General features: G+C 39.6%; 27 protein-coding genes and 1 long non-coding RNA gene across 53 annotated transcripts in view; 13 read left to right on the plus strand and 15 right to left on the minus strand.

Moving 5' to 3' along the window:
• The window catches only part of ipo8 (importin 8), a 9,497-nt gene extending 2,875 nt beyond the window's left edge, over positions 1-6,622 (plus strand). The window contains exons 10-25 of one of the 2 annotated variants that reach the window (XM_079454432.1): positions 1-84; positions 239-315; positions 589-705; positions 829-918; positions 1,605-1,770; positions 1,865-2,025; positions 2,125-2,250; positions 2,709-2,775; positions 3,029-3,154; positions 3,378-3,475; positions 3,572-3,667; positions 3,799-4,019; positions 4,262-4,467; positions 5,230-5,457; positions 5,577-5,706; positions 5,786-6,622. The exon at positions 1-84 is cut by the window's left edge and continues 16 nt beyond it. In XM_079454432.1, the coding sequence (XP_079310558.1) occupies positions 1-84; positions 239-315; positions 589-705; positions 829-918; positions 1,605-1,770; positions 1,865-2,025; positions 2,125-2,250; positions 2,709-2,775; positions 3,029-3,154; positions 3,378-3,475; positions 3,572-3,667; positions 3,799-4,019; positions 4,262-4,467; positions 5,230-5,457; positions 5,577-5,706; position 5,786 (1,994 nt within the window). In that variant the 3' untranslated portion in view covers positions 5,787-6,622. Of the gene's footprint in view, positions 85-238; positions 316-588; positions 706-828; positions 919-1,604; positions 1,771-1,864; positions 2,026-2,124; positions 2,251-2,708; positions 2,785-3,028; positions 3,155-3,377; positions 3,476-3,571; positions 3,668-3,798; positions 4,020-4,261; positions 4,468-5,229; positions 5,458-5,576; positions 5,707-5,785 lie in introns of both variants that reach the window. The other variant, XM_079454431.1, reaches the window with a different exon arrangement.
• A 1,119-nt stretch (positions 6,623-7,741) lies between these two features.
• On the plus strand, positions 7,742-32,504 carry tmtc1 (transmembrane O-mannosyltransferase targeting cadherins 1). The gene is made up of 20 exons (XM_079453949.1): positions 7,742-8,176; positions 11,566-11,743; positions 15,125-15,198; positions 15,526-15,702; positions 19,408-19,489; positions 20,345-20,448; positions 20,764-20,842; positions 20,922-21,032; positions 24,221-24,342; positions 26,081-26,248; positions 26,817-26,930; positions 27,176-27,319; positions 27,583-27,691; positions 27,829-27,931; positions 28,113-28,248; positions 28,352-28,496; positions 28,939-29,076; positions 29,440-29,562; positions 30,394-30,471; positions 30,904-32,504. Exons 1-20 carry the CDS (start codon positions 7,866-7,868, stop codon positions 31,024-31,026), a joined length of 2,619 nt encoding a protein of 872 aa, XP_079310075.1. The 5' UTR covers positions 7,742-7,865; the 3' UTR covers positions 31,027-32,504.
• A 1,054-nt stretch (positions 32,505-33,558) lies between these two features.
• On the plus strand, positions 33,559-36,677 carry ovch1 (ovochymase 1). Its single transcript, XM_079455055.1, has 13 exons — positions 33,559-33,702; positions 33,865-33,927; positions 34,091-34,277; positions 34,421-34,496; positions 34,581-34,770; positions 34,850-34,989; positions 35,078-35,231; positions 35,311-35,349; positions 35,417-35,636; positions 35,744-35,898; positions 35,983-36,084; positions 36,181-36,317; positions 36,389-36,677. Exons 1-13 carry the CDS (start codon positions 33,561-33,563, stop codon positions 36,548-36,550), a joined length of 1,767 nt encoding a protein of 588 aa, XP_079311181.1. The 5' UTR covers positions 33,559-33,560; the 3' UTR covers positions 36,551-36,677.
• A 1,278-nt stretch (positions 36,678-37,955) lies between these two features.
• Positions 37,956-46,887, plus strand: lmf2b (lipase maturation factor 2b). The gene is made up of 14 exons (XM_079455284.1): positions 37,956-38,175; positions 39,949-40,202; positions 40,642-40,670; positions 40,976-41,157; positions 41,272-41,453; positions 41,964-42,102; positions 42,209-42,343; positions 42,447-42,552; positions 42,639-42,735; positions 43,061-43,234; positions 43,362-43,530; positions 44,226-44,337; positions 44,698-44,806; positions 44,891-46,887. The coding sequence occupies exons 1-14, from the start codon at positions 38,082-38,084 to the stop codon at positions 45,206-45,208; spliced, it is 2,100 nt and encodes a 699-aa protein (XP_079311410.1). The 5' UTR covers positions 37,956-38,081; the 3' UTR covers positions 45,209-46,887.
• Positions 46,888-47,206: 319 nt separating this feature from the next.
• Positions 47,207-51,129, plus strand: kitlgb (kit ligand b; the record flags this gene model as incomplete). The annotated part of the gene is made up of 8 exons (XM_079455283.1): positions 47,207-47,230; positions 47,443-47,550; positions 47,676-47,732; positions 48,406-48,564; positions 48,649-48,820; positions 50,159-50,259; positions 50,498-50,685; positions 51,065-51,129. 8 exons carry the CDS (start codon positions 47,207-47,209, stop codon positions 51,111-51,113), a joined length of 858 nt encoding a protein of 285 aa, XP_079311409.1. The 3' UTR covers positions 51,114-51,129.
• A 1,005-nt stretch (positions 51,130-52,134) lies between these two features.
• LOC306893005 (CD82 antigen) lies at positions 52,135-57,304 on the minus strand. Its single transcript, XM_079454440.1, has 9 exons — positions 57,107-57,304; positions 56,872-56,974; positions 56,622-56,700; positions 56,411-56,526; positions 56,225-56,299; positions 56,046-56,147; positions 55,781-55,942; positions 55,597-55,680; positions 52,135-54,932 (listed from the first exon to the last, which is right to left on the minus strand). Exons 2-9 carry the CDS (start codon positions 56,935-56,937, stop codon positions 54,576-54,578), a joined length of 1,041 nt encoding a protein of 346 aa, XP_079310566.1. The 5' UTR covers positions 56,938-56,974; positions 57,107-57,304; the 3' UTR covers positions 52,135-54,575.
• A 719-nt stretch (positions 57,305-58,023) lies between these two features.
• On the plus strand, positions 58,024-78,025 carry lsm8 (LSM8 homolog, U6 small nuclear RNA associated). Its single transcript, XM_079454142.1, has 7 exons — positions 58,024-58,136; positions 58,460-58,500; positions 58,589-58,716; positions 58,825-59,759; positions 73,750-73,956; positions 76,657-76,710; positions 77,243-78,025. The coding sequence occupies exons 1-4, from the start codon at positions 58,106-58,108 to the stop codon at positions 58,913-58,915; spliced, it is 291 nt and encodes a 96-aa protein (XP_079310268.1). The 5' UTR covers positions 58,024-58,105; the 3' UTR covers positions 58,916-59,759; positions 73,750-73,956; positions 76,657-76,710; positions 77,243-78,025.
• tymp (thymidine phosphorylase) lies at positions 59,753-63,835 on the minus strand. Its single transcript, XM_079454141.1, has 10 exons — positions 63,710-63,835; positions 63,003-63,287; positions 62,699-62,895; positions 61,820-61,918; positions 61,419-61,548; positions 61,127-61,245; positions 60,859-61,021; positions 60,517-60,744; positions 60,181-60,321; positions 59,753-60,079 (listed from the first exon to the last, which is right to left on the minus strand). Exons 2-10 carry the CDS (start codon positions 63,136-63,138, stop codon positions 59,931-59,933), a joined length of 1,362 nt encoding a protein of 453 aa, XP_079310267.1. The 5' UTR covers positions 63,139-63,287; positions 63,710-63,835; the 3' UTR covers positions 59,753-59,930.
• On the minus strand, positions 64,617-86,718 carry shank3b (SH3 and multiple ankyrin repeat domains 3b). Of its 5 annotated transcripts, none has more exons than XM_079454137.1 (23): positions 86,606-86,718; positions 80,888-81,137; positions 79,298-79,501; positions 79,099-79,170; positions 78,475-78,583; positions 77,576-77,727; positions 77,283-77,450; positions 77,016-77,132; positions 76,600-76,677; positions 76,204-76,270; positions 74,397-74,643; positions 73,725-73,888; positions 73,471-73,584; positions 73,043-73,118; positions 72,324-72,406; positions 72,113-72,237; positions 71,839-71,974; positions 71,678-71,758; positions 70,895-71,031; positions 70,341-70,437; positions 68,227-70,087; positions 68,000-68,029; positions 64,617-67,308 (listed from the first exon to the last, which is right to left on the minus strand). In XM_079454137.1, exons 2-23 carry the CDS (start codon positions 81,083-81,085, stop codon positions 66,741-66,743), a joined length of 4,884 nt encoding a protein of 1,627 aa, XP_079310263.1. In that variant the 5' UTR covers positions 81,086-81,137; positions 86,606-86,718; the 3' UTR covers positions 64,617-66,740. The 5 variants fall into 5 exon arrangements, with proteins under 5 accessions (XP_079310263.1, XP_079310262.1, XP_079310265.1 ...); XM_079454136.1 differs by lacking the exon at positions 86,606-86,718 and adding an exon at positions 83,644-83,780; XM_079454139.1 differs by lacking the exon at positions 86,606-86,718 and adding an exon at positions 83,644-83,780 and having other exon boundaries at positions 67,984-68,029.
• Positions 86,719-87,446: 728 nt separating this feature from the next.
• Positions 87,447-90,947, minus strand: cdnf (cerebral dopamine neurotrophic factor). The gene is made up of 4 exons (XM_079454143.1): positions 90,811-90,947; positions 89,684-89,811; positions 89,347-89,488; positions 87,447-88,394 (listed from the first exon to the last, which is right to left on the minus strand). The coding sequence occupies exons 1-4, from the start codon at positions 90,896-90,898 to the stop codon at positions 88,204-88,206; spliced, it is 549 nt and encodes a 182-aa protein (XP_079310269.1). The 5' UTR covers positions 90,899-90,947; the 3' UTR covers positions 87,447-88,203.
• A 154-nt stretch (positions 90,948-91,101) lies between these two features.
• Positions 91,102-95,770, plus strand: hspa14 (heat shock protein 14). The gene is made up of 14 exons (XM_079454422.1): positions 91,102-91,226; positions 91,427-91,507; positions 91,754-91,836; positions 92,039-92,087; positions 92,174-92,279; positions 92,368-92,458; positions 92,537-92,641; positions 92,737-92,898; positions 92,987-93,142; positions 93,238-93,340; positions 93,495-93,710; positions 93,820-93,969; positions 94,225-94,292; positions 94,795-95,770. Exons 1-14 carry the CDS (start codon positions 91,170-91,172, stop codon positions 94,880-94,882), a joined length of 1,515 nt encoding a protein of 504 aa, XP_079310548.1. The 5' UTR covers positions 91,102-91,169; the 3' UTR covers positions 94,883-95,770.
• dclre1c (DNA cross-link repair 1C, PSO2 homolog) lies at positions 95,643-99,419 on the minus strand. 2 transcript variants are annotated; one of them, XM_079454420.1, is made up of 14 exons: positions 98,983-99,419; positions 98,843-98,894; positions 98,676-98,760; positions 98,538-98,597; positions 98,391-98,446; positions 98,203-98,304; positions 98,036-98,108; positions 97,811-97,951; positions 97,614-97,715; positions 97,382-97,518; positions 97,237-97,291; positions 97,056-97,144; positions 96,881-96,978; positions 95,643-96,806 (listed from the first exon to the last, which is right to left on the minus strand). In XM_079454420.1, the coding sequence occupies exons 1-14, from the start codon at positions 99,089-99,091 to the stop codon at positions 95,968-95,970; spliced, it is 1,998 nt and encodes a 665-aa protein (XP_079310546.1). In that variant the 5' UTR covers positions 99,092-99,419; the 3' UTR covers positions 95,643-95,967. The 2 variants fall into 2 exon arrangements, with proteins under 2 accessions (XP_079310546.1, XP_079310545.1); XM_079454419.1 differs by having other exon boundaries at positions 98,538-98,760; positions 98,983-99,186.
• Positions 99,154-100,389, plus strand: meig1 (meiosis/spermiogenesis associated 1; the record flags this gene model as incomplete). The annotated part of the gene is made up of 5 exons (XM_079454370.1): positions 99,154-99,226; positions 99,374-99,432; positions 99,518-99,559; positions 99,837-99,986; positions 100,261-100,389. 5 exons carry the CDS (start codon positions 99,154-99,156, stop codon positions 100,387-100,389), a joined length of 453 nt encoding a protein of 150 aa, XP_079310496.1.
• A 513-nt stretch (positions 100,390-100,902) lies between these two features.
• On the plus strand, positions 100,903-103,484 carry tmem243b (transmembrane protein 243, mitochondrial b). Its single transcript, XM_079454334.1, has 6 exons — positions 100,903-101,036; positions 101,519-101,620; positions 102,036-102,259; positions 102,397-102,447; positions 102,533-102,637; positions 102,789-103,484. The coding sequence occupies exons 3-6, from the start codon at positions 102,182-102,184 to the stop codon at positions 102,930-102,932; spliced, it is 378 nt and encodes a 125-aa protein (XP_079310460.1). The 5' UTR covers positions 100,903-101,036; positions 101,519-101,620; positions 102,036-102,181; the 3' UTR covers positions 102,933-103,484.
• Positions 103,485-104,815: 1,331 nt separating this feature from the next.
• Positions 104,816-154,487, minus strand: dmtf1 (cyclin D binding myb-like transcription factor 1). Of its 5 annotated transcripts, XM_079454331.1 has the most exons (21): positions 154,429-154,487; positions 151,585-151,747; positions 148,312-148,357; positions 148,111-148,178; positions 147,100-147,243; positions 108,953-109,065; positions 108,736-108,852; positions 108,427-108,518; positions 108,121-108,220; positions 107,956-108,032; positions 107,719-107,876; positions 107,593-107,625; positions 107,409-107,518; positions 107,075-107,303; positions 106,825-106,976; positions 106,590-106,736; positions 106,315-106,400; positions 106,072-106,230; positions 105,788-105,979; positions 105,571-105,715; positions 104,816-105,464 (listed from the first exon to the last, which is right to left on the minus strand). In XM_079454331.1, exons 6-21 carry the CDS (start codon positions 109,056-109,058, stop codon positions 105,427-105,429), a joined length of 1,941 nt encoding a protein of 646 aa, XP_079310457.1. In that variant the 5' UTR covers positions 109,059-109,065; positions 147,100-147,243; positions 148,111-148,178; positions 148,312-148,357; positions 151,585-151,747; positions 154,429-154,487; the 3' UTR covers positions 104,816-105,426. The 5 variants fall into 5 exon arrangements, with proteins under 5 accessions (XP_079310457.1, XP_079310458.1, XP_079310455.1 ...); XM_079454332.1 differs by having other exon boundaries at positions 147,100-148,178; XM_079454329.1 differs by lacking the exons at positions 147,100-147,243; positions 148,111-148,178.
• A 7,252-nt stretch (positions 154,488-161,739) lies between these two features.
• elapor2b (endosome-lysosome associated apoptosis and autophagy regulator family member 2b) lies at positions 161,740-170,809 on the plus strand. 3 transcript variants are annotated; one of them, XM_079455292.1, is made up of 22 exons: positions 161,740-161,999; positions 163,436-163,556; positions 163,941-164,130; positions 164,220-164,367; positions 164,456-164,545; positions 164,639-164,744; positions 164,892-165,041; positions 165,141-165,229; positions 165,317-165,497; positions 165,585-165,713; positions 165,855-165,945; positions 166,044-166,146; positions 166,419-166,556; positions 166,631-166,894; positions 166,968-167,141; positions 167,316-167,505; positions 167,695-167,791; positions 168,550-168,651; positions 168,727-168,853; positions 169,095-169,273; positions 169,674-169,842; positions 170,098-170,809. In XM_079455292.1, exons 1-22 carry the CDS (start codon positions 161,901-161,903, stop codon positions 170,167-170,169), a joined length of 3,009 nt encoding a protein of 1,002 aa, XP_079311418.1. In that variant the 5' UTR covers positions 161,740-161,900; the 3' UTR covers positions 170,170-170,809. The 3 variants fall into 3 exon arrangements, with proteins under 3 accessions (XP_079311418.1, XP_079311417.1, XP_079311416.1); XM_079455291.1 differs by lacking the exon at positions 161,740-161,999 and adding an exon at positions 162,968-163,243; XM_079455290.1 differs by lacking the exon at positions 161,740-161,999 and adding an exon at positions 162,968-163,243 and having other exon boundaries at positions 164,892-165,229.
• A 152-nt stretch (positions 170,810-170,961) lies between these two features.
• On the minus strand, positions 170,962-185,433 carry tspan9b (tetraspanin 9b). 2 transcript variants are annotated; one of them, XM_079454540.1, is made up of 8 exons: positions 185,146-185,433; positions 178,724-178,803; positions 174,441-174,632; positions 174,269-174,343; positions 173,457-173,558; positions 173,060-173,191; positions 172,797-172,880; positions 170,962-172,690 (listed from the first exon to the last, which is right to left on the minus strand). In XM_079454540.1, exons 2-8 carry the CDS (start codon positions 178,784-178,786, stop codon positions 172,619-172,621), a joined length of 720 nt encoding a protein of 239 aa, XP_079310666.1. In that variant the 5' UTR covers positions 178,787-178,803; positions 185,146-185,433; the 3' UTR covers positions 170,962-172,618. The 2 variants fall into 2 exon arrangements, with proteins under 2 accessions (XP_079310666.1, XP_079310667.1); XM_079454541.1 differs by lacking the exon at positions 185,146-185,433 and having other exon boundaries at positions 178,724-179,230.
• A 358-nt stretch (positions 185,434-185,791) lies between these two features.
• Positions 185,792-203,041, minus strand: mical3b (microtubule associated monooxygenase, calponin and LIM domain containing 3b). The gene is made up of 28 exons (XM_079455424.1): positions 202,870-203,041; positions 201,427-201,753; positions 201,136-201,343; positions 200,938-201,051; positions 200,765-200,866; positions 199,795-199,950; positions 199,415-199,515; positions 199,065-199,322; positions 198,551-198,666; positions 198,318-198,444; positions 198,152-198,236; positions 197,915-198,062; positions 197,537-197,733; positions 196,926-197,032; positions 196,767-196,838; positions 196,510-196,677; positions 194,497-194,683; positions 193,730-193,824; positions 192,697-192,971; positions 192,399-192,622; positions 190,181-191,428; positions 189,953-190,041; positions 188,978-189,085; positions 188,640-188,733; positions 188,253-188,303; positions 187,129-187,228; positions 186,938-187,011; positions 185,792-186,553 (listed from the first exon to the last, which is right to left on the minus strand). Exons 2-28 carry the CDS (start codon positions 201,685-201,687, stop codon positions 186,369-186,371), a joined length of 4,950 nt encoding a protein of 1,649 aa, XP_079311550.1. The 5' UTR covers positions 201,688-201,753; positions 202,870-203,041; the 3' UTR covers positions 185,792-186,368.
• Positions 203,042-203,609: 568 nt separating this feature from the next.
• On the minus strand, positions 203,610-209,080 carry svopl (SVOP-like). Of its 5 annotated transcripts, none has more exons than XM_079454526.1 (16): positions 208,387-209,080; positions 207,866-208,034; positions 207,696-207,787; positions 207,520-207,618; positions 207,239-207,310; positions 207,041-207,165; positions 206,788-206,851; positions 206,575-206,700; positions 206,232-206,360; positions 205,486-205,559; positions 205,190-205,386; positions 204,999-205,110; positions 204,684-204,765; positions 204,514-204,603; positions 204,283-204,396; positions 203,610-204,177 (listed from the first exon to the last, which is right to left on the minus strand). In XM_079454526.1, the coding sequence occupies exons 2-16, from the start codon at positions 208,011-208,013 to the stop codon at positions 204,166-204,168; spliced, it is 1,536 nt and encodes a 511-aa protein (XP_079310652.1). In that variant the 5' UTR covers positions 208,014-208,034; positions 208,387-209,080; the 3' UTR covers positions 203,610-204,165. The 5 variants fall into 5 exon arrangements, with proteins under 5 accessions (XP_079310652.1, XP_079310651.1, XP_079310655.1 ...); XM_079454525.1 differs by having other exon boundaries at positions 207,866-208,051; positions 208,387-209,064; XM_079454529.1 differs by having other exon boundaries at positions 207,873-208,034; positions 208,387-208,714.
• A 2,984-nt stretch (positions 209,081-212,064) lies between these two features.
• Positions 212,065-222,689, minus strand: LOC306893049 (UPF0606 protein KIAA1549; the record flags this gene model as incomplete). Its single annotated transcript, XM_079454531.1, has 21 exons — positions 212,065-212,295; positions 212,390-212,544; positions 212,617-212,744; positions 213,176-213,228; positions 213,590-213,943; positions 214,014-214,155; positions 214,308-214,537; positions 214,624-214,850; positions 214,940-214,954; positions 215,189-215,316; positions 215,392-215,597; positions 215,824-216,008; positions 216,298-216,475; positions 216,557-216,711; positions 216,785-216,844; positions 216,954-217,140; positions 217,331-217,461; positions 217,687-217,861; positions 217,958-218,046; positions 218,359-219,672; positions 222,566-222,689. The coding sequence occupies 21 exons, from the start codon at positions 222,687-222,689 to the stop codon at positions 212,065-212,067; spliced, it is 4,467 nt and encodes a 1,488-aa protein (XP_079310657.1).
• A 1,714-nt stretch (positions 222,690-224,403) lies between these two features.
• Positions 224,404-228,868, minus strand: parp12b (poly (ADP-ribose) polymerase family, member 12b). The gene is made up of 8 exons (XM_079454623.1): positions 228,456-228,868; positions 227,669-227,804; positions 226,582-226,837; positions 226,051-226,143; positions 225,836-225,962; positions 225,577-225,745; positions 225,343-225,463; positions 224,404-225,191 (listed from the first exon to the last, which is right to left on the minus strand). The coding sequence occupies exons 1-8, from the start codon at positions 228,785-228,787 to the stop codon at positions 225,091-225,093; spliced, it is 1,335 nt and encodes a 444-aa protein (XP_079310749.1). The 5' UTR covers positions 228,788-228,868; the 3' UTR covers positions 224,404-225,090.
• A 238-nt stretch (positions 228,869-229,106) lies between these two features.
• LOC306892947 (uncharacterized protein) lies at positions 229,107-242,315 on the minus strand (the record flags this gene model as incomplete). Its single annotated transcript, XM_079454371.1, has 20 exons — positions 229,107-229,145; positions 229,267-229,447; positions 229,511-229,637; positions 229,864-229,985; positions 230,057-230,206; positions 230,291-230,441; positions 230,533-230,701; positions 230,839-230,902; positions 231,428-231,474; positions 232,341-233,979; positions 238,831-238,897; positions 239,012-239,166; positions 239,315-239,486; positions 239,650-239,889; positions 239,973-240,444; positions 240,542-240,693; positions 240,805-241,022; positions 241,113-241,293; positions 241,410-241,507; positions 241,639-242,315. The coding sequence occupies 20 exons, from the start codon at positions 242,313-242,315 to the stop codon at positions 229,107-229,109; spliced, it is 5,121 nt and encodes a 1,706-aa protein (XP_079310497.1).
• Positions 242,316-242,568: 253 nt separating this feature from the next.
• Positions 242,569-248,858, plus strand: hsp90b1 (heat shock protein 90, beta (grp94), member 1). Its single transcript, XM_079454417.1, has 18 exons — positions 242,569-243,094; positions 243,912-244,014; positions 244,347-244,488; positions 244,618-244,734; positions 244,962-245,293; positions 245,380-245,491; positions 245,570-245,692; positions 245,780-245,896; positions 245,984-246,121; positions 246,213-246,290; positions 246,372-246,437; positions 246,525-246,794; positions 246,896-247,141; positions 247,245-247,381; positions 247,580-247,658; positions 247,765-247,920; positions 248,015-248,116; positions 248,215-248,858. The coding sequence occupies exons 1-18, from the start codon at positions 243,046-243,048 to the stop codon at positions 248,239-248,241; spliced, it is 2,394 nt and encodes a 797-aa protein (XP_079310543.1). The 5' UTR covers positions 242,569-243,045; the 3' UTR covers positions 248,242-248,858.
• Positions 248,531-252,122, minus strand: LOC306892990 (glycosyltransferase 8 domain-containing protein 2-like). The gene is made up of 10 exons (XM_079454418.1): positions 251,993-252,122; positions 251,069-251,104; positions 250,387-250,455; positions 250,118-250,304; positions 249,909-250,026; positions 249,714-249,801; positions 249,497-249,609; positions 249,249-249,415; positions 248,958-249,070; positions 248,531-248,826 (listed from the first exon to the last, which is right to left on the minus strand). The coding sequence occupies exons 2-10, from the start codon at positions 251,085-251,087 to the stop codon at positions 248,648-248,650; spliced, it is 1,053 nt and encodes a 350-aa protein (XP_079310544.1). The 5' UTR covers positions 251,088-251,104; positions 251,993-252,122; the 3' UTR covers positions 248,531-248,647.
• Positions 252,123-252,197: 75 nt separating this feature from the next.
• On the minus strand, positions 252,198-259,794 carry fbxo18 (F-box DNA helicase 1). Of its 2 annotated transcripts, XM_079454731.1 has the most exons (22): positions 259,649-259,794; positions 259,247-259,408; positions 258,953-259,161; positions 258,695-258,841; positions 258,325-258,455; positions 257,705-257,837; positions 257,438-257,628; positions 257,242-257,316; positions 257,073-257,158; positions 256,658-256,826; positions 256,248-256,461; positions 256,040-256,127; positions 255,825-255,911; positions 255,542-255,678; positions 255,354-255,450; positions 255,098-255,264; positions 254,860-254,935; positions 254,508-254,711; positions 254,284-254,409; positions 254,068-254,174; positions 253,827-253,961; positions 252,198-253,587 (listed from the first exon to the last, which is right to left on the minus strand). In XM_079454731.1, the coding sequence occupies exons 1-22, from the start codon at positions 259,665-259,667 to the stop codon at positions 253,420-253,422; spliced, it is 2,928 nt and encodes a 975-aa protein (XP_079310857.1). In that variant the 5' UTR covers positions 259,668-259,794; the 3' UTR covers positions 252,198-253,419. The 2 variants fall into 2 exon arrangements, with proteins under 2 accessions (XP_079310857.1, XP_079310856.1); XM_079454730.1 differs by having other exon boundaries at positions 258,695-259,161.
• Positions 259,795-259,992: 198 nt separating this feature from the next.
• On the plus strand, positions 259,993-276,313 carry LOC306892742. The gene is made up of 3 exons (XR_013786494.1): positions 259,993-260,032; positions 266,391-266,823; positions 275,439-276,313. It is a non-coding gene; the product is annotated as an uncharacterized lncRNA (long non-coding RNA).
• Positions 265,508-273,103, minus strand: adm2a (adrenomedullin 2a). The gene is made up of 3 exons (XM_079453990.1): positions 273,003-273,103; positions 272,389-272,638; positions 265,508-266,808 (listed from the first exon to the last, which is right to left on the minus strand). The coding sequence occupies exons 2-3, from the start codon at positions 272,481-272,483 to the stop codon at positions 266,406-266,408; spliced, it is 498 nt and encodes a 165-aa protein (XP_079310116.1). The 5' UTR covers positions 272,484-272,638; positions 273,003-273,103; the 3' UTR covers positions 265,508-266,405.
• Positions 276,314-278,199: 1,886 nt separating the features above from the next.
• sbf1 (SET binding factor 1) overlaps positions 278,200-281,965 on the plus strand; it is a 32,974-nt gene continuing 29,208 nt past the window's right edge. For 7 of the 8 annotated variants that reach the window (XM_079454942.1, XM_079454945.1, XM_079454948.1 and 4 more), the window contains exon 1: positions 278,255-278,445. In XM_079454942.1, the coding sequence (XP_079311068.1) occupies positions 278,391-278,445 (55 nt within the window). In that variant the 5' untranslated portion in view covers positions 278,255-278,390. Of the gene's footprint in view, positions 278,446-281,965 lie in introns of all 8 variants that reach the window. The other variant, XM_079454947.1, reaches the window with a different exon arrangement.

Here is a 281,965-nt window from a genome sequence, read left to right on the forward strand (position 1 = left end):
TGGTGTTTCCTCTCATGTGCTATAAAGATGAAGATGAAAGACTATGGCAGGAAGATCCTTACGAGTATATTCGCATGAAATTCAGTCAGTGCGCTTTAATGTTAATATTTCCCCTGTAGAGTTAATATACTTTATATATATTAAGTTATATCAAATAAAGCCTGCAGTTTTTTTATCTCTTTAGAATTAATTCATATAGTCATATAATCCGATTGGCTGCTTACCTGTGTCTCTGTAGATATATATGATGATCATGTTTTCCCTGCCACGGCCGCTCAGACTCTATTGTGCAAAGCAGCCAGGAAAAGGAAAGAGGTACGTGTATCTTCACACCAGAGCTATTGTTTATATTTATGTTCTTAGATTTCTTTAGTTTTTATTTGAAAGCAGCTTCCGAGAACTTCCTTCAGTTTTCCTTCAGACTCCCATTGTCCGATCTGTTTGGATCATGTGGTTTTCACAAGTGCTTTTTAGTTAGTTTTTTTGTGTTTTGGAGCAAATGGTTTGTAAAAGAACTGTGCTGTATTTTTGTACTTTTTTTACATTACTTTAGTTCTGAGTTTTTAAACCTTCCCTGGTGTTTTTTAGGTCTTGCCGCAGATGATGGAGTTTTGTCATCAGATTCTCATGGACCCCAACGCTGACCCCCGCAGGAAGGATGGGGCACTGCATGTCATAGGTGCCTTGGCTCAGCCCCTACTCAAGGTGAGATTTAATTATCAAAATCTAAGGTGTGATCACATTTGTGCATTGGGCAGACGCTTTTATCCGAATCAACATGCAGCTCATTCAAGGTGTATTGATTTTGTGTGTTTTGTGTCTTTGTAGAAGCGGTTGTACAGGGACCAGATGGAGCTCATGTTACAAAACTATGTTTTTCCTCTGCTGAACTCTAATCTGGGATATTTAAGAGCCAGGGTAAGTGTGTGAGTCTAGACTGTGTTAATGCACGTGATAATGATGCACAGGGGCTTTTTCCTAGTATTTGCAAGACAGAGCGTAAGAATGAAACCAAAATGAAGATTCTGTATTATTCACCCACCCTCGTTTTGTCGCACATCTGTGTGATTTTCTTCCTTCGGTAAACAAAGGATGTTTTGAAGAATGATATGATCAGAATAGTGGATCATTGTCTTGTGCACTATATTCTGTAGCCGTACAATAATGCAGGCGGTTGATTGCTTAAATGTTCTTAAAGGAGTAGTACACCTTTAAATTTTAATTCTGTCATCATTTACTCGCCTCTTGTTATTTCAAAGCTGTATGACTTTCTTTCTTCTGCAGAACTCGAAAGAAGACATTTTGAAACAGAACTGCACAGCCCCCTATGCATTTCTACTGTAGCCAATGCAAGTGTGTGGTGGGCTGTTAACAATTTTCTTCAAAATATCTTCTTTTGTGTTCTCTGGAAAAGAAGCGTTTGGCATCAATTACATCATACCTGACATCGTCATTATGTGACATTTAGTTTCAAAGTGGCATAGGGGTGCCTGAGTGCTGACACAATATTCATATTACGGATACGGGGGAATACAATTTATTTTACAATGCTGCATTGGTTTCCATGGAGACATAATTGTGGGCAATTGATGGTCCGTCTGCAGTCGTGCTGGGTGCTGCACTCGTTCAGCCCTCTCAAGTTCCACAATGTGCTGGTCCTGAGGAACGCCGTGGAGTTGGTCAAGCAGAACCTGGTGGACGATAAAGAGATGCCTGTCAAAGTGGAGGCAGCTATTGCATTACAGACACTTGTGAGCAATCAGGAACAAGGTCAGAACATAAGCAGACAGGTCAAATCTATTTTCACCTGACTCGTATAATGTAATGAGTTACATAGGTTGAATTAAACTGTATGTGGTTGAAGCTAAGGTCTATATCCGACCCTTTGTGAGACCCGTCATGCAAGAATTACTCCACGTCATCAAAGAAACAGAAAACGACGACCTCACCAGCGTCATCCAGAAGATGATCTGTGAATACAACCAGGAGGTGGCCATGATAGCGGTGGACATGACGCAGAACCTGGTACTGTGAATAATGTTATTAAGCTATTGTTTATCACATGTTAAGTCATAGAACTTGGTTCTGAAGATGATTTTGTTCAATTTGCATTGTGTGATGCAGGCAGAGATCTTCAGCAAGGTTCTCCAGAGCGAAGAATACGAGGAAAGTGAAGATAAGACTGTGATGGCTCTCGGTATTCTTAGCACCATAGACACTATTCTTACAGTCATGGAGGATCATAAAGAGGTTTGGACACTGCTCAAGACCTACTCAAGCCAAGTCTAAAGTTTTGCAGGGAAAAGTAATCAAAACTAAAATTTAAAGTGAAACCATGCTTGCATCTTAAAGGAGTTCAGTTGTTCACTTAGAAATAAGCCCCCATTGACTTTCCATAGTCATATTTTCTACTATGGAAAATAAATAGGGGTTTATTTTAATGTGAACTACTCCTTTGAGGAGTCTTAAATATGTAACTATAATGATTTTGTCGGTATGGATATGCATGCAGAATACGTCCAACACCTTGCTTGTTTTGTGCTTGGCTTTGTTTTGTTTTTGCTGTGTTTTGTTTTGCTGTTATATTTTTTTGTTGTGAAACCTGACTCGGTGTGAATCGCTGTTTACAAATATTCTGTTTTGTTTAATAACATCTTGCTTGGTGTGTTTGAAAACATCAGTGAACATTCTGTTTTGGTTTGTGTTAGATCACACAGCAGCTGGAGGGGATTTGTCTGCAGGTCATCGGGCTTGTTCTGCAGAAACCCATCATAGGTATGGCAGGTGTGTGTTAGGACACAATATAAAAAAAATTGTTTTTTCAAACTCATCAATCTCAAGCTTTTTGCAATGACAAAACTATCTAAGGGTTTTTTTCATGTTTGTAATGGGATGTCAATACTTATTTACAATATACAACCACATGGGGGCGCTTTAGTTCAAAATGTATATTAACATCGCAAACAAATGATTAATTGGTAAAACATAATTCTGCGTGTGCTCACATATATCTCTTCCTCTCTCTCAGAGTTTTATGAGGAGATCTTGTCGTTGCTCTTCGGACTCACTTGTCAGTCCATCTCGCCTCAAATGTGGCAGCTGTTGGGGGTGCTTTACGACGTCTTCCAGCACGACTGCTTTGACTACTTCTCAGGTCTCGAACGCACATCAAACATCATTCCTGTCATTGAAACAGAGCCAAAAGCCAAGCCTGGATTTTGTATTAGGCTCGGCCTTTACCTCTAAATCATCCTATGAACTATGTTGACAAAGTCATTAGATTGATGGATGTACAAACCTGCTTTCATCATTTAAAAATGAGTCCGGCTGCATTGACTGCTCTGTTAATGATGTGATGTATTACCCTGTTTATGTAGATATGATGCCTCTCTTGCACAATTACGTTACCGTAGACACAAATATGCTGCTGTCGAATCCCAAGTACCTTGAGGTCATTTACACTATGTGCAAAAAGGTTTGTTTCCTTACATGTGTTCTTGGAAAAAAGCTTTTGATTCCTAGACTTAAATGCTTGAAATTTGTAAACAAATATAAATTGTGCCACACCCAGGTCCTAACAAGTGATGCTGGAGAAGACACAGAATGCCATGCTGCCAAACTTCTAGAGGTCATTATTTTACAATGCCGTGGACGTGGTATTGACCAGGTCAGATTTGTGTGTGTTTTTGTTATATTGTGTGGAATGAGTGCATCAAGGTTTTATTTTGTGCAGTTTTAAATAAGATATATCAGGTTAACCCAGTAATGTAACATCATGTTTATGCTTGTGTATTTTAGTGTATTCCTCTGTTCGTGGAGGCAGTGTTGGAGCGGCTAACGCGTGGTGTGAAGTCCAGCGAGTTGCGCACCATGTGTCTTCAGGTGGTAATCGCCGCTCTCTACTATAACCCCACCCTGCTGATACACACATTGGAGAACATCCGCTTCCCCCACAGCCCTGAGCCAATCACAGCACAGTTTATCAACCAATGGATGAACGACACCGAGTTTTTCTTAGGGTGAGTGTGTTTGAAATTTCCGAAGATGACATTTCAGGGTTTTTCTCCATATAGTGAACTTCAATGCACTCTAAACGGTCAAAGTTACAGTTTCGGTGCCCTTTGAAAATCCTGCAATGTTTCATCAAAAACCTTAATGTCTTTTCGGTAAACATCTTGGATGACATGGCCACTATTAATTTGTCAGTGAATGTTTTCATAATTTCAATGATTTTCAAAGATTTTTGTTATCTTTCCCGCAGACTACACGACCGTAAGATGTGCATCATTGGCCTCAGCGTTCTGATGGAGCTGCCCAGCCGTCCCCCTGCACTAGAGGAGGTTGCAGGGCAGATCATCCCCTCCGTCCTCCTCCTCTTCCTGGGCTTAAAACATATCTACGCCTCCCGAGTCCTCAACAAGCCAGAGCCGCTCTCCAGAGCTCAAGGCTCAGAGGAAGATGAAAACGGTGAGAAATTGGGGAAGTGGGCATATCAAATCAAATCAACTTTTATTGCGCTTCAGCCATGTTCAGTATATGTGTGAATGAAATTACATCTCCCTTGCAGGTTCAGTTGCTAATTTTACATAACCATTTTTAGACATAAAACTGTAACCTCAGTATACCGCAGATATTACATAACGGCGAATGTAGTAACATCAAGAGATGCACTGTGAGAGTACAGACAGCAGACACAGTGCATTGTGGGACAGTTCTATGTAAATGTTTATCCACATAAATAGTGCATAGGTACACTAATCTTGCACAGGACGTACTATTTCTGGCCCATATATCTTCAGGTTGGTCCTTCGTGTTTTACGGATGAATGAGAACTGATTATATCGCAATTCCAGGGCCCTGGAGACACGGCAGATTGAGGAAGAACTGGCACGTGTTTGTTTAGCATCATTCCGAACCCGAAATAGGACTTCAGAACCCAAACACACAAATTCAAATCTACACTTATTCACAACACACCTTTAAGATCAATATCTGACTGTTGGGTTTTTTCACTGGTGTGTGAAGTAGTACGAGGTGCACAGAAAGTAAGTATCTATATTTAGAATTGACCTTTGCTTTAGCGAGTCCAGGTGCTGACGGAGAGAAGATGGCTTCAGAATCTGCTGATCTTGTAGCAGCGGGCAGATCATTCTACAGATTATATAAGATTCAAATTCGATTCCTCTCGCTCACTGTTTACAGATACATGAATCTGAATCTGTTTTGCAGAGGAGATTCCCAGCGACGAGGATGAGGTTGGAGAGAAATCAATGCCCCTCCAATCATCCTGCATGCCCACTGGGAATGACAATGAGGATGATGAAGATGAAGACGACGATGATGAAGAGTACTGGGATGATGACCCTCTTGAAGGGACACCATTAGAGGAATACAGTACGCCACTGGACTATGACAACGGAGAGGATGAATACCAGTTTTTTACAGCGTCTCTACTCCGTATGCACGCATTCTTTGATTTCTATGTGATATAGATTCACTGATGTTATGCTTGTTAAACTAGGTAAAAACAATACTTAATGTTTGCTAATAAGTAGGAGTTAAATCTTCTGCGGCAGGTGTTCAAAGTTCAGATGCAAGTTGGTATCAGTCACTCACATCCTCGCTAAGTGAAGACCAGAAGAATCAACTGCAGGAGATCTACAACATCTGTCAGCAGAGGAGAAGTGCAGGAGTCAAAGGGCTGTGGTGAGTATGTGTGTGCTAGTCAATTTTCTTACTCTGATGATTTCTGAAGTAATTCAACATTACCCTCATTCCCTCTCAGAAGAGACCTAGTTATTCCGAGACAGGGAGAGCCGACGCTTTGAGTTTGGATCTTTTAAGGACTTAGCCAAGAACTGTTCAGACATGGAAACAGTCCACCCTGAACTCTAGATACGAGAGACAACGCGGAGCCAAGGGTCGGCGAAACCACAGCAAGCTCTTCAGAACCGAGACTATCCAAGGAATACCAAGGCATCTTGTCCCTTGTGTTGTCCTTTCGAGGTCGATGAGGTTACTCTAGGTCACCCACTTCCCTGGAGCTGTGTGTGTTTGTCCGCACATTTGTACAGATTGTGTGTGTGTGTGTTAAGTACATGGACGTTATTCTGTTTTTCTCTTTCAATCTCTACTGCAGTTGCAATGAATGAGTGACAAACTCGACTGAGGCAGTGAGGTAAGACGGGTCAGGATTCAGACAGACAGATGAAGGCTCAGCTTCAGACAGAGAGTAAGAGACACACAGATTGGGGGAGTGGTTTACAGTGATGGTCAGAGAATTTTAGGGATCTTACTCCACAAACAGATGAAATGTGCACTGGCCAGATGTAAGAAGGATGGTGTTTATATTTGTCAAATGTTTGTATGTTTCAAGAGGGATGTTTTTGTAACAGTACATTTTCAGAATTAACTTAAGTGATAAAAAAAAATGTAACACTAATTGTACTTGTGTTATTTGTGTGGATTTGCACAGTGGTTTATTTTTTTATTTTTTTGCATTGTGACAGCAATTTCGTGACCATTTAAGCACCATTTTCTTTTCTTTTACATTTCTTTGTTTTTCCGTCAGCCTAAACCGAATTGAGTACAATTAACACTATGCTGTTTTTTATAATGTACTTTACAATTGAAAAATATATTTTTATATAAATTATTATATTTATAGTGTTGTGTGATTATATTATAATAATAATAGTAGCTATAATAATAATAAATGATCATAATAATAATGTGTAATAATATGATATAAATATTATTATTGCTATATTTTATACATTTTATTCTTTTTTGGTCTGGCTTATTTGATTGTCAGGAAAAAAAAAAGCGTCTGCTAAATGTATAATGTAAAATAATGTCACAATGCAAAACTCGTCACCATTAGCATTAATTGAAATTCACATCTTGTTGCAAGAGTGATTTGACCACAGGGAGCGCCACCAGATCCATTTAAAAAGGCCCCCACCCCTATTTTAACATTTCATGCATAAAATCATGTTTAGCCAGATGTTGCCCCACCAGTGCATCTTTAAATGTAAATTTATCATAATGATTCATTGTCCCTTTCATCGTGTTCCATTAGTACGTCTGATCCCAGATTAATTTGCTTCTTAACGGTCCAGCATGGAACCTCAAGCTTATGTCACGGTCAAGCATTGAAATCATTGTGTGAAATATCCCATATTTCTTTATTGATTTCCTGTGTTGAAGCTGCAGGATCTCTGTGCGTTAATATGGATTATCCAATATTAACAAAGGATTTGAAAGGTGATAAAAGTTATGGAATAGAGTAAATATTATTTTAATATCCATGGTATTTTTATGGAAACCATGGATATGATATGGATGGATATTTGCCATAATATGCATGCATCTCTCACCCTGTGTTTTTTTATTTGTCTTCTATTTTCTCTTTTCTAATTTACATCCCTCTCTTTCTCTGCCTATTTATGTCTCTCTCACTCTTGCCCTCAATTTCTACAATAATGCCAAATAATCTTACTTCAGACAAGTAATGACAAAAACATTTACCTTTATGCATTTGGCAGACGCTTTTATCCAAACCGACTTGCCTTGCATTTTACTACAATTATTTCTAAGTAAAACAACAAAAGTACAATACAAGAAAAAATAAGGTTAAATATTCTCTCTGTCTCCATCTCTCTTTCGCTTTCTCCCGTCTCGCTCCCCTGCGCATGCGCCGGTAGGCGGTTACACAGATTCCAGCAGCTCAAACGCATTCAGACTCGCTAACATTACGCATTCAGAGCTGATATCCTACCCGAGCGTAAGGGCAGCACACGGGCTATGGCACGGGACGCATCTCCTTTTCACCCCCGTAAACAGCATGCAAGACGCGGACCGACATGACAGCAAACAACCGAGGGACCAAAGCCGCCTCTCATCCTCTCCACCGGCGGCCGTCCGCGCTACCGATGTCGGTAACGACAGTCCAGCTGCTCCGGTACGCCGCGCTGGTGGCAGTGTGCGCGCTCTGTTACAGTAACTCTCTCTGGGGAGAGTTTGTGCATGATGATATATGGGCCATCACCAACAATCCGGATGTCAGACCAGGGTCCAGCCTGCGGAGCATCTTCACCAATGACTTTTGGGGTAAACGAATGGCTGACAACACCAGCCACAAATCCTACCGACCCCTCTGCATCCTCACTTTCAAGTAAGGCATCATGTCAGATGGAACTTTGATCTCAGCTGTTTGCGCATTTCAGAGAAGCATGCTGGATAGTTTTTCAACGCACTTTGCAATTTCGTAAACTTTTGCCTTGAGCTTTTCACAATGTGCGTCATTGCAAAGCATCTTTAAAGAGAATTAGTAGCAAACAAATGATAAAAAACGGGAATAATTGTGCTGACATGCGCAGTGGAATTTGCAGTTGCTGCGTGGGTTCTGTAATTATTGATCTGTCAATCATGTGTTAAGGGAGATGAACCCAAGGGCGTGGTGAATGCGGTTATTATTTGGTAATAGTTTTAATCGGGGCGTGCGCGCGAGACTTGTAGATGCGCCAGCAACGCAAAGGTCATGGTTTTAGTCCCAGGTAGCGCATATACTAAAACAAACCTCGAGTTGGATAAAGCGTCAGCAAAATGCATGAAATATAAACGTCCCATAAAAAGATGCTCGTTTGTGTGCCAAACTCCAAGACTGAGCGCAAAGAATCGTAACGCAAGGGTGAATGCGTCTTGCAGGAAAAGTTGTTTTAACTTGACACACCCCCTTCAGACCGCAACGCTGGGGATGCGCGACGAAACGTGCAGACGCAAGACGTCGGTCTGGTCCAACCAAGTACTTACGAAACCGAAAGTGCTCAGTAAACTTGAGATATCGAACAGCGTCATTAACATCCTGATGGCGCAGCTGTTGACACAAAATGTCACCGCACATGTTGGCCAGTTTATGACGAGAGCTGTTTTTAGATCCCTCCTCACTTGCAAAAAGTACTTGATTGCGGTGAAACAAGGCAGACCAGTGTCGGAGGTAGAGAGAGAGAGATAGTTTTTCCTCCGGATTTAGAGCGCGGGGTGTTCCTCTCGCCAAATGACGTCATAATCCATATGGCGTGGGATCTGACAGCTTTTCTACAAGATCACGAGTGATTATCCTCATTGAGATAACGCAAAGAGGAATGAAGACCGCAGGAGGACATTGTTTCTTGTAAAAGAGGCTTATTTTTAGCAAGGCAATTAACAGCATACTTTTTGGTCCCATTTGATCTTTCTTTTTAGATCTCAGTCCTAGCTGCTTCTCTGAAAACATAGTGTTTTAAATAAAAATGAATGCAATCATTTATTGAAATGCAATGTTTCTATTAATACAATTTTGTTACAAGGATGCATTTCAATGTGTGAAATTCCCTTTAGGATTCAACACTATGACAGTAGGTCGTGTTATATGGTTGCTAAGGTGTTCTTTAACCCATTTCTATACAGTTGCTAGGGGGATCCAGGATCAACGAATATCAGAAACACCTTTAAGACCTTTAAGGATGCTGCTTGTACAGTACTCCACTTGTGTGTGGGGGGGATGAGAGGGATGAAAATACCCATGAGCCCATAGAAATGTGTGTGCAGGAGAGCTGTGAGAGAGCCTGCAGACAGGGCTGCCCTTGTATCTCAGCATGATCCTCATGTCTTTTATCTGCTCTTTGATGCAGGCTCTTGAAAAACTTCAGCTGTCTTTTGGAGACGTGCACAGTGAGTTGGAGCTTAATGGAGTGGCTTTCCACAAACGCAAGACTGTGTTAAATGACTGGTTTGCCTAAGAATTCTGTCGATGTTTACTCGCCTTTATCTTCGTCCAGTCTTCTCAGGAACACCAAAAGGGAAAATATCAAAGAATAGTTGCACCGCTCTTGACATTCAGGTGGATTCAAAAACAGTGTTGGTCTCAAGGCTTGGTAGTCAAGGCTATATGTTGCTAGTCATACCTGGGGGAACGGTATCTGACAATTGAGAATGTTACAGTCAGATACTGTTCCCCTCTGCTCCATTAGATACTGTAGAAAGTTTATACTTGTCTCACATTAACTCTGCTGAGTGCTGCCTTTAACACCAAAACAAATACGCTCTCAGAATTCAAGCCTGATTTCACTACATTTTCTATCAAAGCAGGAGAACGTATCCTGACGACTAAGAATGTTGCTGTCAGATAAGGCTCCCCTGTAACACTTTTTGCTGTACCCTGGTCATCATTAATTGTTTTAGTATGGTAAGAACTGTAAAACAAAATCTACTTTCCAAGACAGAAATTAGATTTCACAAAAAATATAATGGCGTAGATAATAGATTTGAAACGGCATGAGGATAAGCAAATGTTGAAATAAATTACTTTGAACTATTCCATTAAAAGTTTTCCAGATTAAGCATTCAAAGCAGATGGAGAAGATGCTGTAATCTTGGGTAGATCTGCAATTAGCTGTTGTTAGATGTGGCCAAGAGTTTTCTACGGCTCTGTGATTTCTGAATGCCTTAATGACGTGTTTGATGGCTAATACAGACTGAGCACCCAGCATGGATGGAGAGATGTTTTTCAGCTCTGATGAGGCTTAAAGACATTTCTTTCTCTCTTTTAGCGACTGTAATGCACTCAATGATTCTCCATGTCATATTAATCAGTGCTGGTTAAACAAACATAGATTTTTTTATTAGCCACTAATGTACAAAGTGTTTCACGTCGTTGCTGTTTTTACTCCGTCATGCCATTTTCAATTTTCTCATCGTGAATGTCTTCTTCCCCGGCTGCTGAACATCAAGCTCAGCGCAAAATGTTATGTGACAGGTGTGGTCACTGACTCATGTTAAATAATGTGAAAAGCAGTCTCACGGACAGCTCGATATGCTTGCGTAACAAGGTATATGTTGTCCCAGTTGGTCTTCGAGTAAAGCTGCCACTGAACCTGTCAAAGTTATTTAGGGTTTGACTATTTGTATTCTTGTAATAAGTCGTCTTAATCCTGACATTTGATATTACATTTTTGGTGAGCTAATGTATGATCATAGCTTATGAAAGAACCCTAAGTGAATCGTGAGATGCGTTCATGGTCGTTCATCTACATCCATCTTCGTTCTCCATGACGGTTTCTCATTCAAGTCAAGGTGACCATGGAAATTCATTAATGTTGCATCGCTTTAGGCTAATTGTTGCCGGCTCACATGTCGTTCTTCTTGAAGCACTTTCTGTGCTGCTAAATTGCAAGGTCAATCAATTTCTTCTGTAATTTAAGGTTCTGTAAGGTTTTTCACGTGCAGATCTTGTTTTGCCATTCTGATCTAGACTTGATATCATAAATAAATAAGAATTTAGAAAATATTTTCTGTTTCCCGTGTCTAAGCATTTGTCACACTAAAAGCAAAAAAACGAATTGATGGAACACAATCACAGCCAATTGGGACGTTTATTATTAAATATATGGTTGTGTTTAAACGTTTTTTGGACTAATGGGATTTCATCCTGACGTCGTTTCAAATGCAACAACGAAATTCAGACCATCATTCATATTCACTGATTCAAGTTGTAAACTATCTTTCGATATCTTTTCACCACAGGTTAAACATTCTGCTGGCTGGCATGACCCCGTTCTACTTCCACCTGGTGAATGTGTGTCTGCACTGCACGGTGACAGCTCTGCTCATGCACACCTGTGAACAATGTGTGTTTGACGACAGGAACCTGTCCTTCCTCACCGCCATCCTCTTCTCAGTGCACCCCATTCACACAGAAGCAGTGAGTTTCCAGCCGAATCTAGACTGTGTTTGAATCACCTTTGGTCACCTTTTTAATTTCGATTATCGTCTGTAGTTTGGGTTTTCTTATTTTTTTAGAAACAAATCTTTCAGTTTGGTTGTGTTCCTGTAGCTCATTTAGTATAGAATTGTGCTTGCAACAAACTTGTCTTGTGTTCAACCCACTGTAACATACATTCTAAAAAATCTTGAATGTAAATCGCTTTGAATAAAAACGCCTGCCAAGTGCTTTTATTTTTCTGGACGGCTGTGGTTGGCTAATGCGGTTCCACTTCTCAATAATATCTTATTCATCAACATTAGTTATTTTCTTAGCCATATTAGTTGTACATCATAGTGCTATTAAATGTTAAAGTGATCATCATCATTTTCAAAATGGAAGTATTTTTTGTTTGTTAGTTCATGTTAACTAATGTTAATAAATGGAAAGTTGTTGAATAGTTACTGCTAATGTTTTGTGAGTCAGTAGTTCATAACTTAAGGGCTTTCATGAGGTTTTACGGAGATGGTGCGGATTGCGTGTTTGCTTGTGTGTTTTAGGGAGCAGAGTTTGTTTACAGTAGAGCGTTTGCCGAGGAGTTTGGAGCGAATCCATCCAGCGAGCCAAACTGTGATCCTCAGCGCTGTGTAAACAATACTATACATCAACAGCTGCAAGGCAGCCCTCCAGCCTTAATGAGACACACACACACACACACACACACACACACACACACACACACACACACACACAGGTGGCATCCTCTGAGATCTGATTGATTCGGCAGAAATATAATTAGTGTTTGGATAAGTATAGGAAAGACACACTGTGTGTTTGTCTATGTGGTATAGCTTCATTTTTTATTTAATCATTTATAAGAACATAATGAAATGGAAATGTTGCGAATCAGATTTGAACTTGGTCGCTTCAGCTTAATGTTGAAGAATCCATAGAAACTTGAATGCATGTGAATTAAAGTGATAGTTCACCCAAAAATAAAATTCTGTCATCATTTACTCACCCTCTTTTCATTACAAAACCCGTATGACACGGAAAAAGATATTTTGAAGAATGTTGTTAACCGGCACATACAATAGACCTGAATGGGTGCTGACGCTGTCCTCTATCTTCTTTTGTTGTTTTCTGTGGAAGAAAAAAGTCATACGGGTTTGAGGGTGAGTAAATGTGTTGGATGAACTATCCCTTTAATATTAAATCAAGCACACGATTTTACATACAAGTAGCTTAATAGAATAGAAATTAATTTTACATATGAATTTCTGTTTATCATAAAAAATCATTAATTAAAAGCAACATTTTCACAATGACCCACAATGACATTTCCGTCTGTTATGCTGTGTCAATATTGTAGTAACTGATATCCCATAACACGGCATCAGATGTTCTGCGAGGTTGCCGGGCCGACCATCCACACACAAGCCTCTCTCTTAACTGGGCTTGTGTCCTCGTGGCTGGGACTGCTGACAGGCAGTTGGCTAGTTGTTAGCTGCGAGGAGCATCGCTTTACAAGCATCAGCAGGAACCTGATGGAAGATGAAAGAGATCATTCTTTTCCTCCCTGGAGACTGTATCGAAGTCTGCCCGCAGCATGTTTACCATCTGCTTGACATCCTCTATCTCAGCCACCAATCTGCACCCGGCAATTTCGTGATGTCATGCCGTGTTTTAAGTGAAACACCTGCCTGTCCTGTCATTAGGTGGATTTATGACTCTTGACAGGAATGTGTGTTTGCTTAAAGCTTAATAGGAAATCTTTCTATTTGTTAGAAGAATCGTTCACCCAAAATATCACCCTTGTGTCGTTCAAAACCTGTATGTGACTCTTTCTTCTGTGGAACACAAAAGGAGATTTTTGACAAATGTCTCCGGGTGTTCGTGTCCATAGCATGGAAGTCAATGGGGAACCAGTGTTGTTTGGTTACCAGTGTTGTTCGAAATATCTTTCGTTTGTAGGTTTTAAGAGTGTTTATCTTTAAAGCATGTAGAGTTATTAAATTCACCTACTCATACTCGTACACACACACATTTACTAAAAGTTTCCAGATCTTATCGTTTCTAACACGTTTCTGGACTACCTTTCAATGGCATAAGCACTGTGTGTCAGGAGGATAAAAAAGGATTTGTTTATACTCACTTACACTTTTATGGGTTTACATTGACAAAGGTTAAAAGGCGCATGAGACTATACTGTGTTTGCCTTGTATAGGTTTGTATATACAGAAATGTTTGTATGTGTACTCCTCTGCCTCTGTTGGCAGGGCTGGTCAGGACTTAACTGCAGCTGTTCTCATGAAATTCTTTCAGAATTAGGTAATTGGCTGAAATGAGGTTTTCGCTGTAGGTCTTTTTACAAACTGCAGTCCGTTTTAGATCTCCAGCTTGATATACAATTACCTTTCAGTATGTGTGTGTGTGTCTGCGTGCTTAGCTTAGCTTAGCTGAGTTGTGCTTGAATCCACATCCTTGAAGGGCCCCAAAGATTCATGGGTCGTCGTTCGGCACCAAAGACAATAGATCAAGAAACAGGATTATAATGTTAGGTAGGCTCGCTGTCAATTTATGCATGCTTGCGTTCTCTCTCCAGTGTTATAGATTTCATACGTGGAAATTGATGCAAAATACATGTTTGAACATTGTTATTAAAAAACTTTTCCTGGTTGATCTAAGCTGATTTAAGAAAGTGGTTTTTACTTACATAGACTTGCTGACTACTAGCCTATACACGGCCGCCGCGCAGCCGGCCACTCAGACTGTGAGTTGAGTTAAGGGCCGATGGGCTTTTACTATATTCACATTAAAGCTGACATCTCGGGAGTGCAATAACACACGTTACCAGCGGTGCATGTATGGTCTTTTGCTCCGGGGTGTGTCCTGTACATGTGTGTGTATTTGATTCTGTGGAATTCTGTCTTGGGGGGATGGGCTTCAGAAATCCTCCAGATGTGGAGTGTGTCAACTGTGGGATCATTTTAACATTTGAGCCTCTACGAGAGGGAGAAAAAATAGAGGAGAGGAGAAAAGGGGAGAGGAATGGAGGAAAAAGATGAGGGGAGGGGAAGGAGAGGAAAGGAGAGGGAGGTTTAAGAATGATGTACATTTTAGGGGGATGGGAACATAAATGGAGACTGGAGCAGGGATGTAAATCTCTTCTTTCCATCTCAGTTTCTGCCCATTTCATTTGTTTCCTTTTTTGTTTGTTTCTAATGATCATTGATCACACAGCAGATACCAACGGTTCCCTATGATAAACCTGTTAAAATGGTGTCCAAATAAAGAGATTTTTACAGTTGGTTATTGTAATCAAACTGATTTGTTGCATTTATTGCACGAGTTGTAAATGTAAAACTGCGTGTGTTGCAGGTGTCTGGGATCGTGGGGAGAGCTGATGTGTTAGCCAGCATGTTATTCCTTCTTGCCTTTCTCTCCTATATTAGGTAACCGTAATATCTTTCTATTAGCGTTGTAAACATGCATAGATCTCGCAATGAATTGCTGAATTAAACAATTAATTAAAATGACTTTGATTAGGCTACTATAATTGTGCACATTATATTTATAATTAACATTCACATTACACATTTATTTATTATCCATAATTCAGTCTTAAGCCTGGGAAAGTAAAATCAGATGTTTGCCAATATTTCAATGTGATGTACATTTTCTTAATGCTCAGGTTTAAATTTGCTGTTTCATTTGAAAATAGCAATGACACCATTTATTGTTTCTATTTTAGTTTAGTGACTTCTCAATGTTTTTTTCAGGAGTGTGTCAGTAGGCAGAAGGGCTGACGTTTTCCCCCCCACAGTTTCTTTCCCGTTTCTGTCTCTCAGTCTGTTGCTGGGCACCTGCGCCATGCTGGTGAAAGAGACGGGCATCACGGTTTTTGGTGTCTGCGTCCTCTATGATTTCCTGGTGATCTGCCGTAAGCCTCTCATCATGTAAGTTACCGCATGTGTGTGTGTGTGTGTTTGTTTGGGGTGTTTTGACGAGTGTGTTCATGTGTGTAATTGCAGTTATGACCCATCAAAAATGATTGACAGCTTGCATTGGTTTTATCGCTTTGATTTTACAAAGCAGTGAAATGTTCTTTGCAGCATAACATTAAGGCCTTTAATCTTTTTAGCTTACAATTTTTTAGCAGTGCATATACTGTATTTGTCGTTATGACATCATAATACCAGCACTTTACTATTTCCGTACCCATATTTCCACGAAAGACATAAATCCACCTTTAATGATAATCTATAAGCATTTTGTGTTTAGATTTGAAACAACAAACATGTTCATCTCTCATTGGCGTGGTACAAATTGCATGTCGGGGGTGTGTCTCTGTTTAAAACTAAATCTTCAATTGAAAGTTTATGGAGAATTCCACTGTAGACCGAGCCATCAGACACAGCCATATGATTTTCACATTTTGCTTGAGACTTAGACGAGCCAGAAATAACCAATAGCATCATATCATGTAATCGGATCACATAGCGTGCATACTTTCTAAATTCATTAAGAGAGGATTTACCGATCAGACACCTCCAGGGACATCGACCGGTTATGTACTGTCTGAAAATTTGGTTACCTCATCAAAATATGCAAATGCATGCTGACATACCGTCTGACCTTATTCAGTTCCCATTTCGAGATGTGTTGCACAATTTGCACATCGACACAAAGTTGTGTATTGTTGCGTGAAGGTAATCATCAGAATACCATGCCTGGGTTTGTATCATTACAACACATTTATTTGCTTTGATTTTAAGTAAGAGCTCTGTACACACACACAACATTACGGGTGCCACTTAAATGCAAAGCGATAGAGAAAGACCTTCTTAATGGTTCGTTTATATTGAACCCAAATCCAAATGCGCCCTACAAAAGTAAAGTAGTGTAGGCTTTAGTAGTGTTGAAACTTTTGATTTAAAGGATGACTTGTTGTCCGACTGGTGCCAAACTTATTGTGTGCACAGTTATTTGAAGCAGAGATCAGCGCACAGTTCTTTGACAGACACACACAAAGCAATAGTCCAATTACAGCCGGCTGTTTTGTTCGGGGCTGGCAGTAATTGGCATTCACAGAGAGTCGATCGGGCGAAACAAACAGAAATCACACTACCGTACTCTCTGTCTTGCTCTCTGGCTGTCTCTCTCAATGTGAACCTTATTTGCTTCAATTAGAGTCTCGGCTACTTAAACTCTTCTCTGTGTCCGCTGGGTCTTCACTTTGTGAGGGTGTGAAAAGAGCTTCATCAGTGAGTAGGAACTGCAGATGGACGCACTGACTAGCCCTTGGGTTCTCATTACTGAAAGATACAGATCTTGATGTAGTGGTGAAGGACAGAACAAAATGTTATCAATCGGTGGTTTTTCATCCAACCAAGGTTTATGCTTGCTGATGAGTGCAGGTATATGAGAAAACCACCTCATCCTATTGTGAACCAATTATATTACGCCATCTAGAGCAATTTTACTCCATATTGAAGCGGTATTAAAATTGTAATTATAAAGGGGGAATTGTTATTTCCTACTGTATTGATATTCTAATGCATGATGTCACAATGTGTGGTCGGGGCTTTGTCTCACATTGCGCGGGTGGCTCTCAAGGTGTGCCAGAAAACGTTATCCGTTTAATGTTATTTAGCTAAATCAACCATCAATGTTCAACATTATTTCAGCTCCAACTATCCATTATTAAGTGCATTTTGAATATGTTTAATAAAAATAGGCTTATTTTTTAGACAATGCTTCGACTTTATATCCAAAGCCACTAACAATACCGAGGAAAAGAACAAAGCCACTTTTGCAATGATGCAAGTCTCAAGCTTATCTTCTTCGGCGATAACTATGTGCAATTCAATGTGTTCGGCATAGATCAACAGAACAAGATGTGCATCTATTTCATCACAGTGAACAGGACCTCAGGCTCCTTACAGATTGACAAGAAATAAAACAGTGTCTCAAGAAATAAAGTGATCGGCCATGGGAGGAAGTGATCTTAGCATGTAACCGCAGTAAAATTGCAGTAATGCTCAGAAGCAAGTGGCTTATTGAAATGTGCATTGTTATATAAACGGTAACATTTGTTAGTAATAATAAATCAGATGGTATTACCAATATTACTGATAATATGTTGTTCCGCTAAGTAATATAGATCATTATCCTGACTGTATATGGTTGGCAAAATACACCGCTAACAGGTGCGAATACAACTACGTGGCGTATCGAGTCAGAATTTAGAGTTGGAATTGGTTTGATTTTTTAAGAACTTTATTGTATAGTTGGTATCGTTTTATTTCGTTAATTTCACTTATGCTTTTGTGTAATGTGTCAGCTAAGGTGTCCTTGTAACAGGAAGTTATTTTGGCCTCGGTGACATCACAAAGGAATGACAGTTACATGAGCATAGTGACATTGACTGTAGATTTCTGGCAGTGAATGATTACTCTTCACAACCTTGAAGAAGCACAAAGTTTATCTCAGTCCTCAAGGGAATGAAGGGCTATACAGCTTTATTTGATTTTCAAGAGTGCCTGTAAACCTTTGCTGCTCCCTTTGATCCTGAGGACGACACGAGACACAAACCCTCTCACACACACAGTGTGAAACATGATTGAAGAATAATGAGTGATGGACGCTGTAATGCCTGCAGACACCCTGTCCTCTCGTGTGCCCGAGTGTGGGTGCGTGTGTGTTTGTAGTGAGGAGGTGGAGAGCCACTTGCTTTTCTCTCTTATAACTCGTCATTAGCGTGATGTTCTTAAGTGCCCTATCAGATACTTAAAAATGCATGACTGAATGTTTAACCTGCATTTGTGCAACTATCGTTGCGGTTCCATAACAGTGAATTCAAAGTGGCTGTAATGTATTCTTATGACAAAACAGTCGTTTAAAGTCATTATTATTAATACAGTAGACGTCACAGGGGTGTGCTTTGTCTGAGATAAAAAATAAAATGGCAACTTATTGTAATGCTCACTATGTGATGCATTTTCTTGATATTAAGGGTCATTTAAGAGATAAAAAAGTAACTATGTTTTAATGAACTATGTTTGTTTTAAAGGTAAATTAAAAGTTTAACAAGTACTTACTATGCAATGGAAGACTGTGCTGTCTCATTCTCTTTGTCTTACAGTGAGGAAGGGACAAAAAAAGGCAGTAAAAACCGAAAAGAGGGTATAGCAATAAAGGAAAGAGACAGAGGGGCGGGAGTCTGGCATTTTTTGTATTACACTATTCCCTTCAAGCACGTTTACTGGTCCCTGGAGGACAATACACTGTAAAAGGGACTGATGCACGCACACACGGTCAATCAGCACAAGTGCGATGCATCGCCTGTGCTCCGCCCCATTCTATTTCACTTTCACTCCTATTTCTACTCTCCCCTTCCATTCATCTCACTTCATTTCTAGTCACAGCTGTCACGCTGATTTAAAATTCACTGTATGCTGTTCAAATAGAAATGCTGCCATTTAAGTTTAAAGTATTGTTACGGTTAATACATTAAATTAAGCTTTAATTTAGAAGATGAATATGGCAGTAAATTAATTAGATAAGGGTTTGATGAAGTCTGTAATGAATGAAATTGAGTTTGTTGATTGAGTTATGGAGTCGATGAAGGGTTGTCACATCTGGTTATGCTTCGTGTTTAGGCACTTGTCACACTCCAGGTTGAAGGACCTCGTGAGAAATTCCTCTCCGTTCATCAAGCGTGCCTGTGTCGTTTCATTACACGTAAGTTGCCACGTTTTCACCACGGTATTTAGATATTCTTAAAGCAGAATCTGCATTTAGCAGGTGGTATGATGTAGTAAAATCTGGATTATATAGCATGTCACTTAAAGCATGTAAAGCACGTGCACACATTGCCAAGAAAACACAGACATCAGCAGAATCCTTCATCCGCTCTCCATGGAGGATGCCTGTGCTGTGCCGCGTGCATTTCCACCCCTTTAATATATTATATAAGTACTTTCTACTTTAAATATAAGCAATTGGTTCCAATATATTGAAATGTAATTTGACATATTGCATAATAATTTTCAGATTATTAGATATATAATAATATCAGACATTGTGTTTCGTACAATTAAAATAGAAAATAAGTCAACACAGGGGAAAAAATACGATTCACGGTTATTTTAAGGGGCGGTTCCCCAGACAGTGTTTAGATTAAGCAAGGAATAGACGTAAATTAAATTAGGATATTAAAACAAACATTGGGTGTGTATCTTGAAACAAAACAATGGCACTGATATCTATTTTAAGATATGACAATGGAAGTTGTTTTCAATAAAGACAACTCAAACCTGCTTTTTGTTTGAGACTAGAACAAAGCTTTGTCTGTGAAACCGGGCCAAGTGTCAAGGCTAAGCAATTACTTTCTAAAGCAACACAAAACACATCTTGCAAAGAATAGTCCCACTGGGCATAAGGGCTTTCTGTCCCATGGGCACAGAGGGTTTGAGAAATAATGAAATAGCTCCTACCCCTCTGACCTTTTGGTTAGCAGCCTAGATCCATTACCATTAGACTACAATGACCCCATTTGCAATAAATTCACAAGATATTTGACTGTTTTTCATTTAGGTCATCGTCATAATGTCTATTCGCTTATGGTTGATGGGCGGCTCCATGCCACTGTTTTCAGAACAAGACAATCCTGCATCTTTCTCTCTGTACCTGTTGACAAGGTCAGTATGATGACTCTTTTTTTTTGTCATGCAGAGAAATATTAAAACTATAAATATTTGTATTAATCTTTAATATTCTAGTCCACTGTATGACTTCTGGCTGCAAAAGAGAGCCCATTAGAACATCCCATTCAGCATTTCGAGCTAGATCTGCAAGTTTATACGCTTGAATTGTGATTTATATGCTTGGCTGGGTGCTGTTTGTTAAGGCAAGAGTTCCTATTGCTTAAACATACTGTAAGGGGTTTGTTTAAATCCCTAATCCCACAAATCTCTATAGTGTTCCTATTAATATTACATGATATGTATTTTTAGGTTTCTCACATACTGTTATCTGCTCGCCTTCAACGCCTGGCTCTTACTGGCCCCCATAGTGCTTTGCTACGACTGGCAGGTAAATTGCATCACGTAAAATGCCATATTCACGCTGAGATGCTTTTAAGTGAGTGTTTGATGCATGTTGTGTTTAACAGGTGGGAAGTATTCCTTTGGTTGAATCTCTGTGGGATGGACGGAATATTGCATCTCTTCTTCTAGCTCTGGTCATGCTGGCACTGAGCGTGACCTGTGTTACACATCTGCAGGTGAGCGCACACACATTTACACATGTCAAGACAGCCGCCGGGACGACAGGTTCACGCACCTATTCTGTCATAACAGTCACGTACAAACAAACCTTCCACCGTTTGATGGGGATGAAAGCTTTCACACTGTCTCGCACCCCACTGCTCTATCCGTTTCCCTCATGTGTGCTTGAACCCAATTCTTCGCTAAACATCTCCAAAGCAACCCTTGAAATAAGAAGCAAGGATGTGAATGAGTCTGCAGATGCTCACGTGAGGCAGCTGTTTGCCGTGAGCCGATGCACACATTTACGCACAGGTTACCCATGGAGTGAGATTATTTCTTCAGTTCATCAGGCTGTTGTTTCTGCTCGGTTTGTCTTAGTTCTAAAATGTTTTGAAGCACCTCAGCTTTATATACTATTCAGACTACAATTCATGTAAGAAAGATGCTCTAATTTGAAAAAATTAAAACAAGATGCAGAATAAGAATATAGGTGGAATGATATTAAAGTAAATGTATAGTTTTTTACATCAGATGATGTTAAGAAATGTGATTAATAAAAATAAACCAATGCTTTGAAGGGGGGCCAATTCAATTCAATAACAATTTTATGAGTTTAAAAGTCAAATCTTAGTCCCCATAAAATAAATTGTTGGCCAAAAGAGATCGACGATATTTATGACCTCATCAAGCACTTCAGCTTCTCATCAAATTCCAGGCTGTGAGGTCAATTAAATGGTATTGGCTGTTTTTAATAGCGGGAGGATCCACTTCCTCGAGTTTGTCCTGCCTTTACTTCCTATTCCAGTAGAAGTTACATTAATGCATTAGAAAAGCTGCACATTACAACTTTATATTCTGAATGTTACTTGACTTTCGCTCGCTGTGGAATTCCTCATAGAAAAACATAAAGCGTATAAAATAACTTTCACCATCAAAGTTGCAGAAAACAATCCAAAACGTCCCACACACTGCCTTAGCTTTATATTTACTTTTTCGTGAATTGTAAACTTTCCAGTAAAGCTTATAAAACATTTAAGTCACTTTAGTCAAGATGTCAGTCATTGTTTGACGGTTCCCATAATGCTCTTTAAGTATTGTGCTGATGTGGGGGGGACATCCTTCATGGATCTTTTATAAACCTTCATATGTCTCCACTCAAGTCTGAAGAAAGAAAAAAGTGTGTTTGAGAATGGCTGTTCCAACTCACCCCAGAGAAAACATGAAGGACGAAAAGTGAGAGAAAGAGAGAATATCCCTGTCTCTGATCAGCAGATCTCATATTCCCTTGACTGAATAATTCATAGTGTGTGTCTGACAGATTCTGACAGACCAGTGTCAGTAAACCGCCTGCATCGCGGCATGTGAGTGTGCAAATACTCTCAAGCTGAACTCATATTTAATAAATACTGCACAAGTAAACTGACTTTCCACAAGTCCTTAGTCGTGTGTTTACATCTGGTCCAATGGTCACAGAGAAAATCTGAGACTTAAAATCTATATTAAAATGTAAACAATCAAGTTTGAGGATTTAAGAATATGTTAAACTTCATGGCATTAAATGAATGATAAAAAATGCACTTTAACTTGTAAGCAAATCAGAGCAAGTTTTCTTTTTTCAAGGACTGTATTTACAGCATATCTTGTGTTGCTGCACACACAAAGGAAGAGGTAAGGAGTTTTTTTTACAGAGAAATAGTAAAAGGCGAGGTGAGACTGAAATGAAGGAGGTGAATGCTACTGAATGGATTTTGGTCTATTGACAATTTGGGACAGGTAGCGAATGACCTCTATGTGCGCTGCCATGACAACAGATGGAGACTGGCAAAACGGATAATGCCAAAGCCATCATTATTTGCATGACCCACCTTTAGCCCTGTAATATTTCCCAAAATAACATAAGCTTTTCATCTCTCTCTCTCTCTCTCTCTGAGTGTGTGTGTGTTTGTCTCTCATCATTTTATATTACTTTTAATTCTTGATCGGATTCAAAATTGGTGAATAGGGTTTTTGTCCTAAAAATAACCATCAACATTAACAGATCTATGTCTTTTTAGGTTTACTAACAAGCGGTTAGCTAATCATAATAAAACACATCTACATATAAAAGTCTTAAAGGTACAGCAGACGAAAAAGCCTGTTTGGTGGAATAAAAACTAATACAAAAATATGAGTGTTTGATACCGCCTTTGGCTATGCCTTTTTCGTGCTTCTTGGATATCAGCCGTGTGTCAGCGATTCACCTTAATGACTTTCCAATCTGTGTCTTTGCAAATGTTTACTAGGTTAATAATCTCAAAGACACACATCCGGCTCCAAGAGCGAGACGATAACTGTGTGCTAAATGTTAAACTCGCTTTTACATAGCATTTTTGACACCATGCGTCATAATATCTGCTCATTTGTTTCACATTCAAATGTTATTAATGTTTCTAATGCACTTCGGGGGAAGAATCAATCTTAAAACATTTATATCCTGTCTGGGTGTGTATTGGATTTTCCTTGTGAGAATAAACAAATCCAGACAATGGTTTCAATATTATAGTTTATTTCTGATCAGCGTAGAGTATTCGAAGTAAACTGAGTGTGATACAGTTATGGTTTCATTCCACCATCATCTTGCATATCCATGTCATATCTCTATTGACTCTCCATTCTTCAGCTGTCACATTTAATGATCTTGTGCATTAATAAAAACACAACAGCTCATTTTTCAAGCCTACAGACTCGCATAAAGCTAATGTAGCGTTGTGGGAAAAGACAGTAAACGGCGTGTCGAACCTGCCCTTGAGTGTTTGTTGGCTTGCTTGGGTTGTGATTTGTTGAGGACCGTTTGTCCGGGCCAACTTTTTTGGGTGTACCCCTGTTCCCCGGGCCTAAAAAGTAGGCCTGGAAGCCCCTCCAACCCCCTGGTGATTCTTGACAAAGATAACATAGACTTATATTAAAGGATGTTTCCAAACTCATATCAAGAGTATCTGGATGACCATCCAGCCAGGAATTTACTGCATCGAAACGTGTTCAAAATGCTGAGAATTCCTTAGCAAACGCACCGCGGTACACTGGGAACCCTGGGAGTTTTGCGCTGACAAACGTCATTCACATTTAATGTACAACATAATTGCTATTATCAAAACAATACATGGTTTGACCAGCGTCTCAGTCTCTGCATCTCTCTTTTATTCTGTTTCGTCTCTTTGTTTAGAAAATAGAAGGAAAGGAGGTGTTAGTAGGCGTGCTGTTCCTGGTCTTTCCCTTCATCCCAGCCAGTAATCTCTTCTTCCGTGTGGGATTTGTGGTGGCAGAAAGAGTTCTCTACATGCCCAGGTCTGTGCGTATGAGTGTGCGCCTACTCTGTCTTTTCTTATCCCTTTGTGAGGATAACAGGCTACTGATAAGAATGCATATTCAGTCAGAACAACGTTTCCCATAATGCACTGTTTTAGAAATGTGTGAGTGTTTGTCAAGTGTGCAAATTTAGAGATTAAACTGTAATTTAAACAATGAGGCGCGGCACTAAATAGAGGTTGTTAAAAAATTATCTCATTAGCTCAGAGTGTAGCTGTGACCCAACAGACACGCTCGCACGTAAACACACAGACGCATGGCGTCGAGGTCCCGAACACACTTGGTTATGAGTAATGAGAGGTTTCTGCTTAGTGAATTTTAATGGCTTGTGTTTGGAGCAGCCCAGCACTTATCTTGGCATTTAAGCAGCACCTCTGTGTGCACGCTGGGTGGATATTAGCAACGCTGTGTTTGTAAGCACTAACAGCAATACTTCAAAGATAAGTAAGGACGGCACACATACTTTCCACACAATATTTTCAGGAATTTAGCAGAGCTATGAGAGGAATGTGAGGAACTCATACTGGCCACTGGTTCATATTCTTTATGTTTATGAAGCAGAAAGATCATGTAAAAAATGATTTGCGTTTTTGTTTTGCAATCTTACAAAGACGTTAGTCGCATTTTAACATATCATATATAAGTCATTTAAATGTACAGTGCTATGTGACATTCATTATATTTTTAAAACTGTACTGTATAGAATACTGCTAATACTTTACAATGTGTTTAGTATATAATTATTTTGCATACAGAAGAAAATGTTGAAGACAACTAATGAAATGACAACAATCTTCCAAAAATGTACATTCTGTCATGAATTACTCACTCTAGTTTTTCCAAGCATTATACATTTCTTTGTTCTGTTGAACACAATGAAATATATTTGGATATTTGTTGTTCTATGGTAAACACAAATTATATATTTTGAGGAATTTAGCAAAAAGCTCTAGGACACATTTGACTACCAATTACATTTTTCCTACCATGGTAGTCAATGATGTCCTATAAATGTCATATGCTAACATTTTTCCAAATATTTTTAGTTGCGTTCAACAAAACAAAGACATGTTTACAGTTGTAGAACAACTTGGGGTGAGAAATTCATGACAGAATTTCCCTTAAAACTTTATTTTCTGCATGCAACATTTCCTTTCTTTTTGGATAAATATATGGATATCGTCGCAGGTTTCATAAGATTCACAAACAGGAGATAAGAAAACCATTTTCGTAACCATTTGGTTTCTCTACATTTGTGCAATAAAAGAGAGAGGTTTTGCCTAGAAGTAAAACAGTTAAATTCTATACAGTAACTTTGAAGGACAGACCTGCGCCATATTCAAGGATATCTAAGAGACCTGAGCTGCAGTGGAATAAAACTTCAACAAAAGTTCAACAAAAGAATCTTATACAGAATTACAAAAGCCATCCAAATGTGAATGTACCGCTGAATTCGGAAAGATGTGATGTGAGTGTGGGAAGCAGTAAAAGTGTAGGTGTGAAACCGCAGGAGTTTTCATACATTCTGTCTCCTAGTAAGAGTGGGTCTCGACTGGGAAAGGGAGGTGTCGCCTCATACATGTTTAAATGAGGTTTTTTGGATGTCTGAAAACAGGAGTACATAACCAGAAAATTTACATTTGTGTGTCTTATTACTGTTCCACATATTATGAAAGATTTTTAATGTGAAGAAGACCCTGTTCTTGTGTCTGTGCAGTATGGGTTACTGTGTTCTGGTGGTTCATGGACTGAACAGACTGTATTCAGTGGTCAGTCGATGGGGTGCAGCCGCGCTTACAGTGTCCATGCTGGTTGTTCTTCTTCTCTTCTCCTGGAAGACAATCCAACAGAATGAAATCTGGCTTTCCAGAGAAGCCCTGTTCAGGTTTGTGTCTGTGTGTCTTAAAGCAATCGTTCTCCCAGGATTTGTTTACTATTTAGTGTATACAGTACATGCAAGATTAAAGATACGTGTTAAAATAGTTTTTTTGGTGTTGTGCATTTCTCTCATGAAAGACGGGAATTAGAAAAATGAAATAAGAGCAATAACAGCAAAAATGACAAAAGTCAACAACAAAGTTGAATATCTTTTGTCAAGTTGTCAAAAAAAGTACCATTGGCATGCTATCTTTGAGAATCAATCATTTAATGTCATGCTGTTATACATTATAAATCTTGACATCAACCTATTGAAATGACCATGACATGAACATTTTATTTAATATGTCTGTATTATTTCATATTTCATGGATTCTAGTTTCAATTTTAAGACTTGGATCAAGTATTTAGTCTCCATGACAGTTCGGAGAGAAATTTGCTGTAGTTGCATTTTGGGTTTTTTGGGAACACATGAATATGATTTAGGAATTGTTTGTGTGGTTCAGGGTTCACACACTGTAGTTCTTCTCTAGGTCCTCGGGGTTCTGAACAATTTTCTTCCCACCTACCCTCAGGTCCGGCATTCAGACTTTACCTCACAATGCTAAAGTTCATTACAACTACGCCAACTTCCTGAAGGACAGAGGCAGAAACCAAGAAGCCATTTACCACTATAAAACTGCCCTTGGGTATGTATGTGAGAGTGCTTAACCCTTTTATTTCGATTGGCTATAGTTTTGTATCAGATTTAAAGTGAAGAATACATATTAAATCCAAGATCATGTTGTTCGACTGTGTTTTGTGTAACTATTATGCCATTTCTCATCAATTATGAATCAGTACTTTGATCGATTGTGTAAATTCCAACGATTCCCCATCTCACTCACTCACTCACTCACTCTCTCTCTCTCTCTCTCTCTCTCTCTCTGTGTAGTTTGTACCCACGACATGCCAGCGCTCTGAATAATCTCGGCACCCTGACTCACCAGGCTGAGGAGGCTGAAATTTATTACAGGAAAGCGCTGGGCATAAACCCTCAACACAACAGAGCTCTCTTCAACCTGGGCAACCTCCTTAAGTAAATATAAATCCACATGATTGCTGTATTGCTGTAACACAATAAAAAAGTAATATTCTTAATATTTTAAGCTTAAATTTTAAAACATTATGAGAATAATTTACAGATATGGCATGAATATAATTATAATTTGGCTGTCAAATAATATCATGTTGTTTAAATGATGTTAAGGAATTTGTACTTATAAGACCAATGTTGAGGAAAACTGAGTGTGTTTGTGTACAGAATGTGAGGAAGACGATGGTAATCGAGTTGTTTTCCAGGACTCAGGGGAAGGAGGAGGAAGGTGAGAGGATGTTACAGGAATCAATTCAGTTCGGTCCACATTTCGCTGATGCCTACTCCAGCCTCGCCTCTCTGTATGCTGACCAGGTCTCTCTTTTTCTCTCTCAGGTTTTGTTACATTGAATGACACGCATAGTAAAAAACAATTCAGTGATGGTAGGACATTTGTTGCTTCGTAACAAGTCTTATTTTTATTGAATGCACATTTTCCTTTCTATTTGTAGAGGCGTTCTAAAGAAGCAAATGAGATTTACACAAAGGGTATTGAGAACTGCCCGGAGAGTTCTGACCTCCATAATAACTACGGTGTGTTCCTGGTGGACACAGGTGAGAGACTTCATTCACTTTAAATTCTTTGATTTTTAGCCAGAATAGTCGTCGGGGCTTTGCTCTGCTAAGAAAATCGAAAAGCTTAATAATAATGGAACACCATAAGAAAGTTTTACATATAAGACAAAAATTTTCTGTTATGCACTCACTGTGTACATATTACTCACTATTCTTTTAGGTCATGGGGACCGTGCTGCATTTCATTACCAGGAAGCTGTCCGTCTTAAGCCAGCTCACTATGTTGCCATGGTGAACCTGGGCCGCCTTCTTCGCTCCTCCAATGACAATAAAGAAGCAGAGTTTTGGTACAAAAGGTAAGATGAGATCAAACTGAATAGTCGATTTGATTATCCACCTTACAATGAATGCAACAGCAAACCTAAGTTTTGGGTGTTTGGGTGTGTGTGTTGCACACAGGGCCCTGCAGGTGGTTCGTAAGGTGGAGATCTTGACCCCTCTGGGTGCTTTATACTATAACACGGGTAGATATAAAGAAGCCCTGGAGGTTTACAGAGAAGCAGCCACGCTTCAGCCAGACAGCACTGATATCTGGCTCGCTCTGGTAAGAAGTGACTTTGAACAAGAATCAATACTGTCTTTAAAGAAACAGTTCAACCAAAAATAATACTCACCCTCGAGTTGTTCCAAATTTGTATACATTTATGTTTTCTGATGAACGCTGAGATTTGGAAGAATGCTTATAAGCACACAGTTCTTGGTCACCATTGACTACCATAGTAGGTTAAGGGTTTCAATATGTTCTGTGTCTTCTGGCTTTCTTTGTCTTACAAAATAGATACAAACACAAATAATGTTCACAATAAAAAAAACAGAGTTTGCTATTACATTTGACAACATTGGCTCAGCTTCTTCCAGAAAGCTTTGCTTGAAGTGTATCTGCTTAAATGCGTCTCCAAAGACCTTTCACAGTGATCCACATCCCTGCCTGAAAAACACAAGCGGGTTGTCTCTCTTTTTATATTTATTTTGTTATTTCTCGACAGGCGCAGGTTTTAGCCATGGCGGGCCGCTCTACAGAGGCAGAGAAGATGACCCTGGGCATCATTTCAAAGACGTGCAACTGCATTGAATGTTACCGCTTGTTGTCCGCCATCTACAGCAAACAAGGCAACCACACTGAGGTGTGTGTACGTGGGTTTGTGTGTGCTAATTCATGCATGCTCGCTTTTATTGCCCCTTACTGAATGGGAGAACGCAAGCCTTTTTCTAATTTTGAGCTCAACTCCAGCAGGATTTTATTTTGCTGTCTTACAATTCTGCTGTAGTCGTCAATTCAAAGGGAATGTTATTGAATCCCAGCAAAGGCGTCTGCTTATCCGGAGACTAGAATGAATCGTAGATAATTTCTCTTTATTACACATGCCCTCTTTTCTTTAATAAATGGACCTTCTCCTTAAAGAGAAATATAAATGGCTCCCAAGACTGCACTTGCGAATGCAGATTCATTTCAGTACTATTAAAATGAATGTGCGCTTGTGTTTCAGGCATTGGATGCTTTGAAAAAAGCCCTGCGGCAGGAGCCGTTAGACGCTGCGGTGCGGGCAGAGCTGCATTTCTCTGTGGGCAACCAGCTCAGAGAGATGAACGATCTTGACCAAGCCTTCCAGGTGAATTTACCTTTAGTTATCATCCAGATCCTCAAAATTCTTCACATTCTTGTGCGCAAGGTTTAGGTAGGGGTAAAATCAGAGTATTTTAATATTTAGTATAATTTATTGTTTTCTTGAGACAACTGCAGATGAACAAGATATACAACCTGGTTGACCTGTCAATCATCCATCCCCTTAGCATCTCAGTAACCGGTTCTTGGATAGAATATGCTGCAATGTTGACCAGACCTAACATTGATGGTCTAAAGTCAGTCTGCAAGACACAAGATGTTAGATGAAACAGTTCTCTCTTCCGTCTCTTCCCTTCACACAGCTCCTCTCTGGTGTCCTGATACTGTCACGGAGACATCAGTGATTTCCTTTTATCTCCAGTCTAGACTTCATCTCATCCGGAAGAAACATTTGACTGTTTTTAGTTGTTAACCTCAGTATTCACAACATCCTTTAAAAGGACATTTCAGACAGTTTTTGGTTAATAAGAAGGCTGTTGTGGTTGGAAGCGTTCCCGGTCTCCCGCTGCGGATCGGCCTGTAGTCCTACTTTTATTTTGACCACAAAAGGACAGATGAGAACAGACTGCTCTCAGGTTTTCAGGTCAAAAGTGCAAAAGTGCTCAATTCTGCTTTCCGGTTCAAAGCTGGATTACAAAGCCCCATACAAAAGCCTTTTTGTGGTGGTTTGATACCGTATCTGTGGTAGAGCCGGTCTGTCAAATATGCCTCCAATGGTTATGAATTATAAACTGGTCGTATTTCATTGGGCTATTGAACGTATCACTGACTATATACTTTGTACAGAGTGTTTCATGTATTGATCTTATGTTTTCAGAGTTACAAACTTGCTGTTGAGCTCAAACCTGACCAGTCGCAAGCTTGGATGAACATGGGCGGCATTCAGCATATCAAGGTATGATAAATGAGAGGTTTTCTAAAGCAAACACTTAAATTATAAAGCCCCTGATATTTTATAAAACTGTCTAAATTAAAAATTATTGGAGGACCATTATTTTTTATTTTCTAATAAGACATTTTCCACTTATGAAATGTAAATAAAAAAATCACATATTTATCTATTTTTACAGTGTACTGTCAAATTTAAATAATAAATGTCATCTTTTGAAAATAATTAAATGTTTTACCCCCCCAAATAATAATGAGGAGTATAATAAGACTACATTTTGTATGTAAAATAAACTAATTAAAATGTCCTTAGACCATTACAAAAAATGCATAGGATAATGCAATGTAAGTCGCTTTGGATAAAATGTAATGTAAATGTAGATATTTCTTCATGAGATTCACCCAAGCACTTTTCGAATGCCTGTTTGTGTTCTTTTAGGGAGACTATGCAGCAGCGAGAATGTACTACCAAAGAGCCCTTCTACTTTCACCCGGTTCCAAACTGCTAAACGAGAATCTGGCCAAGCTGGACAGACTTGAGAAAAAACTACAAGGGACTTAAAACAATGGCATGACTTGAGCTGTCTGCAAAAACACAGAAGAGCAGTGACCAAGAGAGATGGGTGGGCGTGGGACGATGCAAACCACAGCTTTCAAGACTCAGGAGATGATAAATGGCTGCTTCCGTCCCTCTGTGTTTTACAAGAGGGGTCTTGAATTTTACTAATCCAAATAGCCTCTCCATCCAGGGATGGACCGTGCAGATACCTCTGACCTCAATGCATCACTGCGGTATCTTGCAGAACCATATTTCAGGAGTCCAAACCATTGTCCTTGTGTGTCATACCCAAAGCCATTTGACTCCTTACAGGACGGATGGGGAGAACATTTTCTGAGACTTGACTGCAGATTGAAGGGTCCACTTTAGATAATGGGGCGTTTTTAATGTGTGCCATCAGACATTTAAACAAAAGATCTGTCTCTGAGAGGACTTTTTCTGGGATCCGAAGGCAGGGCCGTAGATGTTCCACTCGAGCGCTGGAGCTCGATCAGCTTGACTGATTGCAAAGCCTCGAAAAAGCATTTCATTCAAAATGATGTAAGAGATGACTGGTGCTTCTATTGTGTTCCATGAACATGGAAGAAATCTGTGGGTGGTCTGCTTGCTTCCATTTGTTTTGTTTCATTTATTTGAAGTGTTTTGCGAGTGGTTTAAATGAAGGAAAATGTGACAGCATGTTTTATCATGTGCTCATTCATCATTTATTTTTGTCCTATTGTACATGCTATCATTGTGGAATGTATTGTGGACTAAAGGCATTTTGACCTGTGCAGTGCATTACATATCAAGAATCCTCATAAGCTGATGACTCTTAAAATTCTAATGATAAACGTTGTATCCTTGAACTAGGTCACCATGTGATTAAATAGATGTTAGTCTTTTAAGTGGTGGCCAGAATTTGTCATGCGGTACCCTCGACTATACCGTAATTTTTGCACTTACGTTCTGTTGCCATAGGAACTGTCATCAAGAACATTTCTTGAATTCAGCAGCCATGCTAAAACATGTCATACCAGAAACCAATGTGAAGTGATGTATCATTATTTAATAAATTTTATCTAGTACCTCTAAATGGTGTTTTGTGTGCTGAAAGCAGAGCCGATCCTAGTCGTCTGGGTTGTCATAGTTAAATTTAGATAAACATAACTGTAAACTATGCAATAAAAATGTAAATAATTATTTGCCTTAAATAAAGCGTGGTTCTGGAACCATCTAGCTGTTAACAGTTTTGCAATGTGTTTTTACTAACCAAATGAGTGATCAACAAAATCAAAACATGATAAATATAGTTTACTATATTTTATGCCAGTGGATAAATACTTAATTTGTACACCTGTCATTGCATTATTTGGTAAAACTAAATATTTATTCTAACTGTATATCCTGCACTTGCTAATTGCACTTCTGGTTAGACCTAAACTACATTTCGTTACACTGTACTTGTATGTGTGTAATGACAATAAAGTTGAATCTAATCTAATCTAATAAGACTTTGAAAAAGGTGCAGTAACACTTTTATAACCATGACTGTATGTAAATGTGCATCATACCTATTATTTCAAAGTAATTAAAAAAATATTTATTTATATTAATATACGAGGTCTTTGTCATAAAAATAGCGTCTTGTGTGCATTACAGTGTTTTTGGTCCGGTACTCAAGGGCAAAGGCCCTATAGGCTACTACGCAGGTAGTGCGTCTACTACGTAGTATAGGGAGGATCGGCTCTGGCTAAGAGAGTTTGTCATTCCTATGCAGCTTTGCTTTAAACATTGTTATGTGTGATGAAATGCAATCACCTTTCATTAAAACATGGCTTTTAAAAAGCCTAATTCGCTTACTTACCCAAAGTAATGCAATTGTGCTTCTGTAAATCCATAAAGCTGCCTTCATTTAGCTTCACTGTTAAAGTACACAAACAATACATTTAGCTATAAATGAGAATTGCGCAACCAGGTTGACAACCAGCTTGAATATTATGACAGATCATGACATACCTTGGAAAATTAGAAATATAGTAGCGTTCATTTTTAACGGGGAAATATAAATGTGAGTTTTTGTGAAACATGTCCTTACGAAACTAAGCTTAATTTAGTTTTATTTATACGAAAACCATAACATACACAAATGAAGCCTAACATACGGTCTCATAATAAACACAGTTTAACCACGGTAGGCCTATTTGTAGTAAAACTATAATGGTAGAAAATGGTAATCAAGCCAGAAAACGTGCTTAATACACGTTTACTATAAAACAGTTACTTTCCTAAGAAATAAAAGAAAAGTAATTGTTCTGTTTTGTTAACGTTAAATGGCCCAATTAAGTCTTTTCACGGTTTTAGGTTTTACAAGGCAGTGTTGACCTCTAACGGCTAAAACCGGAGTTGCTCCTCTCAGATCATTCGACATGAACGTACCGCGAGAACAGTTCAAACGAGCAGCTTTCAAATGGCTCTCGCGATACTCCGATGTCATACGTCGACCAATCTGCGCAGCGCAGACTTAATTACTCGCTGATTGTGTTTGACAGGTGCAAATGGATTGTACGTGCTTTGTATCTCCATCTGGAGCGTATTGTCCGCACTCCTTCTTCCATTTTAAACTAGCGTTTGTGAACATGTGTATAAACTATTTATTCATTCTAATATTCCATCTTAATTTGTGTAATGCCGATCCGGGTGAGGCCCATTGATTTATACATAATAACAAAAGTGCTGATCTTGAGTGTGTTGTTGATGACGTAAATCATAGCCCCTAGAAATAACTCTGCTGAGGTTGTAACTAAGAGTATTTGACTTTTATCGATCACTTATATTACTGAATGTTTTATTTAAATGCAGAAACTAATGCTAATGTGGGCCTGTCAGCTGAGACGGATTGCATTTTTGACAAGGGCTGTCACGGTAAGATATTATGGTGTTAAGTTGGTGTCAAAGTAATTGAAATTGTCTATTTTCTTATAAGCCTCGTGAATTTCTGCAATGCAAAATAACATTGTGTAATTTTGGAATCAGCGGTCATGAAAAAACAAATATGAAATCATAGGGTTTCGGTTGTGTTTTGTAGATATGGCCGGTATACGTGCATTCATCAGAGAGGAGGATGAGGAGGAGAGTCGGATTATAGGTGGGCAAGAGGCATGGGCACATTCCTGGCCCTGGCAAGTGTCACTACAGTACGATGACTTGCCAGCCTGTGGGGGAGCCATCCTTAACCAGGTTTGGGTGGTCACGGCAAGCCACTGCTTCAAACGGTAAATCTACAAAATATCAAATATGCATAAAGAAATGTGAAGAAACATCCCTCATAATATGGGTATTAGACAAAGAATTGATGCATTAATTTTGTTTATATATATATATATATACTTTTAACAAACATCTTGGACATCATCAGTTACAAAAAGGCGTCGCTATGGATTGCAGTGGTCGGAAGACACGATTTAGAGAATGCGAATGAATCCTGCCATCAAGTAAGGGTCTGCTTTCGGTTTACGTGTGAGTGTGGATACTGTAAGTCAAAGCATTATGATATTAATATTATGTTTAATTTGAAGACTGTAAAGGTGGAAAAAGTTATTACTCATGAGAACTACACCCAGAAGACAAATGAGAATGATGTTGCCCTGCTTAAACTGCAGAATCCACTGCTGTTTAATGAGTGTGTGAGACCAGTCGCCATCTGGAACAGTGACGTACTATCTCAGGAAACATGTACTGTCACTGGCTGGGGTGCCATTAGAGAAAGTAAGCTCCTGTTACCACATATACAAAGAAATATTACAAATATGCATGGTGTTATTTTAAATGTGTAATCACTTTGTAGATGGTCCTCGTGCCTTCAGACTCCAAGAGGTCAATGTAACTGTTTTTAAGCCGGAGACATGTAGACAGTTTTTTGGAGGAAAAATGCACGCATTTATGATGTGCGCAGGGGCGGATGCTGGCAGAATGGATGCTTGTCAGGTAAACATTTGCTGATTTAAAAAAATTATAAAAATAAATTCAGTGTAAGTGCATTTACAATGTATCTGTACTCTGGGTGTGTGTTCAGGGGGACTCTGGTGGTCCCCTTTCCTGCTTCACAGGCGAGCGGTACACGCTAGCTGGAGTGGTCAGCTGGGGGGTCGGGTGCGGTCGGGCCAAAAAACCAGGGGTCTACACAACACTTTTCCATTACAAACAATGGATTAATTCAACAATACATGGTATGAACTGGAATTGAGATGGCATTTAAAACCGTAGCCAGAGACCACTATAATTTAATTTAAATAATCATCCTTACAGGTGAACTGAAGGCAGCTGACTCTGTAATGGAATCAGCTGGTAAGACTCTCTCTTATTTGACTGTATTAAATCATTATCCATGTATTTTTTAATTATGGGGTTTTAGCTCATTGTGGGCAGGTCAATGGGGACCCCTGCCAACTGCCCTATGGCTTGGCACAGCTGGTTCCGGTTGAGGATGGAACATTCAAGGTGGACAATGTAAGCGAAGCGTGTCCTCACTCTTGGCCATGGCAGGTCAGCCTGCAAAGCGACGACCTGCATTACTGTAGTGGTGTCCTCGTTCACCCCAGCTGGGTACTTGCACCCCGCCACTGCCTTGCCAAGTAATCATTTATATTATTCTCTGATCATTTTAACTTTTTATGTGAGGACATTTTGTATAATTTGCACTGAGTCTTTGCCCTTTAGTGTCCTGATGTTTTGTCTTCAGGGATGGAGATGCTGTGTTTTTAGGGGTTCATGACCTCAACTTCTTGTCTGGCCAGACCTCAGCTGTGAAAAGCGTGCAGAGTCTGGCCTACAACGGCAGCTTCCCACCTATGTCCGATCTCTCCATGATCCGCCTAACTGTCCCAGCTCGAATAGGTTGAGAAACAACCTTCTCTTGGTTTTAAAACAGGGACTCAGAACAATTATAATTGTTGTGTTCTGTATGTGTGCTCCATCTAGGACCAACAATATTCCCGGTGTGCATAATGGGAAATTATGATAATATGGTTAATGAAGAATTGTCTTGTGTGACGGCAGGCTGGGGGCCAAGAAAAGCTACCTGTGAGTTTACACATTGTCAGTTTGCTTCTCAAAACAGAATTCAAACATATTAATAACATGAGCATTTACAGGTAATATATTTCTTTCTCATGCTAGTGGACCTGAACCCTGATATTCTTCATATGGCCAGGGTGCAAATACTTTCTGAGAATGTCTGCAAAGCTGGCTGGGGAGAAATTGTTGGCAATAAATCTCTTCTATGCACAGACGCAGCAGCATCCACCTCCTGCTTGGTACTGTGTGTTAGTCATTTGAGTCTGTGTTCAATATTAAACCGTCACAATTTATTGTACACATTTTGCAGGGGGACTCTGGTGCACCTCTTATGTGTCAGAAAAATGGGCTGTATTACCTTGTTGGACTGACGACATGGGGAGGCAAGAAATGCAAACCACCGAAACCAGCTGTATTCACCCGAGTGTCAGCCTTTTACTCGTGGATACAAACTTGGATAAAAAATACCTGAAATCTTTAATAAAGCATATTTAAAAAATTGTAAGTCGGTTTGTGTGGCACAGTTATTGATTTGTCATCTTTACATTAGCAGTGGTTAAACATACCTTTGAGTAATAAGGCTCATAGATTTCTGTTTTAAATCTAGCTTTTATATTTGAATGGCACCCTCCAGTGGCGTGCAAATTAAATTGCTCTAAGTGAAGTGTAAAAATCTGCATGAACAGGCCTCCAGGTGTGCGAAATAATATAAAACACATAACACACATAAAATATATTCTTTAGTGGACGCTCAAGTCTCTTTATATTTTAAAGTCTTGGTTCTAATCATGGAGTTTACACAATGTATGAGCATATAAATTATCATAATTAGCGAATTCTAACAATTCTCTAATTGTCTAAGAACCTTAGATTAAATATGTAATGTATTGAATACAAGAGGTTAGTGACTAGTATAGAAGAACATAAAATCGCATTAAAAATAATACAATAATTGGTACGTTGATTGATTGGGAACATACAAAGGGCATTATCAGCAGCACCTCAACAAAAGGCATCTTTCAGGATAACGGATGTGATGAAAGTGATCCCAACTCATGTGATGTCTCTCTGATAATGGCAAGGAAAGGTAAGTATCTATTTCTATAAGCATTAATCCCCCAAACACAGAGGATGCCTACCCGGTGAACCCAGTGAAACCTCAGACCTCCTTTTCCTAAATTCACATTCTTGACTGCTCCCTCTGTCATGCATAAGTGGTGGTAAATGTCCTATTTGGAAAATTCATCTGTGCTGAAATAGTGGAATTATAACACCTAGTCCTTTAAGCGTATTATGTTAAAAGTATATTTTCTCGCAATTTTAAATATGCTTATTGGCCTACTGTTGCGCAATAGGTTGTGTGTGTAACATTTTTTAAATGTTATAGTTTTTTAAAATAGATATTTTCGAAAGTAGAGGTCAGAACAAATTGTAGTACACATCTACTGAAAGGAAGATGCTGAAATGAACCTATAAAGCTGGTTGTAAAAAAAGAGGAACATTTGTCATCTGTAGTCTTTATTCCATCTAATGCAGCACTATAACATTTTATAGTGGGGCCCTAGAATTGGGGAAAAATATAAAAAATAATATTAATGACTAAAATCCATAACCAGCGTACAATGCTAATATTTAATAATGTTTAATAATTTCATACAATTAAAAATAATGATTTAAAATTTGTCATCAGTAATCGTTATTCTATATAATGAATTAAAACTGTTAAAGACAAGAAATGTTTTCATCACTAAAGATGGCATGCAACTACTGTATATATAATATAATATACAATAATCGTGGTCTACTGTACTATACTACATTTTATAGTGAGATCCCAAATAATAAGGTAAAAAGATTCATTTGACTCTGATAGTGGTGTGCACGCATGTGCTACAATTAAAACTCCACCCCTCCGGTTCCGCGTCATCATATTTCCAATGAGCGTCTGACCGAGCTCAAGCGCCGTTACAAAGTGACACCTCATCCTTCCAAAAACCGACAAGATGGGGGAAGTAAAAACGCCTAGACAAATGTTCCTTTGGAGCATTGCGCTCATTTACGTGTGCGCTTTCGCATCCATCTACATCCAGATACCAGGTAGGGAAGTTTGTGTCTTCGATTGTTGGATTTTGGGTGCGGCAGTAATAAATGGTTGCACTTGAACTTCTCCCATGCTTTGGAATGTCTGGTGGTGGCAAAACCTGCGGTTCATTCATTCGTTAAAGTGAATTGCGCATTCTCCCGCGACTGCGGTCTCGTTATTAAATGCAAACTTTGGGTTCACATCTTTTGGACCTCGTGCTACACGCTAGTTCCATGCAGAATGGCGCATCTCGTTTTCCATTGTAATCGATTCGCAGGATTTCAGCTCTTACAGATGGCATTTTGTCCCCACGTAAATGAAGCACAACGTCATATTTTGATTCTTCACATTTGCTGATGTTTGGGAGCCCCGCCGGTACGCATAGCAGTGAGTGAGTGACCCGTCATCATTTGAATGGCCTATTGTTTTATACAGAAACATTCAGTGTTTCACGTGTATGCCATGTGGACCGTGCATTCGTGTGCAACAACCTTTATTTCCATGTAAAACAACGAACAATTGATCAAGAATTGTGCAAGAATGCGTTTTCGATTTAGTAACATTGTATTAGTAGTAGTATTGAATGCATGTAATAGCATTGCTGACCAAAAAGTTAGTACAAACGTGCATACAGTGGGTGAAGTTACACATACAGTGAATCTAATTAATTCTGTGTTTAAATAATAATATGTGCAATAACTATCCCATTTAGGAATAGTCATTTTTTGCATGTTTCTGGGTGTGAGTGTAAACACAACACAATACAATATTTATCTCAAACTGCACAACTCATTGATGCTTCCTAATTGACATAAAAATATGCATTATGCAAAACAACAATGAGTTATGAAGTGCAGGCTACAACAATAAAATTCCATTGCTTGGATATTTAGGAATAGTTGACCTGTGTAGTTTGTCCCAGATTTACCACCATCACACTGTCTTGTCTTGCCACAAATAAGGAACACCACAGCACGGTTTCATTTCCGTGTTGTGTATATCCCACATTGCATTGTGATTTGATGGGGCGGGCCCGGCGGGAGAGATTTCTTGTGGCAGAACTGGATTTTATTGCAGAATCACTTCAAGAGAGCAAAAGAGAAGTAGTCGTGGCCTGTGACTCATTTGTTGGCTTTGGCACAATACGTAGCCTGTTCTCTAACTAAAACCAGCCGGTAAGTGCTCACTCTTGCTGTGACATGTGCAATAGAAATGTGGACCTGTAACTTCCTCAACTGCCATCCTCATGAGGAGACACTTCGGAAAGTTGTTTTGTTACAGTAAAGAAGTCTTTCTGGAACTTACGGCACTGTGCCGCTGTCTGTTTGTACACTCCCTGTTATCAAGAACCCTACAGCTGTATTTTCAAGTGTACAGTGGTTTCAACGCCACATCTGCTGTGTACGGGTTAAAACAAAGCCACACAAGAAGTTTGTATTTTGTTCGTCAACATGGCAATATAGTTTGGTTAAAATAACGTTTACGTGTTGTTTCATTCTGTTTGTCACAAAACAAACACAACATATTATACATGCAACCCCCGAAGGGAGAATCTGTCAGCTTTTCCAAAGATGCAATTTTGCAGAGTGATGAGCTGATGAAATATCATCTGTTTTTCCATATAGTCACTTTTATATATTTCACTCATCACTACGATAATAAAGTCAGTACCAAACAACCCGTTTTGTGGACAATCAGTCAGAAGTCACACAGACAGGACAGCCATTGGTTAAAATTGATGTGGCCTTGATGTTGTCAGCCAGGCATCAGCTTGTGTCTCTCGACAGGTTTGTATGGCGATGATGGTATGATCCCCGTGCGCCTGCTGATGCCCAAGGTGCAGCGACCCCTGCTGGAGCAGTTTCGGGTCTCCCCATCCCTGCTGTGGCTGGGCCCGTCTCTGGGTCTGGAGCCCCAACATGCCCTGGAGCTCATCTGTGTGCTTGGAGTGGTACTCAGTCTGGGTGCTGTGCTACTCGGGCTCCTGAGAAACAGTCTGATCTACCTCTGCCTGTGGGCCCTCTACCTCTCAATATATAATGTTAGTACATGTATATTTATAGCAATTTAATATTCTTGGTCTCACGTTGCCTTATGTTTGTGAATTGTATCCATGGCTTGAAAATATACTTTTGGCCATAAAGTTAAAGGGATAGTTCACCCAAAAATGAAAATTCTGTCATATTTTAAAGCTTTATGACTGTCTTTCCCCCGCAGAACACAAAAGAAGATATTTTGAAGAATGTTGGTAAGAACATCGCCGGTACCTATTCACTTGCATTAGTTTTGTGTCCATGCAATAGAAGTGATTAGGTACCGCCATTGTTCAAAATATCTCCTTTTGTCTTCTACAGAAGAAAGTCATACAGGTTTGAAATGACAGCGATTATATTTTTGGTTGAACTATCACTTTAAATGCTTATTTAAAGAGCTTTTTACCTGTGTGCATCATTCAGCATGATTGTTGTTTTGTTTTTTAGGTTGGGGGTGATTTCCTTCACTCAGAATGGTGAGTCACATTGCGTTTAACCAATGTGAGCCTTAACCGTTTGCTTGTGAAGCTGCAGAGAAAACATTTGCAAGTCAAATTCTGCCTAGCACAATGTCTAAAGTCTTCTGCCCATTAGATTTCATGCATCCTATAAAAACACCATTGTCCACTATTTGGAAAATACACGTTACCCGTTATTGATAAGGTCGGAAGGTAAAAAATATTTGCTTAAAAAATTGGCAACCATGATGGCACATTTTGCACAGGCAAGCATCACTTTCCATCTAAGGATGAGAAATAATTCTTTGTCATTCTCTTCACAGGGACATACTGCTGTTGGAGGCCGGGTTTCTGGCTGTCCTTGTGGCTCCATTCCGTTGCTCTGTGTGCAGGAACCATGACTCTGTGACCTTTTGGTTGACCCGCTGGCTGTACTTCCGACTGACTTTCGGCATAGGTGTGAGTAAGCTGGCCAGCGGTGACCCTGCCTGGTGGAAACTCTCAGGTACCCTGAATCATTTTAATATCATCATGGTTCAGATATAGTGAAGCATCTAAGGCATTCATGTAGTATGAAGCATGAAACCCTGATTCATCTCGTGTTCAACCTCTTTTGCAGCGTTAAGTCATCATTTTGAAAACCAGATGAGCCCCACCCCTTTGGCCTGGTACGTCCATCAGCTTCCCGATTGGTTGCTGAGGTTTAATGCCGTGGTTCTGTTACAGTGTGAGATCGTGGTGCCTCTTCTGATGTTCTTTGCCCCTATTCGGCGTTTGAGACTTGTTGGGTTTTATATTCAGGTTTGTTATAGTATTTACAATATTCTGTATCCTTGCGCATGCTAGCAAATAAAAGGTCACCTTCGTTTTTTTTTAATTTACATGGCAGCACAAATAATATTTTTGTTTTTCACAATGCGTTAATATTATTTTATGATATTATTTACAATATTATTATTTTCTGTTGTTTTAAACATGACTACATCGCACCGGTTCCTTAGAGACAGTTCACCCAAAAATTACAATTCTATCATGTTCTCACACTCGAGTTGTTCCAAATCTGTGTTTGTTCCAAAACAATTCTTATGAAAACAGAAAAATATTTTTGGAAGAATGCTTGTAGACAAACAGTTCTTGGCCCCCATTGACTACCATAGTAGGACAAATTGCTTTTGCATTGATGGCTTGGGCCCATCATCGCTGTTTGCAGCTATATTAAATGTCTTTGTACTGTCCATTTAATGTTTGATGTGTCTTTATGTTCTTCTGGAAGATTTTTCACTTACCTTTCTTTTGTATCCGTTTCTTTAGCTGTTTCTCCAAGTTTGCCATATCCTCATGGGCAGCTGCAGTCTTCTGAATCTGCTGAGCATCGCCCTGAGCTTCTCATTGCTTGACGACGATCATTTCAGCTCCTCTCCCGCTCAAAAAAATAAGAAAACGACCAGAAGTATGACCTCATTACTCATTAGTTTTCCAAAATGTTTTTCCAAAGAGACCTTTCGTTCAAGCTGTCTTTTATTTACTATTGAACTTTGATTTATTTTGGTTTTCAGCATGGACACAGTCTTTGGTCTCTATCCTGGGTCTGCTGCTGGAGCTGTCTGTCTACGTCTTGATTCTGTTCAGTGAAGTTAAACTCTTCAAACTGCAGATCAACTGGGAAGAAAAAACATTGTCATCTCAAACAGGTGAGTATTCTGTAATGTACAATGTGAGTTATCAACATTTTTGTTCTGTTTACTTGGAATAGCAAGACTATAAATGCATACCTGTATATCTTTTTTATTTCAGATTTCACAGAAAGAGAGTTTGACGAGTTTCTAAAGTTCGTTCAGGTGGCCACTATCTGGGTTGCTGTGTTGTCATTCACCTGGGAAGCTGTAGCGGCCATGTTACAGTAAGTTTTTGTTTTCCACTGAATCTCAGCCCGTGGCTGTAGTGACGGGACACAAGCCAAGAATGACATCATGTGTTTAATCGAAGGTGTGTGTGCAAACGTGGCTTCATGAGCAAGCTCTGGTCCCTCATACAGTGGACGGCCATGACGGCAGCAGCAGCGGGCATCTTCGCCCTCAGCGTGGTAAGTTATATGAATGTAATGCCTTACATTTTATTGGCCTGGATTGTAAACATACAAGTGCATGATAATGCAATGAGATATACTGTTAGTCTGCACAAAATAACAATATTGTGATAAATGTACTGTTAATGTGATGGTCACACTATATACCCTAGATTACTATTTATTGCGTTATTGTTTGTCCTTACCTGTATTTTGCTGTATGATACTGTAGTGCCCTCTGCTGTTCATAATCATAATATCTTTAATATGACAACCATTCTTACCCTACTTTTATATTTCATTTTTAATGAACAAGCAAATCTTTTTCTCCTGGGACTCTCAGGTGCCATACACAGCCATCACAGGAAGTAAAGTTTTACCCGAGGTACGAGAAGCTTACAGTGCCTTGGAGAAGTACCAGCTTGTTGGGGCGTATGGTATCCAGCACAGAGCAACATCTGTTGAAGGCAGACCTGAGATCATTTTAGAAGGCAGTCAAGATGGCTTAACATGGACGGTAAGAAGGAAAATGGGTAACTTCCACAACAGACTAAGTCCTCCTTTTATTTTCCGAATGGTAAAAGTTTCAAAGGAAAGTTTTAAGGTTATTCTCAGTGGATTTCTGTATTATAATCCTGTTACAGGAAATTAATCTCATGTATAAACCAGGAAGTGTGAATGCAGCCCCACCTATAGCAGGAGCCCACCAGCCGCGGTTGGAGTGGATGATGTGGCAAGCAGCCCAAGGGGGGCATAATGAAAGCCCATGGTTTACAGGCCTCGTACAAAGCCTCTTACAGGGCAAACCGCAAGGTAAGTGTTCCAAGGAGGTCCATAATATATAGTATTAATATTGATATTGTTATATTATGTTGTAATATATTGAGATATACAGCCGCAGACAAAATTTTAAGAGACCATACCAAATTTTAATTGAATCAGCTTTTCTAGATGTATTGGGGACAATCCGGTCCAGTATTTGTTGAAATTCATCAAATCCAAACCCCAGGAGTGACAAAGTCATCCTTCAGCAATGTGAATGGCTGACAGCAAGACGAGACGCATGAAAACTGTGATAAAAATCAATGTCATCGCATAAAAATAAATGTTTGAACTTTTCCTCAATACAAAAGTGTATCTGAACTTGGTCTGAAAAACACAGGGCATGTATTCTGTTATTTTGTCCTGTTTCTCCAGTTTTCATTTTTCTGCCAGTAGAAACAATATTTTTATTTGAAATTTGGGTGAAATATTGCTAGTAGTTCACAGGATTAAACAAAAACAATAATTTGATTTAAACACATACATATAAATGGTTAATTGAAATGGTCTCTTAATTTTTTATTGTGGCTGGTGCATGTGACCTGTAGGCCTATAATTGTTTTGCTTTCATTAATTTCTCATACATTTATCACTGAATTTGCAATGTGTAATTGCTCACTTTTTCCATTCTGGATTAATTGTTTAACATGATGTTGCTCTCAGTCTCTCACATTTATTTACTGTAGTTGTAGGTCTGCTCCAGGCAGATGAAGCACAATATCCCTTCAGTAAGAAACCGCCAATTTTCATCAAAGCCAAAATGTACAAATACCACTTTACAGATCCAGCGAAAGACAAGTGAGTTGGTCACAGAATAATTTTTGATACTTTAATCTTCATAATAATGTGATTGTGAGTGAGAGATGCATTGTTTTTTCTTTTTAATGTAAAAAAGGATGAGGAGATTATGCTTTTAAATTATTCATAGAACACACTTTTGTGTAAATAACTCACAAATGTATTAATATTTAAATTGTTGATTAATTCTGTTTATGGTTTGTGTATTTTAACCTATATGATTGAAAACAAGTTTTGTTTAAAAAATCACTCTTATAGTAAAGCATTGAGCTTGTCGTGCATATTTAAGCCTGAACTGGAACTGAAACAGCACTGCAGCCTGAATCTATTTTTACTTTTTTGTACTTGTCATCTTGCAAGGTCCAATCCACAGGCGTGGTGGCGAAGGTCATACTCTGGGGAGTTTCTGCCCATTGTGAAACTTGATGACCCTGCTCTTAAGAAAATGTTGGAACAGTCTGGACTTGAGGTGAAGTTGTTTCAGATTATTGCAAGAGGTGTTATCCTTTCATATGTTTTGAACAAACTTTAAACATTTTGTGTTTTTGTGCAGAAAAAGTTCCCAGTTGAGCCTAGCTCAGACACACCTGTATCCCAATCACTGACGTTCATGCGGAAACAGGTGAAGGGTCTCTCGGGGTCCCTAGTACTTTCGACACTGTTAGCAACTTTAGCGGGTATCTTCCTCGTCAAAGCCTTCTTTTCAAGAGGCCAAAAACTCAAATCGCCTACAGCTGATCCCAAGACAAAAAAATCAGCGGTATCCATAGAGAAAAGCCACGGGGCATCTGCGTCCATCCGGGGAAACAAGAAGGACAACTCTGAGGACAGAAAGTTGGACTCGGAAAGGAGCCCACGCAAAAGGAAATAAGCTTGTACGATCACTTTGTGCCTTTCTGTTTGGCAAGATGCGCTGACAAATGATTTTTCTCAGGTGTACATTTTCTAAGATCAATTCTTGCCACTTCATTGGATTTTCTGAAGCTTTCTCTTTGTGGCAGAACCACTCTGTGTATGTCAGTCAATTGGTTTTTGAATGTTCAAAGAGTCTATTTTTAAGCTGTCGATTGTTACACCCGTCTTTATACGCAGTGGACGTCTCAAAGGTTACAACAGAAGCACAAATGCCACTCTCATGCTATTTATCTTATTAAATGGTTGTCGATACATTTTTTGTTAGTAGTTTTTTGTTTTCACTTAATTATTTTCTATTACGTACATTCAGAATGTACAATCCGTTTAAAACGTGAAATGTTTTATAGCTCATGTTCTAAAAAACTATTAGGCTTCACCCTACATTGTTCGTTTACACGTACCGCATACACCCATTCCGTCAAGACTAAATCTACCTGTCAATCATACATTTAATTTAGAATTGCAGGTTTTGTTGTCGACACAAGGTGGCGCTGTGCACAAAGCATCTGAATGTTATATGTGGATTTGTTTTTTTCCAAACCCTGCTTAGTCAGAGAATTTGTTTCTTTTAATATAGTTTATTGTAGTATAATATATTCATGTTGAATGTAATATTTAAACTAATTATCGTTTCATTATAGTTAGTTTAAATAATGCATTTGCATTTAGTTTGATCAGCGATGCTCAAACCTCTTTTAAATGTGAGCCCGCTTGTGTAAGGTGCCTTTGTGGCCCCTTAAAGAAAAATCAAGACACAATACAATCTCAGACGCCTGATCAACTTCAATTTTAACAAATGTCAATTAAACCAAAAACAAATGTACAAAATTAATGCAGTTAGATTTTCATTTAGTTTAATGGAAAACACTAAATGAGTTATGTTGATGTAGTTTAATGTTCCCTGCTTTTTTTTTTAAATCCCGAAAAGTTTTCAATTAAACACCACTTTGAAGCATTAGCTGTATACCATTAAAACCATTACAAACTTGTTTTATTTTATTTAGGGTGTTTTGGAGCCTATTCCAGTATGAGTGTTTCCATTTGACATTACATCCCACCAATACATTCTGGAAAGTTTACCAGTAGAGACCACACACAAGCCATTATAATTACTAATACAATATCCCATTATTACCGTGGAGTTCTATGATATAGCTTTTTTCAGCAAGGATTCCTTAAGCTTAGTTTGAATGCATTGTTTACACAATCTATGGAAAAACAAGGGTAGTAATAGTAATAGCGCACTAGGATAAATAGATGTATTTATAGTGCTTTATTTAATGTTTTATTGTGCTTTCAGGTGGCTCAGTAGTTAGAACATGGGTTCAATCCCAGGGATTGTACAAATTTAGAAACAAAATGTATAGTACAATGCAATGTAAGTCGCTTTGGATAAAAGCGTCTGCCAAATGCATCAATGTAAATGTAAGGTGCAATTATTGTAGGTCATCTCGTAATTACTTTCATTACTGTGATTCATTTCCGTAAATGTATAACATGTAGGCCTACACCGTACAAGTCAGTGGTCAATTAAAGACGCCAAATAACGGCTCTCTGTCAAAAGATGTCAATTTTGTTTCGTGTCACACAAAACTCCCATGTGGCCTTTGTTATTAAAGTCCGCATGAGTCACGCAACTCGGCTTGAATAGTTTTCTCTATTTTACACATTAAAAGTGAGTCAAAGCGCCCTACCTCTAAAACACAGAGACGTCCATCCGCCCCCATTCATTTCGCAGAAGCGCTGCGGGGCAAAATTGCGCACAGGCGTCGCGCGCTGAGCACGCCATGCTCTCCATCGGGACCGTAGCATAAAGACACGCCAAAGCACTGATCCCGAACCAGTGCTGTGATTAACTGAGGAATACTTACAGGCGCAAACATGCCTACATTCCGCTGCCGGGGAAAGCGAAGAAAATAACGAAACACGTCTGATTTGTTTTTAATATTCCCATATGTTCCACATGAGGGAAGTTAAGGTGAGTACGCGGACATTAGGAGAGGCGCGCGTAAATGCGCCGCGGCTCGATTCATTTTCTAATCTTTCGAAAGTGGGATCATTTTAAGGTGCAAATGTTGCCCTTAATGGAAAGGTTAAAATATATTGACGTGGGAGGCGGGGAGGTGGATCTAATTTGGAGAGGTGTTTGGAGTTGCGCGTTATTTAATGTCTTCTGACTTGTCGTTATAGATTGGAGAAAGCATTTGTGTATTAGTATTGCTTTTTTCCGGGCTTGTGACGTGTTCAGGTGTTTTTGGAAGCCCTTTGACAGATGATGTGGCCACGCTGGGAACACTGGTAAGATGCACAACCAAGTTTTTAGGAATGCATTCTTAATTAATTTTCTTTAACAGCTATAGTTTAAAACTGCATGTTAGAGTTTCTCCTAAAATAATCCAGATTTTATTTTTTATGATGATCAGAGTGAAAATATTCCCAGTGATTACAGAGTGCCTGTCAATTTCATCTCCAAAAACGTGGTAAGTGCGAAAAGTTTTCATTTTTGACGACCTGGTTGTTGTTTGAGAGATAATTCACTAAAATATAAAAATGATCTCATACCCGTGCCATCCTAGATGTATATGACTTCATTTCTTCGGTTAACTAGAAAAAAAAACTTCTTATGCTCTGTAATCCATATCCGTCTATCATTAATGTCATCCAGTGGGTTAATTTATGTCTTTTGAAACATAAATTATAAGATCATTTTTATATTTCTGTAAATTGTGTCTTTAAAATTGCACTTTTTATGTGCAATAATATACAGAGGGGTCAAAGGGGGCCGTCAATATCAACTCGCACTCAAACCGTCCTGGACTCAACAAGTTTGTGCAAAACCTGTCAATCCATATAAAACTTGCATGTTTTAGGAATTTTCGGAAGAGCTTCTTGCATGCTTGAATGGAAGCAAGGAATCTTGACCTTTAAAAAAAAAATGAACATAGTTGATTCCACAAAATGACTTATTTAATTTGTGACTTTTGTTTATGTTCAGGATCAAATGTTCATATTCTCAAATTCTGGGGAAATTCCATAATCTTTATGTAACCTCAGACCTTTGCACCCCACTGTATTCGCACACTTCTGGAACATGAGTTGTTGTGGTTTTTGAAATCCCCACAGTCCCATCTAACCACTTTTCCAATGTTTAAGGGTGGAGTCTGCTGGCTACATCTTAATCTGTACCCAGTTGAAAGCAGTTTAAAAACATTAGCCTTCAAGTTTGGCAACATATCCACCAACAGAGCAAACATCACCATTTTTATTACAATGCTGCAGGGCTTTCGCTTTACCCTGGATAATGAGGAGCTGGTAATTTACTCTTATTCACACTCCTGTTTCTTCAATTGAGTTGTCATGGCTGTCAAATAACACTTGTTTGTTTGGTTTTCTTAGGAGGTAACAATGCAAACATTTAAGTGTCACTACAGAAGGGTGAAATGGCCAACTAGGCGGTACTTTGCACATGTTAAAGAGGTTCTTATTGCAGCTGGGTCCACACTCAGGGAGATTCATCACTGCACTCCTCCACCCTGCCAGAGCCATGCAGCCGCCCCTTTCACACCAGGTGATTGTGCTAAATATTAGGGATGAAATAATATCAAGATCTCCCTGTACGATAATACCTCAGTGTAAACTCTATGGTATGGTATTTATTGGAATATTTCAAATAACAAATGATGACTTGGAAACGTTTCACAAGCATCTTCTTTTCTTTATCCTCTAATCATAGATGTTGCTTAGAGATATGAGTTATAGTATGAGATGGGTCAAATTACATAAAAATCCATTTTATCCAGATGGACCTTGTCAAAGGTAACATGGAATGTAACAATATTCTCTGCGTTAAAGAGAATGTCCTGTTGTTTCATGCAGTCATGTGACCACGATAATATTAAAACTATTTTATAAATGTTTATTTTATTAGTTTCTTTTCACGGAAATCAAACTTTTACCTTTGTGCCGGTAACGTTATATGAATCAAATAAAAAGTTCAATAAACAGACTGAGGGAAAAAAAGAATCTGTAAATGGCAAACGTTCCAATGTAAAGTGCATATTCTGTGTGGGCCTGCACACTTGTTGTTGAAACAAAACGTGGGCGTGTGTACACTACACGCATTACAGTAGGTAAATCAATAAACATCCTGTTTTCAAGACAGGAGTGTAGCACTAATTGTGTTTTGGTACATTGCATGTCGCCAACAGATGTGTACACCTCCTTTTAATTACCAATGCTTTGTGAGATCTCAATGCTTTGGTTTTATCATTTGTATGAAAAAATTGGGTTTTCAGTTTGGGCGTGGAAGAGCTTCCTAAATGCCTAGATCCCATTTAACATATTGGAATGAGCTGGAATGCAGACTGTGGGCCAAACCACATCAGAGTCTGATTTTACTGATGTTCTTGTGTCTGAATGGGGGCAAATCCCTTCAGTCATGTTCCAACATCTAGTGGACAGCCTTCCTTGACGAGTGAACAATGTTAAAGACATAGTTCACTCAAAAAATTCTGTCTTCATTTACTCACCTTGTGACTATGCTGGTTGCTCAATGAAATTACAATGAAAATGGGGCAGAATGGGCCATTTTAGTTATATCTCTATGGTACTACGCTTTTATCTTATAAACATGCTTCCGTCACCAATTAGTTTTAGTGCAAGAAAAAAGGAACAGGCAAATTCCTCAGTTTTAAAATTCCTCTGTTGAAGGGTTGGTTAAAGGACATTTAGCCCAAAAATGACCCTCATGTCATACCAAACCTGAATGACCTGTTGAAGGTTTTTTTGGATGACCTATCCCATTAAGGAAGACCACCTTCCTATTAATGCTATTGATATATAACTATAGTGAGAATGTTTTATAAGCAATATACAATAGTTAAATAATGTCAATATGATCTGACAGGCAAACACAAACAGCAGAATGGAATTAACGGAGCGATTCATGGACTCCTGGCGCTGCTCATCATCCCCAGCATGGCGGTACTGGTTCTTACCATTAAAGTGGTGGGTTAATATCGCACCTCAAGCAGTTATTAAACTAACATCATATAACCATGATTGCCAACGCAGGTGTCTTTCCCTGCTTCACAGTTGTACAGAGGCCCCGAAGGCACAATATGACATTTTTGACATTTTTTCCTTGTGGTAGCTTAACATATCATGAGCACTCACACATACTTGTGAAGGTATGACAGCGTTTGCTTGCAAGTGCTTGCGTAAGTTATTGTGACTTCTTCTCTAGGTATTCAGAAGAGGAGGTTGTTGTTCTCAAAGAAGGCCAGAAATGACACCCGTTTTATATGAACCCTGTGACGAAGCTGCAGAAAGCAGACTTGGGCCCCAGATAGGAGATGTGCAACTTATCCCTGAGCCTTTAGACGCATCTACGCGAGGGGGCCCTGTGTCCAGTTCCCACAGTCAGCAGGATAGGTACAAAAGTTTACCTTCTTTCTTGGACTCGGAGGAGGTCCAAATCATTATTTTTAACTTTTATTTATTTAAAAAGAATTGTATATATATTGAATAAATTAATAAATAAATAAGTAGCAAAGTTTTTAATTTTCTTATAGTAAAAATGGTAAAGTTTAATTCTGTTTTTAAATGTTAAGCTAATAAAATATAGTGAAACTTATTTCAAATTCACTTGAAAACATTTTGGGGGGCCCCATCAACATTTACGGACCCTGGTTGAGAACCGTTGTATTATATGATGTTATCTATGTTTTAGTAGCAACAAAGTCTGTTTACTAAATAGTAAACAAGACCTAACAAAGCTTATTTTTTCTCACACTATGCGGTATCTTCACAGGGTGTGGCTGGATTCTTTAGACTGTGCAGACACAGAGGTTTCATCTTAAAAATGCACGAGAAATCAACAAAAATGGCGATATTTTTGGCAAGAAGTCCATATTCATGAAGTAGACAATGAAGGGAATGGAACATTTACACTTGTGCCAAAGGACAAGGCTACAAAGGGACCCATCAGACGTCTTTATCGACACGCAGAGACTTACTTCTATAGACTTACTCATCAAGCCATACCTGCTTGCCACAAAAACACTAAGCAGAAGAGACAAATCACAACTTGTGCTGGGCTTAACCAATCAATGAGTGTCTGCTTCTCCGGGAAGCCATCCTAAGAAACGGCCATGGAAAGGCTTGTATGATGTCATGCGGCAGGAAGTGAGGCTCTTTGATGAGTGTGTTGAGTGGCAGAGAGGCGTCTGCTGTTGTGCCCGCGGCGGGTTGTTGCCTTTGAGGAGGGCTAGTGGTCCTACAGGCCCCTGCACGTGGAACAAATGGCTTTTTTGTGGCAGCTCCACATCGCATGAGGATGGTCGTTTATGTTGCATCAAAAATGTCTTTGGAACAGAGCGCTTGCTTGTCTAGAAATACGTTAGATTTAGAGCGTGGACTGAAATGGGCCAAGATTTTTGAGGTTTTACAACATGCTTTACGACTTTTATCAGAATGGTGAGGTCACCTTAAGCCGTAGACGGTATCTGGACATCTCTAACTTAGCATTGTATTTACATTAAGAGTTGGTATGTCTTAGGTTTTATTTTGAATCCACTTAATGGTTTTAACAGTCTAACATTTACAGGGCACATGCTGTACAGTGTGAGGTCCAAAAGTATGACTACATTGAATATCAAGTTTTCAATGTATTAAATGTATCAATATTCATATTAATTGTTTCCATGTAAATAAATATTTAAATATATTTATAAAAAAATGTAAACTAGCAAATTTTGATTTAAGCACTTGAGGTGCTATTCGGACATTTTCATGTCATGCTGCAATTGCATGCTGGCAAAAAATGCATTGTTAAATCAAAACCAAATTGTAATACATTCTCAAATTCATAAAATTGTTTTTCATAACATTTTTATCGGATGTAAAAAAATTCAGTTACAAAATATAAGCATCTTCACTAGTCTTCACTCAACATCTTCACTCAATAGTGGCCCCAGACTTTTGGACCCCACTGCATATAAATTTGTGCCCCCCCCCCCCCTCTGTCTCTCTCTCACACACACAGATTCAGACTCAAGCTATTATACATCTCTGTATCTGAGAATAGTCTGTAATTTAGGTCATTGGTCCATGCGTTTTTCCAACCACATTTATTTCCTCCGTTTGGCATGTACACAGATAAAAACATGCTCACACACTCGCAACAAGAGCAGATTGTTTTCTTGACAAAAGGGTGAGATCCAGAGAGCATGAGAAAAGAGCTTGCATGATAAATATGTCACACCAAAATGACTCATGTCCCATAATTCAATCTCTCTTATAGTATACTGTAGCATATCTTTACAGTTTTCCTGCGTCTGCTTTTCTTCTTGCTGTAGCTAAAAAAGATTTAGGTCATGACATGACAGTGTGTTTATTAGATAAGCCAAATGAATCTCAGAATAGGAAAATCTTTGACCTTTGTCTTAAAGAGATAGTTTGGCCAAAAAATGACAATTCTTGCCATCCTTTACTCACCCTTAAGGTTGTGGAAACAAAATAATAAACCAGGTGGCCTTTATTCGAATGAAGTGAAAACTTCAAAGTTTCGCACTGAGAAAATTAAATCCATTAGGGAAATAAGTTCATAGTTAATGTGATGAATATAAAATTGAGAATGAATCTCAGGAACATCAGGAAACTTGGAATAAAGCGCACATACAAGTGTCTATAGTATTTTTATCATGATGGACAAGCTTTTGTCCCTTGTGCATTTGTTGTATTTTGGAGCATCTTTGGAGAATGTCAGAACGTTCATTTTTAGATTTGTAAATTTTTTCAAGATCCAAGACAATGCCTCTCTGCCTCCTCCAAAGTGTTTATCGTTTGCTGGCTTTGTGTATTCCAACCAGTCCTGAAAATCCCCTGTGAGTCAGTCTTAGAGCATCATTCTTACATTTGTCCAGATCGGAATCAGGTAGTGTCAGTGGAAATCTCAAGATCCTCTCCGTGTAAATTTCTCTTTGTCTCTATCAATGCCTGCCCTGTCAACTGTTGTCATAAAGCATGACTGCCAACTCACGACCGCATGAGGTCGATAATGTCAGCCTGGATATCATCAACCACAGGGCGACCTTAACAAAGACCCCTCTTATGTGGACAGACACGCTGCTCTTTATAGCCTATGAAGATCATACTTCAGTAAAACCCACTCGCCGACTCAGCTTCCACACAGAGACATTCAAACACTAAACCATAATGTCTGTAGCTCTGTGTCATTAACATCATGTCTTGACTCATGAAGCTACAGACATGATGATTAATGAAACAACATCTTTGAAATCAGCAGAATAGCAAAACCGAGACCTTTTCTAAAACAGGAAAGTCTATGGCACGAAAGCAGAGGATGACTAATTGTTTATTTGCACACGCGACTCGAGTGCGTGCACATGTTTTTTGTTTTGACTGTTTGGTAATAATTTCAAGTTAGGTAGATAGCTTTTGGTTGTGTGGTTTAAGTAAAAAGCAGAAAAGATTTGGTTTTAAATGTTTAAAAAGAGTATTAATGTTTAATTATTCTCAATAAAAATTACAAAGCATTATCACATTTACGCCAGTTTAACTGTATGAGTGCCATTGTATTTGGCATTCATATTGAACAAAACACTTTTTTTTTAATTAACACAAAGTATTTAGACACTTTCTGGTTGTCAGACATTGTGAAATATGTCCATCTGATCTCATAAAGTTCATCTGATGAGTTTGTTGTAGGTTATCTGTATATCCTTAAACTGACTTCATACATCTGGAAATGTGAAACTGCTTCTGATAAAATGTCTATCATAATGTATTTACAGATATTGGTTTTATATTTTGTAATCTATGAAATTAAATGCATACATGTTGTTTGCCTTTTTGCATACGTATGTCAGTGTTTGAAAAGGATTATAATATGTGTCTTTTGTCATTTATGATTTAAGGTCAGTATTTTTATACAATTATACTTCTACAGTTATACAATATATGTAAACTTGTAAAGGGGCATTAAAATCAATGGAGATTCAAAAAAGGTCTGCTTGAAAAAATTATGTTGTCTGTCACCGCCTAAACCCTGATGTTCAGAAATATGTTGTTGATAGAGATCTTATGAAGTGTGCAGTTTGGAATGAACTCTTTGAGAAAGAGATGCTGGTTGTTTTAAAATGACAAGTGATACTCCTGAGAACAAGCACCGACCTGTTTGAAGAAGTGTGAAGGTTTTAGGTGTCTTTGGTCAAATGTAGACCTAACGCTTACTCTTTTCAAGAGAGCTAAAATTGGCCCTTCCCAATCTGATCCGATTACACGAGAGAAGAGATCTGGCCTTAGTAGTCATCGCCGTTGTAGCCCTGATGGTGAACATAATGCTGATCGTAGTTGCCTTCCTGGTATTCCAGGTTGTGAAGTGTGTTGTAATTTTGACTGTTGTCATGTTCATAAAACTGTTCACGATTGTGATACTGGTCATAATTTTCGGCACCATATCCACTGTGAAAGTAGCCACCATTATCATGTCCAATGTCCATTTGTAGATTATAGGTTTGTTCTATAGGCTGAGGGCCTTCATACTGCCCTGATGAAGGGCTTTCCTCCACGGCGTTCAGCAGTTTATTTGGATGCAGCGCTCTCATCTTGCGGCTGATGCATTTGTAGGTGTGAACTCCGAAGATAAACTGCAGCACCTGAGCATGCCGAAACAGCATCATTTACATTTAGTCATTTAGCAGACGCTTTTTTCCAAAGCGACTTACAGATGAGGAAACATTAGAAGCAATTATAACAACATAGGCCACAAAATACATAAGTGCATCAAACTAGTCCATTAAAGCCTAGTACAGTATAAAAAGCTAAGAATAGTGATGTTAGTAAGCAAGGTTTTTTTTTATAGGCATCATCCATTATTACTTGAAGGGTGTAATTTTTTAAATGTTAGAATATTTTCTGGTTTCCTGTCATAATGTGTTGAGACAACTATAGGTGAGCCATTTGTTGACTTCCTAATGTAAACACTGTGGCTTTATGATACCTGACATAACACTGGCTTAAGCCATTAAGCTATAGCATTGTGGACTGTTTGGCTGACCACTGGAAGACAGGAGTGTTTGGGTGGACTTATTTGAGGACTGTCATTATTTTGTATTTGATGCAGAAGTTACAAACTTTAGATTTAACAGTAGGAATATTCTGTGTTGAACAACAAAAAAGGTCCTTAGTGGAACGATTCTCCCATATTCTGTACGTCAGTGTATTTCTTTCTGTGAACCTTTGATTTTTTTTTAAAACGGATCTATGAGTATAAATTATAAATTTAAAGATATTTAAAAAATGTACGTGCAAGCCTCTCACCTGAATCAACAGAAGCCCAGCATCCATCCCATATATGACAATTATATTTGTGTCCAGCCAATCTCTAAGAATTTTCTCACAGCCCTGTAAACAAAATAATTGTGTTCAGTGTGTGTATTAAAACCACATAGAGACATAGTTAGCGAAAGGTTAAGAAGATGGGAAAAAGAGCAACATGTGTTACCGTTTTGTGGATATTTGAACCATTTCCAAAACTGTCTTTTTCGTTGATTAAAGGGCAGGTACCATTGAAACAGGAGCACGGGTAGATGTCTTTCCCACTCAGGGACCGAATAATAGTATTATTCCTCCATTCATCTGGTGTCAGCCTACCACAGCATTTTGCCTATACAGCAAAAAATATAGGCTTATTGAATACGTATTCGGCATTGCCCATTTGTAAACTGTACAGTAAAGTAGTCTTTTTTCAATTTAAATAATGTTCATACAGAAGTCTGCACACTGTCTAGAAGGTTCCATGATGTGTTTGTTTCCTTTCCTCCATATTCCTTAATGATTTCATCCACACCGTTGGTCAAATATTGCTCGATCTGGTAAAGTTCCAAAGTAGTGTTATTATAACAGAGTACACAGCATTAACAGAATTATTAGTTATGTACAGACTTACACTTTGTCTTCTTATTAATAGCACAAAGGTGACAAAAATCTGACCCAGTATGATGATAATTAAGAGCCCCAGATACTGTGAAGAATGATAACAAGCAAGTTGTTATAGTTTGTTGAGTTGAACTAGGTCAAGTCAAACAGCAGCATCAGCAGCTTTGTGTACTGATTATAAAACTGCCATACTTACAAATACGATTAAACATCTGTTCTCTAAACAGGCACCAGTACAACCCAGCAGGGACACACCAACCACAACCAGGCCAATGACAAAAAGCCCCCCAGCCACCAGTTTGATATCCTCTCCTGAGAGACCAGCGATATTTCACTCCAAATAGACTACTACAGATATTATGTAAAATATATTGTGTCTTAAATTTACAGTATGAAGATAAACTTACCAGCACTTATAACCCTTATAAAGTTGTTGGCGTCAAACAGGATCCAAGCAGAACACGCAAAAATGCTGATGCCAAGAATCTGTCGGAATTGTTTTATTTGTTTTTATTTAACTCAAGAACAACATAATATCCTGTCTTTTTAATAGCAATATGAGCAATACTGCTCTTGACTGCTGTCAAAACAAATCAAATTAATTATTTAACATTTATCTGTGATTCATATTAATATATTAGATAAATGTCATCTTACCACAAAAACTGAATTGACAAGCATCAGAAAGAACTTCAGGATCTGAAGTTTGTCGTCAACTTTCATTTTGTCTTTTAAAACTTCCACAGCTTGAAATAAAAACCTAACAAATGGTGTTTGACAATAAGGAACACAATTATTAATCAACATTTCGTTTTTTGACTATGTTTTTGTAAGAGTTCATTTCACAACACAGTCCAAAGACATCAGATTCAAAGGTTGAGGTTTGACTTACCTGTATTAATAAATTAGCTGTCCTCCTTCATCAAAATTGCAGTGGAAAATAAATGTAAACTACCAAAATGTCTAGCTTCATACAGTACATTCCTTTTAGTTTCCTGGATCAAATATCCACTTTGCACAAACAATCTGTTTGCATAATGGTTTCCTGGAGACCTTTCTAATACAGCTTAGGTTTAAAGTTCACTTCCTTATAACAACAAGAATCATTTACTTGATGACAATCGTTTATGTTGGGCTTAAATCCCGTTTTTTTTAACTCTTAGATTGTAAACAAGACTATGAGGGCTTTCTATCTCTGTCATAGTGCAATTTATTTCATCAACTTCATCCATTACCAAACCAAAGCACGAGGTGCAGAGAAATGAATAATACCTTTTGTGTTTTCATGGTGTTATAATGATTTTTGGACAATCGTTTAATTGAAGTACCACGGCGTTATTAAATACCATTGTACCCATTGGGGAAAATAACTGTGGTTTTATTAGTAGGCTTACTAAAAGTGTATTCATTACCCTGATGGTAATTTGTTTTATTTGTTTCAACACAAATACTTTGGTTAAACTATGGTTACTGTGGTGAAACACAGTAAATTTGTGTTTCCTATGGTTTTACTACAAATAAAACGAAAAACTATGGTTGCAGTTCATAACCATTGGTAAGGAACCACCAAAGTACGTTTTTGTAAACGTCATCTAAGTCATTATGATCAGTATTTCCATCGCCCCCTACTATGACCTTGAAACAATTTGCCTTTTTACAATGAAGAGATTTTTATCTCAAACCTCTCACTGGAAACTTAAAAAATCGCCATCTGCTGGACACATGCACAACGACAGGTTCGATTGCTCCTCTTCGATTACTACTGCCTGCAACTGAATCAGTTCGGCCATCTGCTGCTACCGTCTTTCCGCTTTCATTTCCGGCGCAACATAGCGAATGTGTTTCGTTGTTGTGCTCGAGCCCCGGTTAATTTAAACGAGTACCAGCAGAGATGTCTACCGCCCTTGAGAGTTATATCAACCGTATCCTTTAATCAGTTTTATGAAGGGCATATTGAAGCTGTGATAGGTTGGGGATTGTTTAATTGTTTTCGTGTGGCGCGAGAGCGAGCGAGGTTTTGCGTCTATTCACTGTAATGATCGGAGCAATAAAGTCTGTATCACGTTAAACTACATGCATGTAATAATATTTATCTTTTATATTTGTAACATTTTTTTGTAACGTTTACAAATGAAACGTCAAGTAGAATGCGTCTGCTAAATGAATGATATTATGTAATGAAATGTTTGATGTGTGCTGCTAACGTCATCTATTTATGAAATTTCCATAACTACCATTTTTTCAGGGACTGTTGCCATCGTTACTTCAGATGGTAGAATGATTGTGGTTAGTATTTCTAAAGACCTGAAATGACCAGTGTTTGTGAGGATTCAGAAAGATGTAGTTTAATGAGACTCTTTTCACCTGTCTTTAGGGAACATTAAAGGGCTTTGATCAGACAATCAACCTCATCCTGGATGAGAGCCACGAGCGGGTGTTCAGCTCTTCTCAGGGCGTGGAACAGGTTGTTCTGGGGCTTTATATCGTCAGAGGCGATAATGTGTATGTACTGTCCCGTTACAGTTTTTCTGGTATTCAGTGTTAAGAATGTTTGGAATTGATTGTCTGTGGCATCTAAACCTTTGTTGTTCATTTGTTTATGTGTTCAAGGGCTGTAATCGGTGAAATCGATGAAGAGACAGATTCTGCACTGGACCTTGGAAACATACGAGCTGAACCACTCAATTCTGTGGCACACTGACACAGAAAAGGACAGAAAACTTACTTTCAGATAAAACTCCCCACATCCATTTAAAGATGCTCCCTAGGAACCTAACAGATGCGGAAAAGCAGCAAGTTTGCTTTTTTTAATCTAGATGAAAATAGACTTGCATATTCTTTTTTTACTTATTGCAATAAAAAAACTTTTTGTGAAATTTGTGAAGTTGTTTCTTTAAATTAAGGTGCACGAGACAGTTGCTGGCAGTCAGTTCGCTGATGAATTTGGAAATGTACTAAATGACAAGCACAAATAGGACATACTACAACATCTGTTCGGAAAATGTTATCAGCCTAAAGTAAACGCTCACTTAATTTTTTTCGTTAGTTTTTACATTATCATAAAGTGCTACTGTCCAACAATTTATCTGGTGTGTAAAGTTTTTAGAATAACAAGATGAAGCATCTAACTTGGTTCACACTATTTGTGCCACTAGATGGCAGGAAATAAGTATTTTCTTACCCTACCATTAAATAATATTAAAAGGTTTGGTTAATTTATTGCACATGGAAAGAGACACCTAATTAATATTAAAGTAAGGAAATCAATTTGTAAAGAAAACCTATTTATTTTAAACTAGGTTGATAAATTGACATAATATCATTTATCCTTATCAAATCTCAACACAAAGCGATTATTTTTCTGTATATCCACATTTCTGCAGTTTATTTTCAGCCCTGCTCCTACACACCTGGCTGTAATTTCCAACTTAACCCCAAAGTTTTGATGATCTGGTTCAGGTGATTAGCAAGACATCTAAACTTTGTAGGATTTTCAGGACAGGACTGATCAGCTGTGGGATACAGTAATATTTCAGACTCCACTGGTAAGCAAAATACGTTTAAACATTTCCACTGCTCAAAGTTCAATGATCTTTAGTTTATTGTGTCAGGCCTGTTGACAAGTCATGTAACATGGTAATTTAACTCAAACTGTTCACAAACAATATGGCATTTTTGTTTATGCACAATAAAAAACAAATGAAAATGAGGATTCATTATGACATATTAGGGTGGATAAATTCTGCTACACGTGACTCTTTCTCGAATTTGGCGCAGCTGTCAATAACCAAAGCCCTCTGAAGGTCTGAATGCTGTTGTGTACTGAGCTCTGGACTGTTGTGATGAATTTTGATCCAGGATTGACCTGCCAATAAACCGTGTTTAGTGGAAGTATTAGTAATATATATATATATATATATATATATACTCAGTATGTTTGGAGTATACAACATGAATAGATTTTACCTTTTGTTACCTGCTGTCCCATGTCTACCAAAAGCTCTGACCCCACGCTATGATCAATTTTCTCACCCGATTTATTACGTCCGGCCCCTAACCTATGCAGCACTTTAGCCAGGACCAAGCCATCAATCTCCAGAACCGTTCCTGTCAATCAAAACATTTCACACACAATGTCTGTCACTGGAGATGACAGATGTGTTAATATCTGTGCAACAATGCTGCTAACAGGGAATGTTAATAGCTGTGTATGATCTGTCAATAATCGAGGCTGAACTGTAAGTGTTATGTAAAAGTGATTAACATATTAGGCATTTAAATGAGATCACTGGACATAATTACCATCACGTTGCGCTTTAAGCTCCGTCTGATGTGTCGCCTGCTTCATATGCTGGAAGTAGTCTGCACCATCTGCGCACAGGGAACGTGCAACGTCTGCAGACACACCCTGGGCCACCAACATATCCTCAAACTTTTTCAGGGCTTCTCCGTTCATCAGTTTCTGAATTATTTCATTTTTCCCGTTCTCTTGTGATGGGGAGTGGCCACTCATCCATAATAAATATCCCCCTAAACAAAAACTAAATTGGATATGTGCACTTTTTCCCTATTGCAGACTTGTCTTACAAAACACTGCATATATGAGCTTGTTATCTTCTGTATGCAGATGTTTTATGTTCTTACCTAAAGATGAAACTAGTTCATTTAGATCATCTGGCCCCCGTCCTTTGAGACACTCAAGGGCTTCACACACCTCAACTGCGTTTCCCACAGAACGACCAATCGGAGCATCCATTCGGCTAAGTACCGCCCCTGTTTTTATACCCAGGTTGTTGCCTGCAGTCACCTGGGTGCACGGGGACACATAAGTACACCCATTTAGATATTTGCCTTATCCATTGATATATGGAGCATCTTAATTGTCTTGTCAAAAATCCAGAAGTAATTTTACCAATGACACAGCGAGATGGCGTGCACTGTCCAGATCTTTATACAAAGCTGCCCTGCCGAACTTCACATCTAATACGAGTGCATTCAGACCCTCTGCTCCTTTTTTAGAAATGATGGAGCCTGTGCAGAAGAGGAACACAATCAAAGAACATGTGGACCAATTATGTTTTGTTCTGCAGAAGATACAGTAGTAAGTCATAAAGGCTTAGAATGTCATGAAGGGGGAGTAAAGTGTGGAAATTAACATTTTTGTGTGGAATGTCCCTTTAAGTCCTCATCCAGGTGAGTCTCACCTGTAATGAGAGGAAGACTGTCAACAGTTGATGTGGCATCTCTGAGGGCATAGAGAACACGATCTGCTGGCACCACACTCTCTGTCTGTCCCACAATACAACAACCAATGTCCTGCAGGATCTGCTTTATCTGGAAACAAATGGATGTGGATTTATTTGTTAGTGGGAGATATTTGATGGTTTTGGTTTGTCGGAGTCTGTTTGCAGTATACAAGATTACAATTTATTGAGATTTAAGGCACCAACCACTGCAATAATTGATACAATAAATAAGCTTAACATTTTCTAGCGTCATTCTTGATGAACATTTGCTCTACAGTTTGATATCCTGATCTCTTATCTACATCAGTTATTGCAACAGGAAAAGGCTCATATCCCAAAATCTGTTTGCTCCACATTACCTGTTCAACTGACTGGTTGATTTTAAACCCGGGGATAGACTCCAGCTTGTCCAGCGTGCCACCTGTATGTGCTAGTCCTCTACCACTTATCATAGGCACCTAAAAAAACATCAAAATATCGTGTTGGGATACTTGAGCATCATACCTGCAAGTTCAGCATCAAACATTTGTATATCACAATTTTCATTTCTTGATCTTTGTGTACACTTATACCCAGTGGCAACATTATGCAATTGTTCTGATCATTATTACATGTCACTTTTAGATTTATAGTCCACATCATAGAGTTCCATTAACATGTATTTTCCCCCTTTCTTGATTTTTTTTAATAGTGGACCAAAACAATTCAATATCACAACTTAAACTTTTTTTAACTTTAACACTAATTTGCCAGTTACCAATATTGCCATGCATAGTAATGTCTGATTAGGTTTGAAACAAAAATCAACTGAATATAAGTTTAGATACAAGGAAACAAGACTATATCAATGCGTAGCAATGGATGGACAAAGAAAATCATAAATTTCATGTTCAATAAAATCATTGCATGTATGATTCTGAATAGATTAAATAAAATTTTAAGGAGTGGCCCTGGCTTTATAGGGATGTGTCAGGACCTGAAACCTATACCAGATCTTAAAAGAATGGACCACAGAGATGAATGCGACAATACTTGACAATGACATTCAACTGTAACTACACACCCTAAATTTTAGGTACAAGAGATTTCCTTTTACTTTTGAGCGACATGTCCCATTTTCTATTACTTCATTTTGTCTTCTATTTTTACATCAATGATTTTTTAAATAGTCAAAAATACAGAATATCATGAAGAAGGTTAATACTGTTCCCTGATTTAAAAAAGGCGATCTTCTGTACCTTACAGCCACATGCAGCCAAGGCAGGTGCAAGTGGCAGACTGACTTTGTCTCCAACTCCACCTGTTGAGTGTTTGTCCACCACAAGCCATTCATCCGGCCAGACGAAAACTTCCCCAGATTTCATCATCTCTCTTGTCAGTTGCTGGGTTTCTTCTTTAGACATACCCTTTAGCCAAATAGCCATGAGCATAGCCCCTGCATTTACAACATTTTTAGCTTAACATTTACATTTTACAGCTTTAGGCCCTTAAATACAGTTACTTATGGGATTGAACATCAAGATCACGCTTACATATGCTTACCTATTTGACTGTCCTGGATGGTTCTCGATTTGACCCCTTGCACAAAGACTTGTATGTCTGCATTGCTGAATTGACCACCATCTCGTTTTAGTCTGATGAGCTCAGGAAATGTGATTGTGTTGTTTGTAATTGACATATTTACATGACAAATTTAGTTCTCTATATGCCAAGAAACAATGATAGTACTTAATAGTGAAGTGAAGGGTTTGCAGACACTCATGGAAAATTATGAAAGGAGTTGGACCTCTTGACCAATCAGAGGAGAGTGCAGTTTTAGTAAATGATCTAAAAAATGCAAACAAACCATGCGGTTACATTAAACTGTTCTGTAAATTGAATACTTTTAAGTGACAGAAACTTAATAAAAGTGTTTTTTTAAAAGCAACCTGCTATGACAAAATATGTGGTTTATTGTTAAAACATGAACTTTATTGTTTACAAATTTAGATGTATTTTTATGATGACTTCGATAAAAAGATAACTTGAAATCAAAGCCAACTTTGGTATAACTGATAATAAAGCTTTGGTATTTGGAAACTTTGTAAATAATTAATTTACCCAAGGATCATATAAAATTGAAATAGAAAATAAAGGACAACTTATTTTATAATGAGCTAAAACCTATTTATATACATTTATATACATATTTCCACTTGGTTATAGAAAAATGGCAACATGAAGTACAGTATGTTAAAGTTAAAACCTACCTCTTACTGCAAAGCAAACAGATGACCAGGACACAACCTTTTAAATCCGTGCACTCGCAGTCAGTGATATATTAACCTGCTCCTCTCTCGATCGGATTCTGTTTGCAGTGTTGCTGTCAATAGATTGTTATTGAAGCAAACACCTGAGGCTATCACATGATCTTACTACCGTATGCTTTAATGCTCCCAAAGAATCCCTGTAGTCGTTTCGTATTACAATAATTACATAATGAAAGGATATGAATGGTAAAAATTAAACCATTAAATAAGCCTTAAAGAATATGAAAGTATACTGTGTGTTGATGTTAAGTGTCAGATCTGGACACGTGTCACATGTTTTTATTAATACAAATCATTAATGACATTTTTGGTTGATATTTTGGAATGTGACTTATTCTGTTTGACGCTGTACATATTGTATTATAATCATATTACAGTTTAAATGATTGCTTAAAGGTTAATAAATAGCCTTTCATTTAAATATAAATATTTGAGTACATTTGTTTCCAAACAAAATTAAATACAAACCTAGGACATTGGCTGTGTATTTATTTTAATACAAATTGTTTTTAGTTCCCCAAAGAACCATTCACTTAAAGGTTCTTGTAAGAACCATTTCTTTCTCTTTCTTAAATCTAAAGAACTTTTTGGGAAATAAGTTCTTTAAATATTACAGCCTTTTGGAATCAAGAGTGCATCCTCTTATTTTAAAACTTGACATGTTTATTTCCCTGGTGTGACAGAAATGTGTTTTTCTAATTAGGCAATCTTTTGATGTGTATTGTAGAACAACATTTCACTGTTCATTTTCAGAAATCAAGACACGTTCAAAACATGTTACTGTTTTGATGCATTCACTCTTGATGCATTCACACCAACAATCCACACAAACACACAGAAAAGCCATCAGCAAAAAGTTTGTATTCATTTTAAAATTCTATAGCCATCCCGAAACATCGATGAATAAACCCGAACCGTTTGTTTTTCTCCAAATGATGATATATTATGATTAATCTCCACAGCCTGAGAGATTATCTTTAATAACAGACAAATCGAATGATATTGTTGTGTACATATTTCTTATTTTTAAAGCAAACATGTCCAAAACTCAATCTTTAAATCACTTCATCCAACAAACAATACAAAAGAAGTCAACAACAGAAGAGAGCTTCTTAAAGTAGTAAACTCATGAACAAGGCTGCCTCACCCCGACCTCTTACACCAGTATTTAATCATGTACTAGTGTGAATGTTTGACAGTTTGACTGAAGAGGGACAAGTTGAGAGGCAGATGAGGGAAGTACAGTAATATATTATGCAGATGGCTTATAAACAGTAGCACCCACATCTTTGTGCAAATTGATCAACTGGAGGAGACGCATGTGCAAGGATTTTTCCTCTGTTGGCAGAGCCTACCGAACAAAACATACAAGTCAAGATCATTTTTATATTGATGCATATAATCTCAGTGTTGGATTATCAAACAACCTGAAAGATTTTAAAACAAGAGAATTGAAAAATAGAATTAAATATTCACAGTTCAGATGACAAGGCCGAATTTGTATACATAATTCAAATAAATGTCAGCAAGATTTTGGGGAAAGTCATAAGCAATATCTTGGATATGTTAATGTCATGAAGTTACTTAAGTGTGATTTTACTAATGGCTGCGGATTAGGCAATTTTGTCAAAGAGATTTAGAAACAATTGTAAACGCTTAATGCTGTCTTTGTTAAAGCCCTTAGGTAGCATATATTTTGCTAACATTGTTCTAAACGAAAAGCCTCGATAAGCATTTAATTCCAAATGCGTAATCCTACAATAATAGATAATGGCAAAGTAACATAGTCTTGGTAAATTGACAAATTGATCAAACTGACTGACGCGTAATTATCATATACAAAAGGTAACAAATAAATGTATACCTACAACCCATAGTATTTCAAATCCTGTTTTTCAACAAAACTACATTCTACATAAAGCCTTAAGGATCATTTATTTATAACCGACCAAAAAAAACTGAGCTAGTCCAAAGATGTGTCACAAATCACAAGTTGTACTACGGGGGAAAAGAGTAACTGTATTAATGTCAGGGTATCGCTTCATAATTGACAAATCAAATAACAAATATAAAGAGACCAAATATGACACATTCACAGGGCATAAGACAAGTATATTTCACCTCATACATTCTCATTGTTGAATATATATAACTCCATATATATATCATTTACATATAAAATTGAATGTAGTGACTGAAAATATCTATTTTTAACAAATTTTTGATGGCGGCAGTATTACCTCAAGGCCACACTTGTATTGTATTGGGAGAAGTTTTTTCTTCTCCTGGTTAAGGGCAGATTGTCAGATCCTTTCTTATTTGGACATGTTGTATTCACATGCCAAGTCCAGTCGCAGCGATACATATTATCATTATTAACATGGCTATCTACTTTCAAGTTGCAAGATGGTTCATGAACATACTGTAAATATTGGGCACTTGGAAGCTTCGGCATCATTTACAGAACCAGCTTTCCATGTTTCCCGTTTTGCTTCCAAGTGGACACTGATTCTTAGATGTCTCTCGTGGAAGCGTATGAAGATATCTTATACCTTATACTTCCTCTGACAATGTGATATCCACCTGCAGTGTTGTCCCACACCTGCTATTGTAGTTTAATTGTAAAAAATGGCAGATGAAAGAAATGGCAGCTTGCTGGCAATTTCATCTGTTATTGTGCATGAAACCTATTTAACAAAAAACATGGCCAGTGAATTAGATCGATATTGCGCATTGGGTCCATGCTCCTCTCTGGCATTTCAGTTTACTCTTAGTAGATGAAAGCAATGAATGTGAAGATGTGTCAAATCAAGGGTGCATGGCTAATATATTGTGTGAATGCTATATGCTAAAAGAGTGGGGGCAGAAATTAGTGTGTTAGGTCTTAATCTGTGGAGAACTCTTCTTTAATTTATTTGTAACAATTTAAAATATTTAGTAATGGGAACTATTTCCTGTATTGTTGTTCTCCTCAACTATCTAGCAGCTGCTTTAGTGCACGTTCAATGTTCATTCTGTGTCCCACTCGAGTCACTCCTAACTCGGCCAGATCGTCCTTGGTGAGGGCTGGCAGGTGCGCGCCTTCAATCTCATGCTCCAAAAACCGGGGCCGGTGTTCCCCTAGTCCTACACTCTCTAGCCATTCTCCCACATCATACTTACTCCAAAGTGCTAGGGGGCGCTGTCTGAATGGTCGCAGGGCAAGGAGAGGTGCTCCAAGAACCGGTGAGGGGCAAGGAGAAGCGCATGGGGAAGGTGATGGAGATCGGCTGCGGGCTCGGGCGCTGGCGCTCCTCATGACGAAACGCACCTCCTTGGGTTCCTGGGGTAAACTCAGGCTAGAGGACTTGAGGATGGTGTGATGGTGGTGATGAGGACCGAACGTACGTATGGGGCCCAGCGGTTCACTCCGTTCAGGGGTGGCTCCAGGGCTGGGAGTCCTACGGGTCACAGGGTATCGGCTACCAGGCCGGATCATGAAGGTGGTGCCGTAACTCCTCTGGGAAATGGTGTGAAGCTCACCTAAACTGCTAAATAGTCTATAAGAGAGTGAGAAGATATAGACAGGAAAAATAAGAGAGCAGTAGGTGTATAGGAAGGAAATTAAAAACTTTTTGCAGTCTCTAAAAAATAGTACTTTTGGGAAACTAAGAGAGAGTGAAAGCAGATCCAATGCAGTAAGCATTGGGTTTGTTAACTGAAATGGTGCAGAGCATGCAGTAAGAATTTAATGCAATAAAATGACAGAGCAGTTAATATAAAACTGGAGTCCTCAGAGGAGTACAGGTTTTGTTTTTAAAGAGTTGGAACTTCAGTTCATCACAGTATTTTCACAGCTGGTACTCGGTATGCATTTTGAAAAATACCCCAAATCTGCTACTGCTAAGCTTCCTACAACAAATGCATTAATATAAACTTAATATATGTTTAAGGTATGGGTCCCGTGGAAAACTGAATATATGTTTGAATGCATGAATTTGCCTTTATTTGAAATTTCTTTAGGTATTCAAAAAGGCAGTATAAGTGTCCTTCAGTGGTACACTGAAAATTCCAGTTTCTTTGCTCAAATACAAAAAGCTGTTAGAATCTGTAACTGCACAATGATCTATAATAAGCCCCGAAGACAAGCCCACCATGTAATTTGCAGCTGGAATAAAAGCTGCAGACAGGGGTTTTAGTGAAAGTTAGTTAGATAAGGAGTTGTTTTTACCCACAGAGCTAAAAACCTACGATTTACTCTCTCCTCCATTCTCCTCACATCTGCAAGGACATACAGACACACACACACAGGTGTGTTATGGAAAGGCAGTTTAACCAGGTGTGTGACTGAGGGTGTCAAGTCAAGTGGCTGTATTGCTAAAAGACATTGAGAGTTTGGCTGTGGTTCATGCAGGTGTGCAAATAAGATTTTTTTTGTGCTTTATTTTCGCTCATTATTCGTGAAAGATCTTTCTTACCTGGCTCCTCCCACAGGTGACCTCCTGCCAGGGTCAAGTGGTGCTCCCATTGGTGGCTCCTCCCCCAGTGAATGAGAGTCTTTACCTAGTAACTCTGCCCCCATAGCAGCAGGCCGACTATCATCAGCCCCACCCACCTGGGTCCGGGGCTCCTCCCCCCAGAGTTTGGAGCGTCTTTGGAATAGGTAGCGTGGACGGGTGGGGCCTGTGCTGGGTGGGTGTGGAAGCAGCTCGCTGTCTGATGACTGTTTTAGCAGTGGGTCCCTGAGATGGGCGGGGCGACCACGCCCCACCCCGCAACGTGGTTTACTTGCATGAGCAGAATCTGTGCTCTCTGAAGACAAGGTGGACATGCTGGAGACTGTGGAAACAGTACTGGTGGTCTCCATATGAGGGTCTTCAACCCCAGAGTCCGCTGTTGAATCACTTGCCTTACCAGAGGAAGTCTTGGCAATAGATGGTCGTGATCCAGTAGGTGAAATGCTTAGAGTGGCTTTGGGTGTTTCTTTAATTAGAAGGCCATTCGCGAAGGGTTGAGGGGGTGGCACGAGGCCTATCTTTCGAAGCCCCTCTCTTGTTTCCTCGTCGCTTGAAGAGAGCAGAGCAGGGGGCAGAGTCACTGTGTAGGGCTCCGCATCCTCCTCCGAGCTCATAGTCATACTTCGTGCGGTTAGATTCGAGAGGGTGGGGGCAGGGGAGGGCATGGGGGGTGGTTGGCTATGCTCTGTATCCATTATTGTAGTTTGGACACCTTGAACACTTGGTGGCGCTAATGACTCTTCTAGGCTTCGTCCAGACCCAGGACTAATCCTAGTCACTAGGCTAGTCGACTCTGTGATACTGACAGGTTCATCTCGCCATGAATTGGAAGGAGGAGCCTCAAGAGGAGCAGGAGGCGTTGCTCCTCCCTCTGTCTCTGGCCTCTCCACTGCTCTGCCTTGAGTTGGAGATGGTGTGGGTGACGGTGTAAGAGTCGGTGTAGTCCGGCCGCTAAGAGCCCGTTCTCGTGCGGCCAGTGCAAGCGCCAATGGCGAGGAGGGATCCAGTGGTCGACCTGTTAGAGGATGTATAAAAGTGGTGCCCCCTGGTGGTGGGCCAGGGGAGAGCATAGGTGCGGGCGGAGGCAACTCAGCCAATTCGTCCACTGAGTGAGACTGAGACAGTAATGGGGCTGTCTGTGGTTCTGTTGCGCTCCCTTCCACAGACAGGAAAACGCTTGGCCTGCGTCGAGCCCCGGGGGGTGTAATCCTGGCTCGCTCTGAGAGAACCTGCTGTTGGAACTGCTCTGCCCTGCTGCTGTGGGGTATCCGTGACCCTCCCAAAGGAGAGGGCTCTCTGCTTGTCTGAGCACCTTCCTCAACTTGTCCTTGCTTGACTAAAGGGCTCTTCCTGCGTTGAGGCTTGGTTGGAGTGTAGACAGCACTAAGGCGACCTACGTTAGCGTATGGGTTCTCAACAGCTGGCCCGCGCCTACGACCACGTTCAGGAGGAACAGCTCCAGAGGTAGGCGTTTGTGGTCTTGCTATAGGGGCAGGCTCCACTGGCAAGTGGGCGGTGTCCTGAAGAATGATCATGGAGCGGGTTTTTCGTTGCCGATCGGTCGTGACTGGGCCGTGGAGCTTAGGCTCCACCCCCGGGCGGAAGCTAGATCGGCTCTGGTTGACAGCACGAGAGGGGGGCGGAGGTGGAAGAAATGAAGGAGGTGGCCCTGAATCAAGGAAGTAGGGAGTCGGAGGTGGTGGAGGAGCTGTCTGCGGAGGGGGTGGAATACTGTCTTGTCTAAAGCTGTCTGTCATTGAGGAGCTTCGGGGGAAGCGATGCTCTCCAATCAGGGCAGAAATTCTTTCATCTTCAGGAGCAACTACAAAAACAATGTGTGTGAAGTTAAAAACTACTACTAGTATGCTTAGAAGAAAACTATTTGTAAACAACAACTCCGCTGCAAAAGGCAGTTTTTTTGCAGTCTTTTACATCTTATTCACACTAATCTGAAGGAGGGAGATTTGATGTGGAGTTTTAAAGACAACCTCCAAATTAGCTTTGTAGTAAACTAAAGAAAAAAAGGGTTTCCCTGCAGTGTATCTGTGTGTGTGCCACACGGCGCACAACTTTACCAAATGACTTGGTTCTGGACATCCCACGAGGAAGCTGCATGTGACTTCTGTCCACACCCAAGGACACTCCTGGCAAACCCTGTCTCTCTAACAAAGACTATACATAAAGAATTGAAAGAAACAATGGGCAGCATTTAGATTTCGTCCAAGAAGTCAGAATTTCATGATACAGCTATGCTTGAAATACACAGAAAATGCAATGTTGCAGGATCAATGCCATCGTGTCAATATCTTTTGTCTAGACCACCAGATTACATTTTTTTTATTTATCCCAAGACAACGTGGATTATAAACAGAAGCTGATCAGCTGCCAAATTTTTTGGCGTGAGTATCTTTTACTGACACACTTTGGCTACTGTACTACAGTGGAGATGTGCACCATCTGTTGCATACAATGCATATTATGTCATAATATACCTGCTATATATAGCATAACGGATGTTATTTTATGTTATTACTCCTTTTGCATCAATAAGCATTTTCATGCCAAAAACAACTTTTCTTGACTGCAGAAGTAACACAGAACGTTTTTTGTTTATGTATATAAGACTCACACTGATCTCAGCCTGTGTGATGCGTCGACTCGTTGGTCTCGGTTTCACAGTGGCCGCTCTGGAGTCTGCATCTGGGGGGCGTGGCCTCATCACTACAACAGGTTCTTTTGGTGAACTTAACATCTCATCCAACTTCTCTGTGAGGAAAACACAGATACCCAACACATACACAAACCCTTAATACACATCCATCCCTGAGCGGGGTTCTATCAATAGCTCTTCAATCAGAGAAGACAAAAACACCAAGTGCACTAGAAAATAAAAGTACATGAGTATGAAATTAAGTAGTAAAGAACAAATACATCACCAAACACACAAATACAACAACAAATCTAGTTTGTCTACAGGCCACAAAAGGTATACATTTAAAGAAAAAACACACTTTTTACACAGCTCCAAGCAATGAAACAAGATTAAAAAAGTCTTGACATTGACATTCCTTGCTATCAGCGCATCGAAACATGGAGCTAGTCTGACAATTATGATGTCATATCTTACCTCCCCTCCTTCTCCTCGACGCTTGTGAACAAAAAGCAAGGAGAATCTACAGTTCCTGATTTAGCTCAAAGATTTGTATATTTGACGATCACTTTTTAAATTTCAATGAATAAAATAGGTCCTACTATATTTTTTTATTAAAGTTAGTTATATCTAATGCATTTCTCAATGAACCAAGTTCTGACTGATAATCTAAGTCTGTTTTAGTCTTAAGTATCCAAACAAGGAGTGTGCAAGTATTTTGCATGTTTGCGTGTGTGTAAGCATATGTCAGTATTGGCTTACCCAGCTCCTCTAGTTCTGCGGTCATGCTTTTGGAGCGCAGGGTCAGGCTGGTGCTTGGGTCCCTTTTAGGAGGTGGGGGTGCTAAATAACCATTTTTTTTTATTAGAATTCAATAATGTTCTTGAAAATCTAAATGTATGAAATAGGCGTAGGATAATAACCTTTCTTGCGGACCACATCCCCCGTATCAGGTTTGCGTGTGACGGCCACCACCTTCATTACGAGGCGACTCCCGCCCTGCCGAATCAGAGATACCACCTGCCTGTGCCCCACCTTTACAACACTCACCCCATTCACCTTACAGATGATAGAGAACGAAAGAAAAGGAATCATATTTTAGTATGCATTTCACACAAAACCTTTATGTATTTCACAACCTACGTATGCAGTGTTTGAGTTAATAATAAATTATGAAATCAATCAAATATTCTGTACCTCTATTAGGAAATCCCCCGTCCTTAATCCTGCCCTCCATGCCACCCCCTCGAGGTCCACCGATTCCAGATATTGCAGGGCAGGAAACGCAGGTGTAGGCGTGAACTCCTCTATGGGCGTCTCGGCTGATAATACACACGCCTCTTATTAGCGCATCTCTGTGTGAATTTATTTTCATGTCTGTGAATTCACCTGTGTTTGGGTTTCAGACCTTTAGCTCCTCGAAGCACGAAGCCAAATCCTTCACTGTCTCTTTTCTGCAGTGTTGCACTTTTTTCTTCTATAACATAATCGCTGTGAATATACGGAAAACAATAGTTAAATGTGCTGCATTGCCAGAATTCTCTGTCTTTCCAGAGTCCCTCACAAACAATCCCACACATTGCCTCCAGTTATATTGAGAAGGAAACCGAAACAAATGCTATTTCTCCATGCTAATATTATTTTAGTACGTATACTATACATGCTAAGCAAATTTCCATGCCAAAGGTACATTATAAAACAAAGTTCAGACCATTCAGTTCTGAATGGATAAACTACTTTACCAAGATATTGCAAAATAACTATAGGTCATATTAAACCATAGAAACTCATTTTTAGTATTTCTTAAGTAATGAAATGAAGTGGAAATTGCTTGTATGCATGTGTCCACACCTGCCAAATAAGTCATTTTTAGAGAACAGATGAGTAAGCCAATAATGGACTCTTATATAGCTTTTTATAAGGGTAAATATTGAGTAATTTTTGCGAGAAACCATATCCCACAATGCAAAACCAATTTTGAACCGTAATGTTTAAAATTACCCGATCATATATATCTAGTAAAATTTACAAATATAATTTTGGATTATTAGTTATTTTCATTCAATTCATCAGGATGAGAGTGAGATTGAAATACAATGAAAGGAAGGATGGAGAGGAGGTGTGTACCTGTAGGAGGTATAATTGTCATAGGAGCCAACAGTGTAGTGCCTAAAAAGTCTCTTGGTGCGATCTTCTCTCGTCTCTGAGAAACAGATAAATGACTACATCAACACAATTGAACGTTACACCTTGCCCTAACTTGGTGTGACAACTAGATGCCAGCGCCAAACATTTTTCTGACCAATAATTATGCACGATGCAACAACGTGACCGCCCATAATATAAAGTCTGGGAATTATATGCCGTGGGTGGGCATGGCACGACACTACCAAAATATTAACCATGCTACCTATGAATGTGTAATACCGCCATTTGCCGCGGATAGTTATGGCTTGTTTTATCAAATGCACCAAATTTCTTTACATCTGGTGTTACATTCATTGAACTTGACATAATACCTTATGTATATTCTTGAATGTGGTTTGTATACTAACCAAGTCGAGGGTCATACTGTCTCATCTGGACCTCCTCTACACAGTGAGCAGGAAACCAGCCGGTTCGTCCTTTAACTGAGCCTTCCCAGAATCCTCCCTCACCTATGCTTAGCACTAAAAGAGATGCCATTTCAATCAATAAATGTCACATTGCACTCATTCACAGCATTTGTCATAGAAATTGTATGGAAAAAAATAACTTTCTAACAGAAAATGCATTCTGTCTAGATTGTATAGTGAGATGACCAACTGACCTTTGACCCTCTCTCCACGGTTCAGCGTGATTTCACCCTCGCCCTGTGGGCTGTGGGAGCTGACGGCGATGAAGGTGCGGCCAGGCACTGCACTGTAGAGTCGTCGCTTTGGACCTCGAGACACAGCAGGAGGACTCGGCTCTCTTTGTACGGGACTGCCAGGGCTGCAGTATGCCAGCGTGCAAAAGTGAATGACAACCAGCTCTGGAGTCAACATCAACTATTCTTCCAGGTATTTACATTTATTTTAATTTATATACAGTAAATGCCTGTTTGATGTTTGTACAAGTGTGTAGATTCTAGACCAATAACGTATTTTAATGAACAAAATAAGATTAAAAGACAATCTAAGATGCACTTAGTAAAACTCACAATGTTGGGGGGTTGTGGGTGGTTGTCAGGATGTAACTATAGTTGCTACGGGTTTCCACTAAAGTATGGCTTCAAAAGACTTAGAATATATCACATCAGTGCTCATATAGGTAGACCAATTTAATACTACTGATTCAACATTACGGGGCTTTTTTGTCATTTTGCCTGTGCTCACCATTCACTTTCAGTTTATAGAAAGAGCTTGTTCTTTTATGTTTCACAGAATAAAAATCATATGGTTCTGAAGCTACATGCATATAATGATACAATTTGTATTTATGGGTGAACTATCCTCCACACCTCAGATGCCCGCGTGTGTGTCTCATGAGGCTCCGCGTGTGTGTTTGAGCAGCTTGGGGGCTGCGCTGGGTGGGCAGGTTGTCATCAGGCTCTAGTGGGGGCAGACTGCGAAGCGAGGGGGCCGGAGACGGGGCGGGCAGACTCTCATCCAGAGCGTTATCACTGGCCGATCGCATCAGAGAGCGACGTGGGGATACGCAGACCGCACGACGCCGAGACGAGTACGAGGGGGTCTCCCTGAAAGGCACTGTTATAGAAGGACAGTTTACAAACGGAGCTCACTCACATCTAGTATATTGTTATTTTATTGTGAGCTTATTTCACGTAAGAGAACTCCATGGTTAAAATATAAAACCATGTCAGATTTTGGAAGATATTAGACATGCAAATAACCCTGGAATTTAAAGCAAACACACACCAATCATGGAAAATGGAAGTAATTGGGGTGTAGATTTGTACAGTTGTGGCTTTAACTGCTCCCAAATAAAATACAACTTGTTTTATTTAAATACTGTATATTTACATACATAAACCAAGTCACCAACTCACAAACAAGGAAGCTAGGGTAACACATTTGTCTTTTCGTCTTCTTAGTCAAGGTGGGTTAAGTAAAGCAGGCCATACGAGGTCGCATATTGATAAAAAGTTAAAAGAGACACACGACTAAACGTGCCATGTGGTGCATCGGTTTGTCTCTTCAAACAACTCACAATTTGAAATGATCTGATAGACTGACCATCATAATGGTACTATTGGTACAGTTATTCATTAAATCAGTTGGCCAGACAAGGACGAAAACCCATTTTCGCCTGTCGAATGGATCAAGATTGCTCTCCATGAGGTTCAAGACTATCATATGGAAAAAGACTTGCAGAACAGATTAACCTGTATCAATGTGATAGAAAGTGAAAGATTTATAATCCCTTTTAACCCAAAGCCATATCTCATCTGTAAAATATGGTGTGAAATTTTTGTATGTACTGAATTAACTGGTAAAACTGGGGTCATGTACAGTATTATAAAGTTATTCATGGTTCATGGTTTATGAATGTAAATATTTAAAATAAAGCTAGACTTTATTAAAGGGGACATATCATTCATAACATTGCATGCAAATATAGAATATGTTTTTTAAATATACAGTATGATTTAATACTGTTTTAACCGCTGCTATCTCAAAATAATAATATCAAGGACATATTGATTTTTCATGATATGATCTCCTTTTAACCAGACTTAATTCAGACTTTATACAGTATAATCAAAGGCTGCAGGTGTACAAAGCAATAACCTAAGGGGTTACACAAACAAAATTACTAAACGGGTGTAAAATGAGGGTAGCGCTGAAGAATTAAACAAATACATCATTAAAAATGACAAAACACATATTTTTGATTACACACGAAACATGGAGGGAGAGATATTACACAAAATTACAAACAGATGATGACTCACAGATTACATCACACAGAACATGACTGATGTTTACAAAGAGAAACACACACAAATTAAAAAGAGATTAGCCCACATAAACTAGTATGACAAACACTTCTGCAGAGATTACATCACGGTTTTCAAAATTAGACTGCTGATAAAGACAGTAGCCAGACTGCTGATTCGCGCTTTTATGTTGTCCTTTCTATGTAATTTGCAATAAATAACATTGGTTTTTGATACTTAATGCTTGAGTTACACAGTCTGAGTAAGACATTGAGGTTTGTGATGGTTGGTTTTGGTTTCCTCAAGCCTCTTATCACAGGGCAACACAGTCATGCAGAATCAAGCGACTAAATTGTGACCAACTCACCAACATCTGAGGTTTTATGGATCTTGATGATTTCTGCCAGGTCGAAGTTCCCTGCGATGATGGCAACCTAACAAAGAAATGTTTAGAAAATATTAACATGGATTTATTTATATTTAATCAAAAGAAATGAAATATAAACATATATTGGTTTTTATATTTTATATTATTCTGAAATAAAAACATACGTGCTGAAAACATACAAAATGTAAACACAAACGTTTATTCTGCATGCGATTAATCACGGTTAATCATGTAACAGCCCTATTTTTTAATAGAGTGAAAGTAAATGACGACTGGAAAAATGCTAAATTTCTTCTGTCCATCAGATAAAAGTTATTTTATGAATAGCACATGACATTTTTCTCCTTGACATTGCTTCAAATTGGTCATAGGTACCTGAAATGCTGTTTGGTTGTTGTAGTTCTTGATTTCTTTATTTGCTCCTCGAAATAGGAGAACTCTAGCACAGCCTTCCTGCAGAGATGGAAGAGAACAGAGAAAAAGCGGGTGAGTGAAACAGAGAAATACTGAGATAAAATGATAAAACCCAAGAAATGTGTTTTTTATGCGATTTGGTGCCCAGCGGAATTTAATGACTATACAGTGATGTCGATAAAATTTGCAAACCGCTTCCTGCATAATACACACTATGTACCTTGTAAACTTACTATTTGTAGAGAGTAGTATGTAGAAAAGTATTGCGTTCTACTTTACATGTTTGTCGTGGTGAGTGTCCAGGTACAGCTCAATAAAAAATCTTTTTTTATCTAATTCATGCATAAAATTACTACGTTTTTGGGGTAAGTGTGTACCTGGTTGTAGAGGGCACACAGGTGTAGTGCTGTGTTTCCTGAGGCATTCTGAGCGCTCATCTCCGCTCCATAGAATAACAGGTGCTCAAGGTGCTGCACGTTTCCATGACGACAAGCCTATGGTACAAAAACACACACTCCGATCACCCACTGCTGCAGGTGTAACAAACAATAAAAGAGGATATATTTAGTCTCGCTGGAAAATGTAACTTTTTTCCCTCCCGTAGGTGTGATGTGTGTATTCTGAGCGGAGGAACAGACGATTACCTGATGAATCTCTTGCCAGCCGTTCTCATCACTGTAGCCCAGCTGGGCGTGATCGTACAGCAGCAGCTCACAGCAGTACGGATCTCCCCCGACCATCGCGCTGTGATAGAGGGGGGTGAGCCCACGACTGTCTTTGTAGTCTGTAGAGGCCCCCAGATCCAACAATGTCTGCAGATATGAAGAGAATTAGGACACAAAATGCGATGGGCATATGCGCACGGACCCACACCAGCTTGTGGTGACTTGTGTAAGCGTGACTCTTTCTTTGGAAAATATGTGTGGGAGGGACTCACAGTCAGTGCTACATGGTTGTGCGTTTGGGCCGCTTTGTGCAGCGGAGTCAGGCCATCTCTGGTTCTGAAGTCCAGGTGAGCCCCTCCGCTCCTCAACACCTTGATCAGATCAGCACATGAGTCCAGCTGGGCCACGAGAGTCAGAGGAGATTCTAGAAACATCACACAACAGCATGATGGAGATGATTACAAAACCTAAATGTCAAAACGGTTAAATAGGATTTATAGGGATTTTGTCTGATTGGTTCAAAGCAGCATTGCTTCGAATTAACATTCATTAAAGTGCCTAAATGCTAATTAAGTCAAAAAAGGAATAAGTAACCTTTCAAAGCAAAGCAAAGTTCATTCAAAGTCGTATTATTTTAAAAACATATTTTGATCGACTGACAGTCTCTTTTAATACGTTAAATTAGATTTGACATCATGAACTAAATAAATGAATGGAAGATTAACTGAATGGCTTTCATTTCTTGAGGACTATGGAAGATTGTTTTTCTTTTATAAATCTTTATAGACGGTTTCTTAACAACATACATAAACGTTACTGCGCATGCGCACTTTTGTGACCCCAACGTAACTTCTGATACACATTCACACACAATAGAGTGCCTGTATTTCTGATTACAATCATAAGACACAGAGAAGAACCTACTTTGCTAATCTTGTCTCTTGAATATTTCGAATTTAGACTCCGATACCAAGCTCTATAATACAAATTAATATGAACATAAATGTAATTAAATATAAATAGTTTACAGTAGCCAATCACAAACCAGAAGTTAAGTTCAGGTGCGCGCGGCCCGTGAAACGGTCTACAAACATTGTGTCTTTTGGGAAGTTGCATCAGCACCATGGTTCCACATGTCAACTGCATTTGCAGCAAAGAAAGAAAAACTCACCTCCACTGTCAGTATCGTGAAAGTTGGGGTCCAGCCCTTTCTCCAAAAACCTGCAGACCTTCTCTACACTCCTCTGTTGAACATACTCCATAAATTTCTTTAAATTGGCCTGTAAGCAAGAGCACATGGTCTCTGATTACTAACCCATCAACAATGTATCAGATAGCTCAAAGTTGTTCATTGAGTTTTTCTCTTTTAAAATAAAGGCATACTCTAAATTTCATAATGCAATTCTCTTCCCCAGTGCACTTGAACCATTAAATGGTTGTTCAGAAAATCTGCAGGCTCGTGGAGTGTTGTTACTCAATACTTACTCATGAAAAGAAGTTTGAGAGATGTATTACTCTACATGTAGAAGTCTTACAGGTACAGTAGCGAAACGGCTTGTTTAGTTCTGAATGTGCTATTACGTTTTGTGTAGAGTCATATGCTCAAGCTTTTGAATGACTCTTTTGACTGTGAGCCTAAAAGATGTTTGCATTGTGTACTACCTGGACCCTTTTATTAGTGCATTCAATCGCATGCACACACCTCATCTGTGTGACGACTAAAATGGTAGATACTGTATACCCATGACTTCTGTGTGCTGTGCGTAAATGAATGCAAATGAACATTAAATGTTACCTTGGTATGTAATTTAGCCAGTTGCTTGTCATCTACATGGCTCTGAGTGTAAATACGCCTCTTATAACGGAACTGGGGGCACACAAATAAATTGAAGTAACAGATGAAAACATTTGTTTAAAACGTGATCCAATAATAATTAATTGAGAACTACAGAGCATTATGGGAATTAAAAGTGTGTTTATGTGAGTGTTCGTACTTCTAGGTATGGTACGGGTGTGATCGTAGGGAGAGGGTACTCCCTGAGCAATCTCTCCTCATCGAGGAACTTTCCGGAACGCCCGTTAAAGGCAGGGAGGTAGAGGCCATAGTTAAGCACATCGGTCAGGCTTTGTGTCAAAGTGACCAGAACTCGCTGCTTACAAACCCAAACTGGTGCTTCAAGATCCAATCGCAGGCATTTCTGGAGCGACAGACACACAAAATAATTGTACAAAATAATAGTAAAGTGCTTTTAATCCCATTTTTATTTCTTACTGTTTTCATTTTACAGATTGACAGGAAATCATAGAATGAAAAAAGGGGAAAGGGATCAGAGTCCTTTGGAGAAGTACATGCACTAGCCGTTGCGCCATGGATCTGATTGGGCCAGGTAATTTTAGTCGTTCGTGTAGAAATGTTGCTGTGTTTTGCTATGTTCATGAAACACTTAATCTCCGAATACGTTTGACTTTACAGGCATTGATCATTTAAATGATCAAGGTATGTGGTGTTTATCATACCGTATGAAGATATGCTGAGATATCACTTAAAATAGCCAAAAGTCAAAAGAAAATGTATTTGTAATTCCTGACCATATAAACACATTGTGCTAAAAATGTGATTTTCTATAAGAAGTTCCTATGATGTCTAATAAGTACAGGTTAAATGATTATGTCTGTGATCAAGACACAAGTGAGGGACACAAGACAAATGTTAGACAACCCCCAAAATAAATCAATAAAAAAAATTATGTTGCAGTGGATGCTGGTATTGTTAGAATGTGTGAGGTATGTATGTAAATATTTCTTAACTGAAAAGTTGGTTTTGTAAACGGGTCATTCAATTCGGTGCCATTTGAGTCATAAAGCTCGTCTTTAAAGCAATAAAAGTGAAGGGCATTTATTATAGAAAATGTAAATATTAGATTAACTATTAATTCTAAACACTTATACAAGAGATGAGAATATCATGTAATAGAGGGGATATTTGGCCTGTGTCATATGGTAAAAAAGCGTGGAAAGTTTAGCATTGTTTTGGAAAGTTTGAAACTCTGAAATGCCACTGAAAAGTAGAAATGACCCAGATAATATATTATGAAAAATGCAGAATAGAAGCAGTGTCGACTCTACTATTATCTTATTATTTACTTTTCTTTAAAAAATGCCTATTTTATTACTGACCTAGTTATCTCGAAATAATGCAGAATCTGTAATATTTCTTGTGAAACAAGAGTTCCATCATAACAGTTTATTTTTTCAAATGTTTTTCAATGTGCTCTTAGACTTTAAGACCGTACATGTAAGACTGTACATGTAAACTTTTATACACGTATCATCAACCTATGGTGTAAATCACCATATTCAGTTCTGCACAGAAACACACTCGGATGCACAAGACTCTGTCACACCCCTTACACCCCCGCAGCATCAACAACCCAGCTTCTACCAATCACTGCCACTCTCCACTCCAGCACTGCAGTGCAGCCATTTCAAAGAAAAGCCAAGAAAACTGAGTATGCCTGCTTATGCACATGGGTGTGTGTGTGAGAACAGAGTGAGAAAGAGGAGCGAAGCGAGAGCGCGCTCACCGTTTGCTGCAGATCAGGGATTCCGATGCGGATAACAACTGCGTTTCCGTGGAGATCCTCCATAGGTTCGGAGGTAGATTTAGTCCCATGGGAGGCCCGAATGCTGTCATCTCCGTAGTTACCGTTGGTAGGGGCGTGCTGTTGCCGCGGCCGGTCGAGACCCTCATGTTTGCCGTCGGCAGGTGGACTGATAGGCATGCTCTGGGAGAGTGTGTGTGTGCGTTCTGCTCAACACGTCAGCCTCACAACCCTACAACAGAACACACAGACACACCTGCTTTTTCATTTATTCCGGATTTGTTTCCAAGGTTTGGGTTGTATAAGAGATTTGGTACATCTGTGTACTAGGAAGATGTGCGTATACCGTACAGTTCTTTTGAAATGTGTTCATATGGCCTTAAGGAACACCATTTGTGAGTAGTAGTATTGAAAGAGCATCAGCTAATGAAGTCTTTACGTAAGCATGGAGATGACATTTTAACACAAATCAAGATACAAAATATGGGCTGAGAGAGTTTGCATGTGTGTGAAAGAGAGAGAGAGATAGAGAGAGAGAGAGAGAGAGAGAGAGAGAGGAACTCCATTGGTTGTGAGTGGTTGCCATGGACACTGTAAAGCAGATCCACTTGGGAATAATGGAAATTGAGGGAACCCTGCATCCCAGGTTACCATGGCAACTCAGCACTTTGCTTGTTCTGTTAAACCATAGCTCTACCACTTCCTCTTTAGAGACAGCAGAATCACACACACAATATAGATCTCCATCCCTCCCTCTGTAATAAGCATCAAGCAACAAACACTTGACTTTTAATAATTTATTTAATACTGTGCACATAACGCTGCCTTAAAATACCTTGATCGATCCCTGTCATACCAGAAGCTACTGCATCACGCAAACACACAGACGCATTGTTTTACCATACTGTTAACGCAGCTGGCCACATGTAGGTCCCACCTACTCACTCATTCCAAAGCTATCACACGCAAAAGCATTTCAAACGCTCAAGTGCTATTGTCTACAAAGACTCAAGGGAAGTCGTCAGTTACATAACAGACATTGTCATAGAGAACAAGAGGTGGAAAAAACCCCAAAAGAGTAAAAGAGTGATCTCAAAGTTCCATATACCCAGGTCGAAGTAGCTAGGTGGTGTTTTCCTTCAGAGATCAGTTGTGCAGATACAGAAAAATCTAAACGTTTTAACAACTTACAGTTATAGGCATTCTTGATGGACAGGTCCTATTGACTCATCTCTCTTATAACAGACTGCCTCATGTTTAATGGAGCCTGAGATTGTTTTTGAGTACCGCAATTTATTCCTTGAATATTTATAGTTACATTACCAGACCTGACATATCACTAGCACAATTTGATATACTGTAACTGTAAGAAGCGATTTAAACATTAACTTAAAATACATTTGTAAAAAGTCACACAGATTTGATTTCTAAAAAATCTCCTGCAAGTGACTGGGTTAGATGTGTAGCTCGTACGAATAGGGTTTCTTTTGTCTGTATAACAGGAATGGTCTAGTTTTGTCACATTGAGCTGTGCCGAAATCAATCCCTGTTGCCTATAAAGTTCTCAATACAGTATTTATAAATAGAAAAGAGAGTGAGTGAACAAGTGAGCAAATTGCATCAAAAAATTTTTGCCATTGTATAAAGTAGCATAAAGAATTTTTGCAGTTGTCAAGGTTAAGACTTTCAGACTTTGGGCCTGTAATATGCCAAGGGGAAAAAATGGGGCTAGATCTCCTATCTTTAATTAAGGGCAGTATTCTTCAGGGTAGGTTTTGTAGGCATATACCTTAAAGCCTTTCACATAGATACGTGTAAAAAATGTCTACTGTTATTCCCCAGAAAAAAAGTTATTTAAGACAATGTTGAGCTTTTGCTGTTGGGTTAGTGTCACACTATATGGGGCGATGGTGTCACAATGGAATCTGTCATTATAGTCTAGATACATTCTCCGGTAAATGCCAAGCAAAAAGTATTATTATGAACAAAAATGTTTTATTTTAGAGAGATGAATCAAAAACATTCTACTATTTATTGAGAAGCATTATATGTAGATTTAAAAAGCTTGATGATTTGCTCTAAAATTAAAATGTTTACTATCATTGTACACTCCTGTTGAATGTACAGTGTGGTGTTTTCCAGTTAGATGTTTGAATCTACAAATATCCACAAAACCAGTACTAGAGACCACAATCTATCTATGTTATTGGGCCTTTATAGTCAAAACCTTATAGTTACTGACAAATAGCCCTTATGAGAAATTTCCTTAATGACACTTATAATATTTATAACATAAAGTGATCTGTCAAGGTGTTCCTGTTTATCACAATTAACAATAACTTAACTCTTAATAAAAATCTAATGTACAACTATAGGTAAGCATAGGTAAGGGCATTATTATGCCGTTGCTAAGGTATTCTGGCTGGTTTCTAGGATGATGGTACGAGATAACCTGTTTTTTTGGCTGATAAGTGAGCATCCCAAGTTTTTATTATATTTGACTCTCTAGATATCACTTTGGCTTTTCCTTCAATGTAAACCAATTGGATTTATACATCCCTATATGATTGAGCTGGAAAAACTAACAGCTTAGAAAAAAACACACATCCCCTTAACAAAGTTATACACCAAAGTTGCACAGTGAGACATTCGAACAAACCCTGTTAGTAATAATGATTTGCCTTATCAAGCAGCATTAATAAGTCGAATTAAGAACAAGAATAAAAGGAGGAGTTCACCTTTGACCTGGGCTTCCCATGTGAGCTTTCCTATACAACATGAATCTTGGGTATCTGTAAAGTTTATCTCCTCGCAGTTTCCAAGCTTTCAATCTTGTATTCCTGTTGTATTCTGCCAATATTCCACCCAGTGTACTTTGTGTTTCCAGGTTGGTAAAGTATCGACTCGAACGTCCCAGCACTCGCTCTGAATGAGATTTCAGGACACTTGAAGCCCAACCCTGATGCTGAATATTCCTGAGCAGGAAAACCAGCAGGAAAGAGGAAATTACATCAGGAAGGTTTCCAGACCATCTCAACCCATCTCAACCAACTCAAAACATTCTTCGCTGATCTCGACCAATAAGCTAACAGGGTTCAATCATCTGAGCCAATCACCAACGTTTCTCTAAACACCTCGGGTGAGGCTACATTTAAATCCATCATTCTGGTTGTAATAAACATCTCCGTCACTCCTGGCGCCATGTTATACTACCAGTTTTAGGGCCACTGAGAATTTGTTTTGGATAAAAATGCGGCAATAGTCTCTATGCATGTTGCAGTCAGAATAACAATATTTAAATAGAGGACATGGTGTCGGTCTGAATGAAAAAAATACAAAACCCATCCAAAAGAATACAGGATCAAAACTCCCACGCCTTTCTACCGACACACACAAATCACAACCATCAGTTCTTCAAACCATAGGGTGGACTTCTACAGCCTTCATAAACTTCCACTAGACCTGTATTCAAAGCTTTTTGCTTTGCACTTCCCGTGATCTCAGCCCCACTTCCTGCCTTCTTCCCGGCTATGTTGGGCCCGGCTCCTCGGGATGTTTTTGCAGGAAGTGTAGGAAAAGCTGCACGCCTCTGATAACTCGGTCCTTTCCTCAGGCGATACAAAAATTCACCTCGCACACATGAGTGCAGAACAGAAATAAAGGCAAGTGGCACCCACACACCTCCCTGCAAATCTCAGCTACAGAACAGCAACATTTCCATTTCCACCTCGCGCTAGAAGATAACGAAATTACAGAAATGCACGACAGCGCTAATACTGGAAGTAGGTTAGATACAGTTTATTTGAGCTGAATAATATATCAATATTTTAAATCGAACAGAAGGGTTAGGTGACTGCTTCAGGAGTCTCGATAGATTTAATTTCCTTTTGATTTCATCAGACCAAAAGGAAAATCATGGTGCTCGGTTATATAAGACGGACCTTGATGTCTTCATCTGTGGATAACAGCCCCACTAGAGTTATAAGACTTCAGCTGATTCTTATATCATCGTTACTCACTCCGAAAACAGCAAGTGCATGTGTTTAGGTATAACAGCAAGATCTATGAACCTCTTTTTCAACATCAATATATGCAGGGAAAGTGTATTTTTAGATTCTGTGACTGGTCAGCATTTCTTTGAGGTTTCTACAGTAATATTGCCTTAGCGTTGTATGAGTTCCTTGAATTCAAATGCGTTTCCAGCTTCCAGGACAAATATCCATCTTAGTTTCTCAATTATTTCGTTTCATTTCCGTTTTAAAACTACCTAATGGTACAATAGAGAATTGTTTTTTGAAGTAGTTTTAGATGCTCAAATTTTCAGGTCAACTACCTACACTATCCTTTAAAGAACCATAAGAACTTATTCTTTAAAGAACCATATCTTTCTTGCCTTTTTTATGATCTGAAAAGATATTTTGCCCCAAAGAACCTTTGTGAAACAAAAAGGCTCTTTGGATGTTAAAGGTTCTTTATGGAACCATTTAGACAAAAAATGCTCTTTTCTGGCATTGTGAAGCTAAATATCCCAAACCCTAAAACACCATTGTTAGTCCTCAATACTTTAATATAAAACATAACATTACGTCTTTCAAAGTTTTGAAGTCTTGACTTAAAATGCATTCAAGTAATTATATCTGAGCTTGTATCAAGCATTCAAAGTTACAAAACAACAATTCCCGATCACATGTCCTTAAAACACTCAAGGCTAAACTTCTGGGTAGAGAAACTATGATCCCTGTTTCTACACCATTCACAAATACACATACATACCCTCTCTCATACTCATTCCCACATGGTTTTCTCTCCCTTTGAGCTTTTTGTCACCTCAGTACACAGATCCAGGAACAGTATGATCAGCCAAAGAATGCTGTGAGCAATAATGATGTGCGTACGTGTAGGTGTCTCACCTCATCGCCGTCTCTGTTCTGAGTCTCAGTGCATCCCCATATCTCAGTGTGAGAATTCACATGCTAAGAGCTGTCACTGCATCCCAGTACCACTGCACCTCTCCAAGTCCTAGCTCCATCACTATGGCAACCAGAAAAATGGTTCACCAGGAAACTTTGCCTGCGTTTAAAGGGCCAAAGCATAAATCTGGAGCGCGCGTCCTTCTGCATCTCCCGACGCGCATGCATAAGACTCAAGGCACGGAGTGCCACGCAGATGTTAAAGAAGAGGGAAGATCGAGAAGAAGAGACGAGGGGAGAAAGATGTGAGGAGCGCGTTGGTTTAATGAGTGGGCGTTAGGGCTGAATAGATATGGCCTCAGTCACGACAGAAATCGGTAAGATGTGAAAGAGCGACAGGTACAGTAGGTAAGAGGGCTGTGGTGATGTGCGTATATTCGGCTTTCGTGTGGCAAAAATAAACCCAATCTCAACCAGCGTGAACATCCGGCAAATCTTTGATAAGATTAGTCTTTGCCTGAGGAAGACATACTGTATTTAGGGTAAACACAACACTCATTCACGCATCTTCGTGCTAACACGCGCACACACACATTTCGCCTGTGGAAAGTGTCCCAGAATTCCTTATTCCTTCATTATAAATACCCAATAACAATATCCGCATAGAGCTGCTGTACAGAGGTGTGCTTACACAGACACACACAAATTGCTCTCATCTTTCAACAAACGCAAAGTCAAATTCATTTAAACACAGATAAACCAAGGATATGATGGAAATCATAAAACTTACCCAATACAACCAGGGCACACATTCCACACCATCTCGACTTCCTCTTTGAGGATCTGTCTCTCGGGTTTGTGAAAGTGTATAAGTGTGTATTTATGTGTGTAATTCTGTATTTGAGTAAGAAAGAGAGGAGAGGGAGAAAAGAGGAGAGATAGAGGGAAAGGGAAAGAGAGAAATAGGAGGAGAGAGAGAGAGAGAGGGAGAGAGAGAGAGAGCGAGCGAGCGGAGGCAGTGAGACTCTAACTCTATGATAGGAATGCTCAGCTCAGCCCACACAGTGCAAGCATGATACACTGACTGTGTGTGTGGTGAGAGAGAGAGAGAGAGAGAGAGAGAGAGGTACAGTCTCCCACTTCTTTGCGTGGGCAAGGCCTGAATCTCACTCACAGTCTCTCTTTCTCTTCCCATCACTCTCTATAACAGCTACTACAGCAGAGATGGATGGAAAAAGAGGGGGATTGTGAATGGGCACGCCTGGGGTGGGAGGGAGGAGGGTAGAGAATGATCCCCAGCAGTGGGCTCGCGGCTGATTGGTTTGTTTTATGACAGAATTTAGCTTACAACGTTTTTATAAAAGCCATGGCGATTGAAAGGTCTCGGTCGGCATGGCAACATGCCTGATGTAAACATCAACGGGTCGCATTGCCGCCTTTTGTTCAACATGTGTGTGTACGGATCATCACTACAATGCCATCCATACGAGGGGTCAGGGTAGTGACACGCAATTATGTGATACGTACAGTACGTACGCGCCCTCACACACATATGTGTCTACATGTAAACATGTAGTAATGGACGGGCAGGTTTTGGCACAGAAATAGAAAGTGACACATACACGAGTGGGAAAATTTGTGCTTAAAAATGAAGCCTAATTTAATTTATTTATTTTTCATTACAGCGTTGCAACTGAGGGTTGTCTTTTTTTGGGAAAGGGCTTGATGCAAATGTTTTTACAGTCTTGATAGGCTTTAATTTCTTCAAGCATAGGATGATTTTTCCATTCTTTCTTAGGATTTTGGGGTGAAATGGGTACGAACATATTCTTACCGGTACGAATCATATAGTGGTGGTTTTAAATTGATAATTCACCCAAAATGTCTGTCATCATTTACTCACCGTCTTGTCATTTTAAACCTGTATGACTTGTTTTCTTTCGCAGAACACAGCATCCATTGACTTGTATTGGTTTGCTGTCCATACAATGATCAGTGGTGGCATCCATTCACTTACGCCAGGATTTTCATTTTTTGGTGAACTATCCCTTTAAAGCCTTACTCAAGCTCTCATCACCTTTTAAATTAAATAGCTGTATATGTGAACCAGCCAGCATCTCCGTGAGCAACAATTAATTGGAACTTATAAGTAAAAATGCTTACGGCAGTACAGAACAATGACACGCTGGGGAAGTGAACGTACTGCACAATAGCCAATCGTAACAAATATTATGAACAGGATTAAAAGGAATCTCAGTGCAATATCAACAGTGTCCCTGAGCACAGCTGCACAAGCCCCTCCTATAACAGGCCCCAGCATGGAGCTGCACTAGGAGGCCCTCTCATCAGAGCTGTGTGTCCTCGGTGTGCTGCTGCATGAGGAGGCCCTCAGAACTCCTCTGAATGCCTTCTGTGATGCGCTGTGCTATGTTTGGGGGCCACCTCCTGGATGAGATCTATAAATTCACTCTTCTCCAGACAGGCTCTGCATTCCTCCCCCCACGAGGCCAAGACCCTTTTCATCTCCAGAACTCGCATTTTAGACAAAGCATCCCTGCTCCAGTCCAGCACCGGATGCTCTGAATCATACACAAGCACACACACCAAATAAATCTGTTAGATAATCTTGCATTACTGTATAAGGATAAATTACCCCCAAAAAACTTCTGTCTTCATTTATTCACCCTCATGACATTCAAAACAATGTATAAGTCGCAGTGAAGCCGTAAGCGTAAGCGACCATAACCGGCGAATCCAGCTACTTGTAATTTCAGCAATAATTGTGTGTTTTAGTTCCGGTTTCTGTGTTTCTCCTATTCTCCTTAGTCATTTTGCCGCGTGTTTTACAGCTCAGAGGAACGTGTCCTGTGGTCAAGGGGGGTGTGTCCCAGCGTGTTCACATGGGAAAGTGACGTCGATGCATACCCTCTAAACAATGGAAGTCAATGGTGGGCAATGTTGTTTGGTTACCAAGGTTCTTCAAAATGTCTTTTTGAAAGTCATGCAGGTTTAGAGAGTGAACTTCCAATTTTCCACCAAAATTTTGGGTTGCTCATGTAAAACAATTTTCTCACGGAATTCTAATTTATAGGCTACATATTCTGCACTTTCTTCTCTGGTAGTCAATTTATAATGTTTCCATCATCTCTCTAAACAATAGAATTCAAAAAGCCGTTCGCCTTAGTGTACCTTTAGACTCATTCAGGACAAAAATGTAAATGACATTTGATATATAAATGTGTGTGGTTGATATGTTAATTTGTTGAAAGTTCTGACATCACAGTGACGCATTCTGAATGACCCATTTTTGTTATCTTTGTGTCCATAAATGGTCTGCTCAGACTGAGGAAGGAGCTTTGCGTTGTATAAGTACATCTATATAGAACGTCAAACTCTCCCTTTTCCACAATTATGTAACATCTTTACCATTATCTCCAAGATGTTAATGTCTGTACAGTGTTGACAGTCTGACCCCGATCTACTCCAAACACGTATAATCTGTTAGATAGTATCTTTTGCATAATCACATACCGTATCTAAGCTCACAGATCTGCCCGTCTCTGCGTTGAAGTCTCTGGCAGATTTTGTGGACAGGAACGTGAGCACTGAGGGGGCGGCTCACCTCACCTGTCACTTTGGCTGCTGCATCACTCGAGGCTCCAAGGTAATAACACTATAAAGAATATAGATGGAGGTTTGAATTGCAAGCCCTAATAGGCTACCTTCAATATAACAATTGTTCCATAAATGAATAATTGAACAATTTTGGTTGTGCTGTTCTGCTGGCAAGGAAGTGGTCTCCAAAGACAGACCAAGCAAGCATTGAGCGGAAAATGATAAAGTGAGCTTGTTTTGGTTCTGTTCTTACTAATCTGTTCTCTTTTCCAGTAGCCTCAGCACACGTTCTGATGAGACCCTCCTCCACCAGCTCTGGGGAAAGCTCTGTGTGCCTCATAACTAGCGAGTTGTAAAGGCGCTCCAGGAAATGTACACACACTGTGGAACACACAAACAAATTTGCACTTATACACTGAAGAACATTTATTTTTCTGAAGATCATACGATGCAGTTGTGGGTGTTTTACATTTTACAGTAAGGTTTCATTAGTTATATTTGCTAACAGGAACTGACAATGAACGACTTTACAACATTTTTAGTATTTGTTAATCCTAGTTAATACGAATACAAGTATTTACTTGATTTTGTGTCAATTTGCTGTATTTACTAGCATAGACATAGATACATTTTATTTAAATAAAGATATTTGTCACTTTTGAAATATCTACTAAGAATAATCAATGTAGAAAGGTTTAGTATGGATAAATACTATGGATAAAAAATCACAACTCATCTGTTTCCATTTTTTTTAAGCTAGTTAGTTAGTGAGTGAGTGAGTGAGTGAGTGAGTGAGTGAGTGAGTGAGCGAGCGAGCGGGCGGGCGAGCGGGCGGGCGGGCGGGCGGGCGGGCGGGCGGAATGGTTGGTTGGTTGGTTGGTTGGTTAGTTTGTTAGTTGGTTTGTTAGAACATTTATAATTGTGTCAAAACTAAATTTATTAAAATAACATTTAGTTTACAACAATAAAAAAACAGACCAAAGCTTATTGTAATGTCATACCAATAACAGTTTATAATACTAATTCTGTCTCACAATTGTATGTAATATTCTTCTTTAAATAGGAAAAGTTAAAAATATAGATTTGAGAAAACAGAACAAAAATTATTTTATTTATTCAAAAATATTTTATTAGCACAGCAAGCAGGCATTACCGTAATACCTTACCACCATGGTATTACTACAATAGAGCTTCTACTTATCCATTCAACACAAACCCACATCTCCTTTTTAAAAACGTAAACTTTATTTAATAAAAAGACTTTATTTACTGTGACACCCCCATGCACTTGCGTGAAATAACCCAACACAGTTCAAGCAACTATTTTTAACTCGTATTTTTAGGCTCGTGCGCATTGACACCGAAAACGACCAATCTCACCTTCGCATTCCTCTGCATCAGTAATGGGGAATAAAACAACACAGAAAAGCAAAAGAAACGGAGTGAAACACACGTTAGTAGAATACATGACACTGCTTTTAAAATGCGTGTAGACGCACTTTTAAGTGGACTTCAATACCCAGAATACCACTCGCTCTCGGTGGTGGGGGCTGCGGCCTTAGTGGCTCCCATTCTACAAGGGGCTCTGCTATTCGCCTACGTTTATGCTTGCGTGAGCGTAGTGAACCTCCGATTGGTCAACAACTCAAGCAACTCGCCTCTGTTATTCGACTGGAGTCATAAACCCGCCCTTTCAATTTGCATACGAGTTACGGCTTCCGGTTGGATTTTTCGGAAGCATGGCTGCCATCGGTGTGCACTTTGGTTACACATGTGCATGTGTGGCCGTATTTAAGGTAAATTTGTCATTGGAAAGAAACATTATATTGCTAAACTTAAGCGTATGCGAAGCTATACTAAGAAAATATCTGACGTGTTTTTGTTTATGGGGCCATGTTGATGGTATTTATGGGTAATGAATGGAGGTTTGCCAAGCTCTCTCTGATTTATGAGTATTGATATATGAATTAAGCATTGTGTTAACTTTTTTCCGCAGGATGGGCGAGCAGATGTTGTTGCCAATGATGCTGGAGACAGAGTCACACCGGCCGTAGTGGCATACAGAGAAAATGAACAGGTGATTTACTCAAGATGATACAGATATGTTGTTTCACATAGTCAAGTTCTTTCAAATGCATCTGCAATCTGTATGTATGTTCTTTAATATATCAATACAGTCGACATCTAAGTTATGACTGTAATACATTCACATTTCGTGTGGAGTGTTTATTGATACATGGATGTCAGGTTAAAAATTTCATAAATATGATGTAAGTGTCATTTTGTTTTAAATGGTTTGTTTTCTGATTCATTTATTTTATAGATAGTTGGAATTGCTGCTAAGCAGGGCAGGATACGAAATGCCACCAATACCGTTGTCAAAGTGAAGCAGATCCTGGGCAGACGGTATGTTATGCGTCGCACTCTGTATTTTATTAGTTTTTAAAGCTATTTTCACATTTACACACTACTTTTTAAGCTTTGCAATTCATAATGATGTGATTACTTTTAATATGAAGGATCAAAGTAGTCGTTCAAGTTTTTTTTTTATGGAATGGACAATTTGTTTAATGGTTCAAGGGTTAACATTTTGTCCTTTTGCTTTTAGATACGATGACCCAGATGCTCAGGCACACAGAGAAGAAAGCAAGTGCATTGTGAGTTTATCAAGCTGATTTGTTTATGTATTAAGCCTTAAAATTATGTGCCTTGCATTAGTCTATATTTTTCTATGTTATTTCAGGTTGTCAGCAAAGGTGACCTACCTAGGTATGAAATTGACACAGGAGAGACAACAAAGTATGTGCTGCCTGAAGATGTAGCAAAATTAATCTTCCACAAAATGAAAGGTACGTTTTTCTGAATGCACGAACACCACTTCCTCTCATAACTAACATGTTCTGAATTGGCCTGTAATAATGTTCATGTTCTTGGCAGAGACGGCACAGTCAGCCTTGGGTTCAGATGTGAACGATGCAGTCATCACAGTGCCGTTTGAGTTTGGAGAAATGCAGAAGAATGCACTCAGGTATAAGACTTCATGTGAAGAAGTGGTGTTGCTTTAGCTGGAGCACAATTGTATAAGAATAATGAAGTTGTATTGTAGGCAAGCTGCAGAAAGTGCAGGGTTCAATGTTCTCAGGCTGATTCATGAACCATCCGCTGCTCTCTTGGCATATGGAATTGGACAGGACTCCCCGTTGGGAAAAAGGTACAGCCAAGATATTTCTGCATATCTGAGATGAATAGTTTTTTGGGGATTAGGTCTTTGAAATCGAATTTGATTACTACACTTTTAAACCACAGTCATGTCCTTGTGTACAAACTTGGAGGCACGTCGCTGAGTGTCACCATCCTGGAGGTAAACAGTGGAATGTATCGTGTCGTCGCAACACAAACAGACCATAGCACGGGAGGAGAGAGCTTCACGCATGAGCTCGCACAACATCTCGCTGCAGAGTTCAAAAAGTCAGTAGATCTCTAGTGTACTTGTGTGCAGGTTTTGTATTTTTTGTGCTGTTTTATTTAGAATTTTTTCCTTTTTTTGTGTCTCCAGGACTTATAAGCAGGATGTGACTGGTAACCCCAGGGCGATGCTAAAGCTCATGAATGGTGCTGATATGGCCAAGCACACACTGTCTACCCTGAGCAGCGCCAACTGCTTCGTAGACTCGCTGTATGATGGCATGGACTTTGAGTGCAATGTGTCCAGGTGAGCGGATGAATATGTGTTCAATTAAATCAATATTATAGAGTAAATAATACTTGCTGCTTATCTCAGGATGTGATGCTTGGTTCTGTCCATAGAGCCCGGTTTGAGCTGATATGCTCCAGCCTCTTAAATAACAGCATTCAGCCAGTCAAAAACCTCCTGGAGCAAGTAAACCTGTCCACCTCGGACATCAACAAGGTAATGCAACATTTTACTGCCTATGGCCATAAGGGGGAGCCTGGTTTTATGTTTGAACCTTACAGGCTGTTAATACAGACCTAGCCGTGTAAGAAAGAGATATTTTTACATGATAACTTTAAATAGAGATTTAACTAATTTGATCATATCTAAGGTTGTCTTGTGTGGAGGCTCAGCTCGCATTCCCAAGTTGCAACAGATGATCAGAGATCTGTTCCCAGATGTGGAGCTGTTGAACTCCATCCCCCCAGATGAAGTAATTCCGGTGGGCGCTGCTATGCAGGCAGGCATCCTGGTGGGAAAAGAGAGCATGGCGCCCGGGGAAGATTCCATCACTATAGACTGCTGTGCTAGCGACATCACCGTTAGGGTGGGTACAGTGAGGCGATCGAAAGCGCTTGTATACTGAGGCTATATTTAGTTTATTAATCCGCAGATGGGGTTCTGAATCAGTTAATTTCTATCTTCGTCTTTTACAGGAGGTGGATGACTCGGGCACGGAGGTTTTCACAATTTTGTTTCCATCTGGCACACCTCTCCCTGCCCGTCGCCAACACACGCTACAGGGTCCGGGCAGCCTGTCGTCAGTGAGCCTGGAGCTGTACCAGGCGCAGCGAGCGATCGCACAGGTTTTTAGACCTTTTTCACCCCTTTTAAGGGACATTTCTGTACAAATCTCTAACATGCAGTCAGCTGCGAAATAAATCTGGATGTTGTGAATTAGGTTATGGATCACCCTGAAGATGTTTTTCTATTTCTATATTTTGTTTTAGTTACTTAAAATCAAGCATTCCAGAAAACCGAGATATTAGATGACGTTTAGGCAGATTTTAAGAGTTAATTTTATGAATGTTTCAGTTGTATCGATTGTTCTATTTTTCTAGATTGTACTTAGAGACCTGGAACCAAAAGAGGACATGCACGACCTGGTCACAGTTCTAACAATGAAGAGGTAATAAAAACATAATGCCATTATAAGGTTTTAATAATGCTGTTGAACTTGAATTTAAATGGATAGTTCACTCAAAAATGACAAATCTGTCGTCATTTACTCACCCTCAAGTTGTTACAAATCTGAATAAATGTCTTTGTTTGCTTGAACACAAAGGAAGATGTTTGGAAGAATATTAGCAACTGTGATCTCTGGGGCATCATTGACGACAATAGTAGAAATAATTATTGTATTTTTTTGTGTTACGGATAAAAGAAAATCTAGGAAAGCAAACCGCTCAGCGGCACATTTGACGAGCATTTTAATTGTAGTCAATTTTGCCCAAGAAATCTCAGTTGCTAACATTCTTCCACGTATCTTTCTTTGTGTTCAACAGAACAAAGAATTGTATACAGGTTTGGTACCACTTATACCACACTACCCATTTTTGGATGAACTATCCCTTTAAAGTGATTAATAATATTCATTTAGAATTAAATTTGTCAAAACTGTTTAATTTCAGGGATGGTTCACTGCATGTGACATGCACAGAGCAGGGCAGTGGCAGATCTGAGGCCATCACCATAGAAACAGCTGCTGCTGCATCATAACCTTGAATTATGTTGCCATCTCAATTCCATACTGTAACCGAAACGCCTGCATGATGTTTGAGGTTTTCCTGTGTAGGTGCTTTAGACCTCTCTAGATCCAGCAAACAAGTCATTTTAATTTATGTTTCAGTTAAATGACAGTTTAAGGTATCATTTACCAATTCTCATGTCGTTCCAATCCCCTTGCCTGTACAAAAGTAAAACAAATCCATGGGACTTGGTTTCTAGAATTCAAATATTCTACAGGCATAGCAAAAGCTTTTTATGATTAACAGTCCTAAACTGAAATCCTTGTTCACGGATAATCTTCAAATATCCATAAAAGCATATGGACATGCAAGTTAATATTTATAGTCTGCATTTTTAAACTTTCTTTAAAATTAATGATATAGTCCTTTATACTGTTGTATTTTGTTTGCAAAATTATGTCAATACTATGTGCCTTCATGTAACATACATCCCAGCATTGTTTTAATCACAAGTCCATAGTGCTGATATATGTGATGGGCAGAGTTAGATGATGTCATTATACTAAACAGATCAGTCAAGGCCTGTCCTGGAGAAAGGCAGATTAAGGTAGAACGGATGGTTTCCCAAATGAAATTATATGTGCGAGTATACAATATATGTGGCTTGCTGATATTATCTTGTGCTGCAGTTTTATCTGGTGCAGTCACACACTGAGCAGGTGCAAAAACTGTTCCCCATTTTGTCACGTGAAAGTATCACGCAATAAACTTTGGTTAGAGAAAAAATGCTTGTGCTGTATTTGTTTCTGTATTTACAACTATATTTCTATAGTCGTTGCAGTTTTGGAATTACAATAACTATTAAAGCTCTGACTTTTACTCAACTGTTAGAATGTCATGTAAAAAGACTCAAACTGTCAGTGGTTTCAACAATAACGGATTAATTATTTTTTGTTGTTAATAATGCAACAAATATGTTTATTTCACTGCAGACTAGGTAATTGACACAATTTCAGTACGGTAAAAAACGTTGATACATTTTTTTGTAGACTATTGTTTTGTATTTTTATGAAAAAACTGATTAGTATGGAACAGAAAATTAATGCTGACTTAACATCAAAAAATCTTCCTTTTTAATACTTCCTGCCCTGCTGCCAACTTCATGTACAGCTCTTTTAGCTCCTCTGGCTCCGGGACTTTAGATCCAGGTGTTGATGGGAGCTCGAAATCTGATGATACCTGAGAGTCTGATTTCTGCTCTGTGGCTTCTTCCGTCTTGCCTTTCACATTACAGCTATCGATTGCATTTGACGCCATCTCACCTGGTTTGCAGGTACCATCTTGAGACAGCCCATTGGTCTCTTGGTCGCTAGTAACAGCCTTGCTGTCATCCACTAGTACAAGAACCGTATCTATTTGACTTGAGCTGTCTGTAACTTCATCTGATATATGAGTGGACTGTGAGGAGGTCATGTGACAGCCGTCATCCTCATCCTCACGAAACAGCTCCGGTGACTGAGATGTTGTGTTTTCAGTAGATTGCGTTTGACTGTTCTGACTGTTATCCAGCTCGCTCTCATCGGTCAACGCTGGGTCAGCCCTGAAGAAGTTTTCCCAGCGGGGTGGAGCCGTCTTCGATGGTGTTGTGTCTGGCCGGCATGGCATTTCTGTGCAAGGTGAAGCAGCACCTGATGGGTGAGGCATGATGTTTGAAAGCTCATCTTCATCGTCGTCTTTATCATCATCGTTTGATTCTGTGCAGTCAATGTAATTGGAAGGCTGTGTGGAGCGGCGGGGCTCTGGGAGGATGTGCAATTTGTCCTTATCAGGGGAATCTTTTTTAGGGCTGTGAGGCTGTGTGTAAACGGCAACCTTGGTTATGTCAGTCACTGGCATCTTCCGCCTCCTTGGCGCTGTGGCAACCTCATCAAACAGGTCTCCATCACTGTCTGAGTCTGAGGGGAAGACAAATTAGTTCGATAAGACTGTAAACAAGCATGCTATTCACACTTGGACTAACAATTTATACCTTCTGATGTGGACCGCTTTCTGGTTCTTTTGAGAGTTCCTAGCGGCTTGTAGACAACGTCCTCTCCTTCAGAACGGCTTCTACAGAGTGGCTTTAACCTGAAATGAGTAAGTATTTACAGTAAGTATTTAGTACATATACAGTAAGTGAGAAAAGCAGAATGACCAATCCTTACAGCTCTGTAACGTCCTCTATCGTTTGTCCCAAGGGAATGACATTAGGATAGATGTTAACAGGACAAATGTAGGACAGGAAGTCCTTGACCTAGTTACAGAAAGTGAAATCAGAGACTTAGGAAAACTTTAAGACCGGGCCATTATAGAATATTCTTCTTTTCACAGCAGAATTATTCTCACCTCCGAGTAAGAAGAGTGAAAGGAAAAACACGCTCTGTAAGAGCTTCTACCCATCCTGAAATCAAAGTAACAATCATAGAACATCCAAAAAAAGCTTGTTTAATTTCATGGAAAATTTGAAAGACGTATTATGATTAAGACTCACTTGACAACAACTGAAGTCTTTTTGGTCCTTTCTCCAAACCATATCGTTGAGGGTTTGATGCTGATGATGTTCAGCGGAGTACCGTCAGGAGCCGTGGAGCCACACGGTAACCTGCTGGCCCTGAAAAACATCTCATCCTGTCAAAGAACCACAATTCTGATCTCAGTCTACAAGCCCTTATTTGATATAAGACGAATCATAAGACATCATTGTGTAAAGAAGTTAAGCCTGCCTTAGGGTGCCTGCAGGCATGGATCTGCGTTGCACGGTTGGTAGTCATGTGACACAGAATTTCGGGCATTTTCTTGAACATATCCAAGTTGTTGACATGTATCTGTAGAATGAAAATGTGTTTTATAAAATAACATTAAAGTTGTTATTTTATCAACACAAAAGGAAACTGCTGCAAAATCTGTAGAAATCCCTGACCTGTGAACTGAACTCCTGTCCCAGGTTGGTGAAGAGATATTCATAACCATATGCTGCTTTACAATTCAACCAAACTACGTGGTACGGACTCCGACAAATCCAGTCTTGCACCAGCTGCGCAATACCATTCAAACAAGCCTCCTGAAATGGTGATATATGTGATTGAGAAGGGAATTGTCACAAGTATATGATGTGGAACAGCGGAAAGTGAGTGTAAATTCTTACCCTACTAGGTATCTGATGGTACTTCGAGTTAAAAAATGTAGAATCAAGATACACACTCTGAATGTCTTTTACTCTGAAATTACAAAAAACAAATTTTAAGTGAATAAAAAAGTATTCTGTCTGTCTAAAGGAAGAAGTAACGATAAAAGACTTGCACGATTGCTCACCTGTCTCCGGAGTGCAGCTGTTCCATTCTGGCAGCATCTCCAACAGCCAATCTGAAGTCTCCGGTGTACAGAACTGTACCACGAGAACCCTCAAAGAGAAACCTACATCAAGAGTGAATGACACCGTATGAACCTTATCAAGAACTGTGGAGTTCATATTTTCAAAATAAAAATTCAAAGATACATACATAACTGATCCTGGACAGTGTCCAGCAGGGAGCAATGTAACAACAACATCCTCAGACTAAAAAAATAAAAACATTTAAGATGAACTAACGTTACACTGGTTCTTCTTTGTAATACAATTAGGAATAAACCGGAAGTTAAAGGCCCACCTCTCCGGTGGTTTCGTCTATCAGAGATATGTGAGTAGGACTGTCCAGTTCCAGGGCGACCTGATGTTCGATGTCAGCATTAAAAGCGTTAAAAAGCAGCATCCTTCGATCAAAACAATGTTGGAAATGTGTACTCACAATGTGATCTTCCCAGAATCCATATCTTGGGCTACTAAGCAGGAGTTCCTTTGTCACAAATGAGCAGTACAGCTTGACAGTCAAACTAATGGAGGGTATAGTTTTACATGTCAAATGTACGACAACAAAGTAATTGTTGAAATGTTGTCGAAGAACTTGAACTTCACCTGAACTTTAGCTTTCTCTTAAGGAAAGGTCCTTTTAATCCTTTCATATGATCTGTTACGAGAAACAACATTGATTCCAAACAAACTAATGTCTTCACATTAGCAAATCAATGCGATCGAACTCAATATTTATGACTCACCTTTGTGGCAATGAGAGAGAAAATAAGCTCTTGCGTGTAAATTCTCCTTGTCAAATCGGTCCAGGGAGATGGTGGGATACTCCTTCATGCGTCCGGCAAAAGAGCTCATGTTGAAGTTTAGGCTCAAGACACCACAGCCTAAGGTCTCTCTGAACTTGGGATCTAGTACACATGCATCTGCTTTTCCTCTTCTTGACTTCGCATTGGTACGACGACAACACGTCGGAATCTGAAATCAACATCTGTAAATACAGCGACATCTGTTGGACTAGAAAACATTGCTTATATACAATCTCAAATCCATATAAAAGTGCAAAACGCAACAAACTTTATATTCTAAAATGAGGGAATTCAAGTGTAAATTTTACGATTTTTGAATGTTGTATATAAGGCTACATCTACTTTGCGCCAGTTGATTTCGGTGATTGGTTTTGGTTGGCCAACCAAACGGTTTCCTCGAGTATGATTTCTATTGGCCAGCACTATTTGTTTTCTGTACGGTTGCTTAGGAACGATAATAAGCAGCCTACAGTAGCTTACTAAACGAACGATTCTGCTGTTGTCGATTACGTCAAAAGTTTGTATAAAACATTATTAATAATACATTTTGACATGTTTTATTTGACAATTAACGTTAGATGTAGTGTTTAAATCAGGAATAAAATGCAAAGCCTCTTCTACGCAAATGAGATCAGATTAGTTGTCTCGTAAATCTACATTCTTTTCGTAACTATTCTGCTGTTTGTACTGCTGTACTGTTGATTTGACTATTCCCAAAAAGGGGACGTGTTGTAAAAACTGTAATTATTCATAAGGATAATACTGTGAAATTGTCCTTGTTGTTATATATACAGAAAAAATCCTCTGTTTTGATGGATACTAACGCCAAACCGAAGTCCATGAGCCGAGCAAAGCAATGGACAGATGAGGTTGAGAACCTATATAGATTCCAGCAAGCTGGATACAGAGATGAACTGGAGTACAGGCAAATTAAACAAGTCGAGGTACCGTTTCTCTTCAACATTTGCCAGCTTTGGTTCCATTTCTAACATTAACAAACATTCTTACATTATATAATGCTTTAAATGCTATGACACATTTTCATACTTCTCCAGTGTGATTCAGTACAACACACCGTATATTTAATACAGTTGAGCATTATATGCTTCTTATTTCTTTATAGGTGTATCTCAAATATTTCCTGATTAGTCACTTACTGTCATTTCCACAATTAATTCTTAATTATATTTGCTGATAACTGATTTCTTGTTGCCCCAGATTGACAGATGGCCAGACACTGGATTTGTGAAGAAGCTTCAACGTCGAGATAATACTTTCTACTACTACAACAGAAAGAGGGAGTGTGAAGATAGAGAGGTCCATAAAGTAAAGGTTTATGCGTACTGATGGCCCAAATACACTTTTCTCATGATTTTTTTAAAGCACACATGTGAAAGTCTTCATCCTGTCGAGATGTCAAAGTCTTCATTCACTGTACTATTCAATCTGAATAAACATATTCATGTAAACTAACCATTACATGGTCTATATTTAAAGGTCAAATTGAACCATCCACCTCATTCACACATTTAATGTGTGAATACTTCATTTAAAAATTAATAAAATAGATTTTTATGTTATTTATTTGTTTATTGCATTGAGGAAATAAAATATGTCCATGTGTTTAAGAACAAAGCTGCTTTTTATTGTTTTTATTATTTACTTTAAAGTATATTTTACACATTTTGGTATGTAGGTTAAGGAAACCAAATAAGATTGATGTTTTTTTGTTTTATTAACATACTTAACAATAAAAAATCCCCTTGTTTCAATTACACTTTTTATGGTTTGATTCATTCTTTATTCGTATATATACCAAAAATTGGGTGATGATAAACAAACCGTATGGCCCTTTAAGACGACGCTACTTCCGTTTTCAAGCAGCTAGCCGTCTTTACGGTGCTCTGCTGCTCTTGGGAAGTCATGCGGATATTACTCTCATCAGAAAATACAACCGTTTGATCAATAAACCCCAACGTTTGTACCACATCCAGGTATGTTATATATAACAGTTTATTAAACGCTAACACTTTTGTTATTCTAGTTTGTTTTTGTTTACATTAGCTTGTTAGCTGTTTGATGGCTTTGATTTATTCTACAGTAACAAACTGATTACTCATATATACCTTTTTGTTTTGAAGTTAAAGAATCAGAATTAGTTGTCGTATATTGTTGACCGTATATCCACATGCTTTATTACTAGTTTATTGATCAGTTTTAATTTATGTAAGAACTAAATCAGTCCATGCACAAGCAGTGGTAGTCAAATTAATGAAGTCATTTACTGGACTGTTAAGATGAACATTCTCTTTTGTCATCTAAAAGTGTGTAAGGTCTGTAATAGTGAGACATGACCATTAAGCCACCTTACGTTTTTAAAGAAGGAATTAGATCCATATAGATTTGAGCAATCAATACTAAAAAGTGCAAGGAAGTTACATCAGACACTAATGCTGATCTATGGTTACTAACAAAGTTACAGAGTGGAAACAGTCTGGAGGTGTTCCTGGTCTTCCATCATGAGCCATTTTTAGTCATCTATTCGTCAGAAGAATGAAGAGTCATCTTAAATCCCAAGGTAATTTGTGAGAGTGTACAAAACATAACATAACATAAATTCTTGAGTTTGGTTAAGTGATTATTTGGGTTTATATATTTGGTTCAATAAAGTCTACACAAGCCACATTTGTAAAATTGTGCGAAACATTGTTTTTATGCACAGCAAGATCAACTCCCCACATGATCGGTCACATTTTTTGAAGAAAAAAAACGAAAAAGCTCAAGAGCCCCTAGGCTGATTGTTAGAAAGAGTGACTTGTTTGCTTACTTTGAATCACCATTGTAACCTAGCGTCTTTTGATTTTATTTGGCAAAAGTGTGCGACAAATGGGTTTTTACAGTTAATTACACATCTTTTATAAAAAATTATCAATGAAATGAATGAATGGATGTTTATTTTTTATAACTGTGTGGTTGATCTGATATGTACTAAGGTGACCCAACCAAAGTGGTATCCATCTTCTAAATCCTTTGCCGTAAACCTTAACAAGAGAGGGGGAGCATGCATTACCGACCTCCACTGAAGAAGGGACGCTGCTGGTAAAAGATATCGGGAAAAGGGTTATGTAGTGATCTTGCCATGGATGACTTTACGACACGCACCTATGGCACCAGTGGTATGGACAACAGGCCTCTGTTTGGCGAGACATCGGCCAGGGTAACACAATTCATTTTTACTTTAAACTTATTGTCATGATTAATGAAAGCTTGTTATTCTAAACAAATAAACAAAAAAAATAACTTCCTCGAGGTACCTGTCAAATCACTTTTAAATGTTTCTCTTGTCCCTTTCAGGATAGAATCATTAATTTAGTCATCGGTGGACTAACGTCTTTACTCGTTCTCGTAAGGTTTAACAACAAAGAGCAGTTGGTGTTTCTATTGATATTGTTGGTTTGGCACAATGCTTAATTCTCACTTTCTGTTTCAGGTGACCATTATTAGCTCATTTGTCTTCCCCTCACTGCCTCCTAAGCCGTTGAATATTTTCTTTGCCGTCTGTATCATGTTAGTCTGCGGCTCAGTGTTGGTGCTGGTAAGTCTGAAATACATTACACAAAAGCATTTCCTCACTTTATCATTGGTACCCGACAATAATAACTGCATCAGACTGTCTTATCATGCATTTCCTGATCTAAACAAATTCAATCACAAACACATCAATCTTCTGTTTCTCTCTCTCTCAGATATATTGGTATAGGCAAGGAGATTTGGAGCCCAAGTTTCGCAACTTGATCTACTATATGCTGTGTTCCATCGTCCTTCTGTGCATTTGTGCCAACTTGTACTTTCATGACGTGGGACATGACAAACAGAGCAATGCCTTATGAAACTGTTTCCATGGGAAACATCCCAATCACATGAATGTCCATTATGTGGGCTCTTTGAACCCCACATAAGCTCACATGAGTCTTTGAATCAGGAGAATTCACACAAGCCCCGTATGTGGGCTGGGCCAGTCTGCCTTTGGGAGTCATGTTATTGGACTAAACATATTGTATATGCAAATATGTTAATGATCAGTAGCACTCTGGGATGTCATGCACACTTTTTTTTGTACTCGAAATGCTGTACACAGCTTACAAACCTATATGCCAAGACCTCTTGAAATAAGCCATGGCAGTGTAATGCATAATGCTTTTATATTTCTTCACGACACATCTGTAGTACATTCCCAAATGAGACATTTCCTTTTGTATTTAAATGATCAGACAAGCAATCTTGAATCAGAGCACTTGATTAAAGACATTAAGTCGTTGCTGCTTTTTTGTTCCTTTTTCTAAATCACTGTACACTTGATATGGTGAAATACTTTACAGTTATGGTTATCTGCCATTTATAATTGGAATTTTAATGGAATGAATAAATACAGCTGTAATGCCTTCATGTTTCTTGCATTTATTATAGCACAAAGGCATGGAACGGTGACTAGTTTTTTTTGTTGATCTGATATTGCTCAGTGCAGCTTCTGATACCTCCAGAACTTCCTTATCAAACACACCTGATTTAACTCAACAGTTCATTAAGTAGAGGTGTGACCAGGAGCAGAAATGAAAAAGCCTATTTCATTTTCTTGCAAATCTAAATACCCTGCAAGCTTTTTTTCATGCTTTCTCCATTTTTTTAACATTTTGCAGACCTACAACAGATCTTCACGAGGTTTGAGTTTTCTGTATGTTTTGTAAAATAACAAGAATTAATTTTTAAGCTAAATTAAGCTAATTAAAGTTGTACTCAAGTGTAAACTTTAGGAGACAACATTTCAGAAGACAATTATTGCTCAGGGGTTGATCTTAGTTCACATTTTATAGAGTTCTCAGTTGTGTTTAATTTAAGGATCAACTTGGATATATCTCCTAAAACCAATGAGACGATTGTTAAAATACAACAAGATATAAATCTTTAGATATATGATCATTTGGATCTGGTAAAGTTGATGAGAAACATTTGAATTCAAATTGAAATCTATTAATATTGACTTTTGATTGAAATTCTGCCAATCTGATCTCAGTTTGAGACATGAGATCTCTTCTGAAACTCTGATACTCTAATGTTAGAAATTGAGATCTTAGAGGGATCATATCTGTTTTTCTTATGGGACGTTACAATAAGCGTTTTGTATTTCCTATCTCTGCAGATATAACTGTTTTATCAAATGCACTTTTAATCGACTGCTTTAAGTATATAAGATAAGAATTTCTTCTTAATATAACGTATATGAGTGATAAAAAGTTTGCTGTTATATGGTTAACCTCACAAATATAATCCGTGATAGCCGTTTTCACAAAGCGCTTACAATCCTTTAATTAGGTTTGTTATTACATAATGGGAGTGAATAAATATTGTAGGTTGATTGAATGGTGAAGGTTTTGTAGATATCATTCGGGTCAATGAAGTAAGACATTTGTAAATAACCTATTCAGATGTTGATTCCTATGTATGTTGATGAACACTAAATAAAAAAAAGTGCTGCTAAAAGCTTTCCCAAATAAAACATATATTTTTCTTAAAAATTTCTAGTTCAGTCACTTGCTCTTGGGTAAGAGTCCTCAAGGTAACTTTCAGTGATGAATTAATCAGGGATTTAACCAACAACATTCACATCTAAAGCCCTGTTCCTTAATCTCTGAGCTGCTATAATCCCACAATCCCTGCAGCGATGCATCATATTACTGCCAATACGTTACTGCAGTTTGTAAAAAGCACATACAAGTCATGACATTTTGTTTATTCAATAAATAAACACAGAGGCACTAACATAAAGGTTAGATGGATATTTAAACCCTTCGATAAATTAAAGCCAGTCTATAGTAGCCATTTGCAAATATGCTACAACATTATCAACAGTGCAGCTTTACATAGTTAATTGATCATGAAAACTAGTCAAATCTAGAAACCCACAAAAATATTTGAACATAAGGGCATTTCATATTTTAAAAGAACATTGAAAACAATTGTAACATGGTAAAAGTCACTCTGCATTGCAACACGACTGAGGCTCAAAAACATACATAGGTTATAAATACTGTGTTTGATGCAAGCATGTTTTATACTCATGATCCTGCGTGCTGCATTTCATCTCACTGAAGATGCTACACATCTTTATATCATTTGCATTCATCTCTCTTCATTCAGACCTATCACACTTCATGGAACTTAGGTAACAACAACTCGACACAAGTCTTACAAATTTATTAGTAACATCTGTGTAGAGTATTCTGTCATTGTCTTATTTTGATTTGTCATTTAACAGTGTTGTATGTCCCGCTTTTGAAGTCTGACCGAGCATCTTGCTTATTACTGCAACAGGGAGTGACTGACCCTTCAATCTGATCCCTCTTCTTGGTTCTCCAAAATGGGATCTACATGGAAACACAAACAGTCAGTTACGTAATGCATTTTTATCTCGTCTCTTTTCAAGTGACTTTAATATAAAAACAGATCAAAGCTAGTCAATGCACCCAGTACCTGTCAACGTTCCCAGGGTCAGGACCGAATCTGTGCCGATATCTTCATTAGATGCAATGAAGCTGCTTGGAGACGGAACCATAAGCACAGCTCCAACACCAATCCCAGAATTCACAGTTTCTTTTACATTACAGGAGATCAGCGTCTACAGAAAAGGACAATGATTAAGGGAAGTAGATGGACAATTTTATTTTTTTACAGGTTTTTAAGATACTACCTTTCCTCCATCCTGTACATCCTCTGAACTTTGTTCACCATGTTCCCCTTCCCCGCAGTTGTTTTGTTCTTCAGGAGGCTGTGCCTTCATCAGGCCCTGCTCTGCTTCCATCTCGGAGAGGTCTTCTGAGGTCACTGTCTGGATGATGATGCCAGGATGGGACATCTGAACTGTCATGTTTTCAGCATCACCCTTGAAGATGTAATGGTGAAAGAAGTTTAAAGTACAGAACAACATTATGGCAATTCTGCATGTTTTGTGCTACTGCATACAAACAGATTTACTGTGAGACTGTGCAAAATAATCTGGTCCGGGGAAGATGGAGAGGCCGTAGCTGTGAGCGTGACCGTGGGATTGGATGACAGTGTGAGTGGGAGGCTCTGATTGGTTCCTGTTTGGAGGTAATAGGTTCCAGGGGTGCCAGTGGGCTGCAAGTGAAATGACTAAAAGAGGAAAATTAAATACATTTATTTATAAACATCACAATTTTTATTTGAACCAAAATAATATCAAGTTGCAATACTCACAGGCAGTAATTCAAATGTCTGTAAAGCTCCAGAATTCAATGTGATCGTTTCACTGTCTGAAGTACCATTCACACCATCTGAAGAAGCTGGGGGTGAAGACATACATTGAATCTACAAAAACTCTAAACACAAAAACCCCACCAGGATTTCCCTTAACTCACAGCTGCAGGATAAAACACTCATATTTTCCACTGTAACCAGTCATATGACTGGTTTTTCATTTCAAGTTCAGTGAACGTGAATTAACAGGCCTGTTTGTAATCTCACAGACTCACAGACATGCGTGATCTGCACTGGAATCTGAACCGGGATCTGAAGCGCAGTAACCGGGCTGGGTGACGCGTTAGCAGACCGAGAACCGACCACCACGACCTTTGTGGACGGTGGGGCCTCCACAACATCCTGCAACCCTTTCAACAAGACTAGGAACACAAGAACAGACAAGAAATCACTTCAGAGTCTGACAAGATATTGAATACCTAAATAATATAAAATTTCTCATTGGCTTACATGGAAAGGGAAGCTCCTTGTGATTAGCTACTTGTCTTTTGATGGTCCACCATTTGCTGCGCAGCCACTGAGGTGACCGCACGCTGCTCCATCCACCAGCCAAAATATCCCAGTTGATGTCATTCTCATCCTCCACCTCCAGCTCAGCTATTCTGCACATAAGAACATAACTATGAATTATTGATTTAAATTCTATGAAAAGTCTCTTTGTAAGGGTTGCAGGCTGTCCATCTGCTGTGACGTCATGTACCTGCGGACAAGGTTGATGTCATCTTCTTTGCTCCATTCTGTTCCACCGCTTTGCTTCCAGTTAAGGTAGTTGAGCCACTTAGAGCGGCACTGTTTCTCCGAACGAGTGCCAACTTGTTCTGCCACCGTCGCCCATGAGACGCCCTGAGTAACAACATCACCTGCCTCTGTGCCAGTCAACTCATGAACCACCTCTGCCAACTTTCTCTCCTCTTCTTCGGTCCATTTTCCTGAATGATGTGAAAACGTTAGCATTGTGCTAGATTGCACCGTTCTCAATGACGCGTCAGTATTTATTGCTCATGATCAATGTGGTGGAATTCAGAACAACTTACCAGTGTTACACGTGTCCTTCATGAGTCGACACCGGTCCTTCACAGAAGATGCGCTGCGACCGAGCGCTGCCCCGATGGTAGCCCAGTCGTTACCGTGTTTCTCCCTTAGCCTGTTATTACAACACACAAAATGAGTGCAATGCAGACTCCGATCAAACTTCGTGGCGTTTGTGGTTCCACTTACTCTTTTAGTTTATTGATCTCCTCATCAGTGTATCTAAACAACAAGAAAACAACACATCAAATATTACAGCAGGCATCAGCGTGTATGTACAATTCTGTGCGAGTCAGTTAAAATCTGTGTCCTTACTTGCCTACGTGGTTCCGGTTATCGTACATTCGCAGTACACGTCTGTATACTGCAAACAGTGGTCTGTTTAAACCCCATGCTATACTGCGGTAAAAATCTTTTCGCTCTTCTTTTGGCATTTCAAAGATGATCTCTGCAGGGTCCTGGATCCCCCGGTTCTGAATTTGGACGGATAGAAGATTAACAAGACTGCATCTTGCCAGCAAACGTGACATGTAAAATATAAAACAAGCTCACCTTCACGTAGCGCTCTATGTTACTCATCAGGATATCAATCTCCTCTTTTGACCACATACCCTGTTTCCATTTGTGACCTGTGGATATACAACAACTAATTAGATACTGTATTTTGACTGTCTATAATGCGTACGACAATTCACACATGCAAGAGGTCAAATGTACCCTTGTTAACCAGCGTGTCTTTATCTTCTTTCGTGGTAAACCAGGCTTGACTGACGGCCGACACATCTTCAGTTTTCTTAACGACAGGAGAATTCTTATGCTGTTGACAAACAAACATCTCAACATCTCTGCAATGATGCAACTAAGTCCTGGTGCTAACAGGTTCTCTCTTTGTAAACTCTTGCTTTAAACATTTAATCTATAAGAGAAGCGAGTATCATAAACATTTCATTTCCAAAAGTAGAGATACATCTATTTCATACAAATTTATGAAATCCAGAACCTGAAAGTGAGATGAAAGTGTACCTGTATAATAGATGGATCTTCGGTTTCCAGCTCTCCTTCTCTCATCTCTGTTGCAGTCATTGTCACCTCAAAACTCTCATCGCCTTCTGTAACTAAAATCATCATGTTGTAATTGATGTTAAGTGCATTGTGTGTGCCCGATTGTTAAATTCTTTTTTTTTTGTAATTCCAGTTTAATATCCAAAGACAACCACAGGCAAATATTGAGTCTGTGCAGGACTACTAGTTTGGTTGACAAAAAGAAGATGAGGTCTTTGGAGAACCTATTGGATACGTATTCGCATGGCATTCATTTTGCGATTCACTCACTAGGTAAGGTGACAACAGCGTATTCTGCTGAGGTAGAATCATGAAGGTCTTCACCATCATCACTGGACAATCGCAGTCGTTTGTGAACCGGTTCGTCTGAACCAAAGTCCTCCTCATCTACAATACATAAACAAAATTTACACGAACACATATTTAATACGCAGACAAATAAGAAAGTCAAAGTTTGATGAGAGAGCAGAGATGTGGGGTGTCTCGCCATTTTGAGGGCAGTGTAGGATTATGTTTCCATCTGTGTCCTGAGTAAATGTGACAGAATTGACGGATTCAAGGGTCACAGTGGCTGGGACATCTCCTGTGTTCATAGTCAGTCTACAGGTAAAGAAAACACACAAACAAACTAGTTTAGTAAAGGCACTTTAAAGTATTCTTTTCTCTTGAGTACATTATACAAACATGTTATATGGAATTGTTTTTATATTATTCATAACACTGCAATAAAAACTAAAAGAATGGTTACTTTAATATTAATTTAATACAAAACAGGGTGGTGTACATTGTGTTGCATGTTTAACTCTAAATTAAACAATAATATCACCCATCGCTGTTGCATTCCTTTATTTCACCATGAATCCATACATTATATTCACACAAATTAAGCCATTTTAAACAGTTAAAAACACAAATGCATGGCTAAAATACAAAATGCATATCCGGAAACCTATCTAAACGTGTTTTAACATGTGCTTAATAACACCAGAATAAATCGCTTCGAGCATAGCTTTAGTCTTCCATATGCTCCTTTAATATAACACGATCAGATATGAGACGCCATGTTCGTATGCAACATGAAGCCGTGAGATGTCGACGGCTTTTTTTCGATGTCGGTGCATTATGTTTTGCATTTAAAGAGTAAAACTATTTTGAGTTGCTCGCGTCCCGCGCACAGGGGTGATCGAAAATGAATTTTAGGTTTGATTTTGGTACTTACTTCCTGTTTTGGGTACGGGGACTTCGCAGTGACCAGGATGAAGTCAAATACCAGGATGGAGGAAAGAGCTTTTTATCTTTTCTCTCTGTACAGAGCGGAAGTGTCTACAGGAGCTCGTTGCTGACTTCCGGTTGGGACAGCAGTGCCTTTGGTTTAGCACCCTTTTATGTATCAGATGTGATTTATATGAGGATCTGCCATTGGACATCTTAAGAAATATGTGTAAGTGTTATGTTGGTTTAAGGTTGCACACGCGCCTCTGAATTGCAGCAGGTTTTCATTTAGACGTATCAGCAGCACCATCTAGCGTTGACATGTAGAAAAAGCATCATTGTTTTGGGGTCTGAATTAAGAAAATGTTATTTTATTATAGCCTTTATTTAAAACCAGGATAACGTGTATAGAAAAAAAGGTATGTTCATTTTTGTGTTGAACTTGATTATCATACGGACCTAATTTTGTATGTACAGGAACAAATTCTCCCTCAATTCTCTCAAGAGTGAATCACTGATTTATTTACCTAGACCAGGGTTGGGCAAACTTTTACCTCGAGGACCACATCACATTTTCTGCATATTATTCCCACATTAAATGTAATATTTCTTTACTTATTCCAAACTGAAAGTGTATAACTAGCATTACTGTAGTGTATGGATGGACTTGCAATTCCTTCTACCCTGTTTTATAAACACTTACATATTGAAAAAATGGCAAAACATCTGCACATTGTCATAAAACACATTATTATAATAATTTACTGTAAACATTATTTTTGATACTTGACGTTTTTTCAAATATTCCTGTAATTCAGGGTGTGCAATTAATCCCAAGGGGCCACATAAGAAATGGGACTGTAGTCGAAGGCTGAACCAAAAGACTAACCTTAATTCTGCTCAATATTGAATTTATAGCTTTTAAGTGCAGAAAACATCTGGTCTGATCTAGTTGTCTTATATTTAAAAAAGAAAAAAACATCAGCTACTTTTCTGTGTCTCTACCCTTTGTGCATCTCACTGGTTATACAAATAACTTTAATTATGTTCGCATAATTATCACCAATTATTGAATGCAGCATTTATTTGCTGTTATTTTATGTAAAGTTGCGCTCTCTTGTGGCCAACCTCCGCAATTACGTTTCTAAATGAACTTTACCATTGTACTAAGATAAGTGGAATATTGAGTGCTGCATTTATATTATATAAATTATAGCATTTCATTGCCAATAATATTTAATATTTGTACTTTAATTATTTTCGCATAATTATCGCCAATTATTGAATGCAGCCTTTATTTGCTATGTTATTTTATGTAAAGTTGCGCTCTCTTGTGGCCAACTTCCGCAATTACGTTTCTAAATGAACTTTACCATTGTACTAAGATAAGTGGAATATTGAGTGCTGCATTTATATTATATAAATTATAGCATTTCATAGCCAATAATATTTAATATTTGCACTTTAATTATGTTCGCATAATTATCACCAATTATTGAATGCAGCCTTTATTTGCTATGTTATTTTATGTAAAGTTGCGCTCTCTTGTGGCCAACTTCCGCAATTACGTTTCTAAATTAACTTTACCATTGTACTAAGATAAGTGGAATATTGAGTGCTGCATTTATAATATATAAACTATAGCATATCATAGCCAATAATATTTATTATTTTCACTGTAATTATGTTCGCATAATTATCACCAATTATTGAATGCAGCATTTATTTGCTGTTATTTTATGTAAATTTGCGCTCTCTTGTGGCCAACTTCCGCAATTACGTTTCTAAATTAACTTTACCATTGTACTAAGATAAGTGGAATATTGAGTGCTGCATTTATATTATATAAATTATAGCATTTCATAGCCAATAATATTTAATATTTGCACTTTAATTATGTTCGCCTAATTATCGCCAATTATTGAATGCAGCATTTATTTGCTTTTTTTTATGTAAATTTGCGCTCTCTTGTGGCCAACTTCCGCAATTACGTTTCTAAATTAACTTTGCCATTGTACTAAGATAAGTGGAATATTGAGTGCTGCATTTATATTATATAAATTATAGCATTTCATAGCCAATAATATTTAATATTTTCACTTTAATTATGTTCGCATAATTATCACCAATTATTGAATGCAGCCTTTATTTGCTATGTTATTTTATGTAAAGTTGCGCTCTCTTGTGGCCAACTTCCGCAATTACGTTTCTAAATTAACTTTACCATTGTACTAAGATAAGTGGAATATTGAGTGCTGCATTTATATTATATAAATTATAGCATTTCATAGCCAATAATATTTAATATTTTCACTTTAATTATGTTCGCATAATTATCACCAATTATTGAATGCAGCCTTTATTTGCTATGTTATTTTATGTAAAGTTGCGCTCTCTTGTGGCCAACTTCCGCAATTACGTTTCTAAATTAACTTTACCATTGTACTAAGATAAGTGGAATATTGAGTGCTGCATTTATAATATATAAATTATAGCATATCATAGCTAATAATATTTATTATTTTCACTGTAATTATGTTCGCATAATTATCACCAATTATTGAATGCAGCATTTATTTGCTGTTATTTTATGTAAATTTGCGCTCTCTTGTGGCCAACTTCCGCAATTACGTTTCTAAATTAACTTTACCATTGTACTAAGATAAGTGGAATATTGAGTGCTGCATTTATATTATATAAATTATAGCATTTCATAGCCAATAATATTTAATATTTGCACTTTAATTATGTTCGCTTAATTATCGCCAATTATTGAATGCAGCATTTATTTGCTTTTTTTATGTAAATTTGCGCTCTCTTGTGGCCAACTTCCGCAATTACGTTTCTAAATTAACTTTGCCATTGTACTAAGATAAGTGGAATATTGAGTGCTGCATTTATATTATATAAATTATAGCATTTCATAGCCAATAATATTTAATATTTTCACTTTAATTATGTTCGCATAATTATCACCAATTATTGAATGCAGCCTTTATTTGCTATGTTATTTTATGTAAAGTGGCGCTCTCTTGTGGCCAAATTCCACCATACATTGGAAACGAATTTGTGGTTCTAAGTTTGTGCGCAAACATTATATTATATTATATTATATTATATTATTAGGGTTCGAGCGCGAAGCGCTAGAAACCTATTGTATTTTTAGGGTTCGAGCCCGTAGGGCTAGAAACCTATTGTATTTGTTGGTTTTATTAGGGTTTCGAGCCCGAAGGGCTGAAAACCTATTGTTTTTGTAAGGATTTTTATTATTATTATTATTATTATTATTATTCCGCCATAAAACGCGTTGGCCAGCCCAAACCGTAAGTCGTAGAAACTCGAGACTTTGTCAATTGGTTGTATCTGTGCAGGTTACTCAGATACAGTGACCCAGCCAAATCGGCCCATAGGGGGCGCTACAGCGATGCTGAACGCGTTTGCATTCGTAACTCCTAAACCGTTTGACGCACACCCAAGTGTTTTATATCATTGTAATCATTGGCTCAAAACTTGAAAAATGGCTATCTCCGATTTCATTTCCGGTATGCAAATTTTGCCGCTAATTTGCATTTTTTCAAAAAAAACAAAAATGATCTACTCCCTGGATTTTTGCCCGATCGGAACCAAACCAACGCTGATGAATTCTGTGGAGTGTGAATATAAATATTCGTTGAAAAAAAGTTGAAATTTCGACTCAGGGTCGCTAGGGGGCTCTAAAACGTCTGAACCGATAGTTGCCTATTTCACTAAAATGGCTATATCAAGAGAACGGTTTGAGCTATCTTCACGGGGCTTATACCATATGTGTAGACCCTCAGTCCGGGGTCACAATAAAAATAACTCGGTGTTTGGCCACTAGTTGGCGCTATAATAGCAAAGAACACGAAAAGGGCTATAACTACCCAACAGTTTGCCCGATTGACTTATTATTTGGTATGATGTGTCTTTGTGTCATGCACCGTGACTGTATAAAAGGACTTTGGCTCTTCTCAAAAAACCTGGCCGCCATCGGCCAATGAAATTTGAGCACTCATTAGACAGGGTTAACGGAGGCCGATCAAAATGACACTCGCTGGGCTTGTTCCTGTCCTGGTCCTGAAGGTCTGTAAGAAATATGAACTCATTTGGCCACTGGGGGCGGAATAACGTTTTTGGAGTGCTTAAACAATTGTGTATCACGTGACATACATCTAAAGGCTCTGATACGCTTTGAAAATAAACGTCTCGGCCCAGGAACTTCAGACTTCTTGAGTTTGAAAGCACCTTCGCTTCAATTTAAAATGCAACAACAATGAAAATCGGATACTCATTAACAAATTGTCCAAATGATTTGACAGTCAGAAAAATAACAGTCTTGTAGTATATGTGCATGTTTCTGTAATCATGCATAGTTTCTATGAGTTGATACCTGTAATTTTTCTGTGCGTGTGTGTGTTGGACTTTGATCCTTCATGCGTTTGTTGTGGTGTGACCCCCTAAACTGTTCATGAATGCATGACTGCTTTTGACTGCCTTAAAACTCGAAACCCGATAAATGCTGCTTGCAGCTTTATTAGGGTTTCGAGCCCGAAGGGCTGAAAACCTATTGTATTTGTAAGGATTTTTATTATTCTTCTTTATTATTATTCCGCCATAAAACGCGTCGGCCAGCCCAAACCGTAAGTCGTAGAAACTCGAGACTTTGTCAATTGGCTGTATCTGTGCAGGTTACTCAGATACAGTGAACCAGCCAAATCGGCCCATAGGTGGCGCTATAGCGATGGCAAATGCGTTTGGCCTCAAAGCTCGTAAATCGGATGTCGCACAACAAAGTTTTTGGTGTCATTGGAATCCTTGGCTCCAAACTTAAAAGATGGCTATCTCCGATTTCATTTCCGGTATGCAAATTTTCCCGCTAATTAGCATTTTATGAAAAAAAAAAAAAATGAACTAGTCCCTGGATTTTTGCCCGATCGGAACCAAACCAACGCTGATTAATTCTGTGGAGTGTGAATATAAATATTCATTGAAAAAAAGTTGAAATTTCGATTCAGGGTCGCTAGGGGGCATCAAAACGTCCGAACCGGAAGTAGAAAATTGTAATAAAATGGCCATAACTCGTGAACCGTTTGAGATATCTTCACGGGGCTTGGACCCTATGTGTAGACTCTCAGTCCAGGGTCACAGTAAAAAGGAATTGCCGTTTGGCCACTAGGTGGCGCTATAATATACATGAACTCGAAAAGGGCTATAACTACCCAAGCGTTTCCCCGATCGACTTATTATTTGGTATGGTGTGTCTTTGTGTCATGTACCATGACAGTCTAAAAGGACATTGGCGTATCTAAAGAAACATGGCCGCCATCGGCCAATGAATTTTGAGCACTCATTAGACAGGGTTAACGGGGGCCGATCGAATTGACACTCGCTGGGCTTGTTCGACTCATGGTCCTGAAGGTCTGTAAGAAATATGAACTCATTCGGCCACCGGGGGGCGAAGTAACGATTTTAGAGTGCATAAACAATTGTGTATCACGTGACATTTGACATATACTCAAACTATTTACATCATATGATAGCTCTCCTCATTCTGAACAACTTTGCCTCTGGACACGCCTCTGTCTATCAAACGGATCGTGAGTTATCCCTGATGATGTCAAAAACCTACTTTCGCGAACTAGTCCCTGGTTTTTCAACCGATCGGAACCAAACCAATGCAGATGACTTCTGTGGAGTGTGAATGTAAACATTCATTGAAAAAAAGTTGAAATTTATATTCATACACGGTAGGGGGCGGTCAAAAACTGAACTGGGCGGAGCCTATCACATTAAAATGGCCATTAATCCAGAACGGATTAACACATCATCATGGGGCTTGGAACATATGTGTAGACCATCACTCCGAGGTCACATACAAAAGAAGGTGGCGTTTGGACACTAGGTGGCGCTAAACCAGTAAAAATGGCAAAATTGACACGCATTTAAATTCTTAAACAATTGTGTATCACGTGACATTTGACATATACCCAAACTATTTACATCATATGATAGCTCTTCTCTTTCTGAACAACTTTGCCTCTTGAAGCATTGCTGTCAATAAAACGGTCCATTAGATATCGATGATAACGTTAAAAACCTACTATTGCTAACTACTTCGCGGTTTTACGCCCTATTGGAACCAAACAAACGCAGATTGCTTCTGTGGAGTGTGAACATCAAAAGTACTTGAAAAAAAGATGAAATTTATATTCATACACTGTAGGGGGGCCAAAAACGGAACTAGGCAAAGCCTATGACACTTAAACGGACGTTGTTAGAGAAGGGTTTGAGATAGCTTCACGGGGCTTTAAACATATGTGAAGACCATCGCTCTGAGTTCACGGTAAAAAGAACGCGGTGATTGGACACTAGGTGGCGCTATAACATGAACAATGGCACTTAATACTGTAATTATGCAACGGTTATACATCTACAGGCTCTGATATGCTTTGAAAACAAACGTCTCGGCCCAGGAACTTCCGACTTCTTGAGTTTGAAAGGACCTTCGCTTCAATTTAAAAGCCAACAACAATGAAAATCGGATACTCATTAACAAATTGTCCAAATGATTTGACAGTCAGAAAAAGAACATTCTTGTAGTATATGTGCATGTTTCTGTAAGCATGCATAGTTTCTATAAGTTCATACCTGTCATTTTTCTGTGCGTGTGTGTGTTGGACTTTGATCCTTCATGCGTGTGTTGAGGTGTGACCCCCTAACCTGTTCATGAATGCATGACTGCTTTTGACTGCCTTAAAACTCGAAACCCGATAAATGCTGCTTGCAGCTTTAATTATTAGGGTTTCGAGCCCGTAGGGCTGAAAACCTATTGTATTTGTAAGGATTTTTATTATTCTTCTTTATTATTATTCCGCCATAAAACGCGTTGGCCAGCCCAAACCGTAAGTCGTAGAAACTCGAGACTTTGTCAATTGGTTGTATCTGTGCAGGTTACTCAGATACAGTGAACCAGCCAAATCGGCCCATAGGTGGCGCTATAGCGATGGCCAATGCGTTTGGGCTCAATGCTCGTAAACCGGATGTCGCACAACAAAGTTTTTGGTGTCATTGGAATCCTTGGCTCCAAACTTAAAAAATGGCTATCTCCGATTTCATTTCCGGTATGCAAATTTTTCCGCTAATTTGCATTTTATGAAAAAAAAAAAAAATGAACTAGTCCCTGGATTTTTGCCCGATCGGAACCAAACCAACGCTGATGAATTCTGTGGAGTGTGAATATGAATATTCATTGAAAAAATGTTGAAATTTCGATTCAGGTTCGCTAGGGGGCATCAAAACATCAAAACCGGAAGTAGCCTATTTAACTAAAATGACCATAACTCGTTAACCGTTTGAGCTATCTTCACGGGGCTTAGACCGTATATGTAGACCCTCAGTCCGGGGTCACAATAAAAAAGACGCGGTGTTTGGCCACTAGGTGGCGCTATAATAGCAAAGAACTCGAAAAAGGCTATAACTACGCAACCGTTTGCCTGATCGACTTATTATTTGGTATGATGTGTCTTTGTGTCATGCACCATGACTGTATAAAAGGACTTTGGCGTTTCTCAAAAAACATGGCCGCCATCGGCCAATGAATTTTGAGCACTCATTAGACAGGGTTAATGGGGGCCGATCGAAACGACACTCGCTGGGCTTGTTCGACTCGTGGTCCTGAAAGTCTGTAAGAAATATGAACTCACTCGGCCACCGGGGGGCGAAAAAACGTTTTTACAGTGCATAAACAATTGTGTATCACGTGACATTTGACATATACTCAAACTATTTACATCAAATGATAGCTCTTCTCATTTTGAACAACTTTGCCTCTGGACAAGCTTCTGTCGATCAAACGGTTCGTGAGTTATCGCTGATGATGTCAAAAATCTACTTTCGCGAACTAGTCCCTGGTTTTTCAACCGATCAGGACCAAACCAATGCAGATGATTTCTGTGGAGTGTGAATGTAAATAATCATTGAAAAAAAGTTGAAATTTGTATTCATACACGGTAGGGGGGGCCAAAAACTCAACTGGGCGGAGCCTATCACATTAAAATGGCCATAAATCCAGAACGGATTAACACATCATCATGGGGCTTGGAAAAGATTTGTAGACCATCACTCCGAGGTTATATACAAAAGAAGGTGGCGTTTGGACACTAGGTGGCGCTAGACCAGTAGAAATGGTTAAATTGACGCATATTTCATTACTTAAACAATTGTGTATCACGTGACATTTGACATATACCCAAACTATTTACATCATATGATATCTCTTCTCATTCTAAACAACTTTGCCTCTGGAACCACTTCTGTCGATCAAACGGTTTGTGAGTTATCGCTGATAATGTCAAAAACCTACTTTCACAAACTTGTCCTTGGTTTTTCAACCGATTGGAACCAAACCAATGCAGATGACTTCTGTGCAGTGTGAATGTAAATAATCATTGAAAAAACGTTGAAATTTATATTCATACACGGTAGGGGGGGCAAAAACCGAACTGAGGGGAGCCTATGACACTTAAACGGACGTTGTTAGAGAAGGATTTGAGATAGCTTCACAGGGCTTTAAACATATGTGTAGACAATCTCTCTGAGCTCACTGTAAAAATAACACGGTGATTGGACACTACGTGGCGCTATAACATGAACAATGGCACTAAATACTGTAAATATGCAACGGTTATACATCTACAGGCTCTGATACGCTTTGAAAACAAACGTCTCGGCCCAGGAACTTCAGACTTCTTGAGTTTGAAAGCACCTTCGCTTCAATTTAAAAGGCAACAACAATGAAAATCGGATACTCATTAACAAATTGTCCAAATGATTTGACAGTCAGAAAAATAACATTCTTGTAGTATATGTGCATGTTTCTGTAAGCATGCATAGTTTCTATGAGTTCATACCTGTCATTTTTCTGTGCGTGTGTGTGTGTTGGACTTTGATCCTTCATGCGTTTGTTGTGGTGTGACCCCCTAAACTGTTCATGAATGCATGACTGCTTTTGACTGCCTTAAAACTCGAAACCCGATAAATGCTGCTTGCAGCTTTAATTATTCTTCTTCTTATTATTCTTCCCTAAAACTGAATGGGCAGCCCAAACCGTAAGGCCGACAGAGCTGAGACTTGGTCAGATGGTAGTAGTCTTGCTCGCTACTCAGATACACGGAGCCAGCCATGTCGGCCCATAGGTGGCGCTACAGTGATAAAAAGCGCCTTTACGCTCATTACTCCTAAACCGTTTGTCGCACACCCAAGTGTCTTATATCATTGTAATCATTGGCTCAAAACTTAAAAAACGTATAGGTCCGATTTCATTTCCGGTATGCAAATTTTTTCGGTAATTTGCATTTTATGCAAAAAAAAAAAAATGAACTAGTCTCTGAATTTTTGCCGGATCGGAACCAAACCAACGCTGATGAATTCTGTGGAGTGTGAATGTAAATAATTATCGAATAAAAGTTGAAATTTCGATCCGCGGTGGCTGGGGGGCGACAAAACGTCTGAACCGGAAGGGGCATATTGATTAAAATGGTTATAACTCGTGAACCGTTTGAGCTATCTTCATGAGGCTTGGACCATATGTTTATACTCTCAGTCTGAGGTCACAGTATAAAAAAGTCGGCGGTTGGCCTCTAGGTGGCGCTAAAATATACATTTTCTCGAAAAGGGCAATAACTACCCAAGAGTTTGCCCTATCAACTAATTTCTTGGTATGGTGTGTCTTTGTGTCATGTACCATGATTCTAGAAAAGGACATTGGCGTATCTAAAAAAACATGGCCGCCATCGGCCAATGAAGTTTGAGCACTCCTTAGACAGACTTAACGGAGGCCGATCGAAACGACACTGGCTGGGCTTGTTCGACTCATGGTCAAGAAGGTCTGTAAGAAATATGAACTCATTCGGCCACTGGGGGCGAAATAACGTTTTTGGAGTGCATAAACAATTGTGTATCACGTGACATTTGACATATACTCAAACTATTTACATCATATGATAGCTCTTCTCATTCTGAACAACTTTGCCTCTGGAACCGCTTCTGTCGATCAAACGGTTCGTGAGTTATCGCTGATGATGTCAAAAACCTACTTTCGCGAACTCGTCCTAGGTTTTTCGATTAATCGGAACCAAACCGATGCAGATGACTTCTGTGGAGTGTGAATATCAATAATTATCGAAAAAAAGTTGAAATTTCCTTTCAAGGTCGCTTAGGGGCACCAAAATAAAAAAATGGGCGGGGCCTATTACATTTAAATGGCCATAACTCAATAACTATTAGAGATATGATCATGGGGCTTGAAACATATGTGAAGACCATCACTCAGAGGTCACATACGTAAGGGCGCGGCGTTTGGACACTAGGTGGCGCTATAACAGTAAAAATGGCTAAATTGACGTGTTTTTGGTTGCAAAAACAATTGTGTATCACGTGACATTTGACATATACTCAAACTATTTACATCATATGATAGCTCTCCTCATTCTGAACAACTTTGCCTCTGGAACCACTTCTGTCAAACAAACGGTTCGTGAGTTATCGCCGATGATGTCAAAAACCTACTTTCGCGAACTAGTCCTTGGTTTTTTGACCGATCGGAACCAAACCAATGCAGACGACTTCTGTGGCGTGTGAATGTCAATAACTATCGAAAAAAAGTTGAAATTTCCTTTCAAGGTCGATAAGGAACGCACGCCAAAAGTTCTAATTATGCGGAGCCTTTTACAATAAAATGGCCATAACTCAAGAACTAGCTCTGAGGTCACCTACTAACGCAGCGCCTTTTGGCCGCTAGTTCTCTTCGTTCTGAACAATCTTGACGCTTTAGACTGCTCGAACCCGGGAATCGCTGCTTGCAGCTATATTTAGGGTTTCGAGCCCGAAGGGCTGAAAACCTATTGTTTTTGTAAGGATTTTTATTAGGGTTTCGAGCACGAAGTGCTGAAAACCTATTGTTTTTGTAAGGATTTTTATTCTTCTTCTTCTTCTTCTTCTTCTTATTATTATTATTCCGCCATAAAACGCGTTGCCCAGCCCAAACCGTAAGTCGTAGAAACTCGAGACTTTGTCGGATGGTTGTAGTCTTGCACGCTACTCAGATACTCGGAGCCAGCCATGTCGGTCCATAGGTGGCGCTATAGCGATGGCCAATGCGTTTGGGCTCAATGCTCGTAAACCGGATGTCGCACTACAAAGTGTTTGGTGTCATTGGAATCCTTGGCTCCAAACTTAAAAAACGTATATCTCCGATTTCATTTCCGGTATGCAAATTTTTCCGCTAATTTGCATTTTATGAAAAAAAAAAAAAATGAACTAGTCCCTGGATTTTTGCCCGATCGGAACCAAACCAACGCTGATGAATTCTGTGGAGTGTGAATATGAATAATCATAAAAGGAAGTTGAAATTTCGATTCAGGGTCCCTAGGGGGCATCAAAACGTCCGAACCGGAAGTAGCCTGTTTCACTAAAATGACCATAACTCGTGAACCGTTTGAGCTATCTTCACGGGGCTTAGACCGTATATGTAGACCCTCAGTCCGGGGTAACAATAAAAAAGAATCGGTGTTTGGTCACTAGGTGGCGCTATAATAGCAAAGAAGTCGAAAAAGGCTCTAACTACGCAACCGTTTGCCCGATTGACTTATTATTTGGTATGGTGTGTCTTTGTGTCATGCACCGTGACTGTATAAAAGGACTTTGACGTTTCTCAAAAAACATGGCCGCTATCGGCCAATGAATTTTGAGCACTCATTACACAGGGTTAACAGGGGCCGATCAAAATGACACTCGCTGGGCTTGTTCGACTCGTGGTCCTGAAGGTCTGTAAGAAATATGAACTCATTCGGCCACCGGGGGGCGAAGTAACGGTTTTAGAGTGCATAAACAATTGTGTATCACGTGACATTTGACATATACTCAAACTATTTACATCATATGATAGTTCTTCTCATTCTGAACAACTTTGTCTCCTGACACGCTTCTGTCAATCAAACGGTTCGTGAGTTATCGCTGACGATGTCAAAAATCTACTTTCGCGAACTAGTCCTTGGTTTTTCAACCGATCGGAACCAAACCAATGCAGATGACTTCTGTGGAGTGTGAATGTAAATAATCATTGAAAAAAAGTTGAAATTTATATTCATACACGGTAGGGGGGGGCAAAAACTGAACTGGGCGGAGCCTATCACATTAAAATGGCCATAAATCCAGAACGGCTTAACACATCATCATGGGGCTTGGAATAAATGTGTAGACCATCACTCTGAGGTCACCTTCAAAAGAAGGTGGCGTTTGGACACTAGGTGGCGCTAAAACAGTAAAAATGGCAAAATTGACGTGTATTTCATTACTTAAACAATTGTGTATCACGTGACATTTGACAAACACACAAACTATTGATATCATATGATAGCTCTTCTCATTCTGAACAAATTTGCCTCTTGATCTGTTGATGTCAATCAAATGGTTCAGGAGTTATTGCTGATGATGTTAAAATCGTACTTTTGCAAACTAGTTCTTTGATTTTCAAGCAATTTCAAAATTTCCACCATAGTAGAATTCTCTGGACTCTCTAGGTCAACAATGATTAAAAACATGTTGAGTTTTTTTTGTTGTGTGACCATTACAGGGTCCTTTTTTATATTAACATGAATAATGTACGTTAAAGGTTGCTACTCCTTAATAAATAATCCAACTGACTTGCAATTAAGTAGTATTATACATATTATGACTCAAAACAAGCATGCTCATCAGAAGAGGCATAGCTTCATAAAAGTCCAAAAGGCGAAATATTCATTCAAATGGGCTTTTCATACATGTCTTTGTAAGCATGCGTAGTCTGCATAGACCGTTACTGATCACCTAAGTCAAAATTCTGGGTCTAAAGGCCTATCATTCATTGAGGATGTGTGTTAGGGCCATTTCTGAAATGGATTTGACTAATTTATCCTGATAACGTGAGTCTCGCTACTGAATTATACGAATGACTTGATATGAGAAAATGTAATCTATGTCCTATATGTGCATGTGTGTGTGAGCATGCCTGGGTCTGTATGAGCCAATGCTGACCCTTTGACTCGTTTTTCTGGGTGTGGGGTTGTATTGTCGATTGTGGACATGTTAGTTTGCCATCCCTGAGACTGGTCGACGTTTACTTACCTAAACTTCTCGAAACCCGATAATTGCTGCTTGCAGCTATATTTAGGGTTTCGAGCCCGAAGGGCTGAAAACCTATTGTTTTTGTAAGGATTTTTATTAGGGTTTCGAGCCCGAAGGGCTGAAAACCTATTGTTTTTGTAAGGATTTTTATTCTTCTTCTTCTTATTATTATTCTTCCGCCATAAAACGCGTTGCCCAGCCCAAACCGTAAGTCGTAGAAACTCGAGACTTTGTCGGATGGTAGTAGTCTCGCTCGCTACTCAGATACTCTGAGCCAGCCATGTCGGTCCATAGGGGGCGCTACAGCGATGCTGAGCGCGTTTTCATTCGTAACTCCTAAAATGTTTGTCGCACACCCAAGTGTTTTATATCATTGTAATATTTGGCTCAAAACTTAAAAAATGGCTATCTCCGATTTCATTTCCGGTATGCAAATTTTTCCGCTAATTTGCATTTTATAAAAAAAAAAAAAAATGAACTAGTCCCTGGATTTTTGCCCGATCGGAACCAAACCAACGCTGATTAATTCTGTGGAGTGTGAATATAAATATTCATTGAAAAAAAGTTGAAATTTCGATTCAGGGTCGCTAGGGGGCATCAAAACGTCCGAACCGGAAGTAGAAAATTGTAATAAAATGGCCATAACTCGTGAACCGTTTGAGATATCTTCACGGGGCTTGGACCCTATGTGTAGACTCTCAGTCCAGGGTCACAGTAAAAAGGAATTGCCGTTTAGCCACTAGGTGGCGCTATAATATACATGAACTCGAAAAGGGCTATAACTACCCAACCGTTTGCCCGATCGACTTATTATTTGGTATGGTGTGTCTTTGTGTCATGCACCATCACTGTATAAAAGGACTTTGGGGTTTCTCAAAAAACATGGCCGCCATCGGCCAATGAAGGTTGAGCACTCATTAGACAGGGTTAACGGAGGCCGATCGAAACGACACTCGCTGGGCTTGTTCGACTCATGGTCCTGAAGGTCTGTAAGAAATATGAACTCATTCGGCCACTGGGGGCGAAAAAACTTTTTTGGAGTGCTTAAACAATTGTGTATCACGTGATATTTGACTTATACCCAAACTATTTACATCATATGATAGCTCTTCTCATTCTGAACAACTTTGCCTCTGGAAATGCTTCTTTCGATCAAACGGATCGTGAGTTATCGCTGATGATGCCAAAAACCTACTTTTGCGAACTAGTCCCTGGTTTTTCAACCGATCGGAACCAAACTAATGCAGATGACTTCTGTGGAGTGTGAATGTAAATAATCATTGAAAAAAAGTTGAAATTTGTATTCATACACGGTAGGGGGGGCCAAAAACGGAACTGGGCGGAGCCTATCACATTAAAATGGCCATAAATCCAGAACGGATTAACACATCATCATGGGGCTTGGATCATATATGTAGACCATCACTCCGAGGTCACATACAAAAGAAGGTGGCGTTTGGACACTAGGTGGCGCTAAACCAGTAAAAATGGCAAATTTGACGCGCATTTCAATTCTTAAACAATTGTGTATCACGTGACATTTGACATATACCCAAACTATTTACATCATATGATAGCTCTTCTCATTCTGAACAACTTTGCCTCTTGAAGCATTGCTGTCAATAAAACTGTCCATTAGATATCGATGATAACGTTAAAAACCTACTATTGCTAACTACTTCGCGGTTTTACGCCCTATTGGAACCAAACAAACGCAGAGTGCTTCTGTAGAGTGTGAACATCAAAAGTACTTGAAAAAAAGATGAAATTTGTATTCATACACGGTAGGGGGGGCCATAAACTGAACTGGGCGAAGCCTATGACACTTAAACGGACGTTGTTAGAGAAGGGTTTCAGATAGCTTCACGGGGCTTAAAACATATGTGTAGACCATCGCTCTGAGCTCACGGTAAAAAGAACGCGGTGATTGGACACTAGGTGGCGCTATAACGGGAAAAATGGCACTAAAAACTGTAATTATGCAACGGTTATACATCTACAGGTTCTGATACGCTTTGAAAATTAACGTCTCGTCCCAGGAACTTCAGACTTCTTGAGTTTGAAAGCACGTTCTCTCCAATTTAAAAGCCAACAACAATGAAAATCAGATACTCATTAACGAATTGTCCAAATGATTTGACAGTCAGAAAAATAACGTTCTTGTAGTATACGTGCATGTTTCTGTAATCATGCATAGTTTCTATGAGTTCATACTTGTCATTTTTCTGTGTGTGTGTGTGTGTGTTGGACTTTGATCCTTAATGCGTGTGTTGAGGTGTGACCCCCTAACCTGTTCATGAATGCACGACTGCTTTTGACTGCCTTAAACCTCGAAACCCGCTAAATGCTGCTTGCAGCTTTAATTAGGGTTTCGAGCCCGAAGGGCTGAAAACCTATTGTTTTTGTAAGGATTTTTATTCTTTATTATTATTCCGCCATAAAACGCGTAGCCCAGCCCAAACCGTAAGTCGTAGAAACTCGAGACTTTGTCAAATGGTAGTAGTCTTGCACGCTACTCAGATACTCGGAGCCAGCCAAATCAGCCCATAGGTGGCGCTATAGCGATAGCCAATGCGTTTGAGCTCAATGCTCATAAACCGGATGTCGCACAACAAAATGTTTGGTGTCATTGGAATCCTTGGCTCCAAACTTAAAAAATGGCTATCTCCGATTTCATTTCCGGTATGCAAATTTTTCCGCTAATTTGCATTTTATGAAAAAAAAAAAAAATGAACTAGTCCCTGGATTTTTGCCCGATCGGAACCAAACCGACGCTGATGAATTCTGTGGAGTGTGAATATGAATATTCATTGAAAAAAAGTTGAAATTTCGATTCAGGGTCGCTGGGGGGCATCAAAACGTTCGAACCGGAAGTAGCCTATTTCACTAAAATGACCATAACTCGTGAACCGTTTGAGCTATCTTCACCGGGCTTAGACCGTATGTGTAGACCCTCAGTCCGGGGTCACAATAAAAAAGACGCGGTGTTTGGCCACTAGGTGGCGCTATAATAGCAAAGAACTCGAAAAGGGCTATAACTACGCAACCGTTTGCCCGATCGACTTATTATTTGGTATGGTGTGTCTTTGTGTCATGCACCGTGACTGTATAAAAGGACTTTGGCGTTTCTCAAAAAACATGGCCGCCATCGCCCAATGAATTTTGAGCCCTCATTAGACAGGGTTAACGGGGGCCGATCGAAACGACACTCGCTGGGCTTGTTCGACTCGTGGTCCTGAAGGTCTGTAAGAAATATGAATTGATTCGGCCACTGGGGGCGAAAAAACGTTTTTGCAGTGCATAAACAATTGTGTATCACGTGACATTTGACATATACTCAAACTATTTACATCATATGATAGCTCTTCTCATTCTGAACAACTTTGCCTCTGGACACGCTTCTGTCAATTGAACGGTTCGTGAATTATCGCTGATGATGTCAAAAATCTACTTTCGCGAACTAGTCCCTGGTTTTTCAACCGATCGGGACCAAACCAATGCAGATGACTTCTCTGGAGTGTGAATGTAAATAATCATTGAAAAAAAGTTGAAATTTGTATTCATACACGGTAGGGGGGGCAAAAACTGAACTGGGCGGAGCCTATCACATTAAAATGGCCATAAATCCAGAACGGATTAACACATCATCATGGGGCTTGGAACATATGTGTAGACCATCACTCCGAGGTCACCTACAAAAGAAGGTGCCGTTTTGACACTAGGTGGCGCTAGACCAGTAGAAATGGTTAAATTGACGCGTATTTCATTACTTAAACAATTGTGTATCATGTGACATTTGACATATACCCAAACTATTTACATCATATGATATCTCTTCTCATTCTGAACAACTTTGCCTCTAGAACCATTTATGTCGATCAAACGGTTCGTGAGTTATCGCTGATAATGTCAAAAACCTACTTTCACAAACTAGTCCCTGGTTTTTCAACCGATTGTAACCAAACCAATGCAGATGACTTCTGTGGAGTGTGAATGTATATAATCATTGAAAAGAAATTAAAATTTGTATTCGTACACTGTAGGGGGGGCCAAAACTGAACTGGGCGGAGCCTAAGACACTTAAACATACGTTGTTAGAGAAGGGTTTGAGATAGCTTCACGGGGCTTAAAACATATGTGTAAACCTTCGCTCTGAGCTCACATCAAAAGAAATCGCGGTGATTGGACACTAGGGGGCGCTATAACGGGAACAATGGCACTAAATACTGTAATTATGCAACGGTTATACATCTACAGGTTCTGATACGCTTTGAAAATAAACGTCTCGGCCCAGGAACTTCAGACTTCTTGAGTTAGAAAGCACCTTCGCCTCAATTTAAAAGCCAACAACAATGAAAATCGGATACTCATTAACGTATTGTCCAAATTATTTGACATGCTTGTAATAGAGGTGCATGTTTCTGTAAGCATGCATAGTTTCTATGAGTTGATACCTGTGATTTTTCTGTGCGTGTGTGTGTGTGTGTTGGACTTTGATCCTTCACGCGTGTGTTGAGGTGTGACCCCCTAACCTGTTCATGAATGCATGACTGCTTTTGACTGCCTTAAACCTCGAAACCCGCTTAAAGGCTGCTTGCAGCTTTAATTATTATTATTATTATTATTCCGCCATAAAACGCGTTGGCCAGCCCAAACCGTAAGTCGTAGAAACTCGAGACTTTGTCAATTGGTTGTATCTGTGCAGGTTACTCAGATACAGTGACCCAGCCAAATCGGCCCATAGGGGGCGCTACAGCGATGCTGAACGCGTTTGCATTCGTAACTCCTAAACCGTTTGACGCACACCCAAGTGTTTTATATCATTGTAATCATTGGCTCAAAACTTGAAAAATGGCTATCTCCGATTTCATTTCCGGTATGCAAATTTTGCCGCTAATTTGCATTTTTTCAAAAAAAACAAAAATGAACTACTCCCTGGATTTTTGCCCGATCGGAACCAAACCAACGCTGATGAATTCTGTGGAGTGTGAATATAAATATTCGTTGAAAAAAAGTTGAAATTTCGACTCAGGGTCGCTAGGGGGCTCTAAAACGTCTGAACCGATAGTTGCCTATTTCACTAAAATGGCTATATCAAGAGAACGGTTTGAGCTATCTTCACGGGGCTTATACCATATGTGTAGACCCTCAGTCCGGGGTCACAATAAAAATAACTCGGTGTTTGGCCACTAGTTGGCGCTATAATAGCAAAGAACACGAAAAGGGCTATAACTACCCAACAGTTTGCCCGATTGACTTATTATTTGGTATGGTGTGTCTTTGTGTCATGCACCGTGACTGTATAAAAGGACTTTGGCTCTTCTCAAAAAACCTGGCCGCCATCGGCCAATGAAATTTGAGCACTCATTAGACAGGGTTAACGGAGGCCGATCAAAATGACACTCGCTGGGCTTGTTCCTGTCCTGGTCCTGAAGGTCTGTAAGAAATATGAACTCATTTGGCCACTGGGGGCGGAATAACGTTTTTGGAGTGCTTAAACAATTGTGTATCACGTGACATACATCTAAAGGCTCTGATACGCTTTGAAAATAAACGTCTCGGCCCAGGAACTTCAGACTTCTTGAGTTTGAAAGCACCTTCGCTTCAATTTAAAATGCAACAACAATGAAAATCGGATACTCATTAACAAATTGTCCAAATGATTTGACAGTCAGAAAAATAACAGTCTTGTAGTATATGTGCATGTTTCTGTAATCATGCATAGTTTCTATGAGTTGATACCTGTAATTTTTCTGTGCGTGTGTGTGTTGGACTTTGATCCTTCATGCGTTTGTTGTGGTGTGACCCCCTAAACTGTTCATGAATGCATGACTGCTTTTGACTGCCTTAAAACTCGAAACCCGATAAATGCTGCTTGCAGCTTTAATTAGGGTTTCGAGCCCGAAGGGCTGAAAACCTATTGTTTTTGTAAGGATTTTTATTCTTTATTATTATTCCGCCATAAAACGCGTAGCCCAGCCCAAACCGTAAGTCGTAGAAACTCGAGACTTTGTCGGATGGTAGTAGTCTTGCACGCTACTCAGATACTCGGAGCCAGCCAAATCAGCCCATAGGTGGCGCTATAGCGATAGCCAATGCGTTTGAGCTCAATGCTCATAAACCGGATGTCGCACAACAAAATGTTTGGTGTCATTGGAATCCTTGGCTCCAAACTTAAAAAATGGCTATCTCCGATTTCATTTCCGGTATGCAAATTTTTCCGCTAATTTGCATTTTATGAAAAAAAAAAAAAATGAACTAGTCCCTGGATTTTTGCCCGATCGGAACCAAACCGACGCTGATGAATTCTGTGGAGTGTGAATATGAATATTCATTGAAAAAAAGTTGAAATTTCGATTCAGGGTCGCTGGGGGGCATCAAAACGTTCGAACCGGAAGTAGCCTATTTCACTAAAATGACCATAACTCGTGAACCGTTTGAGCTATCTTCACGGGGCTTGGACCGTATGTGTAGACCCTCAGTCCGGGGTCACAATAAAAAAGACGCGGTGTTTGGCCACTAGGTGGCGCTATAATAGCAAAGAACTCGAAAAGGGCTATAACTACGCAACCGTTTGCCCGATCGACTTATTATTTGGTATGGTGTGTCTTTGTGTCATGCACCGTGACTGTATAAAAGGACTTTGGCGTTTCTCAAAAAACATGGCCGCCATCGCCCAATGAATTTTGAGCCCTCATTAGACAGGGTTAACGGGGGCCGATCGAAACGACACTCGCTGGGCTTGCTCGACTCGTGGTCCTGAAGGTCTGTAAGAAATATGAATTGATTCGGCCACTGGGGGCGAAAAAACGTTTTTGCAGTGCATAAACAATGGTGTATCACGTGACATTTGACATATACTCAAACTATTTACATCATATGATATCTCTTCTCATTCTGAACAACTTTGCCTCTTGACACGCTTCTGTCGATCAAACGGTTCGTGAGTTATCGCTGACGATGTCAAAAACCTACTTTCGCGAACTAGTCCCTGGTTTTTCAACCGATCGGGACCAAACCAATGCAGATGACTTCTGTGGAGTGTGAATGTAAATAATCATTGAAAAAAAGTTGAAATTTGTATTCATACACGGTAGGGGGGGGCAAAAACTGAACTGGGCGGAGCCTATCACATTAAAATGGCCATAAATCCAGAACGGATTAACACATCATCATGGGGCTTGGAACATATGTGTAGACCATCACTCCGAGGTCACCTACAAAAGAAGGTGCCGTTTTGACACTAGGTGGCGCTAGACCAGTAGAAATGGTTAAATTGACGCGTATTTCATTACTTAAACAATTGTGTATCATGTGACATTTGACATATACCCAAACTATTTACATCATATGATATCTCTTCTCATTCTGAACAACTTTGCCTCTAGAACCATTTATGTCGATCAAACGGTTCGTGAGTTATCGCTGATAATGTCAAAAACCTACTTTCACAAACTAGTCCCTGGTTTTTCAACCGATTGTAACCAAACCAATGCAGATGACTTCTGTGGAGTGTGAATGTATATAATCATTGAAAAGAAATTAAAATTTGTATTCGTACACTGTAGGGGGGGCCAAAACTGAACTGGGCGGAGCCTAAGACACTTAAACATACGTTGTTAGAGAAGGGTTTGAGATAGCTTCACGGGGCTTAAAACATATGTGTAAACCTTCGCTCTGAGCTCACATCAAAAGAAATCGCGGTGATTGGACACTAGGGGGCGCTATAACGGGAACAATGGCACTAAATACTGTAATTATGCAACGGTTATACATCTACAGGTTCTGATACGCTTTGAAAATAAACGTCTCGGCCCAGGAACTTCAGACTTCTTGAGTTAGAAAGCACCTTCGCCTCAATTTAAAAGCCAACAACAATGAAAATCGGATACTCATTAACGTATTGTCCAAATTATTTGACATGCTTGTAATAGAGGTGCATGTTTGTGTAAGCATGCATAGTTTCTATGAGTTGATACCTGTGATTTTTCTGTGCGTGTGTGTGTGTGTGTTGGACTTTGATCCTTCACGCGTGTGTTGAGGTGTGACCCCCTAACCTGTTCATGAATGCATGACTGCTTTTGACTGCCTTAAACCTCGAAACCCGCTTAAAGGCTGCTTGCAGCTTTAATTAGGGTTTCGAGCCCGAAGGGCTGAAAACCTATTGTTTTTGTAAGGATTTTTATTATTATTATTATTATTATTCCGCCATAAAACGCGTTGGCCAGCCCAAACCGTAAGTCGTAGAAACTCGAGACTTTGTCAATTGGTTGTATCTGTGCAGGTTACTCAGATACAGTGACCCAGCCAAATCGGCCCATAGGGGGCGCTACAGCGATGCTGAACGCGTTTGCATTCGTAACTCCTAAACCGTTTGACGCACACCCAAGTGTTTTATATCATTGTAATCATTGGCTCAAATCTTGAAAAATGGCTATCTCCGATTTCATTTCCGGTATGCAAATTTTGCCGCTAATTTGCATTTTTTCAAAAAAAACAAAAATGATCTACTCCCTGGATTTTTGCCCGATCGGAACCAAACCAACGCTGATGAATTCTGTGGAGTGTGAATATAAATATTCGTTGAAAAAAAGTTGAAATTTCGACTCAGGGTCGCTAGGGGGCTCTAAAACGTCTGAACCGATAGTTGCCTATTTCACTAAAATGGCTATATCAAGAGAACGGTTTGAGCTATCTTCACGGGGCTTATACCATATGTGTAGACCCTCAGTCCGGGGTCACAATAAAAATAACTCGGTGTTTGGCCACTAGTTGGCGCTATAATAGCAAAGAACACGAAAAGGGCTATAACTACCCAACAGTTTGCCCGATTGACTTATTATTTGGTATGGTGTGTCTTTGTGTCATGCACCGTGACTGTATAAAAGGACTTTGGCTCTTCTCAAAAAACCTGGCCGCCATCGGCCAATGAAATTTGAGCACTCATTAGACAGGGTTAACGGAGGCCGATCAAAATGACACTCGCTGGGCTTGTTCCTGTCCTGGTCCTGAAGGTCTGTAAGAAATATGAACTCATTTGGCCACTGGGGGCGAAATAACGTTTTTGGAGTGCTTAAACAATTGTGTATCACGTGACATACATCTAAAGGCTCTGATACGCTTTGAAAATAAACGTCTCGGCCCAGGAACTTCAGACTTCTTGAGTTTTAAAGCACCTTCGCTTCAATTTAAAATGCAACAACAATGAAAATCGGATACTCATTAACAAATTGTCCAAATGATTTGACAGTCAGAAAAATAACAGTCTTGTAGTATATGTGCATGTTTCTGTAAGCATGCATAGTTTCTATGAGTTGATACCTGTCCTTTTTCTGTGCGTGTGTGTGTTGGACTTTGATCCTTCATGCGTTTGTTGTGGTGTGACCCCCTAAACTGTTCATGAATGCATGACTGCTTTTGACTGCCTTAAAACTCGAAACCCGATAAATGCTGCTTGCAGCTTTAATTAGGGTTTCGAGCACGAAGTGCTGAAAACCTATTGTTTTTGTAAGGATTTTTATTCTTTATTATTATTCCGCCATAAAACGCGTTGCCCAGCCCAAACCGTAAGTCGTAGAAACTCGAGACTTTGTCGGATGGTAGTAGTCTTGCACGCTACTCAGATACTCGGAGCCAGCCAAATCAGCCCATAGGTGGCGCTATAGCGATAGCCAATGCGTTTGAGCTCAATGCTCATAAACCGGATGTCGCACAACAAAGTTTTTGGTGTCATTGGAATCCTTGGCTCCAAACTTAAAAAATGGCTATCTCCGATTTCATTTCCGGTATGCAAATTTTTCCGCTAATTTGCATTTTATGAAAAAAAAAAAAAATGAACTAGTCCCTGGATTTTTGCCCGATCGGAACCAAACCAACGCTGATGAATTCTGTGGAGTGTGAATATGAATATTCATTGAAAAAAAGTTGAAATTTCGATTCAGGGTCGCTGGGGGGCATCAAAACGTTCGAACCGGAAGTAGCCTATTTCACTAAAATGACCATAACTCGTGAACCGTTTGAGCTATCTTCACCGGGCTTAGACCGTATGTGTAGACCCTCAGTCCGGGGTCACAATAAAAAAGACGCGGTGTTTGGCCACTAGGTGGCGCTATAATAGCAAAGAACTCGAAAAGGGCTATAACTACGCAACCGTTTGCCCGATCGACTTATTATTTGGTATGGTGTGTCTTTGTGTCATGCACCGTGACTGTATAAAAGGACTTTGGCGTTTCTCAAAAAACATGGCCGCCATCGCCCAATGAATTTTGAGCCCTCATTAGACAGGGTTAACGGGGGCCGATCGAAACGACACTCGCTGGGCTTGTTCGACTCGTGGTCCTGAAGGTCTGTAAGAAATATGAATTGATTCGGCCACTGGGGGCGAAAAAACGTTTTTGCAGTGCATAAACAATTGTGTATCACGTGACATTTGACATATACTCAAACTATTTACATCATATGATAGCTCTTCTCATTCTGAACAACTTTGCCTCCGAACACGCTTCTGTCAATTGAACGGTTCGTGAATTATCGCTGATGATGTCAAAAATCTACTTTCGCGAACTAGTCCCTGGTTTTTCAACCGATCGGGACCAAACCAATGCAGATGACTTCTCTGGAGTGTGAATGTAGATAATCATTGAAAAAAAGTTGAAATTTGTATTCATACACGGTAGGGGGGGGCAAAAACTGAACTGGGCGGAGCCTATCACATTAAAATGGCCATAAATCCAGAACGGATTAACACATCATCATGGGGCTTGGAACATATGTGTAGACCATCACTCCGAGGTCACCTACAAAAGAAGGTGCCGTTTTGACACTAGGTGGCGCTGGACCAGTAGAAATGGTTAAATTGACGCGTATTTCATTACTTAAACAATTGTGTATCATGTGACATTTGACATATACCCAAACTATTTACATCATATGATATCTCTTCTCATTCTGAACAACTTTGCCTCTAGAACCATTTATGTCGATCAAACGGTTCGTGAGTTATCGCTGATAATGTCAAAAACCTACTTTCACAAACTAGTCCCTGGTTTTTCAACCGATTGTAACCAAACCAATGCAGATGACTTCTGTGGAGTGTGAATGTAAATAATCATTGAAAAGAAATTAAAATTTGTATTCGTACACTGTAGGGGGGGCCAAAACTGAACTGGGCGGAGCCTAAGACACTTAAACATACGTTGTTAGAGAAGGGTTTGAGATAGCTTCACGGGGCTTAAAACATATGTGTAAACCTTCGCTCTGAGCTCACATCAAAAGAAATCGCGGTGATTGGACACTAGGGGGCGCTATAACGGGAACAATGGCACTAAATACTGTAATTATGCAACGGTTATACATCTACAGGTTCTGATACGCTTTGAAAATAAACGTCTCGGCCCAGGAACTTCAGACTTCTTGAGTTAGAAAGCACCTTCGCCTCAATTTAAAAGCCAACAACAATGAAAATCGGATACTCATTAACGTATTGTCCAAATTATTTGACATGCTTGTAATAGAGGTGCATGTTTCTGTAAGCATGCATAGTTTCTATGAGTTGATACCTGTGATTTTTCTGTGCGTGTGTGTGTGTGTGTTGGACTTTGATCCTTCACGCGTGTGTTGAGGTGTGACCCCCTAACCTGTTCATGAATGCATGACTGCTTTTGACTGCCTTAAACCTCGAAACCCGCTTAAAGGCTGCTTGCAGCTTTAATTATTATTATTATTATTATTCCGCCATAAAACGCGTCGCCCAGCCTAAACCGCAAGTCGTAGAAACTCGAGACTTTGTCAATTGGTTGTATCTGTGCAGGTTACTCAGATACAGTGACCCAGCCAAATCGGCCCATAGGTGGCGCTATAGCGATGCTCAACGCGTTTGCATTCGTAACTCCTAAACCGTTTGTCGCACACCCAAGTGTTTTATATCATTGTAATCATTGGCTCAAAACTTAAAAAATGGCTATCTCCGATTTCATTTCCGGTATGCAAATTTTGCCGCTAATTTGCATTTTATAAAAAAAAAAAAAAATGAACTAGTCCCTGGATTTTTGCCCGATCGGAACCAAACCAACGCTGATGAATTCTGTGGAGTGTGAATGTAAATATTCGTTGAGAAAAAGTTGAAATTTCGACTCAGGGTCGCTAGGGGGCTCTAAAACGTCTGAACCGATAGTTGCCTATTTCACTAAAATGGCTATATCAAGAGAACGGTTTGAGATATCTTCACGGGGCTTATACCATATGTGTAGACCCTCAGTCCGGGGTCACAATAAAAATAACTCGGTATTTGGCCACTAGTTGGCGCTATAATAGCAAAGAACACGAAAACGGCTATAACTACCCAACCGTTTGCCCGATCGACTTATTATTTGGTATGGTGTGTCTTTGTGTCATGCACCGTGACTGTATAAAAGGACTTTGGCTTTTCTCAAAAAACATGGCCGCCATCGGCCAATGAAATTTGAGCACTCATTAGACAGGGTTAACGGAGGCCGATCAAAATGACACTCGCTGGGCTTGTTCCTGTCCTGGTCCTGAAGGTCTGTAAGAAATATGAACTCATTTGGCCACTGGGGGCGAAATAACGTTTTTGGAGTGCTTAAACAATTGTGTATCACGTGACATACATCTACAGGCTCTGATACGCTTTGAAAACAAACGTCTCGGCCCAGGAACTTCAGACTTCTTGAGTTTGAAAGCACCTTCGCTTCAATTTAAAAGGCAACAACAATGAAAATCGGATACTCATTAACAAATTGTCCAAATGATTTGACAGTCAGAAAAATAACATTCTTGTAGTATATGTGCATGTTTCTGTAAGCATGCATAGTTTCTATGAGTTGATACCTGTCATTTTTCTGTGCGTGTGTGTGTTGGACTTTGATCCTTCATGCGTTTGTTGTGGTGTGACCCCCTAAACTGTTCATGAATGCATGACTGCTTTTGACTGCCTTAAAACTCGAAACCCGATAAATGCTGCTTGCAGCTTTAATTAGGGTTTCGAGCCCGAAGGGCTGAAAACCTATTGTATTTGTAAGGATTTTTATTAGGGTTTCGAGCCCGAAGGGCTGAAAACCTATTGTATTTGTAAGGATTTTTATTATTCTTCTTTATTATTATTCCGCCATAAAACGCGTCGGCCAGCCCAAACCGTAAGTCGTAGAAACTCGAGACTTTGTCAATTGGCTGTATCTGTGCAGGTTACTCAGATACAGTGAACCAGCCAAATCGGCCCATAGGTGGCGCTATAGCGATGGCAAATGCGTTTGGCCTCAAAGCTCGTAAATCGGATGTCGCACAACAAAGTTTTTGGTGTCATTGGAATCCTTGGCTCCAAACTTAAAAGATGGCTATCTCCGATTTCATTTCCGGTATGCAAATTTTCCCGCTAATTAGCATTTTATGAAAAAAAAAAAAAATGAACTAGTCCCTGGATTTTTGCCCGATCGGAACCAAACCAACGCTGATTAATTCTGTGGAGTGTGAATATAAATATTCATTGAAAAAAAGTTGAAATTTCGATTCAGGGTCGCTAGGGGGCATCAAAACGTCCGAACCGGAAGTAGAAAATTGTAATAAAATGGCCATAACTCGTGAACCGTTTGAGATATCTTCACGGGGCTTGGACCCTATGTGTAGACTCTCAGTCCAGGGTCACAGTAAAAAGGAATTGCCGTTTGGCCACTAGGTGGCGCTATAATATACATGAACTCGAAAAGGGCTATAACTACCCAAGCGTTTCCCCGATCGACTTATTATTTGGTATGGTGTGTCTTTGTGTCATGTACCATGACAGTCTAAAAGGACATTGGCGTATCTAAAGAAACATGGCCGCCATCGGCCAATGAATTTTGAGCACTCATTAGACAGGGTTAACGGGGGCCGATCGAATTGACACTCGCTGGGCTTGTTCGACTCATGGTCCTGAAGGTCTGTAAGAAATATGAACTCATTCGGCCACCGGGGGGCGAAGTAACGATTTTAGAGTGCATAAACAATTGTGTATCACGTGACATTTGACATATACTCAAACTATTTACATCATATGATAGCTCTCCTCATTCTGAACAACTTTGCCTCTGGACACGCCTCTGTCTATCAAACGGATCGTGAGTTATCCCTGATGATGTCAAAAACCTACTTTCGCGAACTAGTCCCTGGTTTTTCAACCGATCGGAACCAAACCAATGCAGATGACTTCTGTGGAGTGTGAATGTAAACATTCATTGAAAAAAAGTTGAAATTTATATTCATACACGGTAGGGGGCGGTCAAAAACTGAACTGGGCGGAGCCTATCACATTAAAATGGCCATTAATCCAGAACGGATTAACACATCATCATGGGGCTTGGAACATATGTGTAGACCATCACTCCGAGGTCACATACAAAAGAAGGTGGCGTTTGGACACTAGGTGGCGCTAAACCAGTAAAAATGGCAAAATTGACACGCATTTAAATTCTTAAACAATTGTGTATCACGTGACATTTGACATATACCCAAACTATTTACATCATATGATAGCTCTTCTCTTTCTGAACAACTTTGCCTCTTGAAGCATTGCTGTCAATAAAACGGTCCATTAGATATCGATGATAACGTTAAAAACCTACTATTGCTAACTACTTCGCGGTTTTACGCCCTATTGGAACCAAACAAACGCAGATTGCTTCTGTGGAGTGTGAACATCAAAAGTACTTGAAAAAAAGATGAAATTTATATTCATACACTGTAGGGGGGCCAAAAACGGAACTAGGCAAAGCCTATGACACTTAAACGGACGTTGTTAGAGAAGGGTTTGAGATAGCTTCACGGGGCTTTAAACATATGTGAAGACCATCGCTCTGAGTTCACGGTAAAAAGAACGCGGTGATTGGACACTAGGTGGCGCTATAACATGAACAATGGCACTTAATACTGTAATTATGCAACGGTTATACATCTACAGGCTCTGATATGCTTTGAAAACAAACGTCTCGGCCCAGGAACTTCCGACTTCTTGAGTTTGAAAGGACCTTCGCTTCAATTTAAAAGCCAACAACAATGAAAATCGGATACTCATTAACAAATTGTCCAAATGATTTGACAGTCAGAAAAAGAACATTCTTGTAGTATATGTGCATGTTTCTGTAAGCATGCATAGTTTCTATAAGTTCATACCTGTCATTTTTCTGTGCGTGTGTGTGTTGGACTTTGATCCTTCATGCGTGTGTTGAGGTGTGACCCCCTAACCTGTTCATGAATGCATGACTGCTTTTGACTGCCTTAAAACTCGAAACCCGATAAATGCTGCTTGCAGCTTTAATTCTTCTTCTTCTTCTTATTATTATTCTTCCGCCATAAAACGCGTCGCCCAGCCCAAACCGTAAGTCGTAGAAACTCGAGACTTTGTCGGATGGTAGTAGTCTTGCTCGCTACTCAGATACTTGGAGCCAGCCATGTCGGTCCATAGGTGGCGCTATAGCGATGCCCAATGCGTTTGGGCTCAATGCTCGTAAACCGGATGTCGCACAACAAAGTGATTGGTGTCATTGGAATCCTTGGCTCCAAACTTAAAAAATGGCTATCTCCGATTTCATTTCCGGTATGCAAATTTCTCCGCTAATTTGCATTTTATGAAAAAAAAAAAAAATGAACTAGTCCCTGGATTTTTGCCCGATCGGAACCAAACCAACGCTGATGAATTCTGTGGAGTGTGAATGTAAATATTCATTGAAAAAAAGTTGAAATTTCGATTCACCGTTGCTAGGGGGCGCCAAAACGTCTGAACCGGAAGTAGCCTATTTCACTAAAATAACCATAACTCGTGAACCATTTGAGCTATCTTCACGGGGCTTAGACCGTATGTGTAGAGCCTCAGTCCGGGGTCACAATAAAAAAAACTCGGTGTTTGGCCACTAGGTGGCGCTATAATAGCAAAGAACTCGAAAAGGGCTATAACTACGCAACCGTTTGCCCGATCGACTTATTATTTGGTATGGTGTGTCTTTGTGTCATGCACCGTGACTGTATAAAAGGACTTTGGCGTTTCTCAAAAAACATGGCCGCCATCGGCCAATGAATTTTGAGCACTCAATAGACAGTGTTAACGGGGGCCGATCGAATCGACACTCGCAGGGCTTGTTCGACTCGTGGTCCTGAAGGTCTGTAAGAAATATGAACTTATTCGGCCACCGGGGGGCGAAAAAACGTTTTTGCAGTGCTTAAACAATTGTGTATCACGTGACATTTGACATATACTCAAACTATTTACATCATATGATAGCTCTCCTCATTCTGAACAACTTTGCCTCTGGAAATGCTTCTGTCGATCAAACGGTTCTTGAGTTATCGCTGATGATGTCAAAAACCTACTTTCGCGAACTAGTCCCTGGTTTTTCAACCGATTGGAACCAAACCAATGCAGATGACTTCTGTGGAGTGTGAATGTAAATAATCATTGAAAAAAAGTTGAAATTTGTATTCATACACGGTAGGGGGGGGCCAAAAACTGAACTGGGCGGAGCCTATCACATTAAAATGGCCATAAATCCAGAAAGGATTAACACATCATCATGGGGCTTGGAACATATATGTAGACCATCACTCTAACGTCACCTACAAAAGAAAATGGTGTTTGGACACTAGGTGGCGCTAAACCAGTTAAAATGGCAAAATTTAGACGCATTTCAATTCTTAAACAATTGTGTATCACGTTACATTTGACTTATACCCAAAATATTTACATCAAATCATAGTTCTCTTCATTCTGAACAACTTTGCCTCTTGAAGCATTGCTGTCAATAAAACGGTCCATTAGATATCGATGATAACGTTAAATACCTACTATTGCTAACTACTTCGCGGTTTTACGCCCTATTTGAACCAAACAAACGCAGAGTGCTTCTGTGGCGTGTGAACATCAAAAGTACTTGAAAAAAAGTTGAAATTTAAATTCATACACGGTAAGGGGGCCCAAAAACTGAACTGGGCGAAGCCTATAACACTTAAACAAACGTTGTTAGAGAAGGGTTTGCGATAGCTTCACGGGGCTTTAAACATATGTGTAGACCATCGCTCTGAGCTCACGGTAAAAATAACACGGTAATTGATCACTAGGTGGCGCTTTAACGGGAACAATGGCACTAAATACTGTAATTATGCAACTGTTATACATCTACAGGTTCTGATACGCTTTGAAAATAAACCTCTCGGCCCAGGAATTTCAGACTTCTTGAGTTTGAAAGCACCTTCGCTTTAATTTAAAAGCCAACAACAATGAAAATCGGATACTCATTAACGAATTGTCCAAATGATTTGACAGTCAGGAAAATAACATTATTGTAGTATATGTGCATGTTTCTGTAAGCATGCATAGTTTCTATGAGTTCATACCTGTCATTTTTCTGTGTCTGTGTGTGTTGGACTTTGAACCTTCATGCGTTTGTTGTGGTGTGACCCCCTAAACTGTTCATGAATGCACGACTGCTTTTGACTGCCTTAAAACTCGAAACCCGATAAATGCTGCTTGCAGCTTTATTAGGGTTTCGAGCACGAAGTGCTGAAAACCTATTGTTTTTGTAAGGATTTTTATTCTTCTTCTTCTTCTTATTATTATTTTTCCGCCATAAAACGCGTCGCCCAGCCCAAACCGTAAGTCGTAGAAACTCGAGACTTTGTCGGATGGTAGTAGTCTTGCTCGCTACTCAGATACTCGGAGCCAGCCATGTCGGTCCATAGGTGGCGCTATAGCGATGGCCAATGCGTTTGGGCTCAATGCTCGTAAACCGGATGTCGCACAACAAAGTGTTTGGTGTCAATGGAATCCTTGGCTCCAAACTTAAAAAATGGCTATCTCCGATTTCATTTCCGGTATGCAAATTTTTCCGCTAATTTGCATTTTATGAAAAAAATAAAAAATGAACTAGTCCCTGGATTTTTGCCCGATCGGAACCAAACCAACGCTGATGAATTCTGTGGAGTGTGAATGTAAATATTCATTGAAAAAAAGTTGAAATTTCGATTCACCGTTGCTAGGGGGCGCCAAAACGTCTGAACCGGAAGTAGCCTATTTCACTAAAATGACCATAACTCGTGAACCGTTTGAGCTATCTTCACGGGGCTTAGACCGTATGTGTAGACCCTCAGTCCGGGGTCACAATAAAAAAAACTCGGTGTTTGGCCACTAGGTGGCGCTATAATAGCAAAGAACTCGAAAAGGGCTCTAACTACGCAACCGTTTGCCCGATCGACTTATTATTTGGTATGGTGTGTCTTTGTGTCATGCACCGTGACTGTATAAAAGGACTTTGGCGTTTCTCAAAAAACATGGCCGCCATCGGCCAATGAATTTTGAGCACTCAATAGACAGGGTTAACGGGGGCCGATCGAATCGACACTCGCAGGGCTTGTTCGACTCGTGGTCCTGAAGGTCTGTAAGAAATATGAACTTATTCGGCCACCGGGGGGCGAAAAAACGTTTTTACAGTGCTTAAACAATTGTGTATCACGTGACATTTGACATATACTCAAACTATTTACTTCATATGATAGCACTCCTCATTCTGAACAACTTTGCCTCCGGACACGCTTCTGTCGATGAAACGGTTCGTGAGTTATCGCTGATGATGTTAAAAACCTACTTTTGCGAACTAGTCCCTGGTTTTTCAACCGATCGGAACCAAACTAATGCATATGACTTCTGTGGAGTTTGAATGTAAATAATCATTGAAAAAAAGTTGAAATTTGTATTCATACACGGTAGGGGGGGCCAAAAACTGAACTGGGCAGAGCCTATCACATAAAAATGGCCATAAATCCAGAACGGATTAACACATCATCATGGGGCTTGGAACAAATGTGTAGACCATCACTCCGAGGTCACATACAAAAGAAAGTGGCGTTTGGACACTAGGTGGCGCTAAACAAGTAAAAATGGCAAAATTGACACGCATTTCAATTCTAAAAACAATTGTGTATCACGTGACATTTGACATATACCCAAACTATTTACATCATATGATAGCTCTTCTCATTCTGAACAACTTTGTCTCTGGACACGCTTCTGTCGATCAAACGGTTCGTGAGTTATCGCTGATAATGTAAAAAACCTACTTTTGCAAACTAGTCCTTGGTTTTTCAACCGATTGGAACCAAACCAATGCAGATGACTTCTGTGGAGTTTGAATGTAAATAATCATTGAAAAAAAATAGAAATTTCTATTCATACACGGTAAGGGGGGCCAAAACTGAACTGGGCGGAGCCTAAGACACTTAAACGGACGTTGTTAGAGAAGGGTTTGAGATAGCTTCACAGGGCTTTACACATATGTGTAGACCATCGCTCTGAGCTCACTGTAAAAATAACACGGTGATTGGACACTAGGTGGCGCTATAACATGAACAATGGCACTAAATACTGTAAATATGCAACGGTTATACATCTACAGGCTCTGATACGCTTTGAAAATAAACGTCTCGGCCCAGGAACTTCAGACTTCTTGAGTTTGAAAGCACCATCGCTTCAATTTAAAAGCCAACAACAATGAAAATCGGATACTCATTAACGAATTGTCCAAATGATTTGACAGTCAGGAAAATAACATTATTGTAGTATATGTGCATGTTTCTGTAAGCATGCATAGTTTCTATGAGTTCATACCTGTCATTTTTCTGTGTCTGTGTGTGTTGGACTTTGAACCTTCATGCGTTTGTTGTGGTGTGACCCCCTAAACTGTTCATGAATGCACGACTGCTTTTGACTGCCTTAAAACTCGAAACCCGATAAATGCTGCTTGCAGCTTTAATTGGTTTTATTATTATTATTTTTCCGCCGTAAAACTGATCGTACAGCCCAAACCGTAAGTCCGACAGAGCTGAGACTCGGTCAGATGGTAGTAGTCTTGCTCGCTACTCAGATACTCGGAGCCAGCCATGTCGGCCCATAGGTGGCGCTACAGCGATGAAAAGCGCCTTTACGCTCATTACTCCTAAACCGTTTGTTGCACACCCAAGTGTTTTATAAAATTGTAATCATTGGCTCAAAACTTAAAAAACGTATATCTCCGATTTCATTTCCGGTATGCAAATTTTTCCGCTAATTTGCATTTTATGCAAAAATAAAAAAATTGAACTAGTCTTTGGATTTTTGACCAATCGGAACCAGACCAATGCTGATGAATTCTGTGGAGTGTGAATGTAAATAATTATCGAAAAAAAGTTGAAATTTCGATTTGCGGTGGCCGGGGGGCGCCAAAACGTCGGAACCGGAAGGAGCAAATTTTACTAAAATGGTTATAACTCGTGAACCGTTTGAGCTATCTGCACGGGGCTTGGACCATATGTTTATACTCTCAGTCCGAGGTCACAGTATAAAAAAGTCGGCGTTTGGCCTCTAGGTGGCGCTATAATATACATTTTCTCGAAAAGGGCAATAACTACCCAACAGTTTGCCCGATCGACTAATTTCTTGGTATGGTGTGTCTTTGTGTCATGTACCATGATTCTAGAAAAGGACATTGGCGTATCTAAAAAAACATGGCCGCCATCGGCCAATGAAGTTTGAGCACTCCTTAGACCGACTTAACGGAGGCCGATCGAAACGACACTCGCTGGGCTTGTTCGACTCATGGTCAAGAAGGTCTGTAAGAAATATGAAGTCATTCGGCCACTGGGGGCGAAATAACGTTTTTGGAGTCCTTTAACAATTGTGTGTCACGTGACATTTGACATATACTCAAACTATTTACATTATTTGATAGCTCTCCTCATTCTGAACAACTTTGCCTCTGGAACCAGTTCTGTCGATCAAACGGTTCGTCAGTTATCGCCGATGATGTCAAAAACCTACTTTCGCAAACTAGTCCTAGGTTTTTCGATTAATCGGAACCAAACCGATTCAGATGACTTCTGTGGAGTGTGAATGTCAATAATTATCGAAAGAAAGTTGAAATTTCCTTTCAAGGTTGCTTAGGGGCATCAGAATAAAAAAAATGGGCGGGGCCTATCACATTTAAATGGCCATAACTCAATAACTATATGAGATCTCATCATGGGGCTTGAAACATATGTGAAGACCATCACTCCGAGGTCACAAACCTAAGGCCCCGGCGTTTGGACACTAGGTGGCGCTATAACAGTAAAATGGCTAAATTGACGTGTTTTTGGTTGCAAAAACAATTGTGTATCACGTGACCTTTGACATATACTCAAACTATTTACATTATTTGATAGGACTCCTCATTCTGAACAACTTTGCCTCTGGAACCACTTCTGTCAAACAAACGGTTCGTGAGTTATCGCCGATGATGTCAAAAACCTACTTTCGCAAACTAGTCCTTGGTTTTTTGACCGATCGGAACCAAACCAATGCAGACGACTTCTGTGGAGTGTGAATGTCAATAATTATCAAAAGAAAGTTGAAATTTCCTTTCAAGGTCGATAAGGGACGCACGCCAAAAGTTCTAATCATGCGGAGCCTTTTACAATAAAATGGCCATAACTCAAGAACTAGCTCTGAGGTCACCTACTAAAGGCAGCGGCTTTTGGCCGCTAGTTCTCTTCATTCTGAACAATCTTGACGCTTTAGACTGCTCGAACCCGGGAATCGCTGCCTGCAGCTATATTATTATATTATATTTATTATTTGCACTAAAGTTATCTTAGCATAATTATCACTAGTGCAGCATTTATTTGGTATTGTGTAAAATAGCCAAATTCCACAATTGCATTTCTATTTTAATTATCACCTATTGAGTACAGCATTTATTTTAATTAGCATTTTATATTATGTCAAATTCCGCTATCTTGTGGTCAAATTCCGCAATTGCATTGCTAAATTAACTTGTACCAATTGGAACTTTTATTTAGTATTTTATTTTAAGTAAAGTGGTGGACAAATTCTGCTGTACATTGAAAACAAATTTGGGATTTTATATTATATTATATTTATAATTTGCACTAAAGTTATCTTAGCATAATTATCACTAGTGCAGCATTTATTTGGTATTTTATTTTATGTAAAAAATGACCATATTCCGCAATTGCTTTTCTAGTTTTTATTTTAATTATCACATATTGAGTACAGCCTTTATTTTAATTAGCATTATATATTATGTAAAGTTGCGCTCTCTTGTGGTCAAATTCCGCAAGTGCATTTCTAAATTAACTGTACCATTGTACTAAGGGGAACTTTTATGTAGTATTTTATTTTATGTAAAGTGGTGAACAAATTCTGCTGTACATTGAAAACAAATTTGGGATTATATTCTAAGTTTGTGTACAAACATATTTTAGGTATTATATTTTGTTATATTATATTTATTATTTGTACTAAAGTTATCTTAGCATAATTATCATAAGTGCAGCATGTATTTGGTATTTTATGTAAAGTGGCGCTTCTTGTGGCCAAATTCCACCATACATTTGGAAACTAATTTGTGGTTAGGTTCGTTCCACGTTTGGTGTGTTCGGCTTCCCGTATTAGGGCGTGGCTAATGATTGTACGACCAATAAGGGTAGAAAAAACGAATCTTCCCTTTTTATAATTGATTTTTTATAGGCTCGGGAGAGGGCGGGGCTAACCGCATTCCAGGAAGAGATCGTCAGTCAGTTCGATAAGGCGTTGTACTTCCAAATAGTTATATTTGTGCTGACAGCGTTAATATTTATGGTCAATATTTCATATAGTTTCAATTGGAACACTTACATTTCGCAAAAACTCCCGTGTATAAGGGCGTATTTCGCAAAACTGCAATGGAAACCCATTTGTTGTCGTATTTACCAGTCACGTGGCGTTTTAGAAAGTCACATTCGCGGCATGTTTTGGCAGAACATATGGAAAGATAGAATGTAAGAAATTCACATTGTTATATCTTATATGATTGCCCAAATGCAGGAAAAACGAGTGAGTGCAGTATGAAGATTTATTAGGAACAGTGAGGTTATATAATTGTTAAATTATAAATTATATAATGTTTCCTAAGGGTTCTAACTTCATGTTCTGTGTCTGGTTTTAGATATACTACAAAAACGTCCATCCAAAGTTTTCTGAGGTTGGAAAGATGCCCCAGTACTTGGAGAGTCTTCGTCTTGTTGACACAATATATTTCAGAGGGCCAAGTGGACTGCTGGTTTACAAAGGCAAAGGTCTGTAGACAGTCAAAATGTTGACACTGTGTTAAAATTCACCCCAAGGGAGGCAAAGGCTATGACTTTAACGCTACTTAAATGACTAAATCTTTCTTAAAACAAAATCCTTTCTAAAAATCCTTTAAGCGTGAAAGATCAGCTACAGCCATGCAAGGCAGATGCATTTAAAACAAATGTAAGAATCATGAAACAAATGTAAGAATATAAAGTGACATTTATGTATTTTTATGCACATCTTTACATCTTAACACAACACTGCTTTGCCTTTTTATTTGTTCTCTGTATTGAGACTTTGACATTATAGCTTATAGTATCAATATTTCTGCAGGATCGTTTGCTATCAGGCCTGGTAAAAAGTCACTCCTTGTAATGACAACCTTAAAGCATGTTGGCATGATCGCTGGGGAAACGGGTGAGCATTTAAAACTTTTTATTTGATATTTTGAGAGAACAACAATGGGCATCTTTTACTTTCTGATGAGATTGTCTTTTGCTATTTGCAAACCAGGTTAGCTATTAAGATTTTCAGAACTTATTTATGGTATTTGAAACTAACAACCATTCCAACTCATGAACTTCTGTGTCTTCAAAAGACAGGAAAATATATTCTTCTACGGCCTGAGTTAGCAGAAGTCTTGGCTAACAACACAACACGTTTTAAGGTGTGTTACACCCTCGACAGGGCTCCAGAGGATGAGAACTGCAAATGCTGTTTAGCATCATGAAGAACCCTTACAAAACATCACCAGTTTTTTAGGTGACTATAACCAAAAGCACTTACACACTCATTTGACAGTCAAATTAATTAGACATGTGTTACGAACCCCTTTTAGGTCTAGGAATAAAACGAGATTTCAACAAATAACTGACGGTCACTCAATCCCCTGATTCCGAAGGCACCAAAAAAAAAACATGCTTGTGCAAAATATATGTTTTTTATTTTGCTACCAGGAGTAACAAAGTAGAAAGAATTCCTTCAGGAGAGGGCAAGGCCAACACAAAAAACAAAACAATATAACTTCCCTGGTAAGATTTAAATAAACTGTATCCAAAAGAAATGTGTTTGTGTGGGAATCAAAGTAATCTTTACAAAACTTGTAAAGCATGTTTAAATACCTGACATCTTTTTGTAGGATTTGAGTATAGCTGGGGCTTCATCCGTTAGTACATGGTAAGGAACCATCTTCCTCCTCCCGGAAATGCCTATTATGCTTAATAGGTACCCACAGCATTCTGCATGCAAGGATGCACTGCTGAAACCTGCCAGTTTGGATATTAGTTGGAGAATGTTTGTGCTTATCTGGAATGGTTGCAAACCAAAGCATTCCATAATTTCTCAGTACATATTTCTGTATGCCATATTCTATATTATGAGTACCATGATTTTTTAAATAAAATCAGAGCTGGTAGTGAATCTAGTGAATATATACTATATTTACTATATTGATAATGAATATAGTAAAACATATGTTTGTATGATTTTCTAATTTGTAATTAAAGACTAAAATACTCATTAAGGCAGGTTCATGTATTTTTCACATGCCAAATAAGTGTGCGTGAATGTGTGCACCCTCTAGTGGACAAACACTTCCATTCCATCCATATATCCAATCCATATATCGATAAAAGTTGCTCTTTGACTTGCCTGAATAGTCTTGACCTCAGGTTGTTCAAGTATAACTGCCTTTGGCGAGTATGTACTCTTGAAAGAGTGTGTGCAGAAAACTATTAAAACTCCAATACAACCAATACTGGATGAACATTCTTCTCATTGTTTCTTTTTATAATTCAAATATTTTATGAAATGCCTTAAGTGGTCTGGGAAAGGTTTGATATAAGGATATTATTTCTGATTATGTAAAATGTTTTTCATGAGTTTAATACATATACTGAAGATATATTGTACAATAAATACTATATACTATACAAATAAAAAATTGTGTTAATGTTGTCTATGTGTGAGAGGTAATAAAATGGACACAGTGGTTTGAGTCTACTTGAAGATTGTTGAAGTTTTCAGTTGTTGACTGCACCACAGTCTCTGTCTAGTGCACTAACACTAGACCAGAACGACCCGGTTGAAATCAGACATTTAAGGTGTTTAGCTTGTATTGTATAACAAAGAACCTGTTCCATTGTTCAAAGCCTGGTGGTTGACTGCCAAATGAAGGCCGTAGAGTGTGGCACAGAGGTTTCTTATGCAGCAATGATGAAAACAAAAGGTACAATTACCAGAAAAACTGTAAAAATATGCAGGAACAAGTGGCTCAGCAGTATGACCACTAACACTAGACCAGAAGGTCCAGTGTTCAAAGCCAGGTGTCTTACCTGCACATGAATGCCGGAGGGTGTTTGGCGTAGGTTTATTATGCAGCTAGGATGAAAACAAAAGATAAAATTACCAGGAGAACAGTCACAAATGTGCAGGATCAAGTGGCTCTGCGGTATGCGCACTAACACTAGAAAAAAAGTCCAGTGTTCAAAGCCATGTGGCTGACCTGGACATGAATGCTGGAGGGATTTGGTTTATTATGCAGCTATAGTGAAAAAAAAAGTACTTTTACCAAGAGAACTGTCACAAATGTGCAGGACCAAGTGGCAACAATTCTTGGCAACAAATGTGCGTTGACCAGCGCATGAACATTGGAGGTTGTGAAAATGGGTTTTCTTATGCAGCTGTGAAAATGGGTTTTCTTATGCAGTTATGAAAAAAAATTAGATACAATTACCAGGAAAACTTGTAAAATTGTACATGGAAGTTGTGGATCGAGCCCCGGTACATTTAAGGTTCTATAGGAATATGAGACAATGAAGCGACTGCTACCAAAAAATAAAGTCGACGCACCAATGCCGCAGTGGCTTAGTGGTAGAACTTTCATGCTATGAAATTGAAGTTTGGAAACCAATGATTTTTAGTTTTTTTTACCAATATTAAACAGGGATTGTTACCAACGATTTTTACGTCGTCACGTCACTGCCACAGTGGCTTAGTGGTAGAACTTTCGTGCATTGTACATGGAAGTTGTGGTTCGAGCCCAGGTACATTTAAGGTTCTTTAAGAATATGAGACAATGAAGCGATTGCTACCAATAAATAAATTTGCCAATGCAGCAGTGGCTTAGTGGTAAAACTTTCGTGCTCTGAACGTGAAACTTGTGGTTCGAACCCCAATGCATTTAAGTTTTTTTTTTACCAATATTAAACAGGGATTGTTACCAACGATTTTTACGTCGTTACGTCACTGCCACAGTGGCTTAGTGGTAGAACTTTCTTGCATTGTACATGGAAGTTGTGGTTCGAGCCCAGGTACATTTAAGGTTCTTTAAGAATATGAGACAATGAAGCGATTGCTACCAATAAATAAATTCGCCAATGCCGCAGTGGCTTAGTGGTAAAACTTTCGTGCTCTGAAAGTGAAACTTGTGGTTCGAACCCCAATGCATTTAAGTTTTTTCTCACCAATATTAAACAGGGATCGTTACCAACGATTTTTACATTGTCACGGCAATGCCACACTGGCTTAGTGGTAGAACTTTCGTGCATTGTACATGGAAGTTGTGGTTCGAGCCCAGGTACATTTAAGGTTCTTTAAGAATATGAGACAATGAAGCGATTGCTACCAATAAATAAATTCGCCAATGCCGCAGTGGCTTAGTGGTAAAACTTTCGTGCTTTGAACGTGAAGTTTAAAGGCCTAAGCATTTACGTTTTATTTACCAATATTAAACAGGTTTGTTGCAAAGAATTTTCATTGTCAGATGACTGCAGCAGTGGTTTAGTGGTAGAACTTTCGTGCAATACACGTGAAAGCACTGATTCGAACCCCGATTCTTTTAAGGTTCTTTATCAATATTAAACATTGAAGGGATTGTAACCAAAAAGTAAAGTCAATGCTCCAATGCCGCAGTGGCTCAGTGGTAGAACTTACGTGCTTTGTGCATGAAAGTTCATGTTCAAATCCTGGAGCTTCCATTCCCAATTTTCCCCATTTATCTAAAACGTAAATCACAAGACGAACACGCCTGGAGAACTGTCTCAAGTATGCAGCTCTCAATGGCTCAGTGGTAAGAGCACTGACATAGGACCAGGTGGTTCAGGGTTCAAGACCAGGTTGTTAAGAGTTTGCATGGTTCTGCATTTTCCCCATGTACCTAACACGTAAAGCGCAAGACGAACACGCCTGGAGAACTGTCTCAAGTATGCAGATCTCAGTGGCTCAGTGGTAAGAGCACTGACAGAGGACCAGGTGGTTCAGGGTTCAGGACCAGGTTGTTAAGAGTTTGCATGGTTCTGCATTTTCCCCATGTCTCGAAAACGTAAAGCGCAAGACGAACACGCCTGGAGAACTGTCTCAAGTATGCAGGTCTCAGTGGCTCAGTGGTAAGAGCACTGACAGAGGACCAGGTGGTTCAGGGTTCAAGACCAGGTTGTTAAGAGTTTGCATGGTTCTGCATTTTCCCCATGTCTCGAAAACGTAAAGCGCAAGACGAACACGCCTGGAGAACTGTCTCAAGTATGCAGGTCTCAGTGGCTCAGTGGTAAGAGCACTGACAGAGGACCAGTTGGTTCAGGGTTCAAGACCAGGTTGTTAAGAGTTTGCATGGTTCTGCATTTTCCCCATGTCTCGAAAACGTAAAGCGCAAGACGAACACGCCTGGAGAACTGTCTCAAGTATGCAGGTCTCAGTGGCTCAGTGGTAAGAGCACTGACAGAGGACCAGGTGGTTCAGGGTTCAAGACCAGGTTGTTAAGAGTTTGCATGGTTCTGCATTTTCCCCATGTCTCGAAAACGTAAAGCGCAAGACGAACACGCCTGGAGAACTGTCTCAAGTATGCAGGTCTCAGTGGCTCAGTGGTAAGAGCACTGACAGAGGACCAGGTGGTTCAGGGTTCAAGACCAGGTTGTTAAGAGTTTGCATGGTTCTGCATTTTCCCCATGTCTCGAAAACGTAAAGCGCAAGACGAACACGCCTGGAGAACTGTCTCAAGTGTGCAGGTCTCAGTGGTTCAGTGGTAAGAGCACTGACAGAGGACCGGGTGGTTCAGGGTTCAAGACCAGGTTGTTAAGAGTTTGCATGGTTCTGCATTTTCCCCATGCCTCGAAAACGTAAAGCGCAAGACGAACACGCCTGGAGAACTGTCTCAAGTGTGCAGGTCTCAGTGGCTCATAGGGTATGAGCACAGACTCTGAACCAGAAGGTTCAGGGTTCAAGGCCAAGTGGCTGACCTGCACATCTTCACCGCAATCTGTAACATGCAGGGTGGCTCACCCATGTGTGAAGTACGTACTCCAAAAAAGGGTACCCATAGAAGGGGGGAAACACCGGAGCGTGTGTCTCCCCGAGATTCCTGAATGTGTAAACAAGTGGTTATGCGCCAAATCTGAATATTTTTTGCGAAAAAAAAAAATAATGACCCTCAAAAAATATTTTACCGAACCACCCCCCTCCATTCTTCATGCGGTGCCGCTCAAACCGATCAGCGGATGACATTAGTACCGCGAGAGAAATTAAAAAACCTCTCTTGCGGTAATGTGAAGTCATCTGCCAAACGGTTCTTGCGATGCCGCATGAAGTCAAACACACCTATTGACTATACTTACCTCCTCCAAGGTGCTGCTCCTCCTCCCTAGTGTCAGGCTCCTCCTCCCTGGTGCTGCAACAACTCCTTGGCTCCGGCAGGCTGCTGCTCCTCCCCCAATCTTTACCAACATTTGCATGCAGGTCAACACCCTGGGCTCTTGATCTAGGGCCAGTGCAGATCTCCTGCAACACATAAAAAAACAAGTCAGGCTTCAGTGCCACTTCTCATACATCTGAGCCACTGGAGTCAGCATTTAATATTTTTCTTAATACCTTCATAAGAAATGTTAAAAAGCCCTCGAATGTATTATACTGACACCAGATGAAAGCTGCAGATGGCACTGCATTGATTTAGTGGCGCAATTTGGAGTTATATGTGTCAATAGATGGGTAGACAAAACAGATTCTAATATTCATTAAAGTCATTATTACTCGGGGGATTAGAAATACGTATTTCCGTATCTTTTGACCTCAGTGGGATGGCCGACAAAAATTCGTGACTGGGTTTTGCAGTGGAGTGTATGGCAAACTGGATCCTTTCTGACACAGTGACAGGTTTATCAAACAGTCAAACCACCTGTAAGCCAGCAGACAAATACTGAATTTATAAATCTGTACTTATAAGACTTTGAAATAGTACAAAAACACATGCCTTCTTGTTCTTTTGCTTCACGTTATTGCCGTTTCTTTCCGCTACAGACGCATAGCTTCATTTTGAAGCCATGGCCATATGTTAAGACGCACCATCACACGACATCACCTGCACGCACTGCATGATGTCTGAGTATGTCACAGTTATTAAATAAATTAAGTATTAAAAATGAAATTTCCAAATGATTCCTGTAAAGTTTGTGACAGAACAATCTGCGTCTACATCCAATCTGTTTACATTAGTGTTTTTGATTCGGTACTCAAGGAGGCCCCCTGTTGGTTCAGGGTCATTAGGCAACTTGCATTGTTTGTGTATAGGAAGGATCGAAATAACAATTAACTGTTTGTTTGTTTTCTGCATTTCATTTATTACAACTGGCCATTTACATATGCTAAAACGCGTTCAAGCCAAGGGTATTAAACAAACTGTAAATCATGACATTAGTTCTGTGGCCACATATAATGTGCTCCTTATCTAGATGGGGAAATGATTGGTCTCAGGAAGCCATAGTTTTAAGTTTCTCTAAACCAGAAGTAGTGCACATCTTCAGGATTGCTACATATTTCCTAATCAACCAAAATATTGAATGTGAAAAAGTAAGGGCTTGGCTTTTGGATTCTCCTAACTCCTAAAACTATTTTGGACCTAAAATGAGTAGACGGTTCATTCAGAAATTGATCTTGCAGCACACTGAAGGTCATTGCACATGGAGTCTGAAATGTGCCTCACGAATATTTAAACGTTAAAAAATAAATACGATCTCACGTTCACATTTACACACTTCCTCCACTATTTCCGTACGATCTCGCGGGCCAGGGTTGAGAACCACTGGATTACCGGACGCCATCAAACTGATGTTGTGACAGAAGACTTAAACAGTGCTGGTCCAGAATCACTTGCTGCTTTAGTTTTTTTACCTTTCGTTTTCACATATTTCATTACATCTTCTAGATTCATTTATCCAATTTAAAATGTTCTCTTGCTTGAATTTTGTTTTACCATTATTTGAGTCAAAACTGAACAAGCATTGTTTACTTTCACAAATAGTCTATAGAAATTAGGGCTGGGCGATTTAGCAAAAAAATCTAGATTTTTTCTGAACATTTGACCAATTCACGATTTCTATTTTTTAACTAGTCAACTTAAAACATAACTACAACAATAAAGTACTGAAATAACATTCGCTTTATTAGTCATTTAGAAAAAAAAAACATAAATAAGGAAAGTTTTAATATTTTAAAACATTTCTGTATTGTGCCTAGTTGTTTTTTCAGTGTACTTTACAGTGGTCAAGAAGGTGTATAAGAACAACTGAATGACCCACGCGTACCTGACGTTACGTTGGACACAAACATCTGGTAACACTGATAGTTAGTGCTTTTTTAACCTCTCTCATCATCAAAAGCTGATGAGAAAGGGGCTCACCTCCTTAAACAGCCAATGTTGTCATGGCCTCTAGGTTTCTGATGCTGGGCATTCTTCCAAAGCCTGCTCTTTCTTTTCACCTCTAATGCCAGTGCCAGCAGAGGCGATTAAAAACACGACTAAATATTTGTTCGATTCAACTGCGATTCACAAATAAACATAAATCGATTTTGAAGTTATAGGTAAATATAATAACGTGATGTCATCGGAACAAAAAAGGCGGAACCGCGCGAGAGAGCTGCAGCACCCGGTCCAGTTAGAGAGCGCACACATCGGATATGCACGATCAGTAGAGAAAGAGAAAAACTTTCAGCCACGTTGTACTAAACTTCAATATAACGAAATAAATGTCAGGACGCTATTTCTCTGCATCTACACTGTGCAGTGAGCGGCAGAGAGAAACAGCGGGTTCAATTCACCATACCGCAGCTGCATTGTCAATGAATGCAATAAAACTTTTCCCAAAACCTGTCACTGTTTAGACTTAACAACATGATCATACTTCTGTAAATATGCAGTTTGTTAGCCAGCTCACATGCTATGATTCGATGATCGAATACAGTAATATTGCAAAAACCACTTCTCTTATGTGTATGACAGAGGATGTGTCAATTCGTGAGTGACTGGCGTTTAGCATGTGGCACTAATAATCGCGTGTATTTACTAGTATACACTTGCTTTAAGGGGGTCAAATGACACGGCTAAAACGAATATTATCGTTTCTTTGAGATGTAATGCAGTGTTTACACACGATTCAAGGCTCATTAATGCTGTGTTGTCCACATACCTTGCATGTTTGTATCTCCTCTTTGCCCCGCCTGTTTTTTTGGTAGACCCAGACGGAGTGCAGTCTGGACGATGGGGCGGGGCAACACATTTTTCGCGCCCACTTCACTTTTCATTGGCTCATGATCAGAAAGAGCTTATCGGTGTAGAGAGAGGTGTATAGCTTTTACAGCTTATTACATTTATTGACAACATTGTGACCGTATGCGATGCCTATTTATATGTGTTGTTATAAAACTGTAAACATGTACATTCTTTACATTTATGCTTTAGCAGAATACATAGCGTCCAAGCTGTACGTTTTGACCAATGTGTGTGTTCCCTTGAAATCTTCCACTGAGCTGCAGGAACACATAAATCCTGTTAACTATGCATGTACAGTTTGAACAACTTATCCTGCAATATCAGTGTTATCAATTATGTCAAGCGCAAGTTATAAAATAAACGACTAAACTATTTCGATTCTGCATCTCTTTATTTGTGTGTCATAAAGTATTGAGCTGTGTGGCTTGGCATAGGAGTTGCTGTCAAATGCAGATTCCTGGAGGGAGAACAGCCTTTACCATCAGGTTATGCACAAACTTATTTTTTCTATGTATATATTTACAAAAACATACAGTAGGCCTATATCCACAATGCTCGAATATCACTTTCGTTGCGGTAGCTTGTTGATGATACCAGACCACTGTTTGTATTTGTGCGTATGAATTTCTTTAATGTTTGTTGGGAACCCCAAAATTGCTTTATTGTTGACATTTTTACTAAATGAAAAATTCCATATATTATCGTTGGTTCTATTATGGTCGCTGTTGTCTTCTTCTTCATTCAACTTGTCCAAAGTGTCACACTTGTCTAAACCAATAAGCTATGAACCAATGCAAGTGGAAATTGACGGGGTGACACATGTCGTTCCCCCTAATGTGTCGTACTGCCCCATCGTCCAAACTGCACTCTGGGGTACATGAATTTTATACCAAGCTCATCCATCTGAAAAGCGAGGTGTGCTATCATTGTTAACCAGTTAACCAGTGCGTAGTGATTTGTCGAAAAACAACTGCAAGCGTGTGACAGAAATGTACCATATTTGGAACATCTGATTCTTGCGTATACATTTGTGCGGTCTTAGTCAAATCAAACCACGAACTGACGCAGATTTGTGGGGGTGTGGTTACATGAGGCATTTCAGGCAGGTCTGGTGAGCATTCGCTTTTAGATAGAATGCTTCTTTTGTTCCGACACTTTAATTTTAAATGTCTAATACATGCATGGGCAACTTATAACACCAAAGACAGAAAAACACATATTCACGCCATATGACACATTCAATGAATGGATTCCGAGATAGAAGCTTCTAATTATAAGCAGACTGTGATTCTTTTTTAGAACTAGAAGGTTCATATTATTTATTTATAATAATCATCTTAAGTTTGAAAGAAACTTAGAGTTCATAAGCAAAAGCCTCTGAGTGCCATCAGACATCCTCTGAAATGATTTTTATTAGGCTCTGATGTTTATATTAAAATATTTTTAACTTTAATCGGAAAGAGGACCTATTCCTTGCAATTTAAGTGAAATCTGAATCTGAACCTTAACCCAGATGAAAACACGATTTTAGAAGAATTTAAGAATTAAATTGCACCCTGAGGGCTCTTAACTTGTTCCCCATATTATTTTTGTTACATGAAATGTACTTGAAATGTAAAGATTTTAAAACGGATTGTTTTAAAAAGGACCTAAAAAACACCTTTTTAAAAAGTTTTATAATGTCTAGTTTGTTATTGTTCAAATTGTATTTTGTGCTTTCTTGTAGCACTTTGAGATTTTCTTAAAATGTTAAGTGCATTACAAATAAAATGTATTATTATTATTATTAAAGAGGCTCAGTATCTTAAAACGGCTCAGAAGAAAGATAGAACCTTATATTTCCAAGGTGACAATTTTTTACATCTTAAGTGTGTAAAAGGATTTCTATGACACCAAAAGAAATTGCAATGTTTTGACACATTTCAAAACATCTATAGCCTTCTGGACAGAACAACGTACAGCATTGAGTCACTCAAGTGTACACTCATAAAAATAATTGAAATGAACTATTCTTCACTATTATTATTAACAATAACCATAAATCCTTAAACACGAACCTGCCTTGAGCTTTCATTGTCAGATTATTTGTGCTGTGTGCTCGTGTCAGACAATCAAGAGACTTTACGATAACCATGGCAACAGCAATTACAGCATTCACCACACCTGTGAGTTTTCAGCCAAGCTGTGCAGCATCATGTTCTACTCCACAAACTTAGATAGTTTTTAAAGACGTTTATAGTGTTGTTTAATAATTGTTGAACTACAATGTAAACGCTCGCGCATCAAAAAACAATGTTTCATGCGCGCACGTCATAACGGACCACAGACGCGTGCAAGTGGCAATTACGACCCAGGCACAGTTTGCAAGTTTAACAGTTTACAGAAAAGTAGGCCGGAAATGAAGGGGAACCATATACTTTTTTATCTTAATCTGTATTTGTACAGAATGTTTATATCTAATTTTACTGTGCTTTGGCATGTTAAAATGTATTATTATGCCAATAAAGTGTCTTTGAATCTTGGAATGGCCCTTTGTAGTCTCATGGAACACCTGGAAGGTTCCAGAAAGCCCTTTACATTTTTGTTTTTTCGTTCCAGGAAGACATGGAGTATTTCTTCTTTTTAAGAGTCTTAATTTCTAAGTGTTTTTTATTTTTGTTGCAATTATGCATATACTATACATCTATTAAAATGTTTAAAATATGTTCTTTTTGAGTGTGTTTTGTTGAAATGTTTGTTCATAAAAGAAATGCAGGACTTTATTTATTTTAGTTCTGAAAAATAATGTATATTTGCCATTAAACGTCTATACAAACTGAACAGATATTGATAATTTAGATATGAATTATGAACAGCAAGTACAATTTTGAATAAAGTATATTAAATAAAGTATATTTTACATTGAAAGTAATAGTTTGTGTCCACTGCCCAGGTGTTTGTTTCAAAATGAACAGATATTGATTACGTCGATATTATGAACACTACACAAATCTAGTACATCTAGTATAGAAATAGAAAGCACAATGCAAATAATAGCTAAGGACACAGTGGCTCAGTGGTATGAGCACTAACACCAGACCAGAAGGTACTGTGTTCAAAGCCCGGTGGTTGACCTGCCTCAAGAACACAGGAGTGATTGAGAAAGAGCTTTCTTATGCAGCTAAGAAGAAAACAAAAGATAAAATTACCAAGAGAACTGTCAAACATGTGCAGGACTCAGTGGCTCAGTGGTATGAGCACTAACACCAGACCAGAAGGTACTGTGTTCAAAGCCCGGTGGTTGACCTGCCTCAAGAACACAGGAGTGATTGAGAAAGAGCTTTCTTATGCAGCTAAGAAGAAAACAAAAGATAAAATTACCAAGAGAACTGTCAAACATGTGCAGGACTCAGTGGCTCAGTGGTATGAGCACTAACACTAGACCAGAAGGACCAGTGTTCAAGCCTGGTGGCTACCCTGCACATGTACGCTGGAGGAGGAGGAGACTGATGAGGTGTAGTATTGAGAGGGAGATGCATGGGGAGGTAGGAGAAAGGAAGGGATCAGGTGAAGAGGCTGGGTAGGCAGGGGTAGTAGAAGTGAGGAAAGAGGGAGATCCAGAGACAGGGAAAGAGGGAGATGGGCAGGGCCGGAGAGAGGGATAGGCAGGGCCAGAGAGAGGAAAAGGAGAATTAGGCCCAGAAAGAGGGAGATGGGCAGGACCAGAGAGAGGGATAGGCAGGGCCAGAGAGAGGAAAAGGAGAATCAGGCCCAGGGAAAGAGGGAGATGGGCAGGACCAGAGAGAGGAAATGGGCAGGGCCAGAGAGAGGAAAGGGAGAATCAGGCCCAGAGACAGGGAAAGAGAGAGAGGGAGATGGGCAGGACCAGAGAGAGGGAGATGGGCAGGGCCAGAGAGAGGAAAAGAATCAGGCCCAGGGAAAGAGGGAGATGGGCAGGACCAAAGAGAGGAAATGGGCAGGGCCAGAGAGAGGGAGATGGGCAGGCCCAGAGAGAGGGAGATGGGCAGGCCCAGAGAGAGGAAAAGAAGCAGGAGAGGGAGATGGGCAGGACCAGAGAGAGGAAAGGGAGAATCAGGCCCAGGGAAAGAAGCAGAGCCAGAGAGAGGGATAGGCAGGGAAGGAGGGAGAAGGGAAGGTGGCAGGGAATGAGGGAGAAGGGCAGGGCCAGAGAGAGGGAAAGGATGTGCCTCTTTGCCTGGGCCTAATTCTCCTTTTCCTCTCTCTGGCCCTGCCCTTCTCCTTCTTTCCAGGCCTGCCACTTTCCCTGCCTATCCCCCTCTCTGGCCCTTCTCTCCCTCTGGCCCTGATGCTTCTTTCCTTCTCTCCTCTCCTCTACCTGCTACTCTCCCTCCTTTCCATTTCCCTGGTCCTGGTTCTTCTTTCCTTCTCTCCTGTCCCTCCTTTCCATTTCCCTGGCCCTGCTTTCCCTCTCTCTGGCCCTGATTCTTCTTTTCCTCTCTCCTCCACCTGCTACTCTCCCTCCTTTCCATCTCCTGGCACTGGTTCTTCCCCTCTCTCTGGCCCCGATTCTTCTTTCCCTCTCTCCTCCACCTGCTACGCTCCCTCCTTTCCATCTCCCTGGCACTGGTTCTTCTTTCCCTCTCTCTGGCCCCGATTCTTCTTTCCCTCTCTCCTCCACCTGCTACTCTCCCTCCTTTCCATCTCCCTGGTTCTTCTTTCCATCTCCCTGGCCCTGGTTCTTGTTTCCCTCTCCCTCTCTCTGGCCCTGCCTCCTCTCCGTCTTGATACTCCACCTTCTTGTCATCAGGATCCTCCTCTTGTTTCTGCTCCATCCTCCAGCGTACATGTGCAGGGAAGCCACCAGGCTTTGAACACAGGACCTTGTGGTCTAGTGTTGGTGCTCATACCACTGAGCCACTGAGTCCCGCACATGTTTGACAGTTCTCCTGGTAGTTTTATCTTTTGTTTTCTTCATAGCTGTATAAGAAAGTTCTTTACTACAACCTCCACTTTTCATGCGAAGGTCAACTACCAGGCTATGAACACAGGACCTGCTGGTCTGGTGTTAGTGCTCATACCACTGAGCCACTGAGTCCTTCACATGTTGGACAGTTCTCCTGGTAATTTTATCTTTTGTTTTCTTCATAGCTGTATAAGAAAGTTCTTTATTACAACCTCCAGTTTTCATGCGAAGGTCAACTACCAGGCTTTGAACACAGGACCTGCTGGTCTGGTGTTAGTGCTCATACTACTGAGCCACTGAGTCCTGCACATGTTGGACAGTTCTCCTGGTAGTTTTATCTTTTGTTTTCTTCATAGCTGTATAAGAAAGTTCTTTATTACAACCTCCAGTTTTCATGCGAAGGTCAACTACCAGGCTTTGAACACAGGACCTGCTGGTCTGGTGTTAGTGCTCATACTACTGAGCCACTGAGTCCTGCACATGTTGGACAGTTCTCCTGGTAGTTTTATCTTTTGTTTTCTTCATAGCTGTATAAGAAAGTTCTTTACTACAACCTCCAATTTTCATGCGAAGGTCAACTACCAGGCTATGAACACAGGACCTGCTGTTCTGGTGTTAGTGCTCATACCACTGAGCCACTGAGTCCTGCACATGTTGGACAGTTCTCCTGGTAATTTTATCTTTTGTTTTCTTCATAGCTGTATAAGAAAGTTCTTTATTACAACCTCCAGTTTTCATGCGAAGGTCAACTACCAGGCTTTGAACACAGGACCTGCTGGTCTGGTGTTAGTGCTCATACCACTGAGCCACTGAGTCCTGCACATTTGTTACTCTCTGTTGATTATGTATCCTGCTCAAAACATATAAGTGGTTGCATGAAAATATTATATTTTAAAATAGGACCTTTTTAACCCTTTGATGCACAGCATACTATGTATTTGGATCTATTTCAAGGTCAAGGAAATCTTAGCTTACAATTCAAATATAATTTCTATTTCTCTTTCATAAAATATTTTCTGTGGTTAAAACATGCATTCATTAAACAAAAGTTGTGAAATGTGTGGCAGGTGAGGGGAAAATGTCAAAATATCAAAGGTTCCTATATTGATAATTTCGTATAAAATGTATGTAAAAATAAACAAAAACTGTATAGGTAAGGAAAGGAAAGTAAGAATTGAAATATAAGCAATTTCACCTAGGAACTACCACTTTGGAAGTTTCCATCTCACATTTTTGTAAAAACTGAGTCATTCACATATCTTATTGTCACGATCCCTGTCTGTTTCCCTGATTATTGTGGACTTTTACTTTGTAAGCCTTAGTTCCTGTTTCCTGTCTAGTGTTGTAGTTCTTTTGTTCATTGGTTTTGTGTCACGTTGTTTCAGGTGTGTCTAGTCAGTCCTCTCCTAACCCTGTGTATTTTTAGCCCACATGTCTCCATTGTCTGGTGTTTGTCGTTGTTAGAGGTTGTTCTCTTCTTTTCAGCTGGTTTTCTTGTTTTTTGCACTTTTGTTAATTTGTTTGTGTCTATTAAAATCTTTATTGCATGTAGATCCGCGAGATAACGTTAGACAAGAATGCGGGTCATTTTAGACCCATGTTGTTCATTAGAAGGGTAGTGTTACAACAGTAAAAAAGGAAAAATGTGACTTGACGATTTGTGATGATCAAAAACAAGCTAATTGAGTAATACATGGAATACTAAATTATAAAATTCATTTCTTGCAAAGAAACCCATGTTGTGGCACACTTTAAATAATAAAAGAGGTGCAACTGAAGTTGAATCATTTACAAAGCATCTGATTGCGTCTTTTATAGCTTAAGTTATGAACATAAAGAGTTTTGAATTAAAAAGCAGTGTGAACATGTAATGTAATAACTTTATTTTTTAATGATTTATTTGTTTATGAAGATCAAATTAACTCTGGCGTACTAAATAAAAGATACCATGTGAATTTTTTATTTTATTTTTATTAACAACAAAGAAAGTTATTTACAAACATTCGTGTATACAATGAAATACAACATAAATATAAAAAAAATTGCACAGTAGGGGGCTATTGTTAATTTACATGAAGATATTAAAGCATTTACAAATTTTCAATGTTTTAATTGCTTTTTGCTTCTTAGAAAATCTGAGTGAATCAATATGAAGCTCAGTTTCTTTCTTGAATGAGAAAGGGTTCTTGGTAAAACAGGGTTTTTTACAGGAAAATTTACATTTATGAACATACAATTTTGCCATTATACCATGTGAATTTATACTGGGAGACTAGACACGCGTGACGTCAGACCCTTCTTGTCAATCAAAGCAGCATAAGCGCCACTACAGTAGCAGCTTACCGCTGAGAACAGAGCAAAACGTGCTAGCATCTAACACTCTAGCCATAGGCATCGTGAAGCCTCTTTATCTTTATTCGGATTGTTGGCATCTCTAATTTTCCATTAATACCTGCCCTTATGAAATGGAGAGGAGGACGCTTCGGACATCATGTTATTTCGTGCGCTTTGTAACGCTCTTCATCTGCGCAGGAGCGTCAGGCAACCTGCCACAGTGTAAAGAGGTAAACGACGTGTCACCTTTCTTGATATAATTATTGTAAACATAACGCGATGACCAAGCGATTTTATTTTTAAATTATTAATACTCTTTACTGCGTTTAAAATTCATCCGTAGTGTAAGGTAGAATACTATTATGCCATTGTGAGCTTTGAAAACGCACTGAATCTGTATTATTATTATTTGTATAATTGTAACAGATAGGCCTATTGCGTTTTTATATAAATAATATGAAATAAATAAGTAAATGGTACATCTTGTTATTGAAATATTATAATGGTTACATGAGACCCATAATATGATGACGCGGCCCCTGGGCGACCAATCAGCTGACAGCTCGGTTATTGTCATACGCCGCAGTTGTCTTAAATCTAGTGAAATTGATAGATTCAGTCGCTGACAGTTGTTTTTTTCCGGCAGCTAATGCTATAATGTGCATTAAATACCTCTTATTAATATGCATATTAATAATATTTAAATACAAAAGTTGCCTAATAAACATTTCTGACCAGATGAAGCTCTGAAGATTGCGTCCTGTTGTTTTTGATATGAGATGCTTTGGTTTTTAAGTCAGTACTTTAACTTGTTTGCTTTGGAAGACACAAAAGGCCACAGATTAAAAACACATGTGGGGGAGGCTAGTGCAGCAGTGACAGGTGCAGGTGCAGGTGCACCATTAGTGTTAATGGTTGCCCTCCTGGTGTGTGTGCTGTAACCATGCATTTCCTGGCTACAATCACCTCCGGGATGTACTCAACCCTATGGAAAAACTAACAAAGACATGACCCATTCATCATATAAATAAAATACCACACTGCAATTTAAATGCTCACAATGGTAGCATTTTTAATGTTCAAAATCTGTACCTGCTTGATAGTATGTTCATTAAAATGGTATGGTTCTTACACCAAATTCTCACTTGTTTATCTCAGCACCGGTTTGTGTATCTTGGCTGTTGTGTACACACAGTGTACAGGGTGATTAGCATAACAAATCTATCACTGACGACACACACACAGTATTTGGTGCCTTCATTATTTCAGGCTGTTATCAGTGTATATCAGGCTCTAATTCATTACTGTCCGTACACAAGCAATGAGGGATTGTCATGACAACAGTCACAGGGCCTCTGGCTGTTTCCCTGGTGACTGTCCGGGGACAGAAGGCAGATACATGCCCCCTCCATTTTTTCTTTGTGCGCACTCACGTTATCTATATCTGTTCAATGTGCCAGTGGGAGACAATGGGGTAAGCCATCAGGTACACTATTTACTCGACCACTAATGTGTTAGCAATACCTTCAGATAGGTTTTTAGACAACACAACCAAGCCACACATAGGCCATGTAGCACAGACCTTCCAAAAAGATATCGGCAAAATGTATATGTGTGTTTATGTATGTAGTTCATAGCGATCTTTAAATCTGTTTATGTGTTTCAGACAGACTATTACTTTGAGTACACAGAATGTGACAGCACAGGGTCCAGATGGAGAGCAGCCATTCCTCACAGACAGGGCAGCTGCACGGGCCTACCAGAGCCAGTCAGAGGCACAGACTGCAGTAAGATTCACATACTACATACATATGCATGCATGCCATGTATTCGAATTAAATGTGATTTAATGTACGAGGTTTCAGAGGGACAGCAGTGATATTTTATCTAATGTATTAACATTCATATAATGCAATGATATGTAAGTTCTTTCTAGGTTCATTTTATTTTTATTATAAACATGCCTATATTAGTATATTTCCATATAACATGATACAATTATATAGTATAATTTATAAGTTAATATTAAGTATACATTTTTTTTTAAATATTTAATAATATATTTGTATCTGTTTAAATGAAACGCAACAACTTATGAAACAGATACTTCATTCTTATAGAATAAAGAAGACCTTTACTGCATTTACATTCAATTATTAATTATTTTTTAGCCTTTTCTTGTGAAGCTGGGGAGTTTCTAGAGATGTCATCACAGCAGTGTACGTCATGTGCGGCCGGCTCATATTCATTGGGCAGCGGTGTGCGTTTCGACCAATGGGATTCCATCCCTGCCGGATTCAGCAGCCTGGCCACATACATGGATTCAGGAAGTTCGATGGAGGATTCTATGACCTGTAACAAGTCAGTTTCTGCACCTAATACTTTTCACCTAATATTATTTGTGTTTCCCACAATAATGATTGACTGGAAGTCACAATGTTTGATTGCAGTTCTTCATGGATACCTCAGGGAACTCACTTGGAGTCCAATCGTGATGACTGCACAGTGTCTCTAGTCTACGCAGTGCATCTCATGAAACAAGGCTCCGTCTCCTTCGACTATCAATACCTGGACAGCAACATCTTCTTTGAGTTCTTTGTATGTCTTATACACGTTTCGTAAATTTTATTGTAAATGAATTTACAGAAGACCACATATAAACAAGATGTCTCACTGTTTGCTGCAGATCCAGAATGATCAATGCCAAGAGATGGACCAGGCAGGAAGTGAGAAACGGATCAAACCCACCACAAACGGAGAGTGGGGAACCCACATGGTTAGTCATCTTTTGGTTTTGTTGAACAGTTTTTACAAGTACATGAACACTTTGAACTGAGGTCTGACGCTTACCTACACATGTACACCGCAGGTAAATCTAAACTCAGGAACAAACATTCTGTATTGGAGAACCACTGGGATGCTTTTGGGTGGGAAACCTGTGAAGCCGGTCCTTTTGAAGAACATTCAGATCGAAGGTGTGAGATGCTGTGAAACTAAGTTTTACTTTTATCTTGCACAGCCTTTTTAATAACAAATCACATCAATCTGTGTTGTCTGTGGAAGTTAGAAGCATAGCCAATTATTTGTATGTGTGTTTTTTGGGTTGTGTCCTTTGAAAGCAGGTGTGGCGTATACGTCCGAGTGTTTTCCATGCAGACCGGGCACCTACAGTAAATCTCCAGGCTCTTCCTCCTGTGATCTTTGTCCCAGGAATATGTACTCTGGAAAAGGAGCCAGCTCCTGTACACCATGCTCTGAGACACAGTATTCCCGTATGAAAAAACACACATATTCTCTGGTTGTTAAACACACTTCTATCAGTCCACACGTATTTGTACAGTACTATATTTCTCTATGTGTGTGTCATGTAGAGGAGGGCTGGTCGGAGTGCAAAGAAAAACCACCTTGTTCAGAGAAAGACTATTTTCAAATCCATACGGCGTGCGACAGCGATGGCAAGGTGGGTTATAATACCAATTGCGATGAATGTGTTTTGTATTAAATGTTATGCAAACGCTATTTATATATTTCACACTTTTTATTTTAGACCCAGATTTTATACAGATGGGTTGAGCCACAGGTGTGCGTTGAAAATGTGACCGGTGCAGTGACGCTGCCCCCTAGTGGAGAGAAGCAGGACTGCCCACCCTGCAATCCAGGCTTCTACATGCACAACACTTCCACCTGTCTGCCTTGCCCGCAAGGGACCTATTCCGATGGCACCACAGGTATATAAACATCTGTACATAGATGGACACCTGCATATTTCGTTTTTACTGGTCTGGTACTGGTCCACTGAAATTTAATTTACGCAGATTGTCAAAGATGCCCAGGAGGAACCGAACCTTCTCTGGGATACGAGTACAAGTGGTGGAACATCCTGCCGAGGAATATGAAAACCTCTTGTTTTAATGTGGGAAACTCAAAGTGTGATGAAATGAATGGTAAGAATAACGGAATGTAAAGAACACACTTTGCCGATATTTAACACGGAAATCATTTTATTTTGAACTTAGTTTTTTTACTCCTTTTTTATTTTATTTGAGTAATGAAGTGAGTGATCAAATACGCGTTTGTTTTTGAAGGTTGGGAAGTGGCTGGCGACCACATCCGCAGTGGAGTGGGAGGCTCGGATAATGATTATCTCATCCTTAACCTACGAGTGCCTGGATTCAAGTGAGCCATATGTGTAACTACACTTTTAAAGGTACAGTGTGACAACTAGGGATGTGTAAACATTTACAACGGCTTTCTCTTTCAATTTTTGTTTTCAGACTTCCTACGTCTGTGGATGACGCATCAGCAACTGAGTTTGGACGTATTACTTTTATCTTCGAGACCATCTGCAGTGCAGACTGTGAACTTTATTTTATGATAGTAAGGCACAATACACAAAAGGCTCACAGTACTTAGCAAAACATTTATACACATGTGACAGTGACTGTGGTCTTATACAATTACCCTTAAAAGTTTTTGCACACTTTTATGAAATGTATAAAAGTACAGTAGATTACCAATTGGCCTTTGTTTTAAAGACAGCACAAAGAAACTTTTAAAGCACATGATATAATTCGTTTGTATCATAAGTATGGATTCAGTGTACAAGTACCTTTGGGTGATGTCTGAGATGTCTTGAATGTTTTTTGTAGGATGTGAACAGGAAGAGCACTAATGTAGTGGAATCGTGGGTAGGAAGTAAAGTCAGACAGGCATATACCCACATCATGACCAAAAATGCATCTGTGTCCTACACATGGGCTTTCCAACGCACCAACAAAGCCATGGATGTAAGTAATCCACACATACGTCCTGTTTTGAGGTGTGAAAAATGCAATAATCAAATTGTCTCTTTATCTGTCAGGCACGTCAGTATGTGAACGACATAGCGAAGATCTACTCCATCACGGTGACTAACGCTATGGATGGCTCTGCGTCCGGTTGCCACGCCTGCGCTATGATGCGTCAACAGGAGGGCTCGTCCTGTGTCCCCTGTCCTGCCGGACATTTCATCAACAAAGACACAAACCAGTGTCAGGAGTGCCCGTCCAACACCTTCCTTTCTGGGCATCACATTTATGGTCGGGAAGCCTGTCAGCCATGTGGACCTGGTAGCAAGAGCAACAAGGTACCACAATCAAGATTCTTGGTTTTACAAATATAGTAAAAAATATATTTGTAACGTGTATGTTTTTGTTTAGGAACACTCTTTGTGTTTTAACGACTGCTCCTTCTCAAATGTTGTTGGGAACCGAACTTTGACCTATGACCTTAGTGCCTTAAGTTCGGTGGGGTCAATCATGAATGGGCCTAGCTTCACCTCCAAAGGAACCAAATATTACCACGAATTTAACATCAGTTTGTGTGGGACAGAGGTACTCACCTGACACTCTTGTGTGCATGCAAACTGCTTGTGTCATCCATGAGTCACACCTGAAAGGAAAAACATTTGTTAAATGATAAACAAATAATACAATTTAATTAGACTTATCTAGAAGTTATTCAATTAGCAGCTTTTATTTAATTCAGATATCCGACTTTTGTCATAGGGGAGGAAAGTGGCAGTGTGCACCGACAATGTTACAGATCTATCCAATAAAGACCTGCAAAACGAATCAGCTGACCTCAACAATTTTGTGGAGACTTTTGTGTGTCAATCAACCATCATCCCTGCAGATGGGCGGGGCTTCAGAACAGCCCTGTCCTCTCAGTCCATAAGCCTGGCTGACACTTTCCTCGGTGAGCTTGTGCAGTCTATAGCCGCATAATTTGGCGTACTTGTATGAAAAACTTTTTCCTTTAAACTCATTCCCTTATTAAACAACAAGAAATCAGTTTCTTTCTATAATAAGTACATTTGTTTTTGTACAGTCACTGTATGAGTCTCTGGTTTGCAGTGTGTTTTACTTCAATGTTTCCCTCTCTTAGGAGCTTCTGTTGGTGACATGCTGGATGGAGTGTACGCTAGCCCAGAACTTTTTTCACAGGCCGCACGGAAAGTTCCATATATCAATTTCTTCTTTCGGTAAATGATGAAAGATTATGTAAATAAATAGAATTGTGTTTTTTTACAAAAGTGTGTGTTACAATTAAGTTTTTTTTATTGTTGGTATGAATCAAGCAAAGGCTTAAATACTTCAATGTCTTTCAATTGTTGTTGTAAAACAACAAATGAAAACACTCACAGTGAGCACTTCTTGAAGGTCCGGGTTCAAATCCCCCAATTACTTATGTCTTAACTCGCATTGAACTAAACACCACCCTCCAAAAAAGTAACTGGATTTTCGCCAGTCTGGTGGCTCAGCGGTTGAACTCTCGACTTTCGTCCATGAAGGTCCGGGTTCAAGTCCCCCAATTCATTCTTTACTCGCATTGAACTAAAAACCACCCCTAGGATTGAAAATTAGATGAGCGAGGACCACAAGACCGAAGGCAGGCGAACAAAATATAGGCCTAATTTTGCTTCTTTTCCCATTCCTCCACCCACCTCCTCTCGTTTCCACTCACCTCTTTTCCCGGTTCTGATTCTCCATTCCTTACCAGCCACCTTCACATCCATTCCACCCCTCGCCAGGGGGCATATTTCAACCCGGGACTCTCACGTCAGGATGTGTGCTCACGCCATGAGCACTAACCACTGGGCCACCAGTAGCTCAAACTTTCACCTGTTCGATTCTGAATGTGCACGTCTTAAAAAATGTAATGTAAACAAAGTGGCTTAAAACATCAAAAAACATATATAATCACCACCTTTTCATGTACATCTCTTTTTCCGTCCATCAGTTCTCCCCAGCCGACAGCATCTTGCCTGAACGGTCGTAGTACAGTCGTAACTCTCCGCTGCAACACTGAGAAGAGCGACCGTGGAGAACTTACTGTGCCGAGGTATATGCTTATTTACACTTCTGTTCGGAGTCCTCGCCCACAATTGTATTTTTGATGACAGATGTGTGTTTCCAGCAAGTGCCCAGCAGGTACATGTAATGGCTGTGAGTTTCACTTCCTCTGGGAGAGCTCCAGCGCTTGTCCACTCTGCACCGAGGCTGACTACCACTCAATAGAAGGTGCATGCAAGGGAGGAATGCAGGTACGACCGTGTCTTACTCCAGTGGTTCCCAAACCTGTTCTTGGGGAGACACTGTTCTGCACATTTCATGTCTCCCTTATTTAATACACCTGACTCAAATCATGAGCTCATTAAGGAAGAGATCCATGAAGTTAAGGTAGAAATACAAAATGTGTAGAGCAGCGAGTCCTCAGGAACAGGTTTGAGAACCACTGTCTTACTCCACTTTCTCTATTTGCATCATTCATTCATCATGTAATAGGATACCCACTATGTGTGGAGCGAACCAAAACTCTGCATTAAAGGGGTAACACTCCCGAACAAGACATCCAACCATTGTGATGTGGTCAGTCTATGGGTAAAGGCGGGAATTGGCGGCGGAGCCTTCACTGCAGTCCTCCTTGTCTGTCTCACTTGCTATTTCTGGAAAAAGAACAAGAGGTAACAACATGTTCCTATAAACAAGTTCCTTCACATGGTAGCTATTTCCAGACTATTTCCTGTATTTTAAGCACTGGTCCTATGTAACTGAATGGGGAAATGACTTCATCTCTGATGGTCAAGATTGCATATCTTCAATCGGTGGCTTCATAAATTGCACTTTAAAGTTGCAATCCGTAAATTTATTTTAATTATAAATGAACAAAAATTTGTTATTAAGAACATACTACAAAAACTACTTGCCTTGTAATTTTGCCACTTGATGTCATTTCATATAGTACATTAAGTAACCTGCAACAGAGATGGTGACAGAGACTAAAGTTATGAATTGAAGCTTTAAAGTTAAAATGCAAATGCAAAAAATAAAAGAAAATATAAAAAAATATCTGTTTTCAAACAGGCTTGAATACAAATACTCAAGACTAGTGATGTCTGCCAATAAGGACTGCGAGCTGCCAGCGGCCGACAGCTGTGCGCTGGCGGAGGGAGAAGGGGAGGAGAACGAAGACGATGTAGTTTACTCGAACACTCCTTCATTACTGGGAAAACTGAAAGCTATCGCAAGCAAGGTCAGTTAATGCACCATTCTGTAATGTAACCTCAAGGGCCATTAATGCAACAATTTGTAAATTTTTAAAGAAATATTGCAGGTTAAGTTGACCTTAAAAAATAAGAGTTGCAAAAATAAACATAAATAATAATCACTACTCGTTGTTTGGTGTAACAAATATTGTTGAAAGAGCTTAAGTTGTATGAGACCAAACATATTCCTTAAATCAAACAAAACAAAAATGTAATGTTTGTTTACCTTTTTTGTATGGCAGCAGGCAGACGGTGACAGCAGCGAATCGGTACAGCTGAAGTCTTCTCAAGCAGAGAGATGGATTTGGGGATAACAGACTAAAAAAAGCAGATCCGTCATGATGTACAAAAAGGAGAAAGAGAGACGTGCAGGAAGCATTTAGGTTCTTACCAACATTTCCAATATCTTTTTCAGTTTCTCAATATTTACAAATTCAACTCTTTCCCAATACATTAAGTATACTCACCCACAGACACATAAGCATTAACCGCAACAGGGATATCACAAACACACAGTGTTTGAGAATTGCCGTGTATGGCTTTAAAATGGCCTAAGAAAACTTCAAACTGAGCCTAAAAATATTTGTGAGAATAATTGTAGACAGAAATGCTCCATATTTAAGTTCTGCCTGAAAATATATATATTTCTAGTGATTAGCCAACAGAGAGAAACTATACCGCCACGGAGCGTGACTATCGCCTTAGTTTCCTCTTGAGAATGTCAAACATCACACAGGAGATCTTAAAGAGACAAGAAATGCTATGACCGCCTGTTCCTTCATGTCTTACCGAGAGAACCTACAGCTCTTCTCTAGGATAACAAGAGCCAGTACTGTTTTCTATTTGTATTTTGTATTGTGTATTTTGAGCTGTATAAAGTTATGTTAAAATATTTCTGTTTTGTTCTTCTCCCTATATTGGTTATGCTTTAATAAACTTGAAGTGCTTTAAACTAAGCAAATGTCTTAATGGATGCATAAAAAAACAGACATTCTTTCTCTCAAATACAAAAGAAGCTTATTTTAGCACTACTAAAAATCCATAGTCAATGAACCAATAATTTGTGACAATACAGACATTAAAGGTAATATCAATACAAAGCAAGACCAGTTTCTTTAAAACATTCTTTTTATTGAAAATATGATATTGGTTAAACAGTTATGCAGATGTGACTCATGTCTCTGTAATAAATTATCCAGATCAATAATGACACAGCTATCCCTTGATCAAAGTACATCTTACGTCAATTGCTAAATCAATACGGACGGGAATGTATGTCATGGGATTCCTCAAGGAACGCCAAACAGCTCGCTGCAGCTATGGCTTTACAATTCAACTCGCATCGCGCCCTTTCAAGTGTAACTGCGTGACGTTGTTTATTTTCCAGAGAGAGAAAATATTAGCTCTTTTTCTTTATACTTCCTGGCCTCTATATCCTGCATCCTTTGATGCCATCTCGCGCTTTCCTGATGGTAGGCGGAGCGGACAGCTCGTTTGGCTCCCGGCAGTACAGTTGTACTTTGAAAAGATTAGTGAAGGAGAAAACAAAGAGACTAGACTGAGACGGGATCAGAGTACCCGGGACACAAAGCCCCAGAGCGAGCCGATAACTAGCCCACGTAATAAAACGACATGCACAGCATCTCAAACATGTAACACTAAAGACTCTTTACAAGAAACACATTGAAAGTAAGGGAGAAAGGGGTAAGCTGTGCCACTTTTTACTTAAAGGGACAGTTCACCCAAGACAAAAATTATGCCATTCTCACTTTCCAATTGTTCCAAATCTTTATACATTTCTTTTTTCTCATGAACACAGAGAAAGATATTTGGAAGAATGCCTGTAACCAAAAAGTTCTTGGCCACCATTGACTACCATGGTAGAAAAAATGACAATGGTAGTCAATGGTGCCCCAAAACTCTTTTCTTTCTACATTCTTCAAAATATTTTCTTTTGCGTTCAACAGAACAAAGACATTTATAAAGCATTTTTTCTACTATGGTAGTGAATGGTGGCAACTTGAAGGTAAGAAAAATCTTGAAATGTTCCTTTATGCTAATTCTTGGATATCTAAATGTGAAAAAATCTTGAACTTAAGTTTGTTTTAATGCAAAAAAAATCTGAAATGTCTTTTATCATATATATGGAATATATGTAACACAAATTATAAAATAAATTTGGATTGCAGGACAACACGTCTGACCCCATTATCCCTATAACACTCAAATCCACATATTACAATTGTTTGTGCAGTTTTGCAGTAAGCTAACATGAATGTGAAATATATACAGCATGCTATTGATATATTACATCAGCAAAGGAAGCTGTGCCTATGTTTACATTAACGTCCAAGAGAAAAATCGTGACCGTATCATTCAACATAACACAACATATGTTTTGCATACCAACGGCCAGTCTCGCATGACGTTTGTAATTTTGTTTGGTTCGTATGCTAGCAGACCGTTTCCAGGCTAAAAGATATTGATGAAAACTTTTGGCCCAACAGGCGGAGACCTCCATCAAAGCTTCCCAAAATCAGTTCCCTTCATTAGTTTTCATTTATAAATGCTGTTAAATGTCAGGCCAAAAAACCCCAGCCACTCAGCAGTTGTGAAAAAATATCTACAGTCAGCTCTACATATTTAAATCTGATAGGCTTTAAAGTCAAAATGCTTCATGTCACTGGATGAAAGCTTGTGGTGGCGTCAAACCGTATGTGAAAAACACGCGTGGTGTTCTGGAAGTTTGTTTCGTAACACTTTCTAGGCGTCATACTTCTTTCCCGCTCTGTGAATCTGCTGGTATAAGGTCATGGAGAAGGCCATTCCAAGAAGCTGCAGGAAAGAGGAAATTACATCAGGATATGACATAATTCCAGGCAAATCTTTTGCTAGAAACGATTTAAGAGTCTTATGGTGATTTGTTTGTGTTTGAAAGTACCTGTAAGACCAGCAAACACATTGCGATGGTTCCCAGCAAATGTTTGTTGTCGTTCAGCCATTCCTCAACCTTCTCGTAGCAACCCTAACAGTCAGAAATAACACATGTGGTGAAGATTCACTGAAACAGAAGTATTAATGCATTAATACTCATGAGAAACTGGCCTGCTGGCACCACTGTGAGGAAACGTAATAAAACAAAATGGCCAAATATAAGCACAATTCATTGTAATGAAGTGGGTTTATATCATATCAGCATCTTACCTGTGACCAAAACACGTTGGTGGCGTTGCGACCGCACTCTCTGTAGTGTTCCTGGCAGCATCTGTCTGGCACAGTTTTCTCCTGTAGGGCATCGTGCCAGTCTGTGTGCCCAGTGACACCACAACATTGCCACTGGGAGAGAAAGAAAGCGAGATAAAATTATACTCATTCCGACTCCTGCACGAAGCCAAATTTTGCAGACGCTAGCTTATTGTTTCCATCCAGGGGAAAATCAATGCTGGAGGGCTTCTGATTCATTTTCCCCCGTAATTTCCACGGGGCAGGCAGCTGCGACCAGAAACGGCCCATTTGTCTCCGTGTTAAATCAGCTACCTGAACTTACAGTGACCTGTGATTATTACGGTCACTGATGGCTGTATATCACACAAACACATACCTCGGCCTGTATAATGTTCCAGGCGTTGCGGAGGCCGATGTTGTTATCCGTGTTGTAGAGCCTCAGGCCGTCTTTAAGATCCTGTTTAGCATTCTCGCTCACCTGTAAAAGAGTCAGATTTAAGAGCAACATTAGGAAATGAGCATAATGTGGAGTGAGAGACAGAGCAGAATGATACAGAGAAAAAGAACGAGATGTGGAGTGAGACACACTGCAAAAGAATGAAGTATACGTATTTTAATATCTTCGTTTTTTCTGTAATGTTTTGCAGTAAAAATTCAACCAAGAAGCATCAACTTGACAAGGAAAGTGACCGAAGATATTAAATCTTGTTTTCTAAAAGAATACATTACAATATTTGGCTAAAAACAAGCGAAATATCTGCAAGTGGTGCAAGTCAGATACTTAATAAAAACAGTCCTTAATAAAAAGGTAAACCTTAATTTACGTTAATCTTTTCTACCCAACTAGCAAACATTTTTGCTGGTTTTAAACTACTTTATTTTTATATTTTCTTGAAGAAAACAAGATTGGTCACTTTACATTTCAATTCATTCAATTATTACAATGTGGGGCAAAGTACAGAGCAGAAAGTGGCGTGACACACAGAGCAGAATGTAAAACAAGACCCAGAGCGGACTATGGAGTGACATACAGAACATAATGTGAACAGATGTTGTGTGAAAATGAGAAACACTGGAAGTCTAAGCAGAGCAGGTGTGTGGGCTGCTGTTGTTTTCGTTCTTCAGGATGTGTCTGAAGTTAATGAGAGTCTGCACACTGTGTGGTTTAGTTGTGTGCGTGCTTCATACCTTGTCCGTGTACACGAAGAAAAGTATGAGCAGAATCAACTCTGCCAGCAGGATGATCAACAGAACAATAAAAAACTGGAAGAGAAAAAGGAATGTGAGGGATTACAAATGTACAGTTTTGCAGTAATATACATTATGCAGGAAAACTTGAACTAACACTAAGTGGACTTACGCTCAGCAACAAGCACTTGTTCTCCTTGATGGCACCGAGGCAACCCAGGAAGCCCGTAACCATGACAACTGAGCCCAGGGTAATGACCAGGTTGGCAGCGGAGAGGGAGGGAAATGAGGGAGAGAACGTGGCGAAGCTGCCCTGAGAAACGGACAGCCAGATACCCACACCTAACAACCCACAGCCCGACAACTGAGGGGTGAGAAAGAGAGAGACCTTTTTATTAACACACAACATCGATTATGAATGAAACACGGATAACAGTTTGGTACAACAGGGTTTTTTGGTTTGATTTTGAAGTCGAAAAACTTTACAGAGTGTACTTGGGAAGCTCTTTGAAATCAGCCGCTGGAGACAATATAACTGTGCGTGACACGTGAACACTACAGACATTAGTCAGTACAACATGTGTGACCCTGGACTACAAAACCAGTCATTAGGGTCAGTTTTTTTTTATTGAGATATATACATTATCTGAAAACTGAATAAATACGCTTTCCATTGTTAGGATAGGACACTATTTGGCCGAGATACAACTATATGAAAATCTGGAATCTGAGAAAGTTGCCTTTTAAGTTGTCCTTTAGAGGCGCTGTAGCAGGCCGTTGCTAAAAATAAACTAACATTTAGTTTTTAAATATTTGCGGTAGGAAATTTGCTAAGTATATTAATGTCTGCTAAATAATTAAATGTAAAATCTTCATGCAACATGATCTTTACTTGATATCCTAATGATTTTGGGCATAAAAGAAAAATCTATAATTTGTAATCATAAAATTTATTATTGGCTATTGCTACAAATATACCCGTGCTGCTTATGACTGGTTTTGTGATCCAGGGTATTGAACACAATTCAGTTTGTTACACAAAAAAACGTAAGGGACAGACAATTCAATTCAATTCGACTCGTTGCACTAATGTTGACAATTCAGTCAAAATTTATTTTTCCCAAAATGTTTAGCGCGTACAACTCTAAAAAGCACACGGATTGTGAAATTAGGTGACCTAGAACCATAAGATATTTATCTTTTATTCAATTGGCTTTACTCATACCGTGCGTTTACTTCCAAATGAAATACTATGACTATTGTGGCTCATCTCTATTAAAGACACTTCATGAACTCAAGTTCACTCAAGGTAAAATACTGTGCAAGTTGTACTTTTGAAGGTCTGAGGAAAGTGAGTTTGTGTGTACCCAGCCAAGAAAATGATACCTGTCTCAGCGTGCGTGAGAGTTATATAAATGCTAATACAACCACAATAAAGGTATTGGGGATTAAAGTGGGTAAAGCTGTATTTTGTGTGTGTGTGTGTGTCTAGGATGTTACGGATTAGATGGTACGCTGGTCCACACATCTCATGGGGAAAAATTCTAAACTCTTCTCTAATTTCATGCTCACACAACCGATATGTAAAAGCAATCCAGTCTGCTATGAGCAAGACACCAGGTGAAACACACCTGGACTGGCTTCAGATAGAAAACGAGAAAATGTTGAATTTGCTGCACAAGCTGTGTGTCTGTTTTTGGGAGAAAGATTAAAATCTTCCTTAAATCAAAATGTATTTTTCACTTTGTAACGTAGAATCTAAATTAATAGAAAGAGAATTGTCACAGCAGTCAGATTCCCCACTTTAGTTTCATTGTTTTTAAACAATAAGCAATAAATAAATAAACATTTTAAATACATCTAGCAATTTAATCTAAAACAAAACCATTTGTTAAACAGTTTAGAAATACATGAAAATGCATTTAACAAAAGTATTTTAAAGATTAATAACATTAAATTTAACAGAGCAAGATGTTCTACATACTCCCTTCCACCACTCGACCACATTGTGTGCGCGTCATCATGTGATGTGCCCTACAGTCTTTTGGTCTGGCTCTCCAAGCGCTCCTCTTTGAGCGTAATTGAAGGTGAATAGCCGTGTCATTCAGTTCCCTCATGAAAATACCCAGCATGCACTCCGAGGAATGTGAAATGAGACAGAATCCTTATGCTCGTGAAACGATACAGAAACGAAAATAAAGATATAAACCGGGTGCGAGAGAGCCAGAGATAAACAGCAGGAGTCAGTAAATAGGTTAAGGATGATGAAAGTATTTAAAGGACCATGAAATTAAAAAGAACAAACTGGAAGAGAAAATAATTGCTGTGTAAATGTAGGCAAAAACTGAAACTAGAAAACTAAACCCAGAGATCCAATCTGAGGTTATTCTGTCCACAATAACAGACGGACGTTGTGAGCGCTAAGGTAGGACGCAGTGTTCTTAGCCGGCCATGATAAACAGCTTTTAACCCAAATTTTTGTATTCATGGTGCGCGCGTCATAATGCAGAAACACGTACACAAAACAAATTGAATTCAATGTACTCTCTCTGCCTTTGGAAAAGCTTTTATAATGGGTTTGTTCTTAATCTGTTCACAGGAGAGATGCGTTGAAGTGGACTGCCATACAGACTGCACAGGCAATGAAAGAGCTAAGAGCTGTTTGGTCTGAAGTAGCGGGTAATGAACACAAATAAGTTGTGAAAAAAGCCGAAGAGGTGAGGGGAGGAAGGAGAGGAAAGTTTCCTTTTATTTTAAGATATAACAAGCAAAGAAAATAAGCGAGTGAAGGCTTATTTAGCAGTTTATGTTAATAAGATCTCTTATGTGCTGACCTCTCACGCAAATGACGCTTAGCGTGTTTGACCTTGCGGAAGGCCTTAACCTTCTGACTCATGTTTTAAACATTGAGCTGAGAGCCACCGGGCTCACTAATGTCAAACACATGAAATATATATCACAGTCATCCAAAACACGTCCCACACTTCACTTACACAAACATACCTAATTACCCCTCAATAATTTATATCAAAATAAATAAATAATGAGAAAGACCATATCGCATGTCATATATATTTACACAGATGGACACAAAAACACTACCTTGAATAAGCAGAGAGGATTTGTTTATCATTCCGATTCAATGGGAATCTAGATTAAAAGAGCTGGATGCCTCTATACATCAGGACATTGTTGAAATTCAGGACAGAACAAAAACGTAATTTCTCTTCAAGGAAGAAAATTTACTCTCAAATTGAATTGCAACCAACCGAAGCACCGAAAAAGAATAGTCTTACAATCCGTGTCAAGGTAATTCTGTCTAAAGCGTTCTGTCTCACCTATTAAGCCGCTTCACTTATATCTTTCCTTCTGTCCCTCCCTCACATTTAATATTTTATTCTTTCTCCACCATAGCGTTTAAAGTGTAAAATCTGTCTCCAGGCTTTTGTGATCTTTCTGTAATTTTTTCTGTAACGCTACACCAGTGGGGTGTGTGGGAGTGTTATAATGAGTGGGGAGCATTTTCCTGAAGTTTCCTGCTTATGATTCAATACATCCGCCATTAAACAGAAACAAACAAACAACACCACACACAAAAGAACACACTGATCAAACGAACAATCGCTTCGATCTCAGAACTGAAACACAGACTTTCTGTTACACACACATAACAGACAAACCAGAAAACTAAAGAGAGAAAGAGAGAGAAAAAAGGTAGAGAGATTGAAGAAAGAGAAAGTGATTACTTTGACAGCTTCAGTTTAGATGAATATGTATTACCTCCTTTGATCTCTGCGCATTTAATACCTAATGATGAACCAAATTCCACAATGTCTCTCAGTGGACCAAACACACACACACACACACACACACACAATATCTGAGGAAAGCAACGCAAAAAGCATCGGACTCTAATTCTGAAAACACATTGCTCAGGGAACCATTGAACAATGTGAACCAATCAATTAAACTCCTAATGTCATGTGACTGCTCTGGAACTGCAGAACAATTGTTACAATGTTTACTGATTGGTCAATGGAACCACAGATCCCAAGCCCTTTGCTAGCGACCAAAGACTCTAGTATATAATAGTTTACAAATACGAGTTGCAAATTTTGCATCTATAGTTGTGCAACATGTAAACCAAGATTAGACAAGCTTGTCTTCCATTATTCAACCAAACAAGTCCATCCTCATAACTGTACTAAGCCAGTGTTTTGAGATGTTCAAAAGTACTACAGAACCTGTGTTTTGTTATATTTGCCCAAGTCGTTTTATTACTATTTGGCAAATTGATTACTGCGTCTTAATATAATCACAGTTATGACAAAAAAAAACTTAATCTATGGTTGTTGTAGTAAAACCATCATACATTTTCATAAGGAATTAAAAAAATATTTTGAGAAATGACACACAGTGTATTTTACACAGTTCAGGCAGTCCTCTGATACTCACCCAAAACAGCAGGTTGAACAGGAACATCATGTATTTGACACAACACAGGCATCCACGCGCCATCTTCAACTTCTCAAACTCTAGAAGAAAGATAAAAGACAAGTCCAGATAAAACACAACGTACTTCCCACCGGCAGACACACGCTTGTTCTGGGGCTTCACCGCTGGCGGAACCACGACCACCGCGTCTGTGCGCGCTGCCTTATCTTTGACATTCGAGCCCCGGGAGCCGTAGAAAGCCCCCACGGCTATACGATGACCCCGTCGGGCCGCCCGGGTGAACTCTGACTCTGCGCTGTCCAACGATGGACTCCGCTGGACCTCGGATTCGCGGCTCTCACTCCTCCACATCGTCAGATGAAGCGCGCATGTTTTTACGCGCAACTGGATACGAAAGGTCCAGTGGCGCGCGTCTCCAAAATCGGCATCTTGTACAAAAGGGTAAAGTTGCGCGTAAACTGTTTTAACACTGACCACGAATACACGCACTCGCACAAACTCTGGAATTTACAGATGTCTCCAAGTGCCCCCAAAACGCATTTGCACGAGATCGAGCTCCTCCTGAGTTTTCCTCGGAGGGGTTTATGATGCTTAATTCCGCTTCAATGAACTACAGATTGCGCCTCCGTTTTGTATTTTCCTCCTTATATCTGTCACGCATGAATGCACGAAGCGTGCGCTTTCAACTTTACGCAGTCCATCTCTTCATCGTTGGCATCTGTCGAGCAGATTATTAGAGATCCCCACTCTCCATGACTCCATATAGCAAGTAGCGGTGCGTTCCTCTCTTCTTTCTCACTTCTCTGCATCCTCAAAGCATCTCTCTCACTCGCTCCTCCTACAGCATTCAGGTCAATCCGTTTGCGAGTCAGTGGATGCGTTTCCTTGCACCTTTCAAAGCCAAGCGGGAGAACGAAGCCGATAAACAGAGTAAAACAAACCCCAGAACGAGCAGCAGTTTTTGTTGTCCTTGTGAGTATATGTGTGTGCATACCCGTCACCAACAGAGACTCTGTTATGCAATCCATGTTTCCAGGTCATTTTTTTCTGTTGTCACACCACATAAGTATAAACAGTGAATTACACTTGCTGGGTTAAGTGATGGTGCACTTTGCATAAAAGATACTCACACATTTACACGCATAAAATATGCTTTCAAAAGCACAACAGTAGACGTTTGCTGAATAAAATTATGAAACTGAATGAATGAATGCAATTGGAAAACATTTTCAGATCACTTTTATTGTATGAATATAAGCAGCATGACCATTTTGTCGCAATACATTCCTTCAATAGCAGAAAGTAAATCAAAGAGGTTTGGAGCTAAATAAGGACAAATAAATAATGACAGAAGGATTTCTAGGTGAACGATTCCTCTCACCACTAGGCTACACTCTCCTGGTCCTCTTAAAATATCTATCTATCACTGTCACATTCACTCAGACATGACTTGTCAACACCATGTGAGTGATTCTGAACTAACCGCTGGCTAGCATGTTTACTGACCTCTAACAGGAGTTGCGGTGAAACTCCTGTTAGATTAGCTTTTGCGTTTTGGAGCTTTTATACCTGATTTACACTCCTGCAGCTCGACTGGAAGAGCATGGCATTGCCTTCGCCAAGTAACATTTCGATTCCTAAGTAACATACTATGAAATAAATACCTTGAAGCAAAGATGCCCTAGGATAAAAGCTTCTGCCAAACTCAAGTTCCTTCATCAGGCGGCAACACAAAAATCTGTGTAAAAAGAATTAGTTCATTCTTTAAAAAATGTAATTGCATGTGTGTGTGTTTGAGTTGATGGTTTGTTCATATGAGGTTGAATTTCCCCATCTCTGTGACTTTGTGCTCAGTTAATTATTTTCTGCTTTAATTTATCTTTCCCTCTGGTACTCTTTCCACTTTTAATTAAATAGCATTGTGTACAGTAATCTCGTGTAACGCACTCGTGTGTGTGTGTGTGTATATGCTGCTGACTCTGCGTCTCTCTGACTGTGGTGGCCTTGTGAGATCAAATAATCGCAGGAAACATATTAGAAGCCTTTTATTTCCGGATGAGTTTAATTTCGCTGTTACCATGGACCAAACAGCCCCACAGCACCAACCAACAAAAGTACATCTATATTTAATCTCTCACAGTTGGGATTTTAATTTGGACATTTGTGCATTTGGCGGAAACCTTTGTCCATATACATTGCATTTAATGTATTCACTTGTCAGTGTGTTCCCTAAGATTCAAACCCATGACCTTGGCATAGCCAGCATCATGCAAATATTCACCTTTCATCCTTATTATAAGCAAACTACTAAGAAAGCATCTAAGTAATCAATCTAATGTGCAAATTTGGTAGCGAATATTTAATATCTCTGGGCACACATTTAGATTATGCTGTGCTGTGTCTTTTATAATTTGCTGAAGTATCGAATACAAAAAAGCCAACAGAGAGAAACGTGGACAGTCCAGATGCACAACTCTGTTCTCTGAGAAACAGACTCTTCATGGGTTTTTCAGTAGGCAGCCTCACTGAATAGTACATACCATCTGTCTTATCTTCAACACTGAAAAGACATCAGGTCACTGACCTCATGGTCTGAAACTTTACTTGAATATCTTAATAAAACGCCTGACAGAATGCGTGAAGCATACTGGCTTAGACTAACCTGTGACAGTGGAGTTTCTATTGCCACACTTCCCCAAGATACAGAATATAGAAAGTATTGTAATATTTTACAAGTTGTGTTTAAAATTCCTGTTTTCCGGATGCCAGAGGAGTCAGAGCAGCCGGGGAAAGTGCTGAATATTGGCTCTCAGCTACTTAAAGGGATAGTTCAAATTCTGTCAACATTTACTCACCCTCAGGTTGTTTAAAACCTAAATTCATTTCTTTGTTCTGTTAAACACAAAGAAAGATATTTGGAAGAATGTTGACTACCATTAAATGTTTCCTACAATGGCAGTCAATGATGTCACAGAATTGAAAATTGCTAACATTCTTCCAAATATCTTTCGCTGTGTTCATCAGAACAAAGTCATTTAAACAGGCACGAAATTACATGAGGCTGAATAAATGATGACAGAATTTTCATTTTTGGGTGAACGGTCACTTTAAGGCACCTAGCCTCGGCTAAGAAACAGAAACAGCGGTCATTTATTATACATAGACGAAAGACATGTGATGGAAGAAACCCGAAAGAGAGCAAGAGACTGTGCTAAACTTTTATGTTGTTCACCTGGATATAGTTCTATATTTAGTCCAGTAAATTTTTCTGCATTGAAACGCAGATTCTTTCAGTATCATATTGATTATCGAGCAGAGCATAAATATAATGTATAAGCAGGCAGTATCGATCGAAATATCGAATCAAAATTTCCTCAGATTGGTGTCCCTAAACCCGTGGCAAAACAATAGATGCGCCATCCAGATGTGTATCTAGGGACCATTAATTAAACAGATCCTTTGGAGGCCCAAATTTGACGCCTCGTACAACACTAAAATGATCTCGGTCTTCCGATCTGCTCCGAGGTGCACTCCCACACACACACATACACAGATATTCTCCCACTTTCTCAGACTCAGATCACTCAGAGGGCTTTGTGAGTCTTTTTAATGGGAGCGTTCTTTATTGTGCGTGACAGCGCTCTCAAGCAGGCTGTTTTGTAGAGCCGGACACAGGCTTGTGCGTAGCCTCAAACTGATGCACTCGAGAGAGATGTATTCCCTAACAGCCTGCCCAATATGTAAATCAACCCTTAACTCACCATACAGGGAATTCTGGTTTATTCACACTTTCAATCGCCTACATAGAAATGGATGTTGGGATTTACATCCCCGAAGCCAGCTGAGAAAAATTAGGATGAAGAAACAGATACAGTTGTTACATAACATAATATTAAAGCAGTTATGTAAGGTGGTTTATAAAGCAGTGATAAACTGCTAAAGTACACAGCGGAGAGCAGTGTCATTCTCCCACTTATAGCGACACCCCTGTCATTGCATTCAAACCACAAGTAAATAGTGTAGCGAGACGGATTACTGTGTCTTAAATCACAGTCAGTATGATTAAAATACTATTTCAAAGCGACCGTGATAGCATACTCTTTACTGTACAAGCTATGCAATACTGTACCAACACAGCCATGCAGTTAATGAAGGGACACCTGCAACCCATAATGCATTGCTCTCTTTCTCTCTAATGAACCTCACAGATGTGTGCTGACCGAAACAAACCGCTGTTACAAGTTTGAGCACCTATCCACACACACACACTTATGTTCTCAACTTTTAAGCACACACACACATAAGCCTTTAACTGTGCATTTGTAACATTAATAATGAGCTTTTATATCATTGAAAACGCTGTCAACACTCATATTGGGAATGCTGAAGAGTACACGTGTAATATTAGGTTGAGTCACGTCAGATTGAAGACTTATGACAGTATTTGGCATGACACAGGGAACGCAGCCACAGAACAGAGGCAGAGACTCAGCTGGTTCAATATTAATGCAATCGCTCTCTTTTACATTAGTAATAGCATTTTTAACATCGACTTCCCCAGACGTGAATAATAAACATCTTGCCCGCAGAAAATCTTTCGTTTTACTGTCAAAACTGAAAAGGGGATTTAACACCAGAGAGTACAGGTCAAATAATTGCTTTTATTGGAGCTGTCTAAAGTAGTAGTAGAGTTAATGCACATATATTATTTAAATCTATATATAAAAGTTGAAAAGCTACATAAAAGGTTCAATTATTGTCAAAATGTCATTTGACCGGAGTATTCAGCTCACTAGGCCCAACAAAAGTTATTTTCTGTGCATGACAGCCTAAGGGGATGTGATCTCTCAGAGCCGTGTCTCATTGCTTAATCGTATCATTAGGGCTTTTTATTCAAATGCTCACTTTCCTTTACACTTTTATCAGCCTCCCTTTTTATTGTCTGGTTTTATGAAGACCGTTTCGCATTATTTGCTTGACCTCTTTTAAAGTGATTTTGGGATATGCACTGCCCTCTAGCCGCATTATAATTATATTGCGTCTCTATTTCCAAGCTTGGATAGCCTGACCCTGCGTTTCATTCCAAAGTGATCATCCCTATGTCCTACTCCCTTCGAAGTGTAATGATCTTCATGTGTTAACTCTAGAGGGAAAAATGCAATTGTGTCCGTTTAAAATTCCCTTGGCGAAAGGAACAATAATTTGTATGGTATGGTGTCCCCTTCCAGAAGGGCCCTACGGAGGGTGATATATCCCGTTTGAAACACAGCATGAGTAACTACAGCAAAGACATTTAAAGTGACAGCTCACCCATAATTTACTTGTCATGACGTCCTAGGTGTATATGACTTCCTTCCTTCAGCTGAATATATTTTATATGAAATGCTGCCGTGTTTTGTTATGCTCGTGGTAAACAAGTGAAATGATACAGTTGTGACAGAAGTATTCATATTTTGAGCTTATTTAGCAATTCATGTTTTAAATATAATATTATTCATCTGTTCATATTTGCGCAGTGAACTATTGCTGGTATATACGATAACTAAGGAATTTAAATGCAAGTTAAGATCCATTGAAAGTGGGCAATATCAGGCAATCTATTGATTTATCTTTTCTGATATTGCAAACTGTGTTTCTTATTAGTATTTCATTAATTTCTGTCATTGTTGAAATTCACATTGCGCAAAGTGTTTGTGTGATTTCGGTTTTGTAATATTTGCTGTGCATCTGCTCGTCTGCAATTTTTAAAGTATTGGTGTGGGAATAAGATTGCAAAACATATCATTTAAAAACAATACATAGGCACTTGTAAACAATTCGATGTTGTTTGAACAGTTTTATGTTGCATTTATAATCTCTATGATTGTTTCATCTAGCCGCTGGATACATCGCCTCCCCCTCATCAGTCGCAAAGATACGAAACAGCTGTCTGTCTAACAGAGATGCGCCAATTCTGCACATTCCTGGGCAACGATTTATCAGTGTAGTCAGGGCTTCTGCAGACCTAATGGAAGGTTAATTCAATCCCAAAGTATCCTAGTTTCATGAAACTGAAGGCCTTAACTGAAGCATAAATACGGCTAAAATTACGGATACGCAACTCGCTATCTTTCCATAAGTAGTTTCCGTTCTGTTATTTGTGCGCAGCCGAGATTTTTTCCACTCATCACCAACCGGGAACTCACGAGGCACGCCGACTTGGACATGTGTGCTATTCAGCATACAAGTTAGGTATTTATTAAAACGCAATAAAAACATAACAATGTATGTAAACAAAAGATGTAAACAAACCAGATCCGCGTAACACGGAGCCGAGATTTATCAACAATGGGGAGGTTAAGAAAACATACTATTGCAAACAGGCCTACGTGTTTATAAACACCTCCAGCAGTTTTGTTACTTTTTAAGTTAACGTTACTCACCTTACTGGCAGTGCTACTGATGTTTATGGCTTCCGATCACAGCAATGCTATTTTCTTTCCGGAGGAAACCGTCTTCAGTTTCGTGCGCGGTGGTCCATATATAAACGCTCCTTAACAGTGAGTGGCAGATCCGAAACGCATGTAAACTATCGCTAAAGTAGATTTAACTTTCATTGTGATTAAGGGGGTCAAAGTTTGGGAACGATCGAAAACTTTTCCCACGAACGGAAACCGTGTGACTTAGCAGGAGAGATGGAGAGGCGTGACTTAAACCCCTTTACGGTCACTGCTGGAAATTCATAGCGCCATTACAAATGTTGTCCTGTAGAGGGTGCGCGTTGACCTGGAATCCAATTATGACGATTTTCTTTCATTCGCGTGAATGTGGAGGCAAATGTAATGGATTCAGAAGATTTACATAACTAAACATTTGGCAGATGCTTTTATTTTTTGATGAGACACACACACATAAGCTGTGTAGTGGCTGTGTCATTATGGCCATGACAAATTTCCCATTGGGAAGTATAATCTTTTTCTCTTCTTATGCGAAGCAATTTACAGTGAATTTTATCTACATTTTTTTTATCTGTATGCGCGTTTCCTGGGACCCATAAAATATACCTCCCTTATCTAAAAGGGACACGTTAAGCTTAAATATAAAGTTTATTGCAATTGTTACAGCAAATGCATGGTGTAAAGCAAACCATGTGACATTCAAATTCATTTAAAACAGGTTTTAGTTAATTATTTGTCTTCGTATTAAGAATGGTCAACTGTGTGTGGAGTTAGTTTGCATGGTAAACAATAAAAACAGTTTCATCAATAATACATTAAGGCAGGCCATACATTTAGTTTTACATGCATAAGTCTGAATTTAAATTACTATATATTGTCAATTTGGTTGTATATGCTTCCACATTCCTTCAACAGATGAGAACAAAAACCAAGTAAACTCATGTAAAGTATGATGTTCCTTTGCATAGTAGCATAGCATTTTTTGGCAGCAAGACTTCTTCACCTATCTCTTGAGAGCTTTATTCTGCACCTCACATAGCTGAGAGTTCTGGGATATATCATTAAGACAGCAAAGCATGTAAGTACCGTTGCACAAATGGCCCAGAGTGCACATGAAAGGGCCAGTTTTGGACCAATGAAAGAAACAGCAGCTGCATATCTTTTGACCTGGCGTAGACCTTCCTATATCATGCAGATGCATGTAAGATTCAGTCCCAGTGCAGACTGAAGCCCTTGGACAGCATCACCGCTTCCAGATCGCTGTCCTCCTCTCTCTCTTGAACTCTCTGCTCTTCCAGCAAAGCCACCAGTGCATCCCGCTGCTCCACAACGTCCAGCATCTCGCTCAAGATACGGCTCTCCTCGGCCAGCTCCTCCTCTCCTTTAAGATGATCTGAGAGAAAGAGGGATTAAATGAGCGTCATGGTATAATGTTTGCTGTGAAAATGTAATAAATAAAAATAAGGGTAAAAACACAGCTGTGATTATTCTAGGGGGCATCACAATGTCACAATGACTGTAAGTGTGAGAAAGCTTGTTCAAAAAACGTCTCTATTTTGGGTCAATTTTACTTTGCATTGAAACATCTGTTCCAAATGGTAGTTTTGGGTCCCAATGCTAACACATTATTTTAATGATATATGATCTTGAAGATTACACGTCATATTGATTATAAAAAAATACATATAGATGTTTTTTACAGTACATGCACAGACATCTATGTTTCATGAGCCATGGATGAAACTATAAACTACTATCAACTATTTTTCAGTCTGACCGTCCACTGCCATGCGCTCTCTGAGCTCCTGCTGCAGACGACTCTGTCTGTCCTCCAGTTCCAGCTCACGTGCACTGCAAACAGACCATATAGATGAGCACAGAGCAATCCAACACAAGGTAGGCATTAAAATACTCATTGTGCATTAAAACAACACAGAAAAGAAAAACATACACAAATATATCACTCACAATATCATGAGCTCAGATTCATAGCGCACAAGAGCATTCTTCTCCTGAACCAGCTTAAACCACTGATGCATCAGGCTGGGGTCATCCTTCTTCCCCATCCCTGAAATATACAAAGAACAATTATTTGTGAAAACTTAAAAGAGAAAGATGCATTAACATGCTCAATTGGAGGACTGTGCAAGCAACAAAAAGTCACAGGTTCGACTTCCAGAAAACACACATACTGACAAAACAACAAAGATTGAATGCTCTCTACTTTGCATTACATAAAAGCATCTTCTAAGTTCATATATGAAAATGTAAACATATACTTTAAGTCATGCAAGCTGCCCACAAACACTGGGTATTTTAATTTGACATCTAGAAACAGGCCAGGAGATCATTTTATATCTCTGGCAACATTCATGCAGATCAATGATATATCATGCCCATGCAGTTCCACCACAAGAAACAAACGGCAATATAACAGACAAGAAATAACATACTTAGCTGGTGCAGTGGAGGTTCCTGCACCACATAAAGAAAAAAGACTGTACAGACATACACGGAGTGATCGTGTTCTGTCGCTTTAGCTTTGGCTGCATACGGTGATGCGCAAAGAGAAGACAGAGACGCAAGAGGGAATTTGGAAACGTTAGAAATGTATTATTAGGAGAATCTGCAGTAGGTGAGACAAGAAGCTGAGGCGATTACCTTCTGGAGAACAGCATGGACAGAGATAGACTGGTCTTCTACGTGGAGAACCCAGAAAGGGCTCGACTAACACCACAGGGGGAAGCAGCGAAAGAGGGGGAAGAAGGAAAAGCGGAGGGATTCAGGAGTTAAGACAGTCATAAGCTAGAGAAGACGGAGCATGTTTTTGTTTAGATTGTGAGAATCAACTGAATGTGGTCTGAACTTGAGCAGAAAGTAGGCCATCAGAGAAATGTGTCCTATGTCTTGCGAGGTTTAAATAACTCCTGGCCTGTCCTGGTGTAGAATACTAGTCCATGAGTCTCATTCAGGGCAACATAAAGAACTACAACAAAGACTTTTTATTGTGTTAACACATTAAGAGCCTGTGTTAGCCCAATCCCTTGTTAGTAGCATTAGCATCAGGGACCAGTCGAACGTGTCGTACATACCACCCAGATGTATGTCCAAGAGGTCGGAGGTACTAGAATCTTCCCAGAAGTCTATATTGTAAGGAAGGGCATTTTTTCTTATACAACAAAATGTGAATGAAAAAAGGTATGTTTAATTAAATATATAAATGTTATGATAACGTACATATATATATATATATATATATATATATATATACATATATATTTTTACAAAACTTAAAATTAAAGGGACAGTTCACCAAAAACAAACAATTCAGGATTTACTCATAATTACTCATAACTCACCCTTAAACCTTTTTTTCTTAATATATCATTTGTATTCCACAGAAGAGTCATATGCATATTTTAAATGACACGAAGGTGAATACATTTTTGATAAAAAAGGGACAGGTGATTGACAGGTACCTGCTTCCCCTCTCAAGGCTTTCTCTACGGCCACGCCTCTCTCTTCCAGCTGCCTTTGCTTGACCTCCACCTGCTCCAACTGACGCTGGATTATCTGAAACAAAATACAATACATTTTCAAAAGCATCTTTTGTGCTTTAATGGATTCAATTTGCAGAATCCTAATAATTTCTTCATTCTGTATATACTGTGAAATAGCCTTTCATTTTTGTAAATCCTGCAAGTTTAAATAAAAAATGTTGAGAATATTTGAGTATATAACAGACTTTTGGACCTCAGTATACAAAAATACATGCCATGGGTAGGTTTCAAAACATGGTACAAATATAGTAACATACCTGCGCTCTGTGGAGTCTCCGCAGCTCCTCCTGCTTGGCTTGTCTCCGCGCCGCCCTCTGAACCCGGCGGGTCAGTTTGGCATTGAGTTCCTCCTCTGTTTCTGTTTTCTGAAAGAGCGTGGTACACACACTTATACTGGAGGGGTCAGGGAACACCACCCACACACCCACCACATCTGTAGAACACGACGATTTGGAGGTAGCCTTGATTGGCCGCTCTGGTTCATCGCTGCGTTTCTATAGGGCAATAAGAGTCTGAGCTGCTGGATGCACCAACGGGAAGGAAATGTTTATCAACTGTAAAATAAAAGATGCTACCTTAACGGCGTACGCTCTCTTGAACGCCAACGCGTGAGGCACATAAAGAGACTCCAGAGAAAGAGGGCAGATAACGCATTAAACTACTTTTGAAACAAAACTGTACTACTCTAACTACGACAGCCAAATACTATACAGGACAAACTCTAAAGAAAACTCTATATAATTCTATATAAAATCATGCAGGAGAAAGACCCTTCTGGATGTCCTGGTTGGTACCTCCTCCCATTCTTGTACCTCTTCATCTATTGTTTCTTTCTGAATGTCTGAACTGATGTCACGGAGCTCCTGACATAGCTGAGAGCAAAATCAAGAAAAATTTAAATTACCTCAAATAACCACAACAACAACAAAAAAACTTTCAAGAATAAATAAACTGCCTGAATTCCCATCCGTCAACCCAGATCAGCTCTAAAGGACCGAATTATGAATATAATACGTTTTAATTGCCGTATTCGCAAAAATGCATAATTGTCAAAAGTGCTATATTAGAAATGAATCTGAAGTCAATTGAAATGAATCTGTGAATTGAAGGGAATGTTTTAAAATGATAAGCGAATAAGGAAATAAGTGAAAATGAAAAACAAACTAAAATAAAAAGATGAAAGAAATGGTATGCGGCTGACAGAAGAGAGGTAAACACGTGTTTTACTCCACCTGAGCTCTGAGTGAACATCTCTCTAAAACAGCACTGCACGACAAATCTGTGTCCTCCGAGAAACTTGGATTTTTCCTGAAGCACAAATCTGAAATGTGGAGAGACATAAAAACATCATCAACATCACCACTCTGTTTACAGTATGTGGTGCATCTTATTAATCTATGCACTAATTTATTTACATGACGGTCCATCCATCAATTTATCAATTTATATGATCATCTCACCTGTGGTTCTGCCCGTTACTTTACTCTTGCTCTCAGTGTTAGCAGCTGCAAGTGGTGTGTCGGCCGGCATCATCTCCTTTCTCTTCTTATCCTTCTTATACACTGAAAAAACTGTTTTCCAGAGAGACTTCTGCTTGCCCGGCTCCCGGTGCGTCTCCGAGGCTGCATTCAGACTCTTCCTGCTTTTCCGTGGTGAAAACAGCGAATTTCGCTTTTTCTCCTTTTCCATCACACCGACGTCTGCCCCCCACAGCTTATTTTCCGACCTGCGCAGCCTGACATCTGGCACCCCTGCCAGGAGCGGGGCGATCACACGGTCTGAAAGCGTCCTACTGTGCCCCAGTCTGCGCTTATCTGTCCCATCCTGCAACGGCTCAACCACGTTGCAATGTCTTTCCGGCAGCCCGGCTGGCATTGCAGGACAGTGGTGAGGCTCTTCAGCATCACCCGCAAACAGGATCTCTATTTCATCTGATGGAAGACTTTGAGCTAGGTTGAGTTTTGGTTTCAAACCGCTCTGTTGTGAAACAGTGGTGTCGAGAGTCGTGACTGATGAAGATGAGCAGACAAGAACCTCTCGCTTCAAAGGCGGTTCAGAATGATGTGGGATGTGGCACTGCTTGGCAATGGGGCTGTAGGGAGGGGTCAGAAGGCCTGCATTTGGATTTGAAAGTCCAAGAATCGTTTCAGAACTAAAAGATTTGGGATCAAGGTCTGAATTTTGCTTTTCAGCTGTCACACAACCTTCCACAGTGATGCTGAGCCTGTGTCTTACAGAGCAGCTACCTAAAGCTTCTTCTAATGGGACATCTGCCTCTCCATGCGGGGACTCAATGCTTTCAGGCACTTGGATGGGAGAATCCATGGCAGAGGTATTGCAGGACGGTATGAATGTGACAGAGGTGTAAAAGCTTTCTTTACTGGTGGATTTTTGGGTGGAGGAAGTCGTGAGGTCTCTGGACAATGGAGTCAGGCCTAAAGTCTTCCGGATCTCAGCACTTTTCAGCCAGAACTCCTCTATGATCTCTGATGTCTTGATGGACGGGTTCTCAAGGGTGCTTTCGGATTTGGATGTAGATATGTGAGTGAGGCCTGTGTCGGTATCAGGCTCTTTAGTTTGTTTATGGGTGGGCGGAGACTCTGCAGGTGATTGATGGAATGGAATGGACTCTTCCTGTTCATGTTGGTCACATGGTTTGGAGACTCTGTCTGAGTTGGGGTCTATATCCTGTTCATCACTGCAGGACTCTGGAAAAAAAAACAAAGAAAAGGTGAAACTAAAGAGCTTCAATAAAGGAAGCGAAGCAAAATCTGAATCAAGCGGAGTAAAATCAGAATCAAGCAGAAATATAAAGCAGCTGAAAACAGATATGATGAAACAATGCCAGAATAAAAAGGTAATATTTTATTTATAGCTTTTTTTAAAGGTTTCCAGGATCTGCACTTTTTTCTGAAAAAGGTTTATATTTCCTTGTGCATATATATATATATATATATAGCAATTATCTGTATGTTTTTGTGTACCTTTTTATATTAAAATGCACAGCGAAACAAAACAAAGACTCATTTCTTTATGCTTCAAATAGCAATAAACAAACAAAACATGGACATATTCTATAAATTACACATAATATTATGCAACATTATCTATAATGTAAATCAAGCAAAAACAAAATGCAAATGCAAATGCAAATGCATTGCAAAAATATACATGCTAGGAATCATGCATAGGCTGCAAATAAAAATAAACCTGCAAACAAGATCAAATAAGTTACAAATAACTCAACAAAAACTAATGAAGGCCGTCAGTGGACATCAGGGGCGGTTCTACCTTCAACAAACCCCGCCTCCTCTTCCTCAAGCCACACCCCTGAGAGTCGCTCCCTCTCCCAAGGGCAGTACTCCCCCTCTATACACACAGATACACATACAGGTGTAAACACCCCTCAAAATAATGACATGCTTGAAAGTGGATAAACAAAAAATAACAATGTACAGACAAACATACACATCACATAAAAGACAAATAAAACACAGTTATTGTGTATTAATTAAAAAAGGACAAAGAAAGCAATTAAACTGTCCATTACAAATACCTCATCTTAAAAATCTACAGGATGACTTTTTCTGAAATAAACAAGTTATATTGTCAAAGTCAGTTGAAGTGAAACCTTTAAATAACACAAAGAAAATATGTCAATTGTAAACAAACGCTCACCATCACTTGTACCTCCACCCTCCTCCTCTTCTTCCTCTGAAACTTCCTCTTCTTCGTCCATTTCTTCTTCCTTCTCCTCTTCCTCGTCCTCCTGTCTTATCTGACCTCCCTCTTTTTTCTGTAGTCCATCCCCTGAGTCTAACACACCCTCTCCATTAGTCCTGATGTTTGTCTCCTCCTCCTGCTTCCAGGCAAGCTCCTCCTCCAGTTCCGACTCTGAACTACTGAATAGCATACAGCGAGACATTTACTGGAAATTATATAAATTACAGGAACACAACAAGAGAGCGTTTGCTACCTCGACTGCTCCTCAGAGTTCTTGTCCTGCAGGCTTGCGCTGAGGTTGTGCTGTGCCAGCGTCTCCTCAGGAACCTCCTGCAGTGAGTTGTTCTCTTTTTGCAAGCAGGGTTTGTAGTTCTCCAGCTCGATGCGCTCTGGTGTGCCACACAATCGCTTGGCCAGGCTGGATGCCATGTCTGAGCGGGTACCAGACCAGCAGTCTGGGGGAGTCACCGTGCCCACAGACCCTGGTGAAAACAGAGACGTGGAAGCTGAAGATGGAGCAGGGGCTGCCTGAAGACATAGAGGAACACATGTTTTCCATTGGCTCTTAAAACAAAACACTAAATTTAATTTAAGATTTTATTTGTCACACACATTCATTTTTTAAAGGTATCTTTCTATAGACTTAATGATTTTTATACTGTATAAACTGTATATTCTATCCCCTAAACTTAACCATCACACAAACCTTTCGGCATTTTTACGTTTTCAAATAAACATAGTTTAGTATGACTTGTAAGTGGTTTTCTCATTGGGCCAAAAAATGACACCACAAGGTCAAAAATGATTACTATCCTTATAAGTCAGCGCAACAGACTGTGCAAAATACTTAAAAATGAACTAAATAAATTAACTAAAAATATAAAAAATAGTATAAGAGAAAGCTAATGTGATGTATAGATAAATAAATAATTAACAAATTTAGATAAAACTATAATTCAGAATAAAGTGAAAGGAAGGTAATAATGAAATAATATAAAATGAGTGGGAGGAAGTGAAAAGAAATACAGTCAAAAACAAGACAGTTAATGAAACAAAGCAAAAACAACAACAAAAACCACTTAAACCAACTAAACAAAACTTTCTATCCAAAACACACAAACAGCAAAACTCAACAACTGAGATAATCATATATACACTCAAATCATATATAAACCTATTACTTAAAGATCCAAAGAACACAATAATCTGCCATTTTGTATAATAAAACAGCCATTTTATTTTTAAAAAAGTCCATAAAAAAGTGAAAGTAGACATGATGAGATTACCTGAACAGGCATCTGTGCCGCAGCCGGGGCCGGTCGCTTTCTCTGAGTCAGTCCAGCCAGTCTGAAGGTGAAGTGGTGCTTACAGTAAAACTTCCCTAAAAAGAACAAAAAAGAAAAGAGTCTAATAAAACCGTAATGGATGCAAAGAGTAAATGTCTTATTTATACTAAAGCTTAGGTGCCTTCCAATGCCGCCTCTTTTTTTTAAATGTAAATCATGTGATCTATGACGGCCAATCAGATTGAACCCTTTGAAGGTTTTGAGTTCTATTTTTAACCAATTCTAACATATTCCCTCAGTTTGTGTGTGTGATCATTTTAGTACGACAATAAAAACCCTGTCCCAACACACGTTTTAGACCTTATGACTGTGGAACGGTCAACAAAAAGTGGTTTGTCTAAAAAACAGGCGCCCACAGCTACTCAAAACAACAGCTCATTCTGACACGCCGGATCGCACATCTTGTGATAACCGTTCATAAAAAACACTCATTATTTTTTAATAAAGAGCATAACATTATATAACCACTGATTAGTTATTATACCATGGAAAGTAGAGTTAATGGGTCACAATATTTTTTATTATGAGCTTTGAAGTGGTTTATGCACAATGGAATACTGGAAAACACAACTCTGATCAATCCTGATACAGTATGTGCTTGTATCCTGTGTTGCACATCACTCAGTGCTCTTTTCTCAAATAGAAATGTGATTTTAATGTTTATCAATATTTCATGTTTATTAATTTACTTATTTGCACGTCCGTACCGTGTAGCTGGTCGTAGGCGTAGTTGGAGAGGCGTAATGTGGAACTGCAGTGATCACACTGGAAGCAACTCCTGTGGAAGAACTTTCCTTCCGCGCTTAACCTTTCCATCACATACACTCGCCGGGCGCAGAAATAACATACGTCACTGCCGCCCACAGTTACAGGAAACTCCTTTTTCTGAGAACCCTGTAGGTGAAAGGTCAGAGGTCACAGTAAGAGTACAGTACCACAGGACAGAATATGCATGTGGGTCAGAAGTTATTAAAGCGGTCTGGACTGACTTAAGGTCACATAGGAAGGTTAAACAAGGCAACCGTTATTAAAAGTGATAAATACATTTAATTTGAAAGAAAGAATAATGTGAGGATGAGTACATGATAACAGAAATAAAATGTTTGGGTGAACTATACCCCTTTGCCTTCAAACTCACTGAAATTAGTGATCAATAATGCTGGTTGTTAAGGGAAGCAATGAGCCACACTTGAATTGTTGGGTTTATTAGAGATATCAGAATTAAGAGACAATAATAAATATTATTTATTTACTTAAATTAATTAATTATGAATTTAAATGGACATTTTGCCTGCACTACAGGTGAACTCTTACCAACTCCCTCCTGTGAAGGAGCTTGGGAGCTTGATCCGTCTGATTCTGAACCTGATTGGCTATCTGCTGAGCCAATGAGCTCACTCCGCCCGTATACATCTGAATGTAGCTCTACAAATCAAAAGAAGAGTATGGAAACTAGAAAGAAATAAAAAACTTGACAATCACCTTACAAACAAAGGTGTGTGGACAAGACAACTTGCTTAGCAAACTAACACATTCGTGACATATCGCTTGTTGCTCCCTGAACTCTTTGTAAGTCGCTTTGGATAAAAGCGTCTGCTAAACGACTAAATGTAAATTCAACATTTTCAAGACGCTTTTTCCAGTGTCATATACAAAAAAAGAAAAAAGGAATTAATTCTAGGAATCAGGAAGTGTTACTGTACAAAGTTTCAACAACCGTTATCGACATACCTGTAAAAAGGGAGAGAAAGTAGATGGGAAATTAAAATGAAATTTGTTAACCAATTGAAATAATTTAATGTAATTTAATAATCTAAGATTCAGATCAGTTCTGAATAAACTAAATGTATGAAACTGTCAGTCATCAAAAAAGCCAGCCAGAAATTCTTATAATGAATCTTTATGTCAGAGTATTTTCAGTTAAGATCCTCCAAACCATCACATGTTCAATGTCCTCCAGTCACCCATAAAAAAAAACATGACGCGTATTGATCCAAGGGCTAATTCACACAAAGCTTCCACTTAAACCTATTTCAACTAGTCTGACAATCAGTGATCTAAAGCAGAGATCAAACAAACATAAGAAATAATTCTGGATTCTATAGAATCGTTTCGATAGGAACTATGAACATTAGCAGGGCTCTGCTTGTTTTGAAGTACCTGTTCGCTTCTACTCGGCAGAGAGTGAACTTTGATCTTTTCCTTGTAGCGAAAACTCATCAGTTCCTGCTGCTGCGTTCTTTTTTTCTTGGTAAGGGGGCATTAACGTGAAAGCATTATATGTTGTGCATTAGAGTCGACTTTTAATTCAACAGCCTAATGCACACACAGCACTAGGATTAAATCTAATAAAACACATCTAACGTAGCCTATGTATTTTCTTGCTATCCTATTGCAATACTAAAGTGTGTACCTGCCTCCAGGCTGATGGTTGCGCTGAGGCCGCAGGTTGAATCTGCAGCTTTGGCTGAGGTGAGGGTGAACTTATTCGCACTAGATTCGGCAGAGAGCCGCTCTAATGACAGCATGATGGGTTAAACAAACACAATAACCACACTGATGGAAAAGATAAATGGAGGAGGGTAGTGCTCCGAACTGCTTTAAGGAATGAAAATTTTAATTGACTACATTACAGCCACACCCTCTGCAAAATCTGATTGGTAATATACAGTACTGTGGAAGTTACATAAAGTGCTTTGCACACATGCATATTTACACACCTGTCTGCGAATAGCGTTGGCTGATGTCGACGGGGCACTTTCCTCAAATTTAGACAGCAGTAGCGTAGCCATGGACCGAACCCTGCTGTGACCCTCAAGTGCCTTTGATGCTGACCGGGATGTTTCCACTGTAGTCTGATCATCATTGGTATCGTGAGGAACGTCGTCCTATATCAGTAAAATATATAATAAAATGAAATAGAATAAGTATCAAACTAAATTAAAATGTTACACTGCTATGATGCAATTGTACTAACATCCTCTGATTGATCAGTTTCGCTTGTTCTTCTTCTTTTCCCAACGCTGTCTGTATCCTTCTCTTTTTTATCCTGATAGAGTAGAAAAATAACAGCCCCACATTTGGCTGAGGGGGAGAAAACGAGAGCAATTGTGTCTTTGTTTGTGAATGTGCGAACCTTAGGATTGCGCTTGCGGGACAGACTCTGTCCCAGTTTGCTGAGGAGAGAGATTGGTGACTTGGGGCTGGAGAACAGAACGGCTTTCTCTTCTGAGCTCGAGCTCTCTGTCAGAGGAAAACAAGAGTCTTTGTAAAGTGCCCACATAAATGTTGGTGACTACAATGACATGCTACCTAATAATTTATAAAAGAAAGTAGTATGCAATATGCATACTGTGCAAGCTTTTCTGTACATTTTTTGTATTCACGGGATACCCGGTTATCAATTATTTTATGAATGATTTAATATTCATTTAATATGAACCTTCTGACATTTTTATATGAAATTGATTTTGTATTTAGATCATAACTGTAAATCACAAAAACTACAACATAGTGAGCTAATATGACAGTAATGTAGCTAATTCCTTTATATCACTGAATATTGTTTCCCATGCTAATTTCACATAAATAGTAGGTTGTACACAGTATGTACTTTCTAAAAGGACATTTAAAACAATGCCATTGTGTGCATATATATACAAAATATATACAATTTTAGCTTTTGTTGATGAACAAAGACAAAACATAACAATAATGCAGATGACACACACAAAGCATTATACTCACCACTAGGTGGCGCGGTGTCTTTAAGGAGATCATGGAGTTGACTGAGGTACATGACCATACAGAGAGAGTCGCTCTCTTCTAAAGTGCTCATCTCTTTGCCGGTCATTATAGGACAAATACCAAACTCGTGCTCGGCCACATTCATACCCAACTGACCGTTGAGCTCCGCCTCGCTCTCCTTCAGAGACGCAAAATCACTGCGAGAAACAATGAAGTTAGTATACAGTCACACGTTCTGAAATACTCAACGCAGCCCACACATGTAATTCCTACATCTCTTTTTCTTCACACTCTATACGAACAAAAAAACGAACTTTTTAGTACTATTAGTATTATTATCGGAAGCAATAGTACATTTTTGTATTCATGTGGACTCACATGAGGTCAGGTCTGTATCTGTGGATGAGGGCGCACAGAGCCAAGCCATTCCTCCAGGAAGTTGTGAAATCGGTCACACACACGCAGGCGTAACCCTTCAGCTGCTCCTGACACCAGCTTAGCAGCTTACCGTAACGGGCTGTTGACTCTAAACACAAAAACATCATTTTAATTCATATTTTATATACTTTTATGCAAATTATTCAAACTTGACATTTTATCAGCATGTGCATGTACCTTGTCGTGTAAGTCTCGGGTGTGGAGAGCTGACCGTGTTGACACCCAAAACGGGACCCTCGCCCGTGTCTACGAGATGCCACACCTGTACAACACACCATTCTTGCATTATTATAATCATCATCTTTAATGTGCCTTGTGATGTCATATGATGAAGATTTTGGACCTGAGCAGCATTGATGAGTTGCACATTGATGTTGGGATAGCGACTAGCTGGATCCAGGCGATACTGACTGTAGTTCTTACTGACGTTCTCTGGTGTTGTCTGAGGAAGTAACCGATACACGCTCTCTCTGAGACGGGGAAGAAAACGCAAGGGGATGTTAGAACATAATTCTGGCATTGCAAAACTGAATTGAAATAAATATGGCTTAATTTTATTTGAATGTTAGCTCTGACCTCTCAGCCAGAACCTCTAAAGGGGCGTGGCCTTGACCCCACCTGCGCACCATCCACGCCGTGTCCATGGCTGCCAGGAAGCCCCGAGCAATTCCGGTTCCCATTGGCCAGAATGGCTAAAAGAATAAAGACATGTTTTAGGACACTACACACAGAAAAACGAAATATCACACATTTAAAACATTCGCTAATGCTTTAAGAAAGGAAGCAAAATATTTGTTTTTCTTAAACAGTATCTGTCTCTTGCTTAACATTTAAATATCTAAACAAACTTTATAGTCCAGTAATTTCTTTGAAGGGTTGCTTACTTTTATGACAGTTAGCCTACATACTATGTGACAACGAGTGGAAAAAAAAGAAAGAAAGACCCCTTTTATTTAGATTAAAACAAGTGAAGAAAATGAAGGTGTATTCTGTAAAAACAAACCCTATAGCATCTGAGCTTTTGTTTCTTAGCTTAATGGATCGAATTTTAGGACATTTAATAATTTTTATCTGGATCTGACCCTCTCACCTCCAGTAAACTGTCTCCCACCAAAGCAACCAGCAAAGCGTGTCCCCTACGCTGTCGCACCATCGCCGCGTTTTCTGATGCATACATGCAGGTGAAGTCAAACATAGCCACGTCCGGCTGTCCATAGTGGTTTATGGCAAAATCCAGGGTAGGGAGCTGCTGATTGGTCGAGAAGTCTGCTGCCTCACGGGCATAGGAGAGCAGTGCATCCTGGTCCACATTCTCCCTTGACAGTAACATCTCTGTGTCTGCGTAATCCTGCAAGCAACATGTAAACATGTGGCTTTTGCTGGCTGTTAACGCACGCAACCATACACACATGCACACACAGACGTAATGTGATGACTCACGCGCAGTATGACTCCTTTTTCCAGAAGACTTTGTTTTTTGGCCGTCATGACGAAGTAGTGAGTGTTATCTTTATAATATACTATATTCTCCAGATCAATTCCTAAAAAAAGTGGTATTTATATAGAAGACCTTTTAAAACAGACATGAATATGTTGATAATATAGCTTAAAAATAAAATAAATTTGCTCCCTCAAAATGTCTTCTCAACTTAGTATTAGAAATTTTGTCCAGTTGCTGTAATTTTTTTATATAAGTTAAAATACGTAATTATTTCGACGTGTTAACGTAATGTCAAAACATTTCAAAGTTTAAATTTCAATCAAATTCGATTTAGGGAGCAATTACTTTACAGTATTGAATAGAAATAATAAATCAGTACCTGTGGCTTTCCGCAGGTCTTGGAAGAACCTCTGGTTGAAGATAAAGGCCACGCCACTGATCTCCTCCACTTTAGCTTCAGCGGTCGTGTTGCGATTTATGAAATTTGCAGTGATGGCAATAGCCAGTTTTCCCCGAAACTCTTTCCTGCGAAATCCTACAGAACCAACATGAAGAGACGAATCAAACAACTCTGAAGTTTCAGAGCGGTTCAAAAACAGATAATATGTATTCATTGCATGACATGTCGCTTATTGCTTCATGAATTCTTTGTATGTCGCTTTGGATAAAAGCGTCTGCTAAATGACTAAATGTAAATGCCATGAGGAGCTCTGAAGTGGGGTAAAATTAGAATTGAGGAACTGTCTGTTAAATCTGACTGTGCAACGCAGAATGCTGGGAGCATGTGACTTGTTTCATTGATTGGGTTAGATTCGTCACCTCTGGTCTTATAAACCGGATGTCAAAATATAAGCAAAATATAATGTCTTAAGCTCAAACCTCAGCACAGGTTACAAAACACATTTTTGGCCTTTCTGTGTGTAAGTCTGAGAAAGTAAAAGTGAGCAAAAGAGGAAGACCGGAGAAATCAAGCTGGCAACTGTTTCAATACGAGTGTAAATTCAAAAACACGCTCCTATCGTGACTATTGAGAGTTTAAAGGATACTTCACCTAAAATAAAGATTCTGTCATTTATTCACCCTCATGTCATCCGAAACCTGTATTTGACACTTTATATAATATGTCTCAGTGGTTTTGTGTCCATACAATGGAAGTCAATATATCAAAATATCTTCTTTTGTGTTCTGCAGAAGAATGACATAAAGGTTAGTAAATGATGAAAGATTGTTCATTTTTGGGTGAACTATACCTGTAAAATGTACACAGACTAACACCATATGATCGCTGTATTCCTGATGGGTTCTGAAAGTACAATAAACATTCCCATCATACATAGCGAGGTTGATACCTGGTAATGTGTTTCTTCTTCCATCTGCTCCAATAACTACATCGAACTCCAGCTGTCTGACTGGATGAGATGAAGGGTGGACCTCTGCTCTCCAGCCAACCTCTAAACAAAACCAAAGTTCTTAAATGTATTTCCAGTTGTTCCATTGAATTGTATTTTGATCATCGTCTTACTTTGATCTTGGTTCTCTGGAGGTTCCAACAGATGTTTGAACTCCACGTTCACGTGAATCTCAATACCCAATAACAAGGCCACTTTTAATAGCATCAGCTGCAGCTGACGAATACCTACAGATAAAAAGATGCTAGTCAAATCTGCAAGATGTTTAGTTTGACTTTATTCTAAGATTAGATACTGTCCGCTTGACTCACTAATATGGTCTATGGCCCCAGCACAGAACTTTCCGTAAAACTTTTTGGCCCCGAGACCCCGGAGGTCCTGAATGGTGAAGGGCCAGAGGTGCAAAACATTGTTCCTCGAGAAAGCATCTCTCTTTTCCACTAAAACCACCCTGGCACCCAAGAAAGCCAACTCGATAGCCGTCCGCAACCCACACGGCCCCGCTCCTATGACCAGACACTGAAAACAAAACAAACTTGCATTCACAGTTTTGAAAGTGCCAAATGTAGCGAACTGCATTGTGGGTGCACCTATGTCTGTACCGTGGTGTTGGCGCAGGCATGGCCTCTCATGTACTCCTTTTGGCCGACCCGTTTGTCCAGTTTGGCCCATAATGCTTTGGCTTTCCAGTAGTGCAGTCTGTTCCTCAGGGTGTGGTAGAATTGAGGCTGCCCACCTGGATGAAGATTGAGTTCTTTGCACAGTTCTTGAAACGCTTTAAGCGTCTCTCTGAAGGTGGCCGCCTGCACGAAGGCATCGAAGAGGGCGTGCACGTGACACACGTCTGGCTGTCCGTCCCCCATATCTGCTTGTCATCAGACCCCACACAGGAGTCAGCTCACCTTTGGAAGGGACCAGACGCAGAACATCTGGGGAAATGGGAAGAAAGAAATACAATATTACAGGAAGATTCCATGCTGGGAGTTTGAGACCTGAAGAGATGTTGTAAGTCTGGTATTAACCCTTGAAGGAATGCCACCCACTGGTGAAGAAAAGGGGATTATGGGTGAGCCAAGGCAACCGTCAATGTAATCTTTTATTTTTATTTTTGGCTTATATACAGTAGCACAGTACATGTTAGCACTCCATGTAACTGGATGGTGACCAGTTGATACGTATGCTCTCCAACGGACACACAAGTACAGCTATCTAGGTAATGAGTGCAAACCACCGACATCTGAGAGATTATAAATAACTCCTTTTTACCTATTATTGAAAGTGTATGTAAAAAATCACAAATGTCTCCAAAATAAGGATTGTAATAGCTGGCTAACTTTAAAGGAGCATTTGCCTGATTGAGATATCAGAGCGTATTTTTGGTCAGTGGTCAGCCAAAATCTTGAACTAAAAGCAGCTAGGGAAGTCAATTTGGGTCAGTGTTATTTGAGCACCTTTACAGGAGCAAAGGAGGAACAACAAATGACTCAGTGCACAAACACATCAACACAGTGAAGAACACACTATCCATCCCCTGGTGTTCTGCCACTATTAACTCATTGGACATGATCATGTCTAAAGAGGGGGGGAAAGCCAGCAGGATCCTCTAAATAAAACCTGTGACCTGTGTGATGAACTCTTCTGTCTGAGGTTTAGTGATTGACAGGTGCGCCGTCTAAAGTGAGAGGATTAAAGTGCGTAAAGCGCATGCTGCAGAAAGACCATCGATCACAATTCTCCCTCTCGTCAGCCATTCATACATTGACTGCATTGCAAACTATGATGGCATCTTAATACATACACCATTAAATTGTAAATAACATTATTCACATATTCCTGCCACGAGACATTGCGCACCATCCGCGAGCAACCGACAGATGCTCAGAGATGCAAACGTAAGCTTTTCTCCAAAGTCTATTTCCTGCATTTTTCACATCTAAACATGCTTGACATGTTCCCCACACGGGCCACCCCGCTGCACTACATTGACAAACGTGACACAGATGTTTCAGTGTAATGTTATAACATGAGCTCCAATATTTACCGACCGTTCTGGTTCTTCCCATGATGCTGACATTCTTCCTTTGCTCCCCCTCTCGGGCAAGTTTCCAAGTGGATGTAGCCGCCACCGGAGTTACATTGACTCTGGTGTCATGTACAGTACAGCTGCAGTGCTGGAATTAGGTCCTCTGCGCGCTCCCTCTCAGCTCGCTCGTGCTCACGCACGCACGCACGCTGTCCTCCTTCTCCATCCCTGTAGCCAAGGTCAGAGGAAGGAGCTACCAGGCACTTGGTGACTCCGCCTCTACACACAGTTGCAAACATTGTCTTTCTGGACAAACATGCACATTTCTAGGACTTCTCAGACTAGGATTATTTAAAAAATCAAAATTATAATGTATGTGATTCATTTAAGATGGTTTCTTGTGTCTAGTGTACTGGTCAGCATTAGTGCACTGTTGGCTGATAGTGGATGCAGAGGAGCCTTAAATGTAATCCCATTTACACAGAGACTTCATAATAAGATTACACACAGAATGGGGGGGACGAGGTGGAGGAATTACAAGGGAACCTGGAGAAGAAGACCTTGAACTGCAGCACTTTTGACTGTAATACTTGATCTTGAGCTCCTGGTAAAGAAAGACGGCGTAATGTCTCCCTCTAGTTGTTGTTATCGCGCATTACAGAGCCCAGTTTGGGGCCTTCATCCATGAAGATCTTGTGCCCAGCCTTGTGTTTAAAGAAACAGTTAGGGCAAAAATGAAATAATGTCACATTTACTCTTCTTTGTGTCTTTAAATTTATTGAAAGACAAAACAAGATGGTAAGACAATTCGTTTTTTTATTAAAAAAATGCCAGAATTGTAATATTTCTTGGTTTCTTTAAGCAATGACCCTCTCCTCTAAAAGGCGGACAATATAAACCTTTACCTCTTTCAGTTATTTTCTTCAAGGGAAAAGGACCTATAATATTAATGCACACATTTGTCGTATAATAAAATACTTTCTATAATGAGAATATCCGCTCCTTATAATACAACAGGCAACAAGAAATAGCCATAGTTAACCATAGTTAAACAGTCAAAAGTTAAACTATTAATTATTTTAAAAACCGTCAATATGTCCCAACTTAGTTTTTATAGCACATAACATTATAGAAAATAAAATTGTGTTTTAATTGTGTCTAAATATTTCATGTGATGTGGTGTGATCAATGTGATCAATCAACGTGACCAACAAATTTGTTAAAAAACAGCTCCAGCTTTAATTTGAGATCATACATGATTTGTTTGTTTGTTTGTTTTACAAAAGTGCAACTGTCCTTCATCTCCTTCAGGTGCTTTTCATCCATTTTGCTGAAAAGGTTGAATAAAAAAGTCAGTTGTTTCCAAATCAGGTTGTAATTAGAAAGAAATATTTTTTTACTAAAACATGTTCTGGGCAAATGGAAGAATCATTACCTGTAATGCCCGTCCTCTGGTCTCTATGGGCAGCAGAGCAACTCCCACAGCACAAATAACACAAACCCCAGCAAACGGAGACAAGGCCAGAATTACAGACTTGGACATCAGCACCTAACACACATGCAAACAAAGTAGATACAATCAATCATTCACATGCAATGTAAATATTTTAAACAAACACAACCGACACAAGTATTTATACAGGTAAATCACGTGTAAACAAAGCACCTGTGCAATGAATGGAGCAATCATTCCCCCGATTCGACTGAAGGAAGTGCAAAATCCCATTCCTATTGAGCGGACGGATGTCGGATAAACCTGCAAAACACACCGAAGTGAACTTTCAGTGGAATAATTATGTTTCAATGTCTTAAGTCAACCCGCCTTAAGGATCTCACCTCTGCTGTATAAATATAGACCACATTAAAATTCATAGCGACCACAGAACGGAGAAGGAAGAGCAGTATGGTAAATCCAAACCTATAGGGATAGATATACATTAGTGGCTGCACTTCTAACACGTGGCCACCTGATGTTTAAAATGTAAATTGATTGCAAAGTAGCCACCAGACATCCTTTCTGCAGTCTATAATATGCTGGCACAAATTTGAAGTATACAAAAGAATAAACACAATGCGCACATCTGCACATCATTTTTATTGCATTACAACAGTTCAAATGACTTAATAGACGATTAAAAAAGTCACACTCACATTGTTGTGCAGATATTGAGTAGCATGAAGAAAACAGCAGACATCAGCAACAGTATGCACATGCTCGGCTTTCTTCCGAATACATTTAACAGGCAAATATTCAGAGGGATGACTGCAGGGAAAGCAAACAGGCATAAAAATGTGGATCTTTAGCTTAAGGCCGGGCCGGCAAGAGGTCAAAGGTCACTTACGTGCCACCTCGCCCAGAGCGCTGATGAGGAGCGTCTGGTAGTCGGCCATGTTAAAGGGAATACAGTAGCACAGCGCCTCCTCCTGGTTGTGTTTGATCTGGTGCTCTTGGTCTGCATCTGTCACACACAGCAGGTTTTTCTCAAGTAACTCTGAGCCACTGAGGACTGAACCATAATAGGAGAAAGAGGCCACAAACCTGCGGACAAACACAACAGGGTGTCATTTATTTAACATACGGCGAACCGTACAGTCATTAAACATGGGAACAAGCTAGAAAAAGTGTGTTAGGCCCTACCATGTGTACCACAGCAACAGGGTTGTTCTTCTAAACGCAGGGCTTATCAAAGTGGTGGCATTTCCTCTTTCTGACTAAATACAAACAGTCCTGTTAGTTGTACAGTGCCTTGTATATGATATAAATGCATGAATAAATACAGGTATAGGCATATACTGCCTAAGTGCCAGGATACTTGCAAAGCATTCCTACTTTCAAACATATTTTTCTCTTAAGTCACCTAAAAAGTTATATTTTGAGAAGAAAAGCTAAATGTTTTGGTTTGAAACTCGGATTGGAGGAACCATGTTCAAGACCACACACACACATTAGAGGAATTCTCTATTAATAAACAAAATCTTCAACTATTTATACACGGTTTCAGCAGCAACAAAATAAACAAACACCAAATTTAACTTCCGGTAGACCTCTGCAAAATATCTGTTAAGATTAAAACTGTTAGGTAGTTTTAATTGAATCTAATATAAATTGATATACAATAAAATATGAATCTAAATTAATATTGATATGAATTAAATATAAAATAAATTATACTATAATTGTTTATAATATTTTAATATATTAAAACCCAACACAGACCGGAAGTTAACTTCGGCCCAGGTGCGTGGATCCGATGAAACAGTTTATACAAACAGATCTGTTCAGAATTTTCTTTTGTGATTTCTTTGAAAAAGGTTTGAAAAATAAAACATTGTGTTACGTGTTATTCACAATATTACAGGTGCGGTAAAGGATAATAAACATACCACTTCGGACTCCCTTAGTTCTCCTTCAGGTAGTGTTGCGCCATTCATAGTAGCAATCCATTGAAGCGTAGACAAGGCTCCCTTGACGTTACCCGCCGAGACCTGGAACCGAGCTGACTCTGGAATAAGCTGAGAGAGAGAGAGTATCACGCACCGGGACCATTTAATAATAGTATAGTAACACATTTGGCTAAACAATTTGGATAAACACCTTTATCTAAGGTCAATCACGGTGCATTTAACATATCTTATCTTACATTGCGTTCCAAACCAAATCCAACCCCTGACCTTGAAGTGGTTAGTGCAATGCTCTTCTGTTTGAGCGACACTATACAAAACTCACCATGAAGAGTCCAATGAGTATGAGGCTGGGGATGACAGAGAAACGGATCATCCAACGCCAGCCCATAGTTGGCACCACGGTCATACCGAGAATGATGATGAATATAGATCCCAACATCCAGAAGATCTGTCAAAATCACAGGCCAAAGTGCAAAACCGTGAGTCCAGTATGAAGATTTTTTCCCCAGTTACTAATCTACTAGTTTGTACTCACTGTGGCAAGAGGTAGCAGAGATGCTCTGTATTTGGCTGGAATGAATTCTGTCTTGAGAACAAACCTGTAGGAGGAAAAAACAGAGAGGTTAAGAGAATAATTCACAGCAACAAGGTTATAAAAAAGTAATGGTGATAGAAACGCTTATTGCTTGTAATGTTCCCCATTTGTACTGTACGTCACTTTTGGATCCGCTAAATGATTGTAAATTGAAACACAATATCCATTTATGGATCTCTTTTAGGGACCTCACCCTTGAGAGGTGGCCGCCACTCCACAACCGACCATACTGCGCAGGAAGATGAACCAGCCGTATGATGGAGCGAATGAAGTTAGCAGAGAAAAATATGAAGACCACATAAAGCCACCAAACAGAACCTGCAGAAACACAACTGTTTGTTATACCCTAAAATCATTTTCTAACATTTGTGAGTAATGTGTAGCATCTGACCTTCCAGCGTCCATATCGATCGGCTATATAACCACTGAGAACTCCGCAAACCATAAAACCCAGAAAGACCATCTTAACACAAAATAAAGCTGTATTTAGTATTTAGAAAAAGATGAGAAAGTATTTAATAAGACACACGTTACCTTCAGTACAATAGAGAAAAAATACAAACAAAACTAGTTAGACAGGTATGTGCATTAAGCTTCACACCGCAACATTCCTTTTCTATAAAAATTGAAGCGAAAATGAAATAAAGTGGCCTGATTGGGTGAGCTCCTCACCATAGAGACCAAAGCCACCTGCCAATCCTCCAGACGCCACTCGCAGCGGATCTCGGGAGAAACCACAGCCAACAACATGATCTCCATCGCCTCCACTATCTAAAAACAAACAAGTTTAATAGAAGATATGGCCAGTGAAAACACAGACAAACACAAAGACACAATGTTTTTCTTACATTGGCACCGCCCATGATGAAAAAAAGCATAATGTGGAAGCGTCCAAAGTCTATTCTCTCAACCGCCTCCTCCACAGTGTAACATTTCGGTTCTATGGGGGATACAGAGGACAGGGGCTAAAAATAACTTCTCAAGTGCATATTGTTGTTGTTATTCGTATGTTTCTCACCTCTGACCTCCGGAGCATCTGCAGCATGTCCTGCTTCTGCGGGTGTGTTATTGCTGGGGTCGGTGCTGGACTCTCCCAATTCCACTTCCTGAAGCTGGATGGCATTGACCAGCTGGGTCTTCATGGAAGATGATCGCCTTAACGCCATCCTTTCGGACGTTTCTTTCCTCTGTAAGTTACACGAAGCTGGCGTGATATTAACAAAGATCCACAAAAACTCACAAGACGTCCATCAATTCGACATGGTACAATGGTAATAGCATGGTAATATTCTTTTCTGTGCCTGCTGTAAGATCACTTACAACGTATGTGAGTATGCTAAGCATTCAGTATCTCAAACCATATAAAAACTGAATGAAAGCATGTTTTTCGACATGCTTCATGGTATTTTTTAATGTACTTGAATATTCTTATCATTAAGTAGGCCTACAACTCAGAATACCAAGGTATTAACTACATACTGTACCATGGATGGTACATTATACCTAAATGTATTTTATTGATAAAAAAGGTTTACTCACTATAACATCGGATGATCAAATCATGTTACTGTATTTTCCATTGCATCTTGTTCAGCAATAAACTTGTATACTGTATTTTTAGCGTGCGCGCAAAAGTTCCCGTATGTTGGTGTTACAAAGACTTTTTATGGACGCGATTTATGTCTCATAAAATACCGAAAACAGATTTAAATCCTTAACATCCATTAGATAACACGCTCCTGGTACTAAAATCCGAACTCCTCACTTCGTACAAATATTAAAATGTCCTTTAAAAAGTCTCTTCGGCTCCTCAACGCGCGTATAGCAAGCATCCAGTTTACCTGCCGGCAGGTAAATAACGTCACTCAACTTCGAAGCGCGAGGGGTTTTAAAGGGCCATCCAAACGTGTTTTGAGACAACACGCCCAAAATCGTTTCTTTGCTTTGTAAATAAAGGATTGAGGGCTGGATTTAAGTTTTATTGTCAGGGAGTGCGCGGACGCACCTAAAAGGAGACAGACAGGTTTTAATGGGAATCCTTCCTTTAACCGACATCTAGAGCTGTATATGCGAATGTGTTTATAGTTTAGATTTCATTTGATTAATGTGTTGCTTTTGGACGGATAAATCCTATATTCTGTGTGCAATGTTATGTCAAAGAAATCTCGTAGGAACAATGCAAATTAGGCTGTTCTCAACCTGTTTGGCAAGAGTTGCAAGTGACGTGACAGGTTTTGCCTGAAGGGGGCGTGGCCAACATGTTCACATCAATGACATTCAAAGTAATGGGTTGAATCGCTTCCTTCCAGTGACTGCACGTCCTGCTAAGAAAGCAATAGTAATCTAAAGGTTTCCATTACAAACACTTTTAAACAGTAAAAGCATTATGGTTTAATGTAGTGTGTTTTAAGCCTCATTCCAGTAAGATTAAATGTTTTTCTCTTGGTTCCCATCCACCTGATAACATCCCACCGGTAGAACCCAACATATTACCAATAGATACCCACAGAGTCCATTATAGTTTCCAGTTAAACCAATACAATTCCCATTATAACCATTGAGTCCATTAGAACGATGATTTCTTTTGTTTTTACCGATCATATTTGATTCATTAAAATATTTGTATTATTATTTGTCAGTTGTTTGACCAGACAAACCACATGCATCCAGCAAAAGACGGAAATAATTGACGGTACGTTGTTTATTGTTTAATTTACACAACAATATAGAGACATTAAACATCAAATACTAGGATGCAGTTTGCAGAGACCAAGAGAGAAGAAAAATAAACAAGACTGAATGAAATAAAACAATACAAAAGAAATGCAAAGATAGTGTCTGCATCTTCAACAACCGTACATTTTCAGATATTTAAAATAACTTAGAATGTAAAAATGAACTTTATGTAAGATTTTGAATCACATTCCCATGATATCTTCTATGGCACTGACATAGAGACAAAGGAGGTATAATATTGCGTACACACACACACTCATTCAGTTAATCTCAGAGTTTGTACATTATAATTGCTATAAATGTAATTAAAACCTGTTAAGTGCTGTAAGGTTTTGATGGTTACACAGAAAACATCCCACAAGCAGTCACACGCACACAGAGTTTGTTGAATAGCACCATGTTAGTCAAATCATTTATGAATGCATACAGTTTTCATTGTAAAATCTGATCAAAACAACAACGGCACAAAACATTTAAAATGAATTCCCAGTTGGTCTTTGCACAGTGGGAGAAGGGTGGTCTACCAATGATACTCGCCCTATTTCTGGTCATCAGTGGACTAGATATTGAATATTTAAATATGGAGAAACGTCCATTTACATATTAATACTCTTTCTACATGATATATTTTCATCATAAATATTGATTTTCAAAAAATATTATTCAGGTTTATAAATAAATACAGAAAAGTATCTTTTTTTATGATTTCGAAGATTTCTCTGTGCTTTTACCATCGGTGTAGTCTCATGAACCTTTACATATTAGTCTTTCAGAGTAGGCTAAATTCTATCAAGCTTGTTTGTCACATTTTTCATTTTTTAAGATTAATAACATGCCCATCAAGACAATAGCACAAAAAGTAAACAAAGGAAAAATAAAGCAAAATCCATCACATGCGTTCTAATTTAAGACCTGCCGGGCACCTTATACAAGAAATTTAAAAGAATGAAAATAAGAAAAAGAAAGGAACATTTAAGTTTGTTTTCAATAACTAAGAATAGAAAAACTTATTTTTAAAGAGATCTCACTCCATTTTATGGATTTTTTATGGATTATTTAAAGATTAAAATAATTTTCAGGTCTGGAAAGTTTACACTTAGAATTCCCTGATATTGCAGGTGATTGTAGAAACAAAATGGAGAAAAGAGATTAAAAAAATATAAAAGGTAAACCCAAAACATAAAACAAAGAAGTAGGTAAGAAGAAATTATAGAAAATAAAAAGAGAAAAGGACTTTAACCTTAAAGCACATAAAGCTCTGTGCAAATCCACATGACCATACATTAAAATACATATATAATGCCTACTGAATTACCAAGCTGATGGAACTATATGCTTCAACAGTGATTTGGTCTTTTTTTTAATGTCCCATAGCAACACTTTTCCAACATCTTTAATACATAATAATTTCAGAACAATAAAAAATAAATGCAATCTAATAGGTTTAACATATAATCTAACAGATTGTGCTTAATGGGTCGATACATCAATATGCAATATATATTCATATTTTATGTATTTGTATATAATATGAAATTACGTATATCTTTTATATAATTACTGTTTCTCTCATTTCCACAATAAATTCTGAAACTGATTGACTTCCACCATGATACGAATGTGCAAAGTTAAACATGTGCGAAATTAATATCTGAAAGCCGAGAAGCTACTCCAGTCATTTACAAAAAAGACACAGCAGATAGATTAGAATGGACAAAAGAATGGGCACAGCAATCCTAATCTTTTCCCTAGAGATGCCTGTTTTCATCTACCCCATAACAAACACGTGGACTTTCTCAAAACCTACCAATCACTAACACAGAGCGACTTCAGCATTTACAGTTCCAAACAAAAACATGCCCAAACACTTCCACACTCCTTCTGCAGAGACTACGATTCCCCGAGCTCAAGACCGTGCCACAGGCCATCTCACTCGATCAGCCATTGTTGATAAAAGTGACAACAGGAAAGATACTGTAAATACAGCCACAAAAGAAGATAAGGCTGTTATTTTCGAATGTGTGGCATCGAGATGGAGGCAAGAAATTATGTTTAGCACCAGAGGAGGTCCGAAGACATGAAGATGACCCATTTGAAGGAAGCACTTTGACCGACATGAACTGAAGAAGATGAATTTTCACATCGGCAACAGTCAGCATTAAGTCTTAAAGAGTCACAGCTCCCAGCATGCAATTTGAGAGTCTTGTATACGGGTCAATCTTTAATTTAAACAGTCTGAACGAGAGCTGTATGTGTAGAGTCTGTTTTTTAAATTGTATTGAAGCTTATTTTTTGCACATCAGGAGTGAAACATCAGTCGTGGATGTCATCGCGATATCAGAAAAGCGGTGCCTTTGTGTGTAACAGACCAGCCGTACTTGAAGTGTAAAATTTTGGTAAGGGTTTGTGTAAAAGCAGCTGCTTGAGGATTTATGTCCTATATCGCAGTTAAGAGCTTTAAGAGGTTTGAGGGGGTCTATCTCAACTGTGGTAACCAACAACGGCAACCTGTTTTTGAGAAAGTCTCTGCAATTCTTCCCTGATGGCCTTGATGAGGGAAGCTGAGGAGTGAGGGGGTGGAGAACGTTCCTCAGAGGCGATGTACCCTGGACTGGAGGTTTCCAAGTGGGTCTGGGGTGTGCTGGGGTCCTGCAGTGATGTCCTGGGCATCTGGAATACAGGTGAGGAGGAATATTCTGGGAATGTCAATATCTGTGGGATAAGAAGAGAGGAGATTTAATCCCATTCCAAATTGATATCACAAATAATGTTATTCTGAGTCATTGTATGTGCATCATTGACTTACAGCCTCCCGGTTGGACCCTGGTCTTGTGATCTCATCGTCTGAGCGATACTGGGCCCAACTCGATCCAGAGGGTCCGGATACACTACGGCCAACACCGGGATACAATCCAATCCGACTTGACAAACCCACCTGTGTTAGCTGATGCAACTGTGCACCTATACACATAACATATTGCAATTATAACACATACAACATATATGAAATAACCTGGTACTGTACACTCTTACCTGTGCTGCCCCCTACTGGTCGAGGCCGAGAAGATGATGGGAGTTCTTCACCATACTGCCCCCTGCTGGAGTAACCAGGATCAGACTGCATGTCTGCTGGCACTAGATAGCCCAGGCCTTGTCCCTGCCTATGAATTATACAAACAATCTGCTGAGTAAATATTATATCTGACTGTTCTGATTATGCAAACATCTTTAAAGTATGTGTTTAATAAATGTTGAAGTTATTACCGCAACATGATCAATACAAATCTTAGGAAACACTGCTAGTTCTCTGTATTTGTGTTTAATAAGTAATAATCTACACATTAAACATTTACAGTCTTTCTCTTTCAGTACGTGGACCAAAAATATTGATGTGATCTTAACCTTTTTGACTTCAACACTCCCCTTGTCCACAACAATATTTGAAGACCCTCCCAATTTATTCCCAACAAAATGTCCTAGAGCTTGACATAACTAAGATGACTTAATTTGAAGTCATTTTAAGACCCCTTGGAGGTTTGTTGAGGTCCCTTGGCTAAGAAACACTGTAAAAACTAACCCGAACCCATCTCACCTCTGCAGTAAGCCCTGGACCGATGTAGGAGACATTCCTAACTCGGCATACCTCTATAAGCAGAGAAATAAATTTCACAGGATTTAATTTCATCACATCAGACCCAATATCACCATCACAAAGCAAGCACACCATATATTATGAATCTGTAGAGGTCACAACTTACCTCACTCACTGGAATAGCTTTGTTCTATAGTTACTAAATATGTCCACTTGCCTTCTATATAGTATACATACAATAAAAAAGTATGCAAACTGGGTAGTATGCCTCATATTTATAATACCGTCTTTGTAGTGTATATTTGCTATCCAACAAGACTATCAAAGAGAAGTTGTAAAATTCCTAAATGACCAGCATACTAACTAGTACATACTTCATTGAATACAAAATACAATTTGGAACATGCGACTCACCGCAGAGAAAGGACTGTGTGTCGGGGCTGCTGGGTAAGAGGAGGAGCCACATTGGCGTGCAGAGCGTGAGGATGGGCTAGAAGGTTGACCAGGGATGATTCCTCCAACGCCAGTGACTGCAGTGACGCCGGTGAACGTCAAAGGGGCGGGGCTTCCTTGAGAGGAGGGCGAGACGAGTGCAAAGGCGTCATCCAATAAGGAGTGCATCTGCTGCCGGGCCTCTTCGATGGTTGGCTGAGGGGGGACGTAGGCAGGGGGGGCAGGGGCGGGGCCGGACGGCGGAGAACCGGGGTCTAAAAACACCTCATCGGTCGGGGAGGGGCTACCTGCATCTGGGAGCTGGTCTGCATCAGACTATAAGAACAGAAACGTTTGTGAGTTTGTGTTTTTGGTCAGTGAAAGCATGTGAGACTGTGTGTCCTACCACATATGCCACATTATTGACCCCGGGGAACTTCCTATATGTGGCGTCCCCATCGGTAATGAGGCGATCTTTGTCTCTCAGACTTCCGCTACTGCTGTAATTCTGTCTTTGCCTATGTCTGGGAGAGCGCCGACCTCTAGCACTACTCATACACGTACAAGAAAACACAAAAACATGAGGTTTTATTTTATGTGATGGTGTGTTTCCTGTTTAAACAGGAAGTTGGGCAGTACATACTGAAAGACTGAATAAAAATTTTATGGGATCTTTAAAGAAAGTATTTTTCTTGCTGACCTCTTGCGTGGCTCTCCACACGAAGAGGATGTGTGTTCATGCGGATGCAGAATCTTGTGTATCTGCTCCTGGGCTTGCTGATAAACACGCTGCTGCTCGGTGCTGTCACCAAACGCAGCCATGATGTCCTCCATGGAAGGAAATTCATAGTGACCCTTTCTCTTGGCACGCAGGCGGATCTTATTGCGATGGTGCTCAATCTCAGATTTGTGCCTTAAGGCCACCTGGATCTACATCAATGTACAAAGTTTGAATAATCATAAATGTATTCTTAAGTAGTACATGCAATTAAAAAAGGACTCCTCATGTTACTGACCTCACTGTTGACCTTTGATCCATCAGACAACATCTCTGTAAGGCTGGGACTCAGGGCTTGGTTATGCGGATGAGGGGGTGGGCTTGGCATGGGCTGCATGGCGATAAGCTGGATCTTATTAGATACCCTGCGCGTTCCATCAGACGAACCGCGAGAGATACGGTCCACGTGCTCGAATATGGAGGAGGAGGACAATTGCTCGTCTGCACCACTTCCAGGCTGTGCACCTGAAGTTCAAAAGTAGATGTCAAAGCTCATGCATTTGCAAAAGTATTACCACTGTATATGCAAGTGCAGCATTCATAAAAGTGCTTACCTAGTTTGTTTTTAGCTGAGGGGGTATAATTGAGGAAAAGAGAGAGAAAGAAACAGATCCAATCAATTTGTATAAGTGTTTTTTACAAATTGTTTCTATACAGTCATATTTACTCTGGGGTCCAAAAGTCTAAGACGTAAGGAATGACATAAAATGGTTTTCTTAGAAATGTTCCTGTATATTTACAGGTTGAAAATTGTATATGTATGTATGTATTTAATATGTATGTGTTTTATTGTCATATGGTACCATGCTTGCTCTTGCGATGCTGGGGTTTGCTGTCACTCGGTGTCACGGCAGGTCTCGTGCTCTCCTCCGCTGATTCTCTTCCACTGGATGCTTCACTTCCTAATGAATCGCCATCAGACGGAGACAATCTGACAAACACACAATAGTTTCGTGAGTTAAAACATTTCACAATCCAAAAGACTTAATCACAGAAAGTTCCCCACCTGCCCCTCCTCCGAGCAGCACGTGAAGCTTTTGTGGACGAACTCTTCGATTTGGGTGTGTTCAATTCTCCGCCCTCAGAGGGCGTGGCGTCTTTAACCGAAGGCGGGAGAGGGGCGGGTTCTTGAATTACCATGATGTCATCCTTACTGTGCTGACCCAGATGAAGCTTAGCGAAATCAAAGCCTTTTACACTGGGGGGCTGCAACTAGACAAAATATACACAACGGTAACTATAATAGAATAGTAAAAACGCATAATAGGCACAACTGGCTGTTAAGTAGTCTACTCTTCTCTTCTCTAAAAAGCCCTTGACAAAGGGCAAAACAGAGTAGAGTTACAGTACAAACCTCCTTCACATGTAGTATCTATGAGTGGCCTAATAGTACCACACACACAGTCACACTCAGCAAACTGTTGTTTGTGATTCTAACCTTCTGTCTCTGCTGGATGGTGCTCATAGCGTCTGGCTGAAATTCCAGTTTCTCAGAGCGACAAAGCTTCCAATAGAGGATGATGATGATGAGGATGACCACCAGCACTGGAACCACAACCCCCACGATGAGCCACACATTGCTGGGCTGCGTCTCAGAGGGAGGCAATGCCAGCTTCTCCACAGCTAAGACGTACAGGAGATATCAGATACAAGTGTTCTGCTAATAATGTAAAAATAACATTTACATACAGTTTTTTAAACGCTAAGCAATGATAAACGCGTTTTTTAACATGCAAGACCGTTTTGACAACGTGTTCACAACGTTTCCTGTTAGCTGTGTAGCATAAAACAGCTTTTTCTGGGCAACTCACAAGACTAACTTTTTTTGTTTGGGTATAAAACTAACTTTTCAACTTCCTCTTTCTCAGCTCGCCTTTGTGTGAAATGAAAACTGAATATGCATATGACTCACGTGTGGCCAGTATTCCATGTACCCGGTAACCCAGTACAATAGCAGCTCTCTGCAGGTTGAGTCTGTTGAGCAGGGCAGCAGTGGCCTGGGCCGGCAGCCTCTCTCCTGGCTCCGCCTCTACAAAATACACCAGCTCCAGGGGGAAGTTCGGCCCATCCAGACGAGATGTCCGCACGATCTGAGACAAACCAGCATAGAGATCCATTTACAACACAATAGTATGGAAAAGCCATTAAAAAACTTGTGTTTTAATGTGTACCTGTACACTGCTGTTGCCAATACTTGTAGCTCTTTTCCAGCGTCGATTACCAACCCCTATTCCAAGTCCTTCTCCAACCAACAGGGCCAGTCTCCTCTCCATCTTGGCCTGGAAGGTCCTTTCATTCACACGCTGGTCCAATACACCCAATAACACTACAGCACAGAAATTATTATTTCCATCAGCTTTTTATTAGAGGCATAAAGACACATAAAAATCATCACTGACCTGTTTTCACCCAGGATGAGCGTAACAGGTGGGACACGTTCAGCTCAGGGTAATGAAAAGCTGGACGATAAAAAGTGAGATCATGTTAGTGCTATAGAAAGTTGGTATGTAATAATACACACAGAGTCTGAATTTTTCTATATATATAACCTAGTGTGTACAAACTCACGTTCAGCGATCTGCAGGGTAGGAAAACCGAGGTAGAAGCTGAACTCCACCGCGCTGAGCTGCCTCATATGGGCACTCACATCTGTTCCCATAATGTAACCCTGGGAATCACGCATAGCAAAGGTGATGTCCACCGGTGCTTTTTGCTGACGCTGACCCTTAGGAAGGCTACTGGTAATATTCACAATCTAAAGAAAACATTGATATAGCGTTATTAACACTTAAACAAAATGCAATGCAAAGCTGTAGGGAGGTTACTTGCTGATAAGCATCTCATGGGTGAACTGAACTCATTAATGTACATACAGCATTAAAAGTGTTTCATGTTTTATTTTTAATGTGCCTCTGGTACATCGTGTCTCTAAGGGGCATACGCACATGTACGGTGAAATTCCCATTTTCCTGCGAACGCTTGCGTACTTCCGCGTACGCCATGAACAGCCCTTTCTCCACGCGCTCGCTGAAGCTACAGAGACGCACGTCCACGTGATTCGGTACAAACTGCAACACTGCAGGACAAACACGCTTATGTAACACATGTGTAACATGCATTAACTCTGTTTAACTTTAACGTATAGACTAAAGAAAACATCAATTATTAATCTTAAAACATGATAAAATAATGTCTTCAGATAAAAGAATTTAATTATATATAAACCAAATTTCTGACAACATTCTGTTGATCATTTTTTAGTGTTATTATTTATTTAATTATTAGTCAATGTTAATCCCACCTGTGTGAACCTGATGTTTATAATCGGGCACTGCGTATATGGGCGTGACGGATAGAATGGTAGAAGAGGAGGAGCTGTGTGCTGATTGGTGGAGGGAATTGATGACTGACACAGCGGTGTACACTAAGGGACCAGAGACTGTCCGGAAGATGAAATTGGGGGGGGGTTTGAGAACCTGGATGGATTGTACAAATAGATATTAGTAATCTAAGTGAGAGTTGCTTTGACAGGAACCACTTGTTTTTCCTTTGAATTTATAGGATAAACTCACCTGTAGCTCGACCGAGCGGTTGAACTCTCGTCTGAGAATCTCTCGCACATGTGCTTTGGCAAACGACACTGAGGACCCGCTAGGCATGCCTGCAGGGTTCACAGAGGTCGACGTTTGTTATATTTTATCTTTGTCATACATTTTATGTCCCGGGGTCTACTTAAAATGTGAGTAATACATTAGTTTCTCATGAATCATCATTTTCAAATCTCTTTCTGGCCCCATTTTACTGATTTTGCATGTATTCTACTTACTCCAAACGATTCACTCACTTCCTTAAATGATGAAAATATACATTTGATTTCTTATCACACTATATGACCACTTTGTTTTGATCATATCAGTGAAAAAGACAAAGTGCGGATTAACGAAATAACCATGAAATAAAAATACAATCTTACCCACTCTGACAAGATACATGTCTGGTTTGGTGATGTTGCAGACGTACTGTCGAGGTGCAATGGACAGTGGAATTCTGGGAGTTGTAGGCAATGGACTTTTGGTTGAGATGCTGGTGTGACTGGTTGTAGTCATGGTTTTAACTGTTGTGGTTCTGACTGTAGTTTTGACAGTGGTGGTATGAGGTTTTGCAGCAGGGGGCTTGAATGTGACTGCTTGGACTACCGGAGACTCTGGGGGGTCCGGTGGAGATTGGGCGGTTGGCACTGGTGGCCGAGTTCTGCCCACATGGGATGTGGGTATATAAGGAACCTCCTTCTTCGGGGTTAAGGGGACTTCAGGGGGTGGTTGAGAGGGCCTAGTGGGTTTTTGGGGAAGAGATGGACTAGGTTGCGGAGAGGTCCGGTCGACATGATCCGCCCCTTTTTCCAAAATGGCAGTGGGAGTGTGGGTGGGTCCAATGGTGTGGGTGGGCGTAATGTGAGGGTGGGCATAATGCGTCTTATTCCTAGCAATACTAGCATTCTCTTTGGCTTGCAGTGTGTTGTAATACTCCATACTGTTCATGTCTGGAAGCAGCATCTCAGTTGGCTCAATAGGATAAAGCTCTGCCCAATCAAAATCAAAGTCATCGTCGGTAAATCTTTTATGTATGGAGTCAGGATCCAATGGGAGGCGGGGATCAGTGGGATGGGCCGTCCTTAAGTTACCGGCAAACTTGACGGTCGCACTGGGTTGGAGGTCTCTGGATGAAAGAGGAAGGACCGGACGAGAGGGGAACGCCGTGTTGTAGCTGACAGCGCCATCGTCGTTGCTGTCATATGGATCGTATCCGTGTGTGGGAAGGGTGGTGACGAGCGAAAGCTCCTCCCCTTCAGATCCCATGAAGGTAAGAGTTTCCAAATAGTCTCCGGAACCCCAGTCTACCTCCACAGAGTGGACCGGATACAAGTCTTCATGTGCCACAATGGTCGGAGGGGAAGGCGTGGCCGGTCTTTCGTCACGGAAAGGAGGCATCTGGCTAGGCGTCAGAAGATCGGGTGGCCGTAATAGCAGGTGAATGCCCTGAGCCCCATCTCCTAAGTCACCTGACCCCTCGGTGCCAAGGGGAGGGGTGGGGTCTATGCGGGAGGCACTGTTATGGTGACCAGGAGACAAAGGATGTTTGGCACCTGGTGAGGGGTGAGGCGGATGCCTTGTTCTTTCCGAGCGCTGAGATGAGGAAGATAATGGTGATGAAGATAAGGCAGGAGGTGAATGTGTTCTTGCTGGATGTTGATTGAGGTTTCTTCTGAACATGTGGGATGGGAGGTCCACTTGAATATGAAAGCAGAATGGGGAAAAAATGCTTTAGAATATGTGGTATAATGAAAACAATCAAAGTGCATACCAATTTAATACTTGCAAAGAGCAGAAAGGCAGACTGTGACTCGATTTTACACTTCCTGAAAAGTGAGTCATGCGTGCACATACAAAACATGATGGCACAATGCTAAGGGGTTCTGAAAGGTTGACATGACAACACTACACATTAAATGCCTAATTAAAACCGCATAGAACATGAGCAATAGAAGTAAAGCGTGTCTTTTTAACAAAATTGTAAATGCTAGAACATTGCGCAGAACTGCACTGTATGTTAAATCCTGAAAATAGTTTGGCCAAGGACAAGGCTTTAAAACATACAGCCATTATACCAACTGGCCTATTATTGTTTAGAAAACCCTTACACCGTAACAGCTAAACTTAAAACAGCATAACTCGCCTTACTGTCACAGTTACTGTGATGCATAATATTGTTCCTAATTTCAACAAGCAGGGGGTCATATGGTGACTGATTCATTGGCACTGTGAGCCATTGTGGTTGGAACAGAGGGTTTGTGGGTAATGAGGCTGATTGAACGGCACTGTGGGAGAGCGTGAGGGTACTGGACATCTGAGCGACATTAGTAGGCCAGTGTGTCATTCTGGCTGAGGAGAGACATCATCACGCATGACAAACATTGACGTTTAAAGACAGACTTCCTGCATTATTTTACAAGCAACTGTTGAAACAGTGATAGGCCTAAAATCACACACCAAAGTCAATGACTCCAAAATCTAAAAACTATTCATCAGTTTAGTCATAATCATGATTTTTGATTGCAAATCACACTAAGCATGGCTCATCCAAATCAAAACAGAGTCAGATGACAACGGCCAAAAACCGCTTAGCTAATACTACAGTAATTGACTTCAGTCTTAGTTAACTATCACAGTTTTCCTAGTAGAGAACATAACTTCACACGGGGGGAAAGGGGTGAACCATCACACAACATACATGTACGCACGCACATAACAGACGTGTACAGTATCAACGTGCAATCCTTTGAATGGATCTGTTGCGTGGTCAGGCAAGGTGTTTCCATGGTGATACTGCATGTGTGCGTACCGCACGTGTGTGTGTTACAGGAGCGTGCCGGCTGCTTCATCAGTATGCTACAGATACAGCGGAGACCTCGCAGGCATTTCTCACACCGACAGAATCAGCTCAGGCGGGCACATATACCGATTCCACTGACACAGATTCGCGAAGAAATGGATAAACGAGAAAACAGGAGAGATGGTGTCTATGAATAGCAGCACATTATTACAGATTGCTTTGATGTTACTAAATCCAATCATCAATGCCTAACCATCAGATACCCCAGAGCCACAGAATGAGAAAGAGAGAGAGAGAGAGAGAGAGAGAGAGAGGGAGAGAGAGAGGAGCTTCAACCCGGACTCTAAGCATAGACATACAAAGATCAATGGTCTTAATGGAGGGCTTGTGAGGAGTACCACAAGGGCGTGCGACTCCTAATGAACCCCCATAATGGTCAACTGTGTTAGGCCAAGTAACTGATTTAAGTGAGCGAGCAGGAGTGCCGCAGAAGTGTGTGAAAGTTGCATCTTCCCTTTAAGAGTGTATCGAGATACTTTCATCCATCTGTCTGGGTTATGTGAGTGTATGTATGAGTGTATAACAGATCCATCCGTCAATGTGTGTGCGTAACCAGTGTTAACAGACTATGTTAATCACCCTGCTGTCAGCTAAATACAACCACAGCACATCTTGAGTTACTGATCGACTAGCCAAAAAAAAAAGAAACTACCACTACACCCAACATTTCTGCTGTGTGACATTATGTTTCATTCTCAACATGTCATTTTAAGGCCAAATCAATGTTAGAAGTCAGATCATATCTCTATTTTCTCCAGAAATAAATTGATGCTATAAGGGTAGATGTGCTTGGACTTGAAATTGTCTTTCTATCTCTCTCACACATACACACACACACACACACACACACATATGCATCTGAAATAACCATAAGACAAACACAACATTCAGTTTTTCTCAATTTACTATTTATAGGTATTTGTTTAGGTAAAATGCTCATTTAACTACTAACAATAGTTCAAATAAAAATATTATTTCTATTTGCATTTAATTGCAGAAAATGAAAAAAGGTCAAAATAACAGAAAGGATGCTCTGTATTTTTTCAGACCTTAAATACTAAAAGGAAACAAGTTCATATTCACTTTTGTACTGCATTTAGGAAAAGTTCAACAATTATTTTTTAAGTGATAACCTTGATTATCACAGTTTTCATTGTCATGCTGGGTAACTTTATCACTCCTGGGGTTTGATTTTGTTGAAATCCAACAGAGCCTACATATAACACAACGATATACAGGATATATAATATACATAAGGTAAACAAAATAGCTGAAATTAAATGAGACTTTCATATTTCCAGAACATCCAAAGTGAATTAAACAATGCTGTTTACTTTGGAACTGACAGGAAACTAGCAAATCTGTTTATTAGCTAAGTGGGCACGATATTTGGCAGACGGAGATGATATAAAAATGGCCAAATATGAATCGTCCTGGTTTTCAATGTTCTTCACACCACCAGAAACCCATAATCTTTACTTGGAAAGCATTCAAGTACACAAAGCATCGTGATTCCCATTCAGCTCTCAACAGACGTCATTCGCACAAACTAAAGCTCGCCCGTACATACGCCTACTGTCGCTCTCATGCGTAAATTCACCACAAAAAAATACTTCTTTTAAAAATGATGACACTCTTTAAGAAAAAATGTCACTCAAGAGCCCACTAGTCAGAGAAATGCAAGCAATATTTGTTGGAAGGACTACAAGCAGATATTTATCTACACATACCAGGCACAGGTGTGCTGGACATCACCACGAACACCACCAGCATCCCAGCCACCAGCAGAAGAGAGCACCATCCCAGCAGAGGCCTCGAGCTCTTCAGGACCATCCTTGAACATGAGCTCTCCATTTAGCTTGTTCCTTATTCAAGACATGCCATCTGAATCTGACAAAATTTCCCTTGGATGGCCACAGGTCTTCCTGCTTGGTATCCTTCCATTTTTATACATTACTATAAGGAGGAAAACATATTTTGTTAGAAGGACAAGGTTATAACTATACAACCATACCATGCATTTATAGTATAAGTGAAGTAAAGTAACCATGTTTCTATCTATCATCTATCCATCCATCCATCTATCGATACTGTGAATTGTTCCTCTGTCAATAATTGTATTAATTTAATTGGCATGCTAAGCTATAATTCAAAGTCACTACACACATACCGGTGGGAATTTAGGTTATTATGGATTATTCCCAGGTATCATGTCAAACAGGGATAGAGATAATGAACATATAGCCTACTACAAAAGGGCGGATATATGAAACAGATTAAGCGCGTGAACCGGGTCAAATCACATTTAGGTTACCGGCGGATTCTCTCACGTAAAGCAAACCTCAGATCACATATGCATGCATTATGTGAATGGTATAGTGACATGCAAAGAGACAGAAGGTGAATGGCACCTTATATCGGTGTGAATTTCGTTACCTGTCATGTTAAGTTGCGGCTCGCTCGCGCGCGCGCCCCTCACACACCCGTTATCATGATGACAAATGCGGTCAAAAACATACAATATCGACGTAAATGAAGAGGTCAAACTGATTTTAAATTAAACCAATTATATAAACACTGCCGTATGCATGCGTACACTTTACAAATTAAACGATCCCCGGTCTTCATCTGTCGTATGTTGACAGCTGCTCACATAAACGGTATCCAGAGGTTTATTTCCAGTATCCGGTAAATGTGAATGTCCAAAAAAGGTCACAACGGCACGGCGTCTTGCTTTTCCCTTGCACGGCCCTTTTGCCAATATCCCTCTCCAAACAGACCGGATAAATGCACGGCTTGAATAAATACGTAGGCTTTTGAAATGCTTTTAAAATGTAATTCTAAAATAAACAGTCTTGCGAGTGCAACCTATTGTCTATTTCCTGGGAATAAAATACACCAAAGATGATAAATAGGCTGTCCTGTAGTGATATCTGCAGAGAGAGAGAGAGAGAGAGAGAGAGAGAGAGAGAGAGAGAGAGAGAGAGGACCCACCCCTTGCATTAATTCATAAGAAATGTAAAGAATGAGTGAGCCACGGTCATTGGCTAGCAGCAAGATCACTCACACAACCCAGCTAGAAGACGAGAAATACTTTTTTGTTTAAATAACATTTCTTTAAATAAAAAAATACATTTATATTGATACGCATGTGACAGCTTTTATCCAAAGCGACTTTGGATAACATTTTTTTATTATTTTACGTTTTTCTTTATAGCCTATTCATAAATGCAAATACAATCAAACGTTTTTTGTTTGGACCTATACCTTAAAAGATGATTTTATATTCACTGACACGATTAAAAAATACATTAGGCCATTCTATTTTCACATGGGAGTCGTTAGATACATGTACACATCTTTTAAACCCAAACCCTGCCTGTTTCTTTTATAGATATATGTTTTGTTATACATAGTTAAAAAAATTATGTTTAAAGACTCATTTATGGTCTAAACGCTTGGATATGAATGTATTTATTAGTCCGATATTATAATATCAACAGTATTATATTAATAATATTAACATTTTGTTGACAAAAAATATAAAAATAAATAATTGAAACTAACCGCAGGTCAAATGTAAATTTAATTCACCCAAAGTGTCTTCAAATCAATGGCATAACATTTCCGTTCATGGAAACCCCTTGAGCCACCTTATGGTTAAAGATTGCAATGATCTCTTCTACAACTGGCCAACAAACAGTTGTTTTTTCTAAAGAAATTTGACTAACAAATGTTGAAAAACAGGGAGACATTTTATTGATGGTTATATAAAAATGAAAAACTCCTAGTCTGAACCTCATGGGGTAAAGCATGTCATCCCATTAGGTCCCACATTCACTAAAGGCACACCAGACAAATCCAGGCACGATAAACCGACATATAAGTCAATATTCACAGCATCATATGTTCAGCGGGAAGAACTACTGATACTATATTTTACAGTAATTTATACTATTTTGCTAAAAATAAATCATAACCACTTAAAAGTCAAAGATGTAGATGTGAATTTGGTGAAAGGTGAAATATGGATCTACATAAAAAGTACAGAATATGCTTCTTTCATAATAGTATACCTATTATAGGTCGTTAAAACCTGTTTTTATTTATTTAAGAGTCTTTTGAGATTTCCCTTGTCCACATGGTCCAATGGGAAGTTTGTATCCCAATGCAAACAATCCAAAAACATGGTAGCTATGAATTTCAATATCTATTTACAAATGTATGCTCTGAGTGTGTTTGTGTGTAGAGTATGTCACTGTGCAGCCTTGCTCTCCACATCACTAACAGACACGAAGCGTGGCCGTCTGCGGACTTTTCTTTTCGTGTTGTGTTTGGGGTTCCTTTGATACATATCTGCAAAAAGAGAAGTGATACTAAGAAGCCGTTATCAAACATGTACATGTACAGGGCCAATAAAGAAATTCCTGGGTTCCCATACGTATCACAACACGCAGAATAATTGCACGGTATTGCACAGCAGATCGTCTGATTAAAAAGTGTGTACCTTGAAAACTGACAAAGTAATGTCTGTTGCCCTTAATGACAGTGACCTCTGCAGTACTATCCTCCAAATAAGCCTTCTCCAGCTCTCTAGACATAACAGATGTCACTCGTTGTTTATCATCCTAGAAAATGAAGAATCAGTGTTGAAACAAAAAACAGCGAGAGCACCTTTTCAATTACAAACAGCTCTCAGATTACACCGAGTGTAGCTAATAAATGTGCAACCCAGTCTCACCGGTTTGCCATACTCTATCCAATTCTCATGATCTCCTTTATAGTACCAAACCCACTCTGTTGTCAAGATGTAGTGGTTGGGTTTGGAGACTGAAGAAACCGTTGAGAGTCGGCGCACAGGGTCCCGATTCCTGGTCATGGACTGAAAATCCACCGGCCTTGAACCTGGACTGATTATAGAGTAGAATCGACAGAGATTAAAAAAAGTTTATTGTTACTGTTTACTGGTATGTGTAGTGAAGATGTCCATTAGTACCGACCTGTGCTCATTCTTGGGGTCACAGTAAGCTCTTTCTATTTCCTCCATATTTCTCAAATTTCTCCAAGATTTCCCATCGCTAACTTCCCACTTATATGGAAGATTAAAGTGGACAAGGACACACTGGTCTTAAGAAATCAACAAAACAACTCGACTGTTAACAGGGAAGGAAAATAGAATTAAGGACAGAGAAAAAATTATGAAGTCGGAACCAACCCTGAAACTTGCATTTTCCTCTGATGAAGTGAAGACAGATTTCATTCTTCTCTATCTGAGCGACTGGATTGAGCCCGGGCTCAGATATCAGTTCTAAAATGTACATACGGACTTAAGTACATAGTATGCAGTAGAGGTCACTAGATATATGAGTTACCGATATATTACCAATAAGTCATCGCCGATGGAAGCTTTTTGGAGAAGTAATATCAATTTAATGGGCATACATTTTATCTATAGTATTAATTTATTTAACATGAATAGTATTACATTTGAAAATGTATATTCATATATAATACGATTATATTGTAATAATGACCATGAATGCAAATGAATAACCATAATTACATTATTCCAATTAATGGCTACTCAAATAATACAAACAAATAAATAACTTTTATGCGACACAGCAAACAACAGAATGCTGTGATTGACCAATCAGAAAAAAATCTTCTAAAAACATGTAAAAGGTGAAAGCTTTCTTTTTTTAATGAACGCACTTAGCGAGTATGTGTGTTCTTAGTCGCCTACCATTTTGAAGTGTCTGTAAATTTAGCCGGTGAACATTTTGGTAGATGTAAGGCAGGTCGTGGATGAGGTCACCACCGAGACCCCGCTCTTCCAGCATCCTGCGGCTGTGCTCATCAATGCTGTGCTGCCGTTTGCACTTCGGGCCGAACAGACAGGCATCTTGGACAAAGTGCTGACAAATATGCACCTTAGTGCAGCGCTCCATAAAGGTACAGGCTCCGAAAAGCCCAGTGCCTTTATTGTAGTGAGCACAAACCTGTGTATACACAGCACGAGGTGGGGATGAATACTAGCAAGCGAAAGTGAGAGAAGTACAGTGTGCAAAATCCCATGTCACTCGTGCAATTCAATAATATGTGAGAATACTAAAAACACTTCTATATGAAACCAGTGTGCACAGAGCTCACAGGAAAAAAGACTTTACCTCTTGGGTAACTGGACATTCCCCACTTTCATCAACAGGTATTTTTCTCTTTTCTTTTGATTTTTTTTTCTTTTTTTCTTTTCTTTTTAATTATGTCCAAACCCAAGCCGATGACACAAACGCAGAATCATCGATCAACTCTTCATTCCGAACACACAGGACTGAAGAGCACAATTCTTCTCAAATGCGGCTTTTGTTTATTTCTTTCCCATCATTAACATACTGATTGTGGGTGGATGAGGTGGAACATCATCTCTTGGTGGATTTGTCTTGTTTTTTGTTTTGTTTTTTAGACATTTTGCATTATCAGATTGCTCCATATCCCGGGCAACACGCAGAAAACAAGTTCCTTTACGAACTAAGTTATAAAGAAAAACCTTTTCAATGACCTGACACTATGACATTCTATATTTGGGTGTGACTGCTGACTCAAGTTAAAACAAATGACGTGTAGCTTTTTGGTTACACAAGCTCTGATCTACCCTGAACACATCTCGTAACTGAGGGCACAATGAAACGGAGAAGGACGTTTCATACGGCAGGTGAGGGACCTGGAATGCAGAAATATCCAAATCATAGCGTGAGTTTGGCTTCGGGTAGAAATTTTGTTGTGAGAAAGGAGTTGTAGGTATGCATATTGCCTTCCTGTTTGCATTTCCTCACCTCTGGCAGAAGGGTAGGGTCATTTTGAAGCAGAAGCAGGAAGAGATCATCCTCGTTCAGTTCGTGTAGTGTGCACTCTCGCAGCAGGGGGAAGTTATGCTTGGACTGAATATTATGAGAAAACTTGCACGCCTTTCTGAAAAACATGCAAACACACAACCATGTTTAACAGTTCTTGATGTTACTGTATTATGATGACAGATCTGACTTTATACAGAATAACAGTCACATGAATGTAACAATATATACAATTTAAATAAAATAAGAGATGAAAAGACAATCTAAAGTAAATAGTTGGGTACTTTTAACCATTTAATATACTGATTAATTTTATATGTTTACTACAAAGTTGTCACACTTTTTTTGTTATTTTAGAGTTGTGATGACTAATTATTTAGATTTTGTATAAATTAACTAATTCATTCAATTTCTGATGTATATTTTAATTTCATTATAATAAATTTAAAATGAGAAAAACAGTCATAATAAAACTGAGTGGGCGTGTCCCAACCTTGTGACTCTTTAGTACAGACTTTCCTCTGGAAACGTAAAAGATGTAAACCACGTAAAAAGATCTATAAAGCAATTATAGCTCAACTTAATCTTCAACTCAACTAAATGAATCTTCATATTGTCAACATTACAAATTGTTATATGTAACCTTAAGACATGGTAACTAATAAGATAGATTGTAAACATTATTCTTTCTAAATAAAGCAACCGTGCATGTCCTTTTATGGACTAAAAAACATTATATTTGCCAATATAACTGAAAACTCATCCTTACCTTCCCTTTCCATATCTACAATTTCCATAAACGAAATACTTGCATAGATGTAAATCCTGGCATTGGTAACATTCATTCTGAGAGTATTTCTTGCAAAGTCGCAGAGATGTTTTGGCCACAACGATGCGTTCAGGCTGCGCATCTTCAGTTCTGGGTCTGCTCGCGACAACAGTAAAGCGGGCGCATCCTTCAATAACGTACCAAAATTTCTCTTCTGTAATGTCCGTGAAGCTTCCAAAAACTTCCCGGTGAAGTTGCGATAACTCGACGGAGCCTTTATTGCTGCATAATATGCTGGTCGCATGGTGTATGATGGGAGAAAAGCTGGACATTTCTGCGCAGATCTGCGCATATGTGTGCCCGTACTTCTGCGCTCCCGAATCTGTGTTTCTGTCTTTGGTTTCTGGCGAAATGAAAGCGGAAATCGTAAGGTACCAAGGTTCAATTACAAGTACCCAGCACCAGCTCTTCAAAATAAAAGTCTTACATTAAATGAAATTGGAAGGTATTTTAAAACCTCAAAGGCGCCAAACTGTAAAGAATAGAATAGAATAGAATATAATATAATAGAATAGAATAGAAAATTTTCATCTACTTGTTCTCTGCCTTAAGTGTTTCCTCGTGTATGATGCATCTTTGGAAAAGATCTCACTACTGACCTCGGACAAGACGAATGTAAACCAGCTTTTTCTGCTGGCAACAGATTTCTAATATCACTCTGTGGCCCAAATACTGAGACCTGGAAAGTCGTCCATGGTCTCTTTAGGGTTTCATCCTGGCTATGAATTGGATTATCAAGTGATGGTCTTACATCTGATAAGGTCCTAGAGAGTCTGATTGTTGATCTTGATAAATGTGACTTTGATATTGTTTGTTGTAGCTGTAGCAGAGAAGCAGTGGGTGATGCCCTCTGTGACTGTTTCCTGTTTGAGCCTGGCCTGATGACCTCTGGCAAAAATGTCCTCAGACCGATAACATCAGTGTTTGACAGACTGCAGAAGAGAACATCATCAATAGAAGTCTAAAGAATTGTTATGTTATGAAACTGAACTTACTGCTCTAACTCTTTGGTGAGCGGGTGCTCATTGCCCAGGATGCAAATCCTAATGTCTGAAGCTCTTTGGAGTAGATCCAGCCCCTCTCTCCTCTCTGCTTTACTGCTGGTACGCAACAGGAATTTACCTGGCAAAAAACAGATAAAAGACACAACACCTATGATGCATTAAAGTGTCTACTGCACACAGGAAAGGTTTTTTTCAGGACTCTTTTCAAGCTGGTTTTCCGCTACATTTACCAGAAGGATAAAGTACAACAGTAGGATTCTTAAAGTAACAGTTCAATTAATATTGTTATTCGCAAAAAATCACACAACAGTAGAACCAAGCAATGAGGCCATTCAGTTACTTACCGAACTTCACAAGAATCACAGCAAGATCTTGCTGCAGGTTGACTTGTTGCAACGTTTGAGCCTCAGTCTCTTTTGTGCTCAAAACATGGCGGTACAGTTCAACAATCTTCCTCTGTTCCCATCTACATGTGAAATAAATAGTTATGTAAGGTGTGATGACAGACAGATCCATACAACAAACTCAATCTCTTACTCTGTGTCCGACTGTGTGTCGGCCCAGAGATCTGCGAGCTGCTCCTCCACTTCTGCCACCAGTCGATGCTCAGAACCATACCAGCCCCTTCTGCTGACTAGAGCAGCTCGGAGGCATCTCTCAGCTTCCTTGAGCTCATTAAGACTCATTCTTGACATATTAGGAAATATAAGTACTAAATACTATCATTGATAAGAGGTCATTAACATCCAAGTTAACATTCAGTTGTCTTACTTGTGTATGGCCTTCAAAAACAACACGGTGCCTTCGGAACAGGGATGGTCAGACATGTATCTATCAGAGCTGATCTCATTCAGAAGTCTTGGCACTGCATGTAGTCGTCCATCTCCCGCCAATATCAGACAAAGACAACATAGCAGCTGACCTGCGAGAGAAGATTTGGACTCTGCTTGTCAGAAACACATACAGCTTGTCTATTTGTAAAAGTTGAGGATTCAATCTGAAATATATTTTACCGACTATAAGTTGGACCTCTGTGCTATCTGTCAGGTAATGGGCTGTCTCGAATCCCTTGTAGCAATACATCTCAGCATCCTTCAGCCGGTGCATTTGGACATAAAGATTTGCCAGCATATGCTGCACCTTCAGGACTAACTTCAAAATGTCTCTGTCGAGTTCCTCACCCTGTAGAAAACATCACACAGACAATCCTATTTGAAGCTTTAAACGTGAAAAACTATGTGACTACACAAAACACTTATTATGATTATCGGGAACAGTTTATTTCTATTTGTGAATACTTTGCTTTTCCTCATTTTGACCTTTAGGAAGTTTTGATCAGTTTGTAGTAACAGCTCCTCGGTTGGGTGTGTGGCAAGGAGAGCTCTTAGCCAGGGTGTTATGAGACTTATGAATAGAATTGCTCGACTACGCCACCCGGTACATGCCGGGAAAACAAAAATAAGCACACAGGTTCGTGATCGTAGTGGAGTGAGCAAGTAATGAATAGAGAAAATTTAAATAGAAAAATATAATCATTTATTACAATAGACACAAATAAATTACTCCAGGTCTAAAAAGCAAACCTGAATAAGATCGAAACAATGAACAATGAAACAAACATTACATAAGACCGGGCTGGAGAGAGAATGCCAGCAAGGGCCGCTAGTTCTTCACACCCCACTCAATACACACCTCTCGTAGACCACGGCAATATTTCACACAACGTGATTAGGGAACATTCACCACCAGCCAGCGTCTCTCCACACCGATACAGATAATAACAAAATACAACTCAACTTACAGAAAGAAATCAAAGAAAATAAGACACAAACCAGTAACCATAAGATAGTTTAGACAAAAGTGTATTTGTAACAATGAGATTTCCGCACTCCTTTTAAATCACCAAACTTCGGGTAATCCGCGCTTTCGTTGGCAAACCCGCGGAAGGAGTGGAACTAGGACATGCAGACATAAACCAAAGAATACAAATGTAGACAACCAGAAAATAAATACACAAAACAATAATCAAACAAAAAAAGGGAAAATGACAATAAGCAATATGCCACGCTGCTGAGAACAGCAAACTTGCTCTCGGCTGCAGACTTCCCGAGCGAGGGAACGAAACAGGCATAAAATGCGTAGCAAGCGTCTTTTTAAATAAACATATTTAAATCGTTGAAATAAAGCCTGGGCAAAGCAGCAGTATAATCATATCAACGCGTTTTCACGTCTCCCGCAACAGAACTCCAAGTGCTGAAACCCTTGGACCGTGAACAAGTCACAGAGTCATCCTAAATAACGTCACTCGTCCCGGGAGGTCCTAATCACATACGAATACCACTGTTTAGAAGCCCTGCAATGCACAGCAGCCCGAACATCAATCCGTTAAACCCATCCACTCATTCACAACACTGTTGCCCTGCAGAAAGGGGCGGTCCCCGTAAATGACGCTTTCCCGATACTACAACACCAGTCTTTTAAACACGGTGACCAGTGCTCTGATTGGCTCACCAATCCCCATGACCTCGGCCAATGAGCCACCAGGGCCCTGCGTCACCCTGCTACATTTCACCCCACTTTATATATCGTCGTCCCGACGATAAGACCTCAAATATTAAGTCCAAGGCCTAAAGCTAGCCCTTATGGTATTAGACCTCACCTCAGGAACTAGTTGAACCTCCTCTACAGCCTCCCCAACTGGTCTTGGCAACCGATGCACATTTGAATGTTGGCCGGCAGTAGGCCGTCTGGACCGCCGAAGTAATGACTCATTTTCTTGTGGCCAACTACTCAAAGACTCTAGGTGTTGTCTCAGGTTTACCTCCCGGTTAGAAGAATGACTAACACTCTCCACTGTACGTGGGGCCAGCTCAATTATGGGGGCAGAAATGCTCGTCTCATGTCCTGGCTCTAACTGAACGAAACACAAGTCTACCTCTTCCATACTATCTTCTACTCCTATTTCAGAGTCTCTCGAAGGCCCCCCTTCGCTCCCTACCACAGACTCTGTACCCGTTACCAGTCCTGTACAGGGGCCAACAACTTGATTGCCCAAAACCTTTGGCTTTAAAAGGGAGCGATGGACCCGCTTTACTTTAGACGCATCATCTACTGGTGCAATAGTGTATACTGAGCCGCCTAGATTTGGGGTCCCAATTACTTTATAGAGTACCGAACTCCAAGCGTCCTGAATCTTCTGGCGACCCCTCAGACCACATTCCCGCAGTAAAACTACCTGGTTGACCTCAAGTGGTACATCACGGACTCTGGAATCAAAATATCCCTTCCGCCGTTCAGCCACTGTTCTCAATCGCTCTTGTGCACCATCGAATGCTACCTGCAGCCTTAACTGATGTTCCACAATCCAATCATGCACTTCCCCTTGGGTTGGGTTCGAGACTTTACCTAACAAGAAGTCTACAGGGAGCCGTGGCTCCTGACCAAACATCAGAAAATGGGGTGATTCTCCTGTAGCCTGATGCGGAGTGGTGTTGTACGAAAATAGCACCTGAGGGAGACACGAGACCCAATCCCTTTTCTTAGAAACTGGCAAGGTACGAAGCAGATTATGTAAGGTTCTATTAAAACGCTCACACTGACCATTTCCAGCTGGATGGTATGGCGTGGTGCGGGACTTCTCTACCCCATAAAGCAGGCAAAGTTGTTGGATTAGCAAGGACTCAAAATTACGGCCCTGATCAGAGTGGACCCTTCCAGGGACACCAAACTTATAAAACCATTCGTTCACAAGCACTTGTGCTACCGTTTCTGCCCGCTGATCTCGAGTGGGAACAGCAAGGGTGAACTTGGTGAAGACATCTGTCATTACTAGGACATTCTCTAACCCTGACCGGGAAGCTTCTAGCAGCGTAAAGTCTACCGCCAAAATTTCATTTGGACGAGATGCCAATAGGTGCCCCATGAAACTACTGGCCGCTGGTTCCGTGTTCTTGGCCCTCTGGCACCGCTCACACTCCTGGCACCATCGAGCCACCTCTGCCGTCATTCCTGGCCAGTAGCATCGCTGACGCACCAACTCGGTGGTGCGTTCAATGCCCTGATGCCCATGTTCTTGGTGCAGTCCCTTCATAATATCAGACCGCAACACAAAGGGTAAAACAACCTGTAACACCTCATCACCCCCGTCGGGGCGCTGGATGCGGCGATATATAACCCCCTGTTGTTCCACTAAACGATCCCACTGCCGTAAAAGAATTAATGCTGACTTCGAGAGCTTACGCCTTATCTGAGGGTCGGGAAAGTCTTGCTTTTTCCAGAACCCCAAAATCTCCCCAATAACTGGGTCAGCTTCCTGTAGGCATCCCAAATCTACAACAGAACAACCAGGCAAAACAGTGGTAATTGCCTGAACGGCCAAGGGAACCGGTACTGCATCGACAGCCTGCTGTACAGCCGCTGGTACTGCAGTGCCTGGGAACAGGCCATTTTCTTCCTCTGGCCTAAAGGAACCTTGTCGAGATAATGAATCTGCATTTCTATTACACCTCCCGGGTCGATACTTGATTTCAAAATCAAAGCTAGACAACTGAGATGCCCAACGCTGTTCCGTAGCGCCCAATTTAGCTGAGGTCAAGTGGCTGAGGGGATTATTATCAGTATATACCACACACTTTTGGCCTAACAGGTATTCTCTGAACTTCTCTGCCATTGCCCATTTTAACGCTAAAAACTCCAATTTCATGGAACTGTAGTTCGTCATATTGCGTTCCGTAGGCCTAAGGCCACGACTCGCATAAGCAACAGGTCTCACTCGCCCAGCCTGATTCTGTGAGAGGACTGCTCCTAGTCCGCCAAAACTGGCATCTACCTCAAGAATAAAAGGAAGGCTAAAGTCTGCATATGCAAGCACAGGCGCAGTAGTAAGCTTACCTTTCAGGGCCTCAAAGCTTCCCTGACATTCTGCAGTCCAACCGTTAGCAACGCTCAAGTCTGTTCGCTGCCTAAACTTTACAGCTCCTAGTTGTGCAACCAACCGATGCAGAGGGGCTGCCAACTTTGCAAACCCCTCTACAAAACGGCGATAATAACTTGCAAAACCGAGAAATGAGCGCAATGCAGATACGCTGTTAGGCTGGGGCCATTGAGCAACTGCCTCTATCTTTCTCGGGTCAGTGGAGACCCCCTCTGCTGAGATCACATGCCCCAAGTAAGACACCTTGGTCTGAAAGAAGTCGCACTTTCCTAACTTTGCCTTAAGCCCCTCACGGTGCAATCGATTCAGAACCAGTTCGAGACGTTGCAAATGTTGTGCCACTGAGGATGAAAAGATTACTATATCATCGAGATACAACAATAATGATTGGCCCTGCTGATCACCAAACAGACGCTGCATTAGCCGCTGGAATGTGCTAGGTGCATTACATAAACCAAATGGCATGCGGTTCCATTCAAACAGCCCAAATGGTGTGCAAAAAGCCGTTTTTGATCGATCCGGTTCACTGACTGGGACCTGATTGTACCCGCTGGTTAAATCCAACGTTGAAAACCAACGGGCCCCCGTCAGTGAATCCAATGACTCCTCTATACGGGGAAGCGGAAAGGCATCCTTCCTAGTTTTTGCATTCAATCGACGATAGTCTACACACATACGCAGACTACCATCCTTCTTCTTAACAAGAACTATGGGGGATGCAAAAGGGCTACAACTTTCACGTATAACTTTAGCCTCTAACAGAGTATTAATATGGGCCTTCACTACCTCATATTCCGACGGAGGAATTCGACAATGTCGCTGTCTAACCGGGATGTCGTCCAACAATGGTATTTCATGCGAAATTAAACTGGTACATCCCAGATCTCCCTCGTATGCAGAAAACACTGTTTGATACTGACCCAATAGTACCCTAGCCTGCTCTTGTTCTTCCAGCGATAGCTGAGACAAATCTATAGCCTTCACCTGCTCTGCAACCGAAGGTGCCACTTGTGATACCTGTGCACTAACAGTAGCTGCTACAGTTTTAACCTCTGTAACCCCTGAGGGTAAACTAACAACGTGTACGCTAGTTAAAGTTCCCAGCTGTGTCCGTGGGTACAACACAATATCAGTAGTACCAACATTCACCACTGGCACCAAAACTGTGCCTCTACTGACACGCACCAATGCCGGTGATGCCAGCAATCCAGCGGGCAGGCCAGAATCAGGAGGCTCAAAAAGCACTGTGTCATGCAAAAACTGCTCAGAGCAAGTAGCTGTTATTAATTGTAAAGTGCCGCCTGGGACACGCCACACCCTTCGACCGCGGACTTTTACAGAATACCCACAATTGGAATAAGATTGAGAACTCGCCTCGTGACAATGTTGAAGTGCCTGTGTTATAATATCTGGAACCTTAAGCAACGAGGGAGATTCAAAAAGAGCGTTACCATGCTGCCCAAAAAGCTCCTGGTAGCAACGGCGCAAAACATTCATTCCCAACACTCCTGGCACCTGGGACCGTATGCCACCAGGAGGGTCTCGGACAACAAGCACACCACAGTTCGCTACTAACCTGCCACCAAGCTCGACATCCAGCTCCATATAGCCAATATAAGGGATGTCCAAGCCGTTGGCAGCCCGCAACTGCAACCATTGGCACGACCTTAGACGATCCTGATCCCAGGGTTCAAAATTCTGCAGGAAACAACTTTCAGTTATGGTGGAAACCATGGACCCAGTGTCTATAAGACAGGGTACCCGAACCCCCCCTATACCGACTACCAAATGTGGGCACGACGACATCAACGATGAAACCGAATTACATCCCTGAGAAATTTCAGAGCCTTCCTCTACCCCAACCGAGCTGTGGCTCTGCAGCCCGGTGGGTATTAGTTTTCCGGTTGCTGTGCAAATGGCTGCCTGCCACCAGTCACAAGAGGTACCGTATTAGAATGATGAGGGTAAACGCGCTCCCCCTCACAGTCCCTGGCAAAATGGCCAGGCCGTTGGCATCTTCTACAAATAACAATGTTACCCCGAGGGGGTGGGTTTCTTGGGTATGGGGAATGACTCCGTGCCCGAGGAGCTAGGCCACGTTCTGGAATCACTTGTAGTTGAGCGACATTTTTAGCAAGCTGATCTAGTTGAACTTGTTGGGATTTTAATAGATCTTTAATCACGTTTAATTCAGAAGTTGAAGTCCTACCCACTGGCTCTGACAATTGGCCACCTTGTACACCATATTGCAGGGCAGGAACTAGGGGAACAGATTGACTTCGACCCCGAGCACCCCCTGGCAACCCTTCCCGCTCCCATCTAAGGGCCTCGCTACGAACATCCAACAAAGTTGAAGAGGGCAAACGACGTACTAATTGTTTTAATTCACGGCGTAAAGAGCTATCGGCTACATGTTCAACAAACTGATCACGTACGAGGGTTTCAGAATTTGGCATGGCATAAGGCAAACGTTGTGCAACACGCTCCCAAAGACCCATCAATGAAAGCGAAAACTCCAGCAAGGTCTCTCCCTCCCGCTGCTTACGGGAGAAAAATGCCTCCTGCAGAGCAACATACGACTGAGAGCAGCCATACAATTCACGTAAAGCTGCAAAAATTTTATCAGGATCTCCCCTTTCTACAGTAGGACGATAACGGATCTCCTCCCGAGCTTCCCCCTCCAAGTGGTCAAATATAAAGAAGGCTTGATCTACAATAGAAAGGTGCCGCACCTGCATACACGCTTGTACTTCCTCAACCCACTCGTCAATGCTGATACCCGCCCGGCCATTAAATTTTGGACAACGCCTGTCTCGTGGTATAAACACAAACCGTTCGGCCGGGGTGGTACCTGCCCCTATGGGTAAAGACGTAGAATTCTCTGCAATACTTCTAGAATCCGCCCTAGCAGTAGACGGTGCAGATGTAAACTCTTGGCGTAATTTCTCATTATCAGCTTTCAGCTGTGCCACCAAATCCCTTAATTCTTGTAACTCACCCTCCATTTCTACAACCACTCACCGAGGAAGGGGGGGGGGAAACACCAACCGGGAGATTTATCCAAACTGACACACACTGCTGCTTTGCCCCTTAATGAAAAAAATAAGAGAAAAGAAAAACAAACAAACAAAAAAAACTAAGCTCACTCCAAAATACTACGACCCTGCCGACTACGCCAAATGTGGCAAGGGGAGCTCTTAGCCAGGGTGTTATGAGACTTATGAATAGAATTGCTCGACTACGCCACCCGGTACATGCCGGGAAAACAAAAATAAGCACACAGGTTCGTGATCGTAGTGGAGTGAGCAAGTAATGAATAGAGAAAATTTAAATAGAAAAATATAATCATTTATTACAATAGACACAAATAAATTACTCCAGGTCTAAAAAGCAAACCTGAATAAGATCGAAACAATGAACAATGAAACAAACATTACATAAGACCGGGCTGGAGAGAGAATGCCAGCAAGGGCCGCTAGTTCTTCACACCCCACTCAATACACACCTCTCGTAGACCACGGCAATATTTCACACAACGTGATTAGGGAACATTCACCACCAGCCAGCGTCTCTCCACACCGATACAGATAATAACAAAATACAACTCAACTTACAGAAAGAAATCAAAGAAAATAAGACACAAACCAGTAACCATAAGATAGTTTAGACAAAAGTGTATTTGTAACAATGAGATTTCCGCACTCCTTTTAAATCACCAAACTTCGGGTAATCCGCGCTTTCGTTGGCAAACCCGCGGAAGGAGTGGAACTAGGACATGCAGACATAAACCAAAGAATACAAATGTAGACAACCAGAAAATAAATACACAAAACAATAATCAAACAAAAAAAGGGAAAATGACAATAAGCAATATGCCACGCTGCTGAGAACAGCAAACTTGCTCTCGGCTGCAGACTTCCCGAGCGAGGGAACGAAACAGGCATAAAATGCGTAGCAAGCGTCTTTTTAAATAAACATATTTAAATCGTTGAAATAAAGCCTGGGCAAAGCAGCAGTATAATCATATCAACGCGTTTTCACGTCTCCCGCAACAGAACTCCAAGTGCTGAAACCCTTGGACCGTGAACAAGTCACAGAGTCATCCTAAATAACGTCACTCGTCCCGGGAGGTCCTAATCACATACGAATACCACTGTTTAGAAGCCCTGCAATGCACAGCAGCCCGAACATCAATCCGTTAAACCCATCCACTCATTCACAACACTGTTGCCCTGCAGAAAGGGGCGGTCCCCGTAAATGACGCTTTCCCGATACTACAACACCAGTCTTTTAAACACGGTGACCAGTGCTCTGATTGGCTCACCAATCCCCATGACCTCGGCCAATGAGCCACCAGGGCCCTGCGTCACCCTGCTACAGGTGGGTCTTACCAAAACAGAGGAGAACCTTTGCACAGAACAGTGATAATCTCCATGTGGTTATTTCTAAAAATAAATAATATGAACCTTTAGTGCATCATTGCCAATGTGAGATTCTTGCTGTCTGATTTCTTGTGTCTTTTTAATTGTCATCTGGATATGATAACACAATATATTTACCATCAGGACCCTCCATTCTACAAGCCTGAAACACCAGATACTGGAAAGAAGAAGCAGGGTCAAAACCTTTGTCCCTTAGTAGTGTCCAGTAATGTATAACATCAGTTGTCAGCTTTGGGTACTGCTCCAGGCTGTTTGACAAAGCTTCTACAGTACTGTGGAAAATATGGAGATATGTTATCATTGTATTTGTAAGTATAATAATAATTAGCTGGGGTATGAAGTCTATTATCTTTATTTATTCATATAAGAGAGACTGACGTAATACAGCAACAAACTCTAAGATAAGGTTTGCAGTCTTACACTGGATCGCTGAGGAAACTATGTAGCTCTTTGAAAGAGTCCATTTGCATCAGGTGCCAGGGAATCTCTTCCATCTTCCGTACCCAAGAACAAAGTTTCAAACTGGACTTCTGAAAGAAGTCAGCAAGGATCTGGTTGAACTCCATCTGGCTCTTAACACGACCCCTCGAATCTGTGACGTAAGTGATCAGGGTAAAAATTGGTTAACAACATGAGTGAATTATGGCATCATATTTATTTTTGGTGACATGTTCCTTTGCTAAATTCTAAATATATTTTTTGAATGACTGAACTATTATTTTGCTGTAAAACCCTTAGCATGAAAATAACCTCACCAAGAATCAACAGGTTCATAGCTTGGCTGAAAGACTGATGCATGATGATCAAATGACCATTGGTTTTTTCCTGAACCCAGGGCCGAAATGCAGAGCGCAGTCGGGACCACTCCAGCACCTCAACTTTGTGATTACCAAGATAACCTAGATCTTCCAACAAGGCCAGAATCTCATCCTCAGTCAGACCAGCATGAGACAGATGAATTAGGCACAATGTGTCCCATACCCAGCCTGACAGGTCTGAAGAGAGGAAGTGAAAAGGGCTGTAAATTAACCATCTCATTTCATTGGCCAGACTCTGGTTTTATAGAATAAGGACTTACCTTCTGTAAACGATGTAGTATTTTTTGTATCGCTAGTGGCTTTGCAATGACTAATAGCTTGTGTTCGAGTAGATCCATTGTAATCTTTCACCCAGCGAAGAATGACCTTCACCCAGAGCTCTGGCATTGAATCTACATCTATGTATTCCTCCAACATCTCTTCTTCTTTTTCCCTCTGCACCCCACACAACCGCATTTCTGTACCAAGGATAGCTAGAAAGGCCGGCAAGTGGCATAGCTTCTTAGCCGCAATTCTTTGGAAAACATTGGTTGGCAGTTCTTTGCAAGGTAATGATAGATGTTTAAGTAAAATACTGCGGTGGATGCTGGGATCAGAAAGATCGGGACACGTAAGAGTATGGACATCGGTCCTGAAATTGAGACTTTTATAAGTGAGGTCTGTAAATGTTGTCGTAATGATAAATTTACAATGCGGAGGTAGAGCATCCGGCAACCATTTTAGCTCCTTCACCTGTAAAATTACAATGAAGTGATAATCAATGGACATTGCAGAAATCTTTTTAGCTCAGCTAATTCTCAGAAGGTTTTTGGTTTAAAATAAAGATCACCTCTTTAACTGAGAGTCCAAATGTTTCTGTAAGAAGGTCAATTCCATCTAGTAAAAGTACACAAGGCCCATAGCGGACTGCTGCAGAGAATGCCTGCACCATCCGATGAAGCGGTTCAAGCTCAGTAGTATCTTCCAAAATTCTATCCCAATCTGTAGACATTGTAAAACACACCATGCATAATGAATAAAAATAAAGACATCATATAATGCATTTAAACCTATTAAATATATTTTTTATTTACAAGTCTCATGGAAATTTACCATAATGCACTCTTTGAAGTTTTCCAGTCCACTGTCTAAGCAAGGATCTGACATCAGTGCTGGATGTGCTTGTCCCACAGAAATGAGAGATTACCGGAACATCAGGATTCTCTCTGCAGAAGGTCTGCAGCCACCATGCCGCTAGAGTTGACTTCCCACAACCCCTTTCTCCACATACCAGCAAAACCGACTTCTCTGACACTTTGCTGCCAAGATCACTAAAAGATCATAAGCATTTGGGTCATAACTTCTAGCATAAATGCTAAATCATTTAAATAAACTGCTTTGTTAGATTAATATCATCTTACCATTTGAAATGAGCTTCTTGATTTCTCGAGTGCATCTCAGATATTGTGTTATGGGTTATAGGATGCACAAATGTGTTGAATATGTTCAGTATTCTAGTGGCTTGTGTTGAGGGCACAAACCAGTCACACAATGCACGGCCGTGGCTCTCATGATAACGGAGATCCAATAAATCTTGCCTTCCTTAAATATAAATTACCATAGAACATCATACACCATATGTAATGTATATAAAGCACAATCATAAGTTACAATGGATAACAAAACATTGGCGTGGAGGGGTAGCTATATGAGGCTACCTGCGATTGGATACTCTGGATCTCCATAAAACTCATTTATAACCCCTTCCCAGTCATTCCTTATCATCATCCCAAGCTCATGCAAGTTTCTGAAGAATCTGGAAGGAAATAAATAAATAAATAATAATACCAAAATCATCTGTGCATCTGACAAACAATTGTGCTTTAGCATTTCTGCATCACATTAAATGTAATTCTGCCTTTGTGTTTACAAATCTTCAATTCAAACCTGACAGGAAGACAGCGGCCTATAATTCTTCTTTTAAGATTTCTCATCCGATGTCTCACACTATGGTTTTCAGTGAACAGCTCACTTAGGGATATGAGCATTTTATCACTGATATTCTCCATATTGTCCTGGGGCGTGTAGTCTTCGAAATAAAAGAAACATGTTCTGTGCTTGTCCTGAAATGCCGCCTTGGTGATCTCTAGCTCTGTCAGGCTACAGGTTCGATAGTCGTCCTCAGTGACCCAAGGGTAACCAGCCATTGCAGCAACATATAAGTTCCTGGCCACCTCAGAAAAAGAAGAAGGTCCGATATCGAAAGGGGAGGTGTTTTCGCCTTGAAGAAAATCACCATATTTATGTCCAAGTAGACAAATGAAGAAAGATGATCGATCAATCACATCCAGGCTGATTTTTAACTGTTGATCTGAGAGAGCAGGTGCTTTATGGGTGGTTTGGTAGCTCAAGTCACCACTGTCATCATCTCCTTCTTCTTTGCTTTGCTGTAAGTCCACAGGTCGGAAACAGGTTCCCCTGGCCGAGCAAAGGGAGTCCAGGTAAGGGAACACCTGTGCATTAAGGTAAGATAACTCTCGTTGTAGATCACCTTCAACATGACACATGTAAGGCCGAAGAGGACACGCCAGGTATTGGCTGACAGGTCGTTTTATCCCTTGCATTTTTATTGTATTACTTTTACATACCTCTATATATTAATATTCAACATGATATACTTTTATATAATATTCAACAAACTAAAAGCATTTACGCTATATTTAAGTTAAAAACAAATATATAAATTCAATTCTAAGCATAAAACACATTCACAAAAACAACACAATCAAATCAGCGTATGCTATGTCAAGCAAACCACCGACGCGTGAGTCTTCTAGTGGTCTACACCATGACAACGGGTTGTTAAGGTAACCCCAAGACATATGTGTGTTCAACAACCGCAATTCAACGCTGCGAGCGCAATTCTGATTCAGCATCAGTTAGTTAAATTCGTTCCAAGCCGTCCAAAGCTGCAAACGACAAGCAAACCGTTCCCAGATCAGCCGTCGCACTGTATGACGAAACATCCTCAAAACGCTCCCTCGACGAACTGACATCCCGCCGAGCCAATCAACGTGAGACACGAATAGAACGTGTAAAATCGGACATGTAAGACGGTGATTGGAGGACGCCGGCTGCGGACCGCTCTCTGATTGGTGCGGTGTTGTGCGTGGGGTACAGCGATTGGCTCACGACGGCTAGACACCGCCTTTTACCGAAGGAGTTCATAAAGCCGACTTCTTCTTCTCCGTCCACGCACTGCAAGTTCATTGAGGCGTGGGCAACGTTGTGTCAAGTTCAAGGCGTTAATCTCCAATTTCGTCTCGTTGTTAAGCCATTTTTGTCTCAAAAGCAATGAGGCGACTGTGGGTCATCGGTCTCCTCGGTGCACTTCTTGCATTCGGTAAGTATGGCCATCAATTGCGGCGTTATGCGGATTATGCAGTTTGATTGTCTGTGTAAACTTGACAGTGTTTACAATAACGCTGCCGAAATGTAATTTTGACGTCGGTGTTATATTCTGTTTTATAAATGCATATTTATTTTTTCGTGTGTGATTTATCATGCAATGGTTTACCATGGGGAAATAAAAGATGGACAATGAATCTGACTTGCATGTGCTTCTGGAAGTTTCTGAAAGATTGAGCTTGGTTTCGTGTCGTCATATTCGTATTTTGTGTCTAATATTTGAATTCTTTTTATTCTAAGCACTTAACATCACGAGATGCAATTTCTAAATCACAATATAGCTGGAACTGCACGAGTAACGTTAACTTGGCTGTTTGTCTTCTCTCTCTCTCTCTCTCTCTCTCTCTCTCTCTCTCTCTCTCTCTCTCTAGCAAATAAAAATAGCCAAACTAAATCTTGATAAGAATTTAACTAGCGTGGTTAAGCTGTCATTTCAAGGTCTTTAACTCTATGGCTCCGAGTTTTCGGAGGAGAAATGTGTAAAATTCAAAGATGTCCTCATTACAGATGATGAGGGAAAAATTCAGTGAGATTTTACTTTAAAATGCCTACATAGGCGATGTATCTTCCTTCATAATAAATTTAACAGGCTTGCTATGCAAGCACAGTAAGGCCTTCATGCTTAAAATATAACATTGAGATTTGTATCTCATGACGGTATTGAATCATTTGGTGTAACTTGCCCTGCCACTCATGCTGTAAACACGATTTTGGTGTAGATGTTAATGTTTGATACGTTGCATAAATTGCAGCTTCTGTGAAAGCTGATGATGATGTTGACATTGACGGCACAGTGGAAGATGACTTGGGAAAGAGCCGCGATGGATCCCGCACAGACGACGAGACTGTTCAGAGGTCTGTTGGCATTTGAGTTTGAAACCTTACCTGACTGTATTCATTTTAAACATTGACTTATGATCACTGTGGCAAAATAAAGCATTGAATCTAATTTTAGCTGCAATTTCTTGTCTTGTCAAAACACATATGTTTGTCTATTATTAAGACACATTTAAATAGATTCAATTTAAGCTCATCGCATGATTCCCAATGGGGGACATAGACATCTGGATGATACTTTCATGTGACTTGTTCCACACCCAAGGGTAAACAATAATGAGTCCACTGAGGAACAAACATGTTACAAGCATCCCTAAAACTCTCCTATGATTTCATCTCTTCGCAAACAGAGAGGAAGAGGCCATCCAGCTAGATGGACTAAACGCCTCACAAATTAAAGAAATTAGAGAGAAAGCAGAAAAGCATGTGTTCCAGGCGGAAGTGAACCGGATGATGAAATTGATCATCAATTCTCTGTATAAGAACAAGGAGGTAAGTTAGTGGTCTGCTTTTTTACCTATAATTGGCATAATTTAGACTAAAAGGTTCTGGTTTAGTCCTTGCGTAGTTGACTGGGCTATGTGAGGGACATTCATGTTCATGTTTTTCTCCAAATTATAGATCTTCCTTAGAGAGTTGATCTCTAATGCTTCCGATGCCTTGGATAAGATCCGCTTGCTGTCTTTGACCAATGAAGACGCCCTTGCTGGAAATGAAGAGCTTATTATTAAAATCAAGGTGTGTACAACGTTGGCTGTTAAAATTTAGTCCTCATTCCGACCTGTAGCCTCATATGTGCACAATCCACGGGATGGCTTTGAACATAACTTAAATTTGCATTGCAAAAGTCAAACGTCTGTGATGCAAATTCTGGAGCTTTTCCTTTGTCATTTCCATATCTTAAAAACATTTACTTTTGTCAATAGCGGTTTATTTGAAATAATACCTATGCTTTAATTTCCCAGTCTGACAAAGAGAAGAACATGCTTCACATCACTGACACTGGTATTGGCATGACTAAAGAGGAACTGGTAAAGAACCTCGGTACCATCGCTAAGTCTGGAACCAGCGAGTTTCTCAACAAGATAACAGAAGTTCAGGATGATAGTCAGTCCACCTCTGAGCTCATTGGTCAGTTTGGTGTGGGCTTCTACTCCGCCTTCCTTGTAGCTGATAAAGTCATTGTCACATCCAAGCACAACAACGGGACTCAGCACATCTGGGAGTCCGATTCCAACGAGTTTTCCGTCATGGAGGATCCTCGTGGAGACACTCTGGGCAGAGGCAGCACTATTACGTAAGGGGGGCCACTATGAAGAACGTCACATGATCTCTTGCATGTTAACACATGTTTCACGTACTAAAGAAGTTTTGTTTGATCAGGTTGGTGATGAAAGAGGAAGCATCAGACTATCTTGAGCTGGAGACCATTAAGAACCTAGTGAGAAAGTATTCTCAGTTCATCAACTTCCCCATTTATGTATGGGCCAGCAAGGTCAGTGTCCTCTGTGTCAGGATTCCAAATGAAAAAAGTTGACTTAAAGTTGACTTGATTTGTTCTGTCTGATCTCAGACTGAGACCGTAGAGGAGCCCATTGAGGAGGCTGAGGCTGAGGCTGAGAAGGAAGATGCCACTGAAGATGAAGCTGAGGTTGAGGAAGAGGAGGAAGACAAGGACAAACCAAAGACAAAGAAGGTAAAAAAGCAACCAGGATTATAACCATCCATATGCAAATCAACCTTAGAATCAACAAATTTATGAACGATTCAATGTTCTCGGCAGGTGGAGAAAACCATTTGGGATTGGGAGCTGATGAATGACATTAAGCCCATCTGGCAGAGGCCTGCCAAGGAAGTTGAGGAAGATGAATACAAGGCCTTCTACAAGACCTTCTCCAGGGTGAGTCAACATGTGCTGTAAACTCAACGGATCCTATAAGGACCACAGGAGATGATTGAGGTTAAGTAAAATCTGGTTTTATTTCAGGACACCGATGAGCCCATGTCTCACATCCACTTCACCGCTGAAGGTGAGGTCACCTTCAAGTCCATACTCTTTGTTCCTGCATCTGCACCCCGAGGCCTTTTTGATGAATATGGTACCAAGAAGAACGACTTCATCAAGGTAATTTTTTATTGGCTCTTGGGTGGTGAAAGCATCTCCTGTTTTAAATTCTAGATTGAGTTGAGCCAAACTCTTTTCTTTTCCCTCTCAGCTCTTTGTGCGTAGAGTCTTCATTACAGATGACTTCCACGACATGATGCCCAAGTACCTTAACTTCGTCAGAGGCGTTGTAAGTTCTACAATCTGCATCTTTAGCTACCATTTGAATACGAACTGTTTAGTGAACGGAGCATCTGATCTTGTTTCTCAGGTGGACTCTGATGATTTGCCTCTGAATGTGTCCAGAGAGACTCTACAGCAGCACAAACTGCTCAAGGTAAAGCTCACAATTTTGCTTGCTAGTGGTTATTTATAGGATATAAAAATGGTAAAGCATTTTTAACTTACCATTGTTCTTGTATAGGTTATTCGTAAAAAGCTGGTGCGCAAGACCTTGGACATGATCAAGAAGATCGCAGAGGAGCACTACAACGATAAATTCTGGAAGGAGTTCGGCACCAACATCAAGCTGGGAGTTATTGAGGATCACTCTAACCGAACCCGCCTGGCCAAGCTGCTCCGCTTCCAGACCTCCAACAGCGAGACTGTACTGTCCAGCCTGGAGCAGTATGTGGAGAGAATGAAGGAGAAACAGGACAAGATCTACTTCATGGCTGGAACAAGCAGGAAGGAGGTAACTATGTGATCGATGCTGCCACGTTAAAAAGTTAAACTCTACTATGATAATGGCCTACAGTTCAGATGTTCTCGAACTTGTTGTTGCTTTCAATTTAGGCAGAGTCTTCTCCATTTGTCGAGAAACTTCTGAAGAAAGGATACGAGGTTGTCTATCTGACCGAGCCGGTTGATGAGTACTGCATCCAGGCCCTCCCTGAGTTCGACGGCAAACGCTTCCAGAACGTGGCGAAGGAAGGAGTGAAATTCGACGAGAGCGAGAAGGCCAAAGAGAAGAGGGAAAGCCTGGAGAAAGAGTTTGAACCCCTCACCACATGGTTGAAGGACAGTGCCCTGAAGGACAAAGTATGACTCATAGTTTGTTCTATTGTGGTGTTACTGTATTGCATACTGTAAAATCATTGCATTTGCAAATGACACAAGTTGAAATTAGTTTTCTCTTTTTCAGATTGAAAAAGCGGTTTTGTCTCAGAGGCTGACAAAATCTCCCTGTGCTCTGGTCGCCAGTCAGTACGGATGGTCTGGCAACATGGAACGAATAATGAAGGCCCAGGCTTACCAGACAGGAAAAGACATTTCCACAAAGTAAGTTTTCTGCATTGATCAAAGACACTCTTAAAATCTTTTCACATACAAAATTTATCATAAATCTAAATTTATAATTACTATTATTTCAAGTATTACACTTATTCAAGTGGCGGCTTCAGTTCACCACAAACTGCTTTGCTTTGTGAGAAAGTGTTTTACGCTGACCATTAAACTTCCACTTTTCCGCCCTTTTAGTTATTATGCAAGTCAAAAGAAGACGTTAGAAATCAACCCCAAACATCCTCTCATTAAAGAAATGTTAAAGCGAGTCAACGTAAGTCTGACATCATTCTTCTTCACTTTTGTATTCTGATTCGGTTTGATATTGCCCTCAAAATCTACAGTTCAGATGATCAAAGATGTTTTTGCTCTGCTTGTAGACTGATGCTGCTGACCAGACAGCTTCAGATTTGGCCGTTGTGCTCTTCGAGACCTCCTCATTGCGTTCCGGTTACCAACTCACAGACACCAAAGCCTACGGAGACATAATCGAGCGTATGCTCCGGCTCAGCATGAACGTAGACCTCAACGAACAGGTATGTCCTCAAAGACTCGAAGAAACGTTTGACGGGCTAGCAGAAATGTTTACGTGAATTGTTGATTAATGTCCTTTTCTGCCCATGTGTGCAGGTTGAGGATGAACCAGAGGAGGAAGCTGAAGAACCAGCTGAAGAAGCGGAGGCTGAGGATGAAGAGGAGGTCCAGGCAGATGATGATGCAGAGGAAGAATCAGTGAGTGTGCCTTCAATTCTCCCAGTGGCTCACAATGGAAATTGTGGTTAATAATTTAATCATGTTTGATTTTAAACCTGCCAATTATTTTATTTCAGGATTCAACAGGCAAAGACGAGTTGTAAAGCTGTTTGATAGGAGTGGACGGGGCGTTGGACTGGTGCAGAGAAGATGAAAACATTCTGGTTCTCTCTGTATGGGCGGGTTGGGGGAATTGGGGCTGGGTTTTTAAGCGCTGCTTCTGTTTGATTTTCTTTTTTTTACATTCCTCCATGATTGTAAATTTGTTAATATTTAACTGACCCAGTTATGGAGTGCTGACTCCTGTCCTCAGAACCATTAAATGTTTCCGGAAAGGGACCGTGTGTGTGTGTTGTTTGATTAGCTGCTTTCTGTAGACAAAGACTACAAATTATCCAAAAATAGCACATTAGTGTATTTAATTGCTGCAAAACAAAAACAATATTGTCTAACATTTCCAACAAGCACCATAAAAAGTCAAGTGAAATTCTTGAAGATTAAATTTAGGGATCATACAGTCTGTTTTGGTCGTACCAGAGAGAACCTTCCTGTGGGGTCTGGAATAAACCATTTCTCCCAACGCTCCAAATGGACGCATGGGTACTCCCATGGTTTGAAATTCCCGTTCCAGTGAAGTAGTTGTGCCTCTTGGAGAACAGACTCTGGATACTGTGCATCAGGACTCCAGCCTTTGTACAGTAAAGCACAAGTTTTATATTCTAAATTTATTGCTTTGACAATTATTTCTGGAAATGTTCTCCAGTAAATCAAATAGCATAGCATGCACAATAGGGATAAATGGAGTTGGAAGATATGTTACCCAGGTGTCTGACATGCCACCGTGGATCAACGGTTGTGTATCTATTATGAAAGACAATGAGCATTGCAGGGGTGGCCACGCCCCCTGCCACAGAACTGCTGTACAGGTTTTCCCTACATATAGCGGAAAAAAGTTGTATAAACACATTGGATACCCCTTGTAGCCAGGGTGTTTTCCTGCCTCAGACCAAGACTTCAGCACCCCCTTCAACCACAACAGGCATAAGTGGTATAGATGGATTACATACAGGGGCGGTTAGCTGTAACGCACACAAATACAAAAAAGACTTGCCTGAAGTTCCTAGTCATCCATTTCTCTAACAGTTTAGTTACTTTTTGCTTCTTCCACTCTGCAACATCTGCCACAAAAACCCCAGGATTAAATGTGCACTCGCTGGGGTTGATGCCCAGCTCTCTGACTGCCTCTTTGCGGTAATCCAGAAAGCCCATGTAGGTCGTCTGTTGGAGCCAGTCCGAAGATAGAATGAGATTCCATGTGAAATGCATGCATAAATATAAAATATGCACAAAAATACACACCTGCATCCCCACACTGCGCACCATCTCGTGAGTTTGGGGCAAGTCGCAGTCTGATGCGAATGCTGCTGCGTGCCCGGGTTTAAGTTTGATGTGGTACAATTCCTGTATATCTCCTGTGGAATAACACCATAGATAAGCAGTTTCGTGCATGTGATGTATAACATTTCAAAATAGATTATTTAGAATAATGCACAATTCATTTGAACATCAGTCTCACCTTGCACTATGACATCATCATCCAAGTAAACAATGCGCTCATGATTTTCAATGTCAAGAAGCGGCAGGTAGAACCTCACAAAGTTCAGCTACAACATGAGAGAAACCAGGATCTCACTAGAGCTTAGTTTAAATGTTTTTTTTAGTATTCATTTTGTGCAATTGGTTATCTGGATACCAGCTGATCAGAACTCACAGGGTGCAGCAGTTCTGGTCTGGATGAGTCCGGATTCACTTTCCCTTTCAACACCATCGGGTTAAACTCCAGGATCTTGTACTTGATTTTTCTTAGTTTGGTATTATCAATGTATTCCCTGTAGTCAACAAAAAGAATGTCGGGATGCCACGTCATGTTTCATGTAAATTCGGTTGTACTGGAAAATCTATAGGTTGCCGACACCTGACCTTATGTTTCTGATGGCATCTCGCAGAGTAACTATGTAGAAAATAACGTTAGCCTGAGTGTTGCTGAAGACGCTGTTGATTGTTGCCATGGAAGCGCCGATGCGCTCCTCTGATGCACAGATCAGCACAGGGATGTCGCTGTCCGGCTCATCTTTAACACCTGCTTCAATCTCATCATTCTTTACCTCTGTATAATAAAAAAGTAAAAAAGATCATATTAGCAAACATCATTTTTAACACTGCTATATTCGCACCATGCGTTTACCTACCTGATCTAGTCTTGTTTAACAGAACATAAAGTGCTACCAGGATTAGCAGAATGAAGAGCCCACGGTTGACTGGAACACACAAAAAGAGACAACAAGTATTCACTACATTTCAGCTATTTTAAAGTGCTTTAATATATGGTGACCAGCAGAGGTCCCTACCATACAAACATTGTAGAACTAAAAGAAAATCCCACTTAAATAATCACAAATACAAGATTTTACATAGAAACAAACTGTTAGAAGTTTGTAGAAAGATTAAGTTTCTATGCTGAGTTCTATTATCACGACACACCCTTTGTTGTTATTAAAAATGCGGAGTGAGGACTAAACATACAAATATGAACTAAAGACTAAACTCTTGTTTTGCTCAAATGGCTTTCACACACTCTGAAATACATGTCTTTTATGAGTCCCCAATCTGCCTGGTTACCTCATTTTCTCTAGGACAGCCAGAAACACACACATACACACTTAGGACATCCCAGTTTTTGCAACACAGAACTGTAGAAATAATCCTACATCACATATTGAAACATGACAAATTTAAGATTGCAACAAAAGTCTCATTCTGTGTGATTCATTTACTGATAATGAAGTTGAGATGTTTTTCTATAATGATGAAATAGCAATAAAGGTACCCCTGCAAAGGAGGATGGGGCAAATATTGTATTTCATCACTTACTTTTCCTTAGCAGAGCCATGTTTCATCCAAAAGCATCTATAAAAACAAAAGAGAGATGAATCTTAGTTGTCCATTTATATCGCATTCTATTCTATATGCTTTCTTTTTGTTCATTTGGGTGACGGAGAACGATGTCTAAGCATGTGTTGTGTAATTGCTTTATACTGAAACATCAAGCTGTTTCACAGCATTATGAAAACGTAACTTGTTTAGTCATGATGGTTATATGCCCAAGACACATTTGGAAAGGTTTGTGGGTCTCTTGAGTCTGTGCACATGTGTTGCTTACTGGGAATCTTCCTGTCTTTTCTTCCCGATGGCATTCTTTCTTAAGCCTTTTATCTGTTTCAATCCAGTTATCTTTTCTCTCCCACTTAATATGATATTCTCTTGAGTAAAACTTAACTCTTTGGTTGCAAATACAATGACGAGTCTGTTTCTCAACAACTGAATTCATGAAATTCAGAGCAGTGATCTAAATAGGAAAATCCTGCATAGATCGGAATTGAATATGTTATGCCTTACATTATTTACAGCATATTTATTTTTAATAGTAACAGCGTACATTTTTATTAATAACATTTAACATTAAGATAACAGATACCCTTGTTAAAATGAACCGTTGTTTTACAACAGTGATCTGTGATAGTAGTAGTATTGCCATAGTCTCACTAAAGCAACAGTTCAAACATGAAATATGTAGTAAAACTTTGGTAATACAAATGTTAAACAATATTGTAAAACATGGTTACTGCACTTCTACTTTAATAAAAAACATATACTACAAAACACAGGGGTATGTAACGTTATTGTGTAAGCAAAAGCTCAATGTTGCACAGTAATGGACACGAGCACTTCGACGAAAAACACAACTTCGACGGATTTTTTGTGACTTTAATTCATTTTGTGATGTTAAACACTTACCTGTATGATTCCCAGTTTCATTCACAGCAGTCTCGCGTTAATATCCATTATTCTGTACACAACTCGAGCGAGTGGGTGTGACCAGCACGCGTCCTGTTTTGTGGGCGTGGTCACGAAAACGTCCTCTATCCAGGCGCGCTGCTGATTTCATCTTTTTAGTCCGCATGAGATTTTGTATATTTTGGACGGAATACACGCCACTGTTGTAAAACAATTATTCAATTTGATTTATTTAGCGCTTTTCACAAAAAAAGTATTTGCATAACAGCTTTACATAATTTATAATCAACAAATGCGTTTATATATGCAGTGTACACTGACGAAACTTCATTACATAATGTTTTAAATATGTAATAATCAATATTGACAGTATTATAAAAATGTTTTATGTTTAAATGTTACATTTTTTACTGTTTCATGATTCAGAATCATTCAATCTAACATTGTGCATATCAAAACAAGTATTAAATATTGTAGAAAATGTGTCTGATTATAATGTTAATTTGTCCTTCAAAGCAACAGGTACAAAATTTGTTATACAGTTATATTTCGGTCAAGACAGAGGGATAAATCTAATATCCTACAATGGTGTTTTATGCAGCTTTGATTCCACAAAATACAATCCAGATGAACTGCTCAGCTAGAGGTTATAGAAGGACAAAAACAATGTGTCTTCCATTTATTTTGTAGTTTTCAGCAACAGACCCGCAGAGACAGGTCTTAAATTTAGTAACACACATACAGACGTAGGTACGTGCGTGCGTGAAAATATACACATTTTTATAAACTCTCACACAATCGTAGACTCTGGATAATTGTCTTCAGAAACAAATCAAGTTTTAGACAATAATTTGACATGGAAAACTATTTCTATAAAAAAAAACATGCCAGACTTTTCCCACTTAGTAATGAAAGTGACTTATAACAAAAAAGACCATCAGTATTGAAAATATACACAATATGAGCAATTTGACCAATCACACCATCCCATCCATCTTTATGTAAGCCCAACAATGATTATAATGAAGGGTTATTTTCCTTTAATTATTTTTTGTACAATTCTATTTGTTTCTCTTCACTTCAACTATTGCGCTGTTCACTACAGCTGTAATACCGAAGGTATACTGAGGGTTTGGATATCCTCCATTAAAGACAGGAAAAGCAAACTCTGAAATGCTGCCAACTGACTTATTCTCCAACTAACATGGTGATGTCACTGACTGTGCTCCAAATAAGAGAGTCACACACAATGTGAAACAGATCTCCAGATGGACTGCTTTGTTTAGCAGCATTTTAAAATGCTTAAATAAAATCTAGTTAGAATCTGAATCACAAGCAAATTAAAACTTTGTTTGCGGCTATTTGCAAAAGGCACTTTAAAAGAAAGGACAACTTAAAGCTACTCGTTTGTCTGCATGGATACGCTCTTAAAACAGAGCTAACAGCATGGCAACGTTGATGGGCAGATCGATGCTTTCGTTGGTGTAGGTCATTGATCTGACCACTTCGGCAGGGGAGAGAAGAAAGGCGACGGGTCCAACCCGCTGCTCCACACAGGTCAAACAAAGAACACCGCCCTCGTCCAAACCGTCCATCTAAAAAAAAAGATATATATATATATTTTATTGCAATATTTAAAAAAAGAGTACAATAATTATGAATACAAATAAATTCCAATAGCAACATCTATTTTTTTTCAAGATTAAATACATTAGCTATAGAAGTATCTATTCATAGATTTAAATAATATAAGTTTAGATAAACCTTGAATAAACTAAACAAAACCAAACCAATCAAAAAAAGTCAAATGAAGGAGAAAATAAAGGTTACTGACATATCTGATGGGGAGTTTACACATGCTGAGGGGTGAATCCGCTGTGATGTGGTTTTCACAGTCGGCAATGGAACAGACGGGAGATGGGTCTGTACTTAGCAGAGTGCTGGTCAACTGGGACCTTAGGAAGTACTCCTGTAGCACACAGGAAGCGGAATGAGATAAAAACACATTTAACTTATGATATCAAGAATGACAATAATTGGAAGAAAATAAAGTGAGAACAAACAGAGTAATTCACCCCAGTAAATGTGAGGATGTTGCTGATGGTCTTGGTGATGTAAAGAGCTCTTTTGGCTCGTGTGACGGCCACGTATAACAGGTTCCACTCATCATCTGGGACACTTGCTACAAGCAGAACGAAAACAATGTACTTTCTACACATTGTTCTAACATACCTTTGCAACAGTATTATTGCATTAAACATTCCAGATTCATGTTTTTAAGACACACAAACCTGTGCTGAAACTGCCCACTCTCTGCAGGTTGTGTCGACAACAGGGAACTTTCATGAAATCATCCGTCACAACCACAGTGTCGAACTCCAGGCCTTTAGACTTGTGCACCGTACCGAGAAGGTAATCTGTAAATGCAAATCAGTCTGAATGAAGAGGGCCATTTGCATGGTAGGACGTAGGACAATTTTACTTCAACCCTACTGTGCATTCATCATGAAAATACCTGCAAACTGAGGATTTCTCTGGGCCCGTCCTTTGATCCGTTGTACCAGTTCTGGAATGCGTTTGTGGTATTTTTCCACCACAGCTAGTTTGGCCTCGAGCTCACGGTCTTCTGAGACTGTTGCGTATCCCCTCAAACCTCGATATCCACCCATCTTCTCTCGGCAGAAAGTGCGGATGAAGTAGTCTTTGATTGTGAGGTTCTCTGAGGAACAGAATAAAACCCAAAACATCACAAACCTCTGCCTGTTTAAAAAGTTCTTCAAAATGTTCATACTTTGAAACAACAGCTTATGAACTTTAAATATAAGATTATTGCCATCAAATACACATTCTTAACTTAAGTGACTTACCACTTTTGCGTTTGTCCTCAGGTTGCATCAGGACCCAGATATCCATGATTTTCTCCAGTCCAAAGTGTTCAACACCCTAAATAAAGAGGTCAAAACATTTTTACTTTAAAATAAGATTTTTGGACCAATTATATTTGACTGAGGGTGGAGCTACATATAGCGCCACAAGGAAAATCTACACTTAATCCACTGGTGTTGGCTGGTTTAAAAATGGTTTAAATGTTAAGTGTTTATGTACTCCAACAATGTAGATCTTGCAGTCGGGGTTGGCATCCGTGAGTCGGACAGCTTCACTAAATACAGTCACGTTACAGCGGCTCAGAATGGCCACGCTGCCTTCTTGTGAGAGTTTCTGTCCCTGTTTCAGAAGCTCAAGTGCTTGTGTGTCCTCTCCTTTAACATGTCCTGAGAACACAGACATGCACACAAAGGGTTATGTCTCTCTTTATCTTACATGGGAAATTTGCAAAAACAAAATGCTCCAACAAACTTACCATCCTGACACCCACCAACCAATATCTGCTTCACTTTTTTACAGCTTTCCAATATTGTAGCACCAACATAGGCGATCTCAGAGCCAAACCTGAAACTCTTAAGAAAAAAGTGGAGACGTTAGAATCCGCCACGCTTGGTCATGGTGTCAATATTCAACTACCTATCTAAATATCTGGATTTTTTGTACCTGCGTGAGATAGTAGATGTGTGTGTGAGAAACACTGTGCAGGGCGTTCACCGCCCCTCTGAATGTGTAAATCTGCTGATGAGGGTCTCCAACCAAGACTTTTCCACAGTTCTGGGATAGCATTATATCCATGATAGCTGGAAAATGCAAAAAAACAACACTTGCATTTAGCACGTGCAAAAGCTCATTTAAAATGACCTACCACCTAACAAAGCTGAATGAGTTTAACTAACTATAATGGATGGGAGACATGACTCTATATACGTTGGAGTGTTTTCTGTACCTGGTGTGCAGTCCTGAGCTTCATCAATAAATATGACATCATAACAATCCAGCTCCGGTCGGGTCAGCTGCCAAAGTTTGAGGTAACCTATTACAGTGGATCAAACTATTAGCATTGACACTGACGACAGGCCATTGATGCCATGTTGTATGTATGAATGTGAACCTGGATGCATCGGGATATCTGGTCATTTCAAGTTCATTTCATGCATTTACCATCATGGGTCATGTTGTAGGCTCTCTCTCTTCTGCGCTGCAAATCCACCATTTTGTCCCATACGTTCTGTGCAATATCTGCAAACATCTGCAGAGAAAAAGAAACGCTGATCAAATGACCATCATCAGCATATAAACAACTAGCAAAAACCACAAGCTGTACTTTACTAATCTAGCTACAAGTACTGAAAAACAGTTTTGGCTTTACCCTTCTCTGTCCTTCATCTGGGCGCACCATATGGCCACGTGTGTTTTTGTACTCCCCCGGAACGTGCTGCACGCCAATGCGCTGGTCTATGGACGCCATGTAACTGTTCATGGTTTGCGTCACCACTTTACCATTGACAAATCCACCGTGATCCTTCGGCAACACCCACGCCACCTCAAACGGTTGCAAATTACTGGATAGTTTATGCCTATACCTGCAAAGAGAAATGAGAATGACCAATGACAATATGTCTCTTAATGGTATTTTCAGGGATAAAATGACGATTTGGACCATTAGAACATCTGTACTTAGTGTCGCCACTCGTAATAGTAGGTGTAAATATACATATATTCATGTTTATTTATGTATACATGTTACATATATTGACACTTCAACTGATTTAAACTGACCTCACTCCCACAGCTTTGAAGGCCATTGAATGGACTGTACTGCATTCCACATTGCGTGGGAACAACTGTTGCGCTTGCACTGCCACAGATTTGTTGAAGGCAAGGTAGAGAAAGCGCAAGTGTGGTCTCTGCTCAGCGTACTTCACTAGTGTAGTAGTCTTTCCAGTGCCTGCAAAATAATAGTATTAATAATGTACTGTACATGCATGTTTAAATATTTATCCACTTAGCAAATGCCTTTATAATATTGTTATGTATTGCCGCATATATCATTGTCATATATATTTTTTAAATACATGATAGACCATAACAGAATCCAATAATACAGAAATATACAATTATGCAAATACACAATCAGAATAAAATACAGCACAGACATCTAATCACAATCTAATCAGGAATATCTCTCTCTTACCTGCAAAAGCCATTATTTTAACAATGTGCTCTTTCTGGGTGTCATGATTAAGGATCTGCTGTTGTTCATGTGTGACATGAAGCGGTCTGAAGAAGAAATAAACAAAGGCACTGTTAAAGTTTATATTTTCCCTTCTCAATAAGAAATTAAGATTATAATGGCCACCCACCTGATCTTTTGTTGGCCCAAAGGAGGAGGTGCATTCTCCATTAAATGCAGCGTATAGATGATGTTGTAATGCCACCTAAAAAGACACAGATTGAAAAAAGATTTATCCAAACAGTATTGTTATCATCATGGCATCTGATGCTGGAGAAAATGACACCGCATGAATGTTCCTCTATCACACGGTCCTTGTGTCTCACCTGTTGCTTATGTTAATGCTGTTCTTTCTCATGGCCAGTAGCAGTGTTGCCACAGCCCAAAGATACTCCGAGATTCCACCTGCTGTCAGAAGACATCCAGACCTCCGCAACAGAGCTACCAAATCCAGGACATCTTTCACTCCGTCAGACAGTATCAACATCAGGGCCATGGCACACCAAGGGTTCGGACCCTGGAATAACGTCAAATAAGGAATCAAACACAAATTCAGCTTTAAGACTAAAAGTTCTGAAAACAGATTCACGTACCTCAGAGTCTGTCATATCCGGCAGTCTGTGTTTGATGCAGGCCTCGGCATGGGCATAGAGCCGATGTGCTTTCACACATTCTAACACATCCTTTACATTCACTCGCTTGCTGTGATTGAACTGAGAGATGTACCTTGAAAAAAAACAAGAAAAAGGTTGTGATTTATTTTAATAAAAAATTTAATTAACAAATACATTTTGATATAATGTTATTTATGTTTAACACTATTTATAGTAATAATACACGCTTACTACTGAATGAATAGGAAACTATTTAAATAATAAGATGCACGTAAATAATTAAAGACAGTATGCATGCGTAATGTCACCCACTACAAGGCCAAAAAAACATGAATTAGTAACATTTCAAAACATTAAACAAGGAACAAATGGCTTGATCTCACAGTACTTCCTTGACCATGTGACCAAGAAAACCCAGAATCATTTAAACTGACCAATCTGCAGATGACGGTAAACCCCCAACTGGCGACCCCCATATCACAAACATCACACCCTACCAATTTGATGTCTAGCACCTTGTGGTGTGAAAGTGGGGGTTGTGAATAACCCAATGTGAATAACCCTGAAAAGTTTAATCCTCAAAGAACACGCATTCCTACTTCAGCATGTTGAGAAGACACAAGTCATCCTTTTTGTTAATGTGATTATCATTCAGGATAGACTTTACTTCCTTCACTGCCTCGGGTTCCCGTTTACGGTATCTGTAGTACAACTTCTTCCAAGGAAGAAACTACGAAAGAAACAACAGATGTTACAAAATACTTCTAAATATATAATTTACTGAAACATACCTAATACACATCTAATATCAAACTAACCGTATACCTAAACCTAATGAGACTATAGACACACATACTCTTCATTATTACAATTTTCACATGTTTATTATTGGCAAGTATATAACCCTTTGCAAAAAAGTTAAATGGATAATAATCTACCTGCCGTGTTTATAAACCATCAACAACACACCTGTGGGTCCATGGTGACGATTCTCCAACGCTGGCACACCAGACTGATGTGTCGATAAAGATCATCAGCTGGGAGGTGACCAAACAATGTCCTAAGGATCTCATCTGGAAGGTCTTGGACGTGACCCTGGGGCACCGCATCCCCACCCTGCACTCCGAGCAACCCATAGTGGGCATCAGGGAGACCGTCTACAGGATACTCTTCATCCACTTCTTTTTTCACAGAGACCGCAAATTCCTTTTCCTTTTTGACACTGACCTCCTCAAACATGTCTTCATGGAACATGTCTTCTGTGATGCCTTCCATGAAGTCCTCTGTTACAGCTTCATCTTTTGGGACCAGAGGTGCAGCGAGTTCCTCTTCCTCTTTCACTGGGGTCTTGTTGTCTTTTTGGGGGCTGCTGCTGATGACTCCAGTAACCGAGAAGAACTCTGTAATGCCCTTCTGTTGTCCCACACTTTCTGCAGCTTGAGTGCCACATTAAAACTAAATTAAAACATGCATTCATGAAAACTTTGTGGAGAAGTGTAAATCAAACTATACAAAAAACACCTTGTCTTCTTTTTTTGATTGGTGTCCTGGGTTGAAGTCCATATTTGGGAGCGTCGTTTCTGACATTGGCAGTGAATGGCTGTTTGAGAGATTGGGTCCCCGAGCTGCTCTGGGCCAAATCTTGACAATCTGACGACCCCAGATGTCTGCGTTTGACCCTTCCTACATCCAGATACATCAAACAGCTCATAAACATTTTAACATTCACCCAGAGAACCAAAACACGCAGGATCAAGAGTTACATTTTGATTTACGAGTTACGAGTTTTGACTGCAGCACCGAATAGAGATGCGATCATTCATTAAAAAAGGTTCAACACTACAGCCACAAGACACAAAACAACAATACAAGACAGCAAAGATGAAGACAAATGCAAAGCATGAACAATTCATAGAGATTTACCACTCATGGACGACTCCATGATATATAAACGAAGAGACAACTCTTCTGGTCCGATTTAAGTTATTTAAAAAATACCCGAGTAACCAAACAACCTCACGCCGTGTTCTCTTCCGTTCAGCGTCTCCACATATTAAAACTCCACTTTCGTTTCAAAATAAAAGTCTTAATTTTTAAGCTCAAAAATAGTTCGAAATAAATAATGAAATAAAAAGTAAGAACTCCAAATGTAAATGTTATATATATATATATATAGATATATATATATATAACGGATGTTACTTTTTAAATATTTTAACATTTAATGTTTCTCAAATCGCTTCAATTTCGTGCTTCGTGGACCAATAGATGGCAGCAAGCTATATCCTGTCCACAACATCGAAACTGGTATTGTGATCTCTGTTTTATTAACAGTTCATGTATATTGGAACGAATGTTTGTGTTTTAATGATGTATTGTAGTGCATTAGGAGCATGCCTTTGTGCCAGCCTTGTTTGTAAATATAAGCACGTGCGCTTTGATCCTGGTAGTGTGTTTATTTATTTAAAATGTTTGAACGTTTCCTTGTTTGTATTTCCTAGGTTCACAAACTAGTGTCGTGTTTTGCTTGAAATCTAATAACATTTGTGTGATGTATAGTAAATATCTTTATCGTAGTTTGAAAAACACCGTGTTCTATTGAAGGTCCTCGCTAATACAGCTTCAGAGGTTTGTTACTGTTTTCTAGATGTCAAGGCTTGGCCCTTTAACATGATTTAACCAAACATCTTCAAACATCATTCGGTCAGAAAGTGCATTAAAACACAGGTAGGTGTCCTCTCATTGTGCGCCATGGCGTGTTAAATCCAATACACATCTCAGTAATACACATCAATTTGATTCAAGGTAGTGGTTCTTGGATCTGCTTCTCGGAGTAACATGTCTCCTCTGGAATTTTAGAAATCACAAGAAGTCACAAACTGCTTAGAGTTGCTTAAAACTGCTTATACCAGTATTTACTGTCAGAGATTTCAATGTAAACTTAAAGAGTTTTCATCCAAATTTCTATAGCCTCATGACCCAAGCAAAGCTATTCACATCAGTGTCTACTTTAATTTATCTCAAGAATTTTAGGTTAAAAATCTAGTCTTTTAGACTAAACAGAGCAAAGGAAGTCTGACGTGTTTAAAATGCTAAATGTGTGGTATGGTACTGTAGGTTGAAATGAGCAAGCAAAAGCTCAGCCTGTCATTTTCTAAGATCATTTCTAGCCCTAAAGTTACTGTTGCTACTCAGGTGCAAGCTGGCACTTTTTTGAGCTTTTATAAATAACAGTAAGTAATTCAACGCAGTACCAGGTCCTTCCAACCTCATTTGTGGTGTTGGGAGAGGAATAATATTAATAGCCAGTTTCGTTTTTTCCATTTGCTGGCGGTGACTGGGGATTTCAGCCCGTGTAGAGCTGCACGTATGCAGAATTACTGACGCTGCACCAAAGTCTACGTGAATCCAGAAGAGAAAATGTGTGTGGGGTTTCACATCTTTGACAACATATTTAGACATGTTGGAAACTGTCTCAACCCTGAAGTCATCTGAGGACATTTGGTTTTCACAGATCTGGGTCATAAAACAAGTCGGTGTGATTCAAGGCTAAAACTGAGTTTTTGCATGGCTGAGCTGTCAGTGACATCATCGTGCAGAAGTGTGTATCTCAGCACGGACTCTTCAACACCCTCAACAAATCAATGAACTGTTACGTGGCCTCCGGCGATCAGTTTCTGAATATATCACTTACTCATTTTTATTTTCGATTTCTAATAAAGCAGTTTAGTTCCTTCGAGCAAGATATCAAAAGTTGTGTCGGTAAGCACAAAAGATCAGTCTTAAAAAGAAAAGAATGGTCTTGATGATGCAAGAATTATTGCTTTATTCATTATAAATTCAAGAAATAAATACAACTCACTTTATTTCTGTAGTTTTAACACTATAATCGTGGAAGATTTAGGAACAAAGGTCAGATGAGCAAAGGAACTTTTGACAAAGACTTTCTTTTGACAAAGCTGAACTTGTATAGCTTAGCTGTTGAGCACACATCTGTTTCAAAAGCCAGTTCTCATGCTTACTTTGTTGAGATGTTGTTGTTTTATAGCAATAGACACGAGTACAGGTCTAAATCCTGGTGGTTGTCTCTGTTCCGTGAGGAGCTTGAGGACATTTTCGGTAATTCTGGTGAAGTTATTAGTGTCAGCTCTTCACAACTTAAAGTGCTTAAATGAAACTTCTCATCATACTTGAAAATGATATATTTTGACAGAAAAAACGCAGCGAGCGTGCATCACTGCTTGGTTGAGCTTACAATTTGGCAATGACTATCTAAGACTAATTTCATCCAATACTCTCCCACGCACTGATGTTTTTAATTCCCATGTTTTAGTGATATAAACCGTAAGGCTTTTTCCAAAGCCTTTTTTTAGCCCTTAACACAGATCACTTCTATTGTGTATGTTCAAGGATAAAGACAAATACAGTTCTGTTTAACACACATGCACTTTATCGGTGACCTCTTCCCTGCTTGCTAATATATCCTGCTTACTTTACTTCAAAGAAAATATGACAGCAAATGGCACTGTGGCAGAGGTGGATTCTATTTTTGTAATAGAAAATGTGGGTAAAGTTATATATGCTTGCAGTTTTTTACGATCTTGTTAAGTGTGGGAAACAGCAAAATTCAGCAGTCATAGATTTGAAATGCTGGATTTGTTTTTTGATTGCTTTGGTTAAATGAGGCACATCTATATTATTTATACAATGTACTTTGGAACTAGGCTGTAACCACCCTCATTTACTTAAATACATATTTAGCCAATTATAAAAAAACATTTCCTTTTTTAACATGGACAGATTTACCACATTTCCACACAATGTATCTGCTCTCCTTATGAATAATTTCCTTACCTACATTCCTGCTTTTTGGTTATTTTATTATAATTTTTATAAAGCGAAATTGTCAAAATGTATTTTATAATAATTTAAAGTACATTAAGTATATCAAACCGATCTGGTAGAAATGAAGATAGGAGTTTCTAAAGGTTAGACGAGGTTAGTTTTATCTGAGTAACCTTGAGGACTTGCTTACTTGTTTGAGTAATTAAACATTTCAACATTGCTATAAGTCACACTACTCAAAATGTAACAATGATGCAATCTTCGTTTGAAATTACTCGTGACATTATCACTCATTACTGAACCGGGTCCATTGATATAATACACAGGGTCAGATAACATGAGAATCTGCTCATATGCAATTCGTGTTGTACATTGGCCCTGTTGCATTAATGGAGTTAAAGGTTGTGTATTAATATTGGCCTTTTTCTATCCATCCATGTATCCATGCAACTTAAGACTTTTTCAGAGAAACACTTTAAAAGATCTTCATGAATTACTGTATATCATGTTTAATAAAACATATTTTAGTTAAGACAGAGCGAAGAACATAAAACCCAAGCTGCTGATATCATCATTGCATCAATGTATCAGTTTTTTCCTAACTGGTTAGTAACTCACATGATCAGCTGGTTGGTTTACTCATCTCACAGTGACCTGCTTTTTCTGTCTGCACAGCTGTTGGTTATGTAGTCACTGTCACTTCCCTGGTCACTTATTAATCCCAACATCTCCTGTTCGAGTGGAAATTTTTCCCTGTGAAAGGGACTGTCACTGTGCCCAAGACGCTGCCCAGATAAATAAAAGGCGTTACATTTGATTGCTTGTCTGTTGACTTGCAAACTAACCTCTGTTTGTTTGATGTTTAACTTGTTGTGTCTGATGCCAGGAGGCACTTTCCATTTTTGGTCGGATACTTTGGTCCGTCACATATTTATGAGATTTATGGGAGACGTGTGTGCTGTCTGTTGTAGATACTGGAATGTAGTGCTCCTGTACTTTTTAGATATAGATAAGTGTAGACAGATGCTGTAGACAGAAATAGATGTATTTTCTGTATTTAGCATACTTGTGTGTTACATAACTTTATGTTAACTGAGTGAATATCTCGCTTAAAACTGAAAATGTAAACAGGTTTTATATAAAACACAAATGTAAATAAGAAATATATTAATATGATAAATAAATTATTATTTCATGCATTAAATATGACAGAAAAATATATTAAGAATTATTTAGTATATTCGCATGGAGATGGGAAGCTGTTATTCAGGGACATTATATACTAGATAATATATGCAATGTCTTGGGTTACAATATGCAGTATATGTAAATATTTTATATACTAAACAAATTTCCAAAGAAAACACAGATCTTCGTATTTAAAAGAGAACAACACATCAGATTTCATCTCACTACTTTGTAGTGCTTTATTTCACAGAGAAAAGAACATTGTTTGTGAGTGACACATCCCATTGGCTTTCCTTAAAAAATACTCTTCTTTTCCTACCCAGAATGCACCTCTGAGCTGTAAGAAAACACTTAATGCCATAAATGACGTCTTTGGTGACATAGATACACGAATGCATAAATACAATAACTTAAATAATATTACTTATAATAGTATTTACAAAGTGTACATGATAGCGACTGCGTCTACCAAATTACCCATAATTCAGTGCGCTTACACCTTTTAAATACATTCATACAGATGCATGAAACACAGCTCTAACAGTCACAGTGACAAACACAAACACGCTTCTCCTTTAAAGTACTTTGTAAGGACGTAACAACAGAACTGACCTTTAGTATCCCTTGCAACATTTGAATTTGGGGTGGGCTCACGGCCAGGGTGACACAAACATATACACTATCCTTCTGTACATTCCTAGAACAAATTCTGGGGACAGTGTTTCCAAAAAACAAATGAAGAACGATCGGGGTACTGACGCAACTATTACGTTCGACCCATGTCACCAAGACGTTGATGTCAACCTGTCATTAAATAAATAAATAGTTCAATACAAAACAAAATCAGGAATGTGATCAATAAGTTAACACGAGGCAGGTAAGGCTCTCCCTGTGCATGTACGCAAAAAGTACAGAGTAACAAGGCTCTCAGCAGTTTAAAAGCCTTTAATGAATAAGTTAACAGTTTACAGAAGAGAGAATGGCTTGGATATATAGAGAGCCTTTGAGCAGATAGACGTGAAGCACCAGAGACGTTCCTATGATCAATCGAATCAGCCATGACAAAGAGAAAGGCCTTTCACAAATATAAAATCCAATCGAAATAAGATTCAAGCCCATTTAAAGAGAAATACTAGTGAGAATAAATGATCAGTGAATTACAGTATAGTGTAAATGCACAGAAAAGCATCAAGTAAAATCAGGTATTTGGTGCATTCTCTGCCTTTGGAGTAAGGTTGTGTTTGAATGATTGTCAATATAACGTAAAGCAAAATCCTAATGCATTCTAATGATTCATTCCTGATGATACTTTTAGGTTATCAGAATGTAACTATTTGATGTTTAAGCAGGATTTTTGGGATTACTGCTGCTATTTTAATCCTCAAACATTCAAGGCACTTTGATGTCTCAAACCCAAGGAAAGTTTCTGAATGTTTTAAGGCTGATCTGGAGGATATTTTTGACGTGTAGATCCACCCACGGATTCAGACATGATTATTATAACAATGAGGAATTCTTTAAATACACGAGACGCATTGTGGGTGCTTTTGGAACGTGTTGCTTTTTGGTATAACTAGAATCTGTAATTAAAGTAACAAGAAGTTTATGAATTGAAAATGACCCAAGCAGCAGATGTGGGCATTTTTAAAAATGTTCCATTTCTTCAGGAGGAAGAATCTGACAAAATTGTCTTATTTTATAAGAGAACATATATATATATATATATATATATATATATTTTTTTTTTTTAAGGGGTCTAAGATTAACGCATGGAGAATAAATAGTTTTTAAAACGAGCTAGTTGTGGATGTGTTTTGAGCTGTAACCTGGGTTGTGGATATTTATGGGTGTGTTTTAACCATCTTTTAAGAAATGCTCAGGAAAGGATTTACTTTTGTTTATGAAACGTGGCAAAGCCCATCGGGATTCCTGCAGAGTTGAAACCGAGATCTTTGGGATTATAACTTATTCTTAAAAAGGCAGATGTTGTCAAGTTTTCAGAATTTATGATTCACATGAAGTGCAATATTTCAGACACCGGGACCACGAGGTGCACGACAAAGCATTAATCCGGATTTCTACTCTATTCAGCCGAGGCACTGTTGAGTTTTTTTTTTCACAAGACAATTCTCTGTTTCTTCCAGATCCTAGCATTTCTAAAATGCAAACTCAAATTTGCATTGACAAGTCAAGTGACAAGGTTTGTGGTGCTGGGAAGGTGTGATGGAACACAAATCTCAGCTTGACAGGAATCCAATTGCACTCCTTGTTGAAATCCATATTAAAGGCTTGGGCGGTTTGATCAGTATGAGTCAGGGAAAAACGTGAAATCGTCCAGACTGATCTCACATCTGAGACGGAGATTAAAATATTACCCTAACAAGATGACAATGTCAAACAATATTAAAGAACCAAAAAGGGTCAAGTTTTGGCCAAAGTCAAAGTTTTTAGATGAGGGAATTTAGGCAGGTTGCTATCAAGTAATACAGGTCCAAACAGGCACAGTACTCCAGAAAATCAAGGCAGAGAGTAGAAGTAATACAGCAGTATCGTATTAAGAGCTATCGCAATAAAATAAACAAATACGGGGACAGATATGTGTAACGCTGTGTTCTCTTGTCTTTTGTTTTAGCCGGGGTCTCTCCGCTCATCCGTAGCTGTGCGGGCTCCGGGGGTTAATGGGGGAAGACTCTTCACGCCCACTTTGGCCGGCGAGCTGGTACAGGCGGTGACTTAGGTTTTGTACCTGGCAGGTACCGAGGACGCACCCGACACGCATCAGATGGGCGTGGTGATGGTTGTGATGACTTCGCACGTTTCTGCGACCTCTTGATCCTTGTTGCTGTGGCACTCTGCCCAGTTTATTGGACTCTATTCCCATTGGCTGACTGGTGTGGATTCCGGTTGGGTTGTCTAAGGCTGAAGGTGGTGGTCTAGAGAGGATGGCCCTCCACAGAATGGTGCGGTCGATGGATACGCCACGGTCAGTAACGTCTGGAGAGATGGTACCCTCTACGGTCTGTTGATGGGGTCTTAACATGAAGTCCAACCTACAAAGCAAAGAGGTGGAAGTTAGATTCAACTGAACAAATACTGCATCTAAAAATGTTGACTTGATAAATTGTATTCAATTCATGCATTTATGTTTTATATTGGGGAAAAGCTTTAATTAAATAATTATTAAAATATCATTTAGTGAATTATGTAATTTTATAAGTATAGATGTTCCCTGGAAATCAAACTGATAGCCTCGCAAAAATGCAAAGAAAAAAACCCTGAAAAGCCAATAAAACGTTTTAATTCAAATCCTTTTGATAGTGCTAATAGTGAATACTGAATGTGCATTGCGGGTAGAGAAAACATACTCATATGCTGAACAATACTTTTAAGCTAGCCGACTTCTTACCAATCATCTAGGTAATGACTCTTTGGGACAGAACGTACTGCAAACACACTTGATTTATACTGGTTTTGATGTCCTGGCCATCTGCTTTTTGTTTGATCACGTTGTGAACTCGGGCTTGATTCACTCCTGGTTTTAATGCTATGTTTGCACAGGACACTAATTCAGGTCTTGCTTTTAGAATCACTAAGCACCAGGTAGTTGCATGTGATATTCTTGTTGCATTTTATAACTTTAGCCCCAACAAATTATTTTTGCCGTCTCTTTTTGAGACACAATATTGTAAATATCTTTACACACTTACCGACCAAGGTAGTTTTGAACCCTTTTTTAACTCAATAATTCATTAAAACTTACTCTGATTTTTGTTTATTTTTAACCAAAATAAATTAAAATACTTCAAACAAAGCTGAAGTGTACACAAGAAACCTAGTTTATATAAAAAACAAAGCTAAAATTTGAGAAATGACAGGCTGCATTTTTGGTTTTGATTGTACCATCTGATACATAATAACAATGATTTAAGTGTTAGACATTTATTTTGCTTAGATGTTTAAGTGATAATTACATAAACAATCTGAAACCTACATTTGTGAATATATAGATTAAAATGATAATTATAGTCTAGATGTTATGTATAGTATGATATTTAGTTGGAATGGATTTACTGTAGTCATGTGACATTTCACAGCCGAAAACCGAGTCACTTACAGTCTACCCTAAAGCATTCCAATTGACCTTTCTCAAAAAGACATTTCTTTGTATTACTATAGACTATTATCTTCCAAAAATGTATTTTTCTATGAGCAGGTAAACTGACGTTTAAAGGCTTATGAAGATATGAGCTTTCCAAATATTTCATCCATCTTTAACCATTCACCTCCTCCCAGGCTCTTTTAAAATGTTTTGGTAGACCACCCTGACCCTTGCCTCTTCTTAAATTGGGTTACAAATGTCCTCGCTTAGATATTTTTTTACTACTCTTTTAGTTGTTAACTACAAATCCTATCTCAAAATAACCCTGAGCAATGGTAATTGATTTTCCCTTCTTTCTTACTCCCGATACAGAACTTAGTGTCCTTTCAACCTGTCTGCATATAAACTCCTGAATAAATCTAGTAGCTGCAGAGATTAGATTGCGAGAAAAACGAGTGGCAGCTGTTGTTTCTAGCAAATTCCGGTTTATTCATCTTGTTGTGATCCATCTGTTTTACAGTGTTGAATTAAGTTTCACAGACCTGCCAATTTACATGTAATTGTTAGGTCTGTTCAATAATAAATCTCACCGCAACAAGGAAATGCTATCTGTGCATTAATACTCCATGTCCAGCAACGAAAATTAGCACCTGCCTTCTGAAATTCAATCCGTTCTGGGATAATCACCTTTATTCGCAAGCCGTGAAAAGATAAGACACCTCCAGAAACCAGAGGTAACCAGAGGTTGAGACTAACATGTTCTTTAAAAATATATCAGATCAGTTTGTTAAAATCTTATAAGTATGGGGTCAAATCAAAAGAGCAATCAGACTGATTCAGTTGGAATGGCTCTGGAAGGCACATGGCCTCACGTAAAGCCCGGCGGTGGACTTTGTGTCGGAGGGATTTGATCTTTTGTAATGCAACATGTCTCATGTTTAATGCTGCCGTTGACCTCTCACCCAATTGTCTGGTTTGGAACTGGCAGACTGCCACAAAAACCCAGTGATACCCCATGGGAACTTTCTTTGTTTCTTTGTGGGAACACAAGAAAATTGAATATTTTGTTTTGATTTATTCCCCGATCCTCCACTGAGAAAGTCAGGTGATATAAATTAACTCAACAGGTTTGTTTTGTTTTTCCTGGAAGTCCAGGATTTTTGCGCAGGATGTGGCTATTTGTAAATTGGTCATCAGTGGTTTTATTTATAGATGACCAGAGGAGAAGTAATCATTGTACTTGTGGTCTTTGATAAGAAATGTGACCATAGGTCAAGAAACCACTGACCTTCTCCTGTTACTTTGAGATGTTTTGTTCCATTAATACCAGCTTGTGTCATGCTAAAATGCCACATAGCGGGGATTTCATTTTCAGGCACAATGACGTTGTGCAGGGGTTGTCTGGGGATGTGTCCTCCTACATATCTATGATAGTTAATAGTCCTGGTCACTTTGTTTTTAAAAATGATAAATCATTACCAATTGGATTAATCTGGTAATGCATCCATGAAGTATTAACATACTACATAAGTTCTAGTCCTCAAACACGCATCATGTGACTGCTCCGAGAGATGAAAACAATGAAAGTTTATTCTAAATGTGTGTTTTACTGTATAAGCGTGTCAATGGTTTCCTGTGTTAATGCGATTCTTTTGAAATCACCTTCTTCTGTGTTTGTTTTCAGTGTTTTTCTCTACACACTGAAACACTCCATCATGAGGAGAAGAAAGGAATTCAGGTCTTAGTTACTAATCCACGACGGAATCCTGCCTGACAAATGAGTTTTCCCAACACTGTTAGCTCTCGCCACAAGTAATAATGAGCAAACAGCATGCCGTAAAGCGCTATTGTTTTTATTGTAAACTAAATCCTGCATAACCCAATTTCAAAGGTGATCATCTCAGATTCCCATTGAGTGAGAACCAGCATACCTCCTTCACCTATGATTAAACAACTCGGTGTTCCGAGCCTCAAGTTTCCCAGTCGTGAAAATGTGAAGTTTAAATCTACTTTTTAAGCTGTTCTATATGTAAAATCATAATAATAGAGATCAAAGATATTGACTTTCATTGCGGTCACCTCATTGCTGGTTAACGTTTTAAGCCATGAAACGCATGGTGTACCGCAAATAAGCTAAACATGCCACAAATAAACCTTCATTTGACTTGCCGGTCCGCTCAAAATATTCTCTTGTGAACTCAACCGCAAGACATTATGTAAGGAGGAAAACTAGTCTATGTACTGTACAGCAAGCTTTTTAGAGGCCCTTGATCATATTTAAACCTCTAGAATGGGCCTCAATGGTGACCTCTAACTACTGTTTTCCCACGATTCAGGGACGGGGTGGCATGGCAAAGGATAAAAATCCCTTGCTGACATCACAAAGATTCCTGTACATTGTGTAACTAGCCGGTTATCAAATCAAAAACACTGAGAAGTCCTGAACGCAAAGTTCAATATCTGTGATACAAAATAGGACATTGTGGACAAGACGTGACAATGCACAGAGAGGGAAATGGCAAATAAAGATGCTCGGCACTGTGAATTACACTTCATCCACACCCTAACTATAGTCTGAAGTCAACAGTCATTATGTTTTTTAATTCAGTGAGTCACCTGCTCAAATGCTGTTTGCAGTTATTGATGTCCCCAACATAATTTGAGTTATCAAAATTGTCTAATCTAAAGTATTTTTAGGCTTTTGTACTTTTGCTGTCTAAATGTTGACATATAGTCAGCTTTGATAAACAGACCTGCAATACATTTATACCGTAGAAGCTGTAAGGTTGCTCACATATGCTTTCCCTCCCTTGGCATTCCATTGCCTCTACGTTTGGTTTGCTGTCAGGTGTGGCATTGTTGGGTGGGTGGAAAATTGTCACAAGATATTAATGAGCTTCTATGAAGCAAAGAAAAAAACGGAAAAACAATCTATTGCCTGGTTTAAAAATTCATCATTTGCTCACCTTCATCTCATTTCAAACTTCATGACTTTCTTTCTTCCGCAGAACACAAAAGAAGATATTTTTAAGTGATGGTAACCAAACAAAATTTGCCCCCATTGACTTCCATTGTATGGACACAAAACCACTGATATATTTCTCAAAATATCTTCTTTTATGTTTTGTATTGATCAATGGAAAACATTTAATTTTGGATAGACTTTACTCCTATAAGTGAGCTCATGTGACCACATCCTTCTCATCCAGAAGAGGGCATACAGACACCCCTTTTACAGGACCAATTCATTCATTTAGCGGACAATCAACAATCATCAGTGAGCAATAATGTTGTTTGTAGTATATAATTAAGTATTTTCTTACTATTATCCATTTTTATAAATAACTAGCCCGATCTCTGACAGGCTGTGGATCACTGCTTCATGGCCAACTAACACACTTGTGATGTGACCCTTTTTTATATAAACCTCAAGATGAAACGTGGTATAAAAATCTGGTATTGAGCTAATTCACAAATTTCTATGTGAAAGTGGGGGTAGCTCTCCCCCACAAGAATAACCTATACCCCATAACATTTAAATGGGGTCATATATTTAGGATGTACCCAAATTACCCATTGGTCAGTTAGTCAGGAGTTATAGGAACCTTTGAGAGAGAGACTCATATTCCTCTAACCTTGACTCAGAGAAGTGACGCAAGTTTTTATCACTGCGCAAAAACGCATTGTACATTAATTTCTGATGCCGATAATACATTCATTTAGACCGGCAGCAAGTGTTAAACTATTCAGAGAAGTCACATAGGACTTTTTGTAAATGACTAAGTTTTGCCATCTGAGAAGTTAATGGATGATGCAATGACTTTTTACAATTTCTAAAACGTCAAATAATAACATATTGTTACGTCATGCTTCGTTACGCAGACAAAAATCCAACCATGACTACATTTTAATTCACATATTTTTCATAAATATTCATATTATAGGTCAACTATATTTGTCGTTGTTTTATATTTGTTTTGACCTAATAATGACATTTATTTAAAAGTGATATTGCTACGTTGCGTGCGCTGTTGAATGGGGATGCGTTCGTTTACTAAGTCACGTCTACCATCCACTGACCTTGTTCACGGCAACCATTATCTCGCTCGACACAACACCCTCTGTTTGTATAATAAACTTCCTTTGTTTATTTTATTTTAAATGACTCTTGTATCAATCTACTGTTACTAAATGATGGTCACCACTTGAGAAAGATTGGTCTTTCAACAGGTGCGATGTGGCGGTCGAGTGCCGGTCAGAACCACTTTCATTCATTGCAAAGAAAGTCAGCTTTGAGTAAAAATGCGTTGTATTATGACGTCATAAATGTATGGTTAACTGGGGAACTTTACCTTACTTTTTATTCTATTCATTTTTCGAGCACGAACATGTTTTATGCAAACATTTCCCTTATTTCTTAGATCAGATCAAACGTCGCTGTCATAAAATGCATGCTGTATACAAGAGTGAACATGCAAAGAAAAGTAAAACGGACCTCCAGTGACTCGATGAATTTATAAAGGGATCTTACCTGTTCTTCACAAGCTGGCTTCTCACCGGCAAAGCCAATAGTTGTGAGGAGAGCAGGCTGATGCAATACACAGTAACTGCGAATAACGCTTTCATCGTGAACGAAAAGTACTATCACACCCCGGGTTTCAAGGGGGCTTTCCAATGTACCATGGACAATGTTCAAAATCCGGCTTCTGAAATTTACAAGCTGGTCCAAAAGTCAATGCTGTACCGGCGTTTCAACTTTTTCGCAAATGGACTTCTGGAGCCTATAAGGAAAAAAGAAGAGAAGCAAGAAATCACTTGATGCCCAGTCGTTTATTTGAGCACGTTATAACTTTATTGTACTGATTTGTTCTGCATGCGAAATGTTTTATATGATGTTTAACTTGTAAAGAAGTTTAGTTTACAATATACCTAAATTGCAATATGTATTAGTGGACCCGGTTAGTTGTCAACTTACAGCATTCTTTTTGCTTTTTAAGTTGTTTTTTCATTAAGTTTTAAGCACATTCGCGTTAATCTAAAATACCGGTGAATGTTTAGACGCACCCACCGTTTTATCTAAAGATGTCATATAACCGAAATTGTTTTATAGTGTCTAGTATTGTGCATAATAGCTATTATACTGACCTTTATCTCAGGTAAAAATTGAGCGCCACGCGCAAAACTTGTCTTGAGTATTTTCCCACGGCTGCGCACGTGCTCGCCAAGTTCAAGTTCTTGTAAAGTCTGAGGTTCAGCTGAAATTGACGCCTTTAAATATGGACTGGGCGGACCTCGCGTTTCTAAGGTGTGTCGGATCCCGTTCACCGTTGATCAAGCTCCAGCACACGAGACGTGTGGTAGATGGGCGCACTTACAGTAAAACTATGTTCTCGAGCATGTGCTGCCAATAAATGACAATAGACTTTGAAATAGCCCAACTATGGATCACTTGTTGGATATTGCATTTTTTCAGTAGTTTAAATAGCTTAGATATCACTTGTATGTTCTCATGCTTTTGGTATATTTGCTATATTTGTTGGCACATGGAGTGACCCTTTAAATAGTAACAATGCCATAATTGACAAGCAAATATCGTAGTGTCAAATATAGGCATTCAAAGCCGGTCATTAAACCCCCTCTCTTGCTTTTATCTGTAACTGTTTGGGCGAGTGCGGGTCGTGGATAAGTATGCTGGGGAGACCACTCAATTTCCCCAGAACAACACACCCTCTGATCACAAGAATGTGTGTTTTATTGATAATTGATTGTGTAGAGGGATCTTTCCTGTGGCACACAAAACAAAAATGTTACATTGTAGTACACAAAATGAGCATTTCGTAACTTGAGACTGAACGGAGATATTGTGCAGAGATATTACAGAATGCGTTCTGCAAGCCAGTTTGCCTTTTGTTTGAATGAAATGTAGTGTAAGATATAAGGTTACAATTAATCCGATGTTAATTCACTAAAAATGCAGAATTGCTACACAACAATGTGTAATCCGAGTTTCCGCACAAACCTTTGCTGGTGTTATCAAACCCACTTCATAGCCCTTTAAAAATCACAAAATCATTTTGAATAAGGAAATAGTTTTGTGTAATGTGCCATGTCGGGATCTGCAAAGATTATTTGTTTATACTGTATACAATCCTATCTGGTGCCTTTTTTCCTATCATGGTGCCATGTTGGAAAAAAAGTGGCATGCGACAAATAAATGATTTGTGTTATTCCCCCTTTTCACTGACAGATCAACATCTCGCATGTTTTCCTGGAATGTTTATTGATTTGCTGTCCATGATGAAGTATCTCAAAGGTTTAAGGGAATGTCATCCCCAAGGTTAAATCCTGAATATAGCATTTTGCTAGAGTTTTAAAACCCTTTGCTCTTCTATATAAATATAAGTACTTCAATGAAACACATATGTGCGACTTTGTCAGTTATTCAGGTCAGTACTGGGTATTTATGCACTTTTTAAAGTTTCAATGCGTTTTAAAAGTTAACTGAAACAAATAAAGCTGTGTTTTCTGGCATATTTAACCAGTGACGTAAATAAGTTAATAAACCTAAGTGACTGATTCATTTATTTCTCAGAGACCAGCAAAATCAATGCGTCCAGGAGCTTGACAATGAACAAGCTGGTGAGCGCATCGATTTACATTATCGTGAAGAATCATGTGACAAGAACACATCCATAACGTGAAGCCAAACCACAATTGGTGCCCTCCACTGATCCGGTTTGTGGCTCACTTGCTGTATTATGTCCCAATTAGTTTACATGAGTACACTTTAGTTAATGAATCTGTGACAAAATGCAGCAGTTAAGGGTAGTTTTCCTAAAACAGATGATATTATAATTATATATTATTACAACGGCCTTATCATATAAATGCTTTGATTTGGTGAAATATAAATGTGGTAAAGAATGTCATGTCTCAATGTCAAAATAACAGCCTCCATTAAAAGATATACAGCATTAAAATAAGTTTAAAATGAACATTTGTGCATCAAGACAGACAGATAGCTGGGAACCAGCAAAGCAGTTGTCTTTTTGTCTGCTGCCCCCTAGTGAAGATTATCCATGTTGAATACAGTATGTCATAAGTATTATAAATGCAGAGGAAGGGAGAGAGAGTTTTTGTGAGGATTCAAAACCTAAAAAGATAGTAAATTTGATATCCCATGGGAAAATCCTTATTAGGTTCAAAGTGCACGAAAACAATATTTCTCCTTCAAAACACAAAAACAAACTTTTCCCTTTTCTCAAAAATGAATGGAGTCTTTGACTTCCCTGTTTGAAATTGTAATTCCGTGTTCAAAATTTGTTTAGAAACATGCTTTTCCCACTAAGTTTGTTTTCTTCACATGTTTACTATGGCTCAGTATCGAGTTTGAAAACACATCTGGTTTGTTATGACTCTTAGATGTTTATTTACAAATAGTCAATGATGGACAGCTTGCTTCACAAAGCCTCTGTTACCATTAGCCTATATGATATTTACCCTTAAGCCATTGCACGTATGCAAGGGATGATTCATCTCAAATAAGTAATTATGTACTCACCCTCATGTCTTACTTTCCAGGAAAAGAAGAGGAGTGCTTTTGAAGAATGCTTCTTTATTCACATAATGAAAGTGAATGGTGACTGGAGCTGTTATTCACTTACATTTTGAAAAACATCTAAAAGTAAATAAGCAAAAGTAAATAACAAGTAATGTAAAATGTAAATAATGAGTGCATGGGGTGAACTATCCCTTTAACTTTGTGAATAGCATTCTGGTTGAGCAGTTTTCATTGGGCGTGTCTGCAAGGAAACAAAGGGCATATTTCCAGACATGACTTGAATGCCTGAATGAAGACAAAGATAAAGGAAATTGTGAATTAGTGGATCAAATAACTGGCATGTATAAAAGATGAATGAAGGCTGTTATATCAGCCAAGCTAGCATGTCTGATCCTCTATATACTGTATGGTTAACTTCACCAGCCCAGGCCTCACATGACTCATTGTTATATTCCCAAACCAGCTTTGCACTGGATATACAGTATCTGCCAGTGACCGGTTACGTCTGTCACATTATTATTCAATGGTGTGTAAGTTTCAACTTTCCTGTAGCTTATTAGTTTCACATTCCTTGTATGATTTGTTTTCATTTGATGCTTGGACAGTTTGTTAATGCAAAACTGTCAATAAAGTTTGTTTTAAACTCTTCCCTGTCACGCATTGTATATCTGCTTGTGTTTTGGGCTTTTGGTAAAAGTTTTGGTTCTTGGGTCACCTGGGTCACCTCTTCCACTGCACAATGTATGTATTGTTCGGCATAATGTTTCTTCTATAATAAATATGTTTCATACTTTGTGTTTGATGTCAAAACACAAATGCTATAAGTACTCATTTACTGTACACAAAGCATCTACATTCAATGTTTAAATAAAATACAGATTGGATCTGGCATAACAAACAGATTTTGGTCTTTAATTATGCAACAATAATTGCCACTGGAATACTTGATTCCGATTGGTCAATATTGGTGTTAATATTTGTGACTGGAAAAAAATACTTCAACAACTCAAAGACACTGGATAATATTATCTGGCAATTGTGATGTTAGACGTTCTTTAACAACCGTCGTGATAAGAAATGAAATGCTCTAGAATAAGGATTTTTACTTAGCCATGAGACCTCTTCCTGTCTTGTTGGTTTGTTGACAGGATGTCATGTGACTTTCAAATCCGGCTGAACAGCTCTGCTTCAAATGCTCCCAATAGGCCATATGTCATTCGTTGGAGGCCCAGACACCTTTACACCCACAGAGACAGAACACTACCTTTATAAGCATGTGACTACACATTTGTCCTTCCTGTCACATGATAAAACCAAAGAACATACTGTAACTAGTTTGTGTGTCCAAACCTTGATTGTTAGTAGCTTCTTGACATATTTGACCATATTAAATGTTGAGATAACTGTTTTGGATGTTTTCTTTATTGGTTAAATTAAACGTTTATGTCTTAGAAAATCCTTTTGCTGTGGTGTTGTCGTTTGATGGAGATACACAGGTGTAGTGATTTGCCTTTTGGGTCATAAGTGCTTCTGTTGGAACCTGGATATGAAAGTGGCCCAGCGGCACGGGAAAGCTGCATTACTGTTTATGTTGCTTTTCACAAGGAATTGTGGGAAACTATCTGTGTCCATTGTGGACCAGGAGGGATTAGGCTCATTTTTGCCGATTATGTCTCAACCCTGTACCCCATTTACACTACACAAAGAGGACCTTCTCTTTCTCCTTATTCATTTTTATTTTGGCTGTCACAGGTCATTTGGTAAAGAGTGCACCACCCAGTAGATGTGGACAACACCAGGTTATTTAACAAACAATGGCAGAACATATGTTTTTATTTGAACTATTTCTTAAAAGTAATCAGGACACCTGCTTAAGGGAATATTACAGATGATTCGGAAACGCTTGTTATTCTTCACTCCAGTTTATGTTCCGATAAACTGAGAGTCAATGGCAGACTGACTGTTCAACATTTATCTGAATGTTTTTAATTCTGGCGTGATACGTTCTCTGGGTCAGAGGACATTACACAGGAAGTGTTGGAATTCCTTTGGAGGCGTGTTGATGCTGACAGGCAAGGACACAGATTATGGGATGGGGGTTATCCGGTGGTGCTCTTCAGCTTTTTCCTCTGTGATGTGAAGCATAGCTGTAACGTTTATGTAACAACTGACTAAACATTACCTTTAGAGCAAAATCAATACAGCGAGCCACAAGTTTGTATATATCTGTCATGTTATGTGAAAGGTTGTGAAGCATTCGCTGGAAATTCAGTTATAGGCTGCTATCCTAAGGCCCAATGCATTCTGGGATACCAAAAATAGGATTATGGATGCTGGAATGATGCTAGATGACCATTCAGTTTGAAGAACCAAGGTCTAGAGACTATTTAAGTAAACAAAATAAGGGCTTCGTCTGTATTCAAATACACCCAAAAAGCAAATGTTTACATTTTAAATATTTTTGCATGATGAAGTTTTTGAATGATGAAGGTCCATTTTGGGCATTATTGTTAAATGTGTTTTTCCTCTTCATTGTTTGTCTTTTTTATATGACATGATAAAATATTATACATACAACATTGCAATTTTAATTCAAACAATAAACATGCATATCTTAAACATTAAAGAACGACAAAAAAAGCGAAAACAAATAAATGTTCAAAAAGCTAAAGCTAAAAGAAAAGCCAAATGATATATTTTTAAATTGTTTCGTATGCAATGACTGTTCAACAGACGCAGCGATGAATGACCACGCAACATTCTTGCCCTGCGCCCCTCCCCACCGCCGTTGAGCTCACCGCGCATGCGCACAGCGCTGTCAGGGCACGGCACACTCACACCGACAGTATGGCGGCGGGCTGCTGCTGGAGGGATGCTGCTGTCGCCGCTGCCTCCACGATGTGATCGGAATACCGACTGCCTGCGGATTTACTACAGCCACCACCGAGGCCTGTCGCCGTTATTTCGATAAAATGGCCCGGCTCGCCGATTACTTCGTAGTAGTCGGCTACGATCTCGATAAGAGAGGTAAGAGAGATAACGTTACACGCCGCGCGATTCTTCTTCTTCCTCCTTCTCCTGATCTGCTGTGCCGGATAGATAGAAGCGTATTAATAACGGTTTAAACACGGTAAACAGAAGGCGGAAGGTGAGGGTTAGAGGGATGGAGGCGGGACCGACACAGCTGATTACTGGCCGGGCTGGGCGATCTACGATGAGTCGCGGATGTCCCGGGCCTCTAGATCTGTAAACTCGAAATCAAAACCCGAATCCGGCCGATTATGCACGAACCTAAACCGTCGCGCGGCCATTTAACTGCACTATTTTAGTTGCACAGTTCGTGTAAAATGGATTATAACTTTGCATGCTTTAAATAAATATCGTTTGGCTGGCAGGGTGTGACTTTTCTAATAGGGATTTGTCAGTGCAACCTTTGCCACCGTTGCTGGTCATGTAACAAGCTTTTTAAGAGGCTGTTTGCTAATGTGGCAAATAGAAATGCACAGGAACGGTCGGTTTTGTATGCTTATATGCCAATATAGTGAATAGAAATGCACAGACTGTAGGAATGCATTCTTAGACATGTCAACCCTCAGAAAACATGCAGCGGTGTTGTTGAACACTGGTCCTTTGGCAGTGTCCCAAAGGATAGTGTGCTGCCTACCTAGAAAGCATTTATGGTCTTCACAAGCACCTGCAGCATTTCTTGACATTTTAGGATGCTACAAAGTATTGTTTTATTCTCAAAGATTTTGTTGCATTAAGTACGAAAACATTCAACAAGAGCGTTCATTTGTACCATATTTAGCTATTTTTACATTTTCCATAGGATTGCTAGGGGTTGGAAGCCTGGCAATGTCATACACTTTAAAATGGTCTCTTTTAGTGTCTTTTGTTTTCGGTAGGTTGAGTGTTTTGTATAAGTGGCCTAGATTGGTGCCATGAAATGGTCCCGGTGAGCATTCATTATTCACCAACCCTCATCTGAGAAAAGCGAGTAGCAGGATACCATCATCCACCCTTTATATAGAGAACTGCGTGCGTGCATGTCTTACTTTATTTATGTGTCCTATTTGTAAAGGCACACGTAAGTGTTGTCCATGGTGAGCTCAGAAACAGGGATCACATGGGATTGATGTGTATGTCCGGTTTAGGAGCCCTTCGCCGCTCAAAAGGGTTTCTTATTGTCGCTGTTGAAATGCCCGATTTCATAGGTGGCCTTACATGAAGTCTGGCAGGATGTCGAAGAGCTGCACGCTCTGCAGAAAGTGTTTTCCTGTTACAAAACTGCTCGCAGACGCTAGCATCTGGTTTGCAGACCTTCAAGTTTAGAGCATAGGTGTGAGGGAAAATCATTTGTGATTTGTTAATACTATTAATTTACTGAAAAAAAGCTTGAAAGAGCAATAAAATGCGCATTAGAAGAGAATGCTGGAAGTATGGCAGCTGTTTTGTGGGGCGGGTTTATGACATCATAATCCTGTGACTATTGGCTTGATGTGTGACATCACAAGCGAGTGTCAAATCGCTGTTTAACACACAAGTGAAAGTATAGATAAATCTTTTTTTAGCATATAACACGTGTCAGAAATGCTTCTTGCATGTTTTCACCTTTGTTTTGGTTTACAGCTCTGTTGCAGTCGTGGTGTAGTGGTCTTTTTTTGATACATTGAGCTGTGTTACGCGTACGGCCATCATGTAAGGCCGTTTGTAAATATGATCTGGGATTCTGATAAATGTTTCTTTGGTCTTTTTTCTCAAGTGCTGCTTTAGTAAACTCTCACAGTGTACAAGTGCAGAATGTGTCTAGCAGAGTCAGAATTTTTCAACCGCCTTCTTTCATCCCCAAATCGGCATCCCAACTGCTCCAGAGCCAGAATGGCTGCATCATTGGAGGGGAGTGAATGTCAGGGTGGAGTCAGTCAGCGTCTGTTGTGAAACGAGACAGAATGCTGGGCCGGTCGCACTGCAAGGAGAGCTGCGCTGAAAAGGATTCTCTGGCCGAGGGGCTTTCTGTATAAAAACAGGAAATGGGAGTTCGGACTCTAGGGAGAAGACATGATTGAGAATCCAGATTGTCCTATAGAGTGAGAAAATGGTGGTCCAGAGTTTGGGCCGGGGTTGGACTTCCATTGAAATGGCTTTTGGGGTTCAGTGTACAACCCCCCCTTTCCTCGCCTCATTTTGCCTCTCTCGCCCCATTTTTTTTTCTTGGGAGGAACCCCGGCTGAACACAGAGAGGCCTTGAACAAAAGAGCAGAGCGTTTGTTTAGCTCTTCACTCTTTTGTATGTGTTGTCTCTGGCAGACTCTTTTCTTGTTTAACCCCTGCGTGCGTTGAGTGATCGGCCATGTTTCGTGTATTATCATGCTATGGTTACTCTTACATGAAACTATATTGTGACATTTGATTGTGTATATGAGTGGTGTCTGTCGTGCAAACTCTGCCACAACACCAGGGTGTTTGTTAGGGACCTGCTGTGTGGTTGCTTGTATTCTCCATGTGGTGGATTGGTTACTTACTGATCTGAGTCAAATAAGCCCCACCCTATAGACTATAATATTCTAGTCCATATATATCATGTGGGGTACGTCAAGAATTATTTTACGTATCTGGTATATTAACATGAAATTAATATCAGGGCTCTCAAACGATTAATCGTGATTAATCGCATCATGAACACAAGTTTGTGTTTACATTATATATGTCTTTGTACTTTTCATATTAATTTTGTATTTATAAACATTCAAACATACACTTACATGTACGGTATATATGTATTATATAAACACAAACGTTTTTTCTGGATGTGATTAAAGGTGTGTGTCCAATTTCTGAATTACGCTTGTTTAGACAAACAAAATCTTTTTTTCATCATTTACTCACCCTCATCTCAATCCAAATACGTACGACTTCTGCAGAACTCAAAAGAAGGTAATTTGAAGAACGTCCATAACCAAACAACACTGCACAACACCCCCATTGAATTCTAATCTCCTCAACAAGCAACATAATTTGCGCTAACGTTTATGTTCGTAGCGCAGTGGTCTTACATGCTAAAACTGAACTCTTTCCTTTACAAGCATCACTAATAATTGCCATTGTGTTTTTTAATAGCTAGCCAAAATAGGTCTTACTCACAGAAGCCCGACTTTAACAAATCTGCCCTCTGTCCGCCTTAGAAAAGCGCACTGAGTCAGCCGGACATCTCAAAAAATTCCCCAACAGAGCACGCATTCTTATTCATGAGGGAGAATTGGCCCGAGGGGGCCGTGGCGTGATACGACGGCCGCTCTGTGTTACCATGACACCCCGCTTCTGGCCATCGGTCAGACTATCAAAGGCTCTGTGCCGAGGAAAAGGGTGGCCGGAGCAGTGGATACAGAAGCCCGGTGCCCATTCCTGCAGCGTATGTCCGCAAAACCCAACAGGCAGCTGGTGGATGAATACTTCTCATTCATGTGGCAGCCGGGGGGCTAGAGGGCAATGGAGATTGCCCTCATTCTGAGAGATGCAGAGGCTCACACACACCAACTTTCCGTCCCTT

Source organism: Barbatula barbatula (assembly GCF_947034865.1).
Source record: "Barbatula barbatula genome assembly, chromosome: 4".
Taxonomy (NCBI): domain Eukaryota; kingdom Metazoa; phylum Chordata; class Actinopteri; order Cypriniformes; family Nemacheilidae; genus Barbatula; species Barbatula barbatula.

Excerpts from the sequence above, each read along its gene's own strand:
- hspa14 (XM_079454422.1), top strand. The coding sequence starts at position 91,170 with ATGGCTGCCATCGGTGTGCACTTTGGTTACACATGTGCATGTGTGGCC. Across the intron at positions 92,642-92,736 it reads GACTCCCCGTTGGGAAAAAG|TCATGTCCTTGTGTACAAAC; the intron begins GTACAGCCAAGA and ends TTTAAACCACAG. Across the intron at positions 92,899-92,986 it reads CTCGCTGCAGAGTTCAAAAA|GACTTATAAGCAGGATGTGA; the intron begins GTCAGTAGATCT and ends TTGTGTCTCCAG.
- svopl (XM_079454526.1), bottom strand. The coding sequence starts at position 208,013 with ATGGCGTTAAGGCGATCATCTTCCATGAAGACCCAGCTGGTCAATGCC. Across the intron at positions 207,166-207,238 it reads ATCGATATGGACGCTGGAAG|GTTCTGTTTGGTGGCTTTAT; the intron begins GTCAGATGCTAC and ends GTGTTTCTGCAG. Across the intron at positions 205,111-205,189 it reads CGCTCTGGGCGAGGTGGCAC|TCATCCCTCTGAATATTTGC; the intron begins GTAAGTGACCTT and ends CTTTCCCTGCAG.
- adm2a (XM_079453990.1), bottom strand. The coding sequence starts at position 272,483 with ATGAAAGCGTTATTCGCAGTTACTGTGTATTGCATCAGCCTGCTCTCC. Across the intron at positions 266,809-272,388 it reads AGCCAGCTTGTGAAGAACAG|GTTGGACTTCATGTTAAGAC; the intron begins GTAAGATCCCTT and ends TTTGCTTTGTAG.
- dmtf1 (XM_079454329.1), bottom strand. Across the intron at positions 108,221-108,426 it reads AAGATCCATCTATTATACAG|CATAAGAATTCTCCTGTCGT; the intron begins GTACACTTTCAT and ends GTTTGTCAACAG. Across the intron at positions 105,465-105,570 it reads GACCCTGGGAACGTTGACAG|ATCCCATTTTGGAGAACCAA; the intron begins GTACTGGGTGCA and ends GTTTCCATGTAG.
- lsm8 (XM_079454142.1), top strand. The coding sequence starts at position 58,106 with ATGTCTACCGCCCTTGAGAGTTATATCAACC. Across the intron at positions 58,137-58,459 it reads CCTTGAGAGTTATATCAACC|GGACTGTTGCCATCGTTACT; the intron begins GTATCCTTTAAT and ends CCATTTTTTCAG. Across the intron at positions 58,717-58,824 it reads ATCGTCAGAGGCGATAATGT|GGCTGTAATCGGTGAAATCG; the intron begins GTATGTACTGTC and ends TATGTGTTCAAG.
- cdnf (XM_079454143.1), bottom strand. The coding sequence starts at position 90,898 with ATGTATTCTACTAACGTGTGTTTCACTCCGTTTCTTTTGCTTTTCTGT. Across the intron at positions 89,812-90,810 it reads TGATGCAGAGGAATGCGAAG|TGTGTGTACATTTCCTGGAG; the intron begins GTGAGATTGGTC and ends TGTGTTCCACAG. Across the intron at positions 88,395-89,346 it reads GATCTGTGAGCTTAGATACG|AGCATCCGGTGCTGGACTGG; the intron begins GTATGTGATTAT and ends TGTATGATTCAG.
- parp12b (XM_079454623.1), bottom strand. The coding sequence starts at position 228,787 with ATGTCCAGCTTTTCTCCCATCATACACCATGCGACCAGCATATTATGC. Across the intron at positions 225,746-225,835 it reads GACCCCAAGAATGAGCACAG|TCCAGGTTCAAGGCCGGTGG; the intron begins GTCGGTACTAAT and ends CTCTATAATCAG. Across the intron at positions 225,192-225,342 it reads TTACTTTGTCAGTTTTCAAG|ATATGTATCAAAGGAACCCC; the intron begins GTACACACTTTT and ends CTCTTTTTGCAG.
- shank3b (XM_079454137.1), bottom strand. The coding sequence starts at position 81,085 with ATGCCTATCAGTCCACCTGCCGACGGCAAACATGAGGGTCTCGACCGG. Across the intron at positions 71,975-72,112 it reads CGGGGGATTTCCTAATAGAG|GTGAATGGGGTGAGTGTTGT; the intron begins GTACAGAATATT and ends ATCATCTGTAAG. Across the intron at positions 70,438-70,894 it reads TCACACAGGCTGAGATCAGT|TCTTTGTTAGAGAGACAGGG; the intron begins GTGAGTCTTATA and ends CTTTATGTATAG.
- tmtc1 (XM_079453949.1), top strand. The coding sequence starts at position 7,866 with ATGACAGCAAACAACCGAGGGACCAAAGCCGCCTCTCATCCTCTCCAC. Across the intron at positions 19,490-20,344 it reads CCTGTGTCGTTTCATTACAC|GTCATCGTCATAATGTCTAT; the intron begins GTAAGTTGCCAC and ends TTTTTCATTTAG. Across the intron at positions 29,077-29,439 it reads AACAAGGCAACCACACTGAG|GCATTGGATGCTTTGAAAAA; the intron begins GTGTGTGTACGT and ends CTTGTGTTTCAG.
- LOC306893005 (XM_079454440.1), bottom strand. The coding sequence starts at position 56,937 with ATGAAAGTTGACGACAAACTTCAGATCCTGAAGTTCTTTCTGATGCTT. Across the intron at positions 56,701-56,871 it reads TTGTCAATTCAGTTTTTGTG|ATTCTTGGCATCAGCATTTT; the intron begins GTAAGATGACAT and ends CAATTCCGACAG. Across the intron at positions 56,300-56,410 it reads ACAGATGTTTAATCGTATTT|TATCTGGGGCTCTTAATTAT; the intron begins GTAAGTATGGCA and ends CATTCTTCACAG.
- lmf2b (XM_079455284.1), top strand. The coding sequence starts at position 38,082 with ATGGGGGAAGTAAAAACGCCTAGACAAATGTTCCTTTGGAGCATTGCG. Across the intron at positions 38,176-39,948 it reads CATCTACATCCAGATACCAG|GTTTGTATGGCGATGATGGT; the intron begins GTAGGGAAGTTT and ends GTCTCTCGACAG. Across the intron at positions 40,203-40,641 it reads TCTACCTCTCAATATATAAT|GTTGGGGGTGATTTCCTTCA; the intron begins GTTAGTACATGT and ends TTTGTTTTTTAG.
- tspan9b (XM_079454541.1), bottom strand. The coding sequence starts at position 179,074 with ATGTGGAGGAGTGAGAGCCGCGAATCCGAGGTCCAGCGGAGTCCATCG. Across the intron at positions 173,559-174,268 it reads TCTTCGTGTACACGGACAAG|GTGAGCGAGAATGCTAAACA; the intron begins GTATGAAGCACG and ends ACTCTTTTACAG. Across the intron at positions 173,192-173,456 it reads GGAACATTATACAGGCCGAG|TGGCAATGTTGTGGTGTCAC; the intron begins GTATGTGTTTGT and ends TTTCTCTCCCAG.
- elapor2b (XM_079455290.1), top strand. The coding sequence starts at position 163,091 with ATGAGGGATTGTCATGACAACAGTCACAGGGCCTCTGGCTGTTTCCCT. Across the intron at positions 164,546-164,638 it reads GAGAGTGGGGAACCCACATG|GTAAATCTAAACTCAGGAAC; the intron begins GTTAGTCATCTT and ends TGTACACCGCAG. Across the intron at positions 168,854-169,094 it reads CATGCAAGGGAGGAATGCAG|GATACCCACTATGTGTGGAG; the intron begins GTACGACCGTGT and ends ATCATGTAATAG.
- LOC306892990 (XM_079454418.1), bottom strand. Across the intron at positions 249,802-249,908 it reads GACCAGAACTGCTGCACCCT|CTGAACTTTGTGAGGTTCTA; the intron begins GTGAGTTCTGAT and ends CTCATGTTGTAG. Across the intron at positions 248,827-248,957 it reads GTGGCATGTCAGACACCTGG|GCTGGAGTCCTGATGCACAG; the intron begins GTAACATATCTT and ends TACTGTACAAAG.
- hsp90b1 (XM_079454417.1), top strand. The coding sequence starts at position 243,046 with ATGAGGCGACTGTGGGTCATCGGTCTCCTCGGTGCACTTCTTGCATTC. Across the intron at positions 244,015-244,346 it reads GACGACGAGACTGTTCAGAG|AGAGGAAGAGGCCATCCAGC; the intron begins GTCTGTTGGCAT and ends CTTCGCAAACAG. Across the intron at positions 246,291-246,371 it reads TTAACTTCGTCAGAGGCGTT|GTGGACTCTGATGATTTGCC; the intron begins GTAAGTTCTACA and ends CTTGTTTCTCAG.
- fbxo18 (XM_079454730.1), bottom strand. Across the intron at positions 258,456-258,694 it reads TCGTCACCATGGACCCACAG|TTTCTTCCTTGGAAGAAGTT; the intron begins GTGTGTTGTTGA and ends TTTCTTTCGTAG. Across the intron at positions 254,712-254,859 it reads TGAGGACAAACGCAAAAGTG|AGAACCTCACAATCAAAGAC; the intron begins GTAAGTCACTTA and ends TCTGTTCCTCAG.
- mical3b (XM_079455424.1), bottom strand. The coding sequence starts at position 201,687 with ATGGGGGACGGACAGCCAGACGTGTGTCACGTGCACGCCCTCTTCGAT. Across the intron at positions 198,237-198,317 it reads AACTCATCAATGCTGCTCAG|GTGTGGCATCTCGTAGACAC; the intron begins GTCCAAAATCTT and ends TGTGTTGTACAG. Across the intron at positions 198,063-198,151 it reads CCCGAGACTTACACGACAAG|AGTCAACAGCCCGTTACGGT; the intron begins GTACATGCACAT and ends TTTTGTGTTTAG.
- tmem243b (XM_079454334.1), top strand. The coding sequence starts at position 102,182 with ATGGATGACTTTACGACACGCACCTATGGCACCAGTGGTATGGACAAC. Across the intron at positions 102,448-102,532 it reads TAACGTCTTTACTCGTTCTC|GTGACCATTATTAGCTCATT; the intron begins GTAAGGTTTAAC and ends TTTCTGTTTCAG. Across the intron at positions 102,638-102,788 it reads GCGGCTCAGTGTTGGTGCTG|ATATATTGGTATAGGCAAGG; the intron begins GTAAGTCTGAAA and ends TCTCTCTCTCAG.
- ovch1 (XM_079455055.1), top strand. The coding sequence starts at position 33,561 with ATGGATTGTACGTGCTTTGTATCTCCATCTGGAGCGTATTGTCCGCAC. Across the intron at positions 33,928-34,090 it reads TTTTGACAAGGGCTGTCACG|ATATGGCCGGTATACGTGCA; the intron begins GTAAGATATTAT and ends TGTGTTTTGTAG. Across the intron at positions 36,085-36,180 it reads GGGGCCAAGAAAAGCTACCT|TGGACCTGAACCCTGATATT; the intron begins GTGAGTTTACAC and ends TTCTCATGCTAG.
- tymp (XM_079454141.1), bottom strand. The coding sequence starts at position 63,138 with ATGTCAATTACAAACAACACAATCACATTTCCTGAGCTCATCAGACTA. Across the intron at positions 62,896-63,002 it reads CATCCAGGACAGTCAAATAG|GGGCTATGCTCATGGCTATT; the intron begins GTAAGCATATGT and ends TTGTAAATGCAG. Across the intron at positions 61,022-61,126 it reads GCCATCTCGCTGTGTCATTG|GTGACTGCAGGCAACAACCT; the intron begins GTAAAATTACTT and ends CCGTGCACCCAG.
- dclre1c (XM_079454419.1), bottom strand. The coding sequence starts at position 99,091 with ATGAGCTCTTTTGCCGGACGCATGAAGGAGTATCCCACCATCTCCCTG. Across the intron at positions 98,447-98,537 it reads TAGACGAAACCACCGGAGAG|TCTGAGGATGTTGTTGTTAC; the intron begins GTGGGCCTTTAA and ends TTATTTTTTTAG. Across the intron at positions 96,979-97,055 it reads ATAGAGGACGTTACAGAGCT|GTTAAAGCCACTCTGTAGAA; the intron begins GTAAGGATTGGT and ends TACTCATTTCAG.